We start from the raw sequence: 282,202 nt of genomic DNA, 5'->3' as shown, positions 1-282,202 counted from the left end.
TCCGAGTTCGAGGGAAAGCAGAGGCCATGAGGATAGACTCTGGGAGAGCGGTCACCAGGGGTGATCAGACCCTGGACCTGCAGCCTGAGGTCCCTGCTGCTGCTGCTAAGTCGCTTCAGTCGTGTCCGACTCTGTGCGACCCCATAGATGGCAGCCCACCAGGCTCCTCCGTCCCTGGGATTCTCTAGGCAAGAATACTGGAATGGGTTGCCACCGCCTTCTCCAATCTGAGGTCCCTGCTCAGCCTGCTCAGCCTCAACTCCCGGGATTTACCCCAGGACGCATCAGGTGGCCACTGCAATAGGAGGGATGAGTCAGACCACGGGGGAGGACCAGCAGAGATGGCTGCTGATTTCTGGATGTGTGCGCACACGTGCTCAGTCATGTCTATGCAACCCCATGGACTACAGCACGCCAGGCTCCTCTGTCCATGGGGAGTCTCCAGGCAAAAACACTGGAGTGGGTTGCCATTTCCTTCTCCAGGGGATCTTCCCGACCTAGGGATCCAACCCGCCTCTCCTGCGTCTCTTGCATTGGCAGGCAGGTTTTTACCACTGCACCACCTGGGATGCCCACTTTATGGATGAGCAGGCTTAAAGACCCGAGTCCATCAGTGAGAGTTTATTCACGGGCTGGGCCCAGGTCAGAGTTCCGAGCCTAGGCTGGGAGCGAGGGCGGCAGTCCTGGTCTTGGCCCTGGTCCGGGACAGCTGGGCTCACACGTGCTGCCTCCGGTGCCGCAGAATTTCCGTGGGCGTGAACAGAAAGTCCTTCTGGCAGGCCTCACAGTGGTAGGGCTTCTGCAGGGCAGATGCCTTCTGGAGGGGCTCGGGGGCAGCTTCCTCAGCCCCTAGGGGAGAGAAGGGGGTTGAGGGGGATGCTTCACTGAATGCTCTCACCCCCACCCAAATACCAGGAAACCCTGCGGCTCAGGCGCTCTCCTGGCCTCTGGGGAATTCCAACTCTGTCTCCTTCAGGAAGCCATCCCTGATTAATACACACACAGAGAGGCAAGTCTTTACTCTGTGTCCCCACAGGGTGAGAGAGACAAAGACACAAGTGGAGACACAGAGACAGAGAGAGCCCTGGGGGGGGACCACATGGCCCCGCAGCCATCTCCCCGTGAGCACCAGCGTGTGACGTGGGATGCACCACAGTAGGCTCTGCCCAGGTCTACGCGCTGCGGCATCCTCCAGGTGACAACAGGGTGGATGTGGCCAAGGCAGAGACGGCTTGGGGACAACAGAGAAAAAGAGAAACAGAAACGCAGAGGCAGATCAGACAGAAGGCGACAGAGACCAAGAGAGACAGACAGAGACACGAGAATGAGGTGGCTCCAGGCCTTCCTTGTCCAGGGCTCTGGGTCTCAGTGACAAAGCCCATATGTGGCACAAGCCAGGCAGAGGGTTGAGGTCGTGGATCCCCAGACTGGGGAGCAAACGCCCAGATGCAGACTGGATGGACAGCTGGGCGGACACAGGCATCTGGGCCCTGCGCCAGCCTCACCTGGGGGGCCGTCCTGCGGGGCCTCGGGGCAGGTGTTCTCATGGGCGATGCGCTCCAGGGGCGTCAGGGGCATGTGCAAGCCGCAGTGCGGGCAGGTCCAGAAAGTGCGGAGACAGTCGCTGTACAGGTCCTTGTCGCTCTGTGACAGTCGGGCTGTGTCAGGGCTTGGCTCCCTGCCCCGCTCCCCACCGCCAGCCTGGGACCTTCCCAGAAGTCCTCCGGGCTGGCAGGCCCTTTCTGAAAATGCATCCCTGGACTAAGCTGGAATGTGGTTGAGGGTGCCGGGGGGAATCTCTAAAATCCCACTCTCAGGGGCAGGAGGACGAGGGGCCAAGGTGCGTGTCCATGCTCACCGTGAGGCAGTTGTAGGTAAGGAAGTCAGTGACTGCGTAGCCCCCTTTGGTGGGGTGGGGGGACGGGGTAGAGTTGCCAAAGAGGCCAGGGAGACTGGGAGCAGCCGTGATGGTCTGGGGTCCCACATAGAGGTTCTGGACTTCCAGCCCTGTGAGCCGCCGGAGGCTGTAGGAAACCTGAGCAAAGAGAGACAGGAGATAGAGCAGACAGACTCTATCAGCAGACAGGAGATAGGTAGACATAATGGGAGCACCTGGATCCAGCTGTGCCTGAAGTCCACCCCTGGACTTCTCAGTTATATGGGTCAATTGCTTAAGCCACTCACACCCTGGTTTCGGATACTCATGACCAAAGGCTTGTCTAGAACACTCCCTTACCTGCTTTCCCCAGTCCCCTTCTGTCCTCATCCCTTGTGGGAACACATTCAGACCTCAAGTCTGACCTTCAAGTGTGGCCACCTTGCCTCTTCTACTCTCTCATGTCAGCCAGTTCCCCTTTCTCCAGTCCTCTAGGTCCCACCACATCCATGTGTAGTAGAATCAGAAGTAATTCTCAACCCACACACCACATAAAGAAGTGGGGGTTCGGTTTCAAGCATGCTCTGTCCAATTCTTGCCATCTGTCTTCCAGGCACCTCACAGCTTCTCTCTCATATCATGTACACCCTTAACCGCTACTAAGGGGTAACCTGCACCCCAGATGCAGCAGGTATTCTTGCGCATCTGTTGAATAAGGGCTGCAGGGCTTAATGGGGTGGCTCCTGGGGTCAAATCTTGGGTTCACCCTTATCAGCTGTGTGACCTTGAGCCTGTCATCAACCTCCCTGGTTTGAAAAGCCCCAAATGTGGGCATCTCGATGAGCTAGAAGCCAGGGCCCTCCAGAACCTTCATCCCTATGGCTGACGGCCCCTCCAGCCAAGGGGCAGGTGCCCGGGAGGTGGGTACCTTGGATGTCATGAACTGCAACAGCTCCCTGCTCAGAGCCGCCACCTCCTTGTGGTCGACAAGGGCTTCCTCCTCCTCCTCCTCTTCGTTCTCCAGCCGCCTCCGGGCCTGGCGGGCCAGCTGCCGGTCCAGGGCGCTTTCCCAGTGGGCCCGGAGCCGCAGGGAAGCCGCCAGGAGCCGGACAGCACTCTCGGTGTCTGCGAGCTGGAGCTCCAGCCAGCCATCGGCCACTAGGCGGGAGCAGTCACCATTGGTGTCCAGGGACCGGCTGAACAGCAGGAGGGACTGGAAGCGAGGGGGCAGGAGACAGGAAGCAGTGGACAGGCGTGACGCCATCTGAGAGCGGCCTCCGCCCGACTGGGCTCCTGCCCGTCCCCCATTCACCCACCCCCATCCTCGGTCCCCACCACCATCCGCTCCTGTGCTACGACTGCAGTCGCCTCCCTGCTGGGCTCGCGGACTCTGCCCCATGTCAGTCCCCGATCCAGCTCTGCTCAGAACCCTCTGGTGGTGGGGAGGAGGGAGATCTGGTCTCACCCTCCTCCCTGACCTCCCCTCAGCCTCTCCCCCCCACCCTGACTCTGCTCCAGCCATGCATGTGGTGCCCCAGGGCCTTTGCACTTGCTCTTCCCCCTAGGTCGCTCTTCCCCCAGAGATCCCTACAACCCCTCCCACGTTCAGGCCTTTGCCTCACTGCACCTTCTCAGTGAGGCCCACCCAGATGGCCTAATCCCATACTAGAGCCTGCCCCCTTCCCTGCCCTCCCCTCCCCAGCCCCTTCACCCTATTCTTTGCGCTCTGCTCTATCATTCATGGCGGCACGGTGTTTATTGCGGCTGCCCGCCCTTCCCAGTGAGATGTGAGCTCCGGCGGGGCAGGGACCGGGTCCTGCCTTGCGTGTCTTCCCCAGTGCTGGCACGGGGCAGGAGCTCGGCCAGTAATGACTGGATACCAGGAGGAGGAGACAGCAGCCAGCCTGGGGGCAGACAGCTCCTCCAGGCCCGCCCCCACCCCCGGGGCCCCTGCCCCGAGGAACACAGCCATGGCATTGGCAGGCAGTCGGGAGGGAGGCGGGGAGGCTGGGGTGGGACCCACCTGCAGAGCAGGGATGCGGACACAGTTCACCAGGTATGGTTTGTTGGTCTCCAGGAGGGAGACGAAGGCGACAAGCTGGTGCTTGCTGCTCATCTTGTCCCTGTCATCTGAGAGAGTCAAGGGGACAGCTCAGCATCCCCTCCCCACCCCACCCCCCAACACACACCCGTCATTTCCCCCAGGGGAGGTCTGTCCCGCCCCCGCTATTCCAGTGAAGTGTTAGTCACTACAGTCGTGTCTGACTCTGTGACCCCATGGACTGTAGCCCGCCAGGCTCCTCTGTCGGTGGGATTTCCCAGGCAAGAATACTGGAGTGGGTAGCCATTCCCTTCTCCCGGGGATCTTCCTGACCCAGGGATCAAACCCAGGTCTCCTGCACTGCAGGCAGATTCTTTACCATCTGAGCCACCAGGGAAGCCCCATTCAAGTGTCCACACAAAGAACATGTATAAGGATAAAATGTCTGTGGCATATTCTTAAACACTCTGCCAAGCTCAATGTGATTTCGGCTATGCAGTGATATTAAGAATTGTTGCTAATTTTGTTAGGGCTGATGGATGACAGCACTGTGGTGATACAAAATAACTGTCCTTATGAATAGGATTTTTATTATTACTACTAACTGGTAAGATGTCTGGAACTTGCTTTAACATGCTCCAGCAAAGACGGGGGAAAAAATTCAAGGGGACAGAATAAACAAGGATGGAAAATGCTGATGGCTGCACCTGGGTAAGGTCACAGAGGGTTCATCACAGTCTCTCTACTTAAAAGATGCCTGGAACTTTCTAAATGTTTTCAAAAAGGAGAAAAATGGGATTTTCTGGTGGTTCAGGGTAAACAATCCACCTGCCAAGGCAGGAGACATGGGTCTGATCTCTGATCCAGGAAGACCCCACATGTCTGCAGAGCTACTAAGCCCATGCACCTCAGCTACTCAGCCTGTGCTCCAGAGGCTGGGGGCCACAACGAGAAGCCTGCGCACTGCGGTTGGAGAAGAGCCCGTGCAGCAACAAAGACCCAACACGGCCAAAAATAAAATAAATGCATAAATCATTAGTTTTTAAAACAGAGAAACACCATGTACAGTAAGTCCCCTACACACAAACCTCCAGACTGCAAACTTTCGAAGATGTGAACGTATTATAAACCTATTACAGTACTAGATAACTGATTGTGTTAGATGGGTCCTAGCTGTGTTAAGACTTATGAACAAACAGGACTTATGAACATGTTCTTAGAATGGAACTCGTTCATATGTAGGGGACTTACTGTAATAGGAAGAGGATAAATTGACTAGGAATTTACACAACTTAAAGATTAGAGGGACTTCCCTAGTGGTCCAGTGGCTAAAGGCCTGAGCTCCCAATGCAGGGGTCTGGGTTCGATCCCTAGTCAGGGAAATGGATCCCACACGGCCCAACTAAGAGTTCGAATGCCTCAACTAAGACCCAGTGCAGTCAAACAAATAAATAAACATTAAAAAAAAAAAAAAGATGTCATGTCGATGTATGGCAGAAACTAACACGATACTGTAAAGCAATTCTCCTTCATAAAGAATAAATAACTTTTTTTTACAAAGAAAAAGATTAGCAAGAAAATTTCAAATTCTATCTTTAGTGTTTAAAATCATCAACTTTATCTGGTGGGGTTACTATCTGCATTTTAACGCAGTGTGTTACTTTCTTTACAAACAAGAGAAGGATGAGTTGTGTTTCAGCACTCAAAGCCCACAACACCCAGGGCGTGAAGCCCCACTGGAGCGCAGGGCCTGCACCTGGCAAAGGGCGCCCCTGCAGACCGGCCTGGCCCGAGTGGCCACCTTTTGGCCTGGATCCCACTAGAAGGCAGATCGAGTGCAACTGCCTGAACACTGGGGCTGGGGGACCACCCGCCCAGGGAAGGACCGAGCCCTGAGGTTCACAGAGCTCCCTTGACTCCTCTCCTGGCAGGTGCTGCCCTAATGGTGCAAACCTCAGGCCTCGGGACCGGCTCCAGACAGCCAGCACCACATGGGGAGGGTGAGGCTCGGTGGAGAGAGGCGTAGACCCCCCAAGGCCACCCAGCCAGGCGTGGCTCTTGGGACCTGCAGGTCTCAGGTCAGCAGCCCCAGGGAAGGCAGAGGATGGGAGGTGTGAGGGGGCAACCCCCGATGGCAAGGGGCACCCCGAGATCACTGTGCCCCCGCACACCCCCAGCGGAAGGCTTCTCCCACCCCCGCCTGGGCTCCCGGCGCCTGGGCTCCCAGTACCTCGGCTCCCGTCGCTGCCCCTGGCCGCCTGCTCCTGCATGTGCAGCACCTCGGGGCTATTGGTGAAGACGCAGGTGGGGTGCAGCACAACACCCTGCTTGGTCTGGGTGTGGAAGATCTGAAGGCGTGGAAGGCGGATGCCAGGGGACAGAGGCTCAGACCTGCTCTCCCCCCTGCCAGGTTCCCTCCTCCTCATCGCAACGCAAAACCCCCTCCTCCAGGAAGCCCTCCCTGATTCCCTCCCACGCTGATCAGGTGCCCCTGTCCCCTCAGCCCCTGGGTCCCCATCCCACTCTGGGTCACTGTCTGGGCACGAGTCTCTCCCCCACCCCCATCATTAGACTGCACCCCACAAGGACAGGGCCAGGGCTGCCTCGGTCAGTGCTCTAACCCCAGCACAGAGCAGGCACTGGGAAGGGGTGACAGGTGACAAGACACGGATAGGAAGGAGACACACCTGGTCCGAGTCCTTGCGGCCGCTGTTGAGCGGGTCGGGGATGGCGAGCTGCGGGTAGAGGCCCCGGCCAAGCACCAGCTTGAGCAGGGCCATCTGGTCCCGAGTCAGGGCCTGGGCTGAGCTGGTGGCCGCCTGCAGCTGCTCCAGATTGTGTCGGAGCTTAAAGTTCACGTCCTGGGGACAACACAGGGGAAGGTGGGTTCCTGAGGCCCTTCCCACCGCCCAAGGGGTTGGAACTGGGGTCTGGGGATCCCAGGGGTTCAGTAGACACCTGTCCACGGAAACCAACCTCCTGAGATGAGGAGTCCCCGCTCTGATAAACTCCATCCCCACCGCCCCAGGCCCCAGACCGCCAATGGCGCCCCACCTGGATGTCCACGCTGTCGCCGGCCCCCCGGGAGGCTGAGCCACCCCGGTCCTCGTCGCTGGACCAGCCGTCCTGGTCGTCCTGGACTCGCAGCACTTTGCGCTTGCGCCCCGCGCCCTCCTCGTGCCGGCGCTTCAGCTGATAGAGCGCCTGGCGCTCCCGCCGCTGCTGCAGCCGACTATAGCTGTCCCCTGGCTGCAGTGCCCGGGTGCCGGCCACCAGCCCGTGGTCCTCCAACAGTTCCTGGGGGCGGATGGAGCCCGAGTCAGGGACACGGTCAGGCGCACTCTGGGCCCAGACGCACGTTCCAGTTGGGGGCCTGCAGCTGGCTGGCCCATGACCTCACCCTTTGAGCCACCTTGTCCTCAAATGACAAACAGGGACCCTCCTGGGAACTCCCAGCTGGAGCTGAAAGGGGCTATACCAGAACCACTTTCTGGGAATTCTCTGGTGGTCCAGTGGTTAGCATTCGGCGCTTTCACTGCTAGGGCCCAAGTTCGATCCCTGGTCAGGGAAGTAAAAACAACTCTTTGCATGGTGCTGGGCACATGACTGTTTTAGGAAAGAGAACTGTCTTCATCGCTGGCCAACAGAACACCCAGGCCAGGGGACAGGAGAGAGGAGAGGAGGCCGGGTGATCATTACCATGCAGGGTCCTCGCTGGGGCCTCAGGTCACACAGCCTCTCCACCCAGCTGTCCCCGGGCTCTGGTTACACGCCCACCTGCCCCTCCAGGCCTGCACCAGCCCCTTGAGGTTCCTACAGTAAAACGCTTCTCACAGTGTGGTGCTTTGGCCAATAACAGCAGCAGCATCTGGGATCATCTCGAAGTTGTCACAAATACCAGGGCTTCCCTAGTGACCGAGTGGTAAAGAACCCGCCTGCCAATGCAGGAGACTCAGGTTCGATCCCTGGTCCGGGAAGGTCCCATATGCCTCGGAGCAACTAAGCCTCTGCACCACAACTACTTAGCCTACGCTCTAGAGCCCCGGAGCCTCAGTTACTGAGCCCACACGCCCTGGAGCCCGTGCCCTGCAGCAAGAGAAGCGCTGCAATGAGAAGTCTGTGCGCCGCAACTAGAGAGTAGCCCCCGCTAGCTGCAACAAAGATCCAGTACAGTCATAAATAAATAAATAAAATTATTTAAAAAAAGAAATGTCAACACCTGCGCCCCACCCAGAACGACTGAATCACAATCTCCGGGGTGGGGTGCGGAATCTAGAAATCATGGACCCTCCCCATGACTCCAAAGCCCCTGAGAAACCTCCTGCCCACACCTCCAGAAACAGCGTCCCAGGGAACCTACTGGATTGACCCTCTGTTTCTCATTGAGCCCCAACCAATGAGAAGAGGCAGGATATCTCATGGGAGTGAGAAAAGGAAAAGCACCCCCACTTTTCTCCCGTTTCTCAGCATCTGGGGCCCAACAAAGGTTGAACCACCACTCTTTAGAAAGTCAAAGACGTTGAGAGATGATGTCAAGTACGAAGGGGATGTCTGAATGTGGGGACACATTAACACACGGGAGGCCTTGGTGGTGACTGCACACTCCAAGATCTGCAGCCAAGGGGAATGGCTACATCAGAGGCTGTTTTATTTTATTTTCATTCCGTGGCATGCCACACAACAGGGGGCTAGAATTCCCCAGCACCAGAGCCTTTTTGTGCTCGAAGGGAAAGATGCCCGTGGAATATTAATGACACAAACCACCTGCAGAACCACATCTTAATAACAACAATAAAAATTGCAGGGATTACCTGGTGGTCCAGTGGTTACAAATCCACCACCATGTAATGCAGGGGACATCAGTTCGCCCCCTGGTCTGGGAAGATCCCACATGCTGCAGAGTAACTAAGTCCGGTGCCCCAACCCCTGAAGCCCACCCACCCTAGAGCCCGTGCTCCACAACAAGTGAAGCCACGGCAGTGAGAAGCCCGAGCACCACAACTAGAGAGGAGCCCCGCTTGCAGCAACTAGAGAAAGCCTGCGCTCAGCAATGAAGACCTAGCACGGCCCAAATAAAGGAATAAAGTAGATACAAAAAAAACTGCAAAGTATTAACTCATTTAGTCCTCACAGGAATGCTGGAGGCAGGACTATTTTTTGCTTCCCCATTTTCTGAGGGAGAAGCTGAGGCCCTGAGAGGCCCGGTAACTTGCCGGAGGTTGAACTGCTAGCAAGCAGCAGAGCTCAGATTCAGTGCTGAGGTGTCCCGCTCCAGACGGTGCCTCTAACCATCACTACTGAAGCCCACCCACCCTAGCCCATGCTCCACACCTCCCAGCACTCGGCCTGCGTGGCCACCTCAGCACCCCAGCTCGAGAATGAGGCTCTTCGTGAGGATGTGACTCGTGACAGCAGACCTTGTCCACTCCTCCAGGAAGCCCTCCTGGATTTTCACCCCTTTGCCCTGGCCCCACCCAACACCTAGCCATGTGATGGTGGGGGAGGTGGGTGTGGGGAGGGGCTTTGACGATGCTGTCAGAGAAGAGGAGATGCCACGCCGTGGAGGGTGTTCACGCATACTCTCCCTCTACCTCTTCCCACCCCCATGCCCCAAGTCTGTTCCTGGCTGCCTTCCCCCAGGGGGCTGGCCCCCACCCCTTCTCCCAGGCCTCACCTTGAACTGGCGCCGCAGGTTGGCCATCTCGTACAGCCGGTGCTCCTCAATGCCACGGTGGCGGCACCACTTGCGTGAGTTTCTGCCCCGTTCAGATTTCACCTGAGTGGAGGTCCAAATGCCAGGAGGTCAGGGCCTGACCAGCCGAGGGAAGGGGTAGGGGTGCTGACCCACCACCTAGACAAGACCCAACACCAGCCACTGGGAAGATGTGAGGCTGGCGGGAGACCTGTCAGCCCTCCCTCAACGATACCTGCTCTCCTTCTTCCAGGTCTCAGCCCCAATGCCTCCTCATACAGGAAGTCCTCCCAGACTACTAAGGGTCAGACAGCCCTCTGGGGCTCTCTGAGCCCTGGCGACTCCCCATTGCAGCCCATTCTGGGTGGTCACTGTCCAGGGACGGTCTGCCTCCCTGCACTGGACTGGGAGTTGCAGGAGGGCAGGGCCAGGTGAGTTTAGTCACCACCAGGTCCCTAGCACAGCTCAGGACAGGACCAGGCCTGGTCAGGGAACATGTGTTCAATACACAGACACCCCCTAAGGCCAGGGAACATGTGTTCAATACACAGATACTCCCTAAGGCATCTAAAAAGCCGACAGTGCTGGCTTTAGTCAGTGCTTAGAGACCCCAGGCTCCCCTCAGCACGTGCTCGTCCCAGGAAAAGTGGATTCGGGGTTCTCCCCAGCCAGGCCCGGTCTGCAGGGGCCTCAGGGGTCCTCCCTGGGGTGGGGGTGGAGCGCAAAGCCCTGATTCCATGCAGAATGACAGCCAGGCAGCTGGGGTGGGGGAGGGTGCTGCCAAGCTCACCTGCACCCAGGTGTTGAAGACGTTGAAGAGCGTGAAGGGGTCGCCCTGGTCACTCTCCAGGGGCCGCCGCGCCGCCGCGCACTCGGGGTTGCTCTGGGTGCTGCGGGTGAAGGGCGTCTGGACGCTGAGGGCAGCGGCAATGGTGAGAACGGGCTCGGCCAGGTGGAACATGGAGCCCAGGATCAGCATCTTTCCTGGGGGAGGACCCACGCTGAGCCTCCTGGGTGCCCGACGGCGTTCCCCACTCCTCAGGTGCCCGACCCACTCTCCACCTTACCCCCAGAGGGCCTCAGGAGCCAGGGGGACAGAATCACATCCAGAATCACCTCCCAGTGTGATGAAAGACTGCTTCCACCTGCCAGTGGAAGTGACCTGACTCATCCTCACTGTTCCCCTGCCTACCTTTCCAGAAAGTTCCTGTTACACAGCTAGCCTCATAAGATAAAGATGGGCAGAAAAACAAGGCTGTCCCTGAACCCTTAATTCTGTTACCTCAGGCAAGTCCCTCCACCTCTCGGTGCCTCTGTTTTTCCATCTGTGAAATGGGCTAACAGCAGCGTCTACATGCTGTGAGCATGAACTGTTTCACTGTGAAGCACTGGGTGCTTACTGGCACGGAGGAAGACTGGCAATGAGCCACCTGGGCCCAGAACTGCTCGGCACCGCGTCATCTGTGCCGCCCGCCCCGCAGGGCTCAGGGACCGACGGTGCCAGCCTGGCTGGGGCGTGCCTCCCTGACGAGTGCCTCCCTGGACGCGCTTTCTCTGAGCCTTGTTTTCCTCATTTGTACAACAGGGACGCCTGAGGCCCTACCCTCACCAGATGAAAATGAAATAAGGGCCACAGAGTCTTCCACGCTGACATACAGCAAAGGCTCACAGAACATTCTCTTTCTTCTCAGATCCGATTCTCTCTGCACCATCCCTGTCCTCTTGTAACACAAACAGAAATCACTTCCATAGCCGTGGGAGGCCCTCAGGGTGGGCGGTACCCAGCCTGCTGCCCATACTGCAGCTCTACCGTGTCACAATGACGGGGACTTTAACATTGACGCAGGCAGCAAGCTCCCTTGAGCACCAGGCTTGGGAAATGATGCCCCAGGTGGCAGAGCTCAGCTGGGACTATTCTCTGGGCCATGGATGGTTGGTAAATACAGAATGTCCTGAGTCAGGAGAATTGGGCAAGATGAAGATGAATATGCCTCGGTTAGCAAGCTCCTTGGGAGGGGCTGGCATGATCAGGGATGAGTAAGAGGAAGAGGCTGGCAGTTTTGACATCCTTATAACCACAGGAAGGCGGGTACCAGGGTGAAGTTGGGGCTGGGCTGGGCACAGGAAAGAAGCATCTGTTTTGTTTACTGCTGTAACCCTGGTGCTAGAACAGTGTGTGGCACAGAGGACCTGTGAATGAATGGACAGGGCCCAGAGACAGAACAGCCTTGCCTCCAGGTCACTCAGAGAGTGAGCAGCGTCCCACACCCATTCTCAGGACCCTCCGTGATCACCCCCAGGGGGGCGGTGGTCCTCACCAATCACGACGTCCACTGGCAGTTGTGCCAGCAGGGACCCGATGGGGGTGAGGGCCTCTGAGCTGTCCAGCGCCCCCTGGTCCCGGAGGTAGAGGATGGCCGTCTCCAAGCTGGTTGGTGGTGGGGGCTCGATGAACGGGAAGGTTCGGGGGTCCCCCACACTCATGCTCTTCATCTGGAATGACAGTCAAACCCCTCAGGAATGGGGAACACAGGAGCCACTGGGGAACACTGGGGGACCTGTGACACTTTAAAACGCCCAGAGGAAGGGGACAGACGCATACCTATGGCTGATTCATGCTGGCATACGGCAGAAACCAACACAATGTGCTGAAGCAATTATCCCCCAATTAAAATTAAAATAAATTTTAAAAATACATCCAATGTCAAGACTCACTGTACAGAAGTGGGGAAGGCGGACCATTATCTGTCTGTCCGTCCACCTAGCAGCTCTTCTCCTAGACTCTAGCCACAGAGCAAGCACGTGATCTAAGCTGGACCATTTGAGGTGTCACAGCCACTGACAAAGGGATGAGCACGTGACCTGAGCTGGGCCAATCAGAATCCTTCCCTGGGACTTTGCAGCCTGGAGCTGAGGAGAGGTGCTCCAGCACCCACTCTGGTTCTGAGGGGCCAGTGTGGAAGCCCAAAGCAGCTGAAGTTATTTTTCCCACTGCCTGGAAATCAGCCAATCCACAGCAGATGGAGAAATCCTTTATTTTTTTCTTAAGCCTGACCTCTCCCAACATGGACTCACAAATCCATAAAATCCCCTTTTCTGAAAACAACAGCTTCAGTCGGGTTTCTATCACTTTCAACAAGAGCATCCTGATTATCTCAGTGGCACAGAGGGGCTCGTGGGGAGGAAGAGGTGAAGTGTGTACCCATCGCCAGACCTGGCATGGCTCAGGGAAAACAGCACCTCTCTGGTGAGTGGATGAAGGTAAGGCTGGCGTGGAGGCTCATGTGACCCTGAGAGAGTGAGGACAGAGCTCAGAGAGCCAGGGACTCAGCCAAAGTCTCTGGGCGAAGTGACTTCTCCCCTGGCCCTGATCTGGAGGCCACCGGAAGTTCTAGGCCATCCAGCCCTCAACCAGCCATCCCACTGTCCTCCCTGGTTACCGAGCCCTGGTGCTGTCTGGCAGACCACTAGCACTTGTTAAAAGACCTTCAAGCTAGGAGTTCTGGGTGGGGGGATATTATTACATGATTCCAACATGTAACTGGGACTGCGAATCACTGCTCTGATCCCGTCAGGCAACACCCTCCCTCCCTTCCTCCTGGACAATTACAGGTCACAGAGTGGAAGGCAGGATGGGAGGCCGGCCAAGGCGGCTGGCAAAGTGCGGGGAGCCGGCCTGACTGCTCAGGCTCTTTCTTGGCCCTGAGAGAGATCTAAGAGGTCCCTCTCTGTCCCGCCACCCCTGATTTATTCAAGTGCAAATTGGCCTTTCTCACCTCCCTCAAGGAAATTGCTGTAGCCACCATTTGCCCATTCTCCTGACTCTGATAAGATTATCGGGCTCCTGTGAATGGTTTATGTCTAGGTAGTCTTTAACTGATTGTAAGACGCTGGTGCCATGCTCTACTAGAGTTGAGATAAAACTCCTGAGCTAAAACTAGTGTCTGCAGTTCTGCACACATGCATGTCTTTGATCTAAAATTTGGTGAGTCCTGTTAGCATATATATGTATGTTACCCCTCAATAAAGTCGTCGGAATCAGTCACAAGCTGACTCCATCCCTCTCAACCCCATCTTTCCGAGTCTTTCGTTTCTCAGGTGCTCTGGTGATTGCGTCCTCGACCTGTTCGTTTTGCTGGCAGGCCCGGCAGCAAAGTTCCCATGGCCTTAAAAAAACAAGACCCACAGGGGCTTCCCTGGTGGCTCAGTGGTAAAGAATCTGCCTGCCAATGCAGGAGACTCTGGCTTGATCCCTGGTCTGGGAAGATCCCACCTGCCCCAGAGCAACAAAGCCACAGCGACTGAGCCTGCGCTCTAGAGCCCGGGAGCCGCAACCACTGAAGCCGGACAGCAGAGCCACATGGCTCAAGGTACTTTACCTCTCTGTGCATCCTTTTTCTCATCCATAAATTGGAATAAGCTTACTTACTACACAAAGGTTGTGTGAGGATCTAAACAGTTATATATATATAACTTAGAGCAGAGCCCAGCACATGAGAAATACTAGGTAAAATTATTTTCTATCATCATCACCATCATCATCATCACTGATATTAGGAGAGCCGCTGCTAAGCTGAGGTTGGAGCTCTAGAAAAAGCCCTGGCGGTCCAGTGGTTAAGACTCCGAACTTCCACTGCAGCGGCTCTGCTGTGCTTAATCACTCAGTCATGTCCGACCTTTTGCGACCCCATGGACTGTAGCCTGCCAGGCTCCTCTGTCCATGCAGATTCTCCAGGCAAGAATACTGGAGTGGGTTGCCATGCCCTCCTCCAAGGGATCTTCCCAACCCAGGGATCAAACCAGGTGTCCCACACTGCAGGTGGATTCTTTACTGTCTCAGCCACCAGGGAAGCCCCCAAATACTGGAGTGGGTAGCCTATCCCGTCTCCAGGGGATCTTCCTGGCCCAGGAATTGAACCAGGGTCTCCAGCATTGCAGGTGGATTCTTTACCAGCTGAACCACCAGGGAAGCCTCCACTGCAGGGGTACAAATCCAATCCCTGGTCGGGGAGCTAAGACCCCATGTGCCACGAGACCCAGCTCAAAAATAGAAATTATAAATAAATACATAAATTTTAAAAAGCCTCATACTGTATGACATCACCAATCTATTTAAACAACCAAGGCTGTAACCTCCTTATCTCAAGGCTTCTCATTATGTGAAATTTTGTTCAAGCCAATATTTTTCAAACAGCAGGTTATATGAGTCAGGAAACTCCAAGAAGTGGGTCAGAACTGGCACTTTTTCCAAAGGAAATCAAACAAGTACAGACTATCAGTGTGCATCACCCTTAGGAAGGGGGCTGGTTCATGTCACTCCCCCGCCTGGGCACGTGTGAGCCCGCAGCACATGCCACCAATTTTCCTTCCCTGCTTCTTCCTGAGCACAGGACTACACTTCCCAGCCTCTCCTGCAGTGAGACATGGCCGTGAGCTCTCACCCGGGTGAGTGGAAGGGAGGTACATCACTGTGGACCCATCCTCACCCTCCCACACCCAAGTCCCATGCTCTCTCCCCCTCACAGGCTGACACAAATGATGAAGGCCCTGGGGAGATGATGCAGCCACAAGAGAGAAAAGGCCCGGGTTTCTGAATAAGGGTTTCCCCAGTGGCTCAGCTGTAAAGAATCCACCTGCCAATGTAGGAGATGTGGGTTCAATCCCTGGGTCGGGAGGATCCCCTGGAGAAGGAAATGGGAACCCTCTCCAACATTCTTGCCTCGGAAATCCCACGGACAGAGGAGCCTAGCGGGCCACAGTCCATAGGGTAGCAAAAGAGTCAGACATGACTTAGTGACTAAACAACATCTTTGAATAAAGGAAACTGCCTACCAATCCAAGGACTAACATTCTGCTGTGCTGGCTGTTATGTGAGTGGGTCTATTTGTCATAGAAGCCTAATCTAATAAGCAAAACTAACTACTGAGATACAAGCCATGACATAAAGCATATTGAGAAACCCCAGTTTTAAAAGCCACTTCCTAAAAAAAAGTAAAAAGCCACTTCCTAAAAAAAGTAAAAAGCCACTTCCTAAAAAAAGTAAAAAGCCACTTCCTGATGGATTTTCTGCTACAGCTGAAAACATTCTGCTTGAGTCACAAGGCTCTTCCCATGACCCTGTGGACTGTGCGGAACAGCTCCCACCCCAATATGGGATCTGACGTTTGGAAGGAATGAGTTCCCCTCTGTGGCCTGGCCCACCCTCCCCTTCCTGATCCTGAAACCCTGTCTAAATATCTCCTGGATTCCTCTCTGGCACCAGCACTCAGGATTCAGTCTCCTCTCTGACCCTGCCTTACCTGAAGCACCAATGCATCCAGGGCGACCCTCCGGATCTCCGGGACAGGGTAGGGGGCGAAGGCATCGTAGTCCGATTCAGCATAGAGGCGGAAGCAGACGCCGGGGCCTGTGCGGCCCGCCCGGCCCTTACGCTGCTCGGCACTGGCCTGACTGATCCAGAATTCCTGCAGCCGCTGCAGTTTGGCCTGGGGGTCGTAGCTCATCTCCTTCACCTTCCCTGGGCAGGCAAGAGGGGAGCAGGAAGGGAAGATGTGTGCAGGACCCATGTGGGCCCTCCGCGTGCCTGGCCCTTGACCCAACCATTCATTCACTGACACCTCACTTACGACTCTGTTCCAGTAACACTATCCCAGAGCTTAGTTTGGGCCCCTCTCTACCATTCTGTTAATGTATTCTTCAGTTTCTTCATTCATGCATCTTTTCATTTACTTCTTCAAGCCTTTCTTTATTCAGGGATTCAGTCATCCAATAAGTTTATTAACACCTACTAGGTGCCAGGCTTCCCTGATGGCTCAGATGGTAAAGAATCCACCTGCAATGCAGGAGACCTGGGTTGGGAAGATTCCCTGGAGGAGGGCATGGCAACCCACTCCAATATTCTTGCCTGGAGAATCCCATGGACAGAGGAGCCTGGCGGGCTACAGTCCATGGGGCTGCAAACAGTCGGACATGACTGAGCAGCTAAGCACACAGGCAGGTGCAGGCACTGCACTATGAACGAGGGACACAGCTGTGAACAAAACAAAGCCCCTTCATTCACGGGGCTGAACAGAACACCAGACTTCATCAATTCAAGACCACGCTTTTTTGTCTCTAAAAATGGAATACACCTTAAAATCAGTGACATCTCACTGATTAACAGACAGCATTTTCTAACAGTACATAAAATTATGTGTGTGTTAGTCACTCACTCGTGCCCAATTCTCTGCAACCCCATGGACTGCAGCCCACCAGTCCTCTGTCCATGGGATTTTCCAGGCAAGGATACTGGAGTGGTTTGCCATTTCCTTATCTTTTCTCATCGATGGTACCAGATTCAATACAGTAAGGTAACTGCTAACATGTATTGAGCATTCATTCACGCTGTGCCAGGTACTGGCCTTAGCCCCCGAGTGTATTAACTCTTCTAATCCTCACAACCTGAAGGAGGCTATTATTACTGCCATTTTACAAATGAGCAAAATGACCTACTGAGAGTGTCAGACCTTGGTCACATGGCCAGCAGGGTACCCGGCCAGGCTGGTTCCAGTGTCTCCTCACCACTAAGCGATGCTGACTTTTCAGAAAAGAGTCTAGCTGGGATGTAAAATATAATGCCCCACACTATGAAGAAAAATAAAGCCTCATGAGGGAGGTGACAGTGAAAGATCACTTAGATAACATGGACAAGGTGGGCTTCTCTACTGGGGAGACATTTGCACAGGTCCTACAGTGAGGTGAGGGAGTGAGCCATGTGGATATCTGGGGGAAAGACAGCTCTCAGCAGAGACAACGGTAAGTGCAAAGGCCCTGAGGCAGGGGCAAGCCTGGAAGGCCTGAGCAAGACTAAGATGCCGCCACTGCTCCACAGCCCGAAACACTACCACCTCCCTGCCTCTGTGTGGGGCTCCCTCACTCCACGCACACATCTCCAACCCCACATCTCACCAGGCCCTGGGGGATGCCAGGGGGCGTTCTTACCAGAATCTACCACGAAGCGGATGCCGTCAATGGTGACTGAGGTCTCAGCAATGTTGGTGGAGAGGATGCACTTCCGGACTCCAGGTGGGGCCACGTCGAATACCTGGGGGACAGTGAAGAGGCAGCCTTGGCACCTTGTCTTTGTCCTACCCCACCCAGGCTCTTTGCATGACTAACATGGCACTTACTGACCCCCGTGTCCAGTGGCCTCCTGGATCTCCCATGGGACCCCACAGTCACACGTCTCAAACAGCCTAAGCACCTTCTACCAAACCCTTTCCTCCTTGGGCCCCCATCTCCTCATCTACTGCATCACTGGGGCCAGAAACCTGGGCCGTCTTGGGTATTCATCTCTCCTCACCCATCCAGCCACAGCCAATCCCCCTGAATATCTCATGAATCCATTCCCTCCTCCCCAAACCCACAGCCCCTGCCCTGGTCCATGGCTATCCTTTCCCACCCCCCGCTCCAGCTTCCTCACTGGTCTCTGGTCTCACCCCTCCCATCCAGCCTTCACATGCAACAGAGGGATCTGCTAAAGCACAAACAGAACTGCCCGCCACCTTGCTCAGAACCCTCCCAAGATCCCCCAGTGCCCTCAGGACAAAGTCCAGGCCTACAGTGGGTCTTCCAGGCCCCTGGTGGTCTACCCTGTCCACCTCCCCGGTCCCATCCCTCCTGACTCCCCCCTCACAATCTGGACCCAGCCACTCTGTGCGTAGTTTCCCAGCTGCCCTGTCTTTCTCTCACCCCAGGCCCTTTGCACAAGCCCTTCTCATGGACCCAAGAGACAGTCAAGCACAGTCAAGGTTAAGAGTGGCAGTCAGCAACTACAGCCTGTGAGCCAAATCCACCCTAAGATCTGTTTTTGTGAATCAAATTAATGGAACGCAGCCTCACCTGGTGAGTCTACAGCTGCTTTCTAGCTGTTAACAGCAAGGTAGTTGCGACAAAGACCATATGCCCATAACACCTAAAGATTTCGCCCTCTTCACAGAAAGTCTGCCAACAGCTGGTTCAGAGCATGGGCTCTGATACCAAATCACCAAGTTCTACAGCCTGGCTCTGCCAGTCATGTGACTATGCCTAAGTGCCTGCGCCTCAGCGTCTGCAGCTGTCGAATGGGAACCGCAGGACCTGGCAGACAGGGTGGCTCAGACGCTGCCCAGCACAAAACTAGTGCTCCACACACTGTAGCTGGGACATGCGTTTCCCTGCCCCCCGTCCCAGAACGGGGCTTGCTCAGGGCTCCATTTGCAAAGTCCCTTCCCCCAGGAAGCCTTTCCTGAATCCACCAAGACTCTGCTCTCAGAGTATCCGAGGCTTTCCTCTACTACTTGTAGAATCGTTGATTACATGCCCATCCGGCCCCCAGCAGACCAGCAGCTTGAGGGGAAGCCCCCACTGGGTCCCAAAGGAGCCCCTGGTGCAAGAGAAGCACCAGGAGGTGCTCAAAGGTTGTTTCTTCATTTTCTTTAATTCTTCTTTTTTTTTTTACTATTTGGCTGTGTTTTGTTTTTTAACTCTTTGGCTGCATGCCACAGCCTGTGGGCTCTTAGTTCCCCAACCAGGGGTGGAACCTGTGTCCCCTGCAGTGGAAGCATGGAGCCTTAACGATGGGACCCAACCACCAGGGAGGTCCCTCAAAGGTTGTTTCTTTAATCACTAAACAACCATGTGACCTGAAGGGACTCTCCTGGAGGTGATTATGGCAGTCAGCCTCCAGGATGGCTGGGGCAGTCTCACCTCATGGGATTCACAGCCTCACCCGGTACCGTTCCTCTGAACAGGGCAGGAGTGATGGTTTGTGATTTCCACAGCTACGTCATAAAAGATGCTGTGGCTTCTACTTTGGTCTCTTGGGAAGAGCTGGCCACCACATTGTGAGAACTCTCAAGCAGCCCCCTAGAAAGGCCCCCCAACCAACAGCCAGCCATGTGAGTGAGTGCTCCATCTCAGAAGAGAATCCTCCAGCCCCAGTCAAGCCTTCAGATGACAGCGGCCCCAGCTGACACCGACCACAACCTCCCGAGAGACCCGGAGCCAGAACCATCCAGCTAAGCTCCTCCCAGATTCCTGACTGACAGAAACTATGTGAGCCAACGAATGTAACAGTGAACACACTACTAGGTCTTGGGGTAATTTGTTAGACTGACAGTGACCCAAAACCAGGTCCCCCAGCACCCGTCCATTCCAACCAGGCAGTCTCTTCACTTTCCCCACACCTGACTCCCAGATTCCCATGTCCAGGCCTTTGCTCAAGCCAGTTCCCCCAACCCAGACTGCCTTCCTTCCTCTTCTCTTACTCAAAATTCTCTTGTCTGCTAAAGCTCAGCTGCAGTGCCCCCACCTCACCAGGAAGCTCGCCCTGACGCATCCTCCCCCAGCTAAAAGATGTGAGCGACCCCTCTCTGCAGCCCACAGCCCGGGGTCATAGGGTTGCCTCAGTCCTGTATCAGCCACCCCAGCCCCTCCTCCTCTGGCTACCCAGCAAGACGCCCCCTGCCCCCCTCTGCCGGCCGACACTCCATACCTTGTCCTGGTCGGCCACAGAGAGGGTGCTATGCAGCGGCAGCACCACCCAGCGCTGGGTGTGGCTGGCATAGGTCTGGGCGGCCTCAAACACGGTGCTGATCTCTGCCATGCCGCTGAGGAACACCAGGAGGTCCCCCCGCTCCTCGGGTGGGTACTTATTGTCGATGGCCTCCAGCACCCTGAGGAAGGGCCTCGGGTCCAGCTTCTCCGACTTGGACGTGGTCGGCTCGGCCTCCTGCGGCTGGTACACGACCTGCGAGGAGATGGCCCCAGGCAGGAGCAGACCTGGTCACTCCAGCTCTGACATCGGGGCAGGGAGGCCATGGCTGACAGAGAGGTCACAGACCATCCAGGCAGCAGAGGACAGAGGACAAACTGTCCCAAATAGGGCAGTTTGAAGAGGATGTGATAAAAGGACAAAGTATCAAGGTAACTGGGAGGTTTCTGGGGTGCTGGTAATGTTTCATGCCTTTTAATCTAGATACTGGCTCCATTCAAGTATTTTTAAAAATGTTTTCTTGTGATAAAAACTAAAAAATTTTTTTTATTTATTTGGCTGTGCCAGGTCTTAGTTGCGGCATGTGGGATCTAGTTCCCTAACCAAGGATCAAACACGGCTCCTCAGCATTGGGAGCCTGGAGTCTTAGCCACTGGACCGCCAGGGAAGTCCCTGTTGAGATATTTAATCTATGAAAATTAATTGAACTGTACACTTGTGACACACATAAATCTTTTGTAGTTGGAGTATAACTCCAACAATGACAAAATTTTAAGGGGTGGAGTCAGGATTAAAACCCTCAAAATCACTTCTCTGAAAGCACCCTCGGTGTTTTTAATGACTACTTAGAAGACAGATTGATGGGCACCGAGATCCAGAAACCACAAGGAACGTTGCATTTCCTGCCGCTAGGAGCCTCAGAGCTGTTATCAAGCCTTGGCCCCAAAGAACAAGAGGAAGGAGCAGTTATCAAAACCATAAAGGAGAGGACTGTGCAGAGAGGCATCGTGGAAGGAGCTGTGAGGCTCATGCCACTGCAGACCTCGAGGGAGGGGGCTGCCTCTCCTTTTCCCACTGGCCAAGGAGAAGCCGGGGGAGGGGGGTCCGTTAGTGCCTTCCGGGGCAGACAGGAATGTAGGGAAGGGCACAGTAGATCTGAAGGGCAAACAGAAGCTCCCGGCCCGGTGCCATGTCTATCTGTGAGCAGGATTTAAGTCCTGGCCCTGCCACTTCTGAGGGATGCTGATAAACACCCTGTACAGCACAACCAAGAATTATCCAGCCCAAAATATCAACCGTGCTGAGTCTGAGAAACCCTGCCCCGTGAGATGGTAAAGTGATGAGAAAGGAGGAGCCTGGGTCCCTGAATGACCACGTGCAACAGAATTGCCCGTCAAGCTGGACGAGTTGGTTCTATTCTGTTAGATAAGAAAAATTTCTGTGTTACTTGAGCCTTTAAATTTTGGGCTCTCCTCTAACAAGCACTTAGCACTCTCCCCGGGACACTGCAAATGCCCAGAAAATAGCAGCTTTAAAAAATAAGACAGAGAGAGGACTTCCCTGGTGGCACAGTGGATAAGAATCTGCCTGCCAATGCAGGGGACACGGGTTCAGTCCCTGGTCCGGGATAATCCCACGTGCCACGGAGCCACTGAGTCCGTGCGCCGCAGCTACTGAGTCCGAGCTGTAGTCTGTGCTCCGCAACAAGAGAAGCCACGGCAATGAGACGCTCATACAATGCTGCAACAGGGCAGCAGCCAAAAGATAAATACAGAAAAACTTCAAAAAGAGAGAGAAGGTCATTAATTAAAGAGATGGGAAACAGAGAAGGAGAAAAGAGAAGGGACATGTCCAGGTTGGCCGGGGACCAGGTGGGGAGTCCGGGGCTTAGGGGTGGGGTGGGGGAGCGGCGGGAAGCGTGGGCAGCACTGACCGTGATGGGGAAGAGCCGCCCCGGCACCTGCACCACGGGAGCGTTGCCGAAGTAGCTGGAGAAGAGCGAGATGTTGATGGTGGCCGACATGAGGACGACCTTGAGGTCGGGCCGCTGGGGCAGCAGGCGCCGGAGGACCCCCAGGAGGAAGTCATTGTGGAGGTGCCGCTCGTGCACCTCGTCCACGATCAGCACCTGGTACTGGGGCAGGCTGGGCTCCCGCTGGATCTGCCGGAGGAGCAGCCCCACCGTCAGGAACACGATCTTCGTGGCCGCCGAGCGCGTGCTCTCGAAACGGATCTGGTAGCCGACCTGGAGGTGGGGGGTGTGGGGGTGGTCAGTAGCCCCTGTCCCGTAGCCCCTGACCCTCCCCACATTGAAACCCTGAGCAAGTGTCCCGCATTAGAGCCTGGAGACCAACAGGCTTGGGTTCGGATGTCACTTCTGCCACTTAGCGCTGCCGACTTTGGGCAATTCCATCCCAGAGACAGATATTTTTTCCTTCTAGATGCCGTAAGAATTACATGTGCTAATGCACATAAAGTACTTGGCATGGAGCCTGGTGTATGATACTAATTAGTTCTAGTTGTAATGATTAACCTTTCTCTTGAGTCCCTTCTATGTACCAGGAACTACTTTAAATCTTTATGTATATCAACTCATTTCATCCTCACAACTACCACACAATGTAAGCACTATTATTACCCTCGACTCACAGATGGAGAAACTGAGGCCAGTCATCCAAAGTAAACCAGCTACAAAATGTTATTGAGAGGAAACATATCTTAACCCCTACCTCACATCATACACACATTGATTTCAGATGTGTTTCTCTAGTCAGGGCACTCAGGCTTAGTGGTCCCATAGTATGTGGGATCTTAGTTCCCCAACCAGGGATAGAACCCAAGTCCCCTGCGTTGGAAGGTGGATTCTTAACCACTGGACTGCCAGGGGAGTCTCAATAACAATTTTTAAGTGGTCAAGCCAGGATTAGAACCCTAGACATCATCAGTAAGAAGCATCCTCATTCTTTTTTTTCTGATTGCCTAAAGAAAGACTGATAAACATTTAGGCATTTCCAATTTTTTTTTACAGTACTAAACTGGCTACTGTTAGCGCCTCTGTCATCTGGACCATATCCAGGCTAATCTGTAAAGAAATTTCTAGGAGAATCATTGCTAGGTAAAAAGGTAGTGTTTTTGTAACTTTACTGATATTAACTTATCCCACGAGGTTACGCGAGAAAACCTGGAAGCCTGTTCTGCCCCACTTACCTGTGAGCCGTACTGACTGAGGCTCTCGAAGCCAACGCGCTTGGCCAGCGAGATGCAGGCGATTCGCCGGGGCTGGGTGCAGGCCACGTGACTGAAGCCGGCGGCCAGCAGGTACTGGGGCACCTGAGTGGACTTGCCGCAGCCCGTGTCGCCCGCCACCACCACCACCTGCTGCTCCTTCAGCGTCTGCAGGACGCGGTGCCCGTACTGGGCGATGGGCAGTGCCGCCCGCTCCCGCTGCAGTTTGGCCAGTCGCCCAAACGCCTGCTTCTGGCAGAAGTCCAGGTAGTGCAACAGGGCTCGGCGGAACTCAGACACTCTCTCCGGGGGCAGGCGCCTGCCCGGCCCCCGAGAGTCCCGAGCGTCCGGGCCGAGGACGGAGAGGTTGATGCGGTAGCGAGGGTCGTAAGCGCGAGGCAGGTCGGCCAGCGCTGGGTGGCTGTGCTTGGGCCGCCTGGCGTCTTTCTCCTCCTTCCTGGTGGTCTTGAGATTCTGGAATCTCTGCAAGCGTTCAAAGAACGTCCAAAACTTCTGGCACTCCTCGGAACCCTGCCGAATATAATCCTCATCGCCGAAGAAGGCATCCTCGAAGAGGCGCCGTGTCTCTGGACAATTCCAGTCCCATTTCTCTGGGGCCTCTTCAGGACTGGGAGCCCGGGGTCGGTCCCGGGGACCCCTGCCCTCCCTTGTTCTGGGAGGCGGCATGCCGTGGCCAGTCCCAGGGCTGTCACAAAACTGGCCTCAGTTCTGAGCGCCTGGACCAGATATTCTCGGACATTCCCCACTTCCTGCAGTGAGAGGCCAGTGCCTGCAAGAAGGTAGCACTTTCTCTTCCAAGAGCTAATCTCCCTCTTCGGTGGTGGTACAGGATCGACACAGGTGTTGGCAGAGTAAATGGCCTGCGGCCTGGGTCAAGCTGGTGATGCACAGGGCACCTCACGACTCCTGTGGTGACCTCTGGGATGGACACAAGTTCATCCTGGGACTGCAGGCCCTGGATGTTTGCGGGAAAAAACAGAAGACAGTCATTCTATAGAAACATTTACTGACAGCCTACTGTTTTGCAAGCACTGGACTAGGGGAAGGGAAAGCAATGGGTAAGACCACACTGAGTGCCCACAGGGGCTCCTGTCACCAGACTCTGACAATCCAGAGATGGGGGCAGCAAGAAAGGAAGCCCGGGGGCTGCAGGAGCCTTCCTTGACCATGCTTGGGAGTCAGGGAAGGATCCCCAAGAAGGGGATTTTGGACCTGAAGGAATGTAGGTCACATGGCCAGTCAGCAGCAGAACTTGGTCACCAGACACAATAACATGAGAGAGATGTGGTCTACTGAGTTTCAGGATCCCCGGAAACCCTTTGAAATTCAGTGCATGATTTTGCAAGTGTTGCATGGTTTGTTTTTGCCTGCCTGGCACTTCCCGTTTTTGTTTTTTTTTTTTCCTGAAAAACGAATGCTCTTTCCTTGGGAGAGTAGCCCTTCTTGGACTTTACATGGTTTCCCCTGACTATAAGTCAGAGAACATCTATTGGTTGGGCAAATGACAAAGGCCCGGCCAATCATGGTACTCCCCCTTTAACCAGTGACTGGTCTGAGGAGTAGACACATGACCCAAGGAGAGGCAATCAGGGCCTTTCCCAGGAATTTACACTAGGTTGCTTGGAGAGAAAAGCTTATCTACTGTTGGCTAAGCAAGGATGATATAAGCAAGGAGCTGTTTGTAGCAGGTCTTAAGCAGTCTTTTCCTAGAAATCTTTCCTACAGAAAAGACTGCATGTGGGCACAAGGAGGCACACACAAGGATGGTCACCAAGCAACCACAAGGGGAGAAGTGGAAGAGGGACAGGGGAGAAGCCTGGCAACACCATTCAGCGCTTGAGGCTTAGTTCCTTCCAAAAGTCCATTTCACCGCTACACAAGAAAATGTCTTTTTGCTTAAGGTCTGGTTTCTCTTAGCTGTGTAACTCCTAACTAATGAAGCACATCCCCTTGTATACGCTAATTTTCTGGAGTGAAGCCCATCACTCAGATTCTTATAGGAGTTTATGATCTTCAAAGGGTCCTAAGGGACCTCCCTGGCAGTCAAGTGGTTGAGCCTCCATGCTTCCAATGCAGGGAGCACAGGTTCCATCCCTGATCAGGGAACTAAATCCCACATGCTGTGTAACATGGCCAAAACAAACAAACAAAAAAATTAATGAAAAAAAATTGACAAAAGGGTTCCAAGCCTTCCGTGGTAAAGACTTCACAGACAGGTAGATCTGAATTTCAACCTCAGCTTTATCATTTACCAGCTATGTGTCCACGTGTGAATTAACTCCTTTGAGGTTCTCTTCATCTGTAAAATGGGAACAATCCCATCTCAAAACACTGCAATGTGTATTACCTAGCCTGACACAGAGAAGCTAAACAGTAACTGACATACAGGCCCAGTGCTCTCTCTCCATGATGACTGACAGAGAAAACAGTGAGAGGAACCACAGGTATACAACCTGGAAAAAATTTTACACTCAAAAGGCCACAGTTCACCTTGGTTTATTAGCAATGCTTTCCCCTACTCAGCCTTGTTTCTGAGGGCCATCACAGAACAGAGTTCAGAGGTTCTATCTCTATAGTCTCAGAGGGACCCAGACCAACCCTGGGAGTTATCAGAGCCAGGTAAGAGCCAGTTGAAGAACTTGTGGACTGCCAGAGCTGTTTCCCATAGAAGAGTAGCCTATGGGGAGTGCCCAGCACTTCCTGGTAAACACGTGGGCTGGGCGATGCCATAGAACCTTCAGAGGGAATTTGTTCTAGGAGGGAACAAAAAGGAAAAGGCCTTGAAAGTCTGTTGCAATGCTGGGCCAGTGTGTCCCAGAAAAAGACAGGGACGATGAAATGGAGGAGATCATTCCTCCCAGGCTGCTAACTGCCTTATGTAGCCAGAATGAGGGCATCCTTATGGCTCTCTAGGAGTCTATTCTTAGGCTATCCTTTGGACTTCTTGGCTTGACTAGTTTCTCTCTTACTGTGCCTCTGACCATCTCTTGGTCTCTATTTCCTAGGCTCAAGGCTTTTAGAGATTTTCTCTACTTTCCTATCTGTCCTGTCTGGCTCTCCATCTTCAGGTCTCTTGTCTTTTTTCTGGTCCATCTTGCTCACCACCCTTACCTCTCTTCCCTCTCCTTGACTGGTCCCAACTCTTCATTTATGATTCTCTCCCACCCTGATTCTGTTTTTCACTTATTTCCTCTCCAACTGTCTTTCTCCATTTGACTCCACTCCTCCTATTCAGTTTTTCATCTCTCATTTTGTTTGAATTTTTCTTCCTGACTCTCCGTTTTCTTCTCTCTCCATCACTGACTTTCCATTTCTCCATCTAAAATTTTGTCACCTAGTCTGAAGCTCTAATAAATAGCCAACATTTACTTAGGGCTGACACATATCAGGCACTACTCTACGTCACTCATATATATTTATATGCATACATATCCATCATACACACACATATATACACTTTTCTCAAAACCCTAGTTTCCACTCTCATCGTTCTACGTTTCTCTCCATCTCCCAACTTCACGGTGCGATCACACTTCTCTCGTGGACCCTGTGAGCCTCTCTTCGTCTGATCCATTAGTCTCTTGCCTTCTCTCTCTCTCGTTTTCAGCTTCTCTCCTCTCTCAACCTCCCCGTCTCTCAGTGCCTCAGTTTCTCGAAACTCCTTTTTGTGCCTCCATTTCTTTCAACCTCTCTGACCCTCAGTTCTCTTAGCAACGCTCAGGCTCCATCTCCATCTGCTTCTCCCGGCTGCTCGGCTTCCTCCAACACCTTGCCTCATCTCGGGGTTTCCCCGTCCCCCTCGTCCCTCTCCCAAGCTGTCCCCGATCCCGATCCGGCTCCAGCCGCCTCCACCGCCGCCCCACGCAGCCGCCCCGCCCCCCTCACCTCTCTAACCGCCGAGATCGCCTCAACTTCCGGTCCCCAGGACCGCTCACGAGCCCGAAGCCGGTCCTGCGCCTGCGCACGCCATTCCGGCGGACAGAGGAACCAATGAGCAGCTGCGAGCGCCCAAGGCTCACTCTGCGCCTGCTCACAGAATGATCAGGCCCCGCCTCGCTTTGGGCGGAGCTTCGGGTGACGCTGCGCCCTCTGGGGGCAAGTGGAGGCGTGACTGTGGAGAGTTGGTCTACTCTGCCGGTGAACAGCTAATTGCATCTGTGGGTCGCCTGGACGCCGGGGTTTAGCCAAAATAGGACGCTGGCCTGAGCCCAGACACTATCAGAACACCCTCCCCGTGACTTAGTTATTATAATTCATATGTTAAGGTATTAATTATTAATACATTGATGCATTCAGTTCCGTTCAGTCGCTCAGTCATGTCCTACTCTTTGTGACCCCATGGACTGCAGCACGCCAGTCTTCCTTGTCCATCACCAACTCCCGGAGCTTGCTCAAACTAAGTCCATCGAGTCAGTGATGCCATTCAACTATCTCGTCCTCTTTCGTCCCCTCCTGCCTTCAGTCTTTCCCAGCCTCAGGGTCTTTACGTTGATGTATTATAATTCACAGTCATTAATGCAATCTATTCATGTATAATTCACCCTACCAATTCATTAATGAATAATACAATTCAACTTCCCAACTTTCTGTCTTGCAGGTCCTATGTTCTCCAGAGACAAACGCAGGGATTAGATAGTCGGTGAATGTTGAATGAATGACTACTTTAAGGAGAAAAGTATATAGTCCTAGATGGGTCAGTCATTGTGGCCCTGAGCCTCAGTTTCCATAAAACGAGGATAATGCCTACTTTTCAAGATTGTTGGGAAAAACAAATGCAAAAGTATACATGAGGTATCTAAATTTTTTTCACTATTATAGGCGCTTGATAAATCGGAGAAGGCAATGGCAACCCACTCCAGTACTCTTGCCTGGAAAATCCCATGGACAGAGGAGCCTAGTAGGCTGCAGTCCATGGGTTCGGGAAGAGTCGGACATGACTGAGCTGCTTCACTTTCACGCATTGGAGGAGGAAATGGCAACCCACTCCAGTGTTCTTGCCTGGAGAACCCCAGGGACGGCAGTCTGTGGGGTCACACAGAGTCGGACATGACTGAAATGACTTAGCAGCAGCAGCAGCTTGATAAATGTTAAATCTTTCATTTTTTATATCCTTCCCATCATTCTCCTTTTTCCTTTGGATAGTGCCATGGTTAAGAAGGTACAGCTTTCATTTCTAAAATCAGTTCTAGGCACTGAGGGTACAGAAATGAACAAAACAAAGGAACTCATATTTTGGTGAGGGAGACAGACACATAGATTAAAATAAATATATAGAATGTCAAGCAGAACTGCATTTTCTATGGAGAAAAACAAAGCATGGAAGGAACAAGGAGTGATGCTATTTGGTCCAGTGACAGTCAGAGAAGACCTCTGCCAGAAAGCATCATTTAGGCAAAGAGCTAAAGACGTTGTTGCAGGCCATGGGGACTCCTTGGCGAGAGCATTCACGGTAGAGGAAGCAACAGAGCCAAAGACTGAGATGACCACATAACTTGGAGGGTTCAAGGGTCAGCAAGCAAGCTTGTGTAGCTGGATGAAGGTTGCAGAACAGTAGGGAATGAGGTGGGAGAGAGGAGAATAGAAGTGAGGACTTTGGCTTCCAATCTAAGTGAGGTGGAATCCATGGGCAGAGCTCCATGTGACTTAGATTTTAACAGAGTCCTCTGGCTCCCATGTGGGGAACAGATATAGGGATTTAAGATAAGAAGAGGGGGCCGGGGGCAGGCTGCCACAGTAGATGGCTGGACCAGGATGATGGCAGAGAAGATGGATATTTTAAGATAGAATCTGCAGGGATTGGCTGATAAATTGGCCATGGACTGTGAGTATGAGAGAAAGAGAGGTGGCCCAAGGTTCTTGGCCTGAGCGCCTGGAAATACAGAGTTGCCACCAATTGGGATGGAAAAGAAGCAGGAAGATGGCTAAAAGAGAAAATCCATACTTCTGTTTTGAGCATATTAAGTTATTTATTCTACAATGAATTGGGATGTCAAGTGGTAAGTTGTATGTAACTGTTGAATCCTTAGGAAGCAATTAGAACATCAAGGGGCCAATTGTGTCATTATCAAAAGAAGAAGGGGAAGAAATTGACTAACATCTGCTTAAAATGTACAAAAGAGAACTACAATTTTTAAAAAATGAAAATGGGAGAAAGCAAACAACATATATGAAGTTAGGAAGAAAATAACAAACTACCAATGAGTAGAAAACTTGAAACTAGTTCTTGGGAAAACTTCTAATTGGAAACCTAAAGAACTTGATACATTCATGCTAAAAATAAACAAAAACCAAAGAACAAACTTAAGAACAAAAGGAGGAAGTTACAACAAACCAAAAGCAAGGTTATTTTTCATGATCAAGGGACTTTTATGGAAAATTGCTCAGAAAGACTCTCAAAGCTTTCATGAAATTGATTCTTTTTAACAAGAAGTAACACTGATGCAATAAAAAAGGAAAACAAATTTCAAAAATACAGAAGACTATTTACAAATGTACAAAGAACTCTCCTAAATGGCACCTGGCCCCAGTGGATTAACAGCAAGATTTCTTTCAACTTTTCACGAAGTTACATAAATTGTCCCATAAATTGGATTCATTTGATAAGGCAATTTTGGATTATGCATGAGAATTCTGGTGGTTTAGTCTCTTAAGTTATGTCCAACTCTTGTGACCCCATGAACTGTAGCCTGCCAGGCTCCTCTGTCCTCTGTCCTCTGTCCATGGGATTTCCCAGATAAGAATACTGGAGTGGGTTGCCATTCCCTTCTCCATGAGAATGCTGAATACAATATCAAAAATTAAAATATGTGTTGTTGACCTAATACCTGTCCCTGTAACAGATTTTTTTTTAAAAAAGCAACAAAAAGATCCCAGTCATTGGGTACCTCACAATCTAGTTGGAAGAAAACAGGGTGTACACAAACATAGTTTGGCTCTTTTTAAAGTTTGGGAAGGGTGGAGGCGAGACAGAAATTAAACTAGCCCAGATGTTGTCGTTGGAAAATTTACAGGTTAGTTGGGAACTTTTGTTCCAGAAACTTGGAGAACAGAATGTTCTGTTCCCCAGGGAGGGGACTGAATCAGGGAGACCTCCCTGGAGGAAGTACTGTTTGAAGAAGGCATTGAAGGAAAGTTTCAGTGATCAACAGCATGGATACTAGAGTCAGGTAAACATGGGATCCAATCTCAGCTCTATAATTTCCTTGTTGTGTGATCTTGGGCAAATGACCTCTGGGTTGTTGTAAGAATTACCTTAAAGGAGAAACTATGTGTAAAGTGCTGTCCTGGAGTTAAGAAGGTATCACTACTATGTGATTTCAAAGATCTGAACAGGTGATATTCTAGAGCAACCTTGTCCAATAGAACTTCCTGCAATGATGGAAATGTTTTATATCTGCACTGCTCATGGCAGGGCATAACAAATGTTTGTTGAATGAATAAAAGAATAAATGACAATATCATTAAGCTCCTAGATTCAGCTATGCCTGAAGCCCATCTTGTAAAATGGCATAGGAGGGTACAAACCAATTTCCCCCTAGCCTACACTTCCATCTCTGAGACCAGGTCGTGGCTAGTCGATTTCTTGCTGACCATACTTTCATCCTCACTCTGTGGCTCCTTCAGGGCCCAGCGACATGCGGCTGGCAGAGACTGGCGGAGTTGAGCCTGCCCAAAATAGAGGAAAAGCATGGGATTGAGGCAGCTGTGAGCAAGAGCCAGGCCCACCACCAAGGGTTCAGCCCGCAGGGCCTGGGCCAGGAGGGTGGAGTGTGGGGCCGCCATGGTGAGTATCAGTCCCAGCGCATGGTAGGGGGCCCAGCAGACAAAAAACCCCACCACAACGGCCAGGCCCAGTGGCCAGCAGCGTCGGGTAGCGTGACACAGGAGGGCACCATGGCAGACGACCACAACCACCAGTGGCCCCAGGAAGCCAAAAATAAACCGGATGGCCGTCACTGAGTTCTCCGCCACGGTCGAGCCACCGTAGTCCACCACACACTCCAGCCGACGTGGGAAATGCTCCTGATGCAGCCGGCGGTAGATGGCCGAGGGCACAATGAGCAGCAGGGCCAGCCCCCAGCATGCCCCACAGGCTGCCCGCACCCTGCATGCCCGCCTGGCTGCACCCCACCAGATGGGCCTGAGGGCCAGCAGGCAGAGGTCCATGCTGAGAGTGGCCAGGAGGAGGACGCTGGCATACATGGACAGCAGGATGACAGAGGGCAGGGTCCGGCAGCCCACTGCCCCGTACAGCCAATGGCCCTTGTGGGCGACCGACACCGCCAGGATGGGGAGAGACAGACAGCAGAGCAGGTCCGCTACGGCCAGTTGGAGGAACCAGATGGCACTGATCCTCTGGCGGGCCTCTTTCCAGGTCACCCAGGCCATCATGGCATTGCCCGGCACCCCCACCAGGAAGACAGCGGCATACAGCAGGAGTGGGGTCGCGTGGAGGAGGTCAACAGAGATGCAGGAGCCATCTGCGCAGTCCACCGGGAGATCCGGAATGTCGCCGTAATCCCCATACTCGTTGCCGAGAGAAGTGTTCTCCATCCAGGCTGCAGACACCTGCAAAGGCGAGCGATGGTGTGAAAACTCAGAGATGAGAACTCTCAGGCCCTCGGAATCCTGGTGGATAGGAACCCCAGCCCGTTAGCATTTTGGAAACCAGGACAGGACAACATTAGTACTCCAGGACAGGATACCGTCAGAACTCCAGGGCAGGGCTCCCCTCGTGGCTCGGTGGTAACGAATCCACCCACCAATGCAGGAGATCCACCCCTGGTGCGGGAAGATCTCACATGCCACGGAGCAACTAATCCCATGCTCCATTGAGCCTGTCTGTGCTCTAAAGCCCAGAATCCACAATTACTGAGCCCATGCTCCACAAGAGAAGCCACTGCAGTGAGAAGCCGGGGCCCAGAAACTGAAAAGTAGCCCCCACTCACAGCAACTAGAGAAAAACCTGCATAGCAACAAAGACTGAACACCGTCAAAATAAATAAATAACTACAAGGGAAAAAAAACTCCAGCACATTAGAATCTTGGAATTCTAAAATGTTACAGTTAAAAAAAAATAAAATGTTACAAATACAAATGTTACAAAAATAAAATGTTAAGAATCCCAGCTTATTAACGTCTTAGAATTCTAGAATATCACCATGTTAGAATTCTAGCATGCTAAAAATCTTAGAATTCCAAAATACTAAATTCTTAGAATTTAGTAGCTAGCTAGCCATTTATTGCTTGGAATTCTAGACCAGCCCTGCCCAATCGAACTTTCAGTGTTGATGGAAATAGTCCATATCTGTGGTCCAATACAGTAACTGCCAGCCACATGTGGCTACTGGGTATTTGAAATTGGAGCCAAGGTGACTGAGAAACTAAACTTTCTATCTTATTCCATTTTCATTGATTTAAATAGCTACACGTGACTAGTGGCTCTGGTGAAGTTCTAGAGCATTGAACACTAGCCAGTAAGCGAACTGGAACTCTAGAATCTAAACTATTGGAACTTGAATATTCATCAAGATGAAAGTGAATGTGAAAGTGTTAATCACTCAGTCATGTCTGACTCAGTGTGACCCCATGGATGGCATGTAGCCCGCCAGGCTCCTCTGTCTATGGAATTCTCCAGGCAAGAATATTGGAGTGGGTTGCCCTTCCCTTCTCCAGGGGCTCTTCTCAACCCAGGGATCGAACTCAGGTTTCCTGCATTACAGGGAATTTTTAATTCCTTATAGTGGAATTTTAAATGAGGGGTCAAGGAAGGCCTCTCTGAAAAGGTGATATTTGAGCAAAACCAGAAAGGAGGGGATGGAGGGCAGGAGGAGAAGAGGGGCAGGGACAGAGGGCAAAATGGTTGGATGACATCATCGACTCAATGGACATGAGTTTGAGCAGACTCTGGGAGGTAGTGAAGGACAAGGAAGCCTGGTGGGCTGCAGTCCATGGGGTCGGAAAGAGTCGGACCGGGACTGCACAACAGCGACAAGAAAGGAGGCGGGGAGGGAGCTGTGTGCTGATCTGGGAGAAGTGAATCTCAGGCAGAGGAAAGAGCCAGTGCAAATGCCCTAAGGCGGGAACATGATGGTACCTATTAGAACTCCATCTCCCGTGAAATAGATGGAAGGTAAAAACAGAGATATCAGTGCCTACATAGGTACTGTAAGCTCTTCATCTTTTATTCTGTATGAGATGGGAGCCATGGGAAGGTGCTGAGCAGAGAAATGACATTGTCTACCATAGCAATGAGAATCATAACTACTACTACTGCAACCCAGGTCTCCGGTGTTGCAGGCAGACTCTTTACCATCTGAGCCACCAGGAAATCCCCTTTCATTATTATTATTATTGTTAAGCACCATCTACTGAGTACTTTGTGTTCTGTGCCAGGCATTGCTCCAAGCCCCTTTACATATTATATCATTTAGTCCTTCTAACAACCCTCTGATTTTCACACCATTGTTAGATCCATTCTGCAGACAAGAAAACTGAGGCCATAGAGAAGTTAAGGAACTTACCGAAGGTGGCTCAGCTAAGCAAGTAACAGAGCTGAGTTTCAAACTGTGTTAATTAGTCCCACTCTGAAACTCCAGGCCCTAGAACATCACCATCCAAAAGTCTTAGGTTCGGGAGAGTTGGAAGGCCGGACAGCCAGTGACCCTGAGCAGACCTGGCCTCTGTGACTTTGAGTGCACAGTTTCGGCCGGCTCTCTCTCTGGGTTTCCTCATCTGAGAAGCTAGTCATGGAGATGAGCCTACCTCACCAGTTTGGGGAGGCTTTGAAGAGCCAATATGTGTAAAGCTTGTTTTACAGATCAAGGGCTCAGGTAGAAAATAGACTCGTCCGCATGATGTCATAATAACCTGACCCTGCGGCTCTCTGCTGATTTTTTTGGGCTGACTGGCCCTCCGCAGGGCATCAGCTGGAGTTGACACAACAGGAAGGGCAGAAGGGAAGTTGGGGCACTCCCCTTCCCCCTTCTCCCTCCCACCACGCTTTCTCCCCTCCTCCATGCCAAGTAGCTGCTAAAAGGCCAAGCCAGTGTGTGTGTGTGTGTGTGTGTGTGAAGTTTGGCACTTAGCTTTCATATTATTTTCATCTGTAAAATGAAGCCATGTGCATGCTTTAAAAATTCAAACCCTCAGGACTTCCCCGGTGGTCCAGTGGTTAAGACACCGCACTTCTTCAGCAGCGGGCAAGAGTTCAATCCCTGGTTGGGGAACTAAGATCCCACACACGCTATACATTGTGGCCAAAAAAAAAAAAAGAAGAAGAAGTGCAGAATCTCAGGCCCCTCCCCAGACCTACCAAATCGGAATCTGCATTTCAACAGAATAAAAATTCAAGCCCTCACCAGCTGTGTGGCTTTGGGCAAGCCAACAAACCTCTCTGCGTCTCAGCTTCCTCGTCTGCAAAAATGAGAACAGCAGACTCACCTTAGAGGGTGTTAGGTGAATTCATCAACTGAATAGATGCCTCGTCCACCTTTAGCGTTAAGACGTGTGTTGGCCGCTTGGTCCCAGATCCACATGTACCCTCTCCTGCCACCCTGAGACTCCACCCTTCCTGGCTCTTCCCAGTTCAAATCTGAGTTTTCGCTGTGTAAGCAACTCAGTCAGTCAATGGCATTTCCCTTTTAACACATTAAACAGAAATCCAAACATTCCCTGTGCCGTTGCTTAATCTTTTCCATTTAATGTGTCTCAGATCTACTTTCCCTATCTGGACACAAATCAACTGCTTTCTTCACAATAAGATCAAAATCAATCCATGGGCTGGGTGTGTCATGCTTATTAACCAGCCACAGACTAAAGGACATTTAAGGAGCATCGTGGGTAGCATTATTATCTTCTGATTTTATACACCAAATGAATTATATTTCTGTTTGTACCTATGTGTGTGCTTAGTCACTCAGTCATGTCTGATTCTTTGCGACCCCATGGACTGCAGCTGCCAGGCTCCTCTGTCCATGGCGATTCTCCAGACGAGAATATTGGAGTGGGTTGCCAAGCCCTCCTCCAAGGATCTTCCCAATCCAGGGATCGAACCCAGGTCTCCTGTATGGCAGGCAGATTCTTTACCGCCTGAGCTACCAGGGAAGCCCAAGAATACTGGAGTGGGTAGCCTAACTCTTCTCCAGGGCCTCTTCCCAGCCCAGAAATCGAACTGGGGTCTCCTGTATTGCAGGAGGATCTTTTACCAACTGAGCTATACCAAGGAAGCCCACCTGAGTGTGATAATTTTAGTATATGGGGATCCCTTGACAGAAGCTTTCTGTTGACCTGCCCGAGTAAATTCCAAGAGTCTAGGATTCCGATGCAGATTCCATTGCGATGGTATTAAGATTCCACTCCTGAAATTCTAGTTCTGATTCCCAGATGCTGAAAATAATGAGTCTATATGACCAGGACTGGGAAAATGCCCCCCTCCCTTCTCCCTTCCATCCTTACCGTCTCTTGAGGAATGGTCCCCAGTTTGGCCAGATGCCACGGGGGAGCAAGATCCAGGCTGACAGCCAAGACCTGGGACGTCTGAAGTCTCTCCCCCGATGTCTGGCAGCTAATGGATTTCTGCAAGCCGGTTCCCGGAGCTCCTAGGGGATTCCGCCAGGCGCTGTCACCTCACAGGTCCCAGCCGACACTCTTAAGCAGGGAAAAACAGGATTGGCCTTTTCCTATTCCAGCTAGTGTCTGTCCTGGATTCTTCCTATGACTCACACATCCCAAAATTACTGGGCAGCGGGCAAAGGTGGGTGGGAGCTGACCCAGTGTCCCCAGCACCAATCTCCAAGTCACCAGCTTCCTGGAAGCCAGATAGATCTACATGTGGCTTGACCTTTGGGGTCTGGGGTTCTTGGCCTAGACTCGTCGTCCCAGCAGGGCCCTCTGAGGTCTTCCCCACCAAGTCCCCACGGCCCACTACCCCCACCCTCTCCTGGACTCCAACTCAGCCCCTCCCTTCCCTTCTGCCCTCTGCAGAGCTTTGAAGACCAGTATACCTCCCGCCTCCCACGTTCTGAGGGAGACAGCTCAAGGTCACAGCCTCCAGTAAAAGGCCAAGGGCGCCCAACACAGGGCCTGAGGCGTCAGAGGCAGACAAAACACAAACAAGTCCTATCCGTCTGTGGGCCTCTGTTTTCCCTCTTTAAAATGGGAAGGTTTGGGGGACATCCCTGGTGGTTCAGCGGTTAGAATACTGCGCTTTCACTTCCGAGGTTCGAGGTTCCATCCTGGGTCAGGGATCTAAGATCCTGCAAGCTGCACAACTTGGCCAAAAACTTAACAAATAATAATAATAAATAAAATGGGAAGATTTTGAGCATAGTGGTGCCTAACCTCCCTCCCAGCATAGCACAGAGTCTGAGAACATGGATTTGAGAGCCAGAGCAATACGATACATATTCTAGGTTCCCCATTGACGAGCTTCTCAGGCCTCAACCCTTCTGAGCCTCAATTTCCTCATCTGTGAAATGGACATTTTAGCTATGAACATTAAATGGATGAAAAGATTTAAAATCCACACAATAGCACCTGGCACACAGGAGATGTTGGGTACACATTTGTTAAATTAGCAACAATAAAAAGCATATGCTGTCAATTCTTAAAAGCTACATTTTAGACAGAAAGGCTTAGCAAGAGGAAGTGACCCTTATTCCAGCCTCAGAACACTTTATTCAGTGGTTTTGGTGTTTGCGCCAATGAGTGTGTGCTTCAGAGGTTGAGGGGATATATTTGTACATTTCTTTTGTTGTTGTTTGGAGAAGAAACTCCCGTTGATAGCGGAAGTTGTTTTGGGGTCAAAGACTCGCAGTGTGAGCCAGGATGTCTCTGGGCAACCCAGTCTTGGTTGAGCCTGACCCAGACCACCCCCTCCCACCACCTTCGTCCCCCACATCCCGCCAGCCCTAAGCCCCCCGTGGGAACCTGCCCTGGTCAGAAAGAGAAACTAACATGGGAGAAGTCCCAGGAGGTGGGGGCAGGTATGGGAGGGGACATTGTCCTTTATCAGCTCAAACCTCCTCTGATCTTGAGGTTACAGAACGTATTTCTCAGATCACTTAAACTCCTTGGTCACTGAGTCCCAGGCAACTGTTTCTCGAATTCTAGGAAGCTAAGGTTTGCTGCTGTCTCTGGACCTGGAGGTTCTTATCTGGGGATCTGGGGGATGCTGTGAATGGAGACAGGGACACAGATGTTATAAAAAGTCAGGGGTCATTTAGGGAGTGGGGTTCCTTTTACAGACGCCCTATGAGATGCTGAGTATTGGCCCCTCAACACTGGATACAATGAGGACATCTTAGAAGTCCGATTCTTTGCAGCCCCATGGACTGTAGCTCGCCAGGCTCATCTGCCCATGGAATTTTCCGGGCACTAATACTGCAGTGGATTGCCAAGCCCTCCTCCAGGGGATCTTCTGACCCAGGGATGGAACCCTCATCTCTTAAGTCTCCTACATTGGGCGGCAGATTCTTTATCATTAGCACCACCTGGGAAGCCCTCGAGAAGTTTGTTCAATTCACCCATACCAAATTTGTCATTTTTTGTGAGGCATAATAGGTTGAAGTCTAGCAAATCTGTGGCAACAGAAAGTAGATTAGTGATGGCCAGAACCTGAGGGGAAGAGGGGGATGTGAATGGAAATTTACTGCTTAATGGGTTCTTTCTTTTGGGGTGATGAAAATGTTCTAGACGGACTTCCCTGGTGGTCCAGGGATTTAGACTCCATGCTCCGCATGCAGGGGGCGTGAGTTCAATCCCTGGTCAGGGAACAAGATCCCGCATGATGCACAGTATGGCCAAATATATATAAAATATATATTAAATCTTAAATATAAAATTTAAATATATAATAATTTAAATATAAATTTTAAAAATAAAATATGTGTTTTTTTTTTAAAGTGTTCTGGAACTAGTTACAGATAGTAGTCTGTTACAAATAGTACTAGTTAGAAATAGTAGTCAGAGTTGCACAACATTGTGGATGTACTAAATGTTACTAATGGTGAGTTTTACATTATGCATATCATACAATTTTTTTAAAATAATAAGCTGTTATACCCCCTCACCCCAACATAGGATGGAGTTTGGTAATTTCATAAAGTTCAGCCTAATGGGACTACTCTAGTGGTTTACTTGGTGAAGAATCCACCTGCAAAATGCAGGAGACCAGGGTTCAATCCCCAGGTCCATTAGATCCCCTGGAGAAGGAAATGGAAACTCACTCCAGTATTCTTGCCTGGAGAACCCCAGGGACAGAAGAGCCTGGTGGGCTACAGTCCATAGGGTCACAAGAGTCAAACATAACTTAGGGACTAAACCACCAGCATGGGCTAATAGAATTCCAGAAGCCCAAAAGGGTGAGTGGCCCAGACGGGGAAACCAGTCTCTTTTGAACAATATATATTATTTCAAGATATCTGATGAATGAAAAAGAGTGTCTGTAACATGTGAAGTAAAAAGTACAACACTTTTCCTTTCGGCAGCTCGCGGCGGCAAGATGGCTGTGCAAATTTCCAAGAAGAGGAAGTTTGTCGCTGATGGCATCTTCAAAGCTGAACTGAACGAGTTTCTCACTCGGGAGCTGGCTGAAGATGGGTGCTCTGGAGTTGAGGTCCGAGTTACACCAACCAGGACAGAAATCATTATCCTGGCCACCAGGACACAGAATGTACTTGGTGAGAAGGGCCGGCGGATCCGGGAGTTGACTGCTGTGGTTCAGAAGAGATTTGGCTTCCCTGAAGGCAGTGTAGAGCTTTACACTGAAAAGGTAGCCAGAGGACTGTGTGCCATTGCCCAGGCAGAATCTCTGCGTTACAAGCTCCTAGGAGGCCTTGCTGTGCGGAGGGCCTGCTATGGTGTGCTGCGGTTCATCATGGAGAGTGGGGCCAAAGGCTGCGAGGTCGTGGTGTCTGGGAAACTTCGAGGACAGAGGGCTAAATCCATGAAGTCTGTGGATGGCCTCATGATCCACAGTGGGGACCCTGTTAACTACTATGTTGACACTGCCATGCTCCATGACACTGCTCAGACAGGGTGTGCTGGGCATCAAGGTAAAGATCATGCCTTGGGACCCAACTGGTAAGACTGGCCCTAAGAAGCCTCTGCCTGATCACGTGAGCATTGTGGAACCCAAAGATGAAATACTGCCCACCACCCCCATCTCTGAACAGAAGGGTGGGAAGCCAGAGCCGCCTGCCATGCCCCAGCCGGTACCCACAGCATAATAGGTCTCCTTGGCCACTGGATCTGGAATCTGAATGTTGCTCTGCAAAGACCTTTAATAAAATCTTTTTAAAAGACAAAAAAAAAAAAGTACAACAAATAAGCAGCTGTAAAAATCACCATCCAGCTTAAAATCTGAATTTATAGATCAAGAGTAAATTTTTGGTGAGGGAATTGAGAGTAAATATGTTAGTTTTTGCGGGTCAAGAGGTCTTTCATACTCTCTGGTAGAATGAAAGGGGCCACAGATTGAACAGCATGGCTGTTTTCCAATAAAACTTTATTCACAAAAGCAAGCAACAGGCGGGATTTGGTCCACAGGCTGGAGTTTGCTGCTGCCTGAGCTAGGTGAAAGACTCTGAAGCCTAAACTGCTGAAATCACAGACTCTCAGAACGTTGGAATCACAGGCTATTTGACCCAAGGGATCCTACAATGTTAGCCACACGCTATTTTAATCACAGGATTCTAGAATGTCACACCAGAATCTTCACATGTTAGAAGTACAAACTCCAGCAGTTAGATGTTAGAATTTTGTAGATGATCTGAACATTAATCAAGGAATTATAGCCCTGAGCCGTCCAATATGGTAGCCACTGGCTGCTTGAGATTGCTGAGCATTTAAAATGAAGTGGATCTGAAATGAGAGATGCTGTGAGGGAAAACTACATACCAGATTTCAAAGACTTGGTGTGAAGAAAAAACAAGAATGTGAACTCTCTCAATAACTTTTTGTACTGATCATATTTTGAAATGATAGTACTTGAAATATATCCGGTTCAACAAAACATAGCATTCAATTATCTTACCTGATTCTTTTTGTTTCTCTTTGCTTGTCTCTTGCTTGGATGCTGAAAAAATCTAAAATTATGTGCATGGTTCATGTCATATTCCTATCAGACAACACGAATCTGAAGTAATACCATCCTGGAGGTTGGAGATGGGGGTACTTGAGAAGGTCACGTGGCCCAGATGCAGGGGGGTAGGGAGCTCTGCCCTCCAGGGCTTGGGGAGTCAGAGCTGAGCAACAGGTGGGGGCATGACAGGGTTGGGGGGCGGAGGTAGGAACACAGCCAACTCAGCCAAACCCATCACCCACTCTCTTTCCCCACCACTTCCTCTTTGGTACTTGTTGACCCAGCAGATTCCTTGGGCTTCCGATTTCACAATCGCCTAGCCCGTCAACCCACTTCCCTCCTGGGCAGTGCTGATCAACTCCAGGGCTTGGAAAAGCCACATGGATCCCACATGTTGGTATCCAAGTGTTTCTAGAAGACCACTGTGAAGCCCAGCTTCTGGGAAGCAACTCCTCTCCAAATCAGGGTGAAAAAAAAGACCCCAGTGCCTACAGCCTATTCCTCCAACCTAGGAAAGCCAGAGGGTGGCCAGGAACAGGGATGGAGCACAGGGATGGGGAGATGGGAGGAAGAAGTTAAGGAGGGCTTCCTGGAAGAGGCTGCACTCTGAAGGAAGGTAGAACAGCAACAAGGGTGGTCTTTTAAAAACAGACCAGGCAGCCAGGAGACCAGGCAGGAGAAAAGGTAAGGACCCAAGTGGGAGAGGATGCAGGGCTTGAACCAGGCAAGATGTGGAATGGGAAGAGGATGGCTTCTAGAGTGGGTCCAAGTGAGGCTTGGTGACTATATGGACCATGTGGGCACACCCTTGAGTTGGGGATGAAAAGGGAGGGGGAAGTTTGGGAGAAGACGCTGAGATCATTTTGAGTGAAGTAGGTGTAGAAGCCAGACCCTGAAAAGAGCGAGAGAGCTGGGAAGGTACTGGATGACATCACAAAAGTAAGACGTATGTTCAAGAGAACTCTAGAAAGCCAATATTTAAGGGCAGAAGAAGAAAGTCTGTAGAAGAGGCGGAGAAAGATCATGCTGAAAGTGAGAGGTTAACCAGCCCTCCTGGAACAAGCCAGGGAGGAGCCCAAGTGGCTGGGAGGAAGGCAGAAGGAGGCAAGTGGGCTGTCCAGGTAGAAAGGACCTCTAAGGTCACAAGCATCTTTATGGGGGTACCAGAGCAGAAGGTAGCTGGGGCTCAGTTCTTCCCCCAATGACCTTGCTGCCAGAGGGTCTGTATGGGTACCAACATTTACTATCAAAACCCATCCACACCTTTTCTGGAAGTCCTGCCAAGCACCTGTCACTCTGGGTGCTCAGACAGCATCTTTGAATAAAATCGTCCCCAGGACAGATGACAACATGGTAATAGCAAGATTCAGCTACAGTTCCCATCAGAATCAGACAAGATCCATGCCCAGTTCCCCATGCTGAGGCTGTTCCCTAGACTCAGCCAGCTCTTGCAAAGAGGAAGAAGGAGCTTATATCTATGTGATTGTCGTATTCAGGGGCCACCACCTCTGTGTGGCTCCCTGGGCACTTGAAATATGCCAGTCTGAATGGAGATGTACTGTGAGTGTAACTCACACCCAGGATTTTGAAGACTTAATGCCCCTCCCCAAAAAAAGTATATTGGTACAGCCACTATGAAGAACAGTATGGAGGTTCCTTAAAAAAAAAAGAAACCTGAAATTAGAATTGCCATATGACCCAGAAATCCTGCTTCTAGGCATATGTCTAGAGAAAACTCTAATTTGAAAAGGCACACACACCCTAATGTTCATGACAGAAGTGTTCAACATGGAAGTTACCTAAAGGTCCATTGACAGGTGAATGGATAAAGAATATGTGGTATATAAATATATACATTGGGGTATTACTCAGTCATAAAAAAGAATGAAATAAAGCCATTTGCAGCAACATGGATGGACCTAGAGATGAGAAGTAAATCAGAGAGAGAAATACAAGTATCATATGACAGCACTTACAAGTGGAACCAACAAAAATCACACAAATGAACTTATTTACAAAGCAAAAATAGACTCACAGGCGTAAAAAAAAATTTATGGTTACCAAAAAGGATAGCAGGACACAGAGGAGAGAGATAAATTAGGAGTTTGGGATTAACATATACACATGAGTGCATACATAGTCGTGTCCAACTCTTTGCCACCCCGTGGACGATAGCTCACCAGGCTCTTCGGTCCATAGAGTTTTCCAGGCAAGAATACTGAAGCAGGTTGCCCAACCCCAAGGGCTCTTCCCAACCCAGGGATCAAACCCACATCTGTGTCTGGCAGGTAGATTCTTTACCACTGTGCCATGTGGAAAGCTCTTAACATATGCACACCATTATATATGGTAAACAACAAGGACTTACTGTATAGCATAGGCAATGACACTCATTGTAATAACCTATAATGGCTGGGGAGGGGAGAGGGCAGTGGAGGTGGCTAGAAAAGGATGTCATGAGGGATTAGGCAGCTACAAAAAGTCTGGCACCTTGGCCATATCCATGTCAACATCTCGGTGTGATATTGTAATGCCATTTTGAAAGACGTTCCTGTTACAGGAGACAGGTCAAAGACACACAGGATCACTTTCGTATTATTACTTACAACCTAACCTCATGAGACGCTAAACGAGGTCAAAATAAAACAGCTAATTTTCTTTTTCAGGATAAACAAAACACCAATTGACAACCCAAAAGAGAAAATTCCCCTGGGACTCCACCCCCTGGAGGGACCCAATCAGTGTTTCCTGACCCTAGGTACCTTCCACACTGGTTGCTTTTCTCCATAACCTCATCACATCTTTTTACTTAATACTCTTTCTTTTTTTTAACCTAGTGAAGTAATGTACTAACTTACTGCTTTTCTTTTTTTTTTTTTTTTTTGCCACATCACACAGCCTGTGGGATGTTAGTTCCCTGACCCCAGATGGAACCCACATCCCCTGCAGTGGAAACATGGAGTCTTAACCACAAGACCATCAGGGAAGGCCCTTACTGTTTCTCTTTAAACCAACTCACTCTCCAAAGCTGAGATTGGTCCATGAACTTTTTTAAAGTTTTTATTTCTTTATTTTGTTATTTATGGCTGTGCTGGGTCTTCCTTGCTGAGTGGACTTTCTCCAGGTGCGGTGAGCAGGGGCTACTCGCCAGTTGTGGAGCGCAGGCTTCTCTTGTTGTGGAGCACCGGCTCTGGGCTCTCCGGCTCAATAATTGTGGCGCGTGGGCTTAGATGTCCCAAGGCTCGTGGGATCTTCCCCCTCAACCAGGAATCGAACTCCTGTCCCCTGCATTGGCAGACGGATTCTTTACCACTGAGCCACCAGTGAAGCCCAGTCCATGGATTTTTGCTTTGTCCTAAACAAGAATAACTTTTGAGATTCCAGTTGTATACATATAGATTTTTTTTGTCAATTCTCCATGAAATAAATACAGAATTCTTTTTTTTTTCCCCAAGTTTGAGTGTTTCTGTTTGTTCTGTGTATCTGATATCTTCACATGTTCTGCACAGGAACTTCTTATTCTATGGGAGAGTTCCAGTTATGCTGGTTGCTGTTCATTTTCCCAAGTCCTTGGATAGAAAGGTTGGGGGGGTGGGTGGTTCCTAGAACTTATCAACCTTGGAAAATGAAAAACGATAAGATGGGTTCGCCTAGAAGAAGCAGGAAAGAGTCCAGGAAAGACGGAAGGAAAAGGTGGCAAATTCATTCAACCAGCACCACCCACCTTGCCCCGGGCTGAGTTCCAAAAAGCGAAGTGAATGGACCGGAAGTTTGGCGGAGCCTGGGAAAGCTGGAGGTCAGAGAGGCCCCCCTCTTACACCGCCTGGCTCTTCAGGGCCGGGGTATCCACCGTGGAGAGCGTCTGGGACTTGCTCTCCCTGCGCACGGACTCGTCAGTCAACACACCCCGGACCCTGGCGGGGAGGGTCTTCAGGAACCGGGCGTGAAAGCCCTGGGCGGCGAACACATAAATGATGGGGTTAATGCAGCAGTTGATATAAGCTAGAGAGATGCACAGGGCATCTAGACTGGACACGAACTTGAAGCTGTCCCAGTGTGCCTGGAAAAAGGCCAGCATCATCCCCGTCACCTGGTAGGGCAGCCAGAAGACGAAGAAGCTGGTCACCACGGCCACCACCACCTTGAGCGTCTTGGTGGAGCGCGTGGCAGTGCGGCTCCACGCCCGAATCAGGAGGAAGGTGTAACAGATGGCAAGCGTGACCAGCGGCCCCAGGAAGCCCACGGTCAGCCGGACGATGGCCACGGCCTTCTCCGCGTACACATTGTCCCTACCGTATGCAACAACACACATCGTCTTGGGCGGGAAGTGCTCTACGTGGACCTGACGGAACACAAAGGAAGGTATGGTCAGCAGCAGAGCCAAGCTCCAGGCCACGGCGCAGGCCACCCAGGCCAGGTGGGCCCCTCGGTAGTTCTGGCACCAGACGGGATTGAACACCAGCAGGAAGCGGTCGGCGCTGATGGTGGCCAGGAGTAAGATGCTGGCGTACATGTTGAGAAGGATGAGAGAGGGCAGGATTCGACAGGCGGCTTCACCGAAGGGCCATTGGTTGTGCTGGATGATGGATGTAAACAAGATGGGCAGCGCCAGGCAGGAGAGGAAGTCGGCCACCGCTAGGTTGAGAAACCAGATGGCATTGACGGTCCGCTTGGTCTCAGACCCTGTCACCCAGATCACCATGGCATTGCCGGGCACCCCGATCAGGAAGACGGCCGCGAAGATCACCAGGGCGATCACATCTGGGGCATTAAGCCTGTGGGTGTGGGAAGAGGCATCCACCATGATGTCGGGGTTCGAGGTCCATTTGTCATAATCAGAGTAATCAGGGGTGCTGAGAGCCGTGGCGTCCTGGGTGGAATCAGAGAGGTGGGGAGAGTGTGAGTGGCAGGTAGCAAGGAGCTTGCCCATCAGAGCTACTCAAAGCCCATCACGCCATTTCTTTAAGCCTCAGGTTTCTCCCGGGGAAACAGGGATGCTGAGGACTGACAGCCAGCTGAGGTGTCACACCCCTGATTCAAATGTTGAAAACCGGACTTCCCTGGTGGTCCCGTGGTTAAGAATCCGCCTGCCAAAGCAGAGGACATGGGTTCCATCCCTGGTCCAGTAAGATCTCACTAGTCACGGAACAACTAAGCCTGAGAGCCACACTGAAGCCTATGTGCTCTAGAGCCCCCGCTCCGCAGTAAGAGAAGCCTTCGCAATGAGAAGCCCACCCACCGCCATTGAGAGTAGCCCCTGCTCGCCCCAATTAGAGAAAACCCATAGGCAGCAGTGAAGACCCAGCGCCACCAAAAATAAATAATTTTAAAAATACTTCGAGGAGAATGAACTAATAATCACATGCATGTAATTCCAAAATTGATAGCCCAAGTCTTAAACTATTACTTAAATTTTATTTTTTAATTTTTACTGGAGTATAGTTGATTTACCATGTGTTAACTTCAGGTGTACAACAGTGAAGATACCTGATATCTTAAGGCAATATTTTAAAGAATCAAAATTAATGCCTCTCCAAAAAAATTCCACAGTAGAAAAAAATTGGAATTTTAAATAAACACAATCTGCTGTGGTCGTTTGTTTGGTTTATGACCCTGCATTGTTACGCAAGAGGGATGAGCCCACAGTTTTCATTCCCAGCTGGGGGTCGTTTGCAGGTTGACACTGTCATGCAAACATATCAAGAAATGCAGGCTTTTTTAAGTATAGTTAAGACTTGGACCATAGAGAAGGCTGAACGCCAAAGAATTGATGCTTTCAAACTATGGTGCTGGAGAAGACTCTTGAGAGTCCTTGGACAGCAAGGAGATCAAACCAGTCAAGCCTAAAGGAAATCAACCCTGAATGTTCTTTAGAAGAACTGATGCTGAAGCTGAAGCTCTAATACTTTGGCCACCTGATTCGAAGAGCCGACTCATTGGGAAAGACCCTAATGCTGGGATAGATGAAGGGTAGAAGGAGAAGGGGGCAACAGAGGATGAGATGGTTGGATGGCATCATCAACTCAATGGGCATGAGTTTGAGCAACTCCAGGAGATAGTGAAGGAGAGGGAAGCCTGGCGTGCTGCAGTCCATGGGGTCAGACAGGACTTAACAACTGAACAACAATTCAGAAGAACCAGGGCTCCTTGGAGAAAGGTTGTTTCCTGCCCTGGGACAGAAAATATACAAGATGAGGTCAGAACATCTCGCACTAGAAAGTAAGAAAAATTTTAAGTAACAATAGGGACATATCAAAAGGACTTCCCCGATGGTCCAGTGATTGAGACTCCACCTTCCAATGTAGTTGGTACAGGTTCGATCCCTGGTCAGGGAATTAAGATCCCACATGTCACATGGTGTGGCAAAATAAAACAAAAAAGAGACAGCCTGAAAGAGCCCACACTAGCCAGAAAGTGAAGCTGAAAGTCGTTCAGTCGTGTCCGACTCTTTGTGACCCCATGGACTATATTGGCCACGGAATTCTCCAGGCCAGAATACTGGAGTGGGTAGCCTTTCCCTTCTCCAGGGGATCTTCCCAATCCAGGGATCGAACCCACATCTCCCGCATTGCAGGCAGATTCTTTACCAGCTGAGCCACAAGGGAGGCCCAAGAACACTGTCGTGGGTAGCCTATCCCTTCTCCAGCAGATCTTCCCAACCCAGGAATCCAACTGGGGTCTCCTGCATTGCAGGTGGATTCTTTACCAACTGAGCTATGAGGGACACTAGCCAGAAGATGGGACAATTTGAGTATTTAATAATAATAACAACTGATGGAATAAAATATATATTAATAATAAAGATCTATGAGTTCATAATGATAATAAAAGCAAGTAAGTCATTGGTCACGTTTTTATTCTGAAAAGGGAATTAATCAAGCACTTATCCTGCCATTTCTGTATGGGGTATTATTTCAGAGAAATAACGAGTCAATGTGGGAGGTCCTTCTTTAGAGAAGAATCTAAAAATAATTCCTGCAGAAGGAATGATAAACTTAAGGAAATATGGATCTGGATGATGAACAACATCTAATAAAACCATCATGTAAAAAAGATAGGAACCTTATAATAAATAGGTTGAGCTGGCACCGCAAACCCTCCCGTCAACCTCAGCACTTGGAGAAGAGAGACAAGTAGACATCTGTTCTGATGTGATGCAGTAAAACAATGATACAGCACCTGGGCTTCCCTCATAGTTCATTCAGTAAAGAATCTGCCTGCAATACGGTAGACTTGGGTTTCATTCCTGGGTCAGGAAGATCCCTTGGAGAAGGAAATGGCAACCCACTCCAGTATTCTTGCCTGGAGAATCCCATGGACAGAGGAGCCTGGCGGGCTACAGCCCATGGGGTCACAAGAGTCAGACATGGCTTAGCGACTAAACCACCACCATCCATGGAGCAGTTTTTGCCCAAAAAACAAAGAATGTGAATCTAATCAAGGCCCTAAATCTAAAACTACCAGTTTACAGGAAAAGCAGGTAAGAGAGGAATATGATAAATAACACCACAGGGACAAAACCAGCCCAATCAGAGCTCCAGAAACTCTACAGGACAAATGGTGTTGTTTCTCTCACAAATAAATGGCATTTTTAAAATAGGAAGAGGAAAGAAAAATGGAACGGGAAGTGTCGTGGATTAAAAGAGATTTATAGATAACTAATAAGGGCCTACTATAGAGCCCAGGGAATGCTTCTCAATATTCTGTAATGACTTATTTGGGAAAAGAATCTAAAAAAGAGGGAAATATATGTATATATAACTGATATACTTTGCTATACAGCATAAATTAACACAGCATTGTAAATCAACTATTTATTGTTATTTGGTCACTGAGTCATGTTGGACTCCTTTGCAACCCCATAGACTGTAGCCCACCAGGTTCCCCTGTCCCTGGAGTTCTCCAGGCAAGAATACTGGAGTGGTAAGGTGGTAATTCCAACTGGTGACAAACCCTCACATTGTGAGGGTTAAGAGGGTCTCATTTAGCACCTCTTTGTGAAATTGCAGACTGTGTAATGTACATGTTAAAAGGGTGCATTAGTCAGTATTGTAGAAGGGTCCTGTGACGTCATCCAGACTTGCTATGAACACTAACTGCCATTTGAAGCCACTGGTAGACAGTGGCTCTGCTCTAAACCACTTTTTAGCAATTGTATTTTTTTCCTGATTATAGTTTTAACATACTTCGATGTTTATGTTGATGAGTTTTTTAGGTACTTTTGGTGATGTTTCAGTCTCATGTACTCTTCTGACGTCAGAAAAGTACCACTGGTTGTTTGCAGCCTTATTGTGTAATCAGCCTACCACAGGCTTCCATATATAACAAAGTAATTAATATTGTGCAAGTGTAAAACACTTCTGTTGTGAAAGCAGTGTTTGGAAAATGAGAAATTATTTAAAATGGTTACAAAATACTAGTCAATTTCATAATCCCCACTTTCCTCCCTTAAAGGTCTGCTTTACCAGATAAAGGGTCACTTATTTGTCATTGCAAGATTCTTAGAAAATGTGTTTAATCCTCTCAAATACAATCAGTACTAAAAAGTCTGTATTATTTTGGTCTGTGGGGTACAGAGTACAAGCTGCAGTCAAAGGATGGAGAAGATTTTTTCACTGTCTCTCTTAAGCTGAATAATTTTTTTTCCTCCAGTGTTTTGTTTTATACAGGTTTTGAATTCCTTTAACGTTTATTGTGTGTACTGAATACTGCATATGTACTATTCAGATTGTTTGCTCTAGTTTACTACCTATAAAAGACCTGTTAATCACATACAAAAAAAAAAAAAAAAGAATACTTTAATGGGTTGCCATTTTCTCCTTCTGGGGATCTTCCAAACCCAGCGATCGAACCCACATCTCTTGTGTCTCCTGCTTTGGCATATGGATTCTTCCACTGGGCCACCTAGGAAGCCACTATACTGTAATAAAAATTTTAAAAGGAGAGAAAGAGAGATTTAAGAAGTAGATATACCAAAGATAATACGGAGACCAAGACTGGATCCTGATTGGAATAGTCATCTGGAAAATAAGATATTTTGGAGACATCTGGGAGATTTTTAAATAGACTGGATATCCAACAATAGTAAGGAACCATTGCTTATTCTATTGAGGGTGATATGATATTGTATGTATGTTTTCAAAAAGTGGTAGAAGACGGTTTCTGATAGAGGTTTCACATAGCAGGTGAAATAGGATGTTTTGGGCTTGCTTTAAAAATTCTAGAAAAAAAAAAAAAAGATGGAGGAAGGAGGGAGGACCACGGATGACTAAGAATGGCAAAGTGTTGACAACTGTGGGAGCTAGGTCATGAGCACACTGGACATTCACAACTTCATTCTCTCTGTTTTTGTGCGTTTGATATTTTCCATAATAAAATAATGAACAGAGTCTTGAGTACTTTCTTTCCAGGAAGTGTCATATCCCCCTCCCAAGAGAGAAAGAGCAGCAGCTGAATAAGAAACAGCCTTGGACACAGAACGATAAGCCAGAGGCACCAGACGCAGCAGCAGGAAAATCCCCATGCAGGACAGGGAGTGATTGTACTAAGGCGGCCAGTATTTATTGAGCATCTACTGTGTTCTGAGGACAGCATTAGCTCTTTCAGTCCTGACCACCACCCTACGAGTAGGTCCGATGAATATGCCCATTTAATTGACAAGGAAACAGAGGCACCGGAAGATGAAGTAGCCTGTTCCAGTCATGTAGATGGGAATTCAACTTTCTTTAGATTGGTATGCTAACCCAGACAGGCTGCTCTTGGGCAGTTCCAGAGGTTGGAAGGGGGCCTCCAAGGACATGCAAGGGGCAAACTCTGTGGTCCCTGGAGCCCATCCCTGAAGGTGATTTTGTCACCAGCCCGGGGAAAGGAGGCAGAGAAAAACACAGATCATTTTTATAGAAATATTCAGAGCTGGATTTTTTGGGTACTTGAATTTGCAGGCTGAGGTTTTGACCCACTAAACACAGCTCATAGAATAAATAAGATGAAAAATGTTCAAGAACCTGGCAAAGTGCCTGGTACACAGTAGGGAGATAAGAAATGGCAATGCTCTTATTTCCCATTGATCTTAAAATTATTGGAAAGCTCAGATCTTTCTCTGAACCATTCTTTTTAATTCTAGTTCCTTTATGTTTCCTTAAGGTCAACCAGGTCAGCCAGGCTGATGGTCCAGCATATTTGCTGGTACAGCCATAGCAGAGACCAAATTATTCAAAGGGAAAAGGTCAGTGTCAACTGAAAAGTGGATGAACTGGGTATGGTGTATCTAGGTAGTGGAATATTATTCCACCATAAAAAGGGATGAAGTATTGACATAAGCTACAATGTGGATGGAGCTTGTAAACATTATGCTCAGTGAAAGAAGTCAGAATCATGCTATATGATTCCATTTAGATAAAATGTCTACAATGGGCAAATCCATAGAGATGGGAGATGTCTTAGTAGTAGCCGGGGGCTAGGGGAGCAGGAGTGGGGAGGGACTGCTTAGTGGGTTTCTTTTGAGGGTGATGAATAGTTTCTGGAAATAGATAAAGGTAGTGATGGGGACAGGGCTTCCCCGGTGGCTCTGCGGTAAAGAATCTGCCTGCAAGGCAGCAGACTTGAGTTCGATCCCTGGGTCAGGAAGATCCCCTGCAGGAAGGCATAGCAACCCACTCCAGTATTCCTGCCTGGGGAATCCTATGGCCAGAGGAGCCTGGTGGGCTATGGTCCATAGGGTCGCAAAGAGTCGGACACAACTGAAGTGACTCCGCATGCATGCAGTGATGGGGCAGCACTGTGAACGTACTCAGGGCCACTGAATGGTACACTTCAAAATGGTGAATTATAAATTCTGTGGCATTTTGGTCGATTAAAATTAAAATGCCAGTGTCCTAAAGACAAGGAAAGGCCAAGGGACACTTCCAGATGAGTGGGGACTAAAGGACCAGGACACCCAAATGTGATGTGACATCCTGGACCGCAGCCTGGAGCAAGAAAGACAAATTCACTCTGAAGGGCATTATTCAGGCCACTGAGCAAGTTTTAACTTGATCTATGGACTAGATCACAGTATCTCATCAAATGTTAAATTCCCTGACATTGATCACTGTACTCGTGTAAATGAATGTCTTTGTTATTGAGAAGGAGACCCTGAGACATTTAGGAGCAAAGGATGCCTGCAACTTCCTCTCAACTGGTTCAGAAAAAAAAAAGATGGTAGATGATAGATTTATCGATAGAAGGGACGGATAGATAGAGCAAAGCTGGAGAATTTGGGTCAAGAGAATATGGAAGTTCTCTGTATTATTCTTGCAATTTTTTCTGTAAGTGTGAAGATGTTTCCAAAAAGTTAAAATGGTTGCTTTATTTCCACTGATAAAGAGACTCTGCCCTGAGCCATCCACCTGACCATCCTCACCCCCAGCACCCTGACCTCCCTTTTTCTACTCTGGGACCCCCAAGCTCAGATCACTGAAGGGTCAATGTTGGGCATGGCAAGAGGCCCCAGATCCTGCCCAGGGGGACCCTGCACTATAGCAGGTGATTAAATGTTTTAAGTGTCCACCTCGGACGTGATAACACGAAGCTAACTTCGATCTCTGCTCGTTTCACAAGCTCTGGACTATGCTGCAGAATAATCCAGACCCCAGAAAGGGATGCCTCCCCCCCTGTCCCGCTCCCATGCTCACCGTTTCCCCTCACATCAGCTGACTAACATCCTCGCCTGGGATGAGCTCATGCAGCCCTTCCCTATCACTGACTTCACGAGGGCAGGAAAAAGATGCTGATTCTAATGCTCTGTGGTTTCTAGGATCCTCCCGATGTAAATGACTTGCAAAGTTTAGCCATGGCAGCATCTCTATAAAGAAGGGAAACAGCTGAAGCGTCCAGGCCAGTGGCTCAATAACGATGACACATCCAGGCAAAATAATTCTATGCAACCAGCAAAAGAATGAGGAAGTTTACCTAAGGGTGGGTGTGGAAAGAACTCCAAGATCTAGGGTGAAACAGAACAAGTAAGAACAGTGTGTGAAGTAACACTACCTACCAAAGAGGAGTCATTCTTCCTCTCTGTTTTCCTCTCTCCACCAACCCCCTCTCCCCTCCTCACCACTTCCCCTCTGTCTCTATCTCTCTTTCTCTCCTGAGTGTCTGTACAGACTAGCTCCAGAAGCAGGCAGAGGAAATCTGGAACAGTGGTTGCCCCAGGGGAAGGGAAGCAAGAGGTTGGTATACTTTTGGGGGAGGAAGGGGAGCAGGGTTGGCCCCTGCTAAGAGGCATGTGGGATCCTAGTTCCCCGACCGGTCATCGAACCTGCATCTGCTGCATTGGAAGCACAGAATCTTAACCACTGGACTGCCAGGGAAGTCCCTCACCATATACGCTTCTGTTCTTCTGGTATGTAGAGCCATTTCCTCTCCCCGGAAATGGATATTATATAGCCTCTACAAAAGAATTTGTGCTTCTACCATTCTAGAAGGGGCTTCCCAGGTGGCTCAGCGGTAAAGAATCCACCTGCCAAGCTGAAGATGCACATTTGCTCCCTGGGTCAGAAAGATCCCCTGGAGAAGGAAATGGTAACCCACTCCAGTATTCTTGCCTGGGGTATCCCACGGACAGAGGAGCCTGGCGGGGTACAGTCCACGGAGTCTCAAAGAGTGGAACACAACTTGGCGACTGAGCACAAACTCGAGTGCCATTCTAGGAGTCCAGGAAAGAGTCTAAGCATATTTCTTCATCGCATAAATGTTAACAGACTAGAGATTGGCTCCTGACATACCTGGCACCTGTCCTTGGAGAGGTTATGGTCTCCTGCGAGAAGGAAATTAATCGCCAGGGATGGGAACTGAGCATGTTCTACAGAGAATCCAGCCTGGTGGGGGATCAGGAGAAGGGTGTTGGAAAAATCAAGCCACAACACCGTGTGACCCACTCCAGTATCCTTGCCTGGGAAATCCTATGGACGGAGGAGCCTGGAGGGCTACAGTCCATGGGGTCGCAAAAAAAAGTCGGAGATGACTTAGCCACTAAGCAACAGCAAAGAACTAAGTAGCAATGAAAAAGAGGAAAAAAAATCGTAATTCGGTCCAAACGAAATTTCTGCCCTGATGGGAATGTCCCAGAGGCGTGCCATCCAGGATGGTAGCCGCCAGTCACCTATGGCCGTGGAGTCCATGACATGCGGCAGGTGTGTCTGGGAACTGAACTTATACTTTGCTGTCATTTTAATTAAGTTTCACCAGACACATGTGGCTGGTGGCTGCCTCTCAAACACCAGTGGTCTGGGGCTCCTAATCAATTCCCAAGTGCTTCCTAGATGTTAGTTCGTTAATTCTCCAACCGCAGTGTTTACGCTACAACAAGCCCAAAGGCGGGGTACTCTCTTTTTCCTAAGATCACAGGCTCATTTTAAGAGCCCTTGCCTACTGTGTGGAGAAAGGGCCAGATCAGAAGCTGAGAAGAAGAGGCGATTGGGATTGTCCAGCTGTGGTGTAGGACAATGGTCGTTTGCACTAGGGTGGTGACAGTGAGGACTCATGAATGGATCAGAGGAGAACAGGGCTAAGGAGAAGATGCTTAGGAGAAAAGCAATCAGAATCACCAAGTTCTAAGTCCTTTTCATGTATCAGCTCTTCCTTTTTTTTTTTGCCATTGCAACACCCATTTTGCAGATGAGAAAACTGAGGCTACAGACAGCTTAAGAGACCTTTCCCGGTCCTCACTGTTAGCAAGTGGCAGAGGTAGGAGAGACCCTCAGAGAGTCCAACCCTAGAACCTTCTCTGAGAGGCTGCCAGGCCTCAGGCGTGGTGGGAGTGAGGGGCATGCCTTCAATGCAAAGGGTCACAAGGTAACAGGGAGGCTGTCACACACCAGAAGGGGAAAGAACATCCGCGTGGCTGGCAGGTAGCCAGGACAAAGTTGGAGGAGCCTCAGATGTCACGTTAAAGGAGATGTATTTTATCCTGGGGTAATGGGGAGCCATAGATGGTCTTTGAGCCACAGAGGGTCCCGATGAGAGTTCTTGTTTAGGAAGGTGCCTCTCGCCGCTGAGGGGAAGTGAGACTAAAGGCAAGAGGACCAGAGAGGAGGCTGGGGCAGGGACTCAGGCCAGCAAAGGTGGGAGTGATGCCCAGAGGAGGGAGAAAAGCAGGAGACTTAGGAGGCATGACACACCCCTTCCCTCCCTCTCGGGGCCTCAGTCTTGCCATCTTCGGAGCAGGGAACGTCCTGCCAACTGTGCCCTCCTTTACTGTGGAAATAATAGACTCAGGAATGCTGTCAGGGCTAGGAAATACCCAGAAGGCAGGGTCTGCTTTTTTCCCCGGAACATCCCTCTCCCCGTTTCTACATGGGCACAAGGTCTTTAAACAATCCACCTGCAGAACCACATAAAACCACTAAAGCATCCTCAGACACTGGGATACAGGGGAGGGGGTGAGCATCTCGACTCATCTTCTTGAATCTGCACAGTCTTTGAGACTCAACCTCCCTGAGCACGAAGAAACGTAGGCATTTGCATTTTAAAAGCCATGTGAAAAAGACAAACCTCCGGATCCTTTCAGGATGCGATGAACTACCTTTCAGGTGGGCAAAAACAAAAATAGCTCCATCTAACCATGCAGATGGGTTTCTAGACAAGTAAATACTCTCCTGCTCTGAAAATGAAGAATATAAATTGGTACAGGTTTTGGCAATATCTGTTAAAATAAAAATTGTCTATGTCTTAGATTCAGCATTTGAAGTTCTGAAAACCCAGACATGAATCCAAAGATATAATTCTGGTGTTTGGGGTTTTGGGGGTTTTTTGGCTGCCCAGCCTGTGGGATCTTATCTCCCTGACCAGGGATGAACCCGGGCCCATGACAGTGAAAGCAGTGAATCTTAACCACTGGACCACCAGGGAATTTTCTAATATTGGTTTTGAAGACAAACAGCCTAAATTTCCAGTGATAAGTGATGGACACTCTCACTGGCATATCACACAGCTGATAAAAAGAAAAAGGGAATTTCCCTGAAATACACCAGGATATAACAGTATCTTTCTCACAGATTAAGCTGAAGTTTGTAAATGTCAAGAGCCTAGCACAGTGCCTGGCATACAGGTGAATGTTGTCAATAATATTATAAGTTATTCATGTAAGGAAAAAAAGCGAGATATAAGGATATCGTGTAAAAAAGACTTCTCTTTGCAGGGTAGCTGGGGGAGAAAGGATAGACACATCACAGGCATTGAGCGCCAGCTATATGCCGGGCACTGCTGAAAGAGTTTCCCGTGTATTATCTCACTGAACTCTCCCCATGACTGTACGATACAGATTTCGCTCTGTAGGGTGACTATCTCCTTAGTGATAAGGAGAAGGAGGCTCAGAAAGACGAGTCTCCTCAGCTTTTACACAAGACAGGGAGGATTCGAGCCCAGTTTCAGTACGATCTCCATGTCAAAATACTCCTTACTCCCTACACTGTCATGGACTGTTTCCAGAAGTATTAGCCACAAACTGGTACCCTAATCCCACCCCCCATGTTTCTGGCTACAAGGAACCAGAGCTACAAAGAATCTGAGTCTCTGGACAGGGACGGTCCTTTCACTGAATACCCTTTAGGGATTTGGGACTTTTTTTTTAGTTATTAGTATTCACAAAGAAAAAAACTCTAGTCCATCTTTTAATTTCTTTAAAAAAAACTTCTGACATTACAGAACTAAACTAAAATGTATTAATATTCCACTCCTACCTTGCCATGACAAAAAAAAAAAAAATCTCATGAGCCAAAAAAACACAGGGACTAGCTTATAAAACTAAATATGGATCTCAGCATCAGCTGAGCAGAGAAAGGAATTAAAACATTTCAATTTAAAAAAATCATGAAAAAAAAATCATGAGTGAATAATAAAATGTGTAGAAACAAAATTTTCAAACTATTTGGGATTATTTAACAGAAAGGAAAAGTCAAAGCTAATCTTGGGCCCTATTACCCCTTGACAGTCTTACTCCTTAGCTGCTTCCCAGCCCTGGAGGGGGAGAGGAAGGCGAGGGGAGAGGGGAGAGGTCAAGGACTGGGAGAAGGAGGAAGGAAAAGGGGAGCAGATGGCGCCAAAAAGGGAGAGCACGCACATAGCGGGTGTCTGCCCCCCACTCCCCCCCAGACTCACCATCTTCAGGTCTCTCCCAGATTCTCCTCTGATCAAAAGCTCCCAAGGGCTGTGGTTTGCAAGCCCCAAGGGAGGGCACAGATAACCAGAGAGGAAATGACCCGTCTTACCCCTCTGGGGTTCTCATTGGTCTGGGGCTCGGGGTTTCTTCCGCAAGACACACACCCAGTGAACCCTGAACACCTCCTCCAGCTGCTCCACGGAAGGGGCCAGGAGGAAGTTCCAGGTCCCAGGAGGAAGGAAGCCAGACATTAGAGACCCCCACCTTGTCTACACCTGGTCCTTCTCCCAGCCTTGAGTTCCCCCATTGGAGAGGCGCTCTCTTTCCTTCTATGGTCCCGGGTAGCAGTGAAAAAGCTCAGGGGTTCAATTGGCTTAAACCTGGGAATCGGGGATTGATTGTGAGCCCTAGCCTCCCAACTGGGTTCCATTGAGACCCAGAGAGGCAAAGCAAGTCTGTGAAGATGGCCCAGCACTTGAGGACTGTTCATCTTCTTGTCTAACCATCACCATCTTTCCCAGCCCCTTTCTGGGTTCTTGCTGAAACATGCTGGAGTCTGGGGTAGGGAAGAAACCGTTAGCTTCTTATTGCTGCTGTAATAAAGCTCCATAAACTGAGTAACTTAAAACAACAGAAATGTTTCCCCTTACAGTTCTAGAGGCCAGAAGTCAGCAGGGCTGCATTCCCTCTGTAGGTTCCAGAGTAGAGTCTGCTCCTGCCTCTTCCAGTTCCACTGACTGCCAGCTTGTGGCTTGTGGCCGCATCATTCCAATACCTGCCTCTAAGGACAGAGACATCTCCTTCCCTCCTACTGGGGGTCACAAGTCTCCCTCTGCCTCCCTGGTATAAGCACCCTTGTGATTACATTTAAGAACCCTCTAGGGGACTTCCTTAGAGGTGCAGTGGATAAGAATCTGCCTGCCGATGCAGGGGACACGGGTTTGATCCCCGGCCCGGGAAGATTCCACATGCTGTGGAGTGACTAAATCTGAGAGCCTTAACTACTGAACCTGCATGGTACAATGACTGAAGTCCAGGTGCCTAGAGCCCGTGCTCCACAGCAAGAGAAACCACCACAATGAGAAAACCAAGCACCACAACGAATAGCCTCCCGTTACTGCAACTAGAGAAAGCCCACACAACACAGCGAAGACCCGTGTGTGCGTGCTCAGTCACTCAGCCGTGTCCCAGTCTTTGCAACCCTATGGACTGTAGCCCTCCAGGCTCCTCTGTCCATGAGATTCACCAGGCAAGAATACTGGAGTAGTTTGCCATTTCCTCCTCCAGGGGATCTTCCTGACCCAGGGATCAAACTTGAGTCTCTTGAGTCTCCTGCATTGGCAGGTGGAATCTTTACCACTGAACCACCTACAAAGACCCAGTGCAGCCCCCCAAAAAGAACCCCCTAAATAATCCAGGATAATCTTCCATTTCAAGATCATTAGTTTATCTGCCACGTCCTTTTTCCTACATAAAGTCATCCTGCAGGTTTCAGTAATTAGGAGGCGAACATCCCTGGGAACGATTTTTCAGTCTATAGCAATGGAGCATGATGACTACAATGAGGGTAGAAACAGATTCGTTTTTCCCACGCTCACCTGCAACGCTCTGATAGATCACCCACATCCTTCCTCCCCAAATAGTATTCTTCTACAGCAAGCTTCAATTTGTGCAGACATAGCTTTCTTTTCATAGCAGAGATGATCCATGCAAACATTTGAACAGTCCAGAAATGTACTCCCCCCCATCCCCCCACATTAAAGTGAAAAATCCCCTTACTGTCACCCTTCTGAAACTCCTATTAGCAGTTTGGAATGTACTCTCCTAGACTTTTACAAATGTGGTTCTTGTGTTTGGGAATAGACGTGTGAGTGCACGGTGTTTGGCAAAGTTTGGTTCCACCAGATGGAGTCTTGAGTGGTGGACTTGACTCAAGAAGGCTTTTGAAGGTCTTCGCAGAGGGGATTCTTTGCTGATAGGAATGCATGGTTGTTATACCAACTCTGACCTTAAGAGGGCGCGTGAGTGGCGGAGAGTCAGGAGGCCAAGCCATACCCTCTTGATTATTAAGATTCTCGGACCACAGTTGGGCATTGCTAAAGGAAATCAGTCCTGAATATTGAATATCCATTGGAAGGACTGATGCTGAAGCTGAAGCTCCAATACTTTGGCCACCTGATGCGAAGAACTGACTCATTGGAAAAGACCCTGATGCTGGGAAAGATTGAAGGCAGGAGGAGAAGGGGACAACAGAGGATGAAATGGTTGGATGGCATCACTGACTCGATGGACATGAGTCTGAGCAAGCTCTGGGAGTTGGTGATAGACAGGGAGGCCCGGCGTGCTGCAGTCCATCGGGTCGCAAACAGTCGGACACAACTGAGGAACTGAACTGAACTGGGCATTGCCTTAAAATCACAGGTTCTTAACATTTGCTATGTCCTGGACCCTTGGAGAAGTTATTAACTGCTTCTCAGAATAATTCTTACAACTTTTGGAAGTGAAAGTGTTAGTCACTCAATCATGTCAAACTCTTTGTGACCCCATGGACTGTAACCAGCCAGGCTCCTCTGTCCATGGAATTCTCCAAGCAAGAAGACTGGAGTGGGTTGCCATTCCCTTCTCCAGCGGCTCTTCCCAACCCAGGGATCGAACCCAGGTGCACTGCAGGCAGATTCTTTACCGTCTGAGCCACCTTATGTTGGTGCAAATTCAAATGTAACAAGAAGTGGCCAGGACAGTATAAAAACAATAAGGAAATGTGTAATAGGTCACCTTACGTAAGCCGCCGTCCACATTCCCATTTCATCAATTGTTCCGAAAACATGCTCTGATCACTTTTTTCAGAACGATGTTTTTGTAAATACATTTAAGCATCTCATATTGTTTTAGTAGCGCCGTAAGTCCATTGTTAGTTTGAAACTTCCCTGTTGGTGGAACTTTAGGTGATTTCCAATGTTTTTGTCCATATCACAGGGAGCATCCTAGCACATACATCCTGGTGCCTATGTATGAGGATTTATTGAAGACAACTCTCTAAAAATGGAATTGCAGGGCAGAGTGGGTATGCAACGTTGTCAGCTTGTGCACCCTTTATGCTGGTGTCCCCTCATTCTGTTCCTCAAGACCCAGACCTGGGCCGTTCAACACAGCAGCCACCAGCCATATTCAACTACTGAGTTATAGAAACGTGGTGAGTCCAAAATGAGATGTGCTCTGAGTATAAAACACACCAGATTGCCAAGACTCATTGAAAAAAAAATGACTGCAGAACATCTCAACAATTTTTTATTATATGTTTAAATAATAATCATGGAAAAATTGGAAAAATCGTGTTAAGCAAAATGCACTATTTTTATTTATTTCTTTGGCTGCTCCAGGTCTTAGTTGCAGCAGATGGGATCTTTCGTTGCAGCATCTTTCGTTGGGGATCTAGTTCCCCAACCAGGAATCGAACCCAGGCACCCCCCCACCCCCCCCACCCCACCCCCACTCCCCCAGCTGCCTTGGGAGTACAGAGTCTTACTCCGTACCACCAGGGAAGTCCTGCAAAGTGTTTTATTAATTACAGTTGATGCCTGAACAAAGCTGGGGTGAGGGGCACTGGCCTGACTGAAGATCCTAGTACTGCTCTCTCTGCCTCAGAAACAAAGGAACTGAAGAATGACTCACCCAAGAGCAGGAAGCAGAAACAGTTTGGACAGAATCAGGACTCAAATCTTAGTTCTTTGGATTCCATAGATTGTGATCTCTAATTGAGCACAAACTTTTCCCCACACTTAATTTAAAAATCTGTAAAATAAAAATATAGGTACTATATTGAAAAAAAACTATATTTCAGTAAAAAAAAAAATTTTAAGTAGGTGCTGTGTGCTTAGCCACTCAGTCGTATCTGACTTTTTGTGACCCCATGGACTGTAGCCCGGCAGGCTCCTCTGGCCATGGGGATTCTCCAAGCAAGTATACTGGACTGGGTTGCCATGCCCTCCTCCAGACCCAGGACTCCCACATTGCAGATGGATTCTTTACTGTCTCAACTACAAATTGGCACTTGTTAAGGGCATTGGCCGCCTACCTCTGCGGAGACTGAACCCTGTGCTACTGTAGCTGTTGACCTTCCACACTCCCTGAGGGGAATTCAGGGTGGAGAGTGAGGCACTCTGCCCTCCAGGGAAACTGGTGGAACAGGTCTTTAGATAGTTAGATATTTTCAAGAACTGATTTCATGAATCCCTGCATCTCCTCATCTCTAGAAAAGCACTAAATCTCTTCATCATGACATCAGCTCCTCCTGACTTGCAGAAAACCTCTTGTAGAGTAAGTGCTTGATTGCACTGAGCTCTCCCTTCACTGAAATCTCACATATTGACTTTTCCCCACTGCCTCTTTGGAGCAGTCTCTCAGAGCTATCTGAGGTGCTGTCTCCCAGGCTGCAGCCCTCACACATGCGTGCTAGGTTGCTTCAATTGTGTCCAACTCTTTGCAACCCCATGGACTGTAGCCCACCAGGCTCCTCTGTCCATGAGAATTCTCCAGGCAAGAACACTGGAGTGGGTTGCCATGCCCTCCTCCAGGAGATCTTCATGACCCAGGGATCGAACTCACATCTCTTATGTCTCCTGCATTGGCAGGCAGATTCTTTACCACTAGCCCTTTACCTGGGAAGCCCTCATTTTGCCCCTAAATAAAATTTAACTCTCAACTCTCACATTGTGTGTCGAGAGGATTAAAATCTACACAATGGAAAGGCAAAGAGCAGAAAAAAGTTTATGACCAAGTGGCATACAGACACATATGTCTGTGACCCCAAGTCTCTAGGGCCGTGCAGAGCTGACCCCATCTGGAAGGGCAGGGCTGAGCAGATGGCCGAAGCCACCACACCCCAAAGGCAGCCGTGGCCAGCCACCAGCCTGCCACCAGCAGCCACAGGAAGCCCAGAGCTGGTCAGATGTCAGCAATTTATGCGGAGGCTCTCAACTGTGGGCACCATGGCTTCCGAGAAAGGATGTGGTGGACCTAATGTTGCAGCCACATGTTTCAGGAAACAAACTCACTCAAAAGGACAGTGCAGATAGCGGGGTGCAGTTTATTACACCGGCGAGCCCAAGGCAGAGTCTCCTGTTAGCCAAGGACCCCGACCAGTTTTTGTGAAAACCTTATATACCCTAACTGTACATGCTCAAACCCACCTCCCCAAATTCCTTGAAACTAGTCTGGACAAGGTGGAAGAGAGATCTGATCAAAGTTAACCCATGATTCATGTGTCATAAGCCTAGATAGTTAAACAGTGGACATTTATCAATAGGCCTGTGGTCATACTCCAAAAACATAATGGAATTTTTGACTTTGTTCTGTTACAGAGATAATTAGCATATTCTTTTAGGCGCTGGAGAGTCCTTGTACAAGTCCTGAGACTCTTTTATCCAGGAGTCTGCTTTTCCATTGGTATGCCACTTCTATAGACACCAGGTGCAAAGTTCAGAGTCCACTGGGAGGGTGACCATGCGTGTAGCCTAATGTTCGCAGCCTGGCCTAAGGTGGAGTCCAGCTCTGTCTGTTTCCTCCTTCACTACAGGCAGCAATGCTCGGGTCCATACAGTCTTCTGACCCTGGCCAGACTGGTTCACCAGAACTTTCAACACTGCGGTTACCGAGACCCAGGAGGTAGCAATAAACATCGGGGGCGGGGGGGCCTGGCAGGAGAACTCCGGAGGGCGCCTCAAAGAGAGGGCCTCTCAAAGGCTGGCAGAAAACGCCACCCCCAGCAATAATAATAATAGCCAAAGCCCCCTGACCCATTGCCTGGTGACCAGGGGCTGTTCCTAGCATCTCACAGTAACAGAAACAGGTTAGGAAGTGCTGAGACTTCCCCACGGCCCAGTGGTTAAGACTCCACAGTTCCACTGCAGGGGCATGGGTTTGACTCCTGATCAGGGGAATTAATCCTGCCTGCTGCATGGGATGGCCAAAATAAACAAGCACAATTTATAAAACAACAAAAACAGATAAGAAGCGCTAATACTGATGGAATTCAGAACGGGAGCTATTATTATTACTACTCTGAAAATTCTAGAAGTTTCTAATTCTAAAATTGTCTAAGTATATGAAGAGCAGAAACATCTCTGACTTTAAAACTTACCAGTTCTTTTCTTTTTTTTTTTTTTTAACCTTAGTTCCCTGACCAGGAATTGAACCCAGGCCCACAGCAATGAAAGTGCTGAGTCTTAACCACTAGACTGCCGGGGAATTCCCATGAAATGTCAGTTCTAAGATTCTGTCATTTTTTAAATTTCTATTAATTAATTTATTTATTTATTTTTATTAGTTGGAGGCTAATTACTTCACAACATTTCAGTGGGTTTTGTCATACATTGATATGAATCAGCCATAGATTTACACGTAGTCCCCATCCCGATCCCCCCTCCCACCTCCCTCTCCACCCGATTCCTCTGGGTCTTCCCAGTGCACCAGGCCGGAGCACTTGTCTCATGCATCCCACCTGGGCTGGTGATCTGTTTCACCATAGATAATATACATGCTGTTCTTTCAAAACATCCCTCCCTCACCTTCTCCCACAGAGTTCAAAAGTCTGTTCTGTATTTCTGTGTCTCTTTTTCTGTTTTGCGTATAGGGTTATCGTTACCATCTTTCTAAATTCCATATATATGTGTTAGTATGCTGTAATGTTCTTTATCTTTCTCGCTTACTTCACTCTGTATAAGGGGCTCCAGTTTCATCCATCTGATTAGGACTGATTCAAATGAATTCTTTTTAACGGCTGAGTAATATTCCATGGTGTATATGTACCACAGCTTCCTTATCCATTCATCTGCTGATGGGCATCTAGGTTGCTTCCATGTCCTGGCTATGCGATGAACATTGGGGTGCACGTGTCTCTTTCAGATCTGGTTTCCTCAGTGTGTATGCCCAGAAGTGGGATTGCTGGGTCATATGGCAGTTCTATTTCCAGTTTTTTAAGAAATCTCCACACTGTTTTCCATAGCGGCTGTACTAGTTTGCATTCCCACCAGACAAATGAACTCCTCTCATTTGGGGGAGCAGGTCTGTGGATCTTTTTTTTTTTTTTTTGGCTACAGTTACATAACTTGTGGGATCTCAGTTTGGAGACCGGGGATTGAACCCGAACCCTCATCAGTGAAAGCCCAGAGTCCTAAGCACTGGACCGCCAGGAAATTCCCAGTCTATGAGTCAACAAAGGCGTTGAGTCATGTAGCCATTACCACAAACAAGACACATTGCCTTCCAAAACCCCCTTGGGGCTTCCTCTCTGTCAATACCACTGCCACCTGTAACCCTTGGCAACCACTGATCTATTCTCCATCACCAAAGTTTTGTCTTTCCCAGAATGTCCTATAAATGGAACCAAACAGTATGCAGTCTTCTGAATCTCGGTTCTTTCCCATAGCATAAGATGTTTACAATTCATGCATGTCATGGCATGGATCATAAGTTCCTTTTAATAGCTGAGAAGTTTTTCATTGTCTGGGTGTATCGCAGTTTGTGTATCCATTTACCAGTGGAAGGATGAGTTGTTTCCAGTTTGGAACAATTACTTTAAAAGCTGCTGCAAATATTCTCTACAGGGTGTTCCATGATCCTGTGTTGTTTTTGTTTTCAGTCACTAAATTGTGTCCGACTCTTTGTGACCCCATGGGCTGTAACCCACCAGGCTCCTCTCTCCATGGGATTTTCCAGTCAAGAATACTGGAGTCAGTTCCCATTTCCTTCTCCAGGGATCTTCCCGACCCAGGGGTCGAATCCATATCTCTTGCATCTCCTGCATTGGCAGGTGGATTCTTTACCACTGAGCTACCTGAGATTCCCATTTTGCAGACAGGCTAATGGAGGCTCAGAGAAGCTTCAGGGTAGGTCCCTGGGAGTGGGATTTTTGTGTCATATGGTGAGTGCATGTTTAATTTTATAAGAAATTGACCATATGAGGGAATTCCCTGGCAGTCCAGTGGTTAAGACTCCATGCTTCCAGTGCAAGGGGATCGGGTTCAATCCCTTTTAAAAGATTTCACTTTTTAAAAAGAGCTGGGTTCAGGGAAAAGCAGATAAAATGGGTCAGGTGGGGTGACATGGTACCTCCTTAGGTTATCCATCTTTAAGTCCCTCACTGGTCAAGGGGCAATCCCCAAACCCCAGCATCAGCATCTCCTGGTTTTGTAAGAAATGTGAATCTCAGGCCCCGCCCCTGCGCTGCTAAATGACAACCTGCATTTTAACAAGAGACCCAGGTGGTTCCTGGGCACCTTAAGGGCTAAGAGGTGCTAGACCAGAGCATGCCTGGGAGAAACTGATCAAGTGTGCCATCCCGCCCTCACTATGCAAATACTGCCCTCATGTGGAGATGTTCTCAGCCTTCTCCCTTTCATCGCAAGTGTGTTCCTGCTCTGTCGTGTCTGATTCCTTGCGACCCAGTGGACTGCAGTCCACCAGGTTCCTCTGTCCATGGAATATTCCAGGCAAGAATACTGGAATGAGGTGCCATTTCCTACTCCAGGGGATCTTCCTGACCCAGGGATCGAACCCGTGTCTCTTACATCTTCTGCATCGGCAGGCAGGTTCTTTACCAACTGCACCAGCTGGGAAGCCCTCTCCATTTCAGAGTCTGTCTCTATTATTGTATTGGGCTGTGGGTGCATATGCTTGCAATCTGCTGGAAATCTGAAATGAAGGCAGAGACGTGTTCTTGGAAATGAGTAATATATATATATATTACTCTCTAATATTTAACTGCTTAATATGCTCCCCCAAGAAGAAGAAAAAGTCTGTGAAAACACAGAGACACAGATATACACACATAAGAAGAATGAAAATAGACAATATCTAGAGAGAAATGGAGTTTTGCTTGAGTTTCCCCAAAAGTAGACTCCAAGAATATGACTTGAGAGATGGTAACAATTTAGGAGGTGACCTTGGGATGCAGGCGTGGAGATGGAGAGAACTGAGTCAGAGAAGGGAGAAGAGTCAATCAAGGGTGAGCTAGGACTTCCCTGGTGGAGCAGTGGATGGGAATCTGCCTGCCAATGCAGGGGACGCAGGTTCGATCCCAGGTTTGGGAAGATTCCACATGCCACGGAGCAACTAAGCCCATGTGCCTAGAGCCTGTGTTCCACAACAGTGAAAAAAAAGGGAAAAGCCACCACAATGAGAAGCCTGCGTACTGCAAGGAAGAGTAGCCTCGGCTTGCCACAACTAGAGGAAGTCCGGGCTCAGCAAGAAAGACCCAGCATAGCCAAAAAAAAAATAAAAGAGTGAGCTAATCTGTGGGGTGCAGCTGTGGGCAATTGGACTCAAACCTGTTGGGACTCCGAGGAACCAGGCAGAACGTGTCTCGGGAGGTTGCTACTGAAGGATGGAGAGGCTGGGGCACTGATGCGGTCACTCTCATTGCCTTTGGGTACAGCTTGCCTCAGGAGACATTAAATTCTTCCTCCTGTAACTTAACAAGAAAATTGAGTGGTGACAGAGAAAGTCGCTCGGAAGAACATGGGTGCTGAGTGACATGGGTGCTGAGGTGAGAAGCTGTCCATGTGCCGGAAAGCGTCAGCTCCAGCTGCAAGTGGGTCAAAGGGGGCAGCAGAGGGCCACCCTCAGTTCTACGACAGAGGCATGACCCTTGACGATTTATTTTTATCGGGAGAGTGGGTCTCCTCTGTGGCCAGAAGCGATCATTTCCCTTCTCCCTGTAACTTTTTTTATGAATAAAAAGCAGTTTCTCTCCTTCACCTCGCCATCAATGCTCGGAGAAAAATAACGTAAAACGATCAGCTTTGAGCACCGAACTGTTCCCTTTTCAGAAGTGTAAATTTACCAGCGTGCCCAGGAGGCTTCAAGAGCTCAGTCAGGCTTGGAAGAAACCGTGCCCAATGAAGGGGAGCTAATAAGGCATGTGAAACAAGTATAATAAATATCCTTAGAGACACACGGCAGGGTATCGAAAATTTGAAGAAGCCTTATGAAGTATAACCTAACTGGTAATAAGGGATATAAGCAATATAATTACTGAAATAAAGAACTCAACAGGTGTGTTAAATGGCAGAACAGATCCAACTAAAGAATAAATGCGTGAGCTGAAAATACTGTCCCTAAAGGCAACTGTAAAGGACACAGAGAAACCCTCGAAGAAAAAAAAAAAATCAAGACGTGCCGAAGACATAAATAAAAATTCTCACTTCCTGCATATAGAATCTCTCTGAGGAAGACAAAAGAGAGATAGGGTAACACTAGGTGAAAAAGACACTAACTAAAAAGAGAAAAAAAGAAAAACAAAATACTAAGAAGTTTACAACTAATATTATTGTTATAGATAATAACTAAGAATCTTAACCAAGAACTAAAGACACAATACTTCATGCTGAAATATTTATTATACCGAGAGCCAGATAAGTGTGGTGGAGACGGGGAAGGGAGTAAGAAACCAAACAAATATTTGTGGAATTTTTAAATATCAAAGAACTAGAGGGACCTCCCTGGTGGTCCAGTGGTTATAAATCCACCTTCCAATGCAGAGGATGTGGGTTCCATCCTGGGATGGGGAACTAAGATCCCACATATCACAGGGTGACTAAGTCCATGGGCCACCACAAAACAGCCCACATGCCACAATGAAGGCCTGACACACCCAAAAAATAAGTACTTCTCTAAAGTTTCTAAAAAATATATCAAAGAACTAAAGAAAAATCACAAAAGTCTCCAGCAAGGAAAAAAGAAAAAAAAAGACTCTTTATTAAGGGATAAAAATCAGATTGTCACCTGCAATATTGTGATTTATAAGAAATATATCTATTTGATCATTCAGATGACTAAACTGTAGTTCTCAGGTGTATTTGGTCTTCACTTATAGTTCCTAGCTCACAGTTCCCAAAACCCTTGGAATTTCTTGAGTACTAAGAGCAATAGGAGCCTCTTGTTTAAATCCTCAGTTTCTTTCTTCTTTTAGTATTTATTATTTATTTAATTATTTTGTTTGGTCCCAACGACTCTTAGTTGCCGCATTTGGCATGCCAGATCTTTAGCTGTATGTGGGATCCAGTTCCCTGGCCAGGGATCGAACCCAGGCCCCCTGCACTGGGAGTGCACAGTCTTAGCCACTGGACCACCAGGGAAGTCCCCTGTCCTCGGGTTCTGAAAGTGCCTCAGAGCCTTAAAAGTGAAGTGGGTGTCTTATTATTCATAACAAGCCCCTTTCCATCACAACTGAGTTTCTGTTAATGAAGGTGATTTCTGCAAAGCACCTGAGGATAGGGGTTAGCTGCCAGGGGAACCAACCATGACTGGGGGTTGAAACCTTTAGTCCGGCCCTTGATTTCCAGGGAGGAGAGAGGTTGAAACAATCACCGATGGTTGATGAGTTAATCAATCGTGTATATGTAGTGAAGCCTCTGTGTGTGTGAGTGCTAAGTCGCTTCAGTCGTGTCCGATTCTATGTGACCCCAAGGACTGTAGACTGCCAGGCTCCTCTGTCCATGGTATTCTCCAGGCAAGAATACTGGGGTGGGTTGCCATGCCCTCCTCCAGGGGATCTTCCCAACTCAGGGATCAAACATGTGTCTCTTGCATCTCCTTCACTGCAGGCAGATTCTTCACTGCTGAACCATCAGGGAAGCCCAATGAAGCTTCTATAAAATACCAAAACGAAAAGGAGGGCATTCAGAAAGCTTCTGGGTTGGTGAACACAGGAGATACAGGGATAGTGGGGTACCCTTTCATGGAAGCTCCACCCCCTTCCCTCCCCCCACCCCCCCTTCCTTGCCCCACACATCTCTTCTTTCTGGCTGTCCCTCAGTTATATTCTTTTATCATAAACTATTGATCTAGTAAGTAAAATGTTTCTCTGAGTTCTGTGAGCTGCTCTAGTAAATTAATTAAACCCAAAGAAGAGGATCCTGGGAACCTCTGGTTTATGCTGGTTGGTCAGCATAAACCAGTTGGTCAGAATCGCAGGTAACAACCTAGATTTGTGACTGGTGTCTGACGTCCAAGGAGAAGGTCATAAGAACCTCCATCTGTAGCTGGGTGATCAGAGGCACAGGCAAGCAACTGATACCTGAAGTGGGGGGAACTTCCCTGGCAGTCCAGTGGTTAAGACTCTGTGCTTCCAGCGCAGGGAGTGAGGGTTCAATCGCTGCTCACTGAGCTAAGATCCCACATGCTGTGGCGTGATGCAGCCAAAAAATATAAAATAAAATAAATGAAGTGGGGCAAGTGGGAGGAGGGGGCTGTGACTTCTTGTGGGACTCACCCCTCAACCCATCGAATCTGACACTATCTCCATGTAGATAGTGTCAGAATTGAGGTGAATTCTCAGACACCCAGCTGATGTTCTGAGAATTGTTTGCTGGAAGTGTGGGAAACCTCTCCCCCACGCTGGGAGTGAGTCTCAGAACACCAAAAAGAGCATCTAACTTTCCACAGCAAATCTAGATGCAAAGAGATAATGGAGTGACATCTTCCATGCAATGCTAAACTGCTGTCTCAATGTAGAATGGTACAACTAGATGAATGGTCATTTAACTGGAAGGTCATATTCAATAATTCAGAAAACTTGCCTCCCATAGACACTTTTTGAAAGAACTTAAAACAAGAGCAGAAATTAATTTAGGAGGAAATGACAAGTTGTCAGAAATAAGGTGAATTTTTTTTTTTTGTATTTTTTTTTTTTAGAAATAAGGTGAATTTTTTCAAAAGGTAATTATCAGAAAAATAAATGTTTATCCATATAAAATGTGTTAGTTTCTTAGTTGTGTCCGACCCTTTGAGAACCCCTGGACTGTAGACTGCCAGACTCCTCTGTCCATGGGATTCTCCAGGCAAGAATACTGACGTGGGCAGCCATTCCCTTCTCCAGGGGATCTTCCTGACCCAGGGATCAAACCCGGGTCTCCCACAGTGCAGGCAGATTCTTTACCATCTGAGCCGCTCAGGAAAAGAAATGCTTGTCCATGTACATTTATGTATAAAACTCAAGATGATATCCAAATGGGAGTTGCGTGATGTGTGTGGACAGTGTGGAAGAGAAGATGAAAGAATGCTTAGATTTTGTCTTGTTTAGGGGGAAAACATAGATACTGATATGATTATACAGTCCATGAAATTCTCTAGGCCAGAATGCCGGAGTGGGTGGCCATTCCCTTCTCCAGGGGTTCTTCCCAACCCAGGGATCAAACCCAGGTCTCCTGTATTGCAGGCAGATTCTTTACCAGCTGAGCCACTGGGGAAGTCCAAGATTACTGGAGTGGGCAGCCTATCCCTTCTCCAGCGGATCTTCTCAACCCAGGAATTGAATCAGGGTCTCCTGCATTGCAGGAGGACTCTTTACCAGCTGAGCTACCAGGGAAACCCGATGATTCAAACACTAATAAGAAAAAAGTAAGAATTCAGTATTGCCTCCCAATAGGAGGAACCACTAAAGGATGCTACTAAAACTGTGAGGCTGTCACGGCTAACGCCATGGCAGGCAGCCTAGATTAGGAGTAGGCCTGGTTTCCCGGGGTAACATAATTATCAGGCCTCCTGGAGCCAGCCAATCAACATATGCCTAGCCAGAAAAAAGGAAACCTATCAGGGGAAAGCTGAAAGCCCCACGTTGGGCCAACAAAAATCACCTTGCAACTGTGTAACCAATCGGCTTGCGCCAACTACCCACTGTGTAACCAATCCGATTGCGCCAACTACCTGCTGCTTATTTTGACCTAATAAATACCCGAGAGAACTGGGGCTCGGGGGCCTTTCATCCTCACACACCTGGTGAGGGCGGGAGGCCCTGGCTCGAGTCAGTAATAAATTCCCCTATTGCGAGTTGCATTATTTCGAGGAGTCTTCTTTCCCGACCGGGGACTCGGACTACGGGCAGAACAAAAACTTTCAGAGGCTTCCCTGGCAGCCCAGTCATTAAGACTCTGAGCTTCCATTGCAGCGGGCAAGAGTTTGATCCCTGGCATCACATGCCACACAATGCAGTCAAGACCTTTTTAAAAATAAAGTGAATTTTAAAATAAATTTTCAAAGCAGTAGCAGGAATATAACTGATATACTCAGTGGAACATGAGAGTAAAAAAACAATCAGAGAGCCTGGTGTGGATACAAAAGCAAAGACAACAAAAGCAAGAATAAACAAGTGGGACTGCATCAAACTAAAAAGCTTCTGCACAACAAAGGAAACTATCAACGAAGTTAAAATGCAACATCCCGAATGGGAGGAGATATCTGCAAACCTCGTATCTGATAAGGGGTTAGCATCCAAAATACATTAAGAATTCACACCACTCAATAGCAAAAGAGCAAATGATTTTTTTTTAACTTTTTTATTTTGTATTGGGGTATAGCCGATTAACAAACAATGCTGTGATCATTTCAGGTGAACGGCAAAGGGCCTCAGCCATGCATGTGCACGTATCCATTCTCCCCCAGACTCCTCTCCTATCCAGGCTGCCGCATAAGGCCGGGCAGAGTTCTATGTGCTCTGCGGTAGGTCCCTGTTGGTGATCCATCTTAAATATACCAGTGAGGGGGCTTCCCTGTGGCTCAGGGGTAAAGAATCCCTCTGCCAGTGCAGGAGACACAGGTTCGACCCCTGATACAGGAAGATCCCACATGCCTCTGATCAACTAAGCCCGTGAGCCACAACTATTAAGTCTGCGCTCCAGAGTCGGGGAGCTGTAACTACTGAGTCCACACACCCTAGAGCCCGTGCTCCACCGCAGGAGAAGCCGGTGCAAGAAGTCCACCCACCGCACCTAGAGGGCAGCCCCTGCTCGCCGCAACTAGAGAAAAGCCCATGCAGCAATGAAGACCCAGCACAGTCAAAAATAATACATATTTTTAAAAATAATACGTAAATATACCAGTGAGTACATGTCCATCCCGAACTCTCTAACTATCCCTTCCTCCATCCTTCCCCCCACCCGACCACCAGCAACTATAAGCTCGTTCTCAAAGTCTGTTTCTGTTTTGTAAGTAAGTTCAAACAGTCTGATTTTTAAATGAGCAGAGAATCTGAACAGACATTTTTCCAAAGAAGACACAACAGATGGCCAACAGGTCCAAGAGAATATGCTCAATTTGACTAATTATCAGGGAGATGCAAATCAAAACCGGAGTGAGATATGAGCTCACAGGGTCATATCCGGAAAGTGCTCACCACAGAAAAACAGGTCGTAACTATACATCGTGATAGATGTCAGACTTATTGTGGCCATCATTTCACGATATATACAAATATTGGCTCGTGCTGTGCCCCTGAAACTAATATAATGTTACGTCATTTGTATATCAATATTTTTAAAGAATTCAGAATTCACAGAGGTCTTTGCAGTCAGATAAATAAACTTTGATATATGGTTCTAGGGGGGCTTCCCGGTGGCTCAGTGGTAAAGAATTTGCCTGCCTTTGCAGGAGATACCAGTTTGATCCCTGGGTTGGGAAGATCCCCTGGAGAAGGAAATGGCAACCCACTCCAGTATTCTTGCCTGGAGAAGCCCATGGACAGAGGAGCCTGGCAGGGTCACAAAGAATCGGACACGACTTAGTGACTAAACAACAACAAATATGACTATAGACAGGTTTCTGAATCCTTGTAAGCCCTAGTCCTCATTCGTAAAGTGAAAGGAAGAATATTTACCTCCTAGAGTTATTGTCAGAAGGTCATGGTCAAGTAGAAAATTTGTTTTAATGACTGTAGGGTGACCGTGGCAATTGACTAAAAGCTGAAGATTTGAAACTGAAGTAAGATATTTATTTAGTCTCTTGGTAAATACATTAACTGTATAATAATACAGTTACTAGACACTATTTTCTTTGCAGCTTTATTGCAGTATAATTGAGGTACCATAAACAGCATATATTTACAATGAAATATGCATGGGAAACCATCATCATGATCGATTAGACAAATATTTCCATGGTACCCAGAAGCTCCTCTGTGGCCTTTTGTAATCTATCCCTCACTCCCTCCACCCCCGTCTTCAGGAAGGCATTGATCTGCTTCCTGTCACTATAGATTCAGTTCAGTCCCTCAGTCATGTCACTATAGATTAGCTTGCATTTTCTAGAATTTCATATTGGTGGAAGCACACAGTATGTGGATGGATTTTTTTTTTTTGACCTGCTTCTATCACTCATTATAATGCGCTGGGGTTTCACCGAGTCACTGCAAGTACCAGGAGTTTGTATCTTTGTTCTAACTTTCCATGGTACAGTGTGGTAGACAGAATAATGGTCCCTGGGTTCTTCATGCCTATGTGACTGACCCCCAGTGAAAACCCCGGACCCAGAGGCTCAGGTGAGCGTCTCTGGCTGTGCAGCTCATCACGTGATATACCTGAAAGGAATAAGCCCCGACCTACGACTCCGCTGGGACTGACCACTGGCAGAGCTTGTGCTGGTCTCTCCCGGACTCTACCCCATGCATCTTTTACCTTTTCGGATGTTAATCTCTAGCTTTTCATGGCAATACACCATAAACGTGATTATGACAGCCTTTCAGGGTTCTGTGAGCTCTCCTTCTAGTGAGTCTCCGAACCTGAGAGTTGTCTTGGGGACCCCCAACACACCTGTCTGGATGTTTCTCAGTTCACACCTCTCAGAATTCCAGCGACTTCATTTCGGTTTGGTCTTAGTCTCCATCTCTATTTCCATGTCCCGAACCCATCTCCCAGGTCTTTCCGTGTTCCATTTTTTGTGTCTCTCCCTCTTCTCCATTACCTCACGACATCTTCTCTTTCTAGTGATCTGACAGCCAGAATTAGAGCTGCCTCCTCTCTCTTGATGTAAACCACACTCTGATTATTTTTATTAATATTTATTTATTTATTTGGTCCTGCAGCATGTGGAGACTTAGACCAAGGATCAGTGGAGTCCTAACCAATGGACTGACAGGGAAGCCCTTCACTTTTATTATTTTTATAATAATACAACAGGGTGGGGGTTTTAGAACATCAGAAAACAGGGGGTAGATAACAAGAAACAGGAGAAGGCAATGGCACCCCACTCCAGTACTCTTGCCTGGAAAATCCCATAGACGGAGGAGCCTGGTGGGCTGCAGTCCATGGGGTCGCTAAGAGTGGAACATGACTGAGTGATTTCACTTTCACTCTTCACTTTCATGCATTGGAGAAGGAAATGGCAACCCACTCCAGTGTTCTTGCCTGGAGAATCCCAGGGACGGGGAAGCCTGGTGGGCTGCCGTCTGTGGGGTCGCACAGAGTCGGACACGACTGAAGCGACTTAGCAGCAGCAGCAGCAAGAAACACTCTTTCCCTGGTTCCCCATCAAACTCAGCGCCAAGCACTCTCTAGGTGTTAGCCTTCACTGCTCCTGTCCTCTGCCAGAAAGTGGACTCTTCAATCGTCCACAGCCTCAAGCCCCAGGTTTCCTAGGCGGTGGGGACAGACCACGAAAAGATTTCTCATGCTCAGCACATTTTTCCTTTCCTCTCCTGAAAGAGGACAGCATAACAGAGAGTTTAAACATTCCAAAACCTTTATTGTCTCACTAAGAGAAGAAATGAAGAACCCGAAGTGTATTAGTTAACCATGGCTATTGTTACAGACTGAATATTTTTGTCCCCCACCTCAAAATTCATATGATGAAACCTAATCTCAAATGTGATAGAACCAGGAGGTAGGGCTTTCGGGGTGATTAAGTCATGAGGAATTCCTCACAAATGGAATTGTTGTTTAGTTGCTCAGTTGTGTTTGACTCTTTTGTGACCCCATTCACTATAGCCCACCAGTCTCCTCTGTCCGTGGGATTTCCCAGGCAAGAATACTGGAGTGGATTGCCATTTCCCTCTTTGGGGGATCTTCCCAAACCAGGGATCGAACCTGAGTCTCCTGCATTTCAGGCGGATTCTTTACCACTGAGCCACCAGGGAAGCTTGATGAATGGGGTTGGTGCCTTTATAAAAGAGATCTCAGAGAGTTCTCTGTCTCTTTCTGCCATTTAAGGACACATCAAGAACACAGGTGTCTACAAACCAGGAAGTGACCCCTCATCAGACCCAGAATCTGTTGGCACCTTGATCCTAGACTTTCCGGCCTCCAGAGCTATGAGATACAAATATTGGTTGTTTAAGCCACCCAGTCTGTGATCATTTGTCACAGGAACCCAAACAGACCATGACAGCTGTGTAACAAATATCCCCAAATAATAATGGTTGAAAACAATAACTATCATGGGGTGGGTTTTTTTTTTTTTTTTTTTTTTTTTGGCTGCTCTGCATGAAAGGGGGATCTTAGTTCCCCAGTCAGGAATTGAACTCATGCTCCTTGCAGTGGAAGCACAGTCTTAACCACTGGACCCACCAGGTAAGCCCCGATAACTATTTTTGTTGCTTACAAGCCCATGGGTCAGCCGGATGGCTTTTTTGTCTTGAATGAGCTCATCCTTGCATCTGCAGTCAGCTGAGGGCTGGGTCGGCGGCCCTGTTTTGGGAGCTGAATGGGTGCTTGTGGTCTATTTGGGGCAGGCGCTCATCCTTCAGTAGGTTGTGTGTGTGAGCTCAGTCACTTCAGTCATGTCCGACTCTTTGCAACCCCACAGACTGTAGCCCACCAGGCTCCTCTGTCCATGGGATTCTCCAGGCAAGAATACTGGAGTGGGCTGTCATGCCCTCCTCCGGGGAATCATTCCAACCCAGGGATGGAACCCGAACCTCTTACACCTCTTGCATTGGCAGGTGGGTTCCTTACAAACTCTAGCACCACATGGGAAGCCCTCCTACAGCAGGTTGTGAGTGAGTGAGTGAAAGTCACTCAGGCGTGTCTGGCTCTTTGCGACCCCAGGGACTATAGCCCAACAGGCTTAGCCAAGTCTTATTCCCATGGCAGTGAAGACTTTCCAAGGAAGCAAATGGAAGGTACAAAGACTCTCAAGATGTAGACTCAGAACTGACACAGCATGATGTCTGCCATATTCTACTGGTCAAGGCCAGCTCAAATTCAAGGAGAGGGGAGACTGACCCTACCCCTTGAAAGGAGGAACTGCAAAGTCACAATGCAAAGGGCGTAAGTGAAGGGATTTTTGGCCACTTTTTACTTGTGACACTAACGGACAATGATGATTCTATTCTTTTACAAAAATATATAAAGAAAGCCTGGTGTGCTGCAGTCCATGGGGTTGCAAAGAGTTGGACACGACTGAGCGACTGAACAACAAATATAAAGAAAACAAGCCCAACTACTAGTCAAAAAGTATGCCTTTCACAGGAGGATCTGCAGAATGTGTGACTGGAGTTTCAGAGCAAGAAACAAGCCGTCGCAACAGTCATTAAAGATGTTCTCAAACAGTAGGGTTCCACACGTCTGTCTACTGGAGGTTTGGCGGGGCCATGTGACTTTCCTTGCCCAATGAAATGTGAGAAGAAAGAATATGTGCCACTACAGTGTGGGGATTTTAAGAACTAGTACGTGCTAGACCTGGCACTTCCCAGGTGGGTCAGGAATAAAGAATCCACCTGCCAATGCAGGAAACACAGAAGACGCAGGTTCAATTCCTGGGTGGGGAAGATCCCCTGGAGGAGGAAATGGCAACCCATTCCAGTATTCTTGCCTGAAGAATCCCATGGAGAGAGGAGCCTGGTGGGCTACAGTTCGTGGGGTCACAAAGAGTCAGACAACGCTGAGCATGCATGAGTACGCACATGCCTGACCATCTTTTGAATTTCCCCTTGGCCAATCAGATGTTGGCTGGGACAGTGCTCATCTGAAGGTTCGACTGAGAGGAGGTCGCGGGGGGCTTGCTCACGCAGGTGGCAGTCGATTCTGTCGGTCAAGTGGGAGCACAGCAGGGCTTTCTAACCAGAGTGCCTGCATGTGGGTTCTCCATGTGGTTTGGGCTAAGAAGCAAAATGAACAGTGAAATGAAACAGTTCAGAGTCAGATGGCCTGGGTTTTCATCCTCCCACCCACCCACCACCCCAACACGCTCTGCAAATTGCTATGTAACCCCTCTGAGGCACAATATTAATGCTAATGCCGTTCATATCAGCCCTGCTGGATGCTCATACTTTGGTCCTCAATTTCAGGTTTCAGCACAATATTCAGGTCCTTTCCAGACCCCTACTCTCCTCCATGTGGCGTAGGCCAGGACATGACCACCTGTGGGGAATTAGACTGGGGTTTCCCAGGTGGCGCTAGTGGTAAAGAACCCGCAGGAGACATAAGAGATAAGGGTTCGGTCCCTGGGTGGGGAAGATCCCTTGGAGGAGGGCAAGGCGACCCACTCCAGTATTCTTGCCTAGAGAATCCCATGGACAGAGGAGACTGCTGGGCTGCAGTCCATGGGGAGCAAAGAGTTGGACTCAACTGAAGTGACTTAGCACACAGCAGATTAGGTTCCTCTTTGGAAACCTTCACTCCATCCACCTCATCTCCTTGGAAGGAATGTACTTCTACCACTCTATACTGGGCTTGACTATGGGACTTGTTTGGCCAATAGCATGATGGTACACAGAACACAGAGGCTTGACGTGTACCTGTATAGTAAAGCTCACACTTCTGCCATCACAATAAGAGGAACATTCCTGGAATAGACTGCAAGCGCCAAGCATTGGTTGGACCGGCCGAGGCCAGCCAAGATCGGCCCTTCCACAAATACCTGGGGCATCCCAGTCAAGCTCAGCAAGGCAGGCAGCCACCTCCAGCCCCAGATGACCTCAGACGCATGGGAGAGCCCAGCCACGATCAGCAGAGCCTCCAGCCACAATCAGCTGACTCTCAGCATGAGCTCCATACACGTTAGTATTGAAATAGAACCGGGCACCAAGGTTCTTCCCCGCCATGTCCTCCGCCTGCCTTTTGTCTGTGGAAAAACTTTAACCAAAGAATCAGTTTAATCAGAGAAGTGAGAAAACGCAGAAACAAAGGGAAACAGCCCCACAAGACTAAATAATAATAGTTGCATCATTAAGCATTGTCAAGGACCTTTCTCCTCAAGGGTTATGGATAATATTCTAAGCCATATCCTGTGAGCTGTCTTGTGGATACTGAAACCCCCAGCAGGTGGAAGAAGTTAACTACATAATGATCAAACTAGCCCTGAGACAGCTGCCACAATTCTGAGAATTCACCTCGAGGTAATGGGAACTGGACCTGAAGGTTAACTGTACTTAAGGTGAAGCTAATTAGACCATCGATGACCAATTTCAAGGTGACTGTCAGAGTTGATTGTGCTGTTTCTATATGGAGTCCCCTCCCTCTGTCTATAAGAGCTCTTACCCCCTGAATGTCAGTGGAGGGAACAAGCAGTCTCCTCTCCCCCCACCCCTGGTTGCTGGCATCCAAAATAAAGCAAACGTTCCTATCCACCAACCTTGCCTCTTTATTGGCTTCTGAATGGCAAACAGCCAGACCCCATCCACTTTCAGTTACATGCAATGTGTGTATATCAACACACAGGTTTTGGTTGTTTGGTACCCAACTATAGTTAATTACTCAATTATTACTAAATAGTTTTTTAATATATTTGATATACTGTTGTTGCTTTAGTCACTAAGTCGTGTCCAGCTGTTTTACAACCGCATAGATTGTAGTCATCCAGGCTCCTCTCTCCATGGGATTTCCCAGGCAAGAATATGGGAGTGGGTAGCCATTTCGTACACCAGGAGATCTTCCTGACCCAGGGGTCAAACCCATGTCTCCTGCTTTGCAGGCAGATTCTTTAGCACTGAGCCAGGGGAAGCCCATCTGATATATTACCAGACTTATATATCCACAGACTTATTATCATTACATGGCTACAATGTGACGTCATGACCTCCATATTATCTTTATTTTATTTATGATCCATGGACCACATAGCAAGACAGCACTGGCAAAATCGTAATTAATTGTACCCAGACCAGATGTTAAATGCAGATGACAAGGAAGGCTAAAGACAGTTTTGCAACCACAGAAGTTTCAGGGTAGTGTGGTTGAGGGTTAACAGGCTGGAAAAGCCCACGCTCAGGATTCCCCATGACTTGACTGGACTTCACCCAGATTTTTCCAGAGCCCAGATGACTTGTGATATTGCAACAGATCAAATGCATAAGCAACTCTGAAAATCCAGTTGTTTCCTCTTGAGCCGGACATCACACATTCTCAGAAATGTATAATAAGGTCACTCTTCTCATTAATTTTTTTATTTTGGAAAACACAGCATTTCTCATTTAAAGTGTTATGTCAAAATTCTGTTTCTAAATGTCTATCAACAGACAAATAGGTAAATAAAATGTGGTATCTGTGAGTGTGGCATCAATGACATATAACTCAATCTTAAAAAGGAAGGAAAGCCTGAGACACCTACAACATGAATAAACTTTGAAAACATGATGCTAAGTGAAATGAGACAGACAGAAAAGAACAAATGTCACATGATTTCATATACATTAGGTAGTAGAATAGGCAAATTCTCAGAGACCTGAAGTAGAATAGAAGTGACCTGGGATTGGGAAGATGAAGAATTATTGTTTGATGGGTACAGAATTTTAGTTTGGGAAGATAAAAAGATCTGGAAATGAATAATAATGATGGTTGCACAACAATGTGAATTTACTTAATGCCTCTGAACTTATATACTTTAAAAATTTACCATTTTAGCCATTTATACCACCTTTCCTGGTGGCTCAGCAGTAAAGAATCCACCTGCAATGCGGGAGACGTGGGTTCTATCCCTGGGTCGGGAAGATCCCCTGGAGAAAGAAATGACAACCCACTCCAGTATGCCTGGAGAATCCCATGGACAGAGGAGCCGGTGGGTAACCGTAAGTGGGGTCGCAAAAGAGTCAGACAGGACTTAGCAACTAAACAACAACAAAGTTTTTGCGTATCTCTTACCACAATAAAATCAGTGCAGAAATGCAATGGACTTACCATGGTTATTTTTAAATGAATTACTAAATTTTTTAACTTCTCGATCTTAATAATTTATTATTGATAGATGTTACCCATATACAAAAAAGACAAAAACTCCTCGCTCCTCAAGAATTTTTAAGGGTGTAAAATGAATCCTGAGATCAACAAGTGTGAGAACTGCTGTTCTACGGACAACTGAGGTGAGCCTGAGCTAGCTGCCCCTGGCACTTTGCAAGAAATCTGCAAACTCCTAGGAATTAGTTTCTTCTGGCGCAAGTAGACAGGCGCCCTCTGGTGGACGCATAAGGTATTGCTTGGCAACGCAAAATTTGTAGAGTTCGCTGAAGTTCTAAAACGGAGACAGAGATGGTCTCAGGAAATGAGGACTTTATTTCAGCACTTTAACTAACTCTGAACGATGCCTCCTCTCCTGCATATTCACACACACACACACACACACACACACACACACACACACATTCTTTCGGAAACCCACAGTCATAGTCACACACACAAAATTACACACAGACATACGCAGATGTTCACAAATACAGTCACACAGACACACAGACAAAATCAAACGTACTCATTTACACACAATCTCTCACACAGACCCCCCCCATACATACACACAGAAACACTGTCACACACACAAAGAGACACAGCTTCACACACAGACACACTCATATAGTCATACCCACAGACACACTTTCACATGCACACACACACGCTAAAAATAGCGCATCGTTAACAAAGGGGACTAAGTAAATGAACATCATTCTCTATTTTTAAAAAAAGATTGTAATGGAAAATGAGTTTCTTCCCAAAGCCATTAAATAAATGTTGAACAAATAATTAAGATGAATCTAGCTTTGGCAGCGTGCCCAATTAGAGGCCCACAATCCCTTAGCTGAAGTCCCTGGGGACAGACGCGTTTCAGAACTCAGAAATGTTCTAATTTTAGAAGGGTAATTCTGAGCGAATGCCGTATATTATGTAACACTCCCAGGGGCTTGAAGCCGACCCCTCTCCATCAGACATGTTAATATATTTGCAGCAAAACGTGTGAAAATTCACGCCAACGGAGATAAATAAAGACTGTTACGAATGCATATTAGCTGGTTTGCAACCACGTGAGTCTGGGCCAAAATAACCCCCTGAAGAAGAAAACAAAACAAAAAAAAAAATTTTTTTTTTTTTTTTTTGGTTTTCAGGGATTTTTGAAATTCGGAATTTCAAATAAGGAATAGCGCATTCTATCCGCAGGCCCTTCACACAGCATCTGCGTATACTCTCGTGAATCTTCGACTTCAACTTGGACGTATAGAGGACGCCAGGAGCCTGGGGACGGCGGCTCTTTAGCGTCCCCTCCTGGCAGCCCCAGTCCTTGCAGTTTGGCAGAGGAGTTGGGCTGTCTACGGGCTTGGCCAGATACCGCGGTAGGTGCTGATTGGTCTAAACCTTCAGCGTAATCCCGCCTTCACTTAACAGTGAGTGGCTCAGGGACCCACATCTTAACCAACCAGCAACTGACAGGGACAGGTCGCTGGCACAAGCATTGGCTCTGGGTTTGTCATGTGACCCAAGCTGGTCCAATCAGATTGAAGGAAAGCCCTTGGACTCCTAGGAGGGACCAGACCTCCCTGTCTCTGAAGGATGGTAATGAGCTCTCAGGTGCCTGGACCTGTGGGCACCAGGTGAAGCTGCTTGGGGATAAGACCAGAAAGATCCGGGAACAGATTAGATCCCTGTGGTGGCCATGGAATGGCGCTGAGCTGCTCTCCCTTTAAGAGATTCTGCTGCTGACAGCACAGCTGTGTGACAGCCCTACGGCATTGGTGCCAAGGCCATGCCTCCCTTGGGCTCAACACAGTGGGTACTTACACCAGTCCATTGCAGCCCCATCCAGGAGTCCTCTGATGGGCAATTCTCGCTCAAGGACAGCTCCATAGACACATAAACCCAACCCCACCCAGCGAGGTACAGCCAGAGGCTCCCCTGACCCATTCCCTCCTTCTCTTTTTATTTTAATGTCTATTTATTTGGCTGCATCGGGCCTTAGTTGGGGCAGGTGGGATCTTCGATCTTCGTTTGGGCATGCAGGATCTTTACTTGCGGCATGCAATCTTTTAAGAGATCGAGTTCCCCACCAGGAATCAAACCCAGGACCCCTGCATTGGGAGTGCAGAGTCTTAGCCACTGGACCACCCGGGAAGACCCTCCCTCTCTCCTTTCACAACCGTCAGACTGATGGGTGATGGTTGCACACATTGTAACTGTACTTAATGTCCTGAATTGCACAGTTCAGACTATTCAAACAAATAGTAACTTTTATGCCATATGTATTTCATACACACACATTTTGACCACCCACAGCACCTTTCCTCTTCATCACCACCCTGATCTAGCCACCGTCATCCTTCATCTGACTCATCGCAGTGATCTCCTTTCTGGGCTCCCAGCTTGCACCCCCACCCCCTACATTTCATTCCCCACGTGGCAGTCAGAGGGTCCCGTTAAGAGGACCTCTTAAGAGAGGTTAAGCCTCCACCTCACTAAAAGCCAAACTCCTCACCCTGGCCCATGGGGCTCTGTACAAGCTACCTCCGTTCTCTTTTCTCCCACTAGCCCCCTCATTCACTCTGTTCCGACCACACTGACATCATTGCCGTTCCTTGGACAAGCCGAGCACCTCCAGCCTCAGGGCCTTTGCACTTGCTGTTCCTGATCCCTGGACCGCTATTCCCCCAAGACCTGCAGGTCCTGCCCTCACTTCTCTGAGGCTTCTAGCCAGTAACCAGCAACTTCATCACTCCCTATCCCCTGATTCGTTTTCTCCTTTGTGTTTATTATTACCTGACATAACACATACATAAGTTATTCATCTCCATTTCCTGTCTGTCTCCCCACCGATATACCAGCTCCACTGAGAGTATAAATGTCTCCCTATTTTGTTTCCTACTGTTTCCCCAGTGCTTAAAATAGAGCCTGGCACATGGTAAATGCTGCATAAATATTTGTTAAATGAAAGATTAAAAGATAGCGACCAAAACAGAGCCTGAGAGGAACAGGAAGAGAGAAGAGACCAAAGAGGGAGGGGGCAGGGAGGAGATAGGAGAGTGAGGGAAGCTGAACTAGGGGAGAAATGAGAAGGGGGGTTGTGATGTTTAGGAGAGGGGACTCCCCTGCTGATCCAGTGATTAAGACGCCACATTTCCAATGGGGGAGGGGGGAGGGTGCGTTCCATTCCTGGTCAGGGAAGATCCCACATGCCATGTGGCGCAGCCAGAAGTTTAAAAAAAAAAAAAAAAAGAGGGAGGAGAAAAGTGAGGAAGGGAGAAGAAATAGAGAGCTGAAGCAAGAGCAACAGAGCTGAGGGAATGAGTCAGAACAGAGCAAGGGATAGAAACAGAGACATGGAGAGACATGAGACGGGGACACACACAAACACTGAGAGACAAAGAGACAAATACAGACAAAGAGAAAGAGGATAGAGGAGAAGGTGGTGAGGGACACACAGAGAAAAGAGCGCAGGAAAGCGGGCTGGGAGAAGAGCCCTGACAGACAGAGGGAGGGGAGCCGGTGAGAACAAGGATGGAGTCCCTCCCTCTAACTCACCATTGGCTGGTGTCCAGAGCTCTGGACTGACTGGCAATCCCGTGGGATCCAAGCTGTGGCTTTTAAAGCCCCAGGGACAGAGGAGGGTGGAGAGCGAGAACATGTCATGCTATTCTAAAGGCTTCAGATCACCAGCTTCTATAATCCTCAGAAAAACTTTATGAGATAAATACTATGATCATCTTCATTCTACAGGACCAGAGAGGTTGAGTTAGCTGCCCACAGTCACACCGTTAGTGAGAGGAAGAGCTGGGATTTGAATCTAGGTATGTTGGCCCCAAGATCAGTGCCCCTAACCACCCTCTACGCTAAGTGGAAAGGGGTGCCGGCTTCCTGAATTCCATTCATCCTGGAGACACCCTCTGGGAAGTGGTGCTGGAGGGGTAGAAGGAAGGAGGGGAGGTAAACAGATTGATGTTCCTAGCCCGGTACAGATGGACAGCTGTCCCAGTCTGAAGGAGGAGGCTCCACTTCACCGTCCTAAGAAAGTCTCCAGTTCAATGGAGGTGGTGGTCAGACAGGAAATCACTTCCTGCTTGTAGGGTCCTATACCCTGCCCAGGGCTAGACCTTAGTCGTCTGGGTAGGAAAACGGACTCAGCCACCTCTGACTCTCTTAGCAGGACTCAGGTTGCTCTGCCTTGGTTTGCAGGCAACATTGCAGACCAGAGAGGCAGTACTAAGCTTCAAAGGCAGCTGGGTGCTTTGATAACTTCCTCTGATTTTCAAAGGGTACCACCACCCTGTCCACGCTCATCTCTCAGCTCCCAGGAACATGAATTCATGTTCTTCCAGCAGTATCTTGACTTCTCCAGGTGATTTAGCTTACGTGCCGGACACTATAGTTATACAAATCACAATCCCCAGAAGCCCAGTTCTTGCTGAGATCACCCCAACTCTTGTCTCCTGTGCTGTTACCGGAGGCCAGCCCTTTTCTCCCCACCAGAGGTACTTGTCCTCTGCAAGCATGCAAAAACCTGCGAAGCCCTGCACACCGTCTGACCTTCAACTACCTTGTTGCGGATAAACGTCTTTTCCTCACCCCAACCCATAAAATACACGATGGCAACGGAAGAAGAAAATGACCCCCCTCCCAGGAAGGGGAGAACGCACACAGCCCACCCAGGGTGAGAGGCAATGCCCAGATGCCAGGAAGGGCTTGCCTTCACAAACTTGAGAGGGGGGCCCCTCTGCAGACAACACGACAAACACAGCACGAGGCAGCTGGGGCTGGAGTTTATTGCAGGTGGATAGATGCACACGGAGATTCAGGGAGGGAGGAGAGGGGCCGGCTGAGGGCTCCGTGCACAGAACCCTACGGCGGGAGGAGCAGGAGGCAGTGACCAGTATGGGGTCTGCCTGGTGAAGGACCCGGCCTGACGGCGGAGGAGCTGCAAGGAGCGAGGACCAGAGCCGGCTCCCCTTCGTCCCCCATTCTTCAGGATGACGACTCCGCAGACGCTAGACGATGTCATGAAGAGGGAGCCAGACACCAATTCGGGACCGCCGCATCCGCGGAGGGCGCCGGGCTCTCGAAAGCTGGCGGTCCATCTTGGGTGAAAAGGAAGGTTACCCGGGTCCTCGCCCCGCCGCGGCCTCCGGCGTCTTCCCCAGCGTCTGGCGGCTCGGGCGGCGGCGGCTGGGGTCACTGTGGCGGCGGCGGCGGCGGCTGTGCGGCAGCTCGAGCTGGGGTCTCGGCCCGCCAGGGGCTCCCAGGAGGCAAGAGACCGAGGCGGCGGCGGGCGCCGGGGCAGGCAGCGCACCCGCGCGGGCGCCGCACGGAGAGGACTGCGCGCTGGGCGGCGGGCCGGCTGGAGCTGCAGGGGGCCGCGTGGGAACCCAAATGAGACCGTAGTAGACAGCGAGCAGCACGGCAGCCAACGAGACGCAAAGAAAGTAGGCGCAGACGGGGGCTAGGCGCAGCCAACGGCCCCGCGGGCCCTCGCTCAGCCCTGCGCCACCCGGGCTCTCGCCGCCGCCGCCCACGCAGCTCGTGCCCCGCATCCCCGCAGCCCACTCGGCCCGGAGCCACAGCCCGCACAGGCCCCGCCCCCTCGGCCCGCCCCCTCCGGAGGACCGCCTCCGCGCTTAACTCTCCACGTCCAACCCCGCCCCCGCCAGCGTGGCCACGGCCCCGCGTGGGCGGGCCTCCTCCGGGTTCTAACTCTCCCCCGCCCTACCACGCCCCCGCCAGCGTGGGCACGCCCCCCGAATGGGCGGGCCTCTTCCGCGCTCTAGGCCCGCCCCCTCCTCAGCCTCCGGCCAAACACTAGCAAGCTAAGGCTTAACCACAGCGTTCTGACCCCGCCCCAAGCATGCAATACCTCGCTTTTTCTCAAATGTTGGTCTCTGCCCAGCCGACTCCAACCAGGCTTCGGTGTTACGCCCGCCCCGGAGCTTACCTCCGCTCTCTTCTTCTCTCCTCCTCCCCGCGCCCTACCCATCCCCTTTCGGAACTCAGACTTCTCCCCTGCATCTAGCTCCGCCGCTCCCTTGCCAAGCTCAGGCCTTTTAAGTCCTGCCCCAGTTGTAGTTTGCCTTTAGCATTCGATTCCACCGTCTTCTCCCCCTACCCTCATCTGTCTTCAATCCAGATTCTGCTTCTTTTCTCCTCCTCACTCCACTAGTTTGAGCACCCCATTCTAAACCAAGCTCTCTGCCGCTGGCTGCGCCCAACACCGGCGTTAGGGATTCCCATCTAAATACGCTCTGTGGTTCCACCTCACTTCCTAACACCTTTCCTTGTTTTTAACTCCATTACAATGCGGGCCCCAAACATCCGAACCACGCCCTTCGTTGGACGCGCCTCTTCCTTCCTTCCATATTTTGTGTCTTCAAGTCTAAACTCAGACCCCGAAGCTCCAGCTCCGCCCCACACCCCAGTCACGCCCCCTCCCCATCTCCTCCCCCACCACCCTCAATTTCTCCCTCTCTAAAACCATGGGGTCCAAAGCGGGCTCCAGGGAGGATAGAGCACAGCTCGGAGATCCAGACTAAACCCCTCCTGCCGCCCCCTCCCCATCAAGGCGGGCAAGCGTCAGTCCCCTCCCAGCAGCGTCTTCAGGAATTCGGGGAGGCCTGTGGGGGGGGGAGGGAAGATGTATCAGGGGGGTGGAGGAAAAGCGAGCCCCTTCCTCCCGCCTCTGCCGCCACGGACAAGCCCGCCAAGCACCGCAACCCAGCCTGCCCCCGCCAGAAACACAGTTCAAAGGTTAGCGGAAGCACTGCGTTTAATAGGGACCAGGCTGGCGGCCGGGGAAATCAGGTCCTTCAAGAGTCACCGGTTATTAAGCCATGCCCCAGATATAAGCTCCTGGAGGCGGAAAACGGCCCGGGGAACTGGCACCTACACCCCCATGGCCTCCGAAAGTGGGTAACTAGGGGGTGTCTCAGCCACCCTGGTGTCACTGCGCCCCCTATTTGTGAGACTGGACTATTGCCCTGGCCCCACCCGGTTCACTATCCCTGGCTCCTCCCCCCGCCCTTACATTTAACCCTCTCCTGGCTGGAGTGGCGGAAGCAGAGGGCAGAGGAGCGAGGCGGCGGAAGGTTAGTGCAGAGCACGGAGGCCGCAGTCGGCGGGCGCGGTCAGCGGGCGGCCCCCGGTGGTGAAGCGGCCGCCACCACTTTGCAGAAACGCACCCTCTGGAAGTCGGCGATCTCTGCCGTCTCTTGGCCCTCGGGGTCCGCCTCTGCGAAGAGAACGGGCGGTCATCTGAGGGCAACAGTAACCCCGCCCCCCACCGCCGGCCCCGGGACACCCTAGCCCCGCCTCTCCACCCCACCAAGCCTGGCTGCCACCCACCCTGCGTTAAGCGGTTTACGAGTCTCAGGCTCCTTTAATCCTCGGAGAGGATCTACGCAGACACACACCCCCAACCCCGCAACAGAACCCTGTTTAAAATCGAATACATAATTTGATACAGCGAGATCGCAGTCACGTGACCCAAAGACAAAGCTCTCCGGGTACCCCGACCTCAGCCGCCATCCTAACCTCTGTCCTCTCCCATCCCAGCCTCACCCCACGGACATAAGCCAACCTCTAGGAAGCCTGCCCTACAGGATCTACCTCCACTTCCCTTGCTCACCTCCTGAGTCCTAACCAGACCTTCCTTGGCAATGCCCCCAAGTCCTAACTCCTACTCCTTGGGGAGGTCGGAGGTCCACAACCCGGCTTCCGCCTGGCGGAGGTGGAGACTGGGTTCGCGTGTTGCTCCAGGTCCGCTAGACGCCAGTTTTTACCCCGATATTTTATGTATTTCTATTCTAATTTACCCCATTTACTAATTTACACCTCAAAATTGTAATCACGCCCACGGCTAGATCCATTACTCCTCCCCGGCTCTTTATTTTTGACCGATTTGTATTTCAAATCCTGCTCTAAGCTCCTCCCTATCAATTTAACCCACCCCCTTGTTTCTAGATTACAGAACCCCTGGGGTGGCCCTCTACCTCCTAATCCCACCCTGGCTCCACCCCCTCACCCCCAAACGCCTCTGGTAAGTCCTCCCTGTAGCTCCACCCCCTTGACCCTGGATTCGTTCCCACCCAACAGCCTAGCCCCGCCCCCCTCACCCCATCCCGGGACCGGCAGCTACCCCACACCTATAATGGAGACGTATCCACTCCATTCTACTGCCCCCAAACCGTCCTCCCCTCAACCCAAGAGGAAGCGGAAGGAAGGCCACCTCCACCACCCCAGCCACTCCCCCAACCTGGAGCTGCCTCAGACCCCTCCTCTTCAGCTTTCTGGGTTCCTGGGGCGCTGGGCCCACTCTCCAAGGAGGCAGGGGCTGGCTGGTCACCTCCTGGGGAAGGGGGAGGCCCAGTCAAGCCCATTCTCCTCCAAATACCCACCCGCGCCCCCCAAGACAGAAGGCTCTGAGGGAGTGAGGAGGTTTAAGGACACACGTGGGAAGTGTCATTTGAGGAAGTGATCTCTTTATTGGGGAGGGCGCTCTGAATGGCTCAGGGCAGGGCAGGATCTGGGGGTGGGCCTTCTAGAGACAGGCATGGACCGTCCTCCCTAGCCACCAGGGCACAGAGGGTCCCTGGGTCCTGAGGGTCCCCCATGCACCCCTTGAGCACACACACAAGCAGCCAGCTTCATGCATTTTCAAACGGCCAGGCCTCACCCGGAGAGACAGCATCTGCTGGGTGGGCAGTCCGGGGAGAATTCAGCTCCATCTCTTCACCCCAGTCGGACACAGGCTGATGGCCCCCGGGGGGCGAGAAGGGGCTGGAAGGCGTGACGGGGGTCTGGGGGAGCGGCAGGGGCTCTTCCGGCCTGGTGGGCTCTTTGTCACCGTGTTCCCTGGTGGGGCTCCCACTGGGCTCAGCCTCCTCGGGTTGGTGATCTCCAGCTGGCTCTTCTTCCTCATCATCAGCCTCCTCTTCTTCCTCTATCTCCTCGTCATCCTCACTCACATCTTCCCACTCCTCATCTTCTCCGTCCTCCCCCTCATCCAAGCCCTCCTCGCCCTCATCGCCTTCGCCCTCCTCGCCCTCATCCTCAGGAGGCTGATGGGCAGGGGCCGGGGTCTCAGGCAGCTGTGAGGAACACAAGGCAGGTCAGGGAGAGGCTGCAGGCCCCAGGCACCCCCACGCCGTGCTGCCTGCCAGGAGCGGACAGCCTGCCCTACCTGCGTGGGCGCCTCCTTGGGGGGAGCAGGTTGCGGGGGCTCGGGAGCTACGGACACGGCCTCCTTCGTCTCCCAGCGGTCATCGTGGTCACTGGAGGGGACAGAGGAAAGGAATAAAGCCCAGATGGACAGGAGGAAGGGGCTTCCCACCTCAGGCTCCTCCCCAGACACAGAGCTGCAAAATTCAACAGGTGGAGAGAGCGGGTCTTCAGGATTTCCAGACAAGGAACCGGCAGGCTAGAGCACCGAGGAGGAAACAGGGCATGTGTCCTGGGTGTCGGAGGTGGCCAGGTAGAGAGGGGCCAGGTGGGCAGAAGAGATGGGTGGGAGGGGTGAAGGGGACAGATGAGGGTAAAGCAACAGCCAGGCCCCGACGCCCCCAAAACCAAGTGCCTGACCCACAGGGAGACAAGTGCCCGAGAGACAGATAGGGAAAGAAAGGACAGAAACATCCCCCAAACACACAAGCCAGAAAACCACCAGGGGTAGAGCCACACAGTCCCGCTGGGCTGTGCATGTGCAAGGGGAAGGGGGCCCCCACCTGTAGGCACGGGAGGCTGCCTTAGGCTGGGGTCGGCTGCTCTTCTTCTTTCTGCGGCTGACCTCAGTTCTGTGCTGGGACAGGAACTCCCTGAAAGTGGGCGGCTTGGGGGGCCGGGCCCAAGCCTGGTCATCTGCGACAAAACCCAGGGGAAGTCGGGGGTGGAGGACACGGTACAAGCTACCCCTATCCCACCCTGCCCCAACACCCTGGCCCAGCCAGCTGCCTCACCCCACCCAAGAACTCCCACTCACCATAGCGGTGGGATGGTTCTAGGGCCACAGCTGGGCCATCCTTGAACCTGGGGAAAGAGAAAGGGGTGAGCAGGCAGCTGGTGGCAGAGAGAGAACAGGTAGGGCGGGAAGAGTCGTCGGGGGAGGTGCGGGCCACGGTTAGAAATCAAGATCACAGATGGCAAGGTCCTCAACCCCAATGGGGGAATGTCAGTGATTAAAGCACAGGGTCAGGTGAAAGACAAGAGGCAAATGTGACACGGCGGTACAAACGCAGAAAGAAAATGATCACTGTTTGACAGCAATTCCCCACCTCAACAAAATGTGAGTACAACATCCCCAGCTTCCTGTCCAGCCGCATCTCCCACCACTCTCTCTCACCTCCCGAGCTTAGCGAGTTCTCCTACCACATAGAGCTCCTGCCTCATGGCCTTTGCACATGCTACTCCTGGGGCTTGCTTTCTCCGATCTCTCCGGGGCCCGCTCCATTACCTCCTTCAGGCCTCAGCTCAGAGACCTTCCTAAACTTTCCAATCACATATTATTACATACATTGTGTTGCATGCTAAGTTGCTTCAGTCATGTCCAACTCTTTGTGACCCCATGGACTGTAGCCCACCAGGCTCCTCTGTCCATGGGATTCTCCAGGCAAGAATACTGGAGTGGGTTGCCATGCCCTCCTCCAGGGGATCTTCCTGACCCAGGGACTGAATCTTCATCTCTTACGTCTCCTGCATTGACAGGCGGGTTCTTTACCACTAGCCGCCTGGGAAGCCCAATTACATACATTATTTAGGTCTAAAACAGTAGCCTCCAACCCTCTCCACACTCCGCTTCATTATTCTTCAGCGGCTGACATTAGCTCTATTCACTGCACAATCTGCTCTATTCAATGCAAACGTGAGACTTGCTGCAGGCTGCTGTGGGGACGAAAGAGGAAAATAATTACTTTCTCAGTCTTAAGCCTAAGAATATCTCCGCAAAAGCTCACCTGCCTCCCCCCTTAGAAAGATCAGCTACAGTATCTGTGCAAAATGTTTCTCATGCTGGCAGAGGCTTAGCTCACAATCCAAAAATAAATGCTCCAACCTCCAGGCACATAGACAAGATCCTCTTTCTTTAGCCAGCGCTGTGGCAAAGGATAGAGAATGATGAAAAAACGACAGCTGTCCATCTTAAGACTGCTGTTCAGCAGCTCTTCCAGAATCTTCTCCACCTTTGCTATGGCAGTTAGCCCTCCTGTGGATGATGCCTTCGCTTTAAGTTTGACTAATGGGATGTTTCCTGGGACCCAAAAGGCGACAAAGTCAGACCTGAGAATAATAATTCCACAGGGATAAGGTGCTTGGGTAGGTGGCGGACACAGGGTAGAGGGATGAAGGGAGGATGCCAAGGGGTCATCGCTGTAATTCTTCATGCCCTCCTTGCATGAGAACTCACATCCGCACCCTTGGCCACAGAGCCGCTGCAGTACTACCCACAAGAGTGGGCAGAGTTTAACTTCCTGCCGCAGCAAGGTGGGGTCTGCTGGCTAACAGAATGAGAATGTGTGTCACTGTCCCTCCTGCACATCTGCCAACACTACGGCCAGTGCTTCCTCCAGTAGCCCCTTCCCTCAGCGCAAACCCCAGAATACACACATCCCGGGTGGAAGTGAGTTCAACCCCAGCGGGACCCACAGCTTCCAGTCCAACCTGAATCAGCCCAACTTAGAAGACCCGTAAACACGAGAGAAAGAAATGTTTCTGGACTTCCCTGGCCATCCAGTGGTAAAGAATCCACCTTCCAGGGCAGAGGATTTGGGTTCAATCCCTGGTCGGGCAACTAAGATTAGGATCTACAAGCCTTGGAGCAACTAAGCCTGCACACCACAAGAACTGAGCCCAGGCACCCTGGAGCCTGCGGGTCACAATGAAGAGTCCGCACACCGTAACCAAGTCCCGACGCAGCCAATACATAAATAAATAAACGGTTGTAAAAAAAGTATGGCTGAGGCCTTTTGCTGATCACCTGAAATTACCACATTTGTTGTTATACTGGCTATACCCCAATACAAAATGCTTTTGTTGTTTAAAAAAAAAAGGAAAAAGAAACGCTTTTCTGTGCCCCTGAGACTGGGTGGTGGTTATGCAGTGTTACCTAGCTCCTGCTAACTGATACACAGGATGAGAAACCCGAGAGAGGCCAAGGAGTCAGAAGTCAGAGCCAAGGTCGAGGAGCCCCACAGGGGCGGGCAGGGCGGAGACTCACATGCCATCAGTCTTCTCAGCATCCCACTCCCGCCGCCACTGGCCGGTGGGCTTGCGGTGCCTCTGCAGACGCTCCTGGTCAATCTTCTCCCGCTCCTGCTTCCAGCGCAGGTACTCGGACCGCTCTCGGCCGGTCATGGAGAGCGTCATGTCCCCGGTGCCGCCCAGGCCGGCCCGGCGGCCCTGCCCCCAACAGATGGGCAATCAGGGCTCCGCCCACCTCTCTCCCCGCTGCACCCCCTCCCTGAGGCCTCCAAAGCTCCTAGGTAGAGCCCCTGGCTCAAGGTCACAGGAGGAGGTGACAGGGTGGAGATGAAAGCCGTATCTGCTCACATGCCACCTCAGAGAGGCCACCCCAGACCCTTCTCTATTCTCCTTGCCCTCACCTGGCTGGGCTGCAGCCATCTTCCCAACATTCAGCATTATCTGACATCTTATTACATGGCCACTGATTTAGCCCCACCACCTAAAACAGCAGCTAGCCCCGGGCAGGTACCCAGTAAACATCAGTAACGTTAGTAAGGAGGAAAGTCACACCCACATACATCATAAAGCTACAAACAGAAAGCAGTATGGCTCTGGCGCAAACATCAACTGGAGGGAAGCCTGAGCGGTAGAGCGGCAGCCTCTCCCTGCTCCGTGCCCGGCGCTCGACACAGATCCCTCCCCACGGAACCCAGAGACTGGCCGCTGGGCGGTAGTCGTGGCCAGGCCGCCCGCACCCACCTGCCGCTCCTGCTCAAGGCCGTAGCGCACCCGCTCGAAGTCAGGGCCCCCCCAGTTCCGCCCATGCCGGCGGCTGCCTTCCCGGCGGTCCCGCTCAGGCTCCTCTAGGGGCCCACTGCGTCGCCGGGGATCGTCCAGGAAGTTCCGCACCGGGTTGGGCTCCAACACACCTTCCTGCGGGCATGTGGAGTTGGTTGCGGGTGGGGGTGTTGGAGCACTCCCCCGACCCGGCGGCTCCGCCCCGCCGCCAGGGGGCACCCGTGGCACTGACCCGCTGGTTGCGCTCATACTCTGCAATCTTCTCCATCTCCTCGTTCATCTTCTCAATGTTCTGCTTCCGCCGCTCCTCCCACTCCTTGTTGCAGGGAGGAGAGGAGAGAGAGAGACAGAGCCTCAGAAAGAGCCCCTCAATCCGAGCGTTTGTCACCATCTGAGGCTCTCTCCTTAGACCTGTTATGCAAGGCAGCCTCTGGCTGGCACCTGGACACTGGCTCTCTGCACATCCTGTCAACAGTTAACCAGTAAGCGGAGCTCCACGTGCCTAGACTTTTTCTGCATTACAGTGTATGATGAACACCCAATTTCCTTCTAGGGTCTGGAATCTGGGTGTGTACTGTAGGCAGAGGGGACCTATGTGACCTGCCTCGGATAAGAAGCCTGGGCACTAGCTCTCTAACGAGTCCCCAGTAGATGAACTTTGACATATGTTGTCAGTGAAGAACAATTAAGTGCAGCCTACGTGTCTCTGGGCTTCCCTAGTAGCTCAGTGGTGAAGAATCCGCCTGCCAATACAGGAGACACAGGTTTGATCCCTGGGTGGGGAAGATCCCCTGGAGTAGGAAATGGCAACCCACTCCAGTATTCTTGCCTGGAAAATCCCATGGACAGAGGAGCCTGGCCGGCTTCAGCCCACGGGGATGCAGAGTCGGACACATCTTAGTGACTAAACAACAATTTGTGTCTCCACTGGACGTGGAGTCTAGGAAGCTAGCGCCTGGTATCCTCCAGGCTCTGGCTCATGGGCCCTTTCCCTTTACTGATTTTGCTCTGTACTCTTTCCCTGTAATAAATCTCAGTTGTTAATCCTTCTGGCAAAATGCTGAGCCTGGGAGAGGGGTTGGGGACCCCTGCGATGGCTGCCACAGTAAAAACTTGACAGATGGCCAGGTGACCCCCACGATTCATTCTCCTCCCTTTCCTAGGTAACAATATCCCCCCCTCCCCCTCCCCAGGTGACAGAATTTTAGATGAGCAGGTGCCCAAGATGCTGGGAACATTTGCATTTCCAAGACTCAGCATACAAGAGAGAAATAAACTTCCATTTGATTAATGCCATGGCACTTTGGGTTCTTTCTAAACATCCTTAATAAGAAACCTACATTGAGCGCTTAATCTGAGGATTTCTATGCCTGATGTCACACGATGCTTATGAAAACCCTGATTTTCATTCCCGTTTAAGAGTGAGAACCTGGAATCTCCTAGAGGGGAAGTGAACTGCCCAAGGACAGGGAACTCATAGAAAGTTGTCCCCTAAGCCACCAGGCTGGGCAACTTTCCCACTCTGCTAATCTGTGTGGTGGGGTGCTGAGAGCAGCTACGGTAAGAACCTCACCACTCCCTACCAACTAATTCAGGGAATGACAGAGAGCGAGAACATGTGCGCACGCGCACACTAATGACGAAAGCACGGGCGCATGCGCGCTGGGCAGACCCGACGAGATAGCACCAGAAAGAGACAAAGGGAAGGGAAGGCAGATGCCACAAGCACCCAGCAGAGCGCAAAATAGGAGTCAGAGAGAGAGACAGGGAGAGCACCCACAGCGCTGGTCTGGGGGAGAGAGGAAGAAAGGGAAGGGGTGAAAAAGAGCCGGAGCGAGGGTCCAAAAAAGAGAGAGACAGTGAAAGACGAATAAAGGAGAAAATCCATTTGAGAGCAGAAACAGAAAGAGCAACAGGACAACACTGAGTCTCCCAACGGACTTCAGGCAGACTTCAGCCCCCTCTCAGCTCCTACCTTGGATTTGCGGTCGGCAGTCGAGGCATCGCCACCTCCAGAGAGACGAGGGGACCCCCTGCCCCGACCCCTCCGGCCGCGGCCCCCAGCACCTCCCCGAGGCTGCTCCCCGGGACTGTCTTCCCAGCTGCGGGATGTCCGGCCCATGCCTGCCCGGCCTCCGTGCTGAGGGGGGATCCGGCCTCCCTTGCTGACCCCTGGAGGCCGAGGGGTCCCTGGAGACCTCCGAGAGGGACCCAGGTTCCTCTCCTGGAAAGGGGAGAGGGGGGGAAAGGACAGTCACTGAGGCAGGGAGACCAGGACACCCCAGGCCCAGACGGCGGCTGCCAGGATGGAGGCCCCCGTAGGCCTGGGGCAGCTGAGAAAGCTCTTAGGTCTCAACTCTCACCCCCTCCCAGTCCTCCTGAGTCCCCACCCTGGAGTGGAGCTCACCGTTTCCACCGCCACATTCTCCTTCTCCACCGAGCGGCCCTTCCGGGGAGCGGTCACTGCTACTCCCTCCAGTTCAGCTTTTTTCCGGTCCTCCTCAATCTCCTAGGAGATCAGAGATAGCGGGCATCAGGGGTCCTGTGTACCAGCCAGATTTCGACAGTCCCCTGAATATCTCCAAGTCTGCCCCAGCACAGACCTCTGTCTGGAGCTCTAGACAAGAAAGCCGGTCACCTCTTCCCTCTAACCGCCCCAGGCTGTTCCCCTGCTCAGACCCTCTGAGCCAGAGTCAAAGGCTCCCCCACAGCCAATGGGGCTCCACAGGGTGTGGTCTCATTACCATCTCATCCTCATCTCCCACTCCTCTCCTCTCCCTCACTGTGATCCTCGCACTGTGCCTGGAACATACCAGGTTCAAACCTGCCTTAGGGCCTTTGCACCTGCTGTTTCCTCTGCCAGGAATGCCCCTCCTCCATAGAGTCTCCAGTCCCTCACCTCCTGCAGGTCTCTGCTCAAAAGTTCCCTTCTCAGGAAGGCCTTCCCTGACCAGCTCACCTGCCATTCTCCACACGCCCCCACCCCGCCACCCCATCCCCTTCACAACATGACATTATGTCTATTTTGCTTCTTATCTGGCTCCTCCCCATAACAGAATCTACTCCAGGTCACAGATATCTGTCTGTTTTGTTCACTGATGTATACCCCAAACCTGGAACACTGCCTGGCACACAACAGAGGATCAATATCCTTTTTTTTTTTTTTTTTAAGTGAATGAATGCATGAAGAATGAATAAATGAAACCTACTCCTCCTCCTATCTCAGGGACAGCCCCACCACCTACTCTGTCACCTGTGACGAGCACCTGGGCCTCATCTTGGACCCTCTCCTCACCTCCTGCCACCGCCCATCCGTCACTGAGTCCCTCCCAACAGCCCTGCCCCAGGCCAAGCACCTCCTCTCCATACACGCCCCCCCCACCCGTCACCCCCCGCTGAAGTCCCTGCCCCAGTTTCCTCCTTGTCTCGAGTGTCCTCTCCTCCCATCTACCACCACAGAGCAACCAAAGGAGTCTTCCTACATATCTATTCTGACCTGGCCCCACTTCCACTCAAAGCCCTCGATGGCTCCCCAGTGTCCTTAGGAAAAAGTCCAAACTCGTAGCCTTATGGCCTTCTGGGCCCTGTGTGGCCGGGCCCCAGCTGGTCTCTCCAGGTCAATATCCTCCAACTGACCCTCCAACTTTAAGCTCCAGGTTTTCACACAGACTGTCCCCTGTGTGTGATGTGTGTTCTGCTCTCCTTTTCGACTAGCTGGGACTTCCCTGGTGGTCTAATGGTTAGGACTCCATGCTCCGCTTCCATGGGCCTGGGTTCAGTCCCTAGTCTGGAAACTAAGACCCCCCACAAGACATGCTGTGCAGCCAAAAAATAAAAGACTGGCTAACATCTACTCACCTTTCGGGTCTCAGAATCCCCTTATCCAGGAAGTCCTCCTTAATATCCCCCAGGCTGGGTGAAGAGCCCCACCTGGGCTCTCACAGAACCCTGCCCTCCTCCATCCCAGGGTGGCTCACTCTGGCTCATCACAGACTGAAGCCATGGCTGGGCCCCTACTGGCCTGTGAGCCCCGGAAAGGCAGACCAGGGGCCCCTCCATCCCCGCCGCCGCCACAGTGCCACTGAGCAATGGGCCCTGGTGAATATTTGTGAACGAACAAACGAATGATGGAATGAAAGGAGGAATCCCAGGCTAAGTCCCTCAGCTTTTACCCTGACAGTGATGAGGAGTCATGAAAAGGTTTTAAGGAAGGGAGAGGTGAGGGAAACTCACTGCGGGGAGGAGAGGGGATGGGGTCTCCCAGGGCGGGGCTAGGGCACCTGGTAGCGCCGGATGAGGGCCTCATTCTTCCGCCGAAGAGCCTCGATCCTCTTGTCCAACTCAGCATCCTTCTCCTCCTTCGATTTCAGATCCAGTGTGGCTGACTGAGAGGGCGGGCAGATAAGAGGCTGAAAACCTTCACCCGCCCCAGAGTCTGCGAGTCAGGAACCTCTTCTCCCAAGCCCCCTGCCCCAAGGCTCAGATCTCAGAGACCCTACTTTTCTTCTCACCATTCCACTGGCAGGGTGGGCCCTGGGTCCCAGCAAACCTCCCCTGCGGAATCTGGACACAGCACTGGGGGCTCCTGAGGGCAGAGAGAACAAAAGGACTAAGGTCAATGGCTCCACTCAGTCTCTCCCTCTCCCAGACTGGGGGCTCCTCAAATGCACACACACACCCTTCACTCCAAGAGAACTGTTGCCCTCACACACACACAAACCCCCTTCACTCCAAGGAACACACACACACACACACACCCTCTTCACTCCAAGGGACACACACACACCCTTCATTCCAAGGGAAACACACCCTTCATTCCAAGGGAAACACACACACACACACCCTTCACTCCAAGGGAATTCTCGCCCTCACTCCCAGCCCCTCTTCTTGAAGCCCCTCTTCTAGCCCACCCCCTACCAGGAAAAGTTTAGACTCAGTCCTCTCCAGAAGGTTTTGGACCCATCCATTTCCTATGTAAACAATGTAGTCACACAAACCCTGGGAAAGTCCTGGGCCTGCCCCACCCTTAGGGAAACATCCCACACTGCTCCCTTCAAAACGAAAATCCTAGTTCAGTCTCCACGCCCCTGTGTTGGAAGTTTAAAACCCAGGCCTCTACCCCAAGAGAGCCTTAGGAAGAGCCTCTCCCACGACCTGCCACAAGAAAGCCTGACTCGCTGTGCCCAACCTGGTGCTGCTCACATCCCGCTTAACAGTCTACACCTGACTCTTCCCCAGGAACTTCAGCGACGTCTTATAACCCTACATTCAAAAATTAGTCGGACCCCCATTCCTATTCGCTGCCCCTACCCTCAGGGATATTAAAACCCCGCCCCCCCAGCACCCCCCAAAAGACTCCTCCAACAGACCCAGGACCTCCTGGCGAGGCTTCCCAGGTCTGGTTCGGCCTCCCGGGTGAATACCCTCCCGGCCCAGGCGCAGACAAAACTGCCCCGCCCCCACGCGGCTTTCTAGGGAAAAGTTCCAGTCTTCACCCGGTCCCGAACGCCACAGCCCCGCCCCGAAGACAGGCAAACTTTCCGGCCCCGCCTTTCCCGCCAAACCTCCGACCCCGCCCACATGCGCGTCACTAATCCCACCCCCTTCCGGCGTCCGACCGCCCCGGCCAACTTCCTGACCCCGCCCACAGGAGCCCCAGGCAGCAGTGTAAACCCGCCCCCTCCTCCTCACCTTCTGGCACCGGTCCCGCCCCCGGCTCGCCAGCCAACACTCTGGCCCCGCCTCCGATTTGCTGAGCCCAGCCTCTGGTCACGCCCCCTGGCTCCGCCCCCGTCACGTCAGTATCTGGCCCCGTCCCCGGCGCCCCTAAATTCTGGCTCAGCGGCCCGGTTCCTGAGAAACTTTTTGGCTCCGCCCTACCGGCGCGTGGCCCCGCCCTCACCCTCGGGTCAGCCCCTGGCCCCGCCCCTGATTTCCTGGACCCACTTCCAGGACACGCGAAACTTTCCGGCCCCGCCCCTAGTCCGCCGGGTACTATTTGGCCCCGCCCCAGCATAACTTTTTTCGGGCCCGCCCCAGCTGCCCACCAAAGCTCCGGACGCGTCCGGAGCCCGGCCCACCCAGGCCCTGCCCCGCCGACGGCCCGCCCCTTCAGCACCCTTCTAGCTTCCCATGTGGGCGTCCAGTCCCCGCCCCCCGCGGAGTACTCTGACCCCGCCCCCGCGGGCGGCGGGCTACCCGCCAGCGCCCGCTCCCCCCCACGTGGGGCGTCAGGCCCCGCCCTCTCCGGGCGCGCTCCCGGCCCCCTCCCCCGGTCACCTGTCCCGGAGACCCCGCGGCGTCCGCGACTCCGGCTCCGTCGGCCTCCGCGTCTGCAGCTCCCGGGCCACGCGCGTCACTTCCTGCCTGCACCACGTGAAGAGGGGAACTAAAGCGGGTTACTTCCGGTTTTGCAGGCCTGTTTCCGGGAGCCTTAAAGGCGCGGCGCTCCCCACCCAAACACCCCGTCCACCCACCCCTCTCCCCGGGTGGAGGCGGGAGTGGGTTGAGCAAGTGCACAGTGTGTTCTGCAAGCTTGTTCTACTGTCTTCTACCTGAATGACCTCCTTCCAGAGAAAGGAAACACCATCCTTTTTCTGGCCTCTACTTGCGTCTCCTCTTTCTTGGTTCCTATAAGTAGGTGCCAGGCGCTGGACTGACTCCTCGAAGCCTGACCTGCCAGCTTATGCTGGGGAGTGGGCTGGGGCTCCCCCACCCTCCTGCCAGTGAAACCTTACAGTTAGTTATAGGAGCTCACAGTTTCCAACGGAAAGAATCTCTTCATCCTCTGAATCAGCATTGAGTGCCAGCTCTGTACTGGGGGGATAGGCAAGTGGGGATTAAGGTGATAGAACAAGGCAGACCCCATCCCTGGACTCATGAGGGAAGGCACAAGTACATGTGAAATGACAGAAAACAGAACTGTGGGGGATGTCTTCAGAGTGAGACGAGGATAGCGTGAGAGAGGGTGGCTACAGGCAGGGGACACAGCCTGTGCAAAGGCCCTGTGGTGAGTGAACTTGGTGCATTCTAGGGAACTGGAAGATGCTCAGAGGAGGATCTTCAGGGTTTGGCTACAGAGTCAAGAGGGTTACATACATTAAACAAAGCTTAGACATAATTTACCTATTGTTACAAGTGATGATAAATGCTGTGGAACATCCTTACAGGAGGTGATGACGGTTGTAAGTGGGCAGACCATATTTCCTGAGATTGCTGATTAGTTTGTGGTTTAAAACATGGAAAGGGAATATACGTGGCAATCCACTGCCCCTATATGGTTATCATTAACAGCCTTTCAGAGACCTTCTCTACACATCGAGTTTAATTCTTAAAATTCCCCAAGAATTCCTTGGTGGGCCAGTGGGTAGGACTGGGTGCTTTCACTGCTGGGGCCCACGTTCAATCTCTGATCAGGAACTAAGATCCCACAAGCCTCGAGGCACAGCCACAAAAAATAAATAGATAAATAAAAATTTTTCAAATACCTAACCAAAATCGCTGCGTCACCTGCTTCAGTTGTGTATTCAATTGTCATCTCTTCTTAGAGGTCTTCCTTGAAACCGCTCATTTGAAAATTTGACACTGAAAACCTCTCATCCTTTTCTCTTTCAATTTTATTTCTCCATCTTACAGTTCTCCCCCTAAACTACCATGTTTCACTTTCTTCTCTTGTTGTTCAGTCTCTAAGTCATGTCTGACTCTGCAACCCCATGGACTGCAGCACCCCAGGTTTCCCTGTCCTTCACTATCTCCTGGAGTTTGCTGAAACTCATATCCATTGAATCAGTGATGCCATCCAACCATCTCATCCTCTGTCACCTTCTTCTTCTGCCTTCAATCTTTCCCAGCATCAGGGTTTTTTCCAGTGAGTCAGTTCCTCAGGTCAGGTGGCCAAAGAATTGGAGTTTCAGCATCAGGATCAGTCCTTCCAGTGAATACTGAAGGTTGAATTTCCTGTAGGATTGACTCTTTACTGACTTTTTTCTTGCCTATATTGTCTGTGTTATGTCCCCAGTACCTCCAACAGCGCTTCATACATGAGAGTCTCTCAAAACCTATTTGTTTAATGAATGAGTGATTTGGGGGGTGTGGCGGGGCGGAATTTAGGTCTCTGACCAGGAACTGAACCCGACCCTTGGCAGTGAGATTGAGGAGTCCTAACCACTGGACCGCCAGGGAAGTCCCTAACTGAATCTTGGCTAGTACTATTATTTTCTTCCTTGTTTATGAAACAAAACGTATGCACTGAAATTCTGTACCTTGAAGTTAGCTGTGGATGGTTGACCCCCTTTTAAACTGCCATGTGAAATTCTGTCCTACAGATGAGCCATAATTTAGTCCAACTGGTCTCGCGGATGTTCCAGTTGTTTCCAACTGGGGACATTGCCAACAATGCAGCATTGAATTTCTGTAGGCACATAGTTTGATGAGTACATGATCTGTGATCTTGCTCAAAAAAGGACTCCTAATGTCATGATTAGGCTGTTGACTCTGAAGCCAGAAGATCTGGCTTTGAATCCTGGCTCTGTCACTTAGCAACTGTGTGATCCTGGGCAACATGCAAAGGAAACTTCTCTGGCCTTCATCTTCTCCATCTGTAAACGGAGATCATAACACTATCCTACTGTTTGTTGTACAGAATTCAATTGATTCATGAATTAATCGACACCCAGTGCTTGGCCTAAAATATTCTAAGTTCTCAATAAATGGAAACCATTCTCTTGGCTTCTAGGAAGGCAGATTGCTGAATCAGAGGTTAATTCCCATTTTTATTTTCCGGGGGATAAAAATGAGGAGAGGTGGACCCAGGGTATGCAGAGCCTGAAGTTTATACGAAGTTGGAAACCCTTCTGGAAAAAAAAGAGTAGGGAATTCCCTGGTTGTCCAGTGGTTAGGGCTTGGTGCTTTCGCTGCTGGGGCCAGGGTTCGATCCCTAGTCGGTGAATTAAAATCCCACAGCCTTAAAAAAAAAATGTACAAGAATGCAAGGGCACCTCCCAGGGTGTTGGGAGAACCTGTGGAAATGGAGGGACCCAAAGGCTTGCACTTCCTCTGTTTCACAGGAGAGCCACCTCTGATGGTGGCCGCTCAGGAAAGACCTAGTACTGACTTCCACTTTTCCAGGCAGGACAGGAGCGCATAGTCCTCTGGCAGCCTCACGGACAGGGCTATTCCCACTCTTTGATCTTTGCCAATATCATAGCCAAAGAGTCTGTCTCAGTGTAGTTTGAGTGGCCACTCTCTCTCTGATTAAAAAGTGAAATTTCAGGCTTCCCTGGTGGCTCCGTGATAACGAATTCGCCTGCCAATGCCAGACACACAGGTTCGATCCCTGATCCCGGAAGATCCCACACGCCTAGGAGCAACTAAGCCCATGAACCATGACTACTGAAGCCCACGCGCCCTAGAGCCCGTGCTCCGCAACAAGAGAAGCCACTGCAATGAGAAGCCCGCGCTCCACAACTAGAGAGCAGCCCCCGCTCCCCACAACTGAAGAAAAGCCCACACAGCAACGAAGACCCAGCACAGCCAAAAATGAATTAATTATTTTTTAAAAGGGAAACTGAGCACTTTTGGTATGTCTACTGGGGATGAGAAGATGAGATGGAAGAGTGAGCCAGACCTTGAAAATCCCTCCTTGGGACATTCAGCATCTTCATCAGAACTCTGAGCAATGAAGGGAGTTCTTTATCATCTCCACTTTGCAAAGGAGAGCACAGAGGCCCAGTAAGAACTCAAAGGTCTGCTAAGCTACCAGAGCCTGGGTCCCTGCCTGGAGCAAAGCCACAGGTTCAGGCCCCATGTGGTCTTAATCCCTTTGCTCCTCCCAGCCAAAGAGGTGAGTATTCTCACTCCCATTTTATATTTTTATTTAAAAAAATTTTTATTTAGTTTTATTTCTTTTGACTGCACTGCTGGGGCTTGTGGGATCTGAGCTCCATAGCCAGGGATCAAACCCATACCCCCTGCTATAGAAGCTCAGAGTCTTAACCACTGGACCATTAGAGACGTGTCTATTTTTTTTTTAATTTTTAATTGAAGTATAGTTGATGTACAATGTTGTGTTAGCTTCAGGTGAGCAAAGTGATTCAGTTTGTGTATATATGTTGATATATTATAAAGTGGGTGTCCCTGGTGACTCAGATGGTAAAGAATCCACCTGCAATGCAGGAGACCCAGGTTCGATCCCTGGGTCAGGAAGATTCCTTGGAGAAGGGAATGGCAACCTTCCCTTCTGAACACAGGAGCCTGCTGGGCTGCAGCCCATGGGGTCGCACAGAGTTGGACACGACTAAAGCAGCCAAGCATAAGTGCTTATACATACGAGTCCTTTTCCAGACTCTTCCCCATTATAGGTTATTACAGGATACTGATTACAGTTCCCTGAGCCGACAGTAGGCCCCCGTTTATTGCTTTTATGTGGAGCCGTGTGTTCACTCACATTTTAGACATGATGACTCAGCTGATGGTGCTGGCCCCCAGCCATCCAGCTGTTCAGTGGCCCACCTGGAATGTGACCCTGGGGCTGCCTGACCCCAGAGAGACAGTGAGGACAGCAAGGGATATCTTGGCTCTGAGACCAGGTTGTCTAGGTTCAGATCCCTGCCGGGCTACCGCGGTGGGCCACCAGGCGGGGGGTATCGTAGGCTGAACAGTAGTACTCAGTGAGTTGCCAAGTCGTGTCCGACTGCGACCCCATGGACTGGAGCCCGCCAGGCTCCTCTGTCCATGGGATCTCCCAGGCAAGAATACTGGAGCGGTTGCCATTTCCTCCTCCAAGGGATCTTTCCAACCCAGGGATCAAACCTACGTCTCCTGCCCTGCAGGCGGATTCTTTACCACTGAGCCACCAAGGATCTCGTACGCTAAATAGCGGTTTCCAAAGATACCCACCTTCTGATCCCTGCAGCCTGAGAACGTTATGTTTATGTGGCAAAAGGGACTTTGCTGATACGATCAAGTCAAGAACCCTGAGATGGAGAGATAAGCCTGCACCATCCACCGTCGGGGTGGACCCGATGCCAATCACGAGGGTCCTTATAAGAAGGAAGCAGGATCTCCCCTGGTGGTCCCATGGCTCAGAGTCCACGCTTCCAGTGGAGGAGGCCCAGGTTCAATCCTTGGTCAGGGAACTAGATCCCACATGCCACAGGGGGTGACCAAGAAATTAATTACATTTTCCAAAGAAGAGAGAGGGAAGCACAGGAAGATCTGACAAGGAAGAAGGCCACGTGCCAATAAAGCAAGATGCTTCACTGCTCGTACTGAAGAGGGAGGAAGGATCCAGAAGTCAGAGAAGGCACAGACCGCAGCTGGAACAGCAGCTGCAAACGGTCAGTGAGCTGATTCTCTCCTCAAGCCTCGAGAGGAGTGTAGTCTGGCCGACACCTTGATTTTGGCCCAGTGAAATTGATTTTGCATCTCTGACTCCCAGAACGGTAAAAGAATACACCTGTGTTGTTTGATAGTGGCAAGAGGCACTTAGCACTGTGACCAGGAACTTCCCTGGTGGTTCAGGGGCTAAGACTCCACACTCTCAATGCAGGAGACCTGAGTTCGATTATATTTCTGTTACATGTAATACCACTGACCACATAACAGGCCAGCTGATGGTCTATGAACATGTCACAAATGCTTGCTAACTTAATAAATGCTGGAGAGGGTGTGGAGAAAAGGGAACCCTCTTACACTGTTGATGGGAATGCAAACTAGTACAGCCGCTATGGAGAACAGTGTGGAGATTTCTTAAAAAACTGGAAATAGAACTGCTATATGACCCAGCAATCCCACTTCTGGGCATACATACTGAGGAAACCAGATCTGAAAGAGACACGTGCACCCCAATGTTCATCACAGCACTGTTTATAATAGCCAGGACATGGAAGCAACCTAGATGCCCATTAGCAGATGAATGGATAAGGAAGCTGTGGTACATATACACCATGGAATATTACTCAGCCGTTAAAAAGAATTCATTTGAATCAGTTCTAATGAGATGGATGAAACTGGAGCCCATTATACAGAGTGAAGTAAGCCAGAAAGATAAAGAACATTACAGCATACTAACACATATATATGGAATTTAGAAAGATGGTAATGATAACCCTATATGCAAAACAGAAAAAGAGACACAGAAGTACAGAACAGACTTTTGAACTCTGTGGGAGAAGGTGAGGGTGGGATGTTTCGAAAGAACAGCATGTATACTATCTATGGTGAAACAGATCACCAGCCCAGGTGGGATGCATGAGACAAGTGCTCGGGCCTGGTGCACTGGGAAGACCCAGAGGAATCGGGTGGAGAGGGAGGTCGGAGGGGAATCGGGATGGGGAATACGTGTAACTCCATGGCTGATTCATGTCAATGTATGACAAAACCCACTGAAATGTTGTGAAGTAATTAGCCTCCAACTAATAAAAAAAAATTTTTTTTAAATGTTTGCTAACTTATCGATTAAAAGGATACTCTCTTTTCATCTGCGTCACAGTCCTAAAAGGTGGGTGCCTTGTTTATACCCATTTTACAGAAAGAGAAGACAGGCTCAGTGAGGCTTCTCCATCCACTGTGTCACAGCTGCTGAGCGGCTGGGTTGGTGTCGGATAACAAATGACCACAAACAGTGTGACTCCAAATAGCAGACATACATTCTTTCCCAGTTCTGGCGGCCAGAGGTCTGAAATCAGGGCGTCAGTAGAGATGCTTCCTTCTGGAAGCCCTGCTTCTGTCCCAGCCTCTGGAGGCCGCCGGCAAGTCTTCCCCTTGGCTTACAGACACATCACTCCAGTCTCCACTTCAGCCTTCACCAGGCCTGCCTCTCTGGATTTCTCTGTATCTTCTCCTTGTCTGCCTCTTATAAGGACACCAGTCATTGGATTCAGGCCCCACCCTAATCCTGAATGACCTCAGCTTGAGTTCCTGACTTTCACTACAAACCCTTATTCCCAATAAGTTCACATTTTTTTTAATGTATTTATTTTTTGTTATTTTTGACTGCACGGGGTCTTCATTTCTGTGTGCAGGCTTCTCTCTAGGTGAGTGGGGGCTGCTCTCTAGTTGCAGTGCACAGGCTTCTCATCGTGGTGGCTTTTCTTGTTTGCAGAGCACAGGCTCTAGTCGCACGGGCTTCAGTAGTTGTGGTGCACGGGATTAGTTGCTCTTCCTCGTGTGGGATCTTCCCGGACCACGGATTGAACCTGTGTCCCTCGCATTGGCAGATGGATTCTCATACACTGTGCCACCAGGGAAGTCCAGTAAGGTCATGTTTTGAGGTTTCAAGTGGACCTATCTTGGAGGCTACAATCCAGTCACTGCAGTGGCAGGGTCAGAATTTGAACCCAGTCCCCAGGCCCGGCCAGCCTCCATGTGATCCATCCTCCAGAGAGTCCCTGCGGCGCAAAGAGCACTTGAGGGTGCCCAGCCTTCTGCTGACCTCTCGTGCCACCTCTTTCCCTTTCTGCCATCCTCACCCTCCACGGTCTCACCTCCTGGTTCTCAGCAGGGACAATTTTGCCCCCCAGGTGGCATTTGACAATGTCTGGAGACATTTTCGGTTATAACAACTAAAACCCCAGACTGTGACCTTGTTTGGAATAAAGGGGCTTTGCCGATGTGGTTAGAGCAAGGAGGTGGAGCCCAGATCATCTTGGATTAGGGAAGATTAGGGAGAGGGTCCCCCTAGCATCTATTGGGTCGACGCCAGGAACCTGCAGAACATCCTCCAATGAACAGAACAGCCCCCACAACAGAGACTTTTCCAGCCCCGAAAGTCAATAAACCAACGCTGAGAAACCCTCCTCTAGCCATGCAGAACAATATTTTCAGCCCCTTGACAATAACATGCTCTCCCTCATCTGGGCCTTGGACACAAGCCGTTCCTCTTGCTTGGAACACCCTTCGCAGCCTCTTCCTCTGGTTAAGTCTTCATCCTTCAGAGCTCAGCTCAGATGTTACCTCCTCCAAGGAAGCCCTCCTTTGGGACTTCCCTGGTGGTCCGGTGGCTAAGACTCCCAGTGCAAGGGGACCGGGTTCGATCCCTGGTCAGGGAACTAGATCCCGCATGCTGCAACTAAGATGGAAGATCCCACGTGCCCCAGCTAAGACTCAGTGCAGCCAAATAAATAAATAATTTACAAAAAAAGGAAGCAAGGAAGCCCTCCTTGGCAGGGTCAGCCTTGAGGAGCACCTGATCTAGCCTGGGATCAAGGAGGACATCCCACTCCATTATTCTTGCCTGGAGAATCTCATGGACAGAGGAGCCTCGTGGACTACAGTCCATGGGGTCGCAAGAGTTGGACACGACTGAAGCGACTGAGCGTGCATGCACCTCACACATGTGCGCCCCAAAAGGTCTGCCATGGATCAGGATGCTCACAGCAGCTTTAACATAATAAAGCCCCTCTTAGGGGCTGGGTTGTATCACTTGAAAATGTATATCTTGAAATCTTAACCCCCACCTGAGGACCCCAGAATGTAACCTCATTGAGACAGATGCCCTTTGCCAAGGTAATTACGTGAATATGAGGTCATTAGAATATACTCTAGTCTAGGATGACTGGTGTTCTTATGAGAAGACGTGATCAGGGGAACTTCCCAACTATCCAGTGGTTAAGACTTGGCACGTCCAACACAGGGAGCGTGGGTTCAATACCTGGTAGGGGATCTAAGATCCCACAAGCCCTGTGCTGAGGCTAAAAAAATGAATGACAGAAGGTCAAAACACACACACAGAAGACCACTGAAACCCACAGAAAGTGGCCTTCCACCAACCGAGAGAGGCCTCAGAAGAAACCAACCCCACCGAGACCTTGATCTCAGACATACAGCCTCCAGAACTCTGAAAAAACAAGTGTCTGTTGTTTTGGCCATCCAGTCTGCGCTACTTTCTTATGGCAGCCCTAAGCAGACTAACCCAACCCCAAACAGGAAGCAACTCAAATGCCTGTCAGCGAAGTGGATAGTCACACTGTGGTGTTTTCCCACCAAGGAATACTATACAAAAATGAAAACGGGGACATCCCCGGTGGTCCAGTGGTTAAGGCTCTGCGCTTCCAACGCAGGGGGTGTGGGTTCAATCCCTGGTCAGGGAACTGAGATCCCACGTGCCAGCGAGGCGCAGCCAAAAGGGAAACAGAAAACAAACGGTTTTCTGTTTTCTAACGATGCACAGCAACATGGTGAATGGCACAAACATGAAGCCGAGTGACAGGAGCCAGACAGACACAATGGGCGCATACTGCATGGTGCCGTGTGTCTGAAGTTCTGGAAAAGGCAACACTAATCTCTGCTGTTAGCATTCAGGGTAATGGCTCCCCCGGGGGAACAGTGACTAGAGGGGGTCTGAGGGAAGCTCCTAGGGGTAATGTCTGTGTCTTGCATCCCCCATCTCGGACCCTGGGCAGGGTGTACTTACAAGGAGTTTCACGTGTGGGATTTGTGAGCCTTACAAAAGTACGGAAGTTATGCCTCAGTTGAAGCAACGTTTTAAAGCATTTTAAAAGGAAAATTTGAAAGTTCAAAACATAATCGCAAACAACACTTTGTGTTTAACGTGAAATGGAGTTACGTCCTAGCATTAGTACATAGTTAATAACAGAAGGCCTGAACGTCTGTAGGAAATTGGACACCCTGCAGGGTACTTCCGCGGTGCGAGTTTCCCACTCGCCACCAGGGGGCGGTCTGGCGCACTCCCCGTCGCTTTCCACCCCGGACGCATTCACTCAATAAATAGTCCTCGAACCATGAAACCTGCTTTGCGGAGGAGACTTGATGTGTCTTTTTTTTTTTTTTTTTTTTTCCAATCTGTGAAATGGAAAGTAGAAGGTACAGCTATGTCCCTGCCGCCACGGAGGTAACTTTCAACTAAAGAAAACAGACTGTAAGTAGCTAAACAAATGAATATGTAAAAGGTGAGCTGGGAGCAAAATAAGGCAGAGTGAGGGGACAAAGATGGTCCTGGAAGGCTTCTCGGAGAAGGTGACATGTCAGTAGCGATCAGAGTGAAACGTGGGGGCAAGCCAGGTGAATACAGCCGTGTCCCGGGTGAAGAAAGGGAGTATGGTGGCTCCATTCCCAGCTGTAAGATAGAAAGGGAGGCTGAGGCAGGCCCATCCAGGCCCAATAAGAGGCACTGGGAGGCATATTCCCTGACACAAGCTGCACAGGCAGAAGTACAGGAAAGACGAGCTCCTGTGAGCCTGGGGAAGCAAGGAGGCAATCAGGGAGTCCTGCCTGGAGGAGTCCTCACAAGACTCAAACCTTGTGTCATGGTCCCTGGGTGGGTTGGAAAAGAATTTTCAGACAGGAGGCAGAACAAGAGGAGAATAGAATTTATCAGAGTGGGAGACACTGTTGGAACAGCGGGCCAGCTCAAGGGAGCACGACAAGGAATATGGGTCATTTGCCTGTTTTTATAACCAGGGAACAAAAGGATGGGCTAGACAGCTTGCAAGTCCTTTGCTGATTGGATGAGGTATATGTACTTTCCTTATATGGGGACGAAGAACAGGACAGATACCTTTAGACAAAAATGGACAAGCCATGCTGCCCAGGAGGGCTCAAATATTCTGCACCAGTTGCAACCTGGAGGGAAAGGCAGGAAGGGTCTGCTGCTTTCTGTTCCTGTGTTCTGAGGCCCTTTGGGCTTATCTTGTTCTTTTGCCCTCTGGGCACCACACCTTGTAGGCCCTCAGAGCTGACTGACTGAATATTTGTTTTATCAGGATTGTTTTAAGACCTTGTCTCTGTAGCCCCAGGCCTTAAAGAGAGTCTGTGTGTGCCTGCTAAGTCGCTTCAGTCGTGTCTGACTCTTTGTGACCCTGTGAACCATAGCTCTCGAGGCTCCTCTATCCGTGGGATTCTCCAGGCAAGAATACTGGAGTGCGTTGCCATGCCCTTCTCCAGGATATCTTCCCAACCCAGGAATCGAACCCGCACCTCTTATGCATTGGCAGGTGGGTTCTTTATCACTAGCGCCACCTGGGAAGCCCCAAAAGGAGTCTGTACTAACATTTAAAGTCTTTCTTACGGCTGAGTGTTGTTGTTGTTGTTGTTGTTGGGGGGTTTTGTTTGTTTGTTTGTCTTGTCATGGTGCATGAGAAATCTTAGTTCCCAGACCAGAGATCGAACCCATGTCCCCCTGCATGGATGCATTGGAAGCGTGGAGTTCCAATGCATTGACCATTGGACCACCAGTGAAGTCTCTCTGTGGTTCTCTTCTGTTCCTCAGCAACTCATTCCCCAATCCTGATAAAAATAGTACTCTTGCAATCTCCATTTTATAAAGCAGGATACCGAAACCCGGAGTCCTTGTGAGCCGTTCAAGGTCACACATCCAGGTAGGATTTGAATCCAGAGAGATACTTCTGACTCCCAGAGCCCACACGACCACCTTTCTAATAAGTTTTTGTAATTATTAATTGTATTGTGCTTAGACACGATACTTAATCTTCCTTGCCTCGGTTTCCGCTTATGTAACATGGTGCTAATGATGGCAGGCTGTGAGGATTAAATAAGATGATACAGTTAAAGTGCTGAGAACAGTGCCAAACACACACTCTATGTGTAGGCTATTTATTGTTATTATCCATCAAATCCACACATAGTTACTGAGCAAGTCATGTAGACTCTACTTTCAAAATAAAAATCTCAATAAATCGAGAATGCTACACTGCCCCCCTCCACCTCTGGCTTCTCAGGATGGTCAGAAGGACTTAACCAGGACGGGTGTGTAAAGCGGTGAGTTGTCACAGAGTTTGGCATATAGTAGGTGCACAGAATGTGGGAATTGCCATTATTATGATTATTATCATCATCATCCTGGCCTTTTTATCCTTCCAGCTGCTCAGGACAAAACCCTCTAAATTCCTGTTTTTCCCACACATCCACACCCAGTGCCTCGGCCAATTCCATCGGCTCCACGTTCAGCCTGACTCCACAGTACCCACCCTGGTCCAGTCTCCACCATCCCAACCTGTCCTATTACAAGCGCATCTTCCCGGGGCTCTCTGCTCTTTCCGCCCACAACCTTACAACCTGTTTCCCACTTGGCCGCCAGGGGGCGCCTTAAGAACGAAGTCAGCTCACCTCCTGTCTCTGCTCGGAACTCTGCAGTGGCTGCCACCTGACTCCGAGTAAAAAGTAAAGTCCTCACCACGATCTAATCCTGTCTGGACTTCACCCTCTCTCTTTACTCACGCCCTTCCAGCCCCACAGAAGCTCCTGTCTCTTCTGGACATGTCCACTCTGGCCTCAGGACCTTTGCACCTGCCCTTCCCTCTGCAGGGGCCCCTCCTTCGGGCTCTTCCTCCAGTATCACTTTCTCTGGAAGATCTTCCCTGGTCACCGTGGTGATTAAGACCACTCCCAACACTCTCGGTCCACCTTCCCTGCTTCTTTTATCTACTTAGAGACTCACTTTGTATTGTTAATTTTATTATCCACTGCCTATCTCCTCCAGACTAGAGTATCAGCCCCAGGCAGGCAGGGATTTTTGTCTGTTTTCTTCACTCCTGTGTCCCCAGCCCCTGTAACAGTGCCTGGTATAGAAAGTCAAATCTTTGCTGAATATAAGAATAAATGAAGGACTTCCCTGGTGGTCCAGTGGTTAAGACTTTACCTTCCAATGTAGGGGGTGTGGGTTCTGTCCCTGGTCGGGGAGCAAGGAGTCCACATGCCTGGCGGCCAAAAGCCAAGACATAAAACAGAAGCAGTACTGTAGCAAATTCAATAAAGACTTTAAGAATGGTCCACATCAAAAAATCTTAAAAACAACAAAAAAAGAAGAAATTACCACAGACATCTGGGTGATTACTAACATTCCCTTTTCACATGTGAACCCTTTAGAGATATGTGACCTCAGGCGGCCGACCTCAAGGCTCTGACCTCAGTTTCCCAGTTGTAAATGGGATAGAAAATAGTCTCTGTCTCATGGGGTTACTGTGAGGATGAAATGGATTCCTATTTGCCGCACTCGTGAGCTGGTGACATCGTGAACTGCAAAGGTTGGGTTTTTACGCCGGAGCCTGCGCTTCCTCCTTTCGCCGCTCGGGGGCAGCAGGCGCCCAGCGGATTTACCGGCTCGGCCCGCGCGGGACGAAGAACGGGGGCAACTCCGGCAGAGGAAGCTGATGAAATCCAAGCCAACTTGCAGTGAGCTCATCCCGCCCGGGCGCCTCCGGAAGCCATGGGGCCTCCGAGGCTCCGCCTGGCCCGAGCGATAAAACTCCAGTGCTGAACCGGGGAGGGAAGTCCTTCCTGAAGTCTGCCCTGCGGGGGCCTGCTGGCTGAAGCCTGGGTTTGCGGGGAGGGGAGAGGGTGAAGTAGTGAATGGTCGGTCCCCGGGCTTCCTCCGCAGAATGAAAAAGTGAATTCTGAGCTTGGCTGTGGGAGTGAGAGAGAAAGGGGACGGGGAAGGGAGGGAGGCAGAGCCAAGACGCAAAGATGGGGAGACTGAGGCAGAGGAGGGGGAGACGGAGAGATAGATCGAGAAAGTCTCAGGAGGGACAGAGACAGGGAGAGAGAGATGGGGAGAGAGAGGGATCAAGGAGAGACAGAGGTGGGGGAAAGACAGGGAGAGACAGAGCTGGGAGGTGGGAGACAGAGACAAAAAGAGAAAGCGACAAACGAGGACACACACGTAGGGAGTAACGAACAAACGGGGACGACAGAGGCGGAGAGAGTACTAGCGAGTGGCCGAGATGGGGAAGGAGAGGGAGATGGAGTCAGGCTGCAGAGACCCAGGTGAGTTTGGGGAGCGGTGGGGTGAGGGCGATCAGGGAGGGGCACTCGGGGTTAGGGTCGCCTGCAGGGGCGGGCCCTGCGGGGTATAGGCGGGGCCCCTCCCTACCCCCCCCCATCCCCACCGCGGCGGCAGCGGCGGCGGCGGCGGCGGCGGCCGAGTTACGAGTTACCAAGTTACCGCAGGATTCGGAAGCTTCTCACTGGCGAGGCCGCAGCCAATCAGAGAGCAGCGTCGCTGTTCTCGGGCAGGAGGCCCTGAGATGCACCTTCCCCCGACACCCAGCGAAGCACGCGGCCACACAATCACAGTGGCTCACACACTTACCCTGTCCCAGGGACGCGCAGCATCGCCTGCCCCCCATACGCACACAATCACAGCGACATCGTGTCATACACACGCGGCCCCAGGAACACGCAGAGACACACAGCATCGCAGACGCACAAAATCTCAGGGACACAGTCGCAGCTCCAGGGCACACAGCACTGCCCAGGCCCACAGTCGCAGTAACACACAACATTACCCTAACACACAACCACACTGAAACTAGTGTTGCCCAGACCCATGCATTCTCCAAGACTTAGACCCTAGGACACACAATGCAAGTGGCACACACAATCCCAGTGGTCATGGCACACACATTATCGCAGTGATACACACAATCACAACAATTACTCATTCAATCACAGTCGCACAAGATTGCACAGACACACAACTTTATTAACAAAGGCACAGTCCCATGGACACACAACATCACACTGACAAACACAACCACAAGGACACACAGAATCAGAAGGACACAGAGCACTACACTGATGTACATACTCTTGAGTAACACACAGTCCCACAGACTCACATTTCCAGCACAATGACAAGAGTGTCCTGCTACACACAGCATTGTCCAAACACACACTACCAGTGACAGGCGTGCACATTTTCCCCTTGACACAGCAAAGCACGCAGGCACACACTATCACAGTGACACACAACATACCACACAAAATAACACAATTCCCCTGAGGTACAGAAGGGCCTGGATAATCCCGAGGATGTGAGGCTTTGTGCGCACACACACACACAACCATGATGTCATCCACACACAATTCCACCATCACACAGCGTTGCAGACACAATCATAGTGATGCAACCACACAGTGACACTGTTGCATACAACCACAGCAGGTCCACAAACATTTCTGCTAACAGAACTCACTCAACAGCACTCCAATGCGTATCCAGTCCCACTGTCACGCAAACACAGCCACAGGGACATACATCATCTCCTCTATGCACACCAGGAAGTTGCACAAAACGGCACACGAACACACACACAGATACACCATCACACTCACACACAGCATGCCCAGATATCATACAAATGGCACACCGACACACAATCGCAGAGTCGGAGCCGCCCCGTGGGACAAATGCCATCACACAGTATCACCCCTCTGACACACCCCATCAACTGATACACAACAGGACACTGACACAGTCCCACACCACAACTTCACACAAACACAGCCCAGATAAGCCAACCCCTGGACACACTGCACAGTAGCCCAGCGGATGGACAGAGAACTCCAGTACACAAACCAGTCCCACGAACACACCATCTCACACGCACACACACTCATCCCTGCCCTTGCCCCAATAAGATGTGTGTGATGTGGGATGCGCGGGGGGGGGGGGGGGGGGGGGGAGGGGGAATGCTAAGTGGGCTTGTGTATGTTTGTGTGTGTGTGTGTGTGTGTGTGTGTGAGTGTGCTTCTGCCTCCCTCTCCTGGCCCTTCCCCGGGGGCGGGGCCGTGCGGCAGCCGCTGTTACCGGGTAAACTTCCCCGCCCCCCCCCCCAGCGCGGCCATTAGTCACCCCCCCCAGGATGATGTCATCGCCTCATTCTGGAGGCTGAGTAATCCTCGACTCCGCCCCCCCCTCCCCAGGTACCGGGGTAGGGGCGGGCCGCACCTGGACTCAACCCGCGTCTGGAGCTGGGGGCTTGGCTGCCTGGGTCTCCTGGGGGTGAGGACTGAGGAATCTGAGCCTCTCTGGAGTAGCCTGGGCGCTCACATCAGGGTCCCTTGAGGCTGCAGGCTCGCAGTCCCGGATCCCTGGTGGCCAACTAAAAGCACTGGGAGACAGGATCTACCAGACCTAGGGTCCTGGGCATCCCAGGGCCCCAGGACCTGGAAGGGACCCCCTGCACACTGAGGGGCTGGGTCACCTAGCCAGGTGTCTGGACGGGGGAGGGGGCTCTGTGACACTTGGGGCTTCGACTCCTGGGTTCTTGGCATGCGCGAGGTGGGGGAGGGAGGAGGTTGAGTGCCAGGGAGCAGAGGGCGTGGCTGTGGGGTCAGATGCCTGCGTCCTGGGAGATCAACAAGCTAGACCCTGGGGGAAATGACTCGGAGGGGAGGCGAGCTCGCAGCCTACCCCTCGGGGCTGGGCAGGTGGTACTCTGGATGAACTGGACACCTGAGAGTCTGGTAACTGGTGTACATGTGGGGTCTCCCAGCATCAGTATGGTGAGGCGCCAGGATGCCCAGGGACTCTGAGACACCTTGGTTGCCTTTTGGCCCAAAGACCCGAGTCCTGCTTCCTGTGGGGGTGGGGTGCTCAGTTCCAACTTTCTCAGAAGCAGACCTGCCTGGGTTCCCTTCTGGGAGCATCCTGAATTCCTGAATGCTTCTTTCCAGGGACTGGAAAACTAGCATCCCTTGGGGGGTGGGGAGGGGTTAATATCCTCGTTGTCACAGGACAGGGCATGCCTGAGTCCTTTGGGGAGAAGGAGAGACCCCTATTTTTATGGGATCTTTTTCTGGGAGAGATTCCCCAGCCCCTGTTTTTTTTTTTTTTTTTTAAGTCAAGATGCCTAAATCCTGATCGGGGAGGGTCTGGGGGAGCATGTTGTGCAGACAACCAGCTCCTATCTTTGCGGGGTCAGGATGCCCAGGTCTCCCTCTGAGAAGGGGAGGCTTGCTCCCTGTTTCCACAAGGCCGACTCCAGCGTGCCGTCCTGGGGAGGAACGGGATGCGCGGCTCCTATTTCCAGCCCATCCCAAGTGCCCATCCTCGCCGGGGAGTGCGAGTACGGGGCGGGCCGGGGCGGGGGGTTGGGGCGGGAAGCGGGGGACGGCAGTGCCCAGCCCGGGCCTCACCCCAGCCGGCCGCAGGCTTGCAGGCAGTGAGCCCGGCAGCTCCCCGGGGCCCGCCTCCCCGCCCCCCGCGCCGAGGGCTCCCCCAGATCCGGGCGGGCGGGCAGGAGGGCGGGGCGGCGGCCAATGAGCGCGCTCGCCGTCTCCGGGAGCCGGGCCGGCTCTGCCCGCCTGGCATTGGGCACGCGGTGGGCAGCGGCGGGCGGGGCCTGGGGGGTCCTCGCGCCTGGTTGGGCCAGGCTTGTTGCTGGGTAACGGGGCGGCGAGTTTCCCCTGGCAACGGCGGCGGGTACCGCTCACTGGCTGGCCGGGAAGGAGGGGGGGCGCGGGCGCGGGCAGGCCCCGCAGACCCCAGCAACAGCGCGCGGCCCCCGCCCCGCCGGGGAGCGGTAACCTTCACACGCGCCGGCCGCTCGGACCCTGCGGACACCGGCGCCCCCGCCCAGCCCCCACCCGGCTCCAGTCCAGCCCCGGGGCCTGGGAGGCCGGCCGCACTGAGGGGACCCGGGAGGCCCCCCCTCCCCACCGCGGAAAGCCAGGACTCAGAGCCTGCTCTGAAAAGTTAAGTCCTTCCCAACTCCCTCTCGCGTGCTGAGAAATCTACTTCCCCGGAACAGCATTCGAGATAACCGGGGCAGGTTGCGGGTCCGCAGTAAACTAGCTGGGACGTTGTTTTCTTCACCCAGCACTTCACATGGAGCCCAGCACTGCCCGATACGATACTGTCCTACCTGCGTTACAAATCGGAACCCATTTATTAATCTTCATATTGAAGTTGGGGTCCTATGGCGATCGTCTTTGTACACGTGGGGAAACTGAGGCTCAGAAGGAGGAAGCTACTTCCTCAAGGTCATCGTTTGAACCTAAGCAGCCTGATTCCAAAATCTGGATGCTGTATATATTCACTGTGTTGACTGTCCCTTTGAGAGGCATTAATAGTCCAAATGAGGGACTTCCCCGGGTGGCTCAGTGGCAAAGACTCTGCACTCCCAATGCAGGAGGCCCAGGTTCGATCCCTGGTCGGGGTGCTAGATCTCACATGCTACAATAAAGACCCAGTGCAGCCAAATATATAAAGAAAACATTCAAAGTGGGAAACTGTGCCAGCCAGTGAAACACACTAATGGCTGGCCCACCGGCTGGACCTGAAACCCCTGCCCCAACCTGAGGGTCTTAGCTGGAAGATCTTGTCTGGATTCTCAGAGAATCAATAGCTCCCCCAACACAGATCAGAGAAATGATGTATGAAGGACCCATTAGAGCCCAGTGCTTTATTTTTACCGACCTTCTTACTCAGAAGAATCCTCTGAGGTAGGGACCTGTGCCGTCCTGACTCACAGGTGAGGAAATTAATCAAGGAACAGAGATGGGACCACTTGCCCAAGGTCACACAGGCCGAAGGTGGCAGAGCTGGGGATTCTAGGTCAGGCCATCAAGTCTATAGAGCACCAGCTCGTGGGTGAGATTCTGTGCATTCTTGGGGGAGGGGAGAATGGGCCTCAGTTATGGAGATCCTGGTGACTTTCTTTTAGCCAGTGGTTCTCAACCTGGGGTGATTTTTGTCTCCCCCAGGTGATTCCCATGTGACACTAGTGGTAAAGAACCTGCCTGCCAATGAAGGAGATGTAAGAGACGAGGGTTCAATCCCTGGGTTGGGAAGATCCCCTGGAGAAGGGCATGGCAACCCACTTCAGTATTCATGCCTGGCGAATCCCATGGACAGAAGAGACTGGCAGGCTACAGTCCACAGGGTCGCAAAGAGTCGGACACAACTGAAGCAACTTAGCATGCATGTGGGTGATATTAAGCAGTGTTTGCAGACTTTTTTTTTTTTGGCAGACATTTTTAATTGTCACAAAGGGAGGGGCCGCTACTGGCCTCCAGGGGATAGAGGTCAGGGTGAATGCTAAATATCCTACAAATCACCAGACAGTCCCCACAACAAAGACACATTGGACCTCACATGTCAGTAGAGAGGAGATTAACAGACTGCTCTAGGGACTTCCCTGGGGGTCCAGTGGTTAGGACTCTGCGCCTCCACTGCCGGGGGCATGGGTTCCATCCCTGGTCTGGGAACTAAGATCCTGCATGCCGCTGGGCCAAAAAGCAAAACTTTGCTCTCTGCCAAGCCTGACCTCCCCCACCCTCAGCCAACCCATCCTGACCCCTCTTGTTTTCTCTCCACCTGGTCTCCCCCTGGCTCTTTCTGACTCCCTCCACTCCCCTGGTCTGAGTCTTCCTGTCTCTGTATTTCTATTTGCCTCTGTTGCTCGTCCTCTCTCAAAGGTATTGGTGACCCCTCAGAGCCTCAGAACCCTCTGTCCCCTCTCCAGGGGAGCAGGGATCAGAGGCAGGGTTGGAGGGAATGGTTCTTCAGAAAATTAGAGGAGGGAGTCCCTGGGTCCCTCAGGAGACCTGCTGGGATGGTGGTGGTGGGGAAATTTAGTCTGGAAGGTGGAGGTTGGGGCTTATCCCTCCTTGGGCCCATAGGATGTAGGTCTCAAAAAGGAAGCCCTTCAGCCAGTCACAGTTGGGTTTGTTGTTGTTGTTTTTTTTTTGCCCATATAGGGTTTTTTAATTTTATTTATTTTTTATTTTTGGCTGTGCTGGGACTTTGTTGCTATACAGACTTTCTCCAGTTACGGGGAGCAGGGGGAGCTACTAGTTGCGGTGCTCAGGCTTCTCATTACAGTGGCTTCCCTTGTTGCCTAGCACAGGCTCTATGCGCATGCGCTTCAGTAGTTGTGGCTCCAAGGCTCGAGGGTACAAGCTCAGTAGTTGTGGCGCCCGGGCTTAGTTGCCCCACAGCATGTGGGATCTTCCCAGACCAGGAATCGAACCAGTGTCCCCTGCATTGTAAGACAGATTCTTCACCACTGGAGCCAGGCAAGCCTGCTCATATAGTTTCTAATTTTGACTTTGCAGGCCTCCGGAAGACACATGCTTTTTCCATTTAGCCACAGTCCCCACCATGCCCTGTTGTCTTCCACTGGACTCATTTCTCTCATTTATTTCATGATGGCCTTGAGTTTGAGACCCCTGGTCTGGTGGGTGAGAGGAAGCCAGAATTTGGAACAGGATCTGGACTAGATCATGGGAAGGGTCCTGACTGGTACCACTGCTTGTGGCCTGGTAGATTCTTCGTCTTCTCCTCCTCTCTCACCCTTACTCACCAAGCCAGATTCCTTCACCCTCATTTTCTTCTCAGAAGAACATTCCAGCACATGTGACCTCCTGGTATCCAGCCTGAGACGAGGCAGCTTTAGGGCATTGGCCAGTGGATAAGAAGTACAGGCTGGTCCATGAGCCTTTCTCCTGATTGCATCACTGCCAGGTTGAGCAAACATTGACAATAATTAGTTATACTAGTGATAGAGTGTGTGTGCACACGCGCTTAGTCACTTCAGTCGTGTCTGATTCTTTGTGAACCCATAGACTACAGCCTGCCAGGCTCTTCCCTCCATGAGATTCTCCAGGCAAGAACACTGGAGTGAGTTGCCATGACCTCCTCCAGGGGACCTTCCCAACCCAGGATCAAACCCATGTCTTTTACATCACCTGCACTGGCAGGTGGATTCTTTACCACTAGCGTCACCTGGAAAGCTCCCTGAAGTTAACATTTATTAGGCTCTTATCATGTGAGCATATACACATGCACATACATATGAGACACTGTACTCACTGACTTCCACGCATGATCTCATTTAATAAATGTCTAAAGAAGCATTTCTAAAATGCCTTTAAATTCGATCTATAGGCAGCAATACATCCATTTTCTTTGTGACTTGGTATGTAACCGCTATAATAAAATTTTCACAAAAACCATATTTTCCTTTGACTTCAACATTTTTTAAATGATATTATTTTGTTTTGTTTTCTTTTTTTGTCTGATCAAGAGCCACTAAAGTTGCAGGCAGAAGGGACTGACTATAAAGGGACACAAGGGGGGATTTCCCTGGTGGTCCAGTGGCTAAGACTCCGTGTTCCCAATGCAGGGGACCTGGATTCGACCCTTGGTCAGGGAACTAGATCCCACATGTGGCAACTAAGAGTTTGCCTGCAGCAACCCACATGCCACAACAAAGGCACACATGCCACAATCAAAGGTCCTGTGTGCCGCAACTAAGACCTTACACAGTCAAATAAATACATAAATAAAATATCAAAAAATAAAAAAGGGGGGGCACAAGAGAAGTCTTGCAGAGGGCAATAGACAGGGTTCGAATTTGGATGTGGTGATGTACAACAGTGTCCATTTGTTCCAACTCCCCAAACTATACACGTAAAAAGAGTAAATGTTATGGTATGTAAATACATCTCAGTGAATTCAGAATAAGATCCACACCAGTGATTTCACAACACATGGTTCACACACATGGGTCATGACCCACAGTTTGGAAGGGGAATTCCCTGATGATCTGGTCCAGTGGTTAGAACTACACTGTTTTCACCACCAAGGACCCGGGTCCAACCCCTGGTCAGGGAACTAAGATCCCACAAGCCGAGTGGCACAGCCAAAATAAATAAATAAAAAGAAATTGAAAAAAAAAAAAAAGGAAAAATGAAACACACTGGACGAAAGAAAGGAAGAAAAGGTCAATGAATGAATGATTGAGTGAATGAAGGAAAGGAAGCAGAGAGGGAGGGTGAACTGGTCCCCAGTATTTGAAGGAGGGAGATCACACGTGAGACCTGCATTCTCTGCTCTTGGGAAATTGAAGCATCTGGCCACACTTGAGAACCTGGACAAGCCCCTCTCTGCTGGGTACTCAGAGGCCACTTGCCCTCTGCTGACGCCGTGGGTTTGGGGTGTGATGCAAAGGGAATGGAGGGTGCAGAGGAGACAGAGCCCCAGAGCTTTAGACACCACCTCGCGTCACCATATCAGAGTGGGGGAAGGAGTGACGAAGGGAGACTGAGAAAGGAAAGGGAACTGAAAGGCAGAAAACCCCGGGTGAGAGCCACTGCAGAGGCTGCCCGGGCATGTCCCGTGCCAGCTGCCTGGGGCTTTCTTCTCCCTCTGGGTCCCTCACCAGATTCGTGGTGAGTGCAGACAGGTGCACATGCTTCTGGAGCGTGTCCCAGCATCGGGCCAGTTAGCAGGAACCTGTCACAGGTGTGACTTTGTGACTGTCTGTTGGGGGAGTCTGTCTTTTTATGTCTGACTTGATCTGTGTCCGGGAGGGTCAATTTCTTGACAGTTTTCATGTGTCAGCTATGAGTTGATGGGGGTGTGTTTGTGTGTGAGCTGCTGCGGGGGAGGGGGTCCCTGTAGGTGTTTCTACATACTGTAGATCAAGCAGTGTGTCCAAGTGTCCCAGGGACAGGTGTCGTGTGTGTGTGTGTGTGTGTGTGTGTCCTGCTCTGCCTATCAGGAAGTTTCTGTTTGCCGACAAGACAAGCTCTTAGTGGGTGTCTGTGTGGGTCCAGCACTGTGTGTTTGTGTGTTGTGGGTACCTGAACAGAGCTTGTGAACATGACTGGTTTGTGAGCCTAGGTGTGCTCAGGAGTTCGGGTGTTTGGGCAACTTCTGTGTCTCTGACACAGAGTCCCAGTGAGACTGTTAGGAAGTCGTGTTATGTATGTATTTGTGCCTGAATGGGTGAGTGCCCCGTCAGTGCGTGAGTTTGTGCGTCCACGCCCCTGTCCAGGGAGTGGATCTGGCGTGTCTGCGAGTGGGCTTGGCCCCGTGGCCCTGACGCACGTGGCTTTGTGTACCCTGGAGCGCCAGGCGGTCAGCCTGCACACACGTCTCGGGGTGTGTGTCTGTGGGTCCCAGTCACTGTGTCAGTGTGTCAGTGTGTGCGTGTCCAGCTGTCCCGCCCGTCCGGAAGCCCGATCGGCGCGCCTCCGCCCCCAGGCCCAAGCCTTGCCCCGCCCCCGGCTGCAGGGAAACCCCCCGCGCCGAGGTAGGGGGCGCGGCGCGCGCCTGCAAGTCCCGACTTGTCCGCGGCGGGCGGGCGGGCGGGCCGGGCCGTGGCGTCACTCGGGGGCGGGGCGTGGGACCCGCCAGGCGGGGGCGGGGCGGGGCGGGGCGGGGCGGCCGCCGAGCGGGCCCGGGATCCGCCGGGCGGCCTGAGACGCGGCGCGAGCCACATGCGAGCGGGCGCCTGGCGGCGGCGGCAGCAACAGCGACAGCAGCAGCGGCGGCAGCAATCGCAGTGACCAGGACGCGGACGCGCCTGCGGTTCGAGAAGCAGCTGCGGCAGCAACAGCAACAGCCACTGCAGTTAGAGCGGCAGCAGCCGCAACGAGCGGCGCTCGGCGGGCGCGCCCTCCTGAAGGAAGCCGCCCGCCCCCCATCGCCATCCCCTCCGGCGTGTTCATGCCCCCGGGGTGAGTGTGCGCACCCCGAATCCCCGCCAGCCGCGATTGGCCAGGCCGGGTGGGCTCCCTGGAGGAGGTGGCGGGAGTGCACTCGGAGAGACAGTGCGGGGGGAGGGCGCGCTGCGTCGCCACATCGGGCTCCCCTCTCTCCCTGCCCTCCCCACCCTCCACGAGGCTGGGGTCCCAGGGCGGGAGGCACTGAGGGTCCGAGAGCGCAGGTGCCTCCGCGGTCTGGCGGGTTTGTTTACAAACAATGGGGTGCGGGCTCGGCAGCGCCCCCTGGCGGCCAGTGCGGGCCCGGGGAAGTAAGTCGCCCCGGACTGCCCCGGCCCCTGCAGTCCCGGAGGGGCGGGGGGTGGGGGTGGGGGTGGGGGGGACGGCGTGGAGGGGCGGCCACACCCCGGGCGCGCGCCCGCTGGGGGCGGCGACAGGGGGCGGCTCGCGGGCCGAGGAGTCTGCGGCTCCTGCGGGCGGGGGCTGCGCCCCAGCAACAGCCGGTTATTGGCCCCGCGCTCGCCTGGCGGGCGGGGCGGGCGCACGTGGCGGCGGCGGCGGCGGCGGCGTGGTTGGGGGGGGGGACTATGACAGCGCAGGGGGGCGTCTGGGCCCGCCGTGGGAGCGCGCGTGTGCGGGGTGGTGGATCTGCAGGTGTCTCGCCTGGGTGTGTGCGCGTGTCTGGCTCCGAGTTTGTGCTGGGGTCTGCAGGGAGTGGTTGTGCCAGTCCCGGGGCGTGTTGGGGCTGTGGCCCCGTCGGGGTGTGCGGCGCCGTCCCCGTGTGTGTGAGGGGGTTCTCTCCGTGTGTGCTGCGGCGCCTGAGGGCTGGGCGCTGTGTTGATGTGTGGTGGACTTGTGTGTGTTCTCTCTGAGAGTTGTCTCTGTGTGCTGTTTGGGGGTGAGTCTGTGGCTCCCGGTTGCCTGCTTGCGCTGTGGTGTGTGTGTGCGTTGTCTGAGTGAGCTGTTTGTGTGTTTACGTGTGCATCTTGCCCGACGGGCTGTGTTTGTGAGTGCTTGTGGGTCTTGTCTGTGTGGACTGTGTCTGTGTCTATCTCCAGGGCATCTGGCTCAGCTCAGCATTTGCGGATGTCTATTTTCTGTCCAGGTGTCTGTGTGAGTTCTCCGTTGTGTGTGTGTGTGTGTGTGTGTGTGTGTGTGGTGGGGGTTGTCTCAGTCTGTGTTTGGCTTGTGTGTCTGGGATCCGCGTCTGGGAATTGAGGAGCTAGGCTCTGTGGGGTCTCGGCAGAGCAGTCAGTAGGTGCTGCTGGCAGCCTCTTGTACAGGGATGTGTCTGAGCCCGTGTGTGTGTGTGTGTGTGTGTGTGTGTGTGTGTGTGTGTGTGTGTGTGTGTGTGTGTGTGTGTGAGAGAGAGAGAGACAGAGTGCGTGTGTTGAGTCTGAGGGGCTTGTCTCTGTGATCGGCTGGCTCATGTGTCATGTGGGCTGCGTGTGTGTAGTGTTTATGTCAGTCACGTGAGACCAGTGTTTTCTGAGGGTGCTTTAGGTGTGCGCCCTGCCAGGCCAGTGTGGGATTAGCTGTAGTGCGTGTGCGCGCGCGTGTCCAGGGCTGACAGTTGGTAATGGTGTTTGGAGGTTGGGGGAGGAGGGTGGGTTGATGTCTGCTGTCCGTGTTGTTGCTGGCATGTGGCAATTCATCTAGATCTGATGACATGTGTGCCTGCTTTACATGTGTCCCGGGATCTGAGAGTTGGTGACAAGTGGGTGTGTTGCAGTTGTACGGGTCCCTGTGTGTCCGTGGAGGTCTGTTTTGTGTTGATATGTGTGTGAGTCCTGAGGGGTGTAGGTCTTATCTGTTGCGGGTGCCTTATGGGGAGGGGCATGTGTGCCTGAGAAGTGACAGTGTCCCAGCTGGTGTGTCTGTCTGTGCTTGTGACGGCCGCATTGTGAGTCTCTGTGGCTCCGTGGGCATATTAACAGCGGGTCAGTGGGTGAGATCCTGACAGTTCGTTCGTGTATCTGTTTTTGACATGGAGGGGCTGGGGTGTACCAGCCAGCAGGCAATGTGTGGATAGCTGTTCCGTGGTCTGTGTGTATGTGTGTGTGTGTGTCCTGGGACCTTCTCAGTGTTTTGGGGTACAAATAGGAGGCCTGGTGGGAGGTCGGGCGGGCCAGTCCTGCGTGAGCCCTGTGTGTGTGTTGTGTACCCTCCACATACACCCCCTCTTGGTCCTGTGTGAGTCCTGGTGTTTGTTGTGTGAGCAATTGCAGTGCCTGGCTGCCCTCCGTGTGTGTGTGTGTGTGTGTGTGTATATGTGTGTGTGTGTGTGTGTGTGCGCGCACCCATTGCTGTGTTCCAAAAGTTAACCCTGCCAGCCCAGGCCCTGTGTGAGTCCCAGGTTGGGTGACTTTGTGTTGGGGGGCTGTCAGCCCTTAAACTCACACTGCTGACAGGCCCACAAGTCTGGGACCTGCATGAGCCCCTGTCCTTGCTGTGAGAACCATCCTGTGCCTCCGCGTCCCTGGTCCCTCCTGTATGCCGGTCACCATGTTCAGGGGAGGCTCTCTGGGTTGGCTGGGCCTGGGGTCAGCCCTGGGACGGGGGTGTCTGAGGGCCCATCACACATACCTATAGCCCGCTCCATCACAGCTGTGTGTCCTGGACCCTGGTGGGCTGCCCAGCCCACCATGCAGGCAGAAGTGGGGCGCCCTGTGTACCCCGCGTGGGGTGGGTACCTCGTGGGGCTCTCCCTGCACTGCCCCGCTGCTGACCGCACCCCTCTGCCCTGTCCCGCAGGCCCCAGGGAGCGCCATGGCCCGAGCACGCCAGGAGGGCAGCTCCCCGGAGCCCGTAGAGGGCCTGGCCCGCGACGGCCCGCGCCCCTTCCCGCTCAGCCGCCTGGTGCCCTCGGCGGTGTCCTGCGGCCTCTGCGAACCCGGCCTGCCTGCTGCCCCGGCCGCCCCCGCCCTGTTGCCCGCCGCCTACCTCTGCGCCCCCACCGCCCCGCCCGCCGTCACCGCCGCCCTGGGGGCCCCCCGCTGGCCTGGGGGTCCCCGCAGCCGGCCCCGAGGCCCACGACCCGACGGTGAGTGCCTGCCCCGCACCCGAGATGCCGGGAGCTGGGAAAAGAGAGACCCCGAGGAACCCGGGAAAGGGGAGTGAGTCGGGGGAGGTGGCGAGCCGGCCGGGCCACGGGAGGGTGTGGCCAGTGTGGTCTTTGTGTTGCAAGAAGCAGGAAGACGGAGTGGGAGGTTGGGGGGTGGGGGGAGGCCGACTGGGAAGTCCCTCCTGGAATCGGACTGCAGTCCGCGAGCTGCAGCCTACGGCCTTTTCCGGGCCGCGGGCAACAGCTGTTTTCCAGCCCCCCACCCTCTCCAGGTCTGGGTCCCCGGAGCCCCTTGAGGACTGCAGCTGGAGAAAGTGTGGGCAGAGGGGACTGTCACTTCAGGACTTCGGGGAGGGGTCGAGGGTGGCCTGGTGCCTTTATCTGCATCTCTTTGCCCAGGGCCCGCCCTCTCTGCAGTCAGAGAGGAGGAAGGAGGGGGAGGGGCCATTGTCTAGGGGAAAGGGTGGGGGGGGCGGGTCTTGGGGAGGGAAGGGTTAAAGGTCCCCTGCCTGCTGGGCTGTTAACTCCGTGGTGTCCGGCCGGTCCGTTCGGTGGCTAGGGAGAGGTTGTCCCCGCTCCCCTCCCCACCTGTTCCCGGAACCTGGAGAGGTCAGGAGAGGGCAGACTTCCCTGGCCAGCGGAGGCAGGAGGAGACCCGGTTCCTAGACCAGAGTCACAGGCATGGAAACTGAGGCCCTGAGGTTAGTTCTCAGGGATCCCTCAAGCCAGGACCCGGCGTGACAGAGGGAGGAAGAGACGTCAGAGGAACGCAGAAAGTGCGCGGGGACGTCCCGCATCCAAGCCTCCAGGCTCACAGGGGGCCACGGGCCGGCCTTCTGGTTTACAGGCCTTTGCCACATCCGGAGGTGTGGCCTCGCTGTGGTTGGACACTAGAGGGCAGGAGACCCGAGGCTTGTGACTCGGGGTGTAGTCAGTCCCCGTATCCCTGTGTGACCTTGGGCCACTTCCTAGGGGGAGCCTCAGTTTCCCTGTCGGCTGAGTAGAGCAGTCAAAATTTGGCAATCGTTTTGCAAGGAGCCTGGCCGGCCACGGTCCATGGGGTCTCAAAAAGAGTCGGACACGACTGAGCGACCTAAACATCAACAAACAACTTTGGTAGGACAAGAGGAAGCACTTCCAGACTAACACGGGGAGTGGGGTGGTAACTGGCTAGACAGGTGAGCCCAGGAAGGCCTCCCCAGGACTTCTTTTTTCCCTCGGGGAGTAGAGGTAAGAAATCTAGCTCTTAAGAGGGCTGGCAAAGTGGCATCGCTCGAGATGAGGTGGGGATCCGAAGAGAAGTCAGGCGACGGGAAAAGGGAGAAGCAAGTCCTAGCCAGCCGGCCCTCCTCCGGGCCACTGCAGGGCCTTAGAGAGGTGGTGGGTGTGACCCCGGCCCCGGCTTTTCCCAGGTCCTCAGCCTTCACTCTCGCCCGCGGAGCAGCACCTGGAATCGCCAGTGCCGAGCGCCCCGGGGGCCCTGGCGGGCGGCCCCACCCAAGCGGCCCCGGGAGTCCGGGGGGAGGAGGAGCAGTGGGCCCGAGAGATCGGGGCCCAGCTGCGGCGGATGGCGGACGACCTCAACGCGCTGTACGAGCGGCGGGTGAGTGCTGGGGGAGGGGTAGACGGCAGGTGGGACTTCCCGCCGGGGAGGGGGCTGCGGCGGCCCAGCCAGATGTGCAGCAGCTGCTGCCCTGCGCGGCGGGGTCGTGCCGGGGACAGGCAGCTGGGAGGGGCGGCGTGGTCGCCGAGCCGCCGCCGAAGGGCCAGTGCCGCGGCCGGCACGGCTCGGGCGAGGGCCGGGGCCGGAGCGTCCGCGAGCACCGCTGCGTGCCCGGGGCCCGCGGCCGCGGGGACTGAGGACTGCGCTCGGTGGAGCGGCTCATATATCCCGGGCTATTTATAGCCGATGAGTCAGCAGCGGCGGCGCAGCCTCGCCCGCCCCTCCCACCCACCCGCCCGCGCGGCGGCGGCGGCGGCGCGCCACCCCGCTTCCCGGGGGGCTGGAGGCGGGGCCTGGAGCTCCGCCCCGCCGGAGGCCCCGCCCCCGGGCGCGCGGCCAGGCCTCTCATTACAACCAGATACTTGAAGCCTGAGGCGGTGGAACGGAGAATAGCAGACACCCGGGCGCCCACCACCCTGCTCTGTCCAACCTGAACATTACAGCCACACTGCTTGCTTATTCGAGGAAAAAAACAAAAACCGGATGTTGCGAAGCCCCTTGACCCTCTTCCCCTCCCCGCTTTCAAAGGAAACCTCAGAGATTGGCTTGTCCCATTGGTCCGCGGGTGTTGATTCTTTTACAACACATTCACCAGGCCACAAACAATACTTAGGATTGCGAGGCGTTTCAGACTTAATAAACGTGATCTGGTGTGTTCCTCTGAAAGCTGCTCCCTCCCCCTCAGTGTTATGCTTGAGATACATCCACGTGGGCAAGGGAGCTTCAGTTCATTCATTTTCACGCCACATCGCATAGCATTCGATTGGATCACCATGTAGTATCCGTCTTCATTTTCTCATTGGTGGGTATTTAGGATATTCCAGAAGTGTCTCAAATTTTTTAATGTAATTTACTTTTATTGTTATTTCTTTTGTCTCTTCCAAAAAATGCATATCTCCAGGCACACACCTGTGTCTCCACAGTAGATACCTGGGTGGTCTGCTGGCCCCTAGCCTTGAAAAACGATAGTTGGCTTGCTCAGCAAGGTGACAGTGCCAAGTGGCACACCACAGTGGGACGGTGGCATTTCTGCCAATCTCATGTGCCCCTTGGTCACCTTCTCCTGGCTGGAAAATTCGCTGGGGACTGAGGCAGAGACAAACTGGTACCAGGCAGCCCACCCCCAGGCACCCATGAAGATCATTAGCATGGTTGATCTGGCCTTCTTGTTCGCATCTGTAAAATGGGTTTCTTCTTCCCATCTGGTGGGGATGAGATTAGTTCCTTGGCACAGGACCTAGGCCTTCACTCAGCACAGAGAGTGGAGAGAACTGTAGCTCTCCATAAGTATTGAATATAGTTGATTTTTATTGGAGGGCAGCCTTTTCTTCTATCTAGCTTCCTTCATTCCCGCTTTCCTAGCATTGTGGAACTGAGATGGTCCCAGAGGCTGCCCCCAGCCTTCATCCTGCCACTCGGGAAAGGGTTGGGGGTTCGCTTGGCCCAAACATATTTTTGTACAGCTTCAGCACAGAATAGTTCCCAGTTCCTGCAGAAAGTTTTCTAGAATCACTGAGACAGGAGGGCTGTCTGCTCCCTTCTGTGTGTCTCATCAGCTTTCAATGGGAGGGCAGGTGGGCTGCGGTCCAGCCTACTCCTCAAGCCCGGGTGACTTCGGTCGGTGACTGTCTTCATCTGGAGACTAGGGACCAGGAGTCTGCTGATATGCACGGGTCCTATGCTGAGGGCCTCATCCACATCGTCTCCCTCCTAGTCTCTTCCAGGCCAGGAGATGACCCAATGAACTAATAACAGGATAACCCTCAGTGGGTTGGTGGAGGGACTGTGCCTACCTCCTCGCTGCCCTTGAACCTGACCCCCTTGCACACCCCACCCCCTCGTCTCTAGCCTAACTTCCTCTCTGCTCCCTTCCCAGAGACAAGAGGAGCAGCAGCGACACCGCCCCTCGCCCTGGAGAGTCCTGTACAATCTCATCATGGGACTCCTGCCCTTCCCCGGGGGCCGCGGAGCCCCCGAGGTGGAGCCCAATTAGGTGCCTGTACCCGCCCGGTGGACGTCGGGGACTCGGGGGGGCAGGACCCTCCCAACTCCTGACGCCCTGGCCAGCGCGGGGGACTCTTTCTGCACCATGTAGCATACTGGACTACAGCCCTGCCCAACCCAGGGGCAGGCCAGGGCAGCCACTCCCGACCCAGCCCCGGCCTAACCCCGGGGAGCACTGATGGAGACGTGGACTCCTGGGCCCCTGGCTGAGGGGCCAGGGGAGAGAGGGCTGACGGACTCGGCGTCTGAAGGCGGCGGGGACTGAGGGGGCAGGGCCTGAGCTGCTCCCCTCTGCCGCCCACCACCATCTCAGGAAAGGCTGCTGGTGCTGGCTGCCCATTCCAGCTGCAGCGGTGACACTGGGGGGCAGGGGTCTCTCCCCCCAGCGCTCCTTCACTTTGGGCCTGGCCTCAGGCCCCTGGTGCTTCCCCCCCTCCTCCCAGGGAGGGGGCCCATGAAGAGCAAATGAGCCAAACGTGACCACTAGCCTCCTGGAGCCAGAGAGTGGGGTGCGTCCTGATGGGTGCCCCGGCCCAGCGCCCAGCCATCTTCCCTGAGCCAGCCGGCGGGTGGTGGGCATGCCTGCCTCACCTTCATCTGGGGGTGGCCAGGAGGGGCCCAGACTGTGAATCCTGTGCTCTGCCCACGACCACCCCCCGCTCCCCCCCCCCCATCAATCCCATTGCATAGGTTTAGAGAGAGCACGTGTGACCACTGGCATTCATTTGGGGGGTGGGATATTTTGGCGGAAGCCGCCCCAGCCTTAGTCCCCAGGGCGAAGCGCTGGGGGGAGACGGGGAGTCAGGGAGGGGGGGAAAATCTCAGAAGAGGGAGGAGTCTGGGAGTGGGGAGGGATGGCCCAGCCTGTAAAATACTGTATATGCGCTGCTGTAGATACCGGAATGAATTTTCTGTACATGTTTGGTTAATTTTTTTTGTACATGATTTTTGTATGTTTCCTTTTCAATAAAATCAGATTGGAACAGTGGATACTCTTGTCAGCTGTCCTTCCCCGCCGTGGGGCCTGGGCCCAGCCTGTGACCCTCGTCTGGGAGGAGGTGGCGGGGGGGGCGGGGGCAGTGCCTGGAGCACCCTGGGGTGTCTGTCGCTCTGGTTAAAGGATGTCTCTGAGACATTGTGGGAGACCAATCTTCATGCACCCCTCCTGGGCTCCCACTAAAAGCTAAGCCCTGAGAAGACAGGGCTTTTGGGGGACTTTCTCACTTTATTCCTATTGGATAAAACATCAGGGGGCTTGAGATTCACAGAAGGAGTGAATGACCTTTAACTTACTCAGAAGTCCCACCATGAGGAGCCCCGGGAAACATGTCAACCCTGAGACAGACCTGGTGAGCACTGGCAGGTGGATTCTTCACCACTAGTGCCACTTGGGAAGCCCAAGTATCCTCTAACCTAGTGTTAAAGCCCTGTGTTGAAAAAACAAAACAAACAAAAAAATAACCCTGTGTTGAATTAATACAAGGGGAGGGACTTCCCTTGCTGTCCAGTGGTTAATACTCCGTGTTCCCAATGCAGGGGGCCTGGGTTCGATCCCTGGTCAGGGAACTAGATCCCACGTACCAAAATTCCTGCTTGCCACAACTAGGTACGGCCAAATTAAAAGCACAAAACTCTGTGTTGAATTAACGCAAGAAGGGGAGGGATTTTCCTGGTGGGCCAGTGGTTAGGATGCCTCACTTCCACTGCAGGGGGCCCACGTTCCTTTCCTGGTCAGGGGAACTAAGATCCCAAGGGCAAAGTGGTATGGCCGCCCCCCAAAAAAGGAAAATACAAGGAGGGCTTCTACTGCTATCTTCCAGAAAACAGGGTAATGGGCCAAATGTTTCTCCTGTGGCAACTTCTGGCCCAGACAGGCTCAGACCCCAGCCAGCCTTGCCCCTCCTCCAGGTGTCCTAGTAAAGGGGCAGTTCAGAGAAAATGTTTTTTTGGGGGTGGGGGGTGTGGTGCATGTGGACCTTCGTTTCCCAACCAGGGATCGAATGTGCACCCGCTGCAGTGGAAAAGCAGCATCCTAACCACTGGACCACCAAGGCATTCCCCAAAAGAGGCTCTTCTCAAGGGGCAGGCTGAGGGAAACGGAAACGCGAACCATCATTTTGGACAGGAATTTGGCAAAACCTTGTCAAGCTGAGGATGTACCTGCCTGTGGCAATAAATGCCTTCCGGGGTGTCTCACAAGTGGATGTTTGGGGCTTTCCTGGTGGGTCAGTGGTAAGGAATCCAGCTGCCAGTGCAGGAGACGCAGCTTCGATCCCCTGAGCTGAAAGGATCTCACATGCCACCGAGCAACTAAGCCCGTGCACCTCAACTACTAAGCCGGTGCTCTGGAGCCTGGGAGCCGCAACTACTGAGCCCAGGTGCCACAGCAATTGAAGCCCGCACACCCTAGAGCCCGTGCTCCCCAAGAGAAGCCCAAGCACCGCAACTAGGAAGGAGCCCCCACTCTCCGCAAACAGAAAAGAGCCTGTGCAGCAACGAAGACCCAGCACAGCCAGAAATAAATAAAAAGAAGGGGACGTCCACAGGTGTCCAAGTGCTGGCAAGACACAAAGCCGCCACCTAAGTAGCAAGAGCCATCATTTTAAAGGGTAAATCAAGTCTGCGGGCACACAATAGAACAGACAGCAGTGAACTGGAATGAACTTGAAATTTATCACTATTGAATAAACAGCAGATAATGGTGAGCAGAAACAGCAAGTAGCAAAATGATGGTGGGTGGGTACTGGGTATTCCATCTTGTGCCTCTCTGTATTTCCTTCAAGCTTACATACACACAGGGCCCAAGGCCCCAAGTTTTTTTTTTTTTTTTGCGGGGGTCGGTGGTGGGGGATGTTGGTTGTGTCACAAGTCTTGTGGGATCCTAGTGCCCCGACCAGGGAGGGATTGAACCCAGGCCCAGTGGAAGCTGGGAGTCCTGACCACTGGACAACCAGGGAAGTCCCCTCATTGAACTACTGACCTGTTTGGATTAGGTCCTTTTCTTCTTTGTTTTCATCAGGTTTTTGTGTTTCCTCTCTCCTGCCTCCTCTTGAGATTACTTGAATACTTTCTAAGAATTCTTTTAAATGTATCTTTAGGTGTATCAGCATTTTTTAGTATTGCTCTCGGGATCACAAACATATCCTTACCTATTCGTTATCTATGGATGGTGGCATGTCACTTACAGCGCAGAGGCTCTGCCAACACACAGCCCCGCTCACCCTCTTCTCCCCAACATTTCATGCTGTAGTCGTCATACGGAGCATATCAACACCCCTTACAAATGCCCACAAGACAAATATTAACTTTTAAAAAAATATGTATTTACTCGGCTGTGCCAGGTCTTAGCTGCGGCTTGCAGGATTTAGTTCTCTGACTAGAGATGAAACCCAGGCCCCCCTGCAGGGAAGTCCTTAGACATGTATTTTTTTGCTTTAGACAGTCAGAAATAAAAGGAAAAAAAAAAAAAAAATTTTTTTTTTTCTCTGTTTACCCGACTTGGGTGGGTGAGGCTGCTGCCTTATCTGTGATATGGGTACAACAGTATCTACCCCCAAGGTTGCTGTGAGGATTCAAGCAATTTAGCTGAAGTCTAATTATTTTGAAAGGTATCAGGTGGGTAGTGTGAGGACTTCAGCTATTATCACACTCTTTTTGACTGCCAACTAAAACATAAACTTACATTTTCCCACCTGTACAGGGACAAGTAGGGGACGCCTCAATAGATGGACATTTATACTTACCAATAAAATGCAAGAAACTGACAAAAAGGGTCTGCAGTGCAGAGGGAAATCATGGAATGTAGGGCTGTGATGGGGCCATAAGTTTGTGTTTGAATTTTGGCTGCGCTGGGTTCTCCCTGCTGTGCACCAGCTTCCTCCAATTGCAGCTCAGGGGCTCTAGAATTCGGGCTCAGTAGTTGCGGCACTCCAGCATAGCTGCTCCGTGGCGTGCAGGGTCTTCCTGGACCAGGGATCAAATCCAGGTTGCCTGCATTGGCAGGTGGATCCTTAACGTCTAGGACAAGGCTTTTTTGAGTAGCACCTGTTCACTAGAATGTTCAACCACTGAGAACCTGAGTTTGGTTATTAAGCATACCAGAGACAAGAGAAGTGGGGTATGGAGTGGAGAGGCCTGGCAGAACCATTTCATTTGCTAACTTCAGCACCTCCTCCACCAAACATACGCTACCTTCACAGACAGGATCCCCCTTCCCGAGGTGTTTGAACCCACAGGATAATCACTGTGGACTTCCTGGAGACTTAGGGAAATTCATTCTTAAGATAACATCAACTTGTAATATGGAAAAATATGAAATCTGAAAGCAAGGAGAATTAAGCCTTTTTCTTGTCCAGGGCTGGAAGTTTCCAGCACCACCCTCCAGATTCCCTAAGGGTCATGGTCATTTCGGGGTCAATCTCGGCCATTACAGGTATAGGGGTGAAAAGTTTGAAAAGTTGCAGAGAAGATTCTAAGACAGTTTTGTTTTTAATCCATCCAGACCTGCCTGCTCCCCCTTGTGACCAAGGCCCCACATTGCAAAATAAAGGGTGTAATTAGCTCAGATTTTCCAAGACCCTGTGAGATTTTTGCAAGGCTCCCCTGATTTAACACTACCAAGGCCCAGAAAAGGGCTGCTCCAGAAAGAGAGCCTAGCCTCACCTCAGACGGGGGCAGAGAGAACCAGGAGGGGGGAGAATTGAGTCCCTCCTCCCAGAGGAGATCCGTGCTTTTCTTTTCTCACTGACATCAACAGGGCTGAAATAGAGAAGCTGATTTATTCATTCTAACCAGCCAATTGACATATGGGGAGAAAGCCAAGTGTGGGTGAGGAACACATTCCAGGTGGAACGCACGCTCGGGTCGCTGAGTCAAGATACACTTTGGCACTCTAGCAACCGCTCTGACCCGTCCAGCTGTGGGACTTGGGGCATTTTACTTCGGTCTCACTTAACTGCTATGAGATCACTGCTCACTTTTACTCCTTTCCCACTATTATTACAATTGCTATCACTGCAAACAGCCACTACTTAACGACATTATTTGACAGGAAGACTCAAGCTTCTATATGCTTTAGAATATGAGCATACTAACTTTTGCTGCATTGTTTAAAAAAACAGTGGCAGGGATGGTGACGGAGGGGAGGGCCTTGGTGTCGTGTTCAAGCATCCAGATACATTTTCAGGTTTAAACAGGCCATTGCTCCCTGTCAGAGGAAGAAGTTTCTCACGTGGAAGAAAAACAAATCTTAAAGCAAATAACTTTATTTCTATCATTCCTTTTTGAAGAACCAAAGAAACATAGAATATATAAAAAAACACACAAACAGCTGCGATTCAGGGGGGTAACAAGAAGGACCGACATAGCCCTTCAATGCGACAGCCTGCAGCGCGATCGCCTGCATCTGTGAGGGGCTCTGCTGGAAGACAGGCTGGCTCCCTGTCCCACCTCAAAGCCAAAGAGTCAGGCTCCCCAGGGGTGGGACCCGGGAATCTGCCTTTTAAAACAAGCATTCCCATTAATATTCCACTGGCAAGGCCTCACCCTAATACCCAAGAAGATTTGGTAATACTTCCTCTCTTTCAAAATCCAGGCTGGAAACTCAACTAATCCTAGACTAAACTCAAGAGCAGCACACCGATGCCGCCTGTTGCTTCTCAGAGCTTCAGACTTTGGTGGACACACACTCCGCCCGCCATGTTTTTGGCTCTCTAAGGGCACCTGTCTGCACTTGAAACTGTGGTTCCGCTGTGTGGTTTCATGGCCCCGGGAGTTATTCCCCACCTGAAGTCACGCTCCTCGCTGTGTGACATCAGGTGGGGACTGAGGACAAGAAGGTGGCAAGAGGCTCCTAGGCAACAAAGTGTGCTGGTTCCTGGCTGGGGACTTTCAGGAACTGACCATGCAGGAGAGCTGGGAGGAGACCATCAGGACCCAGGCCCTTGCTTAGCAGCCACTGGTGCTTCACAGCCTCGCGGCTCGCAGGAAATGGTTGGTACTGGTTCAGTGACTTGGTTTTTCCCTCGCGTGGAGAGGCCTTCATGGGGGAGGGGAGGGGATCCATCGCACAAGGGCACCGTGCGGTCAGCATCTCTGGGGCCGCGGAGTCTCGGGTTCACTTGGGGCCCAGGCACTCCACAATCCCATTCCCCTTCATGCCATCGAAGAAGAAGAAGTTGTTGTGAGGGGGGTCCCTCTGAGACAGGGCCTGCAGAGGGAAACAAGAAGAAGGTTCAGCTCAAGTGCTTAAAAGGGGATACGAGGGAGAAAAGAGAATAGATCCCTGAACTGAGAGCTTCTCAAAGCAACAAGGAAATCGGTTCTCGAAAGAGGCTGACTTTGCTCCCCAGGGGCTATTTGGCCATGTCAGGAAACAGTTTTGATTGTAACTGTCCTGTCCCTGCACTCTGTCCCCTACCAGCTGTGTGCCCTTGAGCAGACCATTTAGCCTCTCAGACCTTTACATTCCCCACGTAAAATGAAAATAACAACTGTTTTATCCTGGGGATTAAGAAAGATGCTTTACTTCCAATATCTAAAACAATGCTTAAACTCAGAGAAGCACCAATGGCAAATGGCAGTAACAATTACTTATGAATATTCCACTGAGAAAGGCAGTGATTCATTCTGACCCATCTGAGAACACAGCCTCTGTCACCTGGGGGGACACTTCCAGGGGAAGGCAGTGCTGCTGGCCTCCACAGGACACACCAGGGTGGGTGTCCAGAGGGCCTGGAAGATGCCAGTCAGCCATGGAAATGGTCATAATTTCGTGGGGTTAACAGAAGGTCACAGCACTGTTAAGAGATGGAGTGACAGTCCCTGAGATTACATGCTGGACCATGAGTGACCTGTGTGGACTGGGGAAAGGTCCAGAGGTAACAGTGAGTTTTCTAAGACATTCTCGACCCAAGAAGGGTTACCGTTTAAAGAAGAGGACATCACCCACACAGAGGCGCAACCTGCCAAGGTGCCCGGGAGCTGCGTGCAGTCACTCAGGCAGGCCTGCCTTTACAACGCTGGGCCCTGAGCCTCTCCTCCTTGAACTGAGCGCCAATTCCAGTCCTCATTTGTAAAACGGAGACGATTATACCTATTCTAAGTGCTTCTTCCGGAACGAACTGTTCTTCTGGGAAGAAGGTGTTGACCTGAGGTCAGAGGGTAGCTTCTCTGAGCTTGCATATGAAAACGCAAATAAATGGCCCCAGCCTATTACGGATCCTGGTGAGTATGAAACGCGATCCAGCTTGTAACATGCCGGCCACAGAGTAGATTCTCAATAAATGGGAGCTGCTACTGCTTGAACAGGAGGTCCTTTCCCAATATCTGCGGCCCCCAGGCACTCAGCCAGGTGGAAGGGCACACAGGTGGATCCCAGACGCAAGAGCCCACAGGAGATAACACAACACGTTTTCACACGAAGCCTGGTAAGGCTGCTGCTGTCAACTCTAAATTCTAGCACTGTAGGCGGGGAGACTGCCCACGAAGAGAGAGAGAGAAAGAATGATTAAACCCAAGAAAGCAGGATGAGACAGAGGACAGGGCTAGAATGTGTGGTGTCTGGAAAGATACAAGGAAGGAGGGAAACAGATGATTCCAAGGGAACAGACTCACCCCCATCTCCTGATGTTTACGTTTTACCGTGGTCAGATGGTCCCACCAGGGAGAAGGGGGAGGTCTGCCACCCTCGGATGGCAGGCCTTTACTGCCAGTTGGCCGAAGCTGGAACGGTGTTAAGTGAGGGGGAGTGGCAGGGACAAGACAGCAGGGCACGGGGTGAACATGGGGCAAAAGGTAAAGTGCTTCCCGAAGGGGGAAGGGGGAGATTCCAAACACGCCCAGCAACCAAGAATGCAGAGTGCTCTGGCTATCTGGGACAAACAGAAACAAGATGCGGGCAACAGCTGTCCCCGGCAGGCAGGAAGGAGGGGGCACCCTGGAGGTTGGAATTGGGATGCGGAGAAGCCCCTGCACACAGTGGGGTCAAGACCACCTGCCCAACCCACCACCTCCATCCCACCCAAGAAAGTCAGGGAGCAGCGTCTCAGTGGGATGCATGGAGGTGAGGCTGAGGGCACCCAAGATCTGCTGGCCCAGTGGTGAAGAGCACGGGCCCAGAAGCCGGACGGCATGAGCTTGAGTCCCGGCTTCATCGCTGCTCTGCATCTCAGTGCAGGGACAGCAGTGGTTCCTACCTCACGCATTGTTGTGACGATCAAACGAGTCTATCAAGTTGAGAACAGTCTCCAAGCAGTGGGTGCAGAATGGGCTTTCAACAAATGCTATCTAGCAACTTCCCTGATGGTCTAGTGGTGGGGAATCGATCTGCCAATGCACGGAACACACGTTTGATCCTAGGTCTGGGAAGATTCCACGCACCGAGGGACAATTAAGCCCGTGTACCACAACTACGGAACCCACGTGCCCTTGAGAAGCCACCACAATGAGCAGTCCGTGCACAACTGGAGAGTAGCCCCCACTCTCTGCAACCAGAGAAAGCCCTCTGGCAGCAATAAGGACGCAGAATGGTCAAAAAAAGAAAAAAAAAAATCCTAGAGAAAACTATGTTTAAAATAAATCAGTGTTATCTATGCTCTCATCATTGTATGATACAAAAACATATTAGGTTCCCACTCTACCCTTGCTGTTCCATCACTGTACTCTTTCCTGCCAAGTCTCTCCACAGGCAGACTCAGAGTCCTTCTCAACACAGTCCTCCTGGCAGCCACTACCGACTCCCCAGACTGGGGGCCTAAGCTGAACCTTTCTACCAGGCTGGGTAGGCGGAAGCAGGAGTGAGACGGCACACGGCAGCGTATGCCTCTCCTCTTCTCCCACTGTGCCTCCTACTGTCTATGCCACAGAGAATTAGATTTAGAGAAAGAATCTGATCCAGAGAGAATGATCAGGGAAGAAAAGAGAGAGAGAGAAAAAAAAAAAAGCCTTAGGAAGATGGTGGGACCATCAAATTGAGTCAAATGCTTTTGAAGCAAGTTTGCAGAAACCAAGATGAAGCAGCAGAAGTTGGTCCATTGTTGCAAGTCCACTTCAGTGGTCAAGAATGTGCACAAGGCAAATTCATCACTTTAGGAAAATATCAAAGTCCCCTAAGAAACGAGCACATATTGGGGGGTATGCTACAGTTCTGACAACCCAAATGTTCCAGAAGAGACTTCAAAGTGCTGTTCTAGGTACTAAATACATGACCCTATGTGAAAGCTCCCCTTTCGAGAGGCAGAAGGAGACATACCTAATGTGGGCACAGGGCACCCTGGACAGAGCCTTGTGGGCTCCAGGCACAGTGCTCACGCTCCTCTGGTACTGACCTCCCCTGCTCTACACTCGTCCACGGTGTGTGAAGTAACGAGAGGGAACTTTGATGCCATGGTCATGAGTGGAGGGAAACTGTGAAGCAGACGGGAGCAGTACAGGCTGTGGAGGCCCTTCTTTGGGCCTCGGCGTCCACCCCTTAAGTGTGAATCAGGACAGTGCCCACTTCACAGAGCTGTGAGAAGCAGAATCCGTGGCAAATGTCACAACACTAGACAGCTGGTCGGTATAGTAGCGGACGGCAGATAGCACCCCGTGGGCTCTGTGTCCAGTTCTGGGCTTATCAGCACAAAGGAGGCACTCCAAGGTCATCTGCTGAAGGCCCACGTGAATGGGCTGGAGAGAAGGGGATGAAGTGGAAAAAGGGAGGAAGAAAGGAACAGGGAGGTCAGGAGACAAGGATGAGTGTGGCCTGAGAAACCAGGCAGCTCTCTAAGACAGCTCTGTGTTCTCTGTCGGCACGTCCAAGGTCCTGGAGTGGAGGGCCAATGATCTATGCCACAGGGACTTTTTTCTTTTCTTTTTTCCACAGGGACTTTTTACCTTCACAATTTCCTGGGCCAGGATCCCTCCAACAACTGCACACACTGGGGCCATCTCAGAGAAGCAGTACCTAAAAGAGAAGACATGTGAAACGGAGCTCTGAGCAACAGGAAGGCTGGTGGAGGACATCTGGGAGAGGTCAGTGGTGGGTTTGCCTGAATGAAAACATCTCCCACCAGGAGGAGTCAATTCAGACAGCAATGCTAATACTGGCATCTAGGCGTGAAAAGTAAATCTGATCCAGGTTAGTAGGTGGCAGGGAAAGACATCTGAACCTTGGCAGGCAAGAACTGTTTTACAACTTCTTTTTTTTTGAAGTTAAAGGATAAGACTATATCTGTGCATCCTAAAAATAAAGCCCTACAAATACCAGATGTTTCGGTGCCCCGGTCACATTCTCGCAATTCTCTTCTGCCCCACAATGGGCAGTGGGTTCGATATGCTAGTCCCAGACAAATGTCAGGAGCAGGCCTGTGTTAACACGCAGGCGGCTTGGGAAAGTCGGGGTCTGAAATTAAAGCACGGGAGCAGAGAAAAGTCTTCACTACCCACGTAGATACCAACCCTTCTGGGCCAGGAGGGAGAACCCAGAGGACAAATTTTAGCTAATACTGTCACCTGCCCCTCCCAATCATCCATCCCAGGCAGTCAAACGCTGTCTCCCATCACCTCCCTCCAGGAAGCCTGCCTCGCCAGCTCCCACCCCTGAACACAAAGGGGTTTCTGAAATGAGCAGATTGCGGTGCAGGCAAGTTAAACGGAAAGCTTCTCTCTGGAGCCCTACCACGGGGAGATCACTTCCAGTCTTCTTGGTTTGGTACACACCCTTCCAGACATTTTTAAAAGGGCACGTATCTAAATATATATAACTGAAAACCCAGGTCACAGCAACTACATTCACTGTGCCCATACCTATGGGTAGATATTTAAGCTGTTGGACTCTGATCATACACCTTGGTAGAGCTGTCCAAACAGTTCCCTATGGCAACTTCCTAAATACAGAATTGCTGAGTCCTGATGCCTCCAGAAAGGCTCGACCCATTCAACTCCCACCAACTGGGCTTGGGGGTGACCATCTCCTCACCCCCAGGCTGGGACCAGCACCCCCATCTGTTAATCCATGGAGCAACTTTTCCTCCTGCTTACCAAGGTCCTCTGAGAAACTATAAAACCTAACAGAGAAAACTACAGCCCGAGAAACTAGTCGCCGTAATTCTATTCCTCAAAGATAGTCAATTTTTTCCTTTAAAAAAATTCTCCTTTTTGCTATGTGATCCCACTATGCAAATTTAATGTCCTACTTTTTTTCTCTTAAAAGTATATAAAATTAAAAAAAAAAAAGTGTATCATCTCAACAAAATGCCAGTAAATCAAAACAGCAACATACACACGATCACTTAAACAGACAAAGAAAAACCATGGGACAAAACACAGAACCCTTTTCATGATAAACACACTCAACAACTGGGAACAGAAGGAAATTTCTTCAAACTGATAAAGGACATCTACAAAAATCCACAGCTAATATCACACTTAACAGCAAAACACTGAAATATCAGGAACAAAACAAGGATGTCTGCTATCACCACTTCTATTCAACATTGTCCTGGAGGTTCCAGCCAGGGCATTTAAGGAAGGCAGGAAAAAGAAACAAGGGGCATCCAGACTGGAAAGAAAGAAGTAATATGTCTTCACAGATGACATGATCTGGTATACAGACAATACTAAGGAAACCAGAGAGAAATTATTTGAACTACTGAATTATTTGAATCAAGCTGCAGAATACAAGATTAACATACAAAAAAAAAAAAAAAATCAATCTACTTCTATACATCAGCAATGAACACCCTCAAGCAAGATGAAAATGTAGAATTCCATTTACAATAGCACCCAAAAGAATAAAATATTTAGGAATAAATTTAACAACAGATGTGTAAGCCTTACTCTCTGAAGACTATTGTTGAAAGAAATAAAAGACTTAAATAAATGGAAAGATATTCCCATGTTCATGAATCAGAAGACTTAATTCTGTTAAGATGGCAATACTCTCCAAATTAATCTATACATTTAACATAATTCCTCTCAAAATTCCAGCTAACCTTTTTTGTAGAAATGGGAAAATCCACCCTAAAATTCTGCAAGAGACCCAGAATAGTCAAAATAATCTTGGAAAAGAAGAACTAAGTTGGAGAACCCACATGTCCCAATTTCAAACTTCCTACTACAAACCTCCAGTAATCAAGACAGTGTAGTATGGCACAGGACAAATTCAGTGATTTTTTTCCCCCCCACCTCTGGTTAATGAAATGAGTAATTTTAATCTTCTTTTTAAATTATTTTAAAAACAAAAAAATTTTGACCACACTGCCCAGCATATGGGATCCTGTGTTTCCTGACCAGGCACTGAACCCACGCCCCCAGAAGTGGTGAAGTGCAGTCTTAACCACTGAACCGCCAGGGAAGTCCCTATTTAAAAAAAATTTTTATACAATTTAAAGGTCATTTTCCATTTACAGTTATTAAAAATACTGGCTATATTTCCCGTGTTACACAGTGCATCCTTGGGCCTATGTTATATCCCATCCTCTGTGCCTCCCACTTCCCCTCATTTTCATCTTTGGATTCATTCCATACTATCTGTTTTTTTCCATAATATGTCTATTATCTCTGAAACTTAAGGACCAGTTAAGTTCACCAAAGGACATATACTACATTCCAATTCCACTTAAACAAGATGCCCACAACAGTCAAATTCATTGAGAAAGAAAGAGGCTGCAAGGGGCTGGGGACACACAATGGGAGGTCAGTGTTCAACAGGGACAGAGGTTCACTTTGGGATGAGCACAAAGTTCGGAGACGGTACCAGTGACAGGCAACAACAGTGTGAATGGACTTAATGCCACTGTTCTGTCCATTTAAGGGTGGCTAAAATGGTACAATTTATGTTGTGTGCATTTTACCATAATGCAACAATTTAACAGCATAAGTTATATTACATATATACATTATGAATGTTTGTCATAGATATTTAGAACAGTGAGAAACTACAAATAACTTAAGTACCCACCAAGCAGTTAATGGTTAAATAAAAACCATACAGTAGACAATGAAACATCAGGCAGTACAGTGAGGTTACGGATCTTTACTTGTGACACAAACAGGTCCATGAGATGCTGGAAAAGGAAGGCTGTCGTGTGAAAAGTGTGATCATTTTGGTATTTAAAAAGAGAAGACACATGAGTAAATACACATACAGATGTCTGAGAGGCTAAAGCCCCAAATTAAACCCCAAGCCAGCAGTGGTGACTTCTCACTGGGAGGGGCTATGGGAGATCCTTTTCTTCCCTTTTCTATTTTCTGGCAATGAGCATCTGTTACCTTCATAATCAGAAAAGCAACTGAGCCCTCTGAAGAGAATAAACAGCCTGACATGAAGGACGGGACAAGCGGATCACAGGCAGATGAGGGAAACGGAGACCTGGGCACAGCTTTCCCTCCTCAAGTGAGCACACCCTGCTCGGAGTTGGCGGTGGGCACTTTGTGCGGGCAGCTCAGCTGCCAGACGGCGGCTCGATTCCCCACCGCACCCCCAGCACACCTCCCCTAGCCTTATCTGCACTGGCCATGGCCGGCAGTCGAGAGGCCATCAAACACCTCTCACTTAAAGGACAACAGAGAGGGAGCGCCTGAGCACGGGAGGGCATAGACACAGGAGAGCCGTTTCTGCAAAGAGGGCTGGGAGGGTGGGGGGAATACAACACTGTAGAGAGGAAACCAGCCAGCAGTGAGACAGGCTGTTAGCAGTGAGGCTGTGGTTCTTTCCTTCTCGGAAGCGGGGGCTCTGCCACTGGCTGGCGATGCCCAGGCAGGCCATTCATCACTCACAACACCCAAATCGGTCACTTGGCTGCACGCTCATGGCCTGGCACTGGCACTGGGGGTGCTCGCTGGCCCGGCTGGGACTGCAGAAGCCGGACCTGTGGGAACCTGTTGCCCGTGGGCCATCCCCTGGGACAAGGACCCCATCCCAAGCGATGGTGTCATTAGCCCCTGAACTCCCTACCGGTGCCAACTTACAAGAGCGCCTGGTAGCCAGGTGCCTCTTTCTGGCTGAGGGCTTGGCAGGCGAGTCAAAGCCCCACTGCTGGTCTTAAATTGGCCAAGGCTTGTCAGTGTCTAAGTGAGGTCCCCAGACATGAGTGCACAAGGAAAAGACTAGGGAAGGATGGGACCACCATTCACTTTCTTGCTGAATAGGAACCAAGGTACTAGGCTGTCCCCAGGGATCAGTGGTGTGGGGAAATCTTGGTCAGCTACTTACTAAAACCTTGGACATGTGCCTGCATCTTTCTGAGCCTCAGTTAACTCACGGGGAAATAATAACACACCCTTCAAGGACTACTGTAACAACCATATGGCTGCACTGGTAGGCGGTGAAAGCCTTCACCACGCTGTGCTGTAGTGTAATGTACACTGTACATTATCAGCTGTGTAACCTCAGGCTGGTGACTGGACTTCTCTGAGCTCTAACTCAGCCTCCCCTCTCCTATAAAATGGGATCTTGTCAAGAGAGGGCACATACACAAAGCAGCTACCACAGTGCCTGGTACTGTAATAGCCGCTCAGTAGATTCTAGCCATCATTATTGCTGCTACAAGCGGGGCACAGCAAGGCAGCTTACATGGTCCCTCAAAGACATAGAGAGAGAGTGGAAGTAAGCAAATGATCCCAAAACTGTCTGGGAGGAATTCCTGACTTAGTCTCCCTTTGGACTTCACCAATCAAACCCAAAACCTGCCTGTGTATAAGAACAAAGGACTGGTCCCTGAGGCTGAAAGCATCGCAGTGCCCAGGGGCGAAGACACTGGGAACAAGGATGGCATTGCAGCTGAGGGTATAAACTGATGGGTCATCAGCGGAGGGCAAGGGCAGTATCTACCAAATAATAAACCCATCCATCTGACCCACCACTCCCTTGACCCTGCAGTTACAAGGTCACCTCCATTTTCTCTGAACACATATAAGGTCACCTCCACTTTTCATATACTGTTGTTATACTCTGTGTGTGTGTGTGTGTGTGTGTGTGAGAATGTGGCAACGGAGGCTCTCTCCTCAGGGCTTTTCAGTCTTAATAAAGCATCTCTCCAAATTAAGGCAAATACTGAACACAGACATTTATCAATCTAAACTCAATTGTGATAAATATTCAGACCAACCTGACAAAGTCTTCAGGAAGCAGGTCAGGATTGACACCCAGGGCATCAAGCACATCGTTTCGTATCTGGAGCAATAACTCAGAATCTTCCCCAAAGGTATCAGAACTAGGATCTCTTCCTTTATCTGTGCGAAACTTCAGGAGCACTGGGAAAGGAAGAAGGCAGGTTAAAAAAGCAAGTCTTTTCACAACTGAAGAGAAAATATTTGAAAATGATGTGATCAAAAAGGTCTTAATTTCCAAAACATACAAAGAGCTCATAGAACTCAAATGGGCAGAAGACCTGAATGAACATCTCTCCAAAGAAGACATATATGTGGCTGACAGGCTCATGAAAAGGTGCCCAATGTCACTAACCAACAGAGACATGCAAATCAAAACTACAATGAGGTAGGTACCACCTCACACTGGTCAGAATGGCCCTCAATTAAAAAAAAAAAAATCCACAAATAATAAATGCTGGAGAGGCTACAGAGAAAAGGGAATCCTCGGTACACTGCTGGTGGAAATGTAAATTGGTGCAGCCACTATGGCAAACAGTACAGAGGTTCCTCAAACAAAAAAAGAAAAAAGAGTTGCCATATATATATATATATAAAAAAGAGCTGCCATATGATCCAGCAATCCACTCCTGGGCATATATATCTGGACGAAACTACAATTCAAAAAGACACATGCATCCCTATGTTCACAGCAGCACTACTCACAATCACCAAGACATGAAACAACCCGAACGTCCATCGACAGATGACTGGATACAGAAGACGTGTACATATACAATGGAGTGTTGATTCAGCCATAAAATAGAATAAAATAAAGCCATTTGCAGCAACATGGATGGACCCAGAGATTATCATACTAAATGAAGTAAGTCAAAAACAGAAAGGTTTTCTCTAAGTGAAGTAAGTCAAAAAGAGAAAGACTTATATGTGGAATCTAAAATATGACACAAATGAACTTATCTATGAAACAGTAATAGACTCACAGACCCAGAGAACGGACTTGTGGTTGCTAAAGGGGAAGGACGGATTGAGAGTTTGGGATTAGCAGATGTAAGCTATTATATATAGAATGGAATAACGACAAGATCCTAAGGTATAGCTCAGGAACTATAGTCAATAACCTGTGATAAAGCACAGTGGAAAAGAATGTCTGTATATGTGAATCAACTTTGCTGTAGAGCAGAAATTAACACAACACTAAATCAACAGTACTTCAATAATTTTTTCATAATAAATACTTATAAATGTTGATAATAAAACAAAAAAAAATGTTTTCATTCCACAGGAAGTACATTAATTAAAATGTGGGCCAAGTGAAAGGTAACACTTTTCATTTATTCCACCAACATAGTCAGAAAGGTAATCAAATAATGACAAAAATGCCTAAAATCCCTGTGACGAGAGCCACGGCAGCACGACGAGCCTGACGTCCTCTATGGGGGCTGTTAAGCAACGCTTCCCTGCGTCACCACCACGAGTGAAGTGTGTGGGGGTTTGGGAAGAAGGGTCGGGGAAGCTTTCAGTGCAGGGAAAAGGCCCTGTTCTGACCCAGAAGAGACGTCAGGTGGAGGAGGCATGCATTCTAGGCACAAGTTCAAAGGATGAACTGCTTCCAGCCAGAGAGGACAGCCAAGGGCTGGGACGCATCAGACAGGCGGATCATTACAAACAAACCCTCCCACACTTAATACAACTGCTACAACTGCTATGTCACCCTCCAGAAAGGGATGTTTCATTTTGGATGTGAACTAGAGGAAGGGTTTAGATGATGGCAGCAAATCAGAGCTACCGTGGAACAAGCCCTGAACAAGGCTTGGACTTGTAAGCCAAATGAAAAGACACAGGCAGGAACAGAAGACCGAGCCCCTTCCACTGCCTCATCCAGATGTCCACTGCAAGCGGGCTGGGGGGCATTCTTGTCCCCACCATGCTCTCCAAGGCAGGTGGAGCCTCCTCTCCAGGCAGTGCTCCTCCCACGGCACGAGACAGTAGATCCCAGGGGACCCTGGGAGGGCCCTTCACACTCACAGTTTACCAAGTGCTTCCACTTAAGTCTCATCAGTGTTTGCTGACTGAAAAAGTGAACTCATTCCCAAGTCATACTCCCTCCCTCTCGGTACAAGGAGCTCTCTAAAAGTTAAAGGTGAATGCGAAAAATTAAAGGTGAATGGGCAATAGTCCTGGGGCTCTTTAAAAATGCAAATATCTGGATCTAGCCCCAGACGAAGGAATCATTCTCTTTGTTTTCTTCAGACTCACACACAGTTTTGGTGATGGGCAGCCCTGTGGAGAACAGCTCTCCAAGAAGTAGTAAGAATTCATTCATTTGCCAGCATAAGTGAGCATGGCTGACCTAGGTGTGCCCGGTGGACCTAGGTGCCAGAGGTCCAACGGTGAGCAAGGTCTCTGCAGCCTGAAGGTGACGGGGGAGGACAAGGAATTAGGGGCCAGGACAGACGGCTCCACTGCAGCCTGAGAGAAGTTCATAAACAGTTACAGAGAGTTCTCAGAAGACCCCAGACAGTGGAGGTCCAGGTTAAAGAAGATGCAACCTGCTGCTGGGCTATGCTTTTCTCAGTGCCAGTGCCAGAGAAAGACTGCTAGTCACGAGCCCTGGACAGGGCTCTGCACATCAGAGGGCTTGTCCTCTTTTTCTTTAGAAGGTTCCAGAATACCTGCTTCAGATACTATTTGCGGTCCAGGAATGTTACTCTCCTTTCTCTTCCAAGAATACAGCTTCTACAACCCTTGATTCTGCCCGACCATTTGGCAGCCCACTCAAAGCCAATGACCATCCAGATGCTGGCTAACACGGACTTGCCATCACCCGAGCTCAACTTCTACCTCTGCGGACGTGTCGCTGGGATTCTGATCTGGAGTAAAACAAATGCCTTCAGGCAAGCGTGTGGGGACAAGGTGGAGGAAAGGTTGCAAAGTGGCGAGGAATCACTGAGACCGAGCCTATTTTCCAACAAGGTCCTGTGACAAACGAACCTGGAAATCTCCGGTCCAGACAAGAGGACATTCTAAGCGGACGGTATCAAATGTCAGCCCTCGTCCTGTCCATCACTCTGGAGAAGACAGACCCAGAGTGTGTGTCAGCGCTGCCTGAGCAGATGCTCCTAACGCACAGTCCAAGGGCCAGGGACAAGCAGGCAGGAAGCAAATGAGGCTGCGAGGCTGCAGCTGGGTCCTGTCTCAGTCCCATACAGTCTTTCTTCTGTCACTGGGGCAGAAGCATGAGCTGTCACAAGGGACGCCAGAGAGGCTCAGTTTTTAAGCCCTCGCCACAAAACTTTTCACCTTCTGGTTACGAAACACAGCTCTTGAAGCAAACTCAAACTATTGTAATAACTCCAAAACAAACAGTGACTACTCCATGCCAGGCACCTTTCTAAACCTTTTACGTTCACAATAACTGAGGGAGGGAGGGAGGTCCTGATACGCTTCCCCCTTCACAGGTGAAGAAACTAAAGTTCAGAGACTGAGTAGTTTTTTCCATGGGACTGCCAATGAGGAGTGGTGGAGAACTGCCAATTCTGATGTTCAGAATCTGTGCTTCTTAACCCTAACTGGACCCAGCAGAAATCCAGGACCATTAGGAATGCAGCCCAAGGATCCCAAGTAGTCTGGCTCTTTGCCCCCCACCTCAAGAGGACTCCCGTTCGACCACATTTTGGTGAGACGCATTTTCCAGACGGGCTCTGCCCTCTCTCAACTGGTCCACTAATTTTAAGTTCCTAGTTGTGTGGGTGAGCAGAGGAGGCAGGGGCCATATGAACCCTGGCCCATCCATCTTCAGGGGGTAAGACCAGTTTCATTTTGGAAAGAAAGAGGACGGCGCTCAGAGGAGGAGCAGAGGCCGCCAGCAGCTGGCCCCGCTGTTTCTCTGGGCCCCTTGCCTGTTCCTGGTGTGGGCCGCCTGGACGTGGGCCGGCAGCCTGGCACCGTCTAGAGGCCTCACAGACCACATCTGAAGTTCGCGCAGGGCCTCCGGGACGGGGGCCAGTCACTCCAGCCACTTATTTGCAGCAAAGCAAACAGAGGCTGTATTCTGTACTTTTTTTTTTCCCCCTTTAATGTCAGCACTCCAGTGAGCAGGGCTGGAGGGGGCAGGAAGAAGCCCAATGTTCTAGACAGGCAGCAGCCTCAGAACTGACCCGAGCCCCTGACGGGTTCTTGCTTATTAAAGTCTCCTCTTTGTTCTGTCATCTGCCCTCCCAAATGGCCAGACATACACACATCACTGTTGACTCTGCATTTCTGGAGAGCACCTCCCTGCCAGTTTCCAGATTATGAAACTATTCCGTGAAGATCAAATACTGTTAGGGATGCCAAAAGATGACTCATCGAAATGTATCAAAACACTGCACAAAATCAGAGTTCCAAACTTGATTAACTTCCTCTGAACCTTTTAATTAAGTCAGGCTGCTGAAGTCCAGGGGTGGGAGGTGACATTCACCGCTACTGAGGACAGACTGGGGTCTTTGCTAGAGTTCAGGACTCTCCCATGCAGCAGAGAAGACAAACTTTGAAAGGGGGAAACCAAGCACCTTTCCCTGGATTAGAAGAAAAACTGTATACATGTGGATAAACTACTACTTTTGCAAAGAGAAATTAACTCAAATTCAAATTTAATGTAAATCTGACTACTAGATTAGTGTTATAACAGGAATCCAGGAAGCAATATTATTAATTATTCCATTTCTTTCTGAAAACTTTTATTGCATTTAAATGGAACAATTATATTTAGCATAATCACTAAGGCCATTCAAAAACTCCATTATTTTTGTAGGAAAAAAATGAAGTCAATGTTGCAAACTAGCTCTAACCCAATTGCTGTTCCCCAAAAGAATTCAACTAAAGGAAAAAAGCCAAATCTCTATAAAACTGCCTGGCTGGTGCCTAGAGCTGTTCTGTACCAGACACCCCTGCCTTACCTCTCTGGTGCTCCCCACCATTCTCCCCAAACTGGCTCACTCAAGAGACTCATAATCTCTGAGAATGATCTGGAAATCAGATCCACTCCTGGGTGACATACATCTCCAAGAAAATGAAAAGGAGAGTTATCCTCTTAGCCAGCAGCCCATCTCCAAAGGCAAGACACCAGGTCTCCTATTTAGTCAACTGTTCATTCAATAAATACACAGCGAGCACAGACTCTGCCAGGGCCTGAGCGGGACAAAGCAAAAGCACGCTCTGCCACTCCAAGTATTTCGTGAGGGTGACACACAAAAACAACACATGGTAACAAAAGGCCGGGACTAGAGAAGGAGCTCTGAGTGAGCGTGACGGGGTGGAAGAGGGTGGTCTCACCTAGCAGCCAGACGCCCCTTTCCCACCAGGCACAACCACCATATTTCGGCGTGTCCTCCAAGCCCGAACACTGACCCTTGCCACCTCCTGCCCCGGACTTGCCCATGCTGCTCGTCAGGGACCAACGCGCCCTCTCTGTAGAGCCCTTCCCAGGGCCTGGGCAGCCTGGAACCAGCAGACCACTCTGACTCCTGTTCTAAATCACTGCAACACTGGACCCTGACAACATCCCTAAGCCTCCTCGGTAAAATGGGAATCGTCACAGCACTGAACTCACGCAGTTTAAGGATGAAAGGAATAAATACAGGCCAAGCACCTTGGCTGGTGCCAGGGGAGCGTCAGGTCCATGGTGCTACTCTGGAACTGTCCGACCTCCATAAACCCACTGACATGGCCCTCAGAGAGATTGACACGCTGGTCTATGCTGGGAGTCCTTACGTGACTGGGACCACCACCAACTCAACAGTGAGCGCGGGGGGCTGCCGCGCCTTGGCTCTGAATTCGCACATCCTCTCTGATACTCTCTACAACTCGCTCTCGGCCTTCATGGTCTTAATCACAATTTGAGACTTCAGTCACCTACGTCAGTTCACTTGTACAAGGACTGACCTATCTCCTTTACTAGCCTGTGGTGCTCCGTGGGACAGAGACGTTATCTGTTGTGTTCACCATTACTTAATGAATGCCCAGCACAGGGCATGCCCCCATGGTACACACTGAGGAATTATCTGTTCCACGGGAAGCCTCAGTGTTTGGAGAAGGAAGGAAAGGAGTCACACGGTGGGGAGAAGGCTCACAACAAGGTGACACAGGCCCTCACTGATCTAACCAGCCTGGTCCTGTGCTAATAGAAACGAATGGAGACCTCAAGATACCCAGGATGGTTCTGTTTTTTACCAAGGAATGTTCAGCAAGAGAAAAACAGAAAAAGGGAAAAAAAAAAAAAAGACACACAGTGTACCACATCTGCCTCAACAGGGAAACTAGACAGAAGCCTGCCTTTCAAGGCCATATTTGAGGGCCAAATGTGCAGAACAGCTGGCCCACGGGCCTGAAACTCAAAGGAGGGAAGGGACTGGGCTGGGGGAGGCAGAGGCATGGTCTCTGGGAACCCCCATGAGGCCTGCTGGCTCTCAGCCTCTCACCTTTCAAGGCATCTGGTTGCATCTCATCGTCTGCTCAGCTCAACTCAGCTCAGCTCCACCCCACTCCCCGCTTCATTCACCTCTCTTAGTTTTCCTCTTTAACCCAGAAATGTGAAAGTATGTGCATGCATGTATTCCTTCATTCATTTCTCGTCCACAAACATTTCCTGAGAACCTGCACACCACATCCACCCCGGATGCTGAGCCATGTTGGGACCTAAAAGGTGGAGATCACAGTCCACAGAGGGCACGCACATGCCACATGTCTGTCACCATGGCCGCCCGGGCCTTTGACCTCTTTCCCAGAGAACTTCACCTCCAGATTGGCCTGCCCTGAAGACTTTTTCTGAAACACCCCTGCTGAGCACCAAGTCTTGGCCATCCTTTCATCTCGCCAATGAAAGCTGGTCTCTGACCACATCCCATCTCAGTTCAGCAGAGAGAGAAAGAAAGCTGTCTCTGGTTATTTACAGCTCGCTGTCTTCTGAAGAGAACCTGAGGCAGCTGGATGAAAGTTGTTGATGGGAGAAAGGGGAGTCCTGCTTCTCAGAAATGACCTGCTGGGTTTTGCCTACCAAATAAAGACCCAGATTACTCAACCTGAGCGTGCAACAGAGGAACTGGCTCACCCAGCCATGCAAAGGTGCGGTATTTGAGGGGCTTTACAAAAGGTCAGGCCCTGTGGCCAGTGATTTAATTATGTGCAAATGGTTGCTGCCAAGTTATTTATGCCATAAACAATCTGGAAACAATGTCACATCCAATAACAGGATGATTACATAAAATACGATTGGAGTAGGAAATGGCAACCCACTCCAGTATTCTTGCCTGGAGAGTCCCGTGGTCAGAGGAGAGCCTGGTGGGCTACGGCCCATGCGATTGCAAAGAGTTGGACACGACTGAGCAACTAAGCATGCACATGCAATGTGACAGGTTGACAGAATGAAGTATTATTCAGCTATCAAAATTATGTTTAAGCAGTTTTTAGTCACATGTTTGTTTTCTTAACATTTAGGTTTTTAAAAGGGGGGCATGTAATAGCCCATATTCAGAATAAGCTCTTCTACATAAAATAGAATGAGGTGGGTGCAACTGTGATCATCCTCATGTCCGAGGTGGGAAACTGAGGCTTGGGCTCACGATGGATTCCAGTCACCACACCTCTAATCTCTATGTTGTACTGCCTCCCCGGAAGCAGAGAGAAGAGAGACTACAGACTGGTTTAAAAAAAGAAAAGAAAAAAGAAAATCACTTCAAATGAACTTAGTTTCCGACCCCAGACTCCATCAGTTTAGAATAAAGCAAACCACCCATTCAGACTCTATCTGGCCAAATATTCTATTTCTCCTTTAAAAAAAATAATTATTATTTTAAAACAAAAATTAAAAAACAATATTTTCCCCAGCTGTGCTGTGCAGCATGTGGAGTCCTAGTTTCCCAACCAGGGATCGAACCCATGACCTCTGCAGTGGAAGCGTGAGTCCCAACCACCAGGGAAGTTCCCTATTTCTCTTCTTTTAAAAAAAAACACAAAAAAATGGTCTAATGATTCCTGAACTTGACTCTCATCTTTACAATGGAGCAGTCTGAGAAGTCTGTAACTTACAAAAAGAAGGGGACAGAAACATTCTGAAATGCTGAGGCAGGTTACATAGGGGCCAAGTGCAGAGCTCCCTGGACCCCGAGTGCTCGGCCCCGTCTCTTAGCGTGGCCAGCCGCCCACGGCTCACAGAGCTGTTCTGACAGAGCCCTCTCCATTCACACTCCCCTGCCTGGTCACAAGCAGCAGGGAGACAGGGGCTTTTCTCCAGCCCAGCACTTGAGTGGCACATGACCTTGACTCTGGGCATCTGCTGCTCTCCGCCAACCGCTCTTACCCAGGGAAGATGGCACAGGACATTCCCGTGACTGTTGTCTGACAGTCAGGGAAGAGATGTGAGGCTTTCAACCAGAATCGCAGCTGGGCTGGGGCCCGAGAGCAGCTCAAACACAGGCTAACATGGGGGTGGGGGAGACACGAGCCTGCAGAGAAGACAAGGCAGGTTGCTGACAATGTTGCCCATTATTTCAATCTGGCCTCGGTGGGCCTCAGTTTCCCATCTGCAAAAGTGGAACAAGAAAATGTCATGGGGCTCTTGTGATGTTCAGACTTTAAAAAATGGACATAATGCCATGAGTATTAATTAGTAAGGCAAACAGCTGAAGTCTGACTGAGTGCTTTGAGGGACGTGGTATTTATTGGGGGTGCTTAAACACTTACTAGGTTTGGTGACCCTGGACAAATGACTTAGCTTCTTTCAGACTCTATTTCCGTCTGTGAAAATGAGATGATCATAGTAAGATCTGTTCCCATGAAGTTCCTTGTTGGTTAACCAACAAGGACCTACTGTATAGCACAGGGGGCTCTATTCAATATTCTGTAAGAATCTCTATCAGTAAAGAATCTGAAAAAGAATGAATACATGTGTATGTATAGCTGAGTCACTTTGTTGTACATCTGGAACTAGCACAACTTTGTAAATCGATTATATGCCAAGAAAAATTAACAAGTAAAAAAAATTATTAATGCACAAGATGTGCTTGGCCTGCATTTGTTAATACCTGTGACCCTCAGTGGCGGACTCTGGGTTATATGCCTCTTTTTCAGGTTGAGGAATGGAGCACGAGCCTAACCAGAATTGGTTCTCCAGCAACAGTCTCTACCCACTGATGGCAGTGAAGCCCAGGACTGCACTCACGGCTCACTTCTGCCCTCCCCCTCACCTCTCCACTCAGCGTGGCACTGCCTTCTTCCTTTCTGAATGACTGTGGTCTGCGTTTTGTACCACTGATAAGACAAGTGGCACCAGAAAAAAAAAAACCAAACAAAAAAAAGAAACACAACAAAACCCACTGCTTCTTTCTTCTTCCCTCCCTACAAATTATTTTTAAACATCTGTGGTTATGACAGCAGCAAATCAACAAGCACTCAGCGGCTGCCCCATTATCGGAACCCATTTCCCTGTGGCTGTCTCTTCCTCAGCAGTTCTTGTCATCACTGGACACCAAAACACCCGCGGGGGAACGCGGGGCCCAGCAAGTGGCAACGACTGGTGTGCAAAGGTTACAGGTTCTAAAATAAGAAGTTCCTCCTGAAGAGAACTGATCACCCAATCAAGCTGAAGTCTAGAGACAAAAGTCAGTTAAAAATCATAAAAACAGGTAGGCTCGGAGCGTCGAGGTAGCAGGGAGAACTGAGGAAGGAGGAGTCAAGGAAACTAAGTTTTCTAACCATAAAAAAGTTAAAACTGTTTATTATTAAGAAATCTTGTGAAAGAATCCCTGCAGTGATGAGGGAGAATGAGGCACAATATACTAGAAAGTTCTGGAAGAATACACATGAAAAGGCAGTTTCCTCTGAGACATCTGAGTATTTTACTAAGAAGATTAACATTAGAAGAAGACAATGATTTCTAAGGCTCTCCTATACATGATCACTGGGAGGAGAAGGTTATCAGTATCTCCCCCATTCCTATATGAGAAAACAGAGGCCATAAGGTGAAGGGACTTGCTCAAGGCCAAGAACTATATTACAGAGTGGAACCAAAATGACTTTCTTCCACGAGGATGGGATGTTCTGAGAGAATAGCATTGAAACAAGTATACTATCAACGGTGAAACAGACCACCAGCCCAGGTTGGATGCATGAGACAAGTGCTCAGGGCTGGTGCACTGGGAAGACCCAGAGGGATGGGATGGGGAGGGAGGCGGGAGGGGGGATTGGGATGGGGAACACATGTAAATCCATGGCTGATTCATGTCAATGTATGGCAAAAACCACTACAATATTGTAAAGTAATTAGCCTCCAACTAATAAAAATAAATGAAAAAAACAAACAAACAAAAAAAACAAAATGCCTTTCTTCCAAATCCAAATCTGGAGACATCAAGGTTCTAGGGGTAGTGGAAAGTAGACATGAACTCCAAACTTGCTGGGCTAGACTTATGAATGAAGAACAATTGGGCACCTTAGAAAAGATTCTAATTCCCTCACGGAGGGCCCGAGGTCGGATCTACCAGCTCCAAGGAAGTCCACTTTACTGTGTATTTCCCCCAAACAAGAATATTCTCATAGAACCACAAAAGTTATCAAAACTGAAAAAAAAACATTGATAGAGTATTACTACCTACTCAACAGATTTTTTTCAAATTTTACTGACAGTCCTACTGATGTCTTTGAGAGCAAAAGCAAAAAAAAAAATCTGCTCTCAGATCCAGTCTGGGAAGTCTGTGTTCCATTTAGCTACCCTGTCTCTTCATCCTCCTTTAATCTGAAATGGAGTTCCTGGGTCCTTCACGACACTTTTGAAGAGTACAGGCCATTTATTTTATAGAATCATCTTCAGTCCAAGTACGTCTGATGTTTCCTCATAATTGGGGTGAGATCACCCACGCTGGGCTGAGAACCAGAGGCCACCCTTGGCTGGCTCAGCAGTGCAGTGCTACTTATTATACTATCTTCTACCTGCTCAGTGCATCCAAGCAGGACGCATGAGACCTACTGTCCTATTCTTGGAATGTAAACTGTGATCTCTTGGTGGAGGGACAATCTGCGAGGATTCTCTAGTCTCTCTGTAATAAATCAAAAAGCATCTTGGGAAGACATCTATGCTGTTTCACAGCCTACTTTCCCATTCGTTTTAGCATCCATCAATGATCCTTAAAACAATACTACTACTATGATGGCCAAACACAGATTTCTCTTAATCTTCCTCATTTTGCTCTATTTATTATTATTCTTCTGTTTAAAAAAAAAACTTTCCCCTCTCCCTCATTTATTTATTCAATTATCAGTATAGGTTCATGAGATATTTTATTCTATGGGTTGTAATCAACTATGATCATGATTTATTTGATCTTCAAATTCTCCCAGATTTGATCAGTAGGCGCCGCTTCAAACTGACTCCTGTGACCTTCATTTCAGACATAACCCGTCATTCTCTGTACACGTCCTCACTTTCGGGCAGAGCAGGATGTTCTAGGCACACCTGTAAATTTCCTACCCCAGGCTCAGAACCAGCCATTTCTCCAAGGAGTCCTGGTTCCCTGCATGTTAACAATCATGAAGTCTGTTCATGGCTATTAGTTCTAAAAGCCCTCTCAATGGGTTAGAGCTAGGAAATACATATGTATAAATGTGAATACATGGGGACTTTCCTGGTGGTCCAGGGGCTAAGACTGTGCTCCCAATGTAAGGGACCCAAGTTCTATCTCTGGTTAGGGAACTAAATCCTACCGGCCACGACCAAAAGATCTTGCATGCCGCAACTAAGATCCGGAGCAGCTAAATATTTTTAAAGATAATAAAAAATGTAAATACATGGACACACACGCATCTATTTCTATACCTACATATTAAAAAACCATGAGTTCATCCAGATGACTCCAATTCCGATTGAACTAGAGAGGGTTTCCCAGGTGGATCAATGGCAAAAAATTCTCCTGACAATTCACGGGACATGGGTTCGATCCCTCGGTCGGGAAGACCCCCTGGAGATGGAAATGAAAACCCACTCCAGTATTCTTGCCTGAAAAACCTCATGGACAGAGGAGCCTGATGGGCTACAGTCCATGGGGTCACAAAGAGTTGGACACGACTGAGCGACTAAAACAACAAGGGGAACTAACGAACTCCCCTTTCTGGCAATAAAAAAATCCGAGTCTCATTATCCACAATATATTTGCCTATTTGCTCCATCCAGGGCTTCCCTGGTGGCTCAGATGGTATCCTAGAATAAAGTGTAAATAAATTTCAGAATCGCTAACCCACACCACTGTAAAAGACAAACCTAACTCGAGTTCAATATTTGTTTACAGTTATTTTTTTAGTCTGAGGGTCTATAGACAAAACAGTGCATTCAAGAGCCACATGGGCTTACCTTCTTAGCCCTGCCTCAGCCTGAAATACAGCATTTAACATGTCTTAAAATAAAACTGCAAATGAGTGAACCAAGGCTCTGACACAGGACAGGGGCTCCCTCTCCTAGGGCAGTGGTTTCTCTCTAACTGACTGGTCCTTTAGAAACCTGGGAGGTGCATGACAATGCAGGTGCCAGTCACTCTGAGTTGTTCTGATTCAGTAAATCTGAGCTAGAACCAAGGAACCTGTATTTTCAAATGTTCCCTGAGGGAGCCTGATATCCTCTTGGGAAACCGCTGGCTCTAAGAATAAAAACCTAAAAAAGTGAGGCCCTGATCTCACGTCTGGCTGGCTCTCACCAAGCTCCAGCCTCTCTGGGCCATGGTCTCCACCTTGCTGGCTGCCTGCAGGCGCTGCTTCTCTGGCCCACAATACTCTCATCTCCCTCTACCACCTGGCTAATACCTATTCTTTAAAATCCAGCTCAGATGTCTCCTCCTCTCTGAAGCCTTCCCAACTCCCCAGAGACGGCCAGACTCCCAGTTCCCTGAGCTCTCAGAACAGTTTGCTTTCAATTGTCGAATAATTCACACATATTGAAAAACAGACCAGCACAACATGACAGCTTTGTCAATAGCCCTCTGTTACAGCTCCCCTCACGAGTAGGATTATCTCTGCTTGTCTTTTCCATTGGCAAGGAGGCTGCTTCTTCCCGTGACGATCTCCAGGCACGAGATCTGGTGCATGGCAGGTGCTCCAAAAATGGTCTAAGATCATTTTCAGCATTAATTCTGTGGTTCAAAGACGGCCTAAGTACTTTTCCACAACTCGTCAGAACAGACTGAGAAAGTTAGGATTGCCAAAGAGTCTCTGCTCAGTAATTCACATCTCGAGATGAAGTCCATGTCCTCCTGCTCTGGGCTAAACCTGCGTGTTATTGTTCATGCTGGTAAGTGAATGCTGTTTCCATACAAGACTCGATTATTTTTAGCACTCCTGTTATGATAAACTCACAGTAACCTCAAAAAGAACAAATCAAAGTCAACTTTCTGCCACAGGAAACCAGCTCACACTTAATGTTTTGCAACATGCCATGGGAGAATAATAAAAAGATGAGACCTTTTGCTCACAGATGGTGAGGCTGACTCTCGAGATAGTGGAAAATGCAGCAGGAAGCGTGCAGTCTGGCCACTATCTTATGAAGTAAACTGGAAAAACACTCACACCCCAACAAGGCAAACACATGCACATAGACGGCAGGGCAACTGTTTCACCAGGGGCTGGATGGTGAATGGGGTGGAAAGGACCATCTATATATGAGGGGCAGGCCAGAGCTGGGTGACACTGGAATCAAAAGCCTGACGGGTGCCCAGGAGAGCAGGCAGGCAAGAGGAGCCTTCGGGGACACCAGCAGGGAGAGGTGAAGAAATGATCAGACAGGCAAACTAGTCACTCACATATAAACTATTTGTCGAGCACCTACTAAGTGTTCCATCTGGGTTCTCTGCAAGGTATCCTCATGTGTGTATCACAGTCAAGTACTACTCTGACCTTGCCCTCTGACATCACTAGGAATTCCTAAGACATCAGCAGGTGTATCAGTCACATTCCTAGAAAGGCTCCTGGGAACAAATTCCAAGGACTGAGAAAAGCTGAAAACAACTTACATTTGATAAGACTAGTCACAAAAGACAGCGCTCCCAGAGAAACACACTTTGCAGCCAACAAGACAAATGAGGTCATTCTGTGTATGCTCCAAGATCTTTCCCGAAGCACTTAAGGCCATCAGTGAAAGAAAGCAAGTCACTTAACACTTACAAGCTGAATTCTGGCAGAAGTCTAAGCTGCCAGCCAGACTCCCCTAGGGAAAGAGATCATGAGAGTCATTTCCCTCCACTTCCAGAAGCTCAGTCCAGTCCTTAATCAAGGAGTTAATCACATGTGCACCAACAGAAAAGCCCCCAGAAAGCTAACCAGACCCTCATGCTCACTTCTGGAACACTCCTAATAGTTCCAGTTGCAGCGTATCTGGAAAGACACACAGGGCAGAGGATGACCCATGAGGACAAAACAAAACATCAAGAATAAGCATGTGACAACATGCAAGAAAAGTTAGGACACGTCATCTGCTACAAAGAGAAAAATATCCTATGCTGGATATCTGGAAGACTCAGCAAGAGCACCGGGTGGGGAGTATATGTGTGTGAGGCATGGGGTAGGCATGGACGTGCACAGTGGTGTAAAAGAACAAAATCAGGAGAATTGGGTTTTAGATCTGATATTGCCACTGATGTGCTGTATAGCCAGGAGGAGGAGGAGTCACTTCCCTTCTTATAAGCTTATTCTTATAAGCTTAGAAGTGGGCTAGTTAGAATTAAGAAGTGGGCTCATCTGTACGCCCAGTCAGACAGGACTGCAGGCAGTGCTGTCGAGAGAATTCTGAGGCTCTGGGAGAAGTGGTTGGTCAATGAGGAGGCTTTCTTAGCCACGTCTGACACAGGGGTGGAGGGAAGAGTGGGAAGCACACACCTGCCAGCCTTGACCAAGATGGTATGACATGTGGGGTTGCCTCCTTTTTTAAAATTCCCTATTACAAAACTATGGACACTTCCCTGATGGCTCAGATCGTAAAGAATCTGCCTACAATGCAGGAGACCTGGGTTTGATCCCTGGGTCGGGAAGATCCCCTGGAGAAAGAAATGGCTACCCACTCCAGTATTTTTGCCTGGAGAATCCCAAGGACAGAGGAACCTATCAGCCTACAGTCCATGGGTTCGCAGAGTCGGACATGACTCAGCGACTCACACACACACACGTTACAAAACTATACACATGGACTCCCTGATGGTCCAGTGGTTAAGAATCTGCCTGCCGATGCAGGGGACATGGGTGTGATTCCTGGTCTGGGAAGATTTCACACGCCACAGAGCAACCAAGTCTGTGAGCCACAACTACTGAACCCTCATTCTAGAGCCCATGCTCTGCAACAAGAGAAACCACCACAATAAAAAGCCCGCGCACCGCAACTAGAGAGCAGCCCCCACTCTCCGCAACTAGACAAAGAGAAAACGCAGCAACGAAGACCAAATGCAGCCAAAAAAAAAACAACAACCACACATAAAAATTGTTAAGGTGATAAAGTTTATGGTGTGTGTTTTTATCATAATAAAGAAACTGTATGATTATTAATTATGAACATAGTTTTAATCTCCAAATGCAAAACTTTGAAACTAAAAAGAGAATTAGTTACCATCTAGAAGGGGGAAGTAAACACATGGAGTGTATTATAAAACAAACTGCTTTTTATGGGCAAAAAACTAAAGCCCAACAGGATTGCTACTATGATAATACCTACTCAAGTATGGAATTAAGGGTAAACTGAGTCAACCCCAACACTGTACTATATACTAGAAAGTATCTCCGACCTCCAAGCACACAGCTAGATTAGACAGGTCTCTAGGACTTGCTCTGGGCTAAGCCTCTTGCACGGGTATCATCCAAGCCTCACAAAGGCCCTCTGAGGCCAGCACTGTCAACAACCCCATGGTCAGAGGGCAATCTGAGGGAGCTTCTGGGAATTGAAGTCAGTGGCTCAACCTCACCCACCTGGAAAAAAAAAAGACAGAGCCAGGACTGGAAGGCAGGTCTGTTTTGATTCCAAAGCGCCAGTTCTGAATAACCATGTACCACTGCCTGCCACGTGCATCATAATATAAAGCTCCTGCTTCTTCCTCACGTCCTGTCGACTCCCCAGCCCCTTATAACTTCTGATGGTGATGGTCAGCAGAGTCTATTTGGATGAAATATACACCTTCCCCCATCCTGTCTCTAGGGCATGAGTCCTGCCTCCCCACCTCAGTGACAGGCTCCTGAGGGCAGTGATGGCCATGGGCCTGTGTCTTCACCAGTCTACACCTTGTGTGTACGGAGGGGAGTACAGCAGCAGCTTCGTGTGCATGCGGTGAGGATCCAATGAGCTAACACTCACAGGGCACTGAGAACGGAGCATGGATGCTCTTGTTACCTGGTACCTCATACAGTATTTAATTCATTAGATATCAAAGACCCAGGCTGCTCAGGTCCCACCTCTTTTACATCTGCATTTGGGGTCCTCTTGGGCTTCCCAGGTGATGCGAGTGGTAAAGAACCCGGCTGCCAATGCAGGAGAGATGTAAGAGATGCAGGTTTGATCCCTAGGTTGGGAAGATCCCCTGGAGGAGGGCATGGCACCCCACTCCAGTATTCTTGCCTGGAGAATCCTATGGACAGAGGAGCCTGGCGGGCTACAGTCCACGGGGTCGCAGAGTCGGACACGACTGAGCGACTTTCATTCGGTGTCCTATCAAGGCAAAACACGAGCCTCTCTGGGTCTCTGCCTCCTCACCCCCGGAAACCAAATTGCGGCTAATTCCCATCTTGTCCATCTCATGAGGGAGAAGTGATGAGGAGATGGACAAGAAAGTAGTCTGGAAACTGCAAAAGGGCTGTAGATCAGGATCTCTCAACCTCAACACTGCTGACTCTGGGGGCCAGAGCACTCTGTCCTGGGGGCTGTCTTGAGATATTAAGCAACATCTCAACTTTCTCCCCACCCCAACCCCAGTTTTAACAACCAAAAATGTCTCCAGACACTTGCCTGGAGGGCAAGATCACCCCTGGCTGAGGATCCCCAGGTTATGGTAAACTCAAACACTAGCTGACTCCTCTTATAAGTGGCAGTTAGAAATATTGAGGCTATGCCCAAACCTCTGCAAACAGCTGTTTACAGAGGGGTGTCTATGTGCCAGCATCGAGGAGGGGGAGTTGAGAAGCACATCCCCGAAAGTACAAAAATGTCAAGGTGACTCTTTTTCTTTGGGCTTTTCTGGTATTTTCTGTAACAGATATGGATTATTTTTATGCTAACAAACCCATGTGATTTACACACTTGTTCACCCTGAGAACAAGGGTAACCTCAATTTCTCTGTGCCTCAGCTCTCTTGTCTGTGAACTAAGGGATAGATAACACATCAACTCCCACTGGCTCTTGCTAGTAAGTGCTCAATGTTCATGATTACTATTTTTAAAATAATATTAAAAAATTAAAGTACAGGGACTTTCCTGAAGTCCAGTGGTTAAGACTCTGCTTCCAATGCAGAGGGCAAGGGTGCGATCCCTGGTCAGGGAACCAAGATCCCACATTCCGTGGGTATTTTAAAAAATACTACTACTACTAAAGTGCCAAGCACAAGAACACTGAGATGGCAACCAACACCCAGCTAACGCCCTCTGAGCATTGGCAACGATGGTGAGAGATGGGAGAAACCTCTCAGGAGAGGAACGCTGGTTTTGAGCACCAGGAAGAACTCTGAAGAGGGAAAAGTGGTGATGACAGTAGCTTGATTTATAACACTGTTATCTTGGGCTCAATTTCAGAAAGCAGTTCATTTCAACACATAATTTTAAAAAAGCAGAAATAGTAAAGAAACTAGAGCTCAATGACGGGCCTCCTCTCCATTCACACTCTGTTATCCTAAGTGACCACTTAGAACCAACTAAGGGGGAATTCGGCTCAGGGCAACCTCAAGGAACCTTCTGGGCTCTGCAGCCTCACATGCAGAAATGAGAGCACAAAGCGCATGCTGAGAAACTGCTTTCAGGGCTCACCTTGAAGGAGGAAGTAATCCGGAGTTGTGCGCTTCAGGGCTGCCTTTGCTTTATCGCTGCTCCAGTCCACTTCCAGCGCCTCTTTGATGGAGCAGAAGACCACCTTCTGTTAAGAAAAAAAAGACAAAATTGCTTAGGGATAAAATAGTGAAAGTTGCTCAGTTGTGTCCAACTCTTTGTGACACCATGGACAATACAGTCCATGGAATACTCCAGGCCAGAATACCGGCATGGGTAGCCGTTCCCTTCTCCAAGGGATCTTCCCAACCCAGGGATCAAACCCAGGTCTCCAGCAATGCAGGTGGATTCTTTACCAACTGAGCCACAAGGGAAGCCCAAGGATAAAATACATTTGACATCAAATCACCAGGCAGTAACTCATCACCATTACTAGGTTTCCTGTTCATTAAAAGAAGCTGAGGCCCACTCAAATCCAATAAACGCTTACTGAGCACTTACTGTGTGTTCCCCTGGGCACTGGGGTCACAGAGATCAATGCCACGGACTCCCTGCACTGTAGGAAGACAGAGCAAAGCTAAACACCCAGTTCCATTCTGACTCTTTGGTGAATTCTGGCGGTATTTACGCCATGGAAATTCCTTCACAAGTGACCAATAAAATTTGTCTAAAGATATTCAATGAAATATTCTCTGTGTGAGTAAACAGACACAAACAATACCCATAAATAATAGCATTCCTTCTCCCTATGGCAGGAGGAAATACAGTTGAAACCTAGTAACCTACATCAAATTTTCTTTTAAAAATGCCATGAGAGATACATGTTAAAATATAAACAACTAATTATGAATAAGAAAATGGTTTTCTTTCCCTTTCCTAAACAATGAAGTCCCAAAGCCATTTTCTGGGACTGAGGAAGGACAGGGAAAGGACATGTGTGTGGAGGGCTGGTGGCTGGACTGGAGGGGACAGAACAGGGCAGGGTAAGGAGGGCATCCCCAGAGGGAAGCAGCGGGAGCCTGATCACATCCAAGGACTTGATGCAACAAGAAAATACACTGAGAATCTGGGGAGTAAGTCTTCTCTCTGTCAGAGAAGAAGAGAATCAGAACTATGGAAACAGAAAATTAGAATGAAGCCTGTGGTGAGAGTTACTGCCGTGAACTCATTTTCTATATATACAGACAGATAAAGAAATAAATGTAAATGCAAGTGTGTGTGTATACATACAAATATTTACCTGCTGTGTCCAATGAGAAAGTCTAAAAGCAATGATACTCTAGCAGCAATGAGCACATCTAAAACACAGACTCTGGTTTCTAATCACCACTAAGAGACACATTTCTCCTTGGAGAAATGACTGATTTCAAAGCTGCAACATGAGAGGAGCCTGAAACAGGAAAAGTGCCCCAAAGAATGATGGGACATGTCAAGCGGTAACAGAATTCAGCTTAAAGAAACTTCCACTGGTCAAATCTGGAGCAATCTGAGGATAAAAGTAAAGAATAATAGGTAATACTTTAAGTAAACTATAATCCCTTAGACCTAAAATTAACTAATGAGCAAAGCTTTTTAAGGAATGAAGTATTTACATATTTTCAAAATACTTCTCCACAAAATACCTATTAGTCACACAGGGATAAAAAAATTGTTTTCAAAGGACCAGTATGGAAAACAACCTTACTCAAATGATCAAAGTTAACACAACCAGTAAAGCAGCACATGGAAACCATGCACCAGACCACAGGATGCAATGAGAAGCATCCATGTCGTGGTATTTTTGCCAAAGATGTGTAGCAAGAGTCTAATTACAAGGAACATCAGAGGAACCCAAACTAAGAGACATTTTACAAAATAACTGGCTTGCAACCTTTAGATGTCATGAAAATCTAGATGCATCCATGATTCTGACCCAGATCCTTTTGCTGTTAAGGACATGACTGAATAACTAGCAAACCCTAAACAGGGTCTGAGGATTTAGATGGCAGTGACTTATCCATGTATTTTTCCTGACTGTGATGGTTGGTTTCTGATCATGGAGAATACCTTATTTGAGAAAATACAGACTAAAATATTTTGGAGTAAGGCAGTGGCACCTTATTCTCATATAGTTGTTAGCTACTTCTACCAAGTTTAAGCTAGTGTATGTGTGTGTGCAAGTGTATAAAACTTCAGACTTACAGAGGTATGTGTCTTCCTTTCTTCCCTCTACCAACTCCCCACCCCCACCCCACACACATCAGAAAGAAAAAGAAAACAGAAAGAAGACAACAATAGTACAATTTACCAGGCTAAGTGAACCAAGATCTATTAGCTACCAGGCAGTTTCCACAGCCTGCTGAAGATCAAAATGGATCTGAAAGATGAAAATACAAACTGCTGGTGAAAATAAAAAACAGCCATGGTTTGTAAGGTGGCTTTCTGCCTCTCCATAATCACTCCTCTGGGGTTTGGATCCATTGTAAAACCTAGTATACAAGATGTCTGTAATCCCCTCAAACCTTTTGGTCAATGGGTCTGTCTGACCTTAGAAGATAAGTCATGTAGTCAACCAGTGTGACATTTAGTGTTTGGTATAGACTTGCCAGACTCTTCTTTTTTTTTTTTCCCCTCCATTCTTCTATTGCTAAATATTTATTTTGCTTTTCAGGTTTCTACAATATTTTCATTGTACTGCAAATTTTCTATTTACACAATATTAGCTTTTCTTCCTTTCTCCTTCCCTCCTTACTTTTCTTCTTTGTATTTTGCTATTAATTTCCATGTAGCAGATCATTTTATCAAAAATCTGTGAGACCCTCCATATAAGTTAAAAGCTTGATTTTATAATAATCGTAGGAATATTCCTGTTTCTTCAAAGCATTGACAACGTTGCCTTAAGTACTTTGATCTCTGTACTTTAACTTTTCTATGTGATTTTGAAAGTCAAAGTGTTAACTGCCCAGTCATGTCCGACTCTTTGCAACCCCATGGACTGTAGACCACCAGGCTCCTCTGTCCCTGGAATTCTCCAGGCAAAAATACTGGAGTGGGTTGCCATTTCCTTCTCCAGGGCCAGACCCTTCTTAACAAGTCTTACAATACAGGTCAAGCCATCAGCAGTACGATCTGGAGATGACATCACAATAAAGAAAAGTCTTACCAGGTTTCAAAAGCCACCAAGACTTTCATTCAAAATTTTTGTAGTTTGCCTGGCTAAGACCAATGCTAAGAATCCACTGATTTGTTAGGCCATTATACGAAGAATAAAGGGGAAAAAAGTTGGTTCTAGAATCAGTTCGAGGCAGACCTGCCTCTAATGCTTTCAGGGCCTGAGGGTAAGAGTACAAATGAAAACCCATATATCATGTCTACACATCCAGTTATAAATTACACTAATAAGCTATTAAGTAAAGTATATTGTATTCTCCTGCCTTGACAAATAAACCTCCTTCATAACCACCTGGAAAACCAGGTTCAAATCTGGAATTCTCACACTGCATAGGAGTCCTGTGTCAGAGGAGGTACCCTGGGAAGGTCACCCCCATCTCATTCTGGCTCACCCACAATGTAAGGAGCTTTGAACCTGACTTTGCATAAGGCTTTGCCCATCCTTCCCCACCAAAACATCTAATCCTCAGGCCGAGGCATTCAGACGCTGTGGTAAGGTCCACACTCCAGAGGCAGACAGGGAAGCAGTCCACAAAAGCCTAGAAAGTGGGTCTGAGGCTATCTGGCCAGGAGATTCCAGGGGTCCAGGTACCCAGAATGGGGTTGAGAACTGGGGGGAAGGCTACGGGAACCAGGCAGATGCACCTTCTTGATCTCATGGGCTCCTTACCCTGTGAGGGGAACGGCTGGAGGAAGGCCAGAGTGGGACCTTCTAGAGCACCACGGCCAAGGGTAGAGGCCCTTTGCCCTTCCCAACTTTAGGGCAGATTTAGTCCCAGTTCTGCCACTAGTTTGTGACCGTGGACCAATGACTTCACCTCTCTTGGGTCTGTGGCAGACAACTTTTAGAGAAGTTTCCTGGGATCTAAGAAGGAGGCCCCTGTGTCCTTGGCTTTAATGTGTACCAACCCACCAGCGCAGGTGACAGAGTCTGAGGTGGTCACACGATCCAAGCCAGGCCTACCAGATTCCTTAATCAAGAATAGAAAGCTGGAAATAGAGACACATTCATGGCAGAACTCTAAAGAGAAAGGCCAGATTTCTGCTGCCTTCAGGGCTTCACAGCTGCCCTTGTTTTTTCCTCTTCTCAGATCACAGGAATAAACTCCATGCTTCTTGGGCTACTGCAGCCTGCCTCCAATGAACACCCCCGTTTTTGGTTCAAAGTATCCAAACTCTACTATCGTGGCTCATGACAAAAATAAAACTTAACCAAGCTGCCTAATCTGTAGTAGAACAGAAGCAAAAGGCAATGCTTGCCTTACCCACCTCACTGGCATCGAGTTTATAATGAGAAAAGGCTGCCTAACAGAGCTTTCAGGGAGTGAAGAGCCTTCAGATGAAGCAGCCACAGAGCCTGCAAGGTAGCAGCCGCTACCATTCACCCAAACGAAGTAACCGCTCCTATTCCACCATGTCCTCAGCTCATGAATCCCTGTCTGGTAGGCCTCACCCACTCCCCTCCACAGTCCCATTTTCTTCCCTGATCATTCTGGGCCTTGAGGATTTCGGTCTGAGAGTCTAGTTAAGACTCATAACAAGCCTTCTTACACTGGGCAGTGGCTTCCTGAGGCAGAGACCACAGTGAAAGGCTCAGCGTAGATCGGAGCAGATTTCCAACAAACACCCAGGAGCTGATAAGACCCACCTGCCTTTCATTTGCCAAAAAGCCCAACAGTAAATATAAAAGATGAATTCTCCACACAGTCTATCAGCTATCAAATTAAGGGGTTGTGCTGAGCCATTTAGATAGTGGAAGACTGCAATAACCTCTGTGCAATAGGAAACTGGCTCAATAGATCACGGCAAGGCAAAGCGAGGAAGACCTACCAGACAGCCACTTAAAATGTTCTCCAACTGTATGCCAACTATACCTCAATAAATAAAATAGAGTAGAACAGAAGCATGCTCTCCAAAGTAGACACAAAGATTTGAGAAGTGCTTACAAAAATACACGGAGTGAAAAAAGGAAAAGACAATACATATATATATATGCCACATACATTAGGTCATTATATGTCTTGTATATATTTACATATATTAACTAGCACTCTAATTTATTATGTACATGCATAAAAAGAATAGTGACATTATTGGGTAGCAGGATTCACATTTTCTCAGTTTGTTCTATATTTTCCACATTGGAACTTGTGAAACCATTTTGTTTTTTTGTGGGGTTTTTTTTGGCTGTGCCACACAGCATGTGGGATCTTAATTCCCTAACTAGGGATCAAATCCGTGCCTCCTGCAATGGAAGCATCAAATCTTAACCCCTGGACCACCAGGGAAGTACCCTATTTTACTTTTTAAAATCAGGCTGAACATCTATAACAAATGATAAAGATCTGGAAGTAAAGCAGCATGTAAATCAGAATTGAAACAACTTTCAAATTACAGATTTCGAGGTCTAATTTCCACACCTACTTATCAGAGACTGTAGTTTTCAAAAGCATTTTAACAACTGACAACCACAACCCGAGACAGTTTTCACACTCAGCAGAGTGGCAAAAGAGCCCAAAGTTACCAAATGTTACTGTTACATGCTGCTGGGTTGAAATGTAAATAGAGAAAACTCCTTAAGACTTATTTTTTGGAGTCTGGTGAAGTTGAAGGTGTACACATTCTAATTCTCCTATGCCCTAGAGAAATCACACACCTATCCAAAGAGATTATCTATGCACGCACACAACACTGACTGCAGCATAATATGTAACACCAAAAACTTACATAGCTAAATACCTATTAATAGGAGATTAAATAGTAACGTTTTCACACAATACTCTGTGGTCAAAACAAATAAACAAAAAACCCACCAAAAAACCTGTCTTGCAATAACTGTTGTCCAAGAGAACTTGCAATGATGACAAGAAAACTTTGTATATGGGTGCTTTGCAATATGGATGCCACACGCCACGTGTGGTTACTGAGCATGTGAAATGTGGCTAGTGAGACTGCAGAACTGAATTTTTAAATTAAATTTTATTACCCCCCCAAAAAAAATAAATGAAATAAATTTAATTTTATTAATTTTAATTTGAATGGCCACATGCAGCTGGTGGCTACCATAATGGATAGCAAAGCTCCAGACCTACACACAAACACAGATGGCCTCACAAAGTTACTCTTAAAAAGTACGTGAAAAAAAAAAGCATGTAAAACCAATTTTTAAGAAGTTAAAAAGCATGCCAAACAATTCTGTATTGCTTGGAAACACAGGCGAGCAGGAAGAAGAAATGCACGGGAATGAGAAACATGCCTGAGGACAGCGGTTCCTCATGTGGGCGAGGGGCATCCAAATGGCCTCGACCACCCAATCGTGTTTCATGCTTTAAACTGGGTGGTGGTTTCATGGTGGTTTAGCTCTACATTCTTAACTTCTACCCTACAACATCACCTAGTAAGCGTCATTCCATTGCTGAGATTTACAAACACATGATAAAGCACTATGCCAAGCCGGCCTATGTCCACGCTTTATGGATACCTTAGTAAACCTGTACAAACGTGCCAGCAGACTTGAGGAGGAGACAGAGGAGGAACATGCAGATTGGTACAAGGGTCCTGGAAAACTTCTGGTTATTAAGGTGGATAGTGTTTGCTTTATTGTTAGGTTTTGTAACTTGCACTGATGTCACATGATTTTTATGTATCAAATATCACACATACACACAGACAAGACTGTGCTGTGATGCTGGCAGGGACTTCTATTCCTCATCCATAGAACCGAGAAACTTCTCTCCAATGAGACAAGGCACCACCAGCACCGCTCCAAAACTCTTCTACTTGGGAGACCTACCATCAGCTTCCCACCAAATCCTCTGCAATATACACCCTGCCCCCTCCCTGCCTGCCCCCCAACCACAAACACACCAAGTCACTCTGACAGGCCTCTCTGGCCTACAGGTTCTGGTCCAGCCAACAACTCAATAACAGACTTCTCCACATTCCTCACCAAGAACCTTGTCTTCTTTAAAAGTCTGTTCTCTCAGCTCAGTTCAAATAACCTCAACTATGAGAACTAACATACTACAACACTAATCAATTTATTCAATCACAAAGAAAGTTAAATCCTTTCTAACTAATGAACAAATCCTTTTTACAATGACAGTAATCTCCCAAGTTGGGTCATGTTATGCTGCTGCAACAGCCACTACTGCACAGTGAACAAACAGGTCCTGAACACGAACGTGTGGGCACTGCACTAGGAACACAGCTGTGAACAAAACGGCCTGGCCCAGGTCGAATGGAGTTTGCGTGAATGAGAGAGACACTGACAAGTCATCTGAGGGGCAACGGGTGCTACAATCAATGTGCCACAGAGGAGAGGAGGAGCTACACTAGTCAGTCACCAGGAATGCTGCTTTAAAGACGGGACTGACAGAAGGATGAGAGAGTTGTCAACAAAGGGCTCAGAGAGGGAGAAATCAAAACATGAATCACTCTTCAACTGTGGAATTTCACAACTAATTCATGAAAAAGGGATTTCCAGGGCCCAAATTAGTCACCCACAGAAGTGGTAAAATTAAGTCTGTACTTCTTAGCATGTCAGAAGCAAATCTTTATGTTTAATCTTTAAAAAGCTATCACAGAGCATATCCACCCTCAGGAATCTATCCACTCCTATCCGGTAGCCCCCTAACAATAAAGAAACATAAGCAGCAACATGGGAGCACACTGGTGGTCATTCATCCTGAAAGTTCTCAGAAGTGATCCTGATTTTCACATATTTCACCCCGCCATCCTAACCAAATTTCAAGTCATCCTGGAAACTCCAAGGGGATGCACCTTATGGTGATAAAGCAGACCTGCACCCTTGGCCACTACCTGTGTTCTCCCCCTCCCTGTGTTAGCCTCTCAGTCACGTCTGACTCCTTGTGACCCCATGGACTGTACCCGCCAGGCTCCTCTGTCTATGGGATTCTCCAGGCAAGAATATTGGAGTTGAGTAGCCATTCCCTTCTCCAGGGGACCTTCTTGACCCAGGAATCAAACCCAGGTCTCCTGCAGTGTAGGTGGATTCTTTACCATCTGAGCCACCAGGGAAGCCCTCCTAGTCCTTCCTTCTGACAGAGCTGTGTGATCTCAGGCAGGTCCCTTAACTTCTCTGGGCTTCAGGGTCTGCTGTAAATGGAGATAAGACAACTAACGCACTTCCTTGCACCAGATGCAGTGCCTTGTACACAGTAGGCATTCTGCAACTCACAGATACAGAAAGAATTGGCTGTTTGGAGCCAGGGAAGTCAGAGTCATTTTGTCTCAACATCTGAGCTTCTTCTTGACCGTTTCCTGTGACTGGGTGCTGATCTTGGCTTTGGCGCTTGCCAGTCTGTTCTTCACATTTCAACTCTGACAACTCTTCCTCAGAGAAACCTTTCCAGACACTTCCTCATCATAAAACCGCTGCCATCTCCTTTACGTGCTAACCCACTTCACGTCTGTGCCCGAGACCTGTTTCTGGGGAAATCTGTCTCATGACTCCTCCTGGGCACCAAATGAAGCACACAGTGTCCTCCTGAGCACCAGTCTCTGGGCTGGGCATCTGCCCACCACTGTAGTTCTCACCGTCGCACAGGTGCTAGAAAGGCCCGGCCAGCATCTTCCTAGACGGTGTGAAAACCACAGGCTCTGTTTTTCCTCTTTGTTTTTTAACGTTTCTAATTTCGGCGCACAATGTGTACCTTCAAGCGCAAGTGGCTGTACAGCATAGGGCTGAGCCCAAGGAAAAGGGGGAGGGGAGGGGAACCCTCGCCAGGGGCCTTTCACAGGAAACAGGAAGTGGCTGCTCCCACCCCCAGCCTGCGCGGCTCAGCAGAGCCCAACTAGTTGAAAGGGCAGAATCTAAACCCAGGGATTTTTGAATTGGAGGAAAACTTCGAAACTGTGGAGCAGTCACTGCCAAAATGGAGACGGCACATTCTCGCAAGGTGGCCGAGCCCCGGCCTGGCCCCTCGCCTTCCGCAGCTCCCGGGGAGGCCGCACAAAGACAAGGTTTGGAATCCCGGAGATTGTCATGAGGAATGCCCTGCATGCCTCACGACCTTCACGGCTTGGGGTTGGAATCCAAGCCTGAATTGTCCCCGTGAAACAGCTGACTAACAATGTCAGCTGGGGAATATTTTGATACCTTCAAATTGGGCCCCATGGAGGAAGAGGCTACACAAAGAGCTGTGTGCCTGAAGAGCCCGCAGAATGGTACGCAGAGGCCACCCAGGGCCTGCCAGGGCTGCCCACATTCTCCTCATAGCTCGCTAAAGTGGCTCCCAAAAGAGGTTTCCAGATTCGCCCCAGTGGGCACCAGCAGACTGACTCCCAGAAAACTTCCCGCTGTGCAGGGCTCACAAGGCTAGGGCTCTCTCCATTTGAATGTGAAAGGCCCGCCTCAATCAGAGGAGGCCCTTAAGCCATAAAACCCTTCACACCAAGGCCAAGTGTCACACTCGTAAGAGGGTGTGATTTATAAATTGACAGCACCCACAAAGCTGCTTTTGTCCTCCTCCCTTAGTTAACAATTTATCTCCCCCAACCAAACTCACGGAGCCATTCAGATAAAGCTTGACTGGGCCTCAAGAAGAAAGAAAGAAAGGAAGAAAGAAAAAGACGCAAGTTTTGGCCAAAACACTAATGTTCGCTCTGGACAATTATGGTCCTGTGAATAGACACTAAAATTAGGGCTTAATAATTCTCTGTATCGCACTCACAGCGTCGAACTATTCCACACAAACAATAAAGAGCAAGAGAAAGAAAATCTCCAACGCAGCCTTGCTGGAAACTCAAGAGTTCCACTTTTGTGGTTTTCTGCAGTCTCTTTTGTGGTTTCTGCACTCCTAGAATCCCCCCTTTAGAGCAATTTTAACTCAACGCCCTGCCCAGCTGGTTTTCTTTCTCAACAAAATCTACAAAGCAAAGAGTAAATATGGGCTTGGCCATGTCTTTCCTCTTGGTTTAACAAAACCAATTCTGGCCACTTGGGTTTGTTTTCCTCATCGCGTGAATTCCCTTCTCAAATTCCAACACTAGCTATGAAACCATCATCTACCTACTGATTCTCTTTCCACTCTTTCTTATGTAAAATGAATTAATAGTACCAATCCTAGCAGAGACTAAGCCCCTAACATAAACTATGTTCAAAAAAATAGATATACCTGAGAACACCTGTCAATAGTAAGACCTTTCATCTTAAAAGGTTATTTGGTGGGGAAAAAGCCAAAAACTTTATTTTAAAAAGGCAATGAAAAATCACATCTGGGCCTCACTTGGTCCACATTTTCTCCAGAAGACCATCTACGTCGTCTTCTTCATTGACTACGCTAAACCCTTTGATTGTGTAGATCACAACAAACTAGAAAATTCTTAAAGAGAAGGCAATACCAGGCCACCTTATCTGACCCTGAGAAAGCAACACCTAGAACCAGACATGGAACAACAGACTGGCTCCAAATTGGGAAAGGAGTACGTCAAGGCTGTATATTGTCACCCTGCTTATTTAACCGATATACAGAATACATCATGTGAAATGCCAGGCTGGATGACTCGCAAGCTGGATTCAAGATTGCCAGGAGAAATATGAACAGCCTCAGTTATGTAGACGATACCACTCTAATGGCAGAAAGCAAAGAGGAACTAAAGAGCCTCTTGAGAGTGAAAGAGGAGAGTAACAAAGCTGGCTTAAAACTCAACATTCAGTGAACTAGGATCATGGCATCTGGTCCCATCACTTCACAGCAAATAGATGGGGAAAGAGCGGAAACAATGACAGATTTTATTTTCTTGGGCTCCAAAATCACTGCAGACAATGAGGGCAGCCATGAAATTAAAAGATGCTTGCTCCTTGGAAGAAAAGCTATGACCAACCCAGACAGCATATTAAAAAACAGAGACATCACTTAGTCTACAAAGGTCCATATAGTCAAAGCTACGGTTTCTCCAAGAGTCATGTAGGAATATGAGAGTTTGACTACAGAGAAGGTTGAGCACTGAAGAACTGATGCTTTCAAGCTGTGGTGCTAGAAAAGACTCGAGAGTCTGTTGGAATGCAAGGAGATCAAACCAGTCAATCCTAAAGGAAATTGGAAGGACTGATGCTGAAGCTGAAGCTCCAATAATTTGGCCACCTGATGTGAAGAGATGACACACTGTAAAAGACCCTGATGCTGAGAAAGACTGAGGGCAGGAGAGGAAGGCCACAGAGGTTGAGATGGTTGAATGGCATCACCAACTCAATGGACATGAGCTTGGGAAAACTCTTGAGATAGTGAAGGACTGGGAAGCCTGGCGTGCTGCAGTCCAGGCGGTCGCAAAGACTCAGACATGACTTAGCTACTGAACACACAACCTCATGGCAGCAGCCAGCTGGCACTAAGCACGTCTGCCCCCCTGTAAAGGGGACAAGCACTGGCCCACTCTGCCCAGGCCCCTCCCTTCAGGGCCACATATTTCCCTCCCTGGTTATGGCCTGGAGCCTCCAGGACCCCAGGGCTTTTTGACTTAACACTCCCCCCCCAACATAACTTTTTTCTTAATTTTTACTGAGTATAGCATTCTTGCCTGGGAAATCCCATGGACAGAGAAGCCTAGCAGGCTACACAGTCCATGGGGTTGCAAAAAAGTCAGATATGACTTAGCAACTAAAACAAGTATGACTTCGCAACTAAAACAGCAACAGCACAATTACAGCTGCTTTACAATGCTGGGTTAGTTTCTAATGTACAACAAAGTGAATCAGCTGCATCAACATACCTTCTTAACCATGGTTGTCTCAGATGAATCAAGTTTGGCTCTCTTGGTATCAGGTCCATCTTCTACTCCTTGACTGACTTTGGCAACTTTGGTTTTCTCCCTAGAGGATGACAAGCAGAGGGAATCGAGTTTTACTCTGTGAATTATGCCATGAGAACAAAAAGAGCATCACCAGCTCACTGCGTGGAATGGATGGTGGTTAAGAGCAACATCTCACACTGATCTGGGCTCAGATCCCAGCCCGGCACACTACCTGATGTGGCATTTACCCACTATGTGGGAATAGTAACCCCTGCAGGATTATTAAGAGAAATAACCAATTGCTTGGCAGACTGCCAAGCACACAGTATGTTCTCAATAGATGTTGTAAACATTCCCTGAATTCAATCCCTCCCATCTACCATGGGGAGCTCACCTTCAAATAATCTGGCCTTCTTTTCTCTACAGTGGCTTCTTTATCCATTTAGAACATGCCCAAAGACTAGATTTTCTTAAAGCCATCACACATTAGAGTTACAAGAGATTCTGAACATGTCTATCCTTCCCCCATCTTGACTTCACAGGCAAGAAACCTGCAGACTGAAGAGAGCTCAGGGGCTCCCCTGAGAAGTTCAATGAAAGAAGCAGTTCCTGTCCTGACTCCTGGTGGGGGGCTTCACTACCACACAGGGTCTCTCTTTATCTCTCATCGGCAAGGCCATGGTCAAAAGTCACAGCCCCCAAACCAACTCTTGTCATCTTACAAGAATGGTATCATCACCATCTTTCATCTAGAAGCTGTAAGTTCAAAATATGGTAGGTCTCATCATGTGAGACTTACCCATGATCTGCAACCTCAAGGTGCAAGAAGAGGAGGTCTGTTTGTTCCACCAGAGTTGCCTCTGGACCCTGGAGATGTTCCAAGGTAGACTCTGGCTGAGAGTGCCTCCAGAGTTGCCCATTTAACTAGTTAGTACTCAGTTTATTAGCTCTCAAACCTAAACACACAAAAGCCCAAGCTGGGAAACAAATGTATACAATCTAATCAAGTCGTCCCTAAACAGAAAGCAAAGCCCAGACTGATCAGATACCCATGCAGTGTGCTTTGATCACCTTAGAAATGCCTTTCTCATGACCTAGAGCAGCTGTTTCCAACCTTTTTTGCATGGTGGGGGGTGGGGTGGGGGGCACACCAGTTCTGTGGAAGACAATCTTTCCATGGTCAGGGCGGGGGATGGTTCAAGTGGTAATGCAAGTGATGGGGAGCAGGAGGTGAAGCTCCGCCCACCTCCTGCTGCAGCAGCCTGTTTCCTAACAGGTCAAAGACTGGTACCAGTCGGGGGTCTTGGAGTTGGGGACCCCCTGCTCTAGGGGAGACCACCAATTTGGAAGGCAGGAGCCACTTCTCCTACAATTCTGAATACACAATCTATGTATTCAATAAGCTGTTAACTGATTTCCCAAAGTTCTAAGTACTAGAGTAAAATACTTTCCTTAAACGGGTCATTTCCTGTTCTGTTGTGTTGTTCAATCACTAAGTCATGCCCAACTCTTTTCAATCCCATGGACTGCAGCACACCAGGATTCCCTGTCCTTCACTATCTCCCAGAGTCTGCTCAAATTTATGTCCATTGAGTCGGTGATGCTATCTAACCATTTCAGTCATTTCCTACCCGTGAGTAAAAGTACATTTTAAAATGCTATGTTCTCTCCTCCTTTCCCTGAACTTACTCTACAAATTCATGCTCTCCAAGATTGGCAAACGTGTATCCATGGTAGCCAAAAACATCGCCCGTAAAGAACTTGATGCTATTTTTGTGACAGATCTGGTCAACTTTCACTATGACGTCCCTGGAGCAGCAAGTCAGACATACCTGCAGAAGAAAAGAAAGTGGCTGCATGTGAGTTAGGCAGACCATGACTCACCGCCCAGATGTCTAAATAAACCTTAATGAACAGTCTCTCTGGGCATGTCTAAAGCCAGTTTCAAACTGGTACAACAAGTTCTTTGGATCCTCAGGTTAGAAGACAAAAGAACAGTTGCAGGTTTCAGTGTGCAGAAAATGTAAATCATCAAGACTGTCATCTCATCTTCTGCGACCAAAATGAAACATGTTGAGCTATTAAGTAACAGGCACTCAATGAATTTGTTTCCTTAAATCATGAACATACATAAACCACATTTCACAGTTTACATGAAAAGACAGTAATATAACTCAGAGTAAGTTATTTCTAAATCATTAAACTTATTAAAGTCTGATTAAGCTACAGCAAGAAACAAAACCAGTTTTTAAAATTTACCCAAAGGTCATGTTTAAATACAAGGGCACTATCACCCCCCCTTCTTTTGACTGATGTGTGATGATAAAGAAGATAAACAAGTCCCGTTGAGATTATTTTTCCACAGTTTTCGATGTGAAACTTAATCTGAATTTAAGGACAAAAGAAAAGGTTATAGCCCAAGTGACCTCCCATTCAGAGTTAAGACAATGAGCTGGTGATTCACTCAGGGGAATCATCAATGTTGCTCTGAGGCCTCCAGGTCATGTTCCAGTAAGTTGAGGTATTGGAAATGGCTACGTTTTACTGCACAGGACACCATCTTTTCAGGAAAAGTTTTGTGATTGGGAGCAGAAAGACAACTTCTAAATCGCACGTGTTTCCTTCTGAACAGAGAAAGTTGGAGAAGAAATTCCCAAAGGATGTTTTCATTTGATAACCCTCTTTGCTGCTGTCTGGGAGCCTGAACACTGATATATCACTCACAGAGAAATGTGTGTCACCACTGCCATTCAGAGGATGCAGCCACCCGGGGAGAAAGCAAATCTAGAAGATAAGACAGGTGCAGTTGAACATGCAAACTGTCTGAACGGAGCTCTGCAGTCAAAAGTGAGTGTGAAAACCTATGAGGACCAATCAAACATGGCTCAAACAAGTCACGCTTGCCCCGTGAACATGCCTTATATTAATACAAGCAACAACCCCTTGTTTCAGTTCTAACAAAGCTTTAGTGGCTAGAAGTTCAAGGACACCTAGAGTAAACCAAATGTGGTTGCTATGGATAAAGAGATGAAAGATGACATATGTCCAAATGGAAAATGTTCCAATATCTGGACTTACAAAACAGAGTGAAAAAAAATCTTAAAGGGACAAAACGCATAGATTAACCATCCTTTGAGGCCCACATTTGCACGTATGAGATACAATGGCGTGGAAACCAACCTCAAATCCTAACCTCTCATGTAATGGGTCTTTCATTAAAAAACCAAGCAGATCATCTCTGACCATTACATGGTTATCCAACATTTATTAAGCTTTTCCAGGGCGGAGGGAACTATGTCTGAAAGGTCGTGTAGACACTAAAGCAGAATTTCACTTATCCTTTCACCTCTGCAGAGATTTGGCAGTGAAATCAAATGAGGTCGGATATCCTTCATTTGGCTTATGACTACAGTGATTCTGTCTAGTTATCCATGGCAACATGGTCAAAGCGGCTGTGTGGAAGAAAGAGATATAGACAGACCAAGATCAGGTGTGCTCTTTTTAAAAAAAGACAAAATACAGACTGGAGTTTGATATTTCTAACAAAAAAATGACGCTGCTACAGAAATTAATCACCAACTTGTTAAGTTTTCGGAAGAAAACATTTGCAGTGAAATGTATTAAAGCTGTGTGCAAAGATTCTGGAAGGAAGACAGAACACCAGTGATGAAAACTGATCTTGGGGGAAATATGCTGAAAGAAGAAACCAAAAGGCAGCAACTCACAAGCAGCTAAAGCAGATTCAACAGCTTGGGTCTGCCTACCCCACACACTCAGTAAACTAAGGCCAAACACTAATGAGGCATATACGCACTAAGGTAATATAAGACTTCACCCAACTAGGGCAACAGCTTGGGTTGCCCGAAAACCTGGTTCGGGTTTCTCCTTAAGACAGTACAGAAAAACCCGAACCAACTTTTTGGCCCACCCAATACTAAAAGCGAAGAACAGAACAGCCTACAAACTATATTGGGAAAAAGCTCAGATTTGAGAGTCTAATACCCCAGGGGACCTAATATACATACAACTAGTGCTTAATTCCTACAGCAGATCTTACATTCTCTATGAAACTTACAGCATCAAATTGGGCGAAAAACGACTCGGGTTTCTTTTCTATATTCTCAGTGTCCACCTTCACATCCACCATGGGGTTGAGATTCTGTGCTCGCTCCAAAGAGGCTTCAGCCCTGTTTCGGCCAACAGACCCAGTACGGATCAAGAACTGGGCTCCGGGGTCTTCTGGAGATACCTGGGAAGGAATTTTTTTTTTTAATATTTGAATTTGGCAGGAAATAACAAATGAACTTTTCCATTTTATTTTTTTAATTCTTTAATGAATTTGTTACAGTGTAGCCTGTTTTATGTTTTGGTTTTTTGGCTAAGAGCATGTGGGATCTTAGCTTCTGGACCAAGGACTGAACTCCCTGCATTGGAAAGCAAAGTCATAACTACTGGACTGCCCAGGAAGTTCCCCTGAGCTTTTCCATTTTAAAGGGTAACTAAAATATCTACCATCTAATTGTATTATGACTGTTTCTATAGGAATTTGTCCAATGCAGATTCCCTATACTCTTTCCTCCTGAGGCTTTAAAACAGACATCTAACTTTTTTTTTCTTTTTTAAACTGGGCATTGATGGTTAAAGAGCACCCCCTTGTGTTTATAGTGAAAATTCACTCTAAACAAAAAAGTCCATGCTTTCTTAATTTTTTTTTTTGCTTTCTTAATTTTTAACTGCCAACAAAATGACATAATCATGAGTGCTAAGAATTGACCAAAAATACCTACCATGTGCCCAACTCAAAGCATTCATAGAAAGACATAAGTAGTTTAAAAGATGCAGTCCCTGCCTACAAGTGGTTTCAAATCAAACCGATGCAAAAATCAGACACAATTAAGAATGCTGGAAACGAACTCTTAAATTCAATTAAAACTCAGAAAGGAGGTGAGATGAGCAGAGGCTGGAACAGAGGGACAATTTCACTCAGAAGGCTGGACATCACCAGAAGAGAGCCTCAAAGACAGATAATATAATCCCCTGATAGCCACTAAGTAGGATTAGATTCCACTGTTCAAAATGCATTTCTTCACATATCAAACGTCTAACTTAATCATTCACCTCCATGGATGACCACACCACCTTTACCAAGCCTGGGCTCAGCAGAGGAAATCCTGCTCTCCTGCCAACTATGCACAGCACACACTGTCCCTATGATCTTTCCTCCAAGTATGCGGGGCTGGTCCTCCTCCCGCTTCAGGCCAGCCGTCTAACAGTACCCGTGACCCATCCCAGGATCTCACAACACAGAGAGATTGTACATCATAGCAGTTTCTGGAATAATTGAGCTTGGATTCAAATCGGTGACTCAAATCCTGGCTCAAGGACTTAAATGTGTGATTTTGAGCAAATATGAAGAAATCCCATGTAAAAAGAGGACCTTACTAGAAGCAATGCACTTACTCAACACTCTACCTAGGTTACCTGGGTCATCTGGGCCTTACTCCTTGGCCTCTCAGCTCCCAGTTCTCCTTCCCCCTCACCGGACACCCCAGTCTCTATATGGGCCCTCTATATGGGCAGCTGTCTTCAAGATTCCATTTCAGAATCACTCATCTTTTTACTCTATGTAGCTCCATAAACCAACTCCATAACTTTTAGTATCTACCGAAGTCTACTGTTGTTTCTCAAATTGTTTTTACTGATACAGACTGCTTCCCGATCCATTTGAGTCTTACGTTAAACTGTCCATCAGATATTTCCTGCTGTAGATCCCGGGGGCCGGCCAATCACATGTGATTCCTACATTTGTTGTCTTTGTTAATGAGCCCACCAGTCACCCATCCAGTCACCAGAGCCAGAAACCTGGTCTTCGCATCTTCGACATTTCCTTGATAGCAGCCACCAGGTGACAGGACTGAGCAGGTGGGCTCTGCCAGGAGTCAGGGCCTGGGTTCTGGTGCTCCCACTAACTACTGTGACCTTGGGTGGGCCATGCTTCACCTCCTTTCCTTCCATTTTCTTATGTGTAAAATAGGGATGATGATCCCTCCATCTCAGAGTTATTGTGAGGACTGAATGACACACCACACCTACGGCTCTAGGCACCGTGTGCAGCACCTCCAGTCCATGGCAGCGGCTGTGGTCACTCTTTGCTTCCCCACACAGAATCCACCCGACCCTACCACCTAAGCACCTCTCACCTCTAGGTGCTTCTCGCCATCTCTGTCATCACTGCCATTCCTCAGACTCTTTCCAACTCTCCCTAAACTACTGAGGCAGCCTTCTAAGTAGTCTTCTGTCCCATACCTTGTGCCATCCACAGTCTACACGGTATCAGTGATCTACACAAAGCCCAAAGCTCAGGTCACCCCTTGCCCATCTGAAACTCTCCAATGACTCCGCACCACCTGGGGAAGTAAGGAAAGGCTTATAGCGGAGCTTACCAGCGGGCCCTTCGTGACTTGGACCTCGCCTGCAATCTGCACCCTCACCCCCATCCCTTGGGCTTCACACTCTACAAATACCAAACTGCTTGCTATTTTTGATTCTACCATGCTGTGCTAATGTCCCCTGCCTAAAACACAGCCCCTCCAACCTTGAAAAATCTCTACTTGTTTTTTAAGACTCAGTTTAGCACTCTGGGAAGCCTTTCATGTCTCCCTGACACAACCTGAGTCAGGAAGCCTTCTCTGGTTTCTGGAAAAAACTGAGAATGGGAAACAAATCCTGTGTATCCCTCCCTTCCCCCCACCTACCTGCACCACATGGCATGTGGGATCTTAGTTCCCTGACCAGGGGTGGAACCTGCACCCAGGATCTTAACCACCAGACCACCAGCGAAGTCCCCCTTGTGGACTTTTCTATTGCCCCTACCTAGAACACTCCAAGGTAGCCAGTAGGTGTTCTTGGATGCGTGCTGATGTTAAGTGAAATGAAAAACTCTAAGAGGCGGAAATGAACATCTTCATTTTATAGGTGTACAAGCTGTCTCTGGGAGGTTAATGCCCTTGCCCAGCTTCAGAAGGTGGGACATGAGCCCAAGTCTGCATGATTCCCAAGTTTTTGAATCATGCAGCACTGTCTCCTCGGGATGTCTGTAGTCAGGGACAAAACCTTAAGCGAACAGCAAAAGGCAGAACCACTGAGGAGTGCTCATGAACTATGAAATTTATGAGACAGGCATCAGGCTGGGTAAGCTGACTGGGACCAGGTTACATGAAGCCAGTGCTTCTCAACCCTCCCTGACTTTTAGACTCACCTGAGAACTTTTCTTAAATAACTACCCGAATATTCTACAGCACAGATGGGACTGAGAACCACGTGTTAGGCTTTTGAAAACCAGTCAGAGGAGCGAGGCCTTGCAGCGGAAGGCAAGCAGAAAGCACCACCGGTCCTTGCACTGCAGAGGTAAGGGGTGACTCCGACACTGAGTGGCATTCGTCCCCAGGCTCAGGCGGTGACAGAAGCAGGTCACATGCCCTCAGTGTTCTCTCCTTGGTCCCCAGGGTCAGATTACACAACCAAATGAAGACGCTCTCATCCCACTGTCCCTTTGTTTTTCCAAGGACCTCCAAGTTTTGGAACCATCCTTCCCTGGGTCTCCATTCTTACCCTCTCTTGTTCAGTTGCTCGGTTGTGTCCAACTCTCTGCGACCCCAGGGGACTGCAGCACGCCAGGCTTCCCTGTCCTTCACTATCACCCTCTCTACCCAAGACAATTCTTCTGGGTGAGGTGTTCCTGCCACTAGGGGGCACTGTGGTGCCAATCACCCTTCAAGGGACACAGTAACTCCACTTTACAGACAAGCAAGCTCAGAGAGGAGATGGGAGTCTCCACTGGCAGACCTCGTGACATGTTGGAGGTGAATTCAAATCCTGCGTTGGCACTCAGTCTCCATGGCTACAGTGTCATTAACGCCAGCCCTCCTCTTTCACAGCCCTGAAAGGGCAAGCAGGAACACACGCAATCTCCATGTGTTTATACTGAGGGGTGGAGACTGTGAAGGACAGCGATATGGTGACAGCGAATCTCACCTGCTCGTGATCCAGCATGGTCAGTCCTTTCACTCCAGCCAGGATGAGATTCTTGGCGATTTCAGCCCCGAGTCCCTTCATGCCGACAAGAAGCACCCGAGAGGCCCGCAGCCTAAAAGGCAGACATTGTTAACAGGATGAGAGAGAACAGTGGAAGTACATCGAATCACTGAAGAACAAAACAAGACAAAGACAGGGAAGTAACTTTGGTTTTCATTGAATGCACTTAAGCACCAAGACCTCAGATCTTAGAAAAGAGACAGGCTCCACTCTATCCCGCAGAGAACAACTTATTCAACAACTGTTTATGGAGCACCTACAATACCAAGCACCCCTCTCAGTTGTGGAAATACAGCAGTGAAGAAACAGACACAATCCCTGCCCTCTCAGAGCTTGTATTTTATAGAGACGGACAAAGAGAGACACATAACATGTCAAAAAGTGATGAAAATCAAGCATGATGTGGATCAGTGATGGACCATGCTACTTTTGTCAGCCTGATCATGAAGGCCATTCCACAGAGGTACTGAGCAAAAATTAAAATGAAATGAAGGACAAGCACACAGGTAGTATTTGGGAGAAAAACGTGCCAGGTAGAGACAACAGCCAAAAACAGCCAAGTGCGAAAGCCCCAAAGCAACGGAATGCGTGGCCTGTTCCAGGAACAGGAAGGCAGAGAGAGAGGCTAAACAGCAGAGAGCCAAAGGAAGAATGACAGATGAGGCTGCAGAGAGAACCAGGGGCCACATCATGAAGGCTCTTACGAAGGCACTGTCAGGACGCTGGACTTTATACAAGATGGAAAGTCATGGGGTGGGGAGGGTGGGGGGTTAGAAGAGTGTCACAGTTGAGAGAGGATGATGGCTTGGACTAGTGTGACAGCAGAAGAGAAGGTGAGAAGGGGCACTATTTAAGCTATCACACACACGGTGGCCTGAAAGAGGATACATCTGGGAAGTGTTTATATCATTCTAAGTCTGTAGGGTGACAGAAGAGGAAGCTTAAAAAGAAAGTAATCAGAGGCTGGGCTATATCCCAGAAGTCTGGACTTAACTCCGAAGTCAGCAAAAAAGCAGCAGAGGTCCACAATCCCTTATGTGAAATTCCTGAACCAAAAATGTTTCAGAATCAGAATTTTTCCGATTGGAAAAAGGAAATAAAGAGTTTGCATCATGAAAAATCCCATCAGGGTCTTACAGGTCTTAGCACCTTGTAATCAAACCCATTAATATTTCTGCAGCAAATCTATTTTGTTCACACTGACAAGGATGAGTAAGAACTAAAGAAGAGTCTCACATAAATTCAGGGTCTGCTGGCCAATGAGCCTGCTCCTAGTTTAGGAAATGAGTCCATTCTCACATAGTACCACTACTAGGGAGAGCATGCAGAAACTCTTTTCCAAAAATGGTTCTAATAATTATGGACACTTGCATGTCATCAGGCTAGAAATCTTGAATGGGAATGAGGGCTGATAAAATCAAGTACTGCACTGATTCTTGATGCTAGCAAATTTGGGATTTCCTTCAATGGTATGATCAAAGGGTAAAATCGGGAGGAGGGAAAGAACACTGACAATATTTCCCTCAGAGGCATATGTCCAGTTCCCAGCTTGTTCATTATTGGTTTTCTACACTGCCCTGCCACTGCCAACCACACCCTAGCAGAGAGGAGCCTTTCAAGCGACAATTCCAGTTAACCAGAGTAATTTGAGCAAAGGGCTTATGACATACAAGCAAATAACACAGATGCTAGCAATGAGGGGGGTCTCTTATCACAGGTTGAGAGCGTCACACCAGCAGGGGGAAGGAGGAAAGAGGTTATGCGTCTTTCCAAAGGCACTCCAATCCCTCCAGAAACAACACAGATGATAAATAAGCAATGTTTCCAAAGAGGATATCGTGCACAGATCAAACCTTTGACAACAGACAGGCTGAGCAGCCGTGCATTCAGCTGTGCCTTCCAGGTCTCTGCTGTCACTGTCCTTCATCTCCCTTCACCTGGTCCCGACACTGCCTGCACCTGGAATCCCAGGTTCCACGGTCCCTCCTAGTCTGAGTGATGGTCTTTTCTGGTTTGACTGCTCCATTACCCCAAGGATATAGCTAGACTGGCCCCGCTTGCTTCTGGGAAATCTATACCTCCAAACCCACTAACTTCTCAGGCTCTGTTCTCCTTGCTGTTCCTTCAGCAACAGGCAGGGCCCAGCACCAACGCCCTTCGGGGTGAAGACTTGGGTTTGAATTCTGGCTCTGCCACTTCCTAACTGGTGACCCAAGCAAACTGAGCCATCTCTCTGAACCTCATTCCATTCATCTGTAAAATGGAGATATCCATTCTGACTTTATGTCATTAAATCTCCTCGAAGACCTGGTCAAATGTGTGCAAAACCACCTAATGTAGGCCCAGCCAACTACCAGATGCTGAGTAAAAGTTACCTGAACATCTCCTTCAATCTCCACTGCCTTACTTACAAAAGGGCTCAGTGATCGATTTGGTTCTGATTTAAAAAAAAAAAAAATCTGACAGAGAAAAAAAATTTAAGCTGGCATTTAAATCCATTCAGTCTCGGCTCTCTCCCATTTCCGCCACCTTATCTTCCACTACTACCAGCTTCCTCCCAAACCTGCCTTCAGCTCCCCACCCGCAGACTTTAAATCACAGCACTGCACACGGCTGACTCGTGCACCCTGTCTTCCTCCCTCAGCCTCGTCAAGCCTTTCCTCCAGACTTCAAACCCCAACTCAGACACTATTTCCTCAAGAAGTCCTTATCACAACCAACTTAGGAGAGTGTCCCCTCTGAACTCTTCAAGCACCGGCTCCACACAAACGCCTCTGACAGAAATCCCATGGAGCCCACAGCCTCTCCAGGATCCCACCATCCTACAGAGCTCCATGGACTCTGACTGCTTGCGAGGTTTTTTTTATTCAACTGCCAACACCACCAAATGTCACGGTATGTTTTTAATCCTTAACCATTCTAGGGCCCTGAGAGGACTGCTTATTTCTGGCTCAATTACATGAAAAGCACTTAAAATAGTACCTGGCACATAGTCAGCACTTAAAGAACGTTGGCTCTCATTACTCACTCTAAGGCAGCGATTCCCTTCTGGGAATCAAGCCTACAGAAATACTCAGGTGGGCCAAAACCAGGCACACTGATGTTCGCGGCAGCATCAGCCACCACCCTAACCTGGCCTCCGTTTCTCACTAGTAAAACCGCAACACCCTGATACCCGGCCTCCCTCCCATCCCTGCCCCCCACAAGCCACTGTCCCCATCTCAGAAAGAGAGAGCTCCGACACCAGATCATACCACTCTCCTGCTCAGTCCCTTCAATGGTTCCCAGGCAAGCTTGGTACTGCCAGCCCTGCCATCTCATCCTACTCTGGCCCTTGGTAATCGCCTACAGCCCGGCTGGCTGTTCTTGATCCTAGAAAGCGCCGCCACGTCGGCTCCAGCTGCCGGATTCCGGCATTAGCTCTTCTCTCTGCTTCTTCCCCTACCTCATCACATGACCTGTTCTTCAGGTCTCAGTTCAACTGTTTCCATCTTAGAGAGGTCCACACTGGCCACCTCATCCAAAATAGGTTCAGATCTGGAGTTATGCTATTTGTTCATATGTTCACTGCTCACTCCTCCATTAGAGTGTAAGCAAGCTTCGGAAACTACAGCATCTCTAGCATCTATGATTGTGCTTGGAAATATATTACATTGTTAATCCAGTAACTGTTACAGATACAGCAAAAGAAATCCCAGCAGAATTATATAAACCTGGTAGATAGCAAAATAGCGCAAAAAAAAAAAGAAAAAACAACAACAAAGAATAGTTAACACTCAATGAACACTCACACCACCTGCCAACCATTGTTCTAAACTCTTCACGTGTATTATGTCATTTAACCCTCATGAGGATCTCATGAGCTGGTACCTTATTATCTCTATTCTGTAGCTAAGAAAACAGGGACTAAGAGGTGAACTAGCTTACACAGTGGTTACACAGCTAAAAGTAACTGACAGAACTAGCTAGTAGAGAAGGGCAACAATAAGGTAGAGTGATTGAGATGGTGGGCTCGCAGGCCATGGCGTCCTGGTGCATACCTGCTACAGAAAATCAAAGTGAAAAGTCATTCAGTCGTGTCCAACTCTTTGCGAACCCATGGACTGTAGCCCGCCAGGCTCCTCTATCCATGGAATTCTCCACGCCAGAATACTGGAGTGGGTAGCCGTTCCCTTCTCCAGAGGATCTTCCCAACCCAGGGATCGCACCCAAGTCTCCCGCATCGCAGGCTGGTTCCCTACCATCTGAGCCACCAGGGAGGCCCAAGAAGACTGGAGTGGGCAGCCTAGTCCTTCTCCAGGGGATCTTCTCGACCCAGGAATTAAACGTGGGTCTCACACATTGCAGGCGGATATACCAGGGAAGCCCGTGAGGCAGTCATAAAACAGAATGAAATAACAGTAGTTAACACTTAGGGAACAGTTACTGAGGGACTTCCCTGGCAGTTCAGTGGTTAAGAATCCACATTTCCAATGCAGGGGGCATGGATTTGATCCCTGGTCAGAGAACGAAGATCCCACATGCCTCGCCATGGCACAGCCAAAAAAACCACCCGAAAACAAGTTTCTGAATGCCAAGCACTGTTCTAAGCAACTTATGTATATTAACTCTGCAAGGGTGTAGTATTATTGAAGGAGGAAACACAGAACAGGCTCCATCTTGAAAGCAGGATTCCATCCTGGGCCGGACTCTGGACTTGGAGCTCTATGCCCAGTATCTATGGAAACAACATACCAATGGAAAACCAGACCCCAGGCATGGAAGAGCCCCAGGGCTCGTATCTAGACTCTCATCTCCTAAAAGAATACCCTAATTATCTGTGTAACCAAATAGAATCATAAATTCTACTATGCTTATTGGGGTATGACCACAGGCCTGTTGATAACTGTCCACTGCTAACTACCTAGGCTTAAAGCATATGAATCACAGGTTAACTTTGATTGTATCTTTCTTTTCCTTTGTTCAGACTAGTTTCAGGGAATTTGGGGAGGTGGCTTTGGGCACATACACTTAGGGTATATAAGGTTTTCACTAAAACTGGCCGGGTCCTTGGCTAAGAGGAGACTCTGACTTTGCCTTGGGCCCGCAGGTATAATAAACTGCACTCCTAAAATAAATAAACAAACTGCACTCCACTATCTGCATTGTCCTTCTCAGTGAGTTTGTTTCCCAGAACATGTGGCTACAACATTATTAGTCTCATTTTACAGATAAAGGAAGCTGAGAGTAACAGACAAAATAATGCTGCCCTGCCATCGTCACATCCATGCCCCTAATTCCTGGGGTCCATGAATATATTACATCATGCGACAAAAGGAATTTTGCCGGTGTGATCAAATTAAGCACTGGGGATGGGGGAGCAGAGGTAATTATCCTGGATTTTCCAGGTGGGTCCAAATAATCACAAGGGTCCTTTAGAGAGGGAGACAGAAGGGTCTGAGGTGGTGAGATGATGACAAAAGCAGGGTCTTTGCTCAGAGAAGAGAGGCTTGAAGATGCTTGAGAGATGAAGGAAGGGGCCACAAGTCAAGAAATGCAGGTGGCTTCTAGACATTAGAAAAATCAAGCAAACAAATTCTTCCCAGAGCCTCCATAGAGAGCACAGCCCTGCCAACACCTTGATTTTCATTTAGCCCAGGGAAACAGATTCCAAACTTCTGACCTCCAGAATTTGGGCTGTTGTAAGCCACTAAATTTGTGGTAATCATTACAGCTGCCAACAGGAAACTAACCCATTGAGGCACGGAGTTCTCAGGGACCTTGCTGAAGATAAAACAGCTACCCAACAGGCATTATTTTGTCTGCCACTCTCAGCTTCCTTTATCTGTAAAATGAGACTAATAATACTACTGACCTTGCAGAATTAATACATCCAACCAACTCATTCTCTGTCATCCCCTTCTCCCTCTGCCTTCAATCTTTCCCAGCACCAGGGTCTTTTCTAAAGAGGATAAAGTAGGTTCTAAATAAATATTTGTGGATTCACTCCCCTCTAACTTCTGCCATAGAAATACCTTTTAAATTTCTGGGAAGGAAGGAGCCAATCTTTATACCACAATTTGAATTCACAGGACATACTGCAAAGTAAGTCAAGCCAATGAATTTCACTCATGATTAAAAATTCTGAAGTCTAAAATTCATATTCAAACCATGTTTATTGAGAGTCTAATGCAAAAATCTTGTATAGGACTATTTCTAGTAAGGCAAACACACAGTCCCCAAGGACAGGCAGAGCTTTAGCATATCTGAGGAACAGAGAGGTTCAAGGACGGACAGCTTGAATGGAGCAAGCCAGGAGATGCAGGCAAGGAGAGAGGCAGGGCAAGAAAGACTTAAAAGATGTGGGCACTCGGAAAATCACTGGGAAGGCTTTGAGAAGGAATGTTAAGAGGTTTGCTTGTTTGTTTTTCATTTAAATCAGTTTGACTACTAAGTGGAGAATGGATTATAAGGAATCAAGAGTGGAACATGGAGACCAAGGAGGAACTGTGGAAGTGATTTGAGATGATGGGTATAATGAAAAAAGGCAGATGAGATAAACCTTGCACATGTAAATCCATGGCTGATTCATGTCAATGTATGGCAAAAACCACTAAAAAACATAAAAATAAAAAATAAAATCCTTTGGAATTTCAAAAAAATAAAAATAAAAACCAGGAGAAAAAAAAAAAAAAAGAATGGTGATGGGACATCCACTCCTGCCTTCAGCACTTGGCATGTACCCCAGGACAGTCACATTAATCCATTCTTATCAAAATGTTCAAATTCCTATTTGTATCAGTTATTATAAAGACATAAAAGTTTACTTAAAAAAAAAGGAGAGAGAGAGAGAGATAAACCTTGAAGCAGAGCCCTGAGGACTTTCCAGTAGACTGGATGGAAGACAGAGAGGACAGAGATGAATAAAGAGCTCCTAGGTTTCTGGTCAGTGCAACCAGATAAATGATGGGACCACTTGGCAGATTTAACCATTTTCTGCTTCTAAAAATACTTCTCTTTTTCACTTAACAGTACAGTTGCTGTTGTTGTTTAGTTGCTAAGTCATATCCAACTCTTTGTGACCCCATGCCAGGCTCCTCTGTCCATGGGACTTCCCAGGCAAGAACACCGGAGTGGGTTGCCATGCCCTCCTCCAGGGGACATTCCCGACCCAGCAACAGAACTCAAGTCTCCTGCATTTCCTGCATTGGCAGGTGGATTCTTACTGCTGAGACACCAGGGAAGGCCGACAGTACAGTATTTGTCACTTAAATCTATGATCTTGCTCAATCCTCCTGCCTATTCATTATACTTACTCAAATGTCAGAATCCAAGATACAACTTAAGACTGTTCCCCACCTCAATCTGCTTGGGCAAACCTGCTCCTCCCACAGTCTAGCTTGTCCTTCTGGAGTTTCCTCGTATCCCACTGACACCTGCTGTATCTTATTTATCACAACCCATTTCCTATTTAGTTCCTTGTCTTCTGTTACTGTAATTTATATTTGTCAAATAATGGTAGTTAGAATTCACTGAATGCTTTCTGTGCATGGACTCTTCGTGCTTCATCTCATTTCTTTCTCAATTAAAAAAAAAAATTTTTTTTTTGGCCGCACTGCACGGCATGTGGGATCTTAGTTCCCCAACCAGGGACTGAACCCAGGTCCTCCACAGTGAAAGCCAGGAGACCTAACCACTGGCCCGCCAGGGAAGTCCCATCTTTCTCAAAAATCTTATAACGTAAATTCTGTTATTTTCATTTGATAAGTGAGAAAGCTGAAGCACAGAGAAGTTAAGAAATGTATCCCAGGTTAGATAACTAAGAAGTTCTGGATTCAAACTCAACTATTAACCACTAGAAAATGGATCCTTATATGAAACCACCAGGACTGGCCTCCAGTACAGGCTCAGTCACTTTCATGACAACTAGGTGCCCATGGAACCAGTTGAAGCGCTGTCTCAACAGCAGCTGTGTAGGATAATGAGTGTTTCAAAACAGCGAAGTTTTGGGGAGTCCCAATCCTGTAAGGTTAAAATTTCAACTTGAAGTCCTTAAAGATTTAGTCACACTCACCCCTCCTTTGTGCACATGTGGGACCTAAGGCCAAGGAACTGAACTCAGATTCCTGGACTTCCCAGGTCTTTGCAGTGTACAACCATTCCACCCACTCAACAAAGCACTGGGGATTTCACAGCGACCAGTCAAAACCGACATCTCAATTATCGGACATTTCAAAGCGCCTACCCTCACGGAGCTTATCGTCTACTTTTCTCTTCCTAGGCACCCTCCTTCCTCACCCTGAGACAGGGGATAAATGACCGCTGAGTGGAAGAAGAAACATTAGATGGGCCTCTGGCGTGAAACGCAGTGCAAAAACTACTGAAGCACACGGTCTGAGAACAACCAGGGCTGCCAGCTTCAACGCTCTCCTTTATGTTACTTTAGTTGAAAGAATGAGCCCCCAGGGTGGCAAAACAGCTATCACGGAAAAGGCAGTGAACCTAAAGTTACCAGCTTAGATAGAAGTCCCACTTCTTCTATTTACTTGGTGTGTGACCTTGGGAGAGCTGGCTCCCTTCCCTGAACCTCAACCTCAACCACAACATGGGCTGGGCACACACCAAGAACTGCAAACTCACAAGCTTAGAGGGGCCGGGCAGTGCCATCAGTGATTGAAGCAGAGCTGATGGAGACGATGGTCACATAAGCTCTCTGTAAGACAGGCAGCCTCCACTTTGATCCAACTGATAAGGATGTCTGACCTTACTGTCTGTCTGACTTTAACTACTTTTCAAAAGACAGAAATCAGAAACTGTGACATACCCGTATGTGGGGAGCATGGGGAGTGGTTGGGAGACAGATATTTTCCCAACCTCTCATTAAAAAATTCCAACATACAGAAAAATAGAGAGTTAACGTTTTGCCCTGTTGGCTTTACCCATGTGCTGACAAGGCAGCACTTCACACCTTTAGCTTGCAGCTCCAAAAATATGATGTTCCCCTTCATAACCACGCTACTAGCACATCTAGAAAATAATTCCCCAAATTGTCTAACAGGACTGAATACTCAAATTTCCCCTATTGTCTAAAAGATGTTTTTTAGAGAAGTTTTCTTTTTGAACCAGGATCCAATTAGGGTCACACCTTGCATTTGGCTCCACCACTTTACTCTCTTAATTGAGAACAGTCCCACTGCTTACTTTTTCCATGACACTGACTTCTGGAAGAGAACCAGGGCAGCTGTCTTGTAAAATGTCCCACATGCTGGACATCTCATCATTACCTTAATACTGTCCTTTAACCTGTTTCCCTGTTCTCTAAAAATATGATTAGGGTAAAAGATATTTGGTAGGAAAACATCAAAGATGATGCACTGAGGTTCTTATTTCATCACATCAGAAGATACATTATTAAATATTTCTAAGTGAGGTCGATTTTATTCTTTCCATGCTCAAATTGTCCCAAATTTGGCCAAAATTTTAGAATTTTTAATGCTGGCAACTAATTTCAAAAAAATTAAAACACTGTATGAGAGATACACCCCAGTTTTTAGCCTCCAGACTGTATGTTCCCTGAAAAGCCATTTTTATTATGATTTCTCTCCCTTACAATTCTCTGACAACCCTGGTCCAACATGACACAAAGTCAGAGGCAAACCTGTAGCCAGAATGCAGTTGTCGATTCCCAGGCTGCTTTCTATCTCACAAAGTTACTCCAGTCTCCGAAGCTCTCCTATCCCACCTGGAGTTCCCTTAGAGACAAATCACTTTGCTTTGTGGTGCTTCCTTCCTTTCTGAACAGAGGAGGAAACCACTGCCTTCCTTCTCCAAAGAGCTGCTATGAGACTCAAGAGCATTTTATCAACTCTGTAAGACTGTCTACAAATCTATAGCTTTCAAATGATAGGTAACTCCTTCCTTCTCCCAGAACCCTCAGCCAATCCTTTTCAGGTTCTCCACTGAGTTCAGTACATCTCCACTTCCTCAGAATAACTTCAACCTCCCCTGAATTCCTTACCCTGACTCTCATTTGCCCCTTAGGTCTTCTCTCCCTCAAGAGCCCCCATCCATCCTTTATTGTTCCTCAGATAAATCATTGGTTCCTAAGCCTCTGACAGCTCCCTCAATAATTCTAGTTTAATCCTTACCGACACTACATCACTTCAAATAAGACCTACCTACTGTTCCCAACCCCTTGGATCAACCCTTCCAGAACACCTAGGATTCGCGTCCCAATTCTTTAGGACCTCCTAACATTTCAATCCTTCAATCAGCAGACCCTAAGTTCAGTCCACCCCACCTATGTCTTCAGGCCCATTCTCGTTATTTAATTTTCAATCATCTACTTCAGGTGCTTCCAACCCTCAGACCAATCCTTACTAATACCTCATGATGTACCCTCCTCCACAATCACAGAAGATTCCAGAATGAGCCTGAAGTAACCCCCCACCTCACCCCCCACACACACGCTCTCACCAAAAAATTCTAGAAGCTCTCATCCCTCAAACTAAATTCTCTTGACCTGCCTGCCTCCCCAATCCTTCAATCAAGTAATTCTCCACTCTATACTCCCTCACATCACATAACCACTCCCCATCACCCAGACCTCATCACTCTCATATTGCTCCTTATATGTCTAGTAACAGCTAAAACCTAAGTCCAAAAACGAACTCCCAATTCTTCCCACCACATCTCCAGTTTCCCCATCTCACTCAGTAAAGGCACTTCCATCTTTCCACTTGCTTAGGCCAAAAAACCTTGGAGGCATCCTTGAATTCTGCGTTTCACACCCCACACATTGAATCCTTCAGCAAAGCCTGTCCCCTCTACCTTCAAATTATAAGAATCTATATTTGACCCCTTCTCTAGAGTTCCAAGCCGTCACTACTTCCGTCTCAAGGGGATTACCGCAGCAACCTCCTAAACAGAATCCTTCTTCCCACTTCTGCACACTTGAACAGAGAAGAGTGGTCCTTTTTGAACACAAAGCAGATCATACTACTCCTCTGCTCAAAACTCTCCAACAGGTTCCCCAACACTTAGTACTAAAAAGCTTCCCCTGATTTGGTTCCAGCCACTTCTGTTGCTCTACTTTGCCAAGCATGCTCTGGCCTCCAGGATTTTGCTGTTCTCTGCGCTTTGAAGGTCCTTCGAGATGACCACCCGGCTCTTTGGCTCTTTCCTTGCATACAGAACCGAGGCGCAGTGTTACCTCTCAGATAACTCCCCTGGCCACCCTATCAAAGCAGCTCTCCTACTAACACAACACTGTAAAGCAACTATACTCCAGTAAAACAAAAGAAGAAAAAAAAAAAACAACAACAACAGTTTCCCTGGTGGCTCAGTGGTAAAGAATCTGCCTACCAATGAAGGAGACATGGATTCGATCCCTGATCCGGAAAGATTCTATATGCCACAGAGCAACTAAGTCTGTGCGCCACAACTAAGCCCTAAGTCTAGAGCCCAGGAGACACAACTGCTGAAGCCTGAGAACCCTAGAAGCACAGCTCTGCAACAAGAAAAGTCGCCACAATGAGAAGCCCACAGAACAAGGGAGACCCAGCACAGCCAAAAATAAAAAAATTTTAAAAATAGCTCTTCCACCTCATCATCCTTTGTTGATCCTCTTTCCCTGCTTTATTTTTTCTCCCTGGCTCTTGCATTGCCCAATATTTTGCTGTTTCTTTAGGTTTACTGCCTTCCTCACAAGAATGTAGTCTCCATCTGGGCAAGGAGTCTGCCGAGTTAGTTCACTGACACCCGCTTAGTGCTTACAACGGTGTCTGTGGCAGGTGCTCAATAAATATCTGATCAAATTCATCACCTCTTTGAAAGACTTCATCCCCTCTGAAAACTACTCGCCCAAGACCAAGGCATGCCCAATCCTGTCCTCTCTGGAGGCATCCCCAAATCTACACATAAGCAGGTACTTCAGGTATCTTCAGGTACCTCCAGCGCCCCGAGACCCTCTGAGCCTCTCGGGATGCCCACTTGAAATAAAGTGCTCCAAAATTCCTCAAAAAACAAAACAAAAACAAACAAAAAACCCCTCATTCTTTCAGACTGGCCCACCACTCAGAGGCCACAAGGATGAATCCAAGTTCGCATCTGTTTGGCTCGCCAGTCTCCCGCAGCGTCCAGCCGAGACGAGGTTCCTGCTACCTATGAATGAATCAACTATGCGCCCCCACTTCACCGTTTCCAGGCATTGCTCCCCCCCATTCCCTAAGCCCGCAACCACGATACAAACCCCACCATCACTCCCTTCGGGCGTCGAGTCCCTAAACCTCCCCTTCGAGAGGCCGCCAACCCCTCGGAACGACCCTCCCACCACCTGGGACGTTCCTGCTTCCCAAAAATTCTGAGGAAGCAGACCAAATCTACCCCTCCAGTCCTCTCAGGAGGGCGCCCACGCCTGACACGATTCCCGCCTCCTCTTTTCAAATGAAACCGTCCGGCTCCCAGAAGGCCGCCAACGCCTCAGGCCAGACGCCCCCTGCAGATCCTCAACTCCCCCGCCCCCCTCCAAGCCGCACCAGCCCAGACCGTTTCTGGGCCTCCAATCCCCAAAGACGGATCTGCCGGTCATACTGCGCCGCCTCCTCCTCGCTGATACCGCCGCCCGCCTCCTCCTTCTCCACCATGGCGCCGGCTCTAGCTGCCTGAGCCCTGCTCCGGCTCCCGGCAACCGCCAGCCGGCCCCACACGCCGCCAACCGCCGCCGGCCGCGCGCCCGGGAGGCGTCTGCGCCTGCGCCACGGACTGCGCCTGCGCAGTACCTTCCCCGGGCGCCCCACCCCCACCCCGCCCCTGGAGTCGAAACCACGTGGACCTCCTTGGCCTCCAAGGCGGGCGGGACACAGCCAGTCACGTGACGGAGTCTGTGGCCAATCCTGGCCAAAAGTCCCCGAGGCTTCTAGCCCCACGGGACTACCCAGCTGGTCGTTTGGAAAGGAAAGTGAAGTCGCTCGATCATGTCCGACTCTTTGCGACCCCATGGACCGTAGCATACCAGGTTCCTCCGTCCCTGGAAAGGCAAGGGTACGGCAGTGGGATGCCATTTCCTTCTCCAGAGGATCTTCCCGACCCAGGGATCGAACCCCGGTCTCCCACATTGCAGGCAGACGCTTTACCGTCTGAGCCACCAGGAAAGCCAGGTGGTCGTTTATGTGGCTGTAAATTCAGCAAATATAATGAAATCTGCTGAATCCTGGCAACGCCAGCGTTGTGAGAGTGGCGAGTAAAATAGACAAAGCCCTGCCCTCATGGAGCTTACATTCTATTGAAGAGAGCCCAAAGAGGGGAAGGGGGGGGAGTCAGTAAATGTTTTGGAGAAAAGTAAAACAGGATATGGGACTAGAGGGTGACAGGAGTGGCCAGAGAAGATCTCTCAGAAAAGGTGACATTGAGCAGAGAGCTGAAGGAGCAGCAATAACAAGCTATGTAGATAACTGGGAGATGGAGTATTTCTTGGGGTGGTGGGGCCAGCAGGTGCAAAAGCCATGAAGCTGGCACATGTGACATATTTGAGGAGCTATGGAGAAGGGAGTACAGATGGAGCAGAGTGAGAGGGTGGCAAATGGCACAAGATGAAATCATAAAATGAAGCAGGTGGGAAATCACTAGGACCTTTTTTGTTGTTTAGTCATTTCAGCCTGCACTGCAGGAGACTAGGGTTTGATTCCTGGGTCAGGAAGATCCCCTGGAAAAGGAAACGGCAACCCACTCCAGTATTCTTGCCTAGAGAATCCCATGGACAGAGAAGCCTGGTAGTTTACAGTCCATGGGGTCACAAGAGTGGGACACGACTTAGCGACTAAACCACCACCACCAACCACTAAGTTGTGTCTGACTCTTTGCAACCCCAGGGAATGTAACCTACTAGTCTCCTCTATCCATGGGATTTTCCAGTCAAGAATGCTGAAGTGGGTTGCCATTTCCTTCTCCAGGGGATCTTCCCAACCCAAGGATTGAACCTATGTCTCATGCATTGGCAGGCGGATTCTTTAGCACTGAGCCAACCTAGAAAGCCCCATGTAGGACCTTATAGGCTATTAATAGCTAATGTGTACTTAGGCAAAGTGCCTTTTTATTGCTCATTCTACAAATATTTATTAATAAATTGTCCACCACCAATCTTTGTGCTAGGGATAGAACAGGCAAAAAGAAAAAACAGTATCTGCCCTTTCATGGAGCTTAAACGGGCTTTATGTGGATTATTTCTCTAACCCTTGGAAGAGTAGATACATTCTTTAATATTCCCATTTCATAGCTGAGGAGTATGAGATCCACCCAAGGTAAGTATTAGTGGCCCAAAGTCTTATTATCTTAGGAATAGTGAAGCTGGGATTCAAACCCAGGCCCACATACTTCCTCAGGAAGTTACACTTCTGGTGGTACATTAAGCTCTTACTAAGTTCTTACTAAGTTCTCTAACCTAGTGGTAAAGAACCTGCCTGCCAATGCAGGAGACATAAGAGACATAGGATCAATCCCTGGGTCTGGAAAATCCCTTGGAGGCATGGCAACCCACTCCAGTATTATTGCCTAGAGACTCCCATGGACAGAGGAGCCTGGCAGGCTTCTGTCTACTGGGTCTCCAAGAGTCAGACACAACTGAAGCAATGTAGCACATAGTCACACGCACACACATGTTCTGTGACCTTGCCCAGTGAGGTACATTTTCTATGAACCTCAGAGATAGATACTTCTTCCCCTTTTGCAATATGACTCGGATTCAGAAAAGGCTAGCAATACCTACTGTGTTGGTTATGGTTATGAAACAAATTATATAAACATTTAAGAACTTACAACAACAATACATATCTGTTATCTCTTAGAGTTTCTGTGAATCAGGAATTCAGGAGCAGTTTGGTGAGGCAGTTCTGGCTCAAGGTTTTTCATAAGGACGAAGTCAGATGGTACCTGGGGCTACAACTTTCTGATGGCTTGGGCTGGGGGCAGATCTCCTTCCAAACTGACTCACTCACGTGGCTGGTGAGTTGATGTTGGCCGATAGCTGAGGACCTCAATTCCTCTCCCTCTGGGACTATCCACCAACCTGCTAGAGTGTCTTCATGACATACCGACTAGCATACCCCAGAGCAAGTGATCTCAGAGCTTCTTTGAAAGTCGTGCGTTCTCACCAGTATGCTATTGGCCAGGTACTGGCCAGCTCTGTTCATTGCGGGAGGGGATTATACAAGGGTGTGAATACTAGAGGGCAGAGATCATTTGGGGACCATCATGGAGGCAAGTTACTCCATCGACTACGCATCTTGCCCTGTGAAAATACGGTGAACAAAGGAAACAGACCTGCTCTGTGTGGTGCTGACACTCTAGTAGGGAGGACAGACAGTACTTCATCAAAGGCATTCACTAATGCAACTACTCAACAAATATTTACCAAATCCCAACTATGTATTCAACTATGTGCCAGGCCCTGGGGATACAATCATGATAAACTTGGACACACTCCAGGGAACTCCAGTGGTTAGGACTCCGCGTTTGCTGTCTGGGGAACTAAGATCCCACAAGCCTTGTGGTATGGCAAAAAAATTTAAAGTTAGGGCTTCCCTGGTGGCTCAGTTGTAAAGAATCCACCTGCCAATGCAGGGGACACGGGTTCGAGCCTTGATCTGGGAAGATCCCACGCGTCGGAGTGACTAAGCCTGTTCACCACAACCTCTGAGCCTGTGCTCTAGAGGCTGAGAGCTGCAACTACTGAAGCCGCACACCCTAGAGCCCATTCTCTGCAACAAGAGAAGCCACTGCAATGAGAAGCCCACGCACTATAACTAGAGTGTGACCCCGGCTCACTGCCTAGAGAAAAACCCGCACAGGAACAAAGACCCAGCACAGTCAAAAACATATAACTAAATATATTTTTTTAATTAAAAAAAAAAGAAATAGAACTTTGAGAAAAAGAAAAGAAGAGGGAGTTATGACAGTGTCTGACTTAACGTAGGAGTCAGGACAACATATTTTGAGAATGTAAACTTTCAGCTGAGATTTGCAGTCGATAAAGGTTGAAACTACCAAACCAGCGAAAGAACCCCAAGCTGAGAGCATGGCTTCCCCTGCCAAGACCCAGAGTCTGAGTTAATTCTCTTTGTCTGACTCCTTGAGAGTCTCTCCTTGGCTCTCACCACCACCTCTCCCTCCCAGACTTTCTGTGGGAGGGGTAAAACATGTCCTCAAATCCTTTGATATTCTTCATTTGTATTGGGAGGGAGGGAAGGAATCTAGATCTCCTGTCCTTGAATCTGTTTGATTAATAAAATATGATAGAAGTGAATGCTGGGCCAATGTTTGGGTCCAGCCCTTAAGAAAAAGGCAGCCTCCCTTCAAAAAAGTGAAACTTTGAATTATCATAGGACCCAGCAATTCCATTCACAGAGACTCAAACAGATATTTGTATGCCAATCTTTATGGCAACAATTATTCACAGTAGCCAAATGTGAAACAACCCAACCCATCCATCAAGTGATGAGTGGATAAACAAAATGTGGTAAAACAATACAATGAAAAAACATTCACCCATAAAAAGGATGAAGCGTTGATACAGGCCATAACTTGGATGAATCCTGAGAATATCATGCTAAGTGAAAGAACTCAGGTACAAAAGGTGATGAAAGAAGAACTAGGCAGTGGTGGTGATTGCCTGTCACTTAATGTACTTAATTCATTGAATTGTACATTTGAAAATGATTTTAAAATAAAAATGACTAAAATTTTTAAAAATTAATAATGTAATATACCCAAAGAGACTGAATTGTACATTTTATTTTTTTTAATATTTATTTATTTATTTGGCTGCATCAGGTCTTAGTTGTGGCATGCGGGATCTAGTTCCCTGACCAGGGATTGAACTCTGGCCTCTTGCATTGGGAGTGCAGAATCTTAGCCACTGGATCATCAGGAAAGTCCCTGAATTGTACACTTTAAATGAGTGAATTGCATAGTGTGTGAATATCTCAGTGAAGCTGTTTTTTAAAAAGGAAATAGTCAACTGCCACTATCTGTTTCTTGGGACGCTTGCTCTTAACCCCAGCCTCCACGCTAGTAGAAGCCAAAACAGCCCATGGAGAAGTCTTACATGGAAAAGGAGTAAAGCTTCTGACCTTCGGCCAGGCCAACAGCTCCAGCCAACAACCAGCACCATCTTTCTGGACATGTGAGTCACCATCTTGAAAGGAGATCTTCTGGCAGAAAATCGCCCCAGAGGGAGCAGAGAGAAGCTATTCTTGCCAAGCTCTGCCCAAAGCGCTGAGCTGTAAGTAAAATAAATGTTTACTGTGAATTCCCTGGCCGTCCAGTGGTTAAGACTCGGCAGCTTGCAGTGCCGAGTCACGAGTTCAGTTCCTGGTCCGGGAACTAAGAACCAGAAAGCCCTTTGGCACAAGTTTGCTGACACTTGCTACAGAGCATTAGAAAGCCTGAATATTCTCCCCACCCAATTCTCTCTCTTCTTACACTCTCCGTTATTGCCCAACCCCAGCTTCCTTTCTCTTCCTAACTCTAATTCTCTTTCTCTGCCAAAAGTGGTATAGAAATAAACAGAAACTTTGAGAAGTGCTGTCAAGGGAAAGAAGAAGGAGCTACAATAGTGTCTGATTTAGTGTTGCTCAGTCACTTCAGTCATGTCTGACTCTCTGCAACTCCATGGACCACAGCCCTCCAGGCTCCCCTGTCCATGGGATTCTCCAGGCAAGAATACTGGAGTGGGTTGCCATTTCCTTCTCCAGTGATAAAGTGTGAAGTGAGTGAAGTCGCTCAGTCGTGTCTGACTCTTTGCGACCCCATGGACTGTAGCCTACCAGGCTCCTCTGTCCATGGCATTCTCTAGGAAAGAATACTGGAGTGGGTTGCCATTTCCTTCTCCAGCTGATTTAGTGTAGGAGTCAGGAAAGAGTATTCTGAGGATGCGAGCTCACTCTCCATCTTTCTGAATTTAGTCTCTCTGATGGTTTCATTCATTTACATTTCCCTAAGGACATCTTCAATGCCTGGTTCCCTGGTGGCTCAGATGGTAAAGACTCTACTTGCAGTGTTGGAGACCCAGGTTTGATTGCTGGGTGGGGAAGATGCCCTGGAGAAGGGCATAGCAACCCACTCCGGTATTCTTGCCTGGAGAATCCCATGGACAGAGGAGCCTGGAGGGCTGTGGTCCATGGGGTCGCAAAGAGTTGGACACGACTGAGACTAACACTAAGCCACTAATTCCTCAATGCCCAGCCCCATGCTAGGCAATAGATAACCTGTAGGGGGAGTGTTTTGTACTGTAGGCTTAGGGAACATCTCTTAGAGGAAGTGATAACCAAGTAAACAGGAGACAAAGGAAGAGGTCAGGTGACTGAGCCATGGTGACCCCAGGGGACAAAGCATCAATCGGGATGCAAAATAATGTTTTGTTTTGTTTTTAACTGAGGTATAATTATAATACAACATTGAATTAGTTTCAAGTGTATACTTTTTTTTTTAAGCCTGTAAATCTATTTGTTAATTGTAATGTGTGATCATTGTGTTTGCTTAGTCGCTAGTACAAGGATTGAACCCAGGAGAACTCCACATTGCAGGCAGAGACTCTTGAAGACTGAGTATATTCCATTGTGAGCACATACCACATTTTGCTTATCCATTCATCCATCAGTAGACATTTGGGTTGTTTCTACCATTTCGACTATAGTGAATAATGCAGCCGTGAACACTGGTGTACAAATATCTCTTTGAGACACAGTTTTCATTTCTCTTGGGTAGATACCCATGGGGCAATTTGCTTTTCAGCAACACCTCATCAGAACAGCTGCCCAAACTGTGACAGAGTAACTTAAAGGGGGAGGAGAGCAGTTATTCAATATGTCAGGCTCCTGGGTTTAAGGATTACATAATTACCTCCACCCAGGTGACTGCTCACCATTCACCAAGGCAGCGGTTCTCAATCCCACCTGAACATTAGGATTGTCTGGAGAGCTTTTTAGCAAAGACAGTGCCCAAACCCCGCCTTCAGAGACGGCTTAATTGGTTCGGGGTGGAGCTGAGACCTTGGGATTTTTACCAAATGCTCCCCAGATGATTCTAAAAGGCAGTCAGTGTGGAGAACTGTGGAACAAAGATCTGTGTCTTGCTTCATTCTAGTCTGAATTCTTTCCCTCCTCTTCCTGTTAGAACCATGTTACTCTTAGGGGTATTTAAAAGACATGGGGGGAGGTATGTGTATGGCTGAATCCCTTCACTGTTCACCCAAAGCTATTACAACATTGTTAATCGGCCATACCGATTGGGGCCATACCCCAATACAAAATTTAAAAAAAAAAATACATAGATAAAAGACATTGGGGCGGGGGGGTTGGAATTTCCTGGCCGTCCGGTGGTTAAGACTCTGCACTTCCACTGCAGGGGAGCACAAATTCAATCCCTGGCTAGGGAAGATCCCACATGCCTGGTGGTTCAGCCATAAATAAATAAATAGACAACAGATGGAGAGATAAATTAGGAGTTTGGGGTTAACATATACACGCTACTGAATACAAACTAGATAACCAACAAGGACTCCCTGTATAGTACAGGGAACTATACTCAACATCTTGTAATAATCTGTAGAAGAAAAGATTCTGAAGAACATGTATGACTGAATCACTTTGCTATACACCTGAAAGTAACACAACATTGTTAGCCAACTATACTTCAATTTTAAAAAATGACATTGGAAAAAAAAAAATGACATTGGATTAAGCTCTGGGTATCTCTCATGGGTCTGTAGAGCTTTTAATCACACTCTCTAAGCCATTCTGTAGACACAGCTTCTGCTGTTTAGAGTAGAAACTCTGAGAGTCAAATAAGCGGAGTCTTTAAAACAAATATGTTTTAATAAAAGTATACTATAATAAGGGGCTTCCCAGGTGGCAGAGTGGTAAAGAATCCTATCCTATTTCCAAGAAAGCTCACATTCATAGGTAGTAGGGATTGAGATTTGAACACACCTTCTTGGAGACACAGTTTGACTGGTAACACTTTGTACAGATGTAAATTCATCAGTCTGTATAATGTAATGTATGTACTGTATTATATTATGTGCACGCATGCTCATCTGCTCAGTCATGTCTGACTCTTTGTGACCCCATGGACTGTAGCCTGCCAGGCTTCTCTGTCCACGGGGTTCTCCAGGCAAGAATACTGGAATGGGTTGCCATTTCCTTCTTCAGGGGCTCTTCCTGATCCAGAAGTCAAACCTGAGACTCTTGCATCTCCTGCATTGGAAGATAGATTCTTTACCACAGTGTATGTGTTAATCCCAAACTCCTAATTTAGCCCTCCTCTCCATTCCCTTTTGGTAACCATAAATTAGTTTTCTTTTTTTTTTTTTTTTTTTGGATATCCTTAGTTTATTATAAAAGAGAAACATGGAAATTATTTACATGATGAAAGATTTCAGAACTTCAGTGGAATGGGCAGCTTCACGTGATGCCATTTCAATAGTGACTTATTTCAGTCAACATATTTCCCAAGAATGTCACCATCTCTAAATAAGAAATAATCCTTGTCGTCTAGAACTACTTTGGTGCCTCCATATTCTGGGAGAAGAACTTTATCTCCAACTTTCACACTAACTGGCTGAATCTCTCCACCCTTTCCTTTAGAGCCTGATGCAACAGCTACCACCGTTGCTTGCAATACTTTTCCTTGTGATTTTTCTGGAAGCATAATGCCTCCTTTGGTTACAGTTTCGGCTGCACTTCTTTCAACTAATACTCGGTCAAAGAGGGGAAGAAACTTTCTGAATGCCTGCCCTGCCATAAATTAGTTTTCTATGTGTGTGTCTCTTTTTGTTTTGTAAATTAGTTCATTTGTGTCACTTATTACATACACATAAACTATTTCAGATTCTTTTCCCTTATAGGTTATTATAAAACAATGAGCATAGGTCTTCTGCTATATGGTAAATCCTTGTTGGTTATCTGGCTATGAGATTATAATTGTTTAATTTGGGTGATGTATACACGACTTTCATGTTATTCTTCCCTCTATTTTTGTGTATCTTTGAATTTTTCCAAAATAAAACTGTGGGTTTTTTCTTTTTTTAAACCTTGTTTTAAGTTCTAAATTCAAAGCTATTGCACTCTGCTGTGTTACTATTTTCCAATCAAAGGGGAAAATACCAATGACAGGATCAAATAACTTCCATGGGGAAAATGCCAAAGACAGGATCAAATAACCTCTGTGCAGGAAAGACGTTTAGAAGTCACGGAATGACTGGGCAGCAAAGGGCTATATCAAGTATCTTTTGGATAAGCCTTTGGAAATAAACACTTTTGCTGAGTTGCCTTGTGTTATTGAAGTGAACAAAGAATCCACCTGCCATGCGGGAGAAATGGGCTCGATCCCTGTGTAGGGAAGATCCCCTGGAGGAGGGCATAGCAACCCACTCCAGTATTCTTGCCTGGACAATCCCCATGGACAGAGGAGCCTGGCAGGCTACAGTCCATGGGGTCGCAAAGAGTCAGACACGACTGAGTCACTAAACGCACACACACACACGGATCATAGGGAAATAAAGGAATGAAACTCTTTTTTAAAATTTATTGATTTTTGGTTGCACTATGTTTTCATTGCTCCTTGCGGACTTTCTCCGTTTGAGGTGAGCAAGGTCTCTTATCCTCTGTACCACCAGGAAAGTCCAAGTGAAACTCTTTTGAGTTGTAAAAGCAGACCCAGGGCTTTGAATGATTTGTTAATATATTGATCTTGAAATGGACCTTAAAGATCCAGGGCATATACTTATTTGCATTTGGTTAGGGAGTGTCCTGAATGAAATTTTACTCACCTGAAATTCACATAACAAAGTATTTTGAACTGCCAAGGAATACCCCAAATTAACCATTTTAAAGAGACCAATTTGGTGGAGGAGGGATAAATTGAAGGTTTGGGACTGAATATATATACACCACTATACTTAAAATAGAAAATCAACAAAGATCTATTATGTAGCACAAGGAATTCTGCTTAATACTCTGCAATAACCTAATTGGAAAAATAATTTGAAAAAAAATTTTAAATGTATATGTAAAACTGAATCACTTTGTTGTATATCTGAAACTAATACAACATTGTAGATCAGCTATGCTGCTGCTGCTGCTAAGTTGATTCAGTCGTGTCTGACTCTGTGCAACCCCATAGATGGCAGCCCACCAGGCTCCTTTGTCCACGGAATTCTCTAGGCAAGAGTATTGGAGTAGGTTGCCATTTCCTTCTCCAAAATCAGCCATAGTTTAATCTAAAATACAAATTAAAAAAATAAATAAAGCGACCAATTCACTGACATTTAGTACAGCCACCACTGGCAACCACCACTTCTATAGAGTTCCAAAACACTTTTTATTTCAAAAGTGTTGGTATGCGTTTATATCCAAGAGTCTACCATGACTTTGCTATGTACAAAATTCCTAAAGAACTGGAAAAGTTCAGCGTGATAGCTTAATATAACTTAGCATAAACAGATTCCCATTATTCACAAACTAATGTTGCAGAACATTCTATCATCCCCACCCCTATCTTCTAGATCTGGTAACAGCCCCCTCATTATTGTGATGCCTCAAATGACCACGAAAATTTCCAAAACGTCCCCAAGGGAGCAATAGTGTCCCCTTGAGAACCAATTGACAAGCAAAAACAATTTCCCGCCATAATTTCCAAAATGTCCTCTAGGGGGCGACATCATCTCCTTCAGTTCAGTGGCTCAGTCGTGAATGACTCCTGTGACCCCAGGGACTGTAGCCAGGCTTCCCTGTCCATCACCAACTCCTGGAGTTTACTCAAACTCATGTCCATCGTGTAAATGATGCCATCCAAACATCTCATCCTCTGTCATCCCCTTCTCCTCCCATCTTCAATCTTTTCCAGCATCAGGGTCTTTTCCAATGAATCAGTTCTTCGCGTGATGTGGCCAAAGTACTGGAGTTTCAGCTTCAGCATCAGTCCTTCTAATGAGTATTCAGGACTGATTTCCTTTAGGATTGACTGGTTGGATCTCCTTGCAGTCCAAGGGACTCTCAAGAGTCTTCTCCAACACCACAGTTCAAAAGCATCAATCCTTCAGTGCTCAGCTTTTTTTATAGTCCAACCCTCACATCCATACATGACTACTGGAAAAACCATAGCTTTGACTAGATGGACCTTTGTTAGTAAAGTAATATTTCTGCTTTTGAATATGCTGTCTAGGTTGGTCATAGCTGTTTTGCCAAGGAGCAAGCATCTTTTAATTTAGCTGCAGTCACAATCTGCAGAGATTTTGGAGCCCAAGAAAATAGTCTGTCACTGTTTCCACTGTTTCCCCATCTATTTGCCATAAAGTGATGGGACCAGATGCCATGATCTTAGTTTTCTGAATGTTGAGTTTTAAGCCAACTTTTTCATTCTCGTTTTTCACTTTCATCAATAGGCTCTTTAGTTCTTCTTCACTTTCTGCCATAAGGGCATACAGGCCCCTCCCTGCCTGGAGGCAGAGAGGCAGGCTTGGACAGCCAGAGCTGGAAGGCAAGGGGCTGCTACAATCTCGGCTTCAGAGAGGGCATCATCTCCTTAAGGACTAGTTAGACACAGGATCACTTCATAAACTGAACTTCTTTACCTCCAGCCTTCCCAATAAATCCAAGATTGGATTAGCGAGAAAGAATGTGGGAATAACGTTTGGGTTGGCAGTCAGTAGGATCCAATACATCTCTCTTTGAACAATGGTCTCCCTTCTTCCCCAGGGTTTCCAGAGATTGAAGCTGGCATTGCGTCCACACTCCGTGATGTCTTCTCCCTAAAGGACTACTCACCGTAGCACAAAGAACCCACCCTAAAGCCATCCCAGAAACTAGAAAAATCACATCCTTTTCCAGGATTATGATGTTCCAAGAGTACCTGGTGGCTCAGTCAGTAATGAATCCACCTGCAATGCAGGAGACCCGGTTCAAGCCCTCGGTCAGGAAGATGCCTTGGAGAAGGAAATGGCAACCCACTCCAGTATTCTTGCCTGGGAAACCCCATGGACAGAGGAGCCTGGTGGGCTGCAGTCTCTGGGGTTGCAAAGAATTGGACACAACTGAGCGACTAAACCACCAACACCAAATGGACAATGAAACAGGAGCTATGGTTTCATTGGTTACAGATTTATGCACAGTATAGAAGGTTCTGTCTCAGAAAAATACAGGCACCTGCCAGCTCAAAGATGTTTTGGAGATTCAGAAGAAGAGATATGTTGGAATGGATTCTTTTTTTTCATCCCCCCAAAAAGGGAAAGTTGCTAAAACTTGTATTTCCCCCCACCCCTACTACCAGAGAGCCAAAATGTTTGGAGGCCCTCTAGGAGTTTTGGCGGCAATTTGTATCATGGTTGCGAGACATCACCAAAGAAAACCCTAGGGCTTCTGGGCCCCATGCAAGAGGCGGTTCTCTAGATGCTCCAAGATACAGTGTGTTGTTCAGTTGCTCGCAACCCCATGGACTGCAGCACGCCAGGCTCCCTCGTCCTTCACTGTCCCCTGGAGTTTGCTCTAACTCATGTCCATTGAGTTGGTGATGCCATAAGGGAGTGGGAAATTTCCCTCTTCAGTTTGCACAATTCAGCTCTGGGGTCCAGAGGGGTGGGTCACACGGTCCCTTACAAAATCAAGAAGATGTTATCTTTTAAGGAGTTGTCTTGTTGATGCTCAGAGAATGTTTCTCTTTATGGTTCAGCAGGTCTTTCTGTGGACTGGGGGAGGTTTGGTAGACGTCTAATGCAGATAACAAAGCACAGTACAGGGGAGAGAAAAAAATAGATTTAAATTTTTCTTATCTTGTGATAAAACATGAATTTTAACTCAGGGGTTAGAATTGCTGTATTTTGGTGTAGGAGTACGTTCCCACACCAAATCAACTAGCCTGTATTTGATAACTGCCGGGTTAGTTTTCAAAGTGCCTCGAGGGGAACACCTGTGTTTCTACTTACTAGAAAGAGGCTTCTCTGTCCTCTGCTATCTCCTGGAGTTTGCTCAAACTCAAGTCCGGTGATGCTATTTAACTATCTCATCCTTTGCCATGCTCTTCCAAACCCCACAGGTTAGGAATTTTTAGGAAGGTGTCACTATGTAGAAGTGAACATGTACGTGTGTGTGTGTGTGTGTGTGCCTGTGCTCAGTCCCTAAGTTGTGTCTGACTCTTTGCAACCCCATGGACTGTAGCCCGCCATGCTCCTCTGTCCATGGGATTTTTCTAGGCAAGAACACTAGAGTAGGGTGCTGTTTCCTACTCCAGGGTATCTTCCCTACCTGGGGATGGAACCCGAGTCTCCTGCATTGGCAGGTGAATTCTTTACCACTGAGCCACTTGGGAAGCCCCACTATGTAGGTATAATTGGTTAACTCATTGGCCATTGGTGATTAAGTTAATCTCCAGCCCCTCTCCCTTCTTCTAGGGATTAGGGAGTGGGAGTAAAAAAGTGCAATCTCCTGATTGACTCCCCTGACAACTAGCTTGGAGGCTTTCCAAAAGTCACTTAATTAACATAAACTAAGGTGTGTTTGAAAGGGGCTTATATGAATACGACAGATACCTTTATCCATAGCTCTTATCACTTTGGACATTCCTAGGGTTTTAGGAGCTCAGTGCAAGGTACTAGGACAAAGACCAGACATGTATTTCTTGATATAAATCACAATATAGATGGTTAGACAATTTGCAGTCCTACCAGCAGTTCCTGTGGCTCCACATTTGCACCAATACCTGGTTTAATCACATACCACAATACTACACAGGAATGAGAATGAATGAACTTCAACTGCGTGCGTGTACTAAGTTGCTCCAGCCGTGTCCGACTTCTTGCAATCCTATGGACTGTAGCCCACCAGGCTTCTCTGTCCATGGGATTCTCCAAGCAAGAATACTGGAGTGGGTTGCCATTCCCTTCTCCAGGGGATCTTCCCGACCCAGGGATCGAACCCACATCTCTGATGTCTCCTGCACTGGCAGGCAGATTCTTTACTGCTAGTGCCACATGGGAAGCCCCATTGTAACACACTAGTAAGCTAAATGACACACCCACAGGTGCTATGACAGTTCCAAAGCTGATGATAAAAGTTAAAAAGTGGGAATCTTGGGATTTCCCTGGTGGTCCAATGGTTAAGACCTTGTTTCCACCGCAGGGGGCCCAGATTTGATCCCTGGTCAGGGACCTAAACTCCCACATGCTTCTCAGCACAGCCCAAAAATAGAAAACAAAACCAAAATAAAGAAAAAAGTGGGCACCTTCCCTAACACAGTAGGAATACTCCTCTCATTCATTAGCCTATGAAATTATCCACCCCTGTAAAAACTGACAACTCCCTACTGTGGTGCTGGTCTCACCTTCTGAGATGGCCCACACTCTGTGGAGTGTATTTCTTTCTATCGAAATCCACTTTTTCCTATCACTTTTTCTCTCACTGAATTCCTTCTGCAATGAGACATCAAGAACATGAGCTTTATCAAGTTCTGAGGCCAGGTGAGAGATCTCAGTTAAAAGACCATGGGTACAAGTTTGAATCTGAGTTACATGGTTTCATAAAGACCCACTTCTGTATTTTTCCTTTCTATTCTCACAGCCCTGCTCTAACTCTGCATGTGTTAAACAAAATTTTTTGTACAACTTGGTCATGAGCACGTGCCAATATTTTATTACAATCATGCATGCAAGGGAAAAAGTTCTCTTGAGGGCCAACTGAAACATTTTCTAAGAGCATTTTTTATAGAAGAGAATTGTTAAGTAACCTTCTTAGACTACAGATTAGATCCGGGAAGAAAAGACGATCTGGTTAAAGGTCAGCAGATTCTTGGCTGGCAGTCAGCCGACTTTCAACTGGGTGGGCCACTGATTTCCCAGAAGTTTCATTCCAACAAAACTCAATAGAAAATGGCTTAATCCTGTCACTTTATCGGGAATGCTAATTTCTCCCCGAAGGAGGCTGCAAATTACCCTCATGAAGATCTTGTGTCCCAGACCTGGTTTGGGATATTTTTAAATTTTATAGTAAGATTAATATAGCAGGCGATCTGGCAGCCTCTGTCTCCAGATTCTTTCTTATGCCACAAGGCTTTTCTCTGCTCTTGGACTCTAACTGGTCCTTGCTTTGTCAGATTCTGACAGAATCTATTTCCTCCGCCTGGAATTATCTCTTCTTGTCTCAGTTCAAACAACCTTGTCCCCCAGTATAATAAGAGTCTTCATTTACTCTTTTTTTTTTTTTTTTTTCATTTACTCTTTAACTTTCAGTTTCTTTCCCCTGGGGCATTGTCGGTTTCTAAGCTCTATTAAGAAGAAACAATGTTCCATTCGCCCATCACAGGACTTCGACCTGTACAAGGTGCTCATAAAAGCATAGAACGAAGATCCTCTCTTGTAAATAACACTGAACAGAATTTTTGCAGGGGAGCAATGGAATGACAGCTGTGAGTAAAAATTTGCTCTGCTCCCTACAGCGAATCCTATAACTATGAGCCAATTAGCTAGATACTGAGGTTCAGTCTACATCCATCAAACGAGCAAAATGGTAGCTCCCCTTATGAGTTGTGCGGGTCAAAAGAGTTTACGTTTTTATACTGTTCGAACCCGGTCAGCGTTCCCAAGTCTAGCTTTTGAGATCTACCTACTAAGCTCAAGGTTCTTAAACTCTCCCTAAGAATGACTAAGACCCGCCCTCCCGCACCGCCCAAGAATAACTAGAGCGACAGAGGTCTCTAATGACGTCATCTCCGGGCCTGTTCAGCTTCATCATCCGGAAACCTACAACTCCAGGCACCCGATCTCCAGCTTTCGGTTATTATTTTCTCTCCGTATCCCGAATTCCTTCTCTCCCATTCTCCCACCTAAGGCTTTCGACTCTTCCCGCCTCACCTAAACCTAGCAATTTTAGGTTCTTCTCGCTTGCTCTCGGGCGAATTCCTCAAAGTCTTTACTCTCGTCATTAATCGCTTCACCAGCCCCACGCTTCAGCTCTTTCGGTCTAAACCCTATTACCGCCGCCTGGCATCACTCGGCTCTTTCCGCCTCCTGCCACTCACCCTCGACACTGCCTTCGGTTCTTTCCGGATCACCTCAGTTTCTTGTTATTTCCCAGTCCCGATTCGCTTCGGCTATTTCCGGCACCGAAGGGCTTCCCATTCTTTCCCTAGCCCCACCCCCATCGGCAACTTCGGCTCTTCCCGCCTCTCGCGAACTTCAGCTCAGCCCCTTCCGGCTTTTTCCGCCTTGCCTCGGCCTCACTCTCTCCCTTCGGCTCTTTCCGCCGCTCATCGGAAGAGCTGTCTCTGCCTCTCTCCTCCACGTGACACGGCCTCCGCCTCCCAGTTCCCCCTCCCACCTCGTCTTTCCTCCCGCCTCAGCCTCCTGGCTCGTCCAGGCCGGGCCGCCATTTTGTGTGAATTTCTGACAGCGGCGGGGGCCGGGCAGCTGGGGCACCTAGGCGGGCTGACAAGACAGTCAGCCCGTCTCCGCGGCCCGTTTCCTCTCCTTAAAACCCCCCCTTTTTCTTAACCGCCCTCGCTCGCTCTCCTCTTCTCCCCTTTCCCCTTGCTTGCTCCATCACGCGCGGCCCGCGCTAATTACACCGAACCACCCACCAGTGTCCGTGTCCCCCGGGTCTCCCACCCCCGGGCCCGCGGGGGTGCGTGTGTGTGTGTCGGGGGCGCCTCTCGCCCCGATGAGGGTCCCGCGCCCGTGAGCGAGTGACCCCGGGGCGGGCTGCGGAGTAAGCAGGCGGCGAGCGGCCCGCGGAGGCCTAGGCCGCGCGGCCTACGCGGAGGTCGGCGCAGAGGTGATTCCGAAATTGAAAAAATATATACTCATTCCGATCAGGATCCCTCAAGAGCTGAAGTGTGCCCCTCCCGCTACGCCCAAGCAGTCCTTTTTCGTGCATTAACATCCCCTCCCCCCCCAAAGGAACTATGGAGGCCGCGCCCGGGACCCCCCCGCTGCCGCCATCAGAGTCGCCGCCGCCGCCATCGCCACCACCGCCATCAACGCCTTCGCCTCCTCTGTGTTCCCCCGACGCCTGCCTGGCTACCCCGCACCTCCTCCACCGCCTCCCGCTCCCTGACGACAGGTCAGGCCCCCGGCCCGGCCGGGGCGGCGTCCCCGGGGGGAGGTAGAGGAGGAGGAGGAGGAGGAAGGGGGGCGGCGGCCATGTTGGGCCGGGCCGCGGAGGAGGAGGAGGAGGAGGAGGAAGGGCGGGGTCGGTGGGTGTCTCTCGCTCGCTCGCTCTTTCTCGCTTGCTTTCTCTCCTGGCCTCATGCGTTTCCCCCCCCTCGCGGCGCTCGCCCGCTCTCCCTCGCTCTCGCTCTGTCTTTTTTGGGCGCCATGCTGAGGGGAAGGTGAGGAGGCGCCCCCCGGACCCCCTGCGCCCGCCCTGGGGAGGGGGCGCCGGCGGGGGGTGCTTCGGAAGCCCACGGGGGTCCTGGCTGCCCCTGCACCCGGAGCTGGCAGCCACGGGCCCGCCTGCCTGTCGCCTGGCTTCGGGGAAGGGAATGGGGGAGGGGCTCCTGGACCCTTTGGGGGGGATCTGGAGCAACAGCCCCGCTCTTAGGGAGTTGGCGGGGTCTCCCAGCCCCCGGCAGTATCCTTTCTCCTGGGGGAGGTGTGCCCTGCCCTACTTGGAGAGGTACCCTAGCTTTCGTGGGAGACAGAAAGTGGGGGTTCGTTCATTGCTTTCTCCATCCTAATGGGGGGGTCCTTTTGGTTGGGGCTCTTTTACACTTTTTGGCGGGAGTTGTTGCCTAGCTATTCCCTAGGGGGCAAAAATTGCGGAGGGGGGTGATCTCTAGCCCCTTTGGAAGCCCCTGCCTCTTTTGGGGGGTGAAGACCCTTCCCCAAGCTATTTCTTATAGGGAGGGGTCCTCCTGCTTTTTGTAGGTAGGTGATGATGGCGTTTATTGGCGCGCGGGGTGGGGGGGGGGGGTAAGCTGTTGAGGTTTGGTTTCCCTTCCTTGGAGAGGAAGTTGGTCCCCTCTTTCTCGTGGGGTTCCCTCCCTTTTCGGGTTATCATGGGGCGCCATCCCTTCCGGGAGGAAAAAAAAAAACGAGGTTTCCTTGTGCTTTGGCAAGTGGTGAAAGGGAGCGCCCCCCTCCCCTGTATTAAGTGCGAAATGGGCTCGCCCCATGCCCTTCTCTGGAGGGTGATAAAGGGGCCAGCCCGGCGCGTTTCAGCGCGAGGTTGGGGCCCCGTTTCCCCTGCGCCAGCACAAGGTTTGGGTGCAGGGTTCGCCCACTCTTCCCTGGTAGGCAGGGGAAGAGGTGGCTAGAGAGTGGATTTGGAAATGTTAGCAGGGTTTCAGCCGGCTGGAGAGCGTCTTGGAGGGAGTGGGGGTGGGGAGAGGAAGAGAGGGCGCTGGACAGATGGCTGCCCGGTCGCAGCCCGGGGCTGGGGAGTCGCAGAGGACCCTCCCGTAGACTGGGGTCTTAGTTAGGGCTTCCCCCCAGGCACCACGGCCCCTTCTCCCCACTCCCACCTCCCTTTTCCCTTTCTCCTTCACAGACCATACTTTGCCTTTTAAAAGAAATGCCACCCACATTCAGAGACACAAGTGCAGCAGTTTGGTGAGCTTTTTACAAAATTTTTTTTTTTGTTTTGTTCTGTTTTGTTCTAATTAAATGTATCGCCTGGGAATCGCAGCCCATCGCAGCCTGACTCCAGTTCAAGGAAATAAACAGATTAGCAAAGGTCTGTTCGCTAAACCCATGTTGGGCTTCCGGGCCCCCTCTTGGGGCAGGTGCTTTACTCAAAGGTGCTTACACGCTTTATTCGACCTCTAAGGAGTTCTCTTATGTCAGAAGTGTATGTCTTACAATGGGTTGGGCTGGTAAGTAGCCTCTTTTATTGAGTAATTCAATTATCTCCCTCTTTTTGTCCCTTTCCTGCCTGCCTTCCTCCTCGCCTTTAGACCAAAGTGATGCTTGAGTGAGTGAATTTATATGTTCAAATCAGGATTCTAACCCTGTTGAGCCCTTTTAGACTTGCACATCCTTTTCGATGTTTAGTTTTTTAAGTTTGATGTACACAGTTTTCTCAAAAAAAAAAAAAAAAAAAAAAAGGTGCATTACTGTAACATGTCAAAAACCTACCTAAGAGGCCCATATGTTTCCAAGCCCTTGATCTCCTCTTGCCATTTCAGTCCATTGCTTTGTCTCCAGCCTTCATCTTTGAAGAAAGTGGATACTTCACATCCGTTTGTAGGAGACAAAGTTACTGAATTTGGTTTATGATACTTGTGTTCAAGTTAATGTTCTCTCTCCCCTTTTCCCCACTGACCCAAAAGATTGTGGTTCAAGTAGATCCTATTTTCTCATTTAACTTCAATGTCTCTTATGGTGATGGACGTTTAAATTAAGCAAGTCATTTGTAAAGTACTGTTTAAGCACCAAATCTGTAAAGTGTGTCAAGCCTCAGTCTCCTCTCCCCATCTCCACTGTTCCTTTGTTCGAAAGCACATGCCCTGACCGTGAAAAGTTGATGCAAACGTGTTACACGCCCCAGCCATGGTGGAGAGAACACTTCCTCCAGCCCCCAGTCCCCTCTCTGCTACATGTACAAGGAAAAAGCAACAGAAATGACTTGCATAACCAAACACTCCTTCTGTTATGTTTTACAAGCATAAGTTCTGTTAAAAGACAAAACACGGTGAAGTTCCATTTTCCCTCTTGCCCACTTTTAGTCCCTGACATACTACTCTGTTAGAGAAAACTTTAACACACAGCCCTCTTCCCCTCCCAAAGATCCTGTTTCCTTTTTTCCGTTCTTAGGAGAAAAAAAATTCACCGACGTTTAGATAAGGAAACACGTAAACAGCAATTCAGTGGGCCACTTGTTTTGTTCTTTTTCTCGATATGTTCACAACTTAAGTGCCGTGACGATCTTAGGTATGTAAAATCCTTTGTGGGAGGAAGAAATGTCCACACAGTCCTGTATTCCTGCAAAAAACTGTCTGAAGCACAAACTGAACACACTTTTTAGTGCACAGGGTCAGCTGAAAATGAGCATTTATTTGAAGCTTCCCATTTGTGAAATTCCTCCTCCAGGAGTCAAGAGCAGAAACTGGATGCTAATAGATGACCCTACCAAGCGTCAAGGGCTACTCAAGTGTAGAAGGATGCTCTTTTTTAAATTTTACTTTTAAAATGAAATGTGAAGGAAATTGGATTTCTTTTTTTTAAGTGAAATTTTTTAGCAGTCATTAATGTTAAAATATCTCCTCAAACACTGAAACGCTCAGGCACATCAACACAAGGGTTTGTTGTTTTTTTCCTTCTCAAAGAATCCTATCAAATCCAAGAAGCCCCAGTCATGTCAAACTGTATCTCAGTAGTCTTCGTTTTTGAAATGTCACAGTACTACCTTTTCCCCCCAAACTGATGTACCAGTGTTAAAAATTCAAATTAATGGATGTTGCAAAAAAGAAAAAAAAAAAGGGTGTCACTCAGAATCTCTGATTTAACAGCAGCTCTTACACGTTTGTAATCTTTAAAATTTTTATATTCTCTGGGGGAGAAGTTTAATCTGAAACCAAATAAAAAATCTCCCAGTAGAAACAAAAATCATCTGTGACCATGGAAACATGGTTATTCTGGTCATAAACTCCTTTATTTTTTTAAAACTCCTCTCAAATTTGCTCTTCAGAAGAAAAAAAAATGTGATTCCCCAAAAGGGCTTTCTAATTCACCTTCTGCAACTGTCTCCCAGATAAGGTTTCAATTTGCTCTGAAGGCTTAAATTTGTGAGTCTTGACAAGCCAGAATTTTTTGAAAGCACAGCTAGCTGTTTTAGAAAACCATCACTATGACTTTTCCTCAGCCAGGAAGGCTGATCCCAAGGGAACATTGTTCTGCACCTGTAGAAGTGAAGTCTTTCCGAGCTGTTGACTGGCAAGTTAGAGATGGATGTTGATTCTGAGTTTGGATGTTCCCATCCGGTTGAATGTGGAGAGTTTCCTATCAGGCTCGTCATTGAATAAGGCCTCCATCTCCACTCCTTTCTCTTTGATCTTTTCCCTTCCCTGATGGGAGAAAATTGGGGGTCTCAGGGTTGCCTTACTTGTTCACTTATGTTACGTTTTTGTGGTTGTCAGGTCCCTAGAACCGTCCTATCGTGTAGGCCAGATCCAGTTACAGTAAATAGCCTCTGTGGTGAAAATCGCTAATGAAACTATTACCAAGCCTCTGTGGATAGCTTCAGGTCAAACCATATTCCAGGGAACCTAATTTTGGTCCCTGTGGACCATATCTTCTAGGACCAGAGCAGCTGATTGTGACCCACCTTAAGCGGTTAGAAGAAAATAATTCAGCGCAAACAGTGAAGTGGCTGTGTCTGAGCACAGCGCTCACCTGTACCTTGGTAACGTAACTATTGACACAATAGGAAGGGAAAAGAAAAAAAGGATGATTTCTGAGATTTCTAGCAGTTGGTATTTAATAAGCTGATTGAAACACATGTAGGAGCAGTCTGCTCCCTGGTGGAGGGAATCCTGTTACATGGCTTGAGGTCCGTTTCCGAGTCAAAACTGAGTGAAAAGAGGGGAAAAGGCTTGGCTGTTTGGGTGGCATATAAGGTTAATTTGGGTGAAACTGGAAGTTGTGTATCATGGATTTGACTTTCCAAATTTATGGGCCGAGTCTTTGCAGCATGCCTTTTACTTTTGTTACTTCATGAAGATGCAGTGTTGAAGACATTGTGCAAAGCTTTTTATATTGCCTTAGTAACAGTATGAGGTTGCAAGGGCAGTTTTTTAAATACATTTCTGACCCTGAATCAGTTGATGAGCAAGAGGAAGACACCGCTTTTGGATTGGTGCAGATGTAGTAAGGTCCCATATTGGAATCGTTTTCAGTAGTATGTCGGCTCTCTGCTCAGAGCATAGTTTGCGTCTGCTGTCCAAATTGCTCTAGGTTGAGGATTTTTCTCTTGTTTTTGTTACTTCTCATCTGTGTGAACTGGTGACTCAGCTTGCTATTTGTAAGGCAAGTGGTGACATCTTCTGAACATTGGAGGTGGCAACAGGATGTGAAGGAATAGCGTGGGTTTGGAGACGGATAAGCTTGTGTTCAGTGTGCAGTGGGCACTGAGGATAATGCCCTCCTCTCAGGGGCATTATGGTCAGATGGGCGTATGTAGGACACCCACACAATGCCTGGCATTCAGAGAATCTTGGCTTCTTTATCTTCCTGCTGTCCCTGTTAGAGAGGGACTCTAAATAGAATATACAGTCTGGTGTGTAAACAGAAGTAAGAGTAACATCTGTGTCTTTGAAGGAAGTCAGTTTCTCACCTCTTAGGTTTCTTTATGGTCAGCTCATTAAAATTGCAAGGAGCCCATTAGGGTTGGACCCGAGTGGGAGCAATCTTAAAGCATTTCTTATTTGCTCAGTGTCATTATGAGATGACATTATAAGATGCTAAAACAGTCATGGGCTTCTCTTGGCTCAGACAGTAAAGAATCTGCCTGCTATGTGGGAGACTTGGGTTTGATCCCTGGGTCAGTAAGATCCCCTGGAGAAGGGAATGGCTGCCCACTCCAGTATTCTTGAATTGAGCTCATGCTGGCTACCTCCCCTATTCATCTTTTGCAGTTCAGGTCAGAGTTAAGGCTACAACTTTGGCCAGCCTCCTGAGAAAAAGGGATCGAGAGGGCTCTGGCAGCTCACCCACTGCTAACTAGTCACATCCCGCTAAGCAAGTCCTTCACCCTCCCCAGAGTTTCTGAGAGAAATGAGCAAGGCCTGCCCCAGCTCCAGGGTTCTCCCACCCCTCGGTGATTTGGCCGAGCCAGTTCAGGTACTATTCATTTAGTAGCCAAGCTTGTCCCGTGCTTTTCTTGGAGCAGAACAGTGTTCACTCACAGTGTTCAAGGAGTCCGTCTCTCCTCGGGACTTTATTTAGAGTTGGGCGAAGGTTGACACTGCCTTTTTAGCAGGCCTCATGTTACCTTCTCGTGTCTGCCCTGCCTTCTGTGGCTTCCGGCCACGGTGAACCATGGTTGCTGCGACTGCAGCTCCTGGTAGCGGCTGCAGAGTAGATGCCTTGGAAATGAATTGTAAGGTTAGGCTAAATGGCTAGGTCCCAGGCAGAGCCATGAGAGAAACCTTGGCTCGGCAGCTAGCTGAATTTCAAGCTGGATCCTTTGTCCCTGTCAAGTGGTCCCAGAAACCCCAGACTCCAGAGCCGTGAAGCTCCGTGGAGCCCGGATGCTGCCTGCTCCCTCCACGCTAGGCTGGCCCTGTTCTGGTGGAGAGACGGTGGGAAGTGGTGGGTGGCGGTGGCCGTGGGAGTCTGGCAGTCTGATTATACCTCGCGAATTGCTCAACTCCTAAGGCAGTCTCCTGGCCTTCCCAAAGGTATGAGGATACCTCTTGGGCTTTGTTATGTGAAGGTCAAAGGTTACCTGCCCCGCCGGCTGATTGCCTCTCCTGCGTTAGCTCACTTCAGCCTTATGCTGAGAAGCTGAAACACAGGTGAAGTCAGAGAGCTGTTGGGTGTGAACGCAGTTAGAACCTGGGCAGCCTATACCCAGACCTGAGCTCTGTGCCCAGAGGCCAACCTGGATCTGGTACAATGTATTTCACATTGCAGCAGGCAGGCTTTAGTGGAATATGAAGTTCATTTATTGATTTGCCTCCTGTATTTTGGGGGAAAAAAAAAAATGAAAGGGGATAGAAAAAGCAGAGTGCTGCTAAGGTTAAATGTGGTTTTGTGGAAGTTTGTAAGTTGAGTTTTATTGAAGCATTCCTTTATCTCGGTGGTGACTGCTTTTACGCTAAACAGTGGAGTAAGTTGGGACAGAGACTGTGTGACCTGCAAAGCCTAAAGCGTTTACTCCTTTGCTCTGTAAGGAAAAGTTTGCTGGCTTCTGCACTGGTGTGGGCCTAGTGCCTGGAGGGCTTGCACAGCCGCCACCATTGCCTGTTTTTGTTGTGGGGGTGGGGAGTGGGAGGGAACTTTAAAGTTGTTGGTGGGGGTGTCCTCTGTACTCCTGCCCCTCCATGACTTGCCAAGGGCTCCATCATTGCTGTATTCCATACCCTGGCTTTTGAACCTTTTGAAGCAAAGGGATTTTCATTCATTAGGAGTAACCGGAGCTGTCTTGAAGCCCAGCATGAACGTGGATGGCAGCTAACCCATCCCTGCCATGGCCCGACCCAAGGGAGCCTGAGCCCAGGCGCAAGTGTCATTTGGCTGAACGTCCACTGCAGGTGGCTTGGATTATTGCCCTCGGCATTTTCCTAACAGACACTAGGGCTTAGGTTTCCTTGGGATTCCAGGCCCTGCCGTCGCTCAGGGCGCCAGAGCAGTCCCCGGAAGCACAGCCTTTCCGCAGCCGAGGCGGGGCCCTGGCTGCAGCCCCGAGGCGACTGACCAGCAGCCGCTTTCATCTGCTGGGTTGATGTAGTAGTCACCTAGAGGCTCCTGTCCTTTACACTCTGGCCTCTCAGGAAGCCCTCACCAAACACCTTGTGAATGATTTTGCAATCTGAGGTCACCCCTCAGTGACCTGTTGATTACAGAGTTTTAAGTGATCCAGGTTGCTCCCTGGGAAATGGTCCAGTGACTGTTCTGATGAAATTGACAGAGGGTGTGGATGGCTGAGATGGATGCCTGTTTGTGTGGACCGAATCCCAAGCATCCACCCCATCTATACCTGGTCCTGTTCTGAGCCCTTGGAAATCCAGGGATGACTGTCAGTCTCTTCTCTGCCCTCCCAGAGCCCACAGTTGACCAGAAGTTAACAAATAATTATAAACAGATAATTGTGTATATGAAAAAGAAATCTGGGCATCCTGGGCCAGATCTCTTGTAAGAGGAAAATATTAATACGTTGTCTTGGCTAAATGGAATCAAATTGATTCCTCTGAAAAAAAATTATCAACAAGAAGTCTTAAGTTCACAGGTACTGTGATTCAGCTTTCCTTTCTGGAATAACAGGAATCGGCTCTCTTTGGATGTGAACCAGCATCTTTCCAGCTTTAAGCAATCCAAAGCGTGGTTTGCCTGAGAAGGTGGCTAGAAAGAGAAGCAAATTTCAGAGGTTCATCTGACAGAAAAAACTTGAATCAAAGATACTTTTATCAAGAAGATTATTTTCAGAGCAAGTGGGAGTAGGAGAAGAGCTATTGGAGCCAAGAAAAGGATACTTTTGACTCAGATCCTTCCAGGAGGCTGGGTTTTTACTTGGTCAGCTTGTTTTCAGTTCTATAGCAACGTTCTGCTTCAGAGGTTTGTGGATGCCACACACTTGGGGATGAAGCGGTCCTTCTAGAGGACTTTGGAATTTTTTTCCTTGGATTAATGTTGCTTTCTGTCCCTCTTGGGATAAGTCCTGTTTTGTTTAGTTTTTGCTAAGATTCCTTGGATCTTTCTGAGTACCTCTTATTCCCTAAACTATCCACATTTCTTTGGGTCATATTTTTTAATGTTTCAGTTCCATTCCTTTGACGTGGGATGGCCTGGGTGCTTGGGCTTATAGTGTCTTTTCATGTTGATAGATTTACTCCTGAGCCTGTATTTTGGGTCAGGTTGATGCTACATCCTTGATTTACATGGTCTCGGGGGATTCTTCCCAGGAGGATGTATTAATGTATCCATCTCAGAGGTTCCTTTACTGCCTCACTTCACTGTTGAAACAGGGCACCAGAGTGTTGAAAGAGCTTGTCTGGTGTCTTAGGGCCTACCTTTGGCATTTTTTGCAGTACTGTTTGATTTGATCTATTTTCTGCACCTATGTGTTATTTTTTTCCAACTCAAGTTTAAACTTCAGGGTGGCAGTTTGGTTAGTTGGCCTGAATAGTAAATTACTCTCTTTTGGATAATTTCTAATTGTCTCAAGGGTTGAGGTTAAGAGCTGGCCATGGAGTCAGAAAGTCCTGAACTCGGATTCCCATTCTGCTTCTTCCTGCTGTGACACCGTGGGCATATTTGTTCCCATCTCTGAGCCTCAGTTTACTTGTCTGTAAAATGGGGATACTGAGTCACTACTGCATATGTTTGTTAAAGGGTTTCGGTGACAGATTGCAGAGCTCAGCAGTGTGGTACCTGGCATGGAAATCACTGCTGCCGGATGTTAGTCATGAATATTTCCTATGGGTCTTGGACTTTATGAGGCCCTGGGGTGTCCAGGGAGGTTTTGTAGTTGGGAAAACCACTGCTGAGAAGTGAGGGCTGGTGGAGGCCCTCCCTTGAACTCCAGCTCTTTGCTGGGGGGAATGAATGTCTTGAGGACCTTGATGAGCTCTCTTTACCTGAGTGAGAGGTTGTCCTCACCGAGGGCACCTTTTTTTATCTGTTCACGTTTTCTTTAGAGACATTTTCTAACATATCAGTATTTAAGAGACAAGGAAATAATATCATAGACTGCCACGTACCCGTCACCAGTTTCAACAATTCTAAACATCATTTTGCCAATTTTGGTTCATCTCACTGCTTCCCCTGTCCCCCTTGAGTGTTTTAAAGCATATCCCAGGTCTCATTTCACCCATACATTCTTCAGTATGAATCTTTAACTTAATTTTTTTTTAACATAACTACAAAACTTTAACCATGCCTAACAAAATTAACAGTAATTACGTAGTATTTCAGATACCCAGTCTGGACTCGGACTTCTCCAGTTTCCCCCACGTTGACTTGTGTTCCTGGCAGGGTCCTGGCACTGGGCAGGCTGTCTCACTTCTGTTGAAGTGAGGGGTTCAGGGTGTGGCTCGGGTTTCTCGTCTCCCAGGGCTGGTTGGTGCTTGCTGCTTGGGTGGGGTCTGTGATGTGGCCCTGTTGCCATGGAAATGCTGTGACATCACAGAGCCAGTTATGACCACTCCTGAGAATGTTGAGGGACAAGCGCACACAGTGCTTATTTGATCCTGATTTGTGGTTGATGAACCTAGGTAGTAAGGACACTGAAAAACACGTGCAAGACCCAGAGGTTTATTTCAAGAATTTCCAGCCTCTGAAAATCCCTCAGTGAGGTTCCCATCCCTGTGGCTGCTTCACCATGGCCTAAATCGAGAGAAGGTCTCCAGGGGCCTGCTCAGGCAGGCGCCCTGAGCCCATTTTGTAAAGGAAAGGCTCCACGCCTTTGCTGTCAATAACCGACTGTCCCCCCAGGTCGGACTTGGGGATCTCGGACGTCTCCATTTAGGCCTGTCGTTAAACATTTGAAGAGGCGGAGCCTCCTTGTAATTTTTGTAATTTTGTCCCTAGTTAATGGGTCATTCAGAGCCTACCCAGGCAATTTGTTGAGAGTCTGGGCAGTTAATGATCATGACCCTGACCTTCACATTAACCTAGCCGCCTCTTGTCAAGGGCTCTCATGATCTTCAGGTAACAGCCACTGCTCCCATGGGTTTTCATCTTTTTTGTTTTGTGCCCATCTCCCCCCCCCCCCCCCCCCCCCCCCCATAAATCAGGTCGATGTATAAACCCAGGCCCCTCTCAGCTTCCATCCAGCTCTCTCATCTAGAGGATGTCCATGTTGCCAAACCTCATTTCTGTCAGGAACCTTTGTCCCCTTTTCCTGGGACTCAGCGCTCCCTGGGCCTCTTCCTCTTGGTCATCCACTTGGTTACTTTGTTGGACCCCCTAGAAGAAAGCTGAGAAAGGGGAGGTGTCGACCTGTCAGTGTTGTCGTCAGAGGATGGCGCATGCGTAGACAGGCCAAAGAAAGCAGGAGCTTGCTGGCCAGCAGTTAGCAGCGGTCCCTGAGGGGAGTTGGCTGTAGTTTCTCCACAGAGAAAGTGCTTTCCAGTAAGGATTGGCAACTGTTTAGGATAGTCCACATGGATGTGTGCTCCTGTTCTTAATACCAATAGCTACTATGTGTCTAGTATGTACTCTTTGCCTGCCCCCTACCACATCAGGAGTTTTATCCATGTTATCTCATTTAACCCTCACAACCCCTTGAAGGGGTGCTACACTTACTCCATTCTGCAGATGAGAAAACCAACCAAGGCTCAGATTCCATACCAGAGGACACGCTAGGGAAGACTCAGTGCTGGCCAAGTTACTTCATCTGCAGAAGGAAGCAGGGTGCCCCCTCTGTAGACTGGGGGTGGGGTTGGAGTGAGGCCAGCCTCCTTTGAAGCATGAAGTTTCTTTACTGTTTTTGCCAAGCCCATGATGTATGGTGAACCTGTGGAGTTGGCCCGGTAGGCATTCCTTAGAATGGGCACCCAGATCTCGTCTTTGACCCAAAAAGAGGATGATCACCAGCTCTGCAAGGGGAAACTTAAATGCCCTGGATGCTCAGTCCAAGTGCCACCAGGCAGAACTGACCCTCCGCGGGGAATTGGCTTTTCCGCCTTTCCCCCCACCCCGGGTGCCCACCCCAAGTTGGTCTCCCAGCGTGGTTGATTTCTGGTCCCTGATGGCTCTGGCGGGCTGGCCGTGGTGCAGCCGTCCCAACACGTTGCCAGCCCAGGCCCTGGAAATCAAGCGGCCGCTGCTTCAGGCTTTCTCCTGCCTGCTTGTCTCAAGAGGGTTTGGCACGTCTAGATTGAAATGATTAGCGCAGTGGGGCTTCCCCCACTCTGCTTGGGGGATTATGTCACAGCCTATTAAGCATGCTCCCTCGGTATTTAATGCCACTCTGACATGGATTTTGCTGGCAGTCTGTTAAGTGGCACCACTTAAACCCCGTTGCTGTTTAGTGGAGGCAGCCCCTGTGTGTGTTCGTGTCAGTGGCCCACAGAATTTCTGCCTCCATCCGAGTTGGTGTGATTCTCCACCCCACCCCACCCCCTTTCCTTTTCCTTCTGGTATAGAAGGAAATAGGCTCTGTGTTCATGCAGGACATTTAGCTGGGAATCTGTGTTATCCAGGGGCACCCTCTCAGGTGAGCAGAGACGAGCCCAGTCCTCGGAAAAGCTGGAGAGCACAGTGTGGCCAGAGAGGAGGGAGAAGGAGCAATGGGAAGTCAGGTGTCTCCATTCATTCCCGCGTCCCCTCTGGTATCCTGTTCCTCTTCAGAAATCACCAGGAAATTTTTTTTTTTTAATGCTATTTATTTTGCTTCTGCTTCCAGCTCCCAGGGAACAGAGTTTCAAGTATTCACTCCCCAGTTTGTAAAAAGTTGTAGATCTGCCTGGGGCTGTTAATAGAAATGATACAGAGACGCTGTCTTTGGCTAAAAGAAGTCTTTGTAGAGTGGATTTGAATGCTGGAATTTTCTGCCTTGGATAAAGCCTGTGGAATGAAAAGGCGCTCTTGTGGGATCTCTCTTGAGGATGGTTGAAGCTCTTGGAGTTGCTTGTCTGGTCTTTACTCCCTGGGCAAGTGTGAGGTGTGTGTGAGACAGCAGCACACAGGTGGGGGTTGCGGCTGACGCTGGGCAGGGCCTGGCGCTTTCTGTGCCGGGGCGTCCTTGTCCATGAGCGTGGGGGCAGAGGGGTGTCTGCAGGGGCCAACTGCTCCGGCTCAGGTCCCGGCCCTATATCCCAGACCGCTCAGCTCGCCTGCCCTGTGGACTCGGCTTCTTGTCGTTTGTATCTTTTCCTGCAAGGGCAGCGCAGAACCGGGCGTGCTCAAAAGACCCAGCACAGAGAAGATGCTCAGTGTGTGTGGCATCGGAGGAGGCGGTCAATGAGCTGCTCCCCCTTCTCTTTCCATTCTCACCAATCAAGGAAAGAACGGGGAGCTAAGAACGAGTTTCTGACTTTTTCCCATGTCACTCCGTCTGTCTGACCTCAACACACCCTTTCACCTGCCATCCCTTTAAGTTCCTTCTGTTTGAAAATGAGAGGGTTGACGGTGTCCCACCATCCCTTCCACTCTGACAGGCCTTTCCTGGCTTCACGAGGGCATTTTGCTCTTTGCGACCTTTGACTGTTCATCCAGGCTTCTGGGCCCCCAGACGGTTCCCTGTCTTCCCCAGGTTCCTTCCTTTCCTGCCCTGTGGTTCTGGGTACTTTTAACTTTTCCCTTTCTGGACTAAAGTGTGGAGAGTGGTGCTTTTTGTTTTCCTTTTAGCTTTTCTTCACAGAGCACCAGCCCCTTCCTGTCCAGTCTGTCTGTGGGCCTTCCCTAGTCCAATAGTGTCCGTCTGTCTAGTCTTGTCTGTCCCTGTTTTTTATCTCCTGAGGTTTGGTGACCTGGCCTGCCCAGCCACGTTCTCAGCAGGGACGGGTTTGCTGTCTCCGTGTCCTGCAGGACTCCAGGTCTCTGCAGGAAGTTTGCCGTGCCCCTGAATGACAGCTTCCCCCTCAGCTCGGAGCTCGCCAGAACCAGTTTCCCCAGTCTGGTGGCACCTTTACTGTGGGTGAGGCCATTCCAGCAGAGTCGCCTCTTCCCAGGAGAGCTTTGCTCCCACGGAGCAACTCTCGTGTGGGCCACACCCAAGCCAGGAGGTGCCTCACTTGTCAGGAATGTGGCCTTCTCCAGCCTTGACTCTTCCTGCACGGCTGGCCCAGGACCGCAGGGCGGGTTCCAGGGTCACCTCGCTGTATTGTTTCTCTTGAAACATCAATAGGAGTTTTTTGGTTTTGCATTCTGTGTTTGAGAACTACCTTTGATAGTTGGCCTCGACAGCTTGGGTTTTAAGCCGCCCTATCTCCTTTGAATTGAGAGTGAGAGTTAATGGGAGGGTCCCCTTGATGGGTGGGGGGCAGGCAGCACGGAGGTGCCCAAAGGGAGCCTTGTGTGTGAAAAGGCCCTGGAGGATCCTCAAAGAAGTCAGTCGTCGTTTCTCCACAAAGCCCATTAGAACCTTCGAGGCTCTAGGGGCTAAGCCCCCTGATGAGGTTGTTCCCACACTGAGCTGGTGCCTTCTGAATAGCTTGGGCCTTTTTTGCCGAGATTAGTTCCCTTTGGGGTTAGCCTTTTAGGTCCTGGGCCTGTCATGTTACTCTTTATCTTTTCATTCTCTCTGTGGGTCTTAGTTAATGGAGTTTTTTGTGCTCACACACATACTTGGCAATCATCATGCGTGATGAACTTTGAGAGCTTTGGACTTTTATTACACTTGTTTATTTTTTTAAACCAACTCCTGCATTTGTGAGAACTGTGTCTGTGGGTTTGGCTTCAAAAACTGGATTCTTTTTCCAGCTACTCCTTTTCTTTACCTGATTTATCCCTTCACCTCCCACCATAGCCCACCCCACCCCACCCCATAGATATTTAGATGTTCAGCATGTCCTGTCGGCAGCATCTGTCCCATGCGGAGGGTGATTTTGTTTCTTAAAGTGCTGGAGATCGGGGTGACATGTAGGGCATTCAACAGAGTCAGGAAGTCTAGGACAGGGAGTTGGGGGGGGATGCCGTAGGTAAGGCGAGCCAGGTGGGAAACAAGGGGGCCAGCGTCAGGTGGGAGTGAGTCCTTCTGTGGGCACTCCTGCCCCTGTCATGCGGGGACCCCAGGAAGGGGTCTGGGACCTTTTCCCCTCTCCACCTGCCCAGCTCCTCACCTCTGGCCCAGAGCCGTGGAGCCGACAGAGCAGGTCAGGCCTTGAGACCCGGGGACCAGAGTCTGTTCTCCACGGGCCCCCCCGTCCTCCGCCTCAACAGACAGTAGAGAACGGTGTCGGGGCGGGGGGCTATGGGGTGGGGCAGGAGGCAGGCCTCGTGCCCTTAGTCCTGGGCCCTGCTGGTCCACAGCCCCAGGGGGCCCCCCAGACCCTGCGCTCACTCAGCCATGGGGTTGGTTCGCAGGGAAGATGGTGAGTTGGAAGAAGGCGAGCTGGAAGATGACGGGGCCGAGGAGACTCAGGACACCTCCGGGGGCCCCGAGAGGAGCCGGAAGGAGAAGGGGGAGAAGCACCACAGCGACTCGGACGAGGAGAAGTCTCACCGGAGGCTGAAGCGGAAGCGCAAGAAAGAGCGGGAGAAGGAGAAGAGGAGGTCCAAGAAGAGGAGGAAATCCAAGCATAAAGTAGGTCCCGGAGGGCGCTCCAGGCCTGCTGGCGCTGGGCCCAGGCCTAGTGCCCTGGGGCCCGAGCGCAGCTCGTCAGGCCAGAGGGCACTCTTAATCAGGCAGGTTTTCCTTTCCCCAAACTGTTTAAAGACCTCTTCTGAAGAGTGGTAGCTCATGCTCCACTGCCGCTAGATGCCCCTAGGTGAGGCCTTCCGCGCGCAGCCTGGCTGGCACATTGCAGCGGCCGGGCATGTGCCTCACCCGCCACGGGAGCCCTGACTCTGTCCTGTCCCTGCAGCGCCACGCTTCCTCCAGCGATGACTTCTCGGACTTCTCGGACGACTCGGACTTCAGCCCCAGCGAGAAGGGGCACCGCAAATACCGAGAGTACAGCCCCCCCTACGCGCCAGTGAGTGCCCGCTGCCCCGGGGCCCCCATGGGCGGGAGCTGGGGTCATGAAATCACCCACGTTTCCTGAGCACTGGCGGTGTGCTGGGCACTCTTGCGTGGCCCTGTACACGGATTTTAATTCTGCAGGATTAGGTGTTGGTTGTATCCCCCGCTTTCGAGGTGAGGACGCTGAGACTTAGAGCGCTTCAGCCAGGCTGAAGCTCCCAGGGCAGGAGCTGGGTTGAGCCCAGTTGGAAGCTGATGGTTGTGCTTCTCTAGGCCACCTCCGTGGTGGCCTTGGCAGGACTCATTGTTTCTGTTCCCTGTCCCTGAGAAAGATGTTGATTTGTCCCCGTCAGAGCTGACTTTAACACTCTTCTGAAATGACCTTTTGTAGAAGATGGGCAAGAGTGAAATGGTTATGGGAATAAATCACCTCAGATGTTGTGGCGTCCAAAGTTATATAGCACTGAGCTTAAGCATAAATTTAAATTATTTGTCCAGTTTGTGTATTGTTTTCCCCTGGAAAACCAGTAAGAAATGAATCAGCACAGATATTTAAGGTTTTTATTGAAAAAAAAATTTATTTAAGTTCTTAAAAGTATCTGGTGTTCAGCATCACCCATCATAGCAGATATTGTAGATGTTTGAACTGATGTTAATCTACTCACATAGGTACAGACTTTAAACCTGAGGGTTTCAGGGAATGCAGGGAACACCACAAGCTTTGATTGGGAACTAAGGCTTAAGGCTTTTAAGATCCACTTTTAGAGCCGTTTTCATTTTTAAAATTTTGCTGAATATAGTTGACTTACAGTGTGTTAATTTCAGCTGTACAGCAAAGTGACTCAGTTATACATGTGTATGTATTCTTTTCGTCTTCTTTTCCATTATGGTTTGTCACAGGATGTTGAATATAGTTTCCTGTGTTATACAGTAGGACCTTGTTCTTAGAGCGGTTTTAGGTTCAGAGAAAATTGAGAAGATAGGCCAGTCCCCTCCACACCCCACCCCACCCCATTCCCCTGTTTTTCATGTCTTGCATTAGTGTGGTCCATTTGTTGTAATTGTTTAGCCACTGTTGGTATATCCTGTTTTGTATTCATCGTATATTATCATATAAAGTAGTTGAATTTCCTTAAAGTCTCCCTCTGCAGGCCCCTCACACTCACCAGTCTTTTTACTGTTTCTGTAGTTTTGCCAGTTCCAGAAAGTCATGTAATTGGACTCGTTTGTAGCTTTTCCAGATTGACTTCTTTCACTTCACAGGATGCCATTATGTCTTTTCATTGTTGGATACTCCATTGGAGTTGGATAGTCCATCTGAATGTACTGCAGTTTGCTTACCTGTTTTAGCTACTTAAGGACATCTTGGTGGCCTCCATTTGTGCTATATGTGTATTTTTAAACTTCATCCAGTATCTGTTGGAACTAGCACAGTTGGAAAGCATCATTTTAAATGGTTTTCTAGCCTGGGCCCCAGAAGTCAAAGTGAAAGTCGCTCAGCTGTGTTTGACTCTTTGTGACTCCATGGACTGTAGCCTGCCAGGCTCCTCTGTGCATGGAATTCTCCAGGCGAGAATACTGGAATGGGTAGCCGTTCCCTTCTCCAGGGTATCTTGTCAACCCAGGGATCAAATCCAGGTCTCCTGCATTGCTGGTGGATTCCTTACCAACTGAGCTACCAGGGAAGCCACTAGGTTGCGTCCCAAGTAGTCATTAATTGAATTCCAAGGCCCCAGGAGATTTTTGACTAGAGAGCATCCCTCTTGCCTAGCAAGCCCCCTCCCCAAATGAGATTGTTCTAGATCCCTGGGAAATACACCCTTTGTTTCCCGCTCCGTTCTTCAGGGGTCATGGGGCCTCTGTTTCTTAGTTGTCTTTACAACTGTGGCTCTTTCTGAAGAACAGAGACACCTCGACCCACAGCCCAGCTCTCATTCCGGTGGGAGCCAGCACCCAAGCGAGGCTTGAGGCTAGCCTCTCATCCCAGGGCCAGCAGAGACACCCAGACAGACGTGCCAGTTTCGGGGGCAGCGGGGGTCTTGGTCCAAACCGGAGGCCCCGGGGCTCACTGTCCTCTCCCCGTCAGTCCCACCAGCAGTACCCTCCTTCTCACACAACGCCCCTGCCCAAGAAGTCCTACTCCAAGATGGACAGCAAAGGCTACGGCATGTACGACGACTACGAGAACGAACAGTACGGGGAGTACGAGGGCGACGAGGAGGAGGACCTGGGCAAGGACGACTACGACGACTTCACCAAAGAGCTGAACCAGTACCGGCGCGCCAAGGAGGGCAGCAGCCGGGGCCGAGGTGAGACCCGCCGCTTCCCCTGGCCTGCTGGGCTGCAGCCCGTGCCCGTGCAGCGTCGAGAGGAGCACTGTCGTTCAGGGCTGAGATGAGCATCGCGGGGGCTGGGCGGGGAGCTGCCCCGCGAGCCCCGGAGACCGGGGCTCCGCCACCGGAGTAGAGGGTCTGTGCTGAGGCTGTGGCTGGGAGGGGGCCAGGCCGGCATGAGGCAAGGAGAGTGCTCTTGTGGCTCAGGTGGCTTTTGGGGGGGGCCTCCCTCTCAGGGATCGAACCCAGGCCCGGCAGTGAAAGTGCTGAGTGCTAACCAACTACTGGACCTCTGGGGAGTCCTCTGAAGGGTTGTTCTGTAAATTCATTTCCTGGTCCGTTCTGAAGAGACAGACAACTTTTCGCACAGCTTGGGAGGGTCGCCGACAGCTGACGCCTCCTTGCCCAGCCGCCCGTCTTCCGTCACCTGACAAGGTGTGACTGCGGCCCACGGGACTGCCACGCCTCCGAACCTTGAACCTGTGGCAGTTAGGAGGATGGGGGCGGGCCGCGCACCACAGACCCAGCCTGACCTCTCAGAACCATCTGCCAGTCATATTTCCCAGCCCCAGAGGGCTTCCAGAATTTGCCAGCTCAGCGGTTCTTAGCACTGCTTGTTTGAGTGGCTGGTCATTCAGCAATCTTTCTTGCACTTCTTTATAGATAGGCCCCGTTCTTTGGGGAGACACTGGAGTGGCCTGTCCAACAGAAATACAATGCAAGCCACTGTCTAATTACATATTTTCTACTGGTCACATTAAAAACATAAAAGAAAACATATGAAATAATTTTAACAACACATTTTATGATGCTTATACATTCTAAATCTTATTTCAACATGTCATCAAAATAGATGTGATTTTTTTATAAATATATATTATCTCTCTCTTGCTCTCTTTTAACTAAGTCGTGAAATCTACTGTGCACTTTATACTCACAGCATTTTCTTTTTCTTTTTTTTATTTTTTCATTTAAAACTGCAAACATTTATTGAAAATCACTTCATGCAGGAGAGGGCAGTAGGTGTTCTGGCGTTACAGCATCTTGGTTTGGTCAGCTCCATATTGGGTGCTCGGTGGCCCCATGTGCCTGGTGCCCTCGTGTGGGAAAGTGCAGCAGTCAGGGTCGTGTGGGGAGCGTGCAGCAGCTGTGTCCATGGTGCTGAGCCAGCCCTGTCCAGAGGCCCAGGGACTGTGTGTCAGCCCAGAGCATCTGGGAAGGCTTCTTGGAGGAGGAGGAGGAAGTGATTGACCTCGGGCAAATGGGGGTTGACTTCTCCCTTGCTCACTGTCTGATCACCATGCAGGCAACCGGGGCCGAGGCAGGGGCTACCGAGGCCGAGGCAGCCGTGGAGGGTCTCGAGGCCGAGGCATGGGCAGGGGCAGCCGAGGCAGGGGCCGAGGCTCCGTGGGAGGAGACCACCCGGAGGATGAAGAGGACTTCTACGAGGAAGAGATGGACGTAAGGCTTTCTCCAGCTTGGGGGCGGGGGGAGTGTGCTGGTGGGCGCAGGCTCTGTTGGAGGTGTCTCTGAGACTACTGGGAGGAAGGCATCAAATGGCAGGTTTCTTTCTGTGTTTCAAAATGTTTCTTTGTTGTTTGAATAGAGAGAACCTTCCCATGGTTCAGAATTGAAAAGGTTCCAAGGGCTGAGCTGTCAGAACATCTTCAGCTGCTCCTCTCTCTCGGAGCCTCCGTTCCCTGTCCCTGAAGAAAGGGTTCCCAAGGGTTCTTTCGAAGCCTTTGTAGTCATCTGTTTACTCACCCCCTACACATACACAGGAGAGCTGCCACACTCATGTTCTGTCCCTGCCCGAGGCCTGGCCACGCTGCTTCTTGTTCCAGCTGCTGACCCCTGGGAGCTAGTGTGGACAGGGGGCTGGGAGTCCTAAGAGTACATACCTCAGGGAAAGGACTAGGACCCAGACACTGCCCAGGCTAGGGTGGGTGAAGAGGGGCACAGGTGTGAGTCCCGGGGCCGCTCATGGCCCTTCCCCAGTCTGGTGTTGTCCCAAGTGTACAAAAAGGCAGAAGGAGGTGGCGTGTATAGTTGAGGACATGGTTCATTGTTCCCCAAATGACACGTTTCTGCTTTCCTCCGCTCGGGGCTCTAGTATGGAGAGAGTGAGGAGCCGATGGGAGATGAGGACTATGACGATTATTCCAAGGAGCTGAACCAGTACCGCCGGTCCAAGGACAGCCGAGGGCGAGGTGGGCAGGGGCTCCGAGGGGCAAGGCAGCAGGGAGGGAAGGGGCTCCTCCTGGCAGCAGCAGGACTTGGGTCCTGGGCAGAGGCTGCAAATGAACGCTGTCTGTCTCCTCTGCAGGGTTAAGTCGAGGCCGCGGCCGGGGTTCCCGAGGTCGAGGGAAAGGGATGGGTCGGGGCCGTGGTCGAGGAGGCAGCCGAGGTGGGATGAACAAGGGCGGGATGAACGATGACGAAGACTTCTACGACGACGACATGGGTGTAAGTCGACCCTCTGTCCCCTTGTGATGCTCTTACTCAAGGCTCCTTTTGAAATTTATTTTTCTTTAAATGAGTTGTCTTCTGAGGCTGATCCCATCCCCCTGCTCCCATCAGCCGTTCCCTGGGGGGGGCCTCTTGGCACTAATCAGCTCTCCTGGATGATGCTCTGCGGGAGAGACCCTCTGTTTTTAAAGCCACATCTTTGTAGCACCTGCAGTCACCTGCTCTCTCAGTTCTCCAGGAAGGCACCGCCTCGGAGCAGATGCGTTCCTACGGGTGTGTGGCACGGGAGTCCTCAGCTCTGAGCAGCGGGGCTCTAACCCACCCACCTGGGCACTGGATGGAGCTGGCTGGTTGGTGCCCCTGTCAGCCCTGCCAGTCAGCCCCTCTCACCCTCAGAGCCCACTCCACCTGGCCTGCACGGGCCCCTCCCCGCCTTTCCTTTCAATTCTCCTTTCCATTCCCACTGTATTCCCAATAGGATGGTGGCGGGAGCTACCGGAGGAGTGACCACGACAAGCCCCATCAGCAGTCTGACAAGAAAGGCAAAGTCATCTGCAAATACTTCGTGGAAGGGCGGTGCACGTGGGTAAGGGCAGTCCCAGGACCAGAGTGCCTGGAGCCAGGACACATGGGCCTCTTGGTCTCCTTTCATTCTGGAGGCCACACTCTCTGGGGCTGTGTTTGGGTGGGCTTGGAGTGGTTGAGAGATGCGTGCGGGGCCTGGAAATGATTGAGGAGCCAGGACGAGATTGGTGACATATCTGGGTTATTTTGGTTGTGGGGTTTTTTGGCCAAAATTTTCACCCAATCCATGTAGCCTCAAATGTTCTGTTGGACCTGACGCTAATGCAAAGGTATAACATAGCCTGGTTGAGTTAGTAAGCTTTAATGTTGGAGAGGGAGTCATCAAGGCAGAAGAGGTGGGAGTGGGAAGGGATCAGGCCCGCCTCGACCTTCACAGCAGAGTGTTATGCCAGGAGATGGGCCAGTGGCCTTAGGGTCCAGAAGGAAACAAGTATAATTGAATGTTCCTTCAGCCAGCCAGCTTCTTATTCAAATTCAGTCAGTGGGCAGATATTGGCCAACATGTTCCCAGGGAGTACTGTACCTATGTATCTGTGTCAGGAAAAAACGTTACTGTGTTTCAAGCAAAGGTGTGTGTGTACGTGTGTGTATGTGTGTGTGAGAGTGAGTGCATAAAGTTTTCCTTGTTAAGAGTTGCAGTTCATACTATTTTTAGAAACTTGAAATACATAGAAAAAAAAATGAGTAGATATTAGGAAGAGAAAGAGGTAGCAGGTATTGAACAGTTTCTTTCTTCTGTTCACCTGGATGTTGTTTTGTTTGGATTGTACAGTTTGCACATAGCCGAAAGTTCAACTCCACTGGCTGAAACCCATAGACATTTATCTCTCAGAACAGAGTGTGGGAATTCCCGGGCCGTCCAGTCCTAACAGGACTCTGTGCTTCCCCTGCAGCAGGCACGGGTTCTATGCCTGGTTGGGGAACTGAGAGCCTGTGTGCCGTGTTATGTGACCAAAAAGTAAAAAGATCAAAGGGTCTGGAAGTGGGCACTACAGGGCAGGTACAGTGATGAGAGACTCATGGGAGACCCGGGTTCCTTCCTAGTTTTGATGCTGGCATCTTTAAGCATGTGGCTTTTGTCCTCATGGTTGCGTAGTGGTTGCTGTGCCTCCAGGCATCACACCTAAGGGCTGGGAGGATGAAAACTGTGCAGGAATTGTTGGGAAGAAAAATGTCTTGGCAGTATCATCTTCCCTGGGACTTTTATGTACATCTCATTGGGCAGAACTGCATAGGAAGCTGGGAAATAAGAATATTTTTAACTGAGCACAAACCAACTTGGGGTTCTGTTAGGAAGAAAGAAGAGTGAAACTGAATATTGGCTCTTATGCAGCAAACAGAAAGCTATAAGTGGGTAAGAGAGGGGAAGGCAGGAGGAGGAGTTAGAAGCAGTGAAAGGCAGCAGAATGGAGCGGGGTGGGGGTTGGGGGGTAACTAAGGACAAGGGGGAGGGAGGCAGGGGCAGGAGAAAGGGGCACAAGCTTTGGCAGAAGTTTCAAGCTGGTGGGAAACTGCATTTATCGTCTGAATAAATGCCAGGAGGTGTGTGGAGGGGACTGTTCATTTTTGTCATCGGTCCCTCTGTGCTTCCCCAGTGACACAGCAGTACTTCCTTGGCGAACAGCTTACCTTTCACTGGTTCTCTTCCAGGGAGACCACTGTAATTTTAGCCACGACATCGAGCTACCAAAGAAGCGAGAACTGTGCAAGTTTTACATCACTGGGTTTTGTGCCAGAGCCGAGAACTGCCCCTACATGCATGATATCCTTCGGTGCCCGCCTTCGAGCTCATGGAGGGTGTAGACCTTTTCTCCTTACTGGTGTTGACAGCTGGCCTTTACCACACTTCTGCTTTGTGTGCCGATGAGGTGCCAAGAGCCCTCTGCCCATCTCCATCTCTTTCAGCCCTCACCTTTGCCCTGCAACGGGTCTGCTCTTCCCATTCCGCAGCTGAGTAAACTGAGGTGCGCATGTTATGTGTTCCCCATACATATACAGTTGACCCTTGAGCGGCGTGGGTTTGAACTCTGCAGGTCCGCTCATACATGGATTGTTTTTGGTAGTAAATACCACAGTACTGCAGGATCTGCAGTTGGTTGGATCTTAAGACCCAAAAATTTGAGTATAATTTTTTTTTAAGTATAATTTATATATTATCCTCCATACCCTTGGTACAGATGGAAAACCGAGGGTGTGGAGGACAGATTATAAATTATACTCCTATATTTGACTGGGCAGAGGGTTGGCGCCCCAACCCCCATGTCATTCAAGGGTCAGGTATATTCTCGAGACCATGCCATTGCCTACTGTCTTTCTGAGACTTTTCCAAATGGCTGTGTAACCGTGGGCAGATCATTGAAGTTTCACCCTCTTCCCATTGAGTGAGGATCTGAGGACAGGGCCGCAAGACCTGCGTGGTGGAGCGGGCTGCACTCCAGACAGGCATCTCATCTTGGCTCAGCTGCCAACCTGCTGTGCACTGCTGAACCAGTCACTGCATCTCTCTGGGCTTCAGTTTCCTCCTCTCTGAAACAGAGGGACTTGGTTTCTGTCCTGGGGTGGGTTTCATGAGGTGAGGCATTCGCCTTAACTTGCTGTGAACGTGATTTCCCGTGTAAGCTGTACCACACGACTGGGAACTGTATCAACGGTGACGACTGCATGTTTTCCCACGACCCTCTAACCGAGGAGACCCGAGAGCTCTTGGACAAGGTAATGCCCGGGCTGACAGGGACTGGGACGGCCAGGGGCTTGGCCTCTATGCAGGACCAGGATGCCAGCTGCGTTGACCTGGAGCTGGGACGTGTTCAGGAGGGAGTGGGGACGATATGCTCTGCAGGGAGGATGGGGGCGGTCACGTGTGTGTCTTCTCTCTGCCCAGGGCGGTGTTCACTAGGGAGTGGCTCCCTGAAAGGAATGTAGCCTGGTGTGTCTCCGAACACACCTTGTGATTTCCTAGCTGGCCTTCTAAGAGCCCAGGGAGCACGGAGAGGAAGTGAGGCTTCAGATGGCTTCTGTTTTGATGGAAAAGTCAAATGTTTTTTCCCAAGTCTTTTATGTAGTAGAAAAAGTATGGGGCACTGGGAGCTCTGAGGATGGGGGACCCCCTCCAGTGAGGTATCGGGGCTTCCTTACCAGCCAGAGGACGTCTGAAACGCATCCTCCTGTCCTTTGTTTTCCTGGGGAGTCAAACTGAGGACTTTGGGGTCCCAGTTCCTGTGCTTGGATTCCTGACACCTGTCATAGGGTGATGGGCTTCCCTCGTGGCTCAGCTGGTAAAGAATCCACCTGCAATGCGGGAGACCTGGATTTGATCCCTGGGTTGGGAAGATCCCCTGGAGAAGGAAACAGCTACCCACTCCAGTATTCTGGCCTGGAGAATCCCATGGACTGTAGGTCGCAAAGAGTAGAAGCGACTTTCACGTCACTTCACTTCGTCATAGGGTGAATGGGTGTGAGTAGGGTGATTGGGTGTGAGAGAATGTGTTCTCCCAGGTGAAGGCGTTCCTGCCTTCTGGTTCCCAGAAGCTTTGAGGTGACGGGCTATTTTTTGATAATGGGAAGAATCAGTGCCTTAGCCAGCTTCCAAGAGTCCACCCATTGGTGCCTTGACTGTTTTGATGGGGCCCGGGGCTGCCTGAGGGGGTGAGCGGAAGCCCTGCACAGGCAGAGCAGGGGCACTTCCACGCCTCACTGGGGGAGCGTCAGGGAGGATGTCCTCATCTCTGGGACACCTTGTGGCCTGTGAGCCTAGGAATAGGGTTTTGTAACTGGTAGCTGTCTAGAATCTGTGAGTCATTCTCGGGGTGAGGAGTGCTAAAAGTAATGCTGCCTTCGTTTCTCATTTGAAGAACTGAGTCATCTCTGACTGAGGGCTGCCCCCTCCTGGAGGTTCAGAGTTTGCACTCTAGACCAATGCTGTCCGAGAAGAACACAGCAGAGCTACATACAAATTTTTCTAGTAGCCATGTTAGAAAAAAGTAAAAAGTAACAGATGATATTAATGTTACCAATGTATTTTATTTAATCCAGTATATTCATGTCCAGAGTACCATTTCAGCAAGTAATAAACAGATGAAAAAAAATCGTGATAGTTTGTATGTTTTTTTAAATATATATACTAAGTCTAAGGAATCTGGTGCTTATTTTCTACTTAAAGCCCCATTTCAAGCACCTGGTAGCCACACGTGACCAGTGACCACCATATTGGACAGCACGGTTCGAGACACCCTAATGAAAACCCAAAGCAAATCAGAGTGGCACATTTCCATTTCTGGCCATAAACATTCTGAGAGCATCAGTATCATGCCCTATCTCAAGTCAAGTCTCAGTAGGTTCAAAGTGAGTGTTGACAGCACAACTGGAGAGTAATCGCCACTCACCACAACTAGAGAAAGCCCTATGCAGCAATGACAACCCAGTGCAACCAAAATGAATACATTTTTTTTTTTAAAATGAGTGTTGAACCTGGAAAAACCATTCCAGAATCGAATTTGGGTGGTCAGAAAGTAAAACTTCAACCTTTACGACGGGCCCAGAGTAATAACCCTGATAAAGGTGGGAAGTCAGCCGTCTCCTCCTCTCCTGGACAGAGTTGCAGCCCAACCCCCAGGGATGGGACCTGAGGCTCCTGGGCCACCCTTGGGGCCAGACTGTGGTGCCACTGAGGATGGGGCCTTCGCCACCGTTTCCTCTGTGCTCTCTCCCCCTCCCTTTTCTGCAGCCTTGTTTTCTTACGTCTCAGTGACATTTCTGTCTGTCCAGATACAGCAGTGTCCAGCTGTCCATTCCAGGTTGAGACATGCCTGCCTTTGGGGCTGTTGGTGATGGTTCTGAGAGAGCGAGTGGCAAGAATCCTTCCACCCGAGCCCCTGATGAGAGTTATTCTGCCCCGTTTGTTTTATCAGTTGCTCTGCTTGGTTCCTTGAGCCGCTTGAAAGTAAGTGGCTCACACGACGGTTCTTCACCATTAAATCTTTCAGTTATTGATTTATACGTACACTTTCATAGTCAGGTTCGTCAAGGTATAGTTTGTATCCAGTTTAAAAAAAAAACAACCCTTTTCTTAGAGTTTTGACAGATAGAGAGAGTCATGTAACCACCTCACAATCTAGCTAGAGAAAAGTCACTTTCACCCTCAAGACTCACCCGTTTGTAGTCAGCACCTCTCCTATCTCCAGTCCCTGGTAACCGCTAATCCATTTTCTGTCCCTGTAGTTTTGGCTTTCCATGGAAGTCATGAATAGATTTATATGGGATGTAGCTTCTAAATGTGTGTGTGGTTTTGAATCTGGCTTCTCATCCACGTTGTTGCAAGTATTGGTCGTTCATCACTATTGTTCATCACTATTAGTTCCTGAGTACTACCCCACTCTATGGATGATGTGAGACACTGTTTATCTAGTCACCAGTTGAACCTTTGATTTGTTTCTAGTTTGGGACAGAAGCTTAGAATTTTTAACAGGCAGACACGAGCTTATTTCTTTGGCCTGATGGCAGCTTGCCCCACACGTCTGTATGTGTTTGCCAGTGTGGCAGTCCTTTTCCACTGACAGCACGCCTCTGAACTTTGGGAACCCGAGGATCATTCAGAATCAGTTCTGGGGGTGGGGGTGTCCAGGCAGGGCCTGGTGGTCTGGTGTGAGGGCCTCTTTGCTGCACAGAGGCCCAGGAGTCTGCAGGACTAGATGTACCAACGGACAGCCTGGATGGTTTGGGTTCAGGGTTTCACGGGGAGGGACAGCATCTCTTATGTATCAGTGTCCGGGGCTCTGATGTGGTTCAGCGCCGGCCCTCAGGCCGCACTTGGGACCCAGGGCGGGTGGTGGGGACAGGGGTAAGCGCAAGGGGCTGGCTGTGTCCCCAGGTGGAGTCCAGCAGGGTGTTGTAGGGTTTGCATGAGCGGTGAGGGGGGGAAGTCCTGTAGCGGGAGCTACGGCGAGGTAAGACTCCCCCCACCTCTATGCACGGGGTGGGCATAGAAACCCCAACTGCAGAGCGCAGTGGGGAAGCTAAAGGCACGGGGCCCCGGGAGGTGAGCATGGGAAAGGGGGCCCACTTCCCTGGGGATCAGCAGTACCTTCGAGAGGCTGTCTTGGGGGCCAACACTGTGGTTCATTTGGTTGTTGAGTCCACGGTGTGGCCCTGTGTGCTGAGTACCATGCTCCAGGCTGGGGGCAGCAGTGTAAAGATCTCCATGGCCTCGGTCCCCCCAGCAGAGTGTTCCTGCTGAGTGCTGGTGTTCTGTGCTGAGTGGTGAGGAGACATGCGGACCTAGTCTTGGGGGCGAGGGGAGTGTGGCACATTCAGTGGCTGGCGGTGGTACCCCTCCCCGGGTGGGGAGGAAGTGCTCATCAGGTTTGTACCTGTTTAATGAAGCATAACTTTGTTAGGTTTTGCCCACACCTGAGGGCACTGAGTTGCCCCTATGAGGATCTAGCGGTACAGGGGCCGGTGGCTCTGTAACCACAGGCGGCCCTGCCTGCGTGGGGAAGGGGCTGGGGCAGGGTCCTCTGCAGAGATGCTGGGGCCCAGGGTGGAGGCCCCATTGCATATTGGCCTTCCAAGAGACGCAGGCAGGTCCGCAGTGTCAGCTTCTGCACAGGATCCTGATCCGTGGGATGTTCCACTTGAATCCAGACTTTGAAACTGACCCTCTCCTCTGCCCTGTAATAGGCCTTAGGTGGAGCCTGGGGGTCTTGCCCTTGTGGAATTGGTAGTCATCAGGCCAGGAATAAAGAGATATAACTAAATGTAAAATCTTAACAAAGCTTGGGTAGTGCTTTGGAGGGAGCTGATGGTGTTCCCATAGTGAATACAGGAGACCAGGCCTGTCACACTGAACCGACCTTTTAATAACAGACCCCAGCAACTGGGGGGCATGGAGCCATACATGGAGGGAAAAATGAATGCCCAGACAGAGGCCTGGTCCAGTGAGGGCCCCGTGTTGGGGGGAAAGTGCTTAGCTGTCCGCGGGACTGAAACACAGGGTTGAGTGCTTATGCTGGAGGAGTCCACGCACCGCGAAGCCCTCTGCAGACACCAGCCCTGCTATCAGGCCCTGCGGGTCCTCATAAGTGCTGGCGGTTTGATTGCAAGTGCCATGAGGCGCTTAAAATCCAAAGAGAACCATGAGCTATTAGCTGTGAAATAGATGACACAGCTGCACCGTGGGTGAACCTGGAAAACGTCATGATGCTCAGTAGAAGCAGCCAGCCACAAAAGACCACACATTATAGGCCTTCGTCTATAGGAAATGTCCAGAACAGGCAAATCCATAGACAAGACAGGTGGGTGGTTGCCAGGGGCTGGGGGAGGGGAAGTGAGGCATGGCCGCTTCATGGGCGCGTTGACTTCATGGGGGAGTGGCCTCTTGATGGGCGTGGCGTCTTCTGAGTGGGGAGTGGCCGCTTGATAGCATGGCGTCTTCTGGGGTGTGGCCTCTTGATGGGCGTGGCATCTTGTGGGGCGTGGCCTCGGTGGGCGTGGCGTCTTCCGGGGGAGTGGCCGCTTGGTGGGCGTGGGGAGTGGTCGCCTGGTGGGCGTGGCGTTTTCTCTGAGGTGACAAAACTAGATAATTGGCGATTGTACCAGTTGAGAATGTACTTGATGTCTTTGAATTGTCTACCTGGAAATGGTGAAATAGTGCATGGTATGTTGCATATATTTTGCGGCAGATTAAGAATGGCTGCCCTGTCAGCTGGTCACTGGGAGTGGATGCAGAGGTGGTACGGGGGCGATGCTGTCTGTTCCCGAGAGGTGTTGTGGTCGGTGGCCTTAAACTGTAAGGGTCTCTGGGGACTGAAGCACTTTGCTTCGTGAATTCAGGTCTCGGCCCTGGAGGGGTGCATTACCACCTGCCCCTCCCCGTCGTGACTCTGACGGCTTTGTCCTTCTGGCCCGCAGATGCTGGCGGACGATGCGGAGGCGGGCGCCGAGGATGAGAAGGAGGTGGAGGAGCTGAAGAAACAGGGCATCAACCCCCTGCCCAAGCCACCCCCCGGCGTGGGCCTCCTGCCCACCCCGCCCCGCCCGCCCGGCCCACCGGCCCCGACGTCTCCGAATGGCCGGCCCATGCAGGGCGGCCCCCCGCCCCCACCCCCACCCCCGCCTCCGCCCCCCGGACCCCCTCAGATGCCCCTGCCAGCGCACGAGCCGCTGTCCCCGCAGCAGCTGCAGCAGCAGCAGGACATGTACAATAAGAAAATCCCCTCCTTGTTCGAGATTGTGGTGCGGCCCACGGGGCAGCTGGCTGAGAAGCTGGGTGTGAGGTGAGTGCCCAGCTGGCCATCATGTGGCATCTCTGGAGCCTTGAGAGCCTGGTTGGAGCCCTCCTCAGGCTGTAGCTCCCTCCTTCTTTTGCAGCCCCTCTTACAGGCACCATTGTTTCTTCCAGGTTCCCTGGACCCGGAGGACCCCCTGGGCCAATGGGCCCTGGGCCCAACATGGGACCCCCAGGGCCGATGGGGGGCCCAATGCATCCTGACATGCACCCTGATATGCACCCGGATATGCACCCGGACATGCACCCCGACATGCACCCCGATATGCCGATGGGCCCCGGCATGAACCCTGGCCCGCCCATGGGCCCTGGCGGCCCTCCCATGATGCCCTACGGTCCCGGAGACTCCCCACATTCTGGAATGATGCCCCCCATCCCGCCAGCCCAGAACTTCTATGAAAACTTCTACCAGCAGCAGGAGGGCATGGAGATGGAGCCGGGACTCATTGGGGACGCAGGTATGCGGGGCTCAGGGTGGGGGCCGGCTGTCAAGAAGATTGGGGACTCTGAGTCTTTGAAAACTTAAATCCAACTCCATCTCTGTTCCATGAGTGGCTGAACATTTTCAGTGATGTAGAATTCACCAGCCTGTTGAGTCTGGGCGGGATGTTATCATCATTATAACTTACTTAGTTTCTTGTAAGTTTTCTGGGTGTGTGTGGACTGGGAGTGTGGGAAGCTAGGGGGTGGATGCCGAACGGTGTGAACTTCATGGCTGAGGTGCCCTCTGCCAGTGGCCTGCTTCTGGGTGGTTCTTGGCTTGGAGCTCCCTTGTGACTGTGCTCGTTCTATCCCCACACTGACCATCTTCCTTTCTCCTTTCCTTCCTTTCTTACTAAAATGAGGACACGTGTTGTAAAAAACCTAAAGGTCTGGCGGTCAGGGTGCTTGGATGACAGTGCTGCTTCATAGGAGACAGTGTGTAGCCTTCAGGAGGATGTGAGGTATCCAGGGGGCCAGGCGTGCTTCCAGGCCTGGGGTCAGAGCAGGCCTGAACTGCGTTTCAGTGGAGAGAAACAGATAGGAAACATGTCAGTAAGTGTGCTGCTCATGTTGGCATTGGTCATTGATGGAAGGAAAGCGGGGCAGTGTCCGGGGTGATGGGTGGAGGTGGGCTGGGAGCAGCTATGCTCTGGTGCATCACCGCCTGTCTGAGGCCTACGTGAGAAGCAAATGGGAGAGGGATGTGAAGCGGGAGGAAGGCTTGGCTTGGGGGGAGCTGCAGCAGGTAGAGGTTCCAGCCAAGTCACCTTGTTGGTGGAATCCCCAGGTGTTCGTGTGGCTTGGGACAGGAGGACAGGGGAGAGAAGCCCCAGCACATGAGACTCTATGGGCCATGGTGAGGTGTGCTCAGCGGAAGAAGGATGGGGATAGCAGAGGAACGCTGGGGCCATGGATGCTCGTAGAAGGATGAGGGTAACAGAGGAACACTGGGCCCACGGGTGCTTGTAGCAGCTGGAAGGGCATCTGGGAAGCTTGCAGGCTGCTCTGGAGTCACCCTGGGCAGAGGTCAGGTGAAGGGCTTCCAGGGTGACTGAGAGCCAGCAGGATTGGGTGTGGAGGCGCCAAGGGGCCAAGGCGGCAGGGTCGGGTGGGGATGCCTGTAGGGGGCAGAGTCGTTGGGCAGGTGCCCAGCCGTCCCTGGGGCGGGATGTGCTGCAGAGCCAGGCTGGGAGGAGGGAGGGCAGCACCGTGCTTCAGCTGCAGAAAGCACGAGGTGCACGTTTAACACCATGTGGGGTTGTCAGCGGCGTCAGGGAGCTGACCAGGCTGGGGGTCAGGGTAGAGCTTACGCTGGCGTCTAGTGTGCGGAGGCAAAAAACAGGTGTGGGGGGCAGGGCGCCAGGGCAGTGACACGCTCTCACATGAGAAAAGCAGGTGACCCTGGACCAAGGGGTCTCTTCCCCCTTTAAACAATGGATGTGAGATGTGTGAAGGTCCAGGTAGGGAAACAAAAAGTCTGTGAAGCTGGTGATGGTATCTCTGGAGTAATTAGCTCAAATGCCCATGTTGTGAAATCTACCCTTTTAGTGCTGTTCAGCTGCCTTTAATAATATTCAGTGTTGTAAAACCATCAGATGAAGGGGGGCCTGGGTGGGACTGTTGTTTAAGGAGTGAGGCTGTGGTCCAGAGCAGCCTGGCCCACCAAGTTCCCATGTTCTGAAGTTCAGAGTCTGGAAGAAAGTGGCTTTTCACATTTTGCTTTATATGATTACGTAGGAAGTGTTTATCTTTCTAAAAAGATTTAAGCGTTTGACTCCTGGAACTTTAGTTTAAATTACGGACTCACTTTCTTGGTAGAGCTGGCCACATTTCAGCTGCTCAGTAGGGTCGCTGCACGCAAGGTGCAGATTGGGGCTATTTCATCATTGCAGAATGGCCTGTGGGCAGTGCTCATTGGACTCTGTCTCCAACACACATACACAGCCTCTAGGCGCTTCGTCACAGACCTCCCAAAGCTGTTCCCCTCATCCTTGGCTCTATCCTTAGCATTTGCGAAGGGAGGCGGCTGGTGCTGGACGCTGCCCACCTTTCAGGAGAGATGGCAAGCCCTTCCGCCTGGTGCTTCCTAGATGCTGTGCTAGAGAAACACCCCCACCTGCCGCATCCCCTTAAACGTAGCAGCTGCCCAGTAACATTTGTGGAAGGAGAAGAAATCGCTGGGAGCCTCTGGGTGGACTTGTAGCCATAGCAACATTTTGGTGTATTTTCTTCTTTTCTTTATGGGTCTTTGTTTACCGTGATTGAACTCATATTATGAGCTTACTGTGAGATTGAGTGTTTTTCTTTCTTTAGTTATTTATTTAAAGAGACGATAAGATTAATGTTCATCAGAAGTATTTAAAACAGATGGGAAATGTGTGGAGTAAAAAAGGGAACGATGCCTCAACTCCCTCCCCCAATCTCATTTCCCCTGCTCTCATTCCCAGAGGGCCTGTTTTCTGTCTGTCTTTTCAAAGCTTTTTCTTTGCGTTTTATAAACATTCGTTCGCCGTTCCGTCCTGTTCTCACCTCATGAGCATTTGCCCATGTCACTAAACCTCACCGTGAACCCCATTCTCAGTGGCTGCATCCTAGTTGGGACCCCCTCCCCCTTTGGCTGCTCCGTCCCCTACTGCTAGGGCCCCTCCCGGGAAGGGTAGGAGGGCACAGGCTGTGCATTGTCACCCATCGCCATCAGGGGTGGTTTTCCAGCTGAGGGCACGGGTGGGTCGGAGTTGGTGCCGCACGGCCCTTCCCGACATGAACGCTCGGTTCTTCCCTGCCACAGAGGACTACGGGCACTACGAAGAGCTGCCGGGGGAGCCTGGGGAGCACCTCTTCCCCGAGCACCCTCTGGAGCCAGACAGCTTCTCTGAGGGAGGGCCCCCAGGCCGGCCGAAGCCAGGCGCCGGTGTCCCTGACTTCCTGCCCTCGGCCCAGAGGGCCCTGTACCTGAGGATCCAGCAGAAGCAGCAGGAGGAGGAGAGAGCGAGGAGGCTGGCTGAGAGCAGCAAGCAGGACCGGGAGAATGAGGAAGGCACGTGTCCTCCCCCGGGGCAGGGCTCTCCCCGTGGGCACGGGCCCTGGCCGCCCTGCGGGGAGTGGTGGGGCGTGCCTAGGTCCGGGGTCTGCGTTGGACAGGAGCCTGTGGCCGGGAGGACCCCTGCGGAGAAGGGCAAGACCCTGGTCCCGTGGAGGAGGGCAGTGGGCTGGTCCCTGGAGGAGACCACACCCTCGCGGAGGAGGCTGGAGGGAGACGCTCAGCCCCCGCTCCCCAGACCGTGTCCTTGGGAAGCCCAGAGGTGAAAGCCAGTTTCTGACACAGACCAGTAACAGTCCCAGCCTCAGCTGCTGGGTCTTGTGGTGCCGAGTGGCGCCCTGATGGCATCCCCCCTGGGGGGAATGGGGCAGACAGAGAAGGCGTCTAGAGCCTGCAGCTAGAAGCTGGGGAGCAAGTGGGGCAGTGAGAACAGGGGACAGTCCCCTCCCCGAGGTCTCCGACTGCAGCTGCTGAGGAGGTTGGACATGGGCCAGCTTCTGCGTCTGCCCACCTGGCCCCGCCTCTTTCCAGCTGGTGACTGCCTGCCCTGGGGCGAGGGAGCACTGTGAGGGGTCTGGGAGGCACGGGTCTGGGAGCCCAAGCTCAGTGAGAGCCCAGGCAGCGGCCGCTGCTCACAGGTACTCGGAGCCGGGCCTGCTGTGGGGGGGTCTGAGCCTGCCCAGGAGGTGAGGAGGCAGCGCTGGAGCCTGGGGCTCGGAGTCTGAGCTTAGGCCTGGCTTTGTCCCCGACCTCGGGGTGCTGTGTCGGTGCCTCTGTTTTCTCATCTGTCAAATGGGCATGGTGACAGTGCTGTATCCTGGGTGGTTGTGGCAAATAAGGCAAAGCCCTTAGCTCGGTGCCGGTACACAGGGAAGGGTCCATCCACGACAGCCAGAGACCTGCTGGGCTCCGTGCTTGGCCCGCCTGCGCTCCCTGGCTCTTCGTGCCATTCTGTGGTGGTGGGGAAGGTGAGCAGGGGGTGTTTTCAGCGAGAGAAGTAGAGGTTCTGAGAGAGAAGAGGTGGGGAGTAGGCTGCCAGGGGGTACAAGAGGGCTGGTGGCAGGTGTGGTGACCGCTCACCATCTCCCTGCTGCTGTCTGCTTGCTCGCAGGTGACACTGGAAACTGGTACTCAAGCGACGAGGATGAAGGTGGGAGCAGTGTCACCTCCATCCTGAAGACGCTGAGGCAGCAGACGTCCAGCCGGCCCCAGGCTTCTGTTGGGGAGCTGAGCAGCAGTGGGCTGGGGGACCCCCGCCTCCAGAAGGGACACCCCACAGGAGGCCGACTGGCTGACCCCCGCCTCAGCCGGGACCCCAGGCTCTCCCGCCATGCTGAGGCTTCCAGCGGGTCAGGCCCAGGTGACACTGGACCCTCTGACCCGCGACTGGCTCGCTCCCTACCCAGCTCCAAGCCCGACGGCGGCTTGCATTCCAGCCCTGCCGGTCCCGGGGGCTCCAAGGGGTCTGGGCCACCCCTGGCGGAAGAAGAGGAAGGGGAGCGGGCCCTTCGGGAGAAGGCCGTCAACATTCCCTTGGAGCCACTCCCTGGGCACCCGCTACGGGACCCGCGGTCACAGCTGCAGCAGTTCAGCCACATCAAGAAGGCCGTGACCCTGAGCCGGCCCAGCTTCGCCCGCACTGTGCTCTGGAGCCCCGAGGACCTGATCCCGCTGCCCCTGCCCAAGCAGGAGGCGGCGCCCCCTGTGCCTGCCGCCCTGCAGTCTCTGCCGGCGCTGGATCCCAGGCTGCACCGCGCCGCCACCTCGGGGCCCCCCAATCCCCGGCAGCGTGCGGGCAACTCCACAGATGCCGGCGCGGCTGGCTCCAGCCTGCCTGACTTTGAGCTCCTCTCTCGCATCCTCAAGACTGTCAACGTCACCGGCCCCTTGGCCACCCCTGGCTCCGGCGACAAGCCCAGTGACCCCCGAGTGCGGAAGACACCCACCGACCCCCGGCTGCAGAAACCCACAGACTCCGCCACTGCCTCCTCCCGGGCGGCCAAACCCGGCCCTGCCGAGGTCCCCTCTCCAGCCGCCAGCCCCAGCGGGGAGTCCTCTCCACCGGCCACTGCCCCCTACGACCCCCGCGTGCTGGCAGCTGGCGGCCTGGGCCAGGGTGGCGGGGGCGGCCAGAGCAGCGTGCTGAGCGGCATCAGCCTCTACGACCCCAGGACTCCCAACGCGGGGGGCAAAGCTGCAGAGTCGGCCGCCGACGCGGGCGCCCAGCCCAAGGGCCCTGAGGGCAACGGCAGGAGCTCCGCTGCCGCCAAGGCCAAGGAGCCCCCGTTTGTCCGCAAGTCTGCCCTGGAACAGCCCGAGTCTGGGAAGCCTGGGGCCGACGGGGCCACGGCCACGGACAGATACAACAGTTACAATCGGCCCCGGCCCAAGGCCGCCGCGGCCCCCGCTGCCGCCGTGGGTGCCCCGTCAGCAGAGGGCAGCCTACCCCAGCCCGGCGTGCACAACCTGCCCGTGCCTACCCTCTTCGGGACCGTGAAACCGGCACCTAAGACGGGCTCCGGAAGCCCATTTGCTGGCAACAGCCCAGCCCAAGAGGGTGAGCAGGACGCTGGGTCCCTGAAAGATGTGTTTAAAGGCTTCGACCCCACCGCCTCCCCCTTCTGCCAGTAGTGTTAAGCCGGAGTCCAGCGCTCCCCGCACCCCACCCTTCCCAGGGCAATATTTAAGGGCAGCGACCAGAGTTGGGGCTTGGGGGGAGGGGGGAGGGGGTTTGGGTGTTCTTTCTTTTCTTTCTTCCTATTCTGTTTTCTTTTTTCCTCTCTCTCTCTCTCTTTTTTTTTAAGTAGTATCTTCTGTATAACACATGAATTGTACATAACCATCGCTAACTTCCCGTCAGTGCTGCGGGGCTGCTGGGTGCCCGCCGACAAAACCCCCATGTGCATGTGAACAGTGGCGAGTCCCCTGGGCCTCAGCCCAGCTGGCACTCTGCCTGGCCTGGCCGGGCCCGATTTTCAGGGACTCCCTTAAAGGCTGGGGCCCAAGTCTGGCAGCTGGGGGTCTGGTGGGTTTTCTGGGCAAAGCTGGGCCCCTCCTCCTCCTCCTGCCCCACCCCGCCCCACCCCACCCCGCAGGAGGAAGGGAGCAGCAGGCGTCAAGAAGGCACCAAGTGTTGCATGAGCAAGAAGAGCTGGAGCCGAGACGGTGGGCAGGCCCTGCATGGAAGCAGGTCTAGGCATTTCTGCGTCTCCTCTGCAGTGTGCAGGCCATGATGACCCACTTCAGGGGCCAGTGGAAGCGAGGAGGTATCAAGAAAGAAAAGAAGAGCCTTTGGAAGCTGCCTGGGCCAGGAGAAACAAAGTCCTTTCCCACTGCTGTCTCGTCTGGATTCACCCGCAGGGTCCCCCCCGCCCCCGCCCCCCTCCGTCCAGAGTTCACCCGTGAACCTGAAACCCTCCAGCCTGCGGCAGAAGACTCCGGGGTGAGAGATGGACCTGGAGTCGGCTGGTGCGGGGCGGTGGCCCCGCAGACCGCGTGCTTTCTGTCAGTATTAGCCCCTGTCCTGTCATGGCCACGCCTTTCTCCCCGCGTGCCGGGCTCTGTCCTGGGCCCCAGCCCCTCTGAGGACAGCTCAAGGATCCGTGGCATGGCCGTGCCACCACGCCCCCGATGGGGGGAGCCCGGGTGGTGGTCGGCAAAGTGTCGCCCTCTCGCCACACCCCCTCAGCATACCTTCAGCGCCCGTGGTTTCGGTGTGTTTGGTTTTCTTCCAAGCCGAAGGGGGCGTGGGTTCAGGGCACAGGCAGTGTTGGCTTTATGGTCACGTCCAGGAAGGGGGCCTGAGGACACGGTGGGGAGCTGGCCAGGGCCAGGAGGGTGACCCGACCCCCGCTGTGAGCAGGGCAAGGACCCCACAACCTGCGTCCTGCTCTCATCCCTCCGGCTGAGCCGGGAAGGGAGCCAACAGGGCTGCCCTGGGCTCCCACCACTCCCAGGACCCTGGCGGAGCTCCCGTCCTGGCCACAGAGCCCACAAGAGGCGCACGCTGTGACCTCAGGGGAGCTGGACACGGCCTGTGTGTCCGCACCCACCCGCTGTCTGCTGCCTCTCCTCATCCTGCCATCTCCGCAACCTGGCTTAAGGGCCCTGACTCTTCCTGCTAATGATGAGGAAGCCTGGTGTCCCAGCCAGCCAGAGGGTCACCCCTCCCACCTCCTTGGGGTGGGAGGTTAAAGAAGGTCCTACACCCCCTCCCCCAGAAAAGGAATAGTCAATATATAGAGTTTGGTGCCAGAAGCAAGGGCCGGGGAGGCACCCCCAGAGGGTCAGTGCGCCATGATCAGGGTGGTTTGGTTTGTCTTTGTGTCTTTTTCTGTTTTTTTTTTTTTTTTTAAACAATCATTAATGAGATTTTTCTTCAGCCACCAGTGTTGGCCTCAAAGCAGAGGGCTGCAGCCCCTGGTGTTTGTAATATAAGAAAGAATACACAGTGTGGCTGTGGTTGGGTGTTGGGTTGTTTGGTTTTTTTTCCCTCCTTTGAGAATTTTCTTTTGTAGAAGCAAAATGAAATACTTTTTTAAAACTGTAATCTGTGGATGAAATAGAAGCTGGAACCCTCCTCTTGGAATATTCAGCCTAAGAACCTCATGGGACTATGAATTCACCCAAAATTTTCATTTGCCATCAGGCCGAGCTTTTAAAGAAAAAAAATAAATTGTTCTCTAACCAGGATTGTAACAAAAGTGTAAATACTATTTCAGAGTTGAAAGTTGACGGTGCAAATATGTATATAACGTACTGTATTTTTACAATGATCGTCGCATGACTCTATTCCACCCCTTTTTGTACTCCATATCTGTCTTCCAGAAACACCACCTGTCCTTTCTCCTGTGGTCTCTTAATCCAATAATTGTATTACTGCCATTAAAGGATGCAGTTATTTTAAAAAAAAAAACAAAACAACTAATCTACGGATCTTGTCTCTCTGTGCTGCCCCCAGCTCCCCTTGCCCCAGAAATGACAAGGAGGTGGGGGGCGCAGCCTTGAAACCAGGGTCTGTCCTCAGTGGCCCGTCAGTCCCAGGGTGGCGTTCACAGTGACGCTGTGGGGATGGCACCTCCAGACAGACTCTGTTTCCCCCGGCTCCAGCTCCGGACATCGCTGACCCACGCGGATCACAGAAGAGGCCAGGGATGACCTCAGGACCATGGGGCTGGCTTAAACAGGGGCCCTAACTGCTGTAGATTGAACGTTTGTGTCGCCTCAAAATTCCCCTGTGGAAACCTGTTCGCCCAAGACAACAGGGTTTGGAGGTGGGGTCTTTGGGAGGTGATGAGGTCAGGAGGATGAAGCCTTTGTGAAAGGGATTAGTGCCGTTTTAAAGCAAAGGCCACAGAGGATCCTCACCCCTTCCATTGTGTGAAGGTGTGGTGTGAAGACAGCCATCTGGCAAGAGGGTCTTCTCCCAACACTGAATCAGCTGCCACTTGACCTTGGACTTCCAGCCTCCACAACTGTGGACTTTAGTAGACTCAGACACTCCTCTCTTGCTAACCTGGGGTCTGCCCTGAGAAATCCATGCTTTGCTAGGGAGAGACGGGAGCAGGACTTGGTCTGGAGGGTAGCCATGTCTTCTCGGGACTTAATTTGGTTTCTGTGCTTTGATGGGCCTCTCTTAGTTTTTCATGACTGCCATATAAGTTATACAAGCCAAGTGGTTTAAATCAGAAACTTGGTGAAAGAAAAACAACAAAACAGGAACTTGATACCTTACAGTTCTGGGAGTCAGAAGTGTGACATGAGTCTTACTCAGCTAAAATCAAACTTTTGGGGGCTTCCTGGTGGCTCAGTGGTAAAGACTCTGCCTGTCAACCCAGGAGATACCGGTTCAATCCCCAATCCAGGAAAATCCCACATGCCAAGGAGTAGCTAAGCCCATGCACCACAAATTACTAAGACTGTGCTCTACAGCCCAGGAGTTGCAACTACTGAAGTCCAAGTGCCCTAGAGCCCCAGAACCTGTGCTCCACAACGAGAAAGGCCACTGCAATGAGAAGCCCATGCACTGAAACTAGAGAGGAGTCCCTGCTCGCTGCAAATGGAGAAAAGCCCATATAGCAATGAACGAGCACAGCCAAAAATAAATAAATCTGGGGCCCAATATTTGAAGTGCTTCTAATTCATTCATGTCGAGTATGGCTGATATCACCTGGAACTCAGGACTCCCCCTCAGCTACCTTCAACAGGCAGGAGCCCATCATCCCACGTAAGAGGGTTGGTAGGGCAGGTCCAGGCTTGGTAAAGTCCAAGTGAACTCTGAATTCACCCAAGTTCAGCCTCTCTTCCACACTGCTGGTCTGGGACGGCAGCACCCCTTGTGATGGCAAGATGGCTAGAGGGTCTTCCAGCCTTTACCTCCTCATGCAGCCAAGCAAAGAAGCAGAAAAGAACCTTCCCATGTATCTATGAGCCAGGTTCAAAATTGAGAAAGGAGTATGACAAAGATGTATGCTGATTGTCACCTTGCTTACCTAAGTTATATGGCAGAGCACATCATATGAAATGCAGGGCAGGATGAATCACAAGCTGGACTCAAGATTTCCAGATGTATCAACAACCTCAGAAGGCAGATTTTACCACTCTAATGGCAGAGAGCAAAGGAACTAAAGAGCCTCCCGTGAGGGTGAAAGAGGAGAAGTGAAAAAGCTGGCTTAAAACTCAACAAAAAACAAAGATCATGGCATCCATTCCCATCACTTCATGGCTAATAGATGGGGGGAAAAGTGGAAACAGTGACAGATGTTATTTTCTTGGGTTCCAAAACCACTGCAGATGGTGAATGCAGCCATGAAATTAAAAGACACTCCTTGGAAGGAAAGCTATGACCAACCTAGATGGTGTATTAAAAAGCAGAGACATCACTTTGCTGACAAAGGTCCATCTAGTCAAAGCTATGGTTTTTCCAGTAGTCATGTATGGCTGTGAGAGTTGGACCATAAAGAAGGCTGTGTGCCGAAGAACTGATGCTTTCAAATTGTGATGCTAAAGGAGACTCTTGAGTGTCCCTTGGACTGCAAGGTAATCAAACCAGTCAATCCTAAAGGAAATCAACCCTATTCAATGGACGGACTGATGCTGAAGCTGAAGTTCCAATATTTTGGCCACCTAATTTGAAGAGCTGACTCATTGGAAAAGACCCTGATGCTGGGAAGGGTTGAGAGCAGGAGGCAAGGGGGTTGACAGAGGATGAGATAGTTGGATGGCATCCTAGAATCACTGGACATGACTTTGAGCAAACTCCAGGAGATGGTGAAGGAGAGGGAAGCATGATGTGCTGCAGTTCATGAGGTCGCAAAGAGTTGAACACGACTTACCGAGTGAGCAACAAGGGGCAAGGAACTGCTTCCTAGAAGTCCCTCAGGCTTGCTCTCAGCCACTTTGGCAGGCTCAGATTGTGTGCTCCTCCCTACCTTGGTCCACAGCAAGAGGGCAATAGAGGTCTCACATCTGGTTCTTAGACGTCAACGATCCAGCATCCTTGGCTAAGCACGTGGCTACTTGGAAGGTGAACATGCAGACACCTGTGGGGTTCATGCAGGGGGAAGACGGTGCAGGAGTTGGAAGCCGCAGTGGTGATACAGGCATCATTCAAGTGTTTAGGGCGTGGACCTTCTCCGGACCAGATCCTATGGTCAGCACCAGGCTCTTAACAGGGATGACCCATTGACTGGAGTGAAGTCTGCAAAGAGAAGGAAGATGGCACCTGGGGCTTGGGAGGTTGGCAGGTCTTGGAGAGCCTTGAAGGCTGTGTTCCAGATATAGGCAGAGAAGAGCTTATGTTCAAGTTGCTGTTTAGTTGTTCAGTTGTGTCCAACTTTTTGCAACCCCATGGACTGCAGCCCCCCAGGCTCCTCTGCCCATGGGACTTCCCAGGCAAGAGTACTGGAGTGGGTAACTGTTCCTTTCTCCAGGAGATCTTTCCAACTCAGAGATCGAACCCAGGTCTCCTGCATTGCAGGCAGATTCTTTACTGCTGAGCCACCGGGTAATGACTCCCAGATCTCAGTGGCTCATCCATCGGTCAGTAGGGGACTCTGCTTGTCACAGTCACCCAGGGACCCACATTGGCTGAAGCACCACCCCTGGGACAACTTGGCAATGGTGAAAGAGGTGGAGAAGAGCCCACCAGCTCTTAAGCGCTTCTTCCCCACAGTCAGGGACTTCAGTTCTGCTGTTTCCTTAGCTAAGCAAGTCCGGAAGCAAGCCTCACTTCAAGGGCATCAGTCAGCTCAGTTCAGTTGCTCGGTCATGTCTGACTCATTGTGACCCCATGGACTGCAGCACACCAGGCTTCCCTGTCCATCACCAACTCCAGAACCTTGCTCAAACTCATATCCATCGAGTCGGTGATGCCATCTAACCATCTCATCCTTTGTCATCCCCTTCTCCTCCTGCTTTCAATCTTTCCCAGCATCAGAGTCTTTTCCAGTGAGTCAGTTCTTCGCATCAAGTGGCCAAAGTATCGGAGTTTCAGCTTCAGCATCAGTCCTTCCAATGAATATTCAGGACTGATTTCCTTTAGGATTGACTGGTTTGATCTCCTTGCAGTCCAAGGGACACTCAAGAGTCTTCTCCAACATCACAGTTCAAAAGCATCAATTCTTTGGTGCTCAGCTTTCTTTATGGTCCAACTCTCACATCCATACACGACTACTGGAAAAACCATTGCTTTGACTAGACAGAGCTTTGTCAGCAAAGTAATGTCTTTGCTTTTTAATATGCTGTCTAGGTTGGTCATAGCTTTTCTTTCAAGGAGCAAGCCTCTTTTAATTTCATGGCTGCAGTCACCATCTGAAGTGATTTTTGGAGCCCAAGAAAATTAAGTCTGTCACTGTTTCCAGTTTCCCCATCTATTTGCCATGAAGTGATGGGACCATAATCTTAGTTTTTTGAATGTTGAGTTTTAAGCCAGCTTTTTCAAGGGCATCAGGAGGTGCATTTCCACTGTGTGCCCAGGAGGCGGCGAGTTGGAAATACTTGGGAGACCCAGCACTCCTGTTTTCCACGTCAGCCCCAGCCCTCCAGCCCCAGTGCTCCCAGGCATCCCTCATTGTTTGCAGGTGCCGTGCCAGGGGCCACATCGCCATCTGATGAGGTGTGGTGGCCTGGATCCCTCGCTGCAGGGAGCGTCATTGTCTTAAGATCTGAGTTGCAGCGTCTGGAAATACGCCACCGGGTTTGCGTGGAGGCCACGCCCCTACCGCCTGCTCCAGCCAATGAGTGAGCTGACAGGGGCGGAAGGTGGGACCCAGGGATGAGGGTTGGTTGGGCGGAGAGAGGGGAAAAACGGGCATCTCATCTAAAGACCCTAATCCTATTGGATCAGGGCCCCACTTTATGACTTTATTAAACCTTAATTACTTCCTTAAAAGTTAGGGCTTCTGGGATCAGGACTTCGCGGGTGGTCGAGTGGTTAAAACTCCGTGCTTCCAATGCAGGGGGCACAGGTTTGATCCCTGGTCGGGGAAACAAGATCCCACATGCCACGTGGCCAAAAAAAAAAAAAAAAAAAAGAGGAAAAAAAATTCTTGAACTGAATAAAAATGAAAATAAAACATATCAACTTAAAAAAAAAAAAAAAAGTTAGGGCTTCAGCATATCCATTTTTGGAAGACAATTCAGTTCATAGCACCCACCGTATCCCTTCTAGAGTATCTCCAGTAGCGCAGTGAAAGGCAAAAACTTTCGCATTCTTTATTTCTTCTGGTGGTTACTCTGTTTCTCTCAAGATACGTCAATTTTAGGTACTTCTGTCAACTTCCTGCTCCCTTCCCTCCCCCTTACCTTCAGGCTTCTCTTCGAACTTTAAATACCATGACATCTCATTCTCCGGGTCTTATTCTCTCAACCAGCACTGCCCCCTAGAATGTTCCACGGTGATGAAAATGCTCTCTCTGTGTCGTCCGATATGGCAGCCACTGGGCACATGTGGCCACTGAGCACCGAAACTGTGGCCAGTGCAACTGGGGCGCTGAATTTTCTTTTTTGGTTCGTACATTAGTTAAGTTTGGGGCTTCCCCGGTGGCTCAGTGGTAAAGAATCCACCTGCAATGCAGGAGACCGGAGTTCGATCCCTGAGTCAGGAAGATCCCCTGGAGAAGGAAATGGCACCCCACTCCAGAATTCTTGCCTGGAGAATTCCATGGACAGAGGAGCCTGGCAGGCTGCAGTCTGTGGGGTCACAAAAAGTCGGACACGACCGAGTGACTAACACACACACACATTCCATGCTAAACCCTCACTTTATAGGGAAAGGAGGAAAGCCAGAAAGGAAATTAACTTACCTGGGGCCACCATCAGACTAGAACAGACAACCAAAATCATTTTAAGGCCTCACACCCTATGACATGTACTAAAACAATAACCGCTAACACACACACACACACACACACACACACACACACACACACACACACACACAGCATGTGAGGCAGGCTCTGGGCTGGGTGGCTTTGCATGTATTGAAAATTTTTCACAGCTCCAAGAAGTCGGTCTTATTATGTTCCCATTTCACAGATAAGGAATCTGAGGCCCAGGAAGACTAAGCAACTTGTCCTATATCGATAGCTACTGAGTGGCAAAGTCAGGCTCCAAATACAGACAGTCTGGCTCCAGAGTCACCTTGGAGAGAGCGGCTCCAAGGAAGAGACGCCAGGGTTGTCAGAGAAATCCAGGGCAAGGCTCTTCCTTCCCTCTTGATCAGTATCTGATCAGGAAAACTGAAACCACTCCAGGCATTTAAGCTAGAGGAAATATAATTAGGGAATTGGACACCAAGAGGCTGCAAAGGCTGGAGGGTAAAAGAGGCATAATCAGGTTACCACTGATTGGTAGCTGCAGGAAGCTGCCAGAATTCCTAGGGTCGGCGTGACAAGGAAATGATGGGGTGGGGAGTTCCCTGGCGGTCAAGTGGGTGGGACTCCATGCTTTCACTGCTGAGGGCTTGGGTTCAATCCCTGATCAGGGAACCAAGATCCTGTACTGTGGTGTCACCTAGAGACTGCTCTGCTGCCGAAGGAGGAACCAGGCTGGACCCCTGAAGTCTCAGCTTGGCAGCCCTCTCAGGGCACTGCCAAAAGCCAGGGGGAAAGAACTTTTGTGTGTGTGTGTGTGTGTGTGTGTGTGTGTGCACCAAGTCACTTCAGTCATGTCCGTCTCTGTGTGACCCCACGGACTATAGCCCACAAGGCTCTGTCTATGAAATTCTCCAGGCAAGAATGCTGGAGTCGATTGTCCCATTACCTCTTCCAGTTTTTATTTTTTACTGCCTTCCAACTGCCAGAAACTAACAGGAAATCAGCTGGCAAAGGAGACCGAGAAATAGTTTGCAGGCTTCTAGCCCCAGATATAGAGAGGAAGGCATAGGAGCAAGCGTGGGTCTAAGACACACCGACTGTCTTCTTCATGTCCTGGGGCTGTCTTTGAGGGGCACTGTGAAGCCTTCTGCTGTATGGGCCTTCACTCTTGCGGGGGACCCAGCCCTCACCTCGTTGTGTCCTCAGAGTCACAACCCAGCTATCGAGGAGGCTCAGCAGTGACGAGGAGATGGGACAAGCTGGTGGAGAGGGGGAGATGACTCCTTCCCTCAAGCCTTGCTTAACCCTCCCTTTCTTCCCAGCATGTCCCAGGAATTATCAGAGCGGGCTCTGTGTCTTCCCTGGAAGGAACTCTACTTCACTTTTTTCTTCCTGACACAGCTCACTTTATCCAGTCTTCTGTCTGTGCTTCTCATATACCTTATGGAGATCTGATCATAAAGGGCCTTGTTAAGACAAATAGCCAGGGCTCCATGCCAGCGGGCATCTAAGTGCCAAAAGCACAGGCCATATCTTGTGGGAGATGAGCCCCAAAGGAAAGCCTGGAGAGGGAGTGAGTGGATGCATGGGTGTCCCGGAAAGACACAGCTCTCCGATCTCCTGCCAGGGGTATAGGACATAGGATTGCCTTGTACGGTTGTGCAGGTTTCTCACTGAACAAGGACATCACAACTGAAGGGATCTCATTTACATGGAAATCATAGGTTTGTAAACTAATGACAATTTTCTAGCAAGTGGCAGAAAAGGTTTCTTGTTCTAACCAAATCAATGTAGCAGGATAATTTCTCAGGTGAGTGGAGATGCCCCCAGTGGCTCAGTGGTAAAGAATCCCCCTTCCAATGCAAAAGACACAGGCTACTTGAGTTCAATCTCTGAGTTGGGAATATCCCTGGAGAAGGAAATGGCAACTCACTCCAGTATTCTCGCCTGGAGAATTCCACGGACAGAGGAGCCTGGTGGGCTACAGTCCAGGGGTTTGAAAGGAATCGGACACGACTGATCAACTGGGCGTGAGCATGGAGACACTAAAGGAGAGTCTTGACCCTTGGTGGGCTGGAGGCCGAGAAAGTGGGAGGGAAAGGAAGGGACTGTGTGAGGGGACCCCCAAGAATCCCAGAGGAAGACACAAAGGTGGAGGGAGGGGCAGTTTGGTGGCGTAGACATGAGGTTAGAAAGGGGAGTTGCTCTCGGCAGAAAGATGGATGAACAGTTCATCGGGGTCTGAGGGGCAGGGAGAATAGAGATCCCATCCAGAGCCTTCAAACCCCTCCATCTCATCTCCTCACATCTCTTACCCCAACAGCCGCTTCACCAGAAGTGGACGGAAGGTCAGTGTCCACCCAGGGGTATCCAGGTTCAGAGAGGCATAGGACACTGAAGCTGTAGGGAACAGAAGAGCTCTGGGGACACTGGGAAGGGCCCCAGATGATCCTGTGGCTTGGCCTGCCCTGACAGTTCTGCATATATATATATATATATATTGCATATTGATTCATCACTTTGTGCAGCTTAAACACAAACTTATACGCTAATTATATCTCAATAAAGCTGGGGGAAAGAAACCCAAGTGACACTTCTGCCCTCCCACTCAGCCACCCCAGCTTACAAAAGCAATCTTCACGGTAAAATCTTTTGAAAAATCCCCTCAAAATGGGAAGAAGAAAATAAGTATTATCCAGAATCTCGTAGAGGTTTTCCTGGCAGTCGGTGGTTAAGACACTGCACTTCTACTGCAGAGGGGGTGGGGTTTGATCCCTGGTTGGGGAGCTAAGATCCCCCATGGCCAAAAGATAGGGGAAAAAAATAGATTATCCAGAATATCATAAAACAAATGATTCAGATTGTTGTCACAGGGAGACCTAATCCCTCATGTAGAAAACCCTTACAACCCACCGCCTCCTCTTCTCTGGATTTACCTCTTCACTTTCTGGAATACATCCTTGAAGTTATTTTTACAAGGAAGATAATACCTAGGTGTGGGAGGATGTAATGTGGAGAGGTGTCATTTAGTTAAGAAAAATTCTATATACCAGCAGTAACCAATCAGGAAATTAACAGAAAAATCAGATAACCTTCCCAAGAGCAATTAAAAAACCAGGAAGTAGCCAAATGAAGAATGCCAGAGAACTTTATGGAGATGTCAAATAAAAACAACTCTGGACTGAGATAACTTTATGCAAAAAGCCCACTTGCAGTAAGGAGAATGCTCTGAGCTCAGAAATATGCAAGCTTCTCAAAATTAAACAGAAAAAGGCTTTGCCTGTCTGGGCTGAGGGGTTCCCCATAAACGGGAAGTTGATTAGTTGAGGAAAAGTAACCACCGTGGTTGGCAAAACACTCAGGAAGTGTGTCTTCTTGGGATCAGCCGTTCTCAGGAGAAGCTGACAAGGGGGCCCGTCCCACTTTTCAGTCCTCAGGAGGTGAGGGAAACTACATTTGAGGGTCAGTGGGGAGAAGAGAAGCTGGACTTAAGTTTGCTCAGAGCCAAACAGGGTGAGAGATGAGCCGTGAACACCTGATTGGACAAAATATTGCAATCTTGTTCAAGGACAACCTGAATAAGTGGCTGATCTGTGGGTTTCACAACATGACATTGTGATCCGCCTCCACGTTCTGAAATGGCCTGCCACCAAAGTTGATTCTTTGTCTCTTGTTTATCTTTGGTTCATTGAATTCACTATTGTGTCCAGAGATGTTGAAACAGTCCCTGACGTCTAATCAGTTCTTGATACAAATTTATTCTTTTAAAACAAATTTTAGGGTTTCCCTGGTAGCTCAGGGGTAAAGACTCTGCCTGTCAATGCAGGGGACATGGGTTCGATCCAACGTGCTGCGGAGCACTAAGACCAGGAGCCAGAACTATTGAGCCTGTGCTCTGGAGCCGGGGAGCTACAACTACCAAGCCCTCATGCCCTGAGTTTGTGCTCTGCAACAAGAGAAGCCACCACAGTGAAAAGCTTGAGCACCACAACTCAAGAAAAAGCCCGAGGAGCAGCAAAGACCCAGCACAGTCAAAAATAAATAAAATTATTTTTAAAAAAATTTTAAAAGAATTCCTGGTGCTCCAGTAGTTAGGACTCTACCGAGGAGAGCCTGGGTTTGATCCCTGGTCCAGGAACTAAATTCCTGAAAGCTGAGTGGTGCAGCAAAAAAATATATATATATATTTTAAGTGGAGCTATATATATATATATTTTTTAATGGAGCTATAATTGACATAGAACACTGTATGAGATTGCATTGTAACTATTATAATTTCATACACAATGATCTGTACATACAATTACACATTGCAGTCTGATTACTACCACAGTTTGGAGCACCTCCACTGCATCACATAATTATCACTTCTTTTCTTATGGTGAATATAAATATTAATATATTCACTGTAAAAGGCCACCAGTGCCTGGTCCCACCCTCTGATCCACAGGTCCTGATGGCATGGCTCCAGAATGGGGCTGGAGCATTAATGTTTGTCTTAACAAAGTTCCTGGACAATTCATATTAGAACCACTGATCTAATCACAAGTGCAGAGGCCACTGGCCAGCTCTGTCTCTTTAAAAAGGATTTGTTTTCTCTGCTCTGTCCCTTTGTGGTATTTAATTTTTCCCCCTCTCTCAATCTGCCTAAACCATCTCACCAGCCAAGAATGTGAATAATGTGTTTCAAATATTTTCAGTTCCCATTTAAGCCCTTTTAATGCTTAGTGTTCACTGCCAGCAGGCTGACTATCTTTTAGACTATCAGCCTATTTGAACTCCCTCCCCAAGTTTAACCCCCAGTCTGCTTCTCCCTCCATAAAATCCAAGCTCTTCCCAGTGGGAGTTGAAAGAGCAGAGGGCAATAGGGGCCTGGACTAGCGGGTCTTGTAGTCATGGTTTTGGTGGGGGGGGGGGGTGGTGAGCAATGGAAAGCTGTGGAAGGTCTTCCCCTTCATGGGAGGGTTTAAGTTGAGAGAAACATCACTAGATGCTCATTTAAAACATCTGGGGAATTCCCAGGTGGTCTAGTGGTTAAGACTCCCTGCTTCCAATGCAGCAGGCACAAGTTCAGTCCCTGATTAGGGAACTAAGATCCCACATATGTGATAAGGTAAAAAAAAGGACTCCTACAGAAGTGACTTAACTGTGTGTCTCAGGCTCGGGGTCTCTCATGACCTTGGGCTGGGGCCAGGATCACCCAAAGATTTGACGGGGGCTGGAGGGTTCCCTTCCAATTAAGTTCACTCCTGTGGCTGGCATGCTGTTGCTGGCTGTTTGCAGGGAGCCTCAGTTCCTCTCCACGTGAGCCTCCACAAGGCTGCTTGAGTATCCTCACAATGTAGGAGCCGGTTTCCTACAGAAAAGGTGATTCAACAGAACAAGGTGGAAGTCATAAAGGACTTAAAAGATCCATTCTTGGAAGTCACACTGTCACTTCCACAGCATTCAACTGGTCACACAGACCAGTCCTGATTTGATGTGGGGAATGACTGTATACAAAATGTGAAGATCACTGGGGTCATCTTAGAGGCTGACTGCCACAAACTCTATTTTCTTTTTTCTATTCTTTTAAATTTACTTGGCGGCAAGAGGTCTTAGTTGTGGCATGTGGTATCTCATTCCCTGACCAGGGATCGGATCTGCGTCCCCTGCATTGCAACGCGGATTCTTAACCACTAGACCCCCACGGAAGTACTGTGTGTTTCTTTTCATTAGATGCACTTTGTAACCTGCATCTTGTAATGTGTTCAAAATAAATAATGTTTTTAAATTAAAAAAATTATGCCATGGCAAAATATTCAATGCCACTGGTTTATTATTGACTGTTACGTGAAAAAAAAATTAAAGTTGTCAAAAGGCAATCTTTTACACCAGTCTAGAAAAAAGACGGGATAGGAATACAACAAAATATTACCAGTAACCTCTCATTGGTGGGATCAGTGATGAGTTTTACTTTCTCCTTTGGGGTCTTCGAGATTTTGCAAACGTTCTACATTAAGTACCACGAGTTTTGATTCTTTTGGCCGTTAGAATGAATGTTATTAACAAAAACTACAAGTCCCGACAGACATTGCGCCTCCGACTTCTGAAGACAGGCCTTCCCCCGATGCAATGAACGCTGGGATTCGCAGTCCATCTCCGAAGCAAGGTGGGACGCACAATACCGGCACAGATGACAGAGGAGGGATCACCACCATTTCGACCAGTGGACAGTGCGCACTGGTCCTGAGTGGCGCGCGGATAACCAATAGATAAGCGGCTAAGCCTGAGTGACGTGTACTTCAGCCTACGGGCGGCCCATGGGGCGGGGCGGGGCGCGGCGGCCGTAGTGCGAACCATGGGAGGCGGCTGGTGGTGGGCTCGAGCCGCCCGCCTTGCCCGACTCCGCTTCCGGGGGGCGCTGCTGCCGCCTCCGCGGCCCCGGAGCGGGGGTGCCCGGGGGTCCTTTGCCCCTGGCCACGGCCCCCGCGCTGGGGCTTCGCCGCCGCCTGTGTCCGAGCTGGACCGCGCAGACGCCTGGCTCCTCCGGAAGGCGCATGAGACAGGTCTGGGGCTGGGGCTGGGGTCAGCCTGGATGGGAGACGGGGTTCCGCCTAGCCAACCTGCCCGCGTGCACGAGTGGAGGATGGGGGTGGGATTTCTGCTGGAAACGGGGCCCGAGCTTAGAAGGGAGAAGGGCTTCCGTGTAAGCGCAGGGAAGCGGCTGGGCGCAAGAGCGCAGTCTGTCCGCACAGGAGAAGGGCTTGCGGATGGGACGCTGGGTCTGGTTTATGGGGTGCAGTAGGAATTGGAGAGGTTGGTCGGGCCAGCACACGTAGCCTTATCCAACTGCGCTGTCTAGATGGGAGAGCCTTCCAAAGAGGGCTGTGGGCGGGGGAGTTGAATGTAAGAGGGGGCCTGGATGGAGGGGCCAGTTCAGGTTAGGGGACCACTCTGCATAAGGCGGGAGCGTAGAGCCCCACAGAAGAGGAGGGAAGTTCCGGATTGGAAGAGGGAACAACCAATAGAAGAAAAACTCTCGACTGATTGGAGGGTGTGGTGCCCCTGGCTGCAGGGGCGGGGCTTCACTTGGGCGTTGGAGGTTCGGATTGGAGAGGAGGTCTGGGTACAGGATGGGACAGGGGTGGGGGGATTGTAACCCTACCAGTCCCCGCTAGTGGCACACCAGGGACTTGAATGGATGTGAATGACATCGAGGAGGAGCATACCCACTAGCAGTGAGGTTTCAGAAAGCTGAAGGGGAGGCTGGAGAGAGGCCTGGGAAAGTAGGGAGGTAACAACTTGTTGGGGGAATCTGAGAAAGAAGTGGGGCGGGGCGAGCCCATGGGGGATACACGTGTGGCAACGACGTTGACCCAGATGACCTCTTGGGGTCTTCCTGTCCTCAGATTTGTTGTTGTTGTTCAGTCGATCAATCAAGTCTGACTCTTTGCGACCCCATGGGACTGCCAGCGGGCCAGGCTTCCCTGTCCTTCACCATCTCCCCGAACTTGCTCAAACTCATGTCCATTGAGTCGGTGATGCCATCCAACCATTTCATCCTCTGTCACCCCCTTCTCCTCCTGCCCTCAATCTTTCCCAGCATCAGGTCCTCAGATTCAAGTTCTGCAATTTTGATCCTAGATGCTCCTCTAGACTCTGTAGACTGTCTTGCATCTTTGGTGTTGCAGTTTGGGGTGGGGAGGAATTCGGAGATGGAGACGTGAGAGGGTTTGGGGAAGATAGACTTTGGTAGGTGGGCCACCGGGACAAGGTGGGGATTTAGGGCCGCACAGGGTGGTCAGATGAAGAGGTGCCCCTCGGTTGACTATCCGGGCTGGGGGCTTGGGAGCAGGGTTTGGGCTGACGCTGACTTTTCTGCCCTGCCGCCACCCCCAGCCTTCCTCTCGTGGTTCCGCAATGGCCTCCTGGCCTCAGGCATCGGGGTCATCTCCTTCATGCAGAGCGACATGGGCCGGGAGGCCGCCTACGGTGAGTGTAGACCCCCCTCTTGCCTCCACTGGGGAGTGTAGACCTCCCACACACACCCCGCAAGTTAGACTCTGTCCTGCCCCACCCCGTCACCCCCTGGAATAAATGAACCCCTCGTGCTTCCCCCACCAGAAGTGCCTCCCCTTCATTTGTGAGTGTCCTCCTTCTCCCCACCTCGTCCCTATCTCATGGGCACCGGACCCACCAGAGGGGCTGGCTCAGGGCAGAGCTGTGGGTCCTTGCCCTTTCCAATCTGACTTCTCAGCAAAGATGCGGGTCCCTGTCTCAGCCCTTCATGCTGCCCCCACTCCCATCTTATCTTTGCTCTCAGTCAGGCCTCCCGGCTCCAAGCCCTAGCCACACACCACCCGCCCCCCTTCCCTCTCATATCCCCGACCTTGGCTCTGTACTAACCCTCACCCTGCCCTTGAGTGCGCCCCATCCCCTTTCTAACGCCACCCTGGGCCCTCGACCCGCCTGGGTCCCCAGGATCGGGCTCCCTGACCCCGGTCCCCCTCTCTGTCCCACAGGCTTCTTCCTGCTGGGCGGCCTCTGCGTGGTGTGGGGCGGCGCCTCCTACGTGGTGGGCCTGGCGGCGCTACGGGGGCCCATGCAGCTCTCGGTGGGGGGTGCGGCCACGGGCGTGGGGGCGGTGCTGGCCGCCGGCCTGCTCTGGGCTTGTGCTGTCGGCCTCTACATGGGCCAGCTGGAGCTGGACGTAGAACTGGTACCCGAGGATGACGGAACCGCTGCAGCCGAAGGGCCCGATGAGGCGGGCCGGCCTCCACCTGAGTGAGCCGCGGGGAACCGGGCTGGGCGCTGGCCAGCCCGGCCCGGAGGACCGGGACATTAAAACCTGACCCTTCCCGCTCTCCAGATTCCGAGTGGTGGTTACTTTGTCGGGGATGCTGAGCCAAGGGGAGAGGAGAGGCAGAGGCGGGCACGTGGAGATAATTAAGGAGGAAGGAGAGAAGAGGAGCTCCATGGCCACAGAGTGAGAGCAGGCGTTTAATTCATGGGGGCTGAGAGCCCTGCCCCCATCCCCTTGGGGTCCCCACCCGTCCTCCAAGTCCGGCCACGTGGAGGGCTGTCCCAGTCCTCAGTCCCCCTTCCGCTGCACCCTGGTGCCCAGGGCCCCGGGGTAGGGCAGGCCCAGGGCGGGGTAGAAGGCCTCCGGGAGGGCAGGGCCCGGGCCCAGCCTCTGCAGGTGTGGGTACACCAGGCCCAGCTCGGCAGGGCCGTAGCGGATGGTGCCCGGCGCGCACAGGCCCCGCATGACTGGGGGCAGGAAGCCAGTGTGCAGGAGGGAAGGCGGGGGGTCCCCAGGAGGCGCCAGGCCCCAGGGCCCCACCAAGTCCTGCTTCAGGGCCCCCGCCCGGATGACGGACGTGAACTCAGGCCTCGTTGGGGCCAAGTGGCCCGACGGCTCCTCGTCCTCACTCTCCTCCAGGTCTTCCGTCTCCCCGGGGACGGGCTCCACTTTGATGGGTTTGCCCCGGGGCTGGGGGGCCTCGTCCTCCTCCGGAGGGGTGGGCTGCTTTGCTTCCACTGGAGGCTCTGGCTCTGCAAGAGGAAGATTCTGAAGGGCGCCATCTTATGCATCCCCAGCCCTCAGCCTTCCCGTCTGTAGAACAGGCCATGCTCCGTGGACCAGACCCATGGGCCTCCGCTGTCTCCCCTTCAGGGACAGTTGGCAAAGTCTGGAGGCATTTTGGGGAGGAGGATGCGCCTGGATCCGAGGGGGTGGATGTCAGGGATGCTGCTAAACACCATACAGTGGGGCGGGCTGGCCCCCACCACAAAGTGTGACAGGGCCCCAGAGGTCAGAGGTCTGGACCCAGGCTGTCCAACGGGACTTCCTGCTGAGCTCTTCAAATGTGGGGAGGATGACTAAGGAAATGGAATTGAATCTATTTATGATTATTTTGTGCCACACCACATGGCCTGTGGGGTCTTAGTTCACCAAGCGGGTATTAAACCTAGTTCGTGGCAGTGAGAGCCCAGAGTCCTAACCCGCGGACATCCAGGGAACTCCTGGAATTTGAACTGTACTTTTACTGTAAATAGCCTCCACACCCCGCACGGGTCCCAGAGGCCGCTCAGAGCCTCCCAGGGGCTGGAGGAGAGCTCACCTGTGGGCTCTGGCTCCGGGCTGGACGCGTCCTCACGGGCCACACTGGCCGGAAGCTGGAAGGCATCCAGAGGTGTCCGCTCCCCCTCGGCTTGGCTGGGACAAGACATGAAATTGGGAGCTAGGGGCCCAGGCCACCCAGCCTCGGGAAGGGAGCCTTCCTCCTGCCCACCAGTCTTGTGAGTGGAGACCTCCCCTCCCCCTCTGAGTGCAGGCACCTCCCCCCACTGCAGTGACTGGGGACCCCATCCCACCCGAGGCACCTAGGCCTCATCATTGGACCCCAGACTTCAAGTTGGCTTCTAGACCAGCTTGGCCCTGTCTCCTGAAGCCAAACCTCTGCAGCCCATGGATGCCTGGATGTCACCCTAAGTGTCCCCTTGGGCACCGCATGCTCATCTGACCTCAGCATCTTCCTTCCAAACCTGCTGCTCCTCCCAGAGACCCAGGCCCAGACCCCGCAAAGCCAGAGATGGCCCGGTGGTCGCCCCCTGCCTTCCTGACTCCTCCACCCGCGCTGCCTGGCAACTCCCGAGGCTCCCAGCCCGTCTTGTCCCACAGACAGACCTCCTCTTCATGGCAGCCAGAGGGTCCTTGCACGAAGCCGATTTGACTGTGACTGCCTCCAGCTCTAAACCCTCTTGTGGCTCCCCAGTGCCCCACCACCATCTTCAGCTTCGTTCCTGGGGACTCTACTCCAGCCCAGAGTGCTTGCTCCCTTTGGTTCTTCAGCTGGGTCAACTGGGCCTCTGAGCCTTGTCTGTGCTCAGCCTGGAATGTCCTCCCCACCTCTAGTTTCTTTCCATCAGTTGCTCTGGCCCTCTTGTAATTGCCTGCCATGGCCCTCCAGTACCCCAGAATCCACCTAGGCCTGAGGCTACTTTGCATCTGTGTTTCTCCCTAGAAGAGACCATCATTTCCTCTCTGCCTTCTGCAAGCAAGGTCTTTTTCCTCCAGGCCTTCACTCTCACTGGACTCCATTCCCCTTCATGTTTTTACCGCCTCACCCCCCTAGACTTGTCTAGCAACCCTCCCTGAGAGCTACCACCCAAAGGTGGGAAGAGCTGGCAGATTCTTCTGGAAGGAGTTTTGAGCTCCTCATGGAAAGGAGGGGGGTGGGCAACCCTCACCTGAGCACATAGCTGACCCAGAGCACATGGCGCTCTCCAGGGCTCTTCCCACTCACAGCCACAGTGGCCACGGACTGCAGCCACACAAAGCCCCCGGCGCGCTGCAGCCAACGGTAGTAACCGGTCATCACCTGGCCCTTGTCCAGCACTGGGCCCAGCCCAGGGACCAGGAGAGACCGGAAGGGATGGGATGGGGTGGGATGGACAGAGAGAGAGAGAGAGACAGGTGGACAGGGAGACAGGGGCCGAGAGGGGGCGGGTGACAGGGAAACAGGAAGGGTGAGATGGTGGGGAGAAGAGAAAGGCAGGGCAGAGAGAGACAGAGAGAACCCAAGTCAGAAAGACTGAGAGGGAACCTGGCAGCAAGGCCCCTGGAGTTTGAAGGCTGGGTCAGAGAGACCCCAGTCCCCGTAAATCCCATCCCCTGCCCAATTGCTGAGACTTTGCTCAGGGACGCCTCCCTTGCTGCTCATCCTGTGATGAGCTGGCAACAGGAGAGACCATGGTCAGCCTCAAAGGACTTCCAGGGAGCAGGGCAGTGGGGTGCTCAGATCTAGGGTGAGGGGTTCTCACGGTCCAGGTGGCTTTGGCGGATCCTGGTCGCATCCTGTCCATGGACAAACTGGTAGCAGCTGCGGCCCACCAGCTCCGAGGGCCCCAGGTCCATGTGGTCGCTGACCCTGAGAGCAGGGGCCAGCGGAGAGGGGGGGGGAGAAGGGGTCCGCGACCATGGCAGGGGGAGAAGGGGGCGGGGTTGGTTCCGGAGTCACTCAGCGCCCAAACCCTGGCTCTGGAGTGCTCCGGGCTTCAGTTTTTCCCCCTTAAAACGGGCGGGAAAATATTTAAAATAATAATGTCCCCTTTTAGGGCGGCTATGGGCATCCGAGCAGATGGCGTTCCTGGGTGTGGGGTGGCCCCGGGCACTCAGAAGGCCCCTGAATTGTGGAGACGATTTCGCTATTTATTGATAATTTCCACCCCCACCCCCCCCCCCCCCCCCCATTGCCTGGTGCGGGAAACAAAGTGGATAAGAGATGAGAGACCAGTGAGGCAGAAAGAAATAGGATCAAGAACAGCTGAGCTCTGCAGAAGGGAGCCGCGAAGGGAGGACCTGGCCTCTAGGGAACGGACGTGGCCCCGCCTCCAACCCACAAGCCCCGCCCCAAGGCCCCGCTTCGTCCCCGTAGGCCCCACCTCCACCCCGCAGGCCCCACCTCCACCCTGCAGGCCCCGCCTCTTCCCCGTAGGCCCGCCCCGTCCCCGCAGGCCCCGCCTTCACTCCTCTTCTAGGCCGCCCTCCGCCGCTTTCTCGACTCCCGAGTCTCCCCAGGGCCGCAGCCTCCTGACTCCTGGCCTCTCTGACCCCCCGCCCGCCTCCCTCTCCCGTGCGCCCCCATCGGCCCACCTCTGACCCCAACCCCGGTACCTGCTCTCACAAGCAAGGATGGTGAGACCCAGGCTGAGTCGGAAGACGATCATGTGTCCGTGCAGCGGCAGCTCAGCTAGCGGAGCCGGCGGCAACGTGTGGCCAAGGGCCACGAGGCCCAGGGCGCGGGCCCGAAGGCGGCCGGTCACGTGGATGACCTGCGTCGGAGGCGGGGTCAAGGCGGGGCCCTTGGGGCCACAGGGCCTGGCTCTGACCGTCGTCCCCAGATCCTGGGGCCCCCGGGAAATAGCTGGCAGGAACACAGGGCCGGGGAGGGGACGCGGGGGACAGACGCTGGGCACGCCAGAGCTCACACCCACCTTGTACCCCGAGGCCTTGACATGCAGACCCCTCTTGGTGAGGGTGGATTTCATGCGGATGAAGAAGGAGCGCTCCTGGACCCGGGAGGATGGAGACACCTCTGTGGGGCTGGCCTCTGGGGCGGAGCATAATGGAAGGTTATGGGGTCCTGAAGCGTACACTCACAGGCCACCCCCGCCCTCTGCAGACAGAGGGTCATGACCACAATCACTCTGACACACCTGATGGTCCTACCAGCCCGCTGACACCGTATACTAAGCTCCCCTCCTTCTCACCGGCAGCCAGCCCCCTCTTTCTAAAGCTCAGATCTGACCCTATACCTATGCTCTGAACCTGCCGTGGCTCCCTAGTACCCTTGGGAGAAAGCCCAGCTCCTCGCCATGGCCTGAGACTGGCAAGCACTGCCTTCCAATGACATCATCTCCAGCCACAACCTCCAGGTCCCAGTTCAGACATCTCTGCCTCCAGGAAGTCCTCCCTGACCCCCAGGCTGGGTCAGCTGCCCCTCTGGGGTCTCTCCTACCCCAGCCCTGCCCACTCTGGGTCATCACTGCCTGGGGACCGTCCAGTCTCCTCCACTGGACTGTGAGCCTCTGGAGGGTGGGACTGGGGCTCTAGCCACCGCTGTGTCACCAGCCCTACCCAACACAGGGCTGAGCACAGAGTGGGGGCTCCAGCTATCGGAACAAATAAGCCTCACAAATACAGATTATCCTATAAACCCTGTGAAGCAGTCTTATAAATAGGCTCACACCCAGATAACCCTGTCTGGGCCTCAAACTGAGGTGTAAATATAATCACGCTTGCCAACAATCCCACACGTGTCACAGACATCTCCCAAGCTTGCAAACACTGCTGATAGCTCACGCGATTTTCCTATAAAACAAGTCCCATATAAAAAAGCTTAATTTTGAGAAAGACAACCTCAGTCCCCCAATATCTCAGAGCTAAAAGGAACTTGCAGGGTAGTCTCCAACACTCTCCCTCCCCAACACGGAGTGGAATTTTCCACTGGAGAGAAGGGTTAGAAGCACAGACCCTGCAGTCAGCCAAACCTGGGCCAGAGTCCAGCTCAACCACTTACAGCTGTGTGACCTGGGACACTTAACTCAACCTTTCTGTGCGAAGTCCCAGGTTCCTCCTCTGAAACATGGAGATCGTCACAGTTTCTGCTTCATGAGTTTGTGGTTGGGATTTAATAAAATTACGTACTTAAAGGCAGGGCACGTGTAAATGCCCAATAAGCACGCCTGGTAAATAATAATAACCCACAGGCACCCACCTCCAGGAGGGGGTCTTTCTAAAGCTCCAATCCTGGGTATTCAGGCATTCTTAGGGAGCTTAGGCAATTTTAGGGAGCCATGTCTCACTGTCTCAATTTAGACTCTGACTCATTTTACAAAAACTTGCTTTGCACAACTCTTAACAAGAGTGTTTTTGTTTAAAGAATACATATTTGGAGACATTGGACCCAGTGTCCCTCAGGCCTCTTTTTTTTTGGTGGGGGGGGCCTGGGAATTACCGATTTCAGGCGTATCCGCAAGCGAAGAGGAAGATGAGGAGGAGGAGGAAGAGGAGGGGATGGAAGGCGGGGTGGGGGGCCCGGGGGTTGGGGCCCGCAGCCCCAGTTGCTCCAGCACCTCGGAGTGGTCCCCTGGGTGGATGTAGTCGAAGACGCTGCTGCCCGTCAGCTCCACCTGTGGGCGAAGGAGTGGGGGTGCAGGAGACCGGTGAGGTGAGCGCCGTCACTCGCCCACCTTACAAGCAGGTGTGTTTCATACCAGTCTTGTGTTTTCATTGGAAAAATAAAAATTACTTAAACTTTTTAAAAAGGAGAATATAAACTTAGGCTCTTCCCGTGCCCTCTCACTTCAAACCCAGAGATTATTAAGCATTTTCTGCCCCTACCTCCGGTATGAAGAAGCTGGGGGGAGGGGACTTCCCCAGTTGTCTAGTAGCTAAGACTGCGCTCCCACGACAGGGGACCCTGGTCAGGGAACTAGATCCCATGTGCCACAACTAAGACCCAGTGCAACCAAATAAATTAAAATCAAATCAAATAAAAGAAGCTGGGGGGGGAGGGGTTGGAACAGGGGTGTCATAGCCTCTGTTTACTCAGTTCCTGCTTACTCACTCTCACCCCCATACAGCAAACAACTGCACCCTGAAATGACTCACAGGATGTCCCAGCACAAATGGAAATCAGGACACAAGCAGTGGAATGGCTTTCAAATTCTTTAAAGTATTAGAACCTTTTAATTAGATTTTTACATTCAGTTCAACCCTCAAATTTCTCGCAGCGGTCCCCTCATCTCCACACGGTCCCAGAGCCGGCAGCCATCTTCTCCCGTGTGTTCCTGCCCCAGAGTCCTCACTGGTTTTCTTTCCTTCAGTCCTCACACACGTACCCCTCCATAAGGTACTCCTTGGACCATGGCCCTCCTCTGCTTGCAAACCTACCATGCTCCCACTGCCCCTGGGTTTGGGGGTCACATGCTTCCCTCTATTCTCATTAACCCCCCCCTCCACACACACACACACACAAGCTTCCAGCCTTCCCTCCACTTATCCTTCCCTTCCTCTTGTCCATATTCCCCCTTCAAGGTCTTCCTCTTCCATGAACCTCCCTCCAACAACTCACCCAAGAGCTGCTCACAAAAGCCAAAAACCAATGCACTGAATTTTCTAAATTGGCCATTTGTCAAAATCGCTGTAAAAACGCTAAAAGTTGGTGGCAATTTGCATTGATTGGATCAGCAAGACCTAAGATGCTGCAAGGAGCCAGGACTCCAGGGATGGGGGCTTTGGGCTTCTCTTTGCCCTGCTTGCCCTCTCAGACACCAACTTCAGGAGCAGAAATAGTGGGCTGAAATCAAGGCAAAATGCAAACCAGTCAACTAAAATGCCCCCCCAAATCCTCCAAGCTGGCAAAACCCGAGTCCTCCGAATACGAATGGTTGGAATCCTTTCCAAGTGTTAAGAATAGGCCTTCCCTCGTGGCTCAGTGGTAAAGAATCTGCCTGCCAATGCCAGAGGCTCGGGTTCGATCCCCGGTCCAGGAAGATCCCACATGCCGCAAAGCAGCTAAGCCTGTGCGCCACAACCTGTGCTATTCACCGCAGCTTCACCGCAACTACTAACCTCAGGTTCTACAGCCTGAGGATCACAACTACTGAGCCCCACACGCCCTAGACCCTCTGCTCCACAACGAGGGGAGCCCGTGCAGCGCGACTAGGGAGTAAGCCCCGCTCTCCACAACTAGGGGAAAGCCAGACGTGAAGACCCAGCACGGCCAAAAATAAATAAATAAGTACAGTTATTTGTTAAAAGTGCTAAGAAGAAACACTTTTTGGTAAATATCAGTACATTTGGTGACCACTCACAGGCAAACTTACCTTTCTGCTGACTTGCTTTCTTCAAATCGACCTATTACTTTAAAAACCCTCCTCTGCGTTTGGTGTCATGTTGGGTCCCAAAAAACACACTTTGGGACCCAAAGAGCCCATCCTTTTTTTTTTTTTTTTTTTCTTCAATGTTGGTTTGGTGAGGCCAGGAGAGAGGAGGGCGGGCAAGGGAGACAGCAGCTGAGCTGGGCCAGGCGGCCTGTTGCGGGCCCCTTACCTGTGAGAGACCCAGGTAAATGGAGACGGTCTCTGAGATGTAGAGAAACTTCCCGTCCTGGTTCAAGGCAAACACGAAGCCATCCAGGGACTAGAGTGGGGAGAGAGGGTGGGGGGCATGGGGGGAGGAGGACACGGCATCTGTAAGAGGTTCTGAAATCTGGATCTCTGCTTGTGATGGGTTAATCCGGGGTAAAGGGCTTCAGTGGCCCTGGGGAGGAGGAGGAAGAAAAGGGAGCCCCAGCAGCCTGCCTCCCAGTTCTGGGGCTCCCCCCAGGCTGAGGCTGGAGAGAAGAGTGCCTTTCTCCCAAGTCAGCCACCAGGTGGCAGCAAGGAGCAGCAGTCGCGGAAGGGGCCTCACCTGCAGAATGTGTCCACCCAGGTGCTGCTCAAAGACCTCGGAGACCAGCGCCACGGGACCCCTGCGGCCTGGGGCTGGGGGCAGAGTGAGGAGTAAGGCCAGAGCCTGCTGGTTTGACCTCTGACCTCTGGGAAGACCCGCCCCCCCCCCTCCCCCCCCAGGGAAGCAGGCTACATATCGCCCTATCTTGTCCCTAGTCTTGAGGCACTGGGGGGCCTTGTCAGGGAGAGACCCAGGGTGTGAGGAGGGGCAGACAGACACGCAGAGACAGACAGACACCAGGAGATAGAGAAAGGGATTCATTTATTCATTCGCCCATTCAGTCCTCCAGCAAACGCCCTGGGCATCTGGCCTTCACTGGGCAGTGCTAGAGACAGAGTGGGTGAGGACCAGGACACCCACCCCTGCCCTCACAGGGTACCCAAGTCAGGGCAGATATAAACGAGCCAGAAACTGACAAATACAGAACTACCATCTGTGGCCATTGCTAGGGAGAATCGAATAGGTGGCATGAAATAAAGAAAAATGGGGTAGGGCCTGTTGAAGGAGGGGCCTCTGGGCTCAGACCTGAAGGATGAGAAAGAGGCAGAAAGGAGCCAGAAAAAAAGAAAGAGACAGAGAGATAGGGACACAGAGAGACACTGAGAGACAAAGATACAAATAGATGGACAGAGATACAAAGGAATAGAGAAAGAGATAAGGACATTACAACTCAACAACAAAAGGATGAGGAGTCCAGTTTAAAAAATGGGCCAAATCAGGAAACTCAAACAGGGGCTCTGGATCAACCTAGAGGGGTGGGATGGGGAGGGAGATGGGAGGGAGGGTCAAAAGGGAGGGGGTATATGTACACCTGTGGCTGATTCATGCTGAGGTTTGACAGAAAACAGCAAAATTCTGTAAAGCAATTATCCTTTAATAAAAATACTAAATTTTAAAAAATGGGCCAAAGAGGAATTCCCTGATAGTCCAGTGGTTTGGACTCAGCGCTTTCACTGCTGAGGGTCCGGGTTTGATGTCTGGTCAGGGAACTAAGATCCTGCAAGCTGCACAGCACAGCCAAAAACAAAATCAAAGTCGGGCAAAGGGTTTGAACAGACAGTCATCCAAAGAAGACACACAAACGGCCGATAAGTACATGAAAAGATGTTCAACATCATTAGTCATTAGCAAAATGCAAATGAAAACCACAATGAGAGATTATTTCACACCCACTAGGATGGCTAGAATTTAAAAAAAGAAAAAGAAAAGAAGTGTTGGTGAGGATGTGGAGAAATCAGAAGCCCTGTGTGTTGCTGGTGGGAATGGGAAACGATACAGCCAGTCTGCAAAAATAGTTTGTCGATTCCTCAATAAGTTAAATATAGAATTACTATTTGTTGTTTAGATGCTCAGTCGTGTCAGTCTTTTGCGACCCTGGACTGTAGCCCTCCAGGCTCCTCTGTCCATGGGATTTCCCAGGAAAGAGTACTGGAGTGGGTTGCCCTTTCCTTCCCCAAAGAATGACCATATAACCCAGCGATTCCACTCCCAGGTATATATCCCAAAGAACAGAAAACAGGTGCTTTAACAAATACTTGGACGTGAATGTTCATAGCAGCATTATTCCTAATAGCGAAAATGTGGAAACCGCAAATGTCTACTAACTGCTGAATGAATAAGTAAAATGTGCTAAATTCATACAGTGGAATGTCATTCGGCCATAAAAACAAATGGAGTACAGATACACGCTGTGACATAAAGGAACTCTGAGAACCATTATGCTAAGTGAAAGCAACCGAACACATGAGGCTACATAGTGTAGGATTCCATTTACATGAAACACCCAGAACAGGCAAATCCAGGGACAAGAAGCAGATTAGTGGTCGCCAGGGAGGGGCAGGAGAAGCTGGGAGAGACTGTGACCCACACAGGGCTTTTGGAGGGTGATGAACATGAACAGATAGACGCGCTGGCTGCACACTGTAAAATGGTGAATGTCATGTTACATACATTTTAGCCCAATACAATTTTTAAAAAGAGAGATAGAGCGATATATAGACACAGAAATTGAGATACAGATAGACAAAGACAGAGAGACATGATGATAGAAGGACAGGGACTTCCCCCGAGGTCCGGTGGATAAGACTTCCCATGCTCAATGCAGACAGCACGGGTTCGATCCTTGGTTGGGGAGCTAGGATCCTGCAGGCCACCACCAGCACAGAACATTTTAAAAAAATAAATAAATAAAGAGATGGAGGGATGGAGGGAAAGAAATGCACGAAGAGAGATACAGGGAAAGTGGCAGGAAGAGACAGATAGTGAAGGAGACGGAGGCAGAGACACAGGCCGTCCATCCCCTCCACAGTCAAGAGCAGAGGGGTCCAGACATCCACGCTGGGCGTTGCAGAGAACGACTCCCCACGCGGTCTGTGCTCAGACTGGGGAGTCAGTGACCTCGAGGGTCACCAAGCACCCGGCTCCTGCCGGCCTGAGGGTCCAGGTCTGGTGTCTGTCACTGTCCCTCCCTGGCTGTGTGCCCTGGGGCCAGTGCTTCACTTCTCTGTGCCTCAGTTTCTTCCTCTGTCAAATGGGTTTGCTAAGAGGACTGGCTGATCCGTTAGGGGATGTTGAGCATTCATCCCGCCTAGGGAACAGAGAGGGCCTACCAGGGGCGGGCACGCAGCAGGTGCTCCCAAAACAGAACCTGGGATCAGTATTAATAGCCTGATTACTATTGTGATTTCCAGACTATCAAAACACCAGGCGGCGGAACGCCGCCCGCCTCCCCCCCACAATCAGGACGCAGCCCCCAAGCTCCACCCCAGCTTGGCCACGCCTCCTCCCTCCAGGAGCGACCCCCCATATCCTCACGGCTGTTCACACCCTTTTCCCACCCCCCCAACCTGGAGTTCCAGGGACAATAACTGAGGGGGGTGGTGGTGGTGATGGGGACCCCTCCCCCGAGATGCAGCAGGAACCAGCCGGGTGACAGGCGGGAACAATGCCGGCTGCTAATTGTCGCAATTTTCCCCTGTCATTTTTGCTAATTCCTTCATTTTCCCTCTCACAGGATCAGCCCAGGTCAGACTGAACGGCTGCAATTAACAGCGTTAATGGGCACGTCGGGATGGGGGTGCGTGTAGCGGGGAGGGCTCAGCCACTCGCTCTTCCCCTATCCTGTCCCCTGGGTCTCTCCCCATCCCTGACTGAGGGGTCTTTGAGGGATCTTAGGACTCCTAGCCCTCCCCTGCCCCAAGTCCACCGACTCCCCGCTTCCTCCTTCTTCCCCGGTCTCTCCCACAAATACCTCAACAACTGTCCCTCCCAGATCTGCTCCTTGTTCACGTCCAAACCCCAGCCATCATTCCCTCTTTCAACAAACATTTGCTGCGTTTCCTATCAAGTCAGCCTCCCCTGGAATGAAACTGCCCCAGTTGTCATCTTCCCTCCAAACCAGAGGGGGCGCTGAGGGGCCAAGGGGAGAAGCTAAGGCCTCACCCAGGGGTCCCGCCCCCACCCCCCACCCTCCAGCCGCCCTGGGGGCTCTGCTGTCCCAGACTGGTGGGATGAAGGGCTGGGACTTCAGGAACCTGTGGAAGTCTGGGAGAGGGAGACCCCCTGCCTTCATCAGAGTGCCTTGCTCCCTGGAAGCAAGCCTGAGGCCTGGAGCCCTGGGAATTCTGCCTGTACTTTCCTCAGCTGCATCTGTGAAATGGGTCTAGGGCTGGAGCTGGGTGGGCTCGTGCATGCAGATGGCAGAGCCAGGCGCTGCTGCTGCTCACTCCGCCGTGTCCCACTCTTCTTGACCTCATGGACTGTAGTCCACCAGGCTCCTCTGTCCATGGGATTTTCCCAGAAAGAATACTGGAGTCTGTTGCCATTTGCTACTTCAAGGGATCTTCCCAATCCAGGGATCAAACCCGTGTCTCCTGCACTGGCAGGCACTGCGGAAGCCCATACAGTAGGCAAGTGTGTGTTATTCTTCGAGGCATTTCTATGGATAAATTCCACTGCAGGCACCTTCTGGGGGTTACCTTGCTGTCCACCTTGGCCCTCTCTTTCCTCACACCCACACCCCTGTTTGGTAAGTCCCGACGCTGGACTGTCACTGCATCTCCTGGATCCCACCACCTCTCATCTCACCACCCCTACCCTGGCCTAGCTGCCTCATGTCCAACCTGGATCACCTCGCTTGCCTGCTCACTGGGCTCCCTGCTTCTTCCCTCACGTCCATCACCTCTGTGGCTCCCATCTCACTCGGAGTAGCAGCCAAAGTCCTCGCCATGGCCTGAGAGGCCCTGCAGGAGCTGGCCCCTGACCCGCTGACCACTCCCCCTCCACTTACTCCTCCCTTCCTCTCTGGAGCCCCTGACCTCACCGCTGTGGCCTGTACCCACCAAACTGATTGTCGCCTGCCTCAGGGCCTTTGCACTTGCTGTTCTGTCTGCCTGAAACCCTCTTCTTCCGGCTTTCCTGAGAGCTTGCTCCCTCACCTCCTCCCAGTCTCAGCTCAAAGGTCACTTAGAGGGGTCACGCCTGACATGTGAATTGAGATGTCCCCCCACCACCTAGTTCTAACAGTGCTCTGTCACTGAGTTGTATCTGACTCTTTGTGACATCATGGACTGTAGCCCACCAGTTTCCTCTGTCCTTGGGATTCCCCAGGCAAGAACACTGGAGTGGGTTGCCATTTTCTCCTCCAGGGGATCTTCCCAACCCAGGGATTGAACCCACGTCATCTCTTGTGTTTCCTGTATTGGCAGGTGGATTTTTCACCACTGCGCCACCTGGGAAGCCTCCCCGCCCACCCCCCAGTTCCATAGTTGCCCAGCAAATACTTAGTGATCCCTCCCTGTGGGCAGGCACTATTCTAGGCTCAGCAAATAAGGTGCTGTAGGGGAGAAACACGATAAACAAGAGAAGGGACTTCCCTGGTGGCCCAGTAACTAAGATTCCAAGCTCCTGGTGCAGGGGGCCTGGGTTGGATTCCTGGTCAGGGAACTAGATTCCACATGTTGCAACTAAGGGAAAAAAAAAAAAAAGACCCTCCGTGCTGCAACTAAAACCTGGCCCAGCCAAATAAATTAATAAATTTTTTAAATTAAATAAACAAGAGAAATAAGAAATATATATCAGATGGCAATAAGTACTATGGAAAGAAATAAGGCAAGAAAGGGAGACAGGACATGCTGGGAGCAGGGGGTTGTTATTTTTTATTTGGCTTCACTGGGTCTTAGTTGTGGCATGTGAACTTTTTGTTGCAGCATGTGGGATCTAGTTCCCTGACCAGGGATTGAACCCGGGCTGCCTGTAATGGAAGTGCAGTCAGCCACTGGACCACTAAGGAAGTCCCTTTTGTTTTTAATAGTGCGGTTGGGGAAAGCCTGATTGAAAAGCCCACATTCTAGGAGAAGGAGGGGGTTCCTGGTAGAAGTATAGCAGGTGCAAAGGCCCTGGGGTGGGAACAGGCTTTTCTGAACAGCAAGGTGGCCCATGTGGGGCAAGGGCTTGAAGTCATTAGAGAGGTTGAAAGGGGACGTTAGGGAGGTAGAGGGCAGGGGACCAGGTTTGTAGCCAACCTCCCAGGGCAGGAGCTTTGTCCTGTTCCCCGCGGTGTCCCCAGTCCCTAGAACACTGCCTGGCACAGCTGAATCAATGACAATGAATGAATGATAGGAGATCAAAGATGTCTTCTCTTCAGACTCAAAGCCCCTGGGCTAGACTTCAACATTTGTGATCCCATTTTACAGATGGTAGCGTGAGGCCAGAGAGAGGCCAAGCCCAGCAACCCAGAACCCATCCTTGGAGACCCACACATATGCCAAGTATGGTGATAGAGAAGGTGGGCATCAGAGCCAGACCACTTGAGTTTTGAATCTCATCTGGGTCCCTTGTTGGCTGTGTGACCTTGGGCAAAGAGCATCACCTCTCTGGATCTCAGTTTTCCAGTTCTATAAAATAGTGATCAAAACACTGCCTCCCTCTGATGATTTCTGAGAAGATTAAGCAAGTGAATTTGGATCCACTGCTCAACCCAGCGTCTGCCGCGTATATTATTACTAGTATTTTTGAGGAGAACGGGGGAGTCCCCCCTCCTTTAGAGAGCCTACATTGTGCTTTTCTCGAATGGCAACTAAGTCACTGGCCTCAGTTTCCCCATCTGAACTGCTGAAGCAGGTTCTTGGCCTCTTGCTGAAGACCCCAGGAGAACAGATGCCCCCATTTCTTAATTTTGGGGGGAGTCTACGCAGTTCCTGCCCGGCACACTGCCCCACTCTGCTGTCCCACCTAAAGGCAAGGGGGTTACTGAGGTCGGTGGTCTGCCCCCTCGAATGACCCATCCTGGCAAGCGGGGAGGGGGGAGTCCGGACCCCGGCGGGGCTGTCCCCCACTCCCTTTCTCTCCCCGGGGCTTAGGGACAATAGACAAGATGTTTATCCCCCGCCGGCGCACATGTTGTTCGCGGTAATGACAGTAATCAGCGGCGCTAATGCCGCATTCTCTCCGCGCCAGTCAATTCGCCTAATTACCGCCTGGGAAGCCGGATTATTTAAATTTAAATGGTGATTTATTGCGAACTTAATCAATGCTATTTTCTCTCCCCCCTCCCCCGGAGACCAGGGCAGGAGGGGAATTGGAGCCCCTCCAACCCCAGCCTAAGGACAATCCATCTTGGGGTGGGGGGTGCCGCAGTTGCTTAGGGTGTCCTGTCCCTGTTACCTGAGACCTCTGAAGAACACGATTCGCACACTTCTAGTAATAAGAGTAAAGCAATAAAACATAAAATAGAAGTAATAACAATAACGTAACACTTCTGTGTAATGAAGTCTGAATAATAATGAAAGTAGATATCTAAAAAAAAAGAAAGTAGATATCTATCTATATATATCTGTGTTTTACATGTTCTATATTTTAACATATTATCGATTGCATTTCGTTATCATGTCTTGGCGAGTAGCATGGCAGCCTGTCCAGGGCAGGGATTTTTTTTTTTTTTTTTTTTTTTAAGGGCAGGGACTTTTATCCAGTTTGTTTCCAGCTGGGTCCAGAGGGCTCAGAACAGTAGCAGGCACACAGGAGACGCTCAATAAACCTGCAGGTACCCACTGATAAAGGCTTCCCTGGTGGCTCAGTGGTTTAAAAAAAAAAAATCCGCCTGCCAATGCAGGAGATCTCTGGGTCGGGAATATCCCCTGGAGAAGGAAATGGCAACCCACTCCACTATTCTTGCCTGGAGAATTCTATGGACAGAGGGAGCCTGGTGGGCTACAGTCCATGGGGTCGCAAAGAGTCAGACTGAGCAACCGAGGGACTAAACAACCACCACTGATAACAGTAATTGCTACACAATGGCTGTGTACTCTGAACCAGATGTGCTTAAGGTCTTTATTACCTGGTAGACCTTTTTCTCTTCTCAGCCTTGGGGAGGGGAGGGGCTTCATCATGATTTCCATTTCACAAATGAGGCACAGAGAGGTGAGGCAACTGCCCCGAGGGGCACAATGCTGGGGAATGGCCAAGCGAGGACACGGACCTCTGTCTTACTGAAGCTCGCCATCTTACCTGCCAGGTTATCCCGTCCTCCTCCCGCATCCCAGACTGGGAATTCAGACGCCAGAGTCCTTGTGTTCTCTCTGGGGGTCCCTCCGGTCTGAGTGCGGGGTGTTTCTTGCTCATTAGCGGACGGGAGGCCCAGGCTGGGTCCTCTCTGTCCCGCTCATGGAGCTGCGGGTCTCCTTTGTGAGAATCATGAATCATTTCCTCTAATAAAAATAACAGCCCTTTCTAGTGGCATGACCCCTGGTACGGCCAGGCCAGAATTCATTAAACCGACACTACCTGGCCAGAGGGATTGGGGGCAGGAGGAGAAGGGGACGACAGAGGATGAGATGGCTGGATGGCATTACCGACTCGATGGACATGAGTTTGAATAAACTCCGGGAGTTGGTGATGGACAGGGAGGCCTGGAGTGCTGCGATTCATGGGGTCGCAAAGAGTTGGACACGACTGAGCGATTGAACCGAACTGACCTGGTGAGCCCATTTTACAGATGAATGAACTGAGGCGTGGACAGCAGAAGCTGTCTGATAAGAACGCACAAAAGGTCTGACTCCAAATTTTGTACTCCCTTCCTTTCGGGTGGAGGAGCTTGGCCACAGCTAGAGCGCAGCTCAGACCCGGGGTCCCCTGCCCTGGGGGAGCGCGCCAGGACCCCGCCCCCGCGCATGCGCACTCACCTAGGCCCGCCGGCGGCCCCGAAGACCTCAGCCCCCAGGGCGGCGCCCCGAGGGCAGCAAAGCGGCGCAGGCGGAGGTAGGTGACGCTGAGACGCACGATGGACGCCTTGTCCAGCTGGCTGGAGATGGCTCCGGGCAAAGGCAGTAGCTTGGCCAGCTCGAAGAACTCCAGGTTCTCCTTTCCGCGCCGCGAGCGCGCAGCGTTACGGGACTTTTCCTTGCGCTGCGCCTGCAGGCTGGGCGGGCGGCGCGGAGGGAGCGTCAGCGGGGCCCGGGGACTCCGAGATCAGGAGCGGAGGAGGCGAGCTCCGCCTCCTGGGGCCTCGGGAACGGGGGGAACGGGACGTTGGAAGTGGGTTCAACACTCTGGAGGTCGGGACAGAGCCTGAGAGTGACTTCTCCGCCCAGCTGTGGGGCAGGACTTGGGGGTGTAAATGCTCGGGGGAAGGAGGAAGGAGAGGGGAGCGGTAAGAATGTTGAGTAGGAGTCCCGAAAAAGGGGGCTGGGAACCGAACGCCCAGTGTGCGGTGAGTTGCAGAACCTCGGTAGAGCAACTCCGGGTGAGAAAGTCTAGCCCGAGAGGGCGGGGCGGAAGGTGAGTGTGAATTCTTCCCGGACCCCGCCTTAGGGGCGGGGCCACAGTCCGAGGGGCGGGGCGAAGGCGAATGTGAATCCTCGTCGGATCCCGCCTTGGGGCGGGGCCACAGCCCGAGGGGCGGGGCTTTGCTCACCAGGGTCCAGGCGGGGCCTTGACCACGAACCCCGGCAGAAAGTCCCAAGGGACGCTGCCGCCTCGACCTCCCCCTCCACCGCTGGGGTAGGGGGTCGCCATCTCCGCGAGGACCCGTTCAGGCGGGCTCAGAGCGGCCTGCGGGACTCGAGAGCCGCGTCTCCTGCAGCAGGAAGGAGCGGGAGGCAGCGCTCAGTGCCCGAGGGGGCGCGTGGGACACCTGGTAGGCAAACCAAGGTCCGCGGGGTGGGGCGCAGGGTCCCGGCGAGGAGCTGCCGCGGGAGGCGGCCTCAGTTTCCCCTCCCCGGAGGCCAGGCTACACAGCCCGCAGCTCTCACCGTGCCGGACTCCGGGCGAAGCTCACTCAGGGTGAGGACGTGCCCCGCCGCCGCCTCCCCCGCGCCGCCCGCCAGCGCGCCCGCCTCACGCCCGCGCCGGGCCGGCTCCCGCATACCAATAGGCGCACGCGGCGCGCATACGGATCCGACCGGCCCGCGCGCTGCGTGCCAAGCATGCCCAAGCCGGGCGGGGGGCGGGCGCCTCGCCGGGGCCCAGGCGAGACCGGCTCCAGCCCCCAGAGCCCTCTAACCCGGGGACCTGCTCCCACCACAAGCCCATCCCAGGAGTCTGGTTTTCGCATCTTCGGTGAGCCTATTTCCCGGGCTCGGTTAAAGAGATAGGGGCGGAGGGGACAGAAACTAGAGACCCCACCCGATGCTCTCCCCACGGACCACCCCTCACCCCCTGGGGGTGATGCCACGTGTCTGGGCCGCCAAATCTCCGCAACCACAACTTCCTCCCTGAAGACCCCCGATGCAGCGGCCAGCTCCTCAGCCCGAGGTAGCCCTCAGGATGGATCCAGAATTCTGAGCCCAGGTGTCCTGGTATTCAGATTCCCCAGAACCGGAAACATGTTCAATTAGGTCTTCATTCCTCCAGGGCTAGGCATTCAGGGTCCAGCCCCGTTCCCCACATCCACACCGCCCCCAAGCCTCCCCAGCCAGGTCCCCCGATGCCCTAGACCTTGGCATTCAGATCCCCCAGGCCCCTATTTCTCTAGGACCCAACCTCCGTGCGCCCCTACCCTCAGCCCCGGGAGACAGGCGTTCCGATGCCCTAGCCCCCAGGACACTGGAGTCCCGGTCCCCTTCACCTCCAGGACTCAGGAGTTCCCTGTCCTCTCATACCTGCCCCCTGGCGTCCCCTACCTGCAAGACCCACCGCCTCGTTACCTGGCCGCGAGGGCAGGCTCCGGGCGCGGCGTGGGGCCGGCCGGGCGGCGCAGAGGAGCGGCCCCATAGACCCCGGGGCGGGTCGGGCTCGGCGGGGCGCGCGGGCTGTGGCGCTAGGCTCTCTGCGCCCGCCGAGGCCTCGCAGACTTGGATGCGTGGAGACAGCGCCGGCGGGCGGGGGCGGGGCCTGCTGGAGCCCCGCCCACGGAGTCTCCGCCCTTCGGTCCTGCCCCGCGTCGGCCACTCGGATCTTTTCCGCGGTTGTTGTTCAGTCGCTCCGTGGCATCCGACTGTTTGCGACCCCATGGACCGCAGCACGCCAGGCCTCCCTGTCCTTCACCATCTCCCGGAGTTTGCTCAAACTCATGTCCATTGAGTCGATGATGCCATCCAACCATCTGGTCTGTCTTCCCCTTCTGCCTTCAATCTTTCCCAGCATCAGGGTCTTTTCCAATGAGTCGGCTCTTCGAATCAGGTGGCCAAAGTATTGGAGCTTCAGCCTCAGCCTCAGTCCCTCCAATGAATATTCAGGTAGGGGGTTCCAAGCAAGGGAGTCCTGGGCTGCTCAGATATCTGAGCCCTCTTAGCCCACCAGAAGCAGAATCTCAAAGTCAGCTTCCCCACCCTGAAAGGGGAACACGGGAGTCCAGGCTCTATCTCTATATACCCCACTGGAAGGAACTATCACCCTGTTTTCTCCAAGAGTACCCAATACGACATCTAGCAGCCCCCCCGGGACAAGGAGGGCATCCTGCACCGGAGTCCCCTGTAGGGGTAGAGACCCAGACGTCAATGTCCCTTCCAGGGACTCAAATACAGGCATTAGAGACCCTTTTCCAGGAGAGAACTTAAGAATGTCAGGGAGGCCATCCGGACAAGAAGGGGGCCTTGTGCTCAACAACCACCCCACCCCACCTCTGCCTTATAAGACCAAGATTTGACATCTGGACCTCCCAGAGACTGGACACAGGGGTCCGAGGAACTTCAGAGACCAGGACCCTGGGTTCTTAGTTCCACCACTGCTCCCACGGGAACCCCAACATCAGAGCTTCCCGTTAGACCATACATGGGAACTAAGGGATTATAAGCGCCTCCCTCAGAGAACTGGAGACCCAGGTGACCGAGCCAGCTCTTTTCCACTCTGGTAGAAGATACAAAACCTCTCCCTCCCAAGCCACTTCAGCAGCCTGGCATGGGGGTTTCTAGGCATTTAAGTGCTCGAAGGGGCTTCCCAGGTGACTCAGTGGTAAAGAACCCACCTGCCAGTGCAGGAGACTTGAGAGACTTGGGTTCGATCCCGGGGTTGGGAAGATCCTCTGGAGGAGGGCATGACAACCCACTCCAGTATTCTTGCCTGGAGGATCCCATGGACAGAGGAGCCTGGCGGGCTACAGTCCATGAGGTCGAGAAGAGTGGGACACAACTGAACATGTGAGCATGACGTGCTCCTAGGAGACCACAATGCAACTAATGAAGGTGGGCCAGGAATCTTAGGAGAGGGGGGTGGGCAGGGCTGGCAGAGAGCTAGGGTCTTCCTGAGGTTGGACAGAGGAACCAAGGCACACACCTCTGCACCCTCATGTGCACGGGCTGATAGGAACACTCTTTTTTTTTTTAAAAAAAAATATTTTTAATATTCATTTAAAGAAGGCTGAGAACCGAAGAGTTTATGCTTTCAAACTGTGGTGCTAGAGAAGCCTCTTGAGAGTCCTTTGGACTGCAAGGGGATCAAACCAGTCAATCCTAAAGG

General features: G+C 50.3%; 11 protein-coding genes and 1 pseudogene across 24 annotated transcripts in view; 4 read left to right on the top strand and 8 right to left on the bottom strand.

The window, feature by feature from the left end:
• The window catches only part of DHX34 (DExH-box helicase 34), a 28,968-nt gene extending 1,632 nt beyond the window's left edge, over positions 1-27,336 (bottom strand). The window contains exons 1-17 of the mRNA XM_061139705.1: positions 27,254-27,336; positions 23,330-24,323; positions 22,056-22,367; positions 20,123-20,377; positions 17,590-17,692; positions 15,909-16,126; positions 11,928-12,102; positions 10,400-10,593; positions 9,592-9,693; positions 6,972-7,214; positions 6,605-6,778; positions 6,148-6,265; positions 3,900-4,006; positions 2,805-3,089; positions 1,859-2,035; positions 1,506-1,644; positions 1-849 (exon numbers count right to left, since the gene is read on the bottom strand). The exon at positions 1-849 is cut by the window's left edge and continues 1,632 nt beyond it. Of these exons, the coding sequence (XP_060995688.1) occupies positions 716-849; positions 1,506-1,644; positions 1,859-2,035; positions 2,805-3,089; positions 3,900-4,006; positions 6,148-6,265; positions 6,605-6,778; positions 6,972-7,214; positions 9,592-9,693; positions 10,400-10,593; positions 11,928-12,102; positions 15,909-16,126; positions 17,590-17,692; positions 20,123-20,377; positions 22,056-22,367; positions 23,330-24,034 (3,441 nt within the window). The 5' untranslated portion in view covers positions 24,035-24,323; positions 27,254-27,336 and the 3' untranslated portion in view covers positions 1-715. The remainder of the gene's footprint in view (positions 850-1,505; positions 1,645-1,858; positions 2,036-2,804; positions 3,090-3,899; positions 4,007-6,147; positions 6,266-6,604; positions 6,779-6,971; positions 7,215-9,591; positions 9,694-10,399; positions 10,594-11,927; positions 12,103-15,908; positions 16,127-17,589; positions 17,693-20,122; positions 20,378-22,055; positions 22,368-23,329; positions 24,324-27,253) is intronic.
• A 3,492-nt stretch (positions 27,337-30,828) lies between these two features.
• On the bottom strand, positions 30,829-36,020 carry C5AR2 (complement C5a receptor 2). Of its 3 annotated transcripts, none has more exons than XM_061139704.1 (2): positions 35,825-36,020; positions 30,829-31,936 (listed from the first exon to the last, which is right to left on the bottom strand). In XM_061139704.1, the coding sequence occupies exon 2, from the start codon at positions 31,919-31,921 to the stop codon at positions 30,908-30,910; it is 1,014 nt and encodes a 337-aa protein (XP_060995687.1). In that variant the 5' UTR covers positions 31,922-31,936; positions 35,825-36,020; the 3' UTR covers positions 30,829-30,907. The 3 variants fall into 3 exon arrangements, with proteins under 3 accessions (XP_060995687.1, XP_060995685.1, XP_060995684.1); XM_061139702.1 differs by lacking the exon at positions 35,825-36,020 and adding an exon at positions 34,811-34,905; XM_061139701.1 differs by lacking the exon at positions 35,825-36,020 and adding an exon at positions 33,892-34,220.
• Positions 36,021-38,833: 2,813 nt separating this feature from the next.
• LOC133054583 (small ribosomal subunit protein uS3-like) lies at positions 38,834-39,637 on the top strand (annotated as a pseudogene).
• Positions 39,638-39,858: 221 nt separating this feature from the next.
• On the bottom strand, positions 39,859-56,708 carry C5AR1 (complement C5a receptor 1). Its single transcript, XM_061139700.1, has 2 exons — positions 56,589-56,708; positions 39,859-45,321 (listed from the first exon to the last, which is right to left on the bottom strand). The coding sequence occupies exons 1-2, from the start codon at positions 56,589-56,591 to the stop codon at positions 44,266-44,268; spliced, it is 1,059 nt and encodes a 352-aa protein (XP_060995683.1). The 5' UTR covers positions 56,592-56,708; the 3' UTR covers positions 39,859-44,265.
• Positions 56,709-84,288: 27,580 nt separating this feature from the next.
• On the bottom strand, positions 84,289-85,085 carry INAFM1 (InaF motif containing 1). The gene has a single exon (XM_061139699.1). The coding sequence runs from the start codon at positions 85,070-85,072 to the stop codon at positions 84,638-84,640; it is 435 nt and encodes a 144-aa protein (XP_060995682.1). The 5' UTR covers positions 85,073-85,085; the 3' UTR covers positions 84,289-84,637.
• Positions 85,086-86,007: 922 nt separating this feature from the next.
• Positions 86,008-98,888, bottom strand: CCDC9 (coiled-coil domain containing 9). Of its 4 annotated transcripts, none has more exons than XM_061139695.1 (15): positions 98,778-98,888; positions 97,010-97,083; positions 96,779-96,883; positions 94,906-95,007; positions 94,474-94,722; positions 92,731-92,814; positions 92,460-92,633; positions 91,735-91,916; positions 89,506-89,552; positions 89,252-89,384; positions 88,711-88,801; positions 88,204-88,618; positions 87,784-87,876; positions 86,711-86,760; positions 86,008-86,146 (listed from the first exon to the last, which is right to left on the bottom strand). In XM_061139695.1, the coding sequence occupies exons 2-15, from the start codon at positions 97,010-97,012 to the stop codon at positions 86,129-86,131; spliced, it is 1,746 nt and encodes a 581-aa protein (XP_060995678.1). In that variant the 5' UTR covers positions 97,013-97,083; positions 98,778-98,888; the 3' UTR covers positions 86,008-86,128. The 4 variants fall into 4 exon arrangements, with proteins under 4 accessions (XP_060995678.1, XP_060995680.1, XP_060995679.1 ...); XM_061139697.1 differs by lacking the exon at positions 98,778-98,888 and adding an exon at positions 98,190-98,275; XM_061139696.1 differs by lacking the exon at positions 98,778-98,888 and adding an exon at positions 97,868-98,016.
• Positions 98,889-121,589: 22,701 nt separating this feature from the next.
• On the top strand, positions 121,590-129,491 carry BBC3 (BCL2 binding component 3). The gene is made up of 4 exons (XM_061139694.1): positions 121,590-121,727; positions 124,467-124,755; positions 126,189-126,379; positions 128,376-129,491. Exons 2-4 carry the CDS (start codon positions 124,482-124,484, stop codon positions 128,490-128,492), a joined length of 582 nt encoding a protein of 193 aa, XP_060995677.1. The 5' UTR covers positions 121,590-121,727; positions 124,467-124,481; the 3' UTR covers positions 128,493-129,491.
• A 4,260-nt stretch (positions 129,492-133,751) lies between these two features.
• Positions 133,752-194,271, bottom strand: SAE1 (SUMO1 activating enzyme subunit 1). Of its 5 annotated transcripts, none has more exons than XM_061139690.1 (10): positions 194,071-194,271; positions 181,496-181,607; positions 177,537-177,710; positions 176,186-176,245; positions 175,151-175,293; positions 173,441-173,540; positions 161,600-161,705; positions 143,593-143,737; positions 138,377-138,446; positions 134,481-134,711 (listed from the first exon to the last, which is right to left on the bottom strand). In XM_061139690.1, the coding sequence occupies exons 1-10, from the start codon at positions 194,121-194,123 to the stop codon at positions 134,619-134,621; spliced, it is 1,056 nt and encodes a 351-aa protein (XP_060995673.1). In that variant the 5' UTR covers positions 194,124-194,271; the 3' UTR covers positions 134,481-134,618. The 5 variants fall into 5 exon arrangements, with proteins under 5 accessions (XP_060995676.1, XP_060995673.1, XP_060995672.1 ...); XM_061139689.1 differs by having other exon boundaries at positions 194,081-194,271; XM_061139692.1 differs by lacking the exon at positions 194,071-194,271 and adding an exon at positions 185,797-186,039.
• Positions 194,272-202,016: 7,745 nt separating this feature from the next.
• On the bottom strand, positions 202,017-202,330 carry LOC133051509 (10 kDa heat shock protein, mitochondrial-like). Its single transcript, XM_061135982.1, has one exon. The coding sequence runs from the start codon at positions 202,328-202,330 to the stop codon at positions 202,022-202,024; it is 309 nt and encodes a 102-aa protein (XP_060991965.1). The 3' UTR covers positions 202,017-202,021.
• A 6,927-nt stretch (positions 202,331-209,257) lies between these two features.
• ZC3H4 (zinc finger CCCH-type containing 4) lies at positions 209,258-247,916 on the top strand. 4 transcript variants are annotated; one of them, XM_061139685.1, is made up of 15 exons: positions 209,258-209,348; positions 210,471-210,633; positions 225,201-225,420; positions 225,701-225,811; positions 227,885-228,107; positions 229,438-229,592; positions 230,245-230,341; positions 230,458-230,597; positions 231,079-231,186; positions 232,836-232,947; positions 233,788-233,897; positions 239,091-239,455; positions 239,581-239,924; positions 242,738-242,986; positions 244,101-247,916. In XM_061139685.1, the coding sequence occupies exons 1-15, from the start codon at positions 209,273-209,275 to the stop codon at positions 245,618-245,620; spliced, it is 3,993 nt and encodes a 1,330-aa protein (XP_060995668.1). In that variant the 5' UTR covers positions 209,258-209,272; the 3' UTR covers positions 245,621-247,916. The 4 variants fall into 4 exon arrangements, with proteins under 4 accessions (XP_060995668.1, XP_060995670.1, XP_060995669.1 ...); XM_061139687.1 differs by lacking the exon at positions 209,258-209,348 and adding an exon at positions 212,062-212,123 and having other exon boundaries at positions 210,520-210,633; XM_061139686.1 differs by lacking the exons at positions 209,258-209,348; positions 210,471-210,633 and adding exons at positions 210,726-210,901; positions 212,062-212,123.
• An 11,699-nt stretch (positions 247,917-259,615) lies between these two features.
• TMEM160 (transmembrane protein 160) lies at positions 259,616-262,155 on the top strand. The gene is made up of 3 exons (XM_061139684.1): positions 259,616-259,853; positions 261,187-261,279; positions 261,810-262,155. Exons 1-3 carry the CDS (start codon positions 259,646-259,648, stop codon positions 262,073-262,075), a joined length of 567 nt encoding a protein of 188 aa, XP_060995667.1. The 5' UTR covers positions 259,616-259,645; the 3' UTR covers positions 262,076-262,155.
• A 112-nt stretch (positions 262,156-262,267) lies between these two features.
• Positions 262,268-279,421, bottom strand: NPAS1 (neuronal PAS domain protein 1). 2 transcript variants are annotated; one of them, XM_061139682.1, is made up of 11 exons: positions 279,222-279,421; positions 278,491-278,726; positions 270,269-270,342; positions 269,909-269,998; positions 267,810-267,984; positions 266,287-266,402; positions 265,967-266,124; positions 265,114-265,220; positions 264,541-264,688; positions 263,412-263,506; positions 262,268-262,842 (listed from the first exon to the last, which is right to left on the bottom strand). In XM_061139682.1, exons 1-11 carry the CDS (start codon positions 279,320-279,322, stop codon positions 262,379-262,381), a joined length of 1,764 nt encoding a protein of 587 aa, XP_060995665.1. In that variant the 5' UTR covers positions 279,323-279,421; the 3' UTR covers positions 262,268-262,378. The 2 variants fall into 2 exon arrangements, with proteins under 2 accessions (XP_060995665.1, XP_060995666.1); XM_061139683.1 differs by lacking the exons at positions 267,810-267,984; positions 269,909-269,998; positions 270,269-270,342; positions 278,491-278,726; positions 279,222-279,421 and adding an exon at positions 267,372-267,741.
• Between the last annotated feature and the right edge of the window lie 2,781 nt (positions 279,422-282,202).

Source organism: Dama dama, chromosome 4, assembly GCF_033118175.1.
Source record: "Dama dama isolate Ldn47 chromosome 4, ASM3311817v1, whole genome shotgun sequence".
NCBI classification, from domain to species: Eukaryota; Metazoa; Chordata; class Mammalia; order Artiodactyla; family Cervidae; genus Dama; species Dama dama.
Note: the sequence above shows the minus strand (reverse complement) of the source record. Positions and strands in the feature narration are given on the sequence as shown.

Coding starts and splice junctions, on each gene's coding strand:
- BBC3 (XM_061139694.1), top strand. CDS start 124,482: ATGGCCCGAGCACGCCAGGAGGGCAGCTCCCCGGAGCCCGTAGAGGGC. Junction 124,756..126,188: donor CCGAGGCCCACGACCCGACG/GTGAGTGCCTGC, acceptor GGCTTTTCCCAG/GTCCTCAGCCTTCACTCTCG. Junction 126,380..128,375: donor ACGCGCTGTACGAGCGGCGG/GTGAGTGCTGGG, acceptor CTCCCTTCCCAG/AGACAAGAGGAGCAGCAGCG.
- NPAS1 (XM_061139682.1), bottom strand. CDS start 279,322: ATGGCGACCCCCTACCCCAGCGGTGGAGGGGGAGGTCGAGGCGGCAGC. Junction 270,343..278,490: donor GGGGCCGCCGGCGGGCCTAG/GTGAGTGCGCAT, acceptor CTCTGCCCCCAG/CCCCAGGCCGCAGGGGTCCC. Junction 269,999..270,268: donor TGGGTGGACACATTCTGCAG/GTGAGGCCCCTT, acceptor TCCCCACTCTAG/TCCCTGGATGGCTTCGTGTT.
- SAE1 (XM_061139689.1), bottom strand. CDS start 194,178: ATGGTGGAGAAGGAGGAGGCGGGCGGCGGTATCAGCGAGGAGGAGGCG. Junction 177,711..181,495: donor CCATGCTGGATCACGAGCAG/GTGAGATTCGCT, acceptor ATTCCTTCCCAG/GTATCTCCAGAAGACCCCGG. Junction 143,738..161,599: donor GGATTACTTCCTCCTTCAAG/GTGAGCCCTGAA, acceptor TTCCTTTCCCAG/TGCTCCTGAAGTTTCGCACA.
- TMEM160 (XM_061139684.1), top strand. CDS start 259,646: ATGGGAGGCGGCTGGTGGTGGGCTCGAGCCGCCCGCCTTGCCCGACTC. Junction 259,854..261,186: donor CCGGAAGGCGCATGAGACAG/GTCTGGGGCTGG, acceptor CGCCACCCCCAG/CCTTCCTCTCGTGGTTCCGC. Junction 261,280..261,809: donor GGGCCGGGAGGCCGCCTACG/GTGAGTGTAGAC, acceptor TCTGTCCCACAG/GCTTCTTCCTGCTGGGCGGC.
- CCDC9 (XM_061139695.1), bottom strand. Junction 89,385..89,505: donor AGAACCATCCCACCGCTATG/GTGAGTGGGAGT, acceptor GTTTTGTCGCAG/ATGACCAGGCTTGGGCCCGG. Junction 88,802..89,251: donor GCAGCCTCCCGTGCCTACAG/GTGGGGGCCCCC, acceptor TGTCCCCTCCAG/TGACCACGATGACCGCTGGG.
- C5AR2 (XM_061139704.1), bottom strand. CDS start 31,921: ATGGAGAACACTTCTCTCGGCAACGAGTATGGGGATTACGGCGACATT.
- LOC133051509 (XM_061135982.1), bottom strand. CDS start 202,330: ATGGCAGGGCAGGCATTCAGAAAGTTTCTTCCCCTCTTTGACCGAGTA.
- ZC3H4 (XM_061139685.1), top strand. CDS start 209,273: ATGACGTCATCTCCGGGCCTGTTCAGCTTCATCATCCGGAAACCTACA. Junction 228,108..229,437: donor GGGCAGCAGCCGGGGCCGAG/GTGAGACCCGCC, acceptor ATCACCATGCAG/GCAACCGGGGCCGAGGCAGG. Junction 239,925..242,737: donor GGGACTCATTGGGGACGCAG/GTATGCGGGGCT, acceptor TCCCTGCCACAG/AGGACTACGGGCACTACGAA.
- INAFM1 (XM_061139699.1), bottom strand. CDS start 85,072: ATGCGGGGCACGAGCTGCGTGGGCGGCGGCGGCGAGAGCCCGGGTGGC.